Raw genomic sequence first — 288,358 nt, 5'->3', positions numbered from 1 at the left:
ACTTTCCTATACTACACGATTCACCGCCCCAAACATCTTCTTAATTCACTGCCCAAGTCCCAAATGATGAGGCTGGTCCGAATCGAACAGAGAAGGGATGACCTAACACAAATGGGGAAGAAATTCATAGAACGGGGTTATCCGCAAGAATTAATCAAAGAAACAACTAATACTATGATGAGGGCTGATCAATTGTTAAAGAAAATGATATGCCCACTGAAAGAAAAAGGTGACATATATTATGTAAGTAAATACAACCCCTACAGCAAGGGCACTAAAAGTGCAGTACTAAATAACTGGGGAATAGTGGCCAGTGATGATGCTCTTCATAAAAAGGTTCCACACAGGCCCAAAGTCGGCTATTCAAGGAACACCAACTTGAAGGAACACTTAAGCCTGTCAGACCCAGTGGGAAAATATACACAGCCACAAAAACAACATTTTCTTATACCGTGTCCAGGTGTATACAAATGTACAAAATGCAAATAACATGTTGCCACAAACCGTATAGTGATAGCTCAATCCAACAGTGATCTGGGTTTGCCACGTCCAGAAAAGCGATATCATGTAGAAAATGAAGATTTCACTGGAGAGCTTTTTTAGTGAAACAGTTTAGACGTTTATTCAAGATGCATTTAAGCACTACATGTTTCGGACCTCTAGGGTCCTTCTTCTGGTGCAGTTACAACACACTGAGTGAGTGGGGCCTTTTAAAGCCCACAAACCCATCCCACAACCATCATGTGATCAAACAATTGTATACTAGCTCCATCTTCAGGCCAAGTATATAAATTACAATATCAATTAGAACATGGATACTACCAATTAGGTCTATCCTTAAAACTGACCTTCAGTACACATATAGTTTAAACAGTGTAACAATGTAAATAAAGTATCTCCTACCATCTGGTTGTTAGTAGTTCACAGTTTATCAGTCCATTTGTATCGATTTGACCAGATGGTAGTACAGTCTGCAACAAATGTAACAATTAGTGGATCATATTTTAAGATGCAACAATAAATTTATAAAAAACACTTAAGGCTCCAAGCTTCATTCATTCCTTTTGGCTCTATTGTGTTTAATAGTTCAATCCATTTGGCTTCCTGTTGCAAAAGCATAGTTTTCCTGTCGCCCCCTCTACTGGGCATATTAACCTTCTGTAGCACCATCCATTTCAAACTTGTTGGGCATTAAAGAAATGTCTGCCAACTGGTGTGTGTGTTTTATTATTGTTAGGGTCAAAAGAGGTTATTGATCTTTTGTGTTCCCCTATCCTGACTTTGACTGCCCGTGTCGTTTGACCTACATATAATTTGCCACATGAGCATTTCAGGGCATAAATAACGTAGTCAGAATTACATGTGTGGTATTGTTTGATAGGGACTTTATTTCCTTGGTATGGATGTGTAATATAATCTCCTTTTATTATATTAATTGTAATTCTATGATAAAAGGAGATTATATTACACACCCTAACAATAATAAAACGCACACACCAGTTGGCAGACATTTCTTTAATGAAATATAATCTCCTTTTATTATATTAATTGTAATTCTATAATAAAAGGAGATTATATTACACATCCATACCAAGGAAATAAAGTCCCTATCAAACAATACCACACATGTAATTCTGACTACGTTATTTATGCCCTGAAATGCCCATGTGGCAAACTATATGTAGGTCAAACGACACAGGCAGTCAAAGTCAGGATAGGGGAACAAATTTATATGGTTTTGATTGATCGCATTTATTGTGGAAAACAGAAACCTTAATAAATCTGCTCCTAGAAGTCACCTCAGAGTATCATTACATGTCTGTCTGTTTACATTCGCTGCATTACTAAATCCTTTTATAGTGGAAATCCTAATTTTACATTAATTAGGGTACCAAAAAAAATAGTGCAAAAAGCAACATATTCTTCAAGTACTCAAAGGATATGAGCACAGGAGTCAGTTTTAATTTGAAATACAATATTTACTGGGTTAAGCATTGCAGCATTAATGTTACATTATGGGGGGGGGCATGTGCAAGACCTCATGCAGTCACATGTACAACCTAAAGGAAGAAGTGATTTGTGCATGGCTGCATGAGGTGCAAACTAAGTGTAGGATCAGTGGGACAGGGAAAGCAAAGGAGTTAACAACAGGGGTGGAAGGCCTTAGTGACGGGTTCATGACAGTAGGTTTGCGATGAAGGTGAGGGGCCTTGGTGGGCTGTGGGCCCATGTAGTGATGTTTCTAGTGGGCCCAGAACCCCAATCTGACACTAAATCAGACCCAGAAAAGAGAAAGGGTTAAACACTGCTTTCAACTGTATTTACATTTACAAATAACTAAAACTATGTAAAACTGGCGGCTTTGGACTAAATGAAACTTTATAGGAGATGCTGTCTCTGTGTATGAGCATTTGCAATTAAGAAAGTATGCAGTTTACAATAATAATATTATTAATTATATATTATATTAATACCACTAGAATGAGTAATGGTTCAAAAGATCACCTTCCAGCCTTTCTTGGCACTGCTGTTTTTATAGAATTATAATCCAATTCACTTTTCATGTGTACAACCTTACACCTCATTGGATTTAACTGACATTAGTTTATGTTAAACACTGGTTCAGTACAGTTTGATTTCATGGACTTTAAAATTGTATTATATAAATGCTACACTTGATGGCAGCATAGAGCTTCAAAAAAAAAAATATTGGGCTATAGTACAGTTAATTTCATCTTTACTGTCAAAATGCTAGAATGTCTGTATTATTTCAACACTCTCTGAAAGACATTTGAATATACTTCCATTGTTATAATGGATTGGAACATAGCTATCTGGAACCCTTAGGGCACAAATATAATAATGTTATAATCAGCACTTGCCCAATATACGTACATAATTACTTCTGTGTAACATGAAATGCTGCTGTTATATTAATACATAGGTGGCAGAAAGCTATTGCAGTACATGTAAATACAGACAGTATTTACATATGATGCAATAGCTGTACTATGGAAACACAGGTTCTCTACTGACACTGTCACAATTTCACCCCTTGGACAGTACAGCTAAATTCATGTGACTTGTGGATGGTGATCGCCCTGACCATCATGGAAATCTGGCAGCCCATGATAATTTCTTACCCAGAGGTTAACATCCACTGCTCTAGAGACTAAGGAATAACGAAGAGATACACAGGCATACAAAAAAGTTGGTGCAATATTTTCTGTCCAAAAATATTTTTATGCAATATGTATATAACATGTTAAATACATATATTTGGATAAAGTGGTTCTTTACCCAAGCACATTTTTTTGCATTGTAAAAGAAAATGCAAACATAAACAACATTGTCATGTCAATTAATATAACATTTTCAGAGGTTTTATAATCACTTGTAAATGCAATTGCAATTAATAGCACTGTTTGTCTGACTGGTTACATCCTCTCCACTCCATGCTCTGACTCCTTCAACAATGTTGAATCCAGCTGATTAAATCTGATTAGTAGGAGGAGAACTGGATTTTGTTACATTAGACCCAAACAAACACTGCTTTGAAATGTGACTCCATTTACAAACAAGTCTACAATGAATAACAACTGTTTTATTAATTTATATGGGAAAGTTAATTACAATGACACTTTCTTTCCTTATTTAAAAAAAAATCCGTTTTGGGTGGAGAACTAATGGAATTGATGTTTTGCAAAGTGCCTTTGACTTGGCATTTCTTTCATTGATTCATGAACGCTAAAAGAATTTTCACTTAGATGTTCAATAACAATGGGAATCATATTGTACTTCATTCACACAGGTTCATAACCTTTTTTTTTAATTCTAGAAATGGATGTGACAAGTAAAGTAAATTATTGTTTCAGGGATACAATCTCCCTTCTTTATACCAGGTGTCACTGTGAGATGTGGGCAGATCCTACAGTAAGATATTAGAGCTCATTTTTTTCCCTCAACAAAATCATTAAATAAATATTAAAGCACACACCTAGAGGAAATCCAAATGCAGCAATATTTTCCTGCTTACCTAACGCTTTATTTTATTGAAAAGTTACAGAGCACTTGGATGAATAGTTATTTAAATGTATTGTCACAGTTCATGGTAAATAGATAGAAAATAGAAGTACAGGTATGGGATCTGTTATCCAGAATGCTTGGGGTGTGGGGTTTTTCCGGATCAGGAATCTTTCTGTAATTTGGATCATCATACCTTAAGGGGGTTATTAATTAAAGTCCAAATGCCAACATTTTTTAAAAAATGCAAGTTTTTTTTTACTATAAAATCCGATTTTTTTTTTCGACATCTATTATACCCCGAGGATGGAAAAAGTCCTAATATGAAAATCCGGCATCTCAGATCTACAGATGGGAGAGGTCCCTATATGATTTGGAAGCTTATGTGGTCTGTGCTGGAATTAGCCTGAAAATCTCACTATTTTGGACTTTTCAGGCAAAAATCCGAAACCGGGATAAAGCCCAAAAAAAACGAGCAATTTGGGATTTTCATAAGTTTTTTTGGTATTTGTCCCCAATCCAATTAAATCTTGCTTTTTTGTAAAATAATAAATAAGGTTTAATCGTGGACGTTTCTTTAAAATTAAATTTAAAGTCTACTAAAGAATAAAAACCCAATAGGATTGTTTTTTCTCCAATAAGGATTAATTATATCTTAGTTGGGATCAAGTACAAGATACTGTTTTATTATTACAGAGAAAAGGGACATTTTTAAAAATGTTAATTAAAATGGAGTCTTTGGGAGATGGCCTTCCCTTAATTCAGAGCTTTCTGGATAATGGGTTTCCAGATAAAGGTTCCCATACCTGTATAGACTAATGGTTTTATAAGGTTCACAGTGGTGACACATGCAGTTAAATTGTGTAATTAAGTTACTACTTAAACATGTCTTTCTGAACACCAAAAATGTACATTTTCTTAGCGCAAGCTTGAAGTACTGAGCAGCATTGTAGACCTTTCATTCCAGATTCCTTGTGCCCTGTTTCAGTTGGTCAGTTTTTGGCTCAGTTAATATGAAAGCAAATTAAATGGAAAAGCAATACCAAAAGAGTAGCTTTTTTCAGCATTTCAGAGCAAAATATCAATACATTGTTTTGTCAGCAAAATGTCAGAAAGTGTGGCATAGCGCTATTTGGCTGAGAAAGTGCTGTAGTCATAACAATTCTTTGTTCTAAGTCTGAGGTGGTGAACGTATCTTTTACTTTTTAAAATATGTATATATGTGCAGAGACCTTTTTAAAATGAACTGCCTATTCAGTTTCCTATTGGTATGCACAGTCCAGTGGAAATATAGGGCCCACTGGGAACTTGTTAAATAGGTCCCAGTCACAGGCTGAATCCTGGCCGAATCCCGAAACGAATCCTGGATTCAGTGCATCCCTATTAAAAAAGCATTATATAGTTTCCATATGCAGAGTGTGTTTCCGCAGATAAGATATACAGACTTGTTTTTTTAACGCCCATTGAGAAAAAAACATACTCTCTCCTCCTTTGGCCTTTGGCTGTTTGGAGGACATCTAGAAGAAGTAATTTAGCTAGATGTTTGAGCCACTAATTGTCCATGGCTGCATTCATATGTGGTTCAAAACTATATAAAGTCCAAGTATCCTAGTAGTTATTTTTCGTGATTTACACCAGGATGGGGCTAAGGTGACATTTTTTTTTGTATAATTCCCACCATTAGCTAACGGGTCTGATGTCTTTCTGCTGTGCTTGCTTTATCGATAGTTTGTGAGGTACATACAAAAGCCATTTGCCTTTTTAGCAGATTTGACATTAAGAGGAGATGATGGTATTGATTCGTGGATATCACTGTCAAAAATTCATCCCTGTGATACTGTTAGAAAGAAAAAATGGATTTCAGCCTGGCATAAAATATGGTTTCTATTTTGATTTTGTCCTAGGATACAAGACCGCCTAATGAGGAAATGAATATAAAGGATTACGTAACAGATACTGACGCAAGTAAATGAGCCCTACCCATTTAGCCCAACCATTTCTAACAACCTGCACTGTGATCTGGAGAAAATCATTGCCTTGCTCTGTCCATTCACTTGCAAAATTCTTCTTTAAAAAGCCTTTATGGTATCAACCTGGGCAGCAGCAACATTTCAGAACCCTCAGGTCTTTTATGAAGACTCTGATGTCAACTTAATCACAGAGCAGCCTGTCAAATATGTTTGGAGAACCCGACATAGGGGTTATTTACTAAACCACAAATTTATCTGGTTGGGCTTTTTGGTGCAAAAACTCAAATTTTTCATTAAAAAAATCAAACATTTCGAGATTTATTATACCCCAATGCTGCAAAAAGCATGAATCCGAAAATTGGCCATCTCAGACCTGTCAAGTCAATTAAATTTTCCTTTTTGTTAGTGCTGGGTTTAGCTGATAATCCGATATTTTCGGGCAAAAAAGCCCCCCCCCCACAAAGTTGATACCTGTGTGTGATTCTTGAGGAGAAAATACACTGTACCTACTGAAGCAGCCCTGTGTCAATAGAAACACTTGTGCACAGTTTGTAACAGGAGGTGGGACAAATGCACTAGTGCTGAATGCAACTATGCAGACATGCAAGCAATGTGTCTGGATGCTTAATTAATGTCATTAATTCTCACAACAGCTATGTCTATTTTTGGTGACCGCAACTGCGGTAGTAAATGAGCCCCTAAAGGTGGCCATAGACGCACAGATAATATCGTACGAAACGAATTTTCGTCCGATATTCGTTGCGTGTATGGTGGAAAAAGAGCCGACCGATATCGGCAGAAGACTTGGATATCGGTCGGCTCGTCGATCGGGCTGGACAGAAAATTTTGATCGGGTGCCTTTGAAGGGACCCAAACATCGCCCATTGTTAGTGCTGAATCGTCAGATACAGGTAGAATTCTATTGTTTCTTCCCGTATATCTACCTGTATATCTGACGATTTAGCTCTACACGTGTGTATTGAAACGAACGATTTTTCTTGGAAAGATCTTTTCCAAGAAAGATCGTAATTGTTACGTCTATGGCCACCTTAAGTCTCTTAAAAAGGTGAAAAAATGGTTATAGACCAGAAATGAATAATAGCTAATAGATCCTTTGTGGAAAACCTTTTATTCCTCTTTAATTTTTAAAATTATATATTGATTTCATTGTTACCTGCCAATGTTCCTTCAGCACATTTAGCCCAAGCCGACTTAAATATGCCTTACTCTAAATAACTTCTCTAAATAATATAACAGTTTTCCCATAGGACATATCATATACAGTTGATTGCAGATACTAGCTAAAATGGGTAGAATAAGGGGCTACACATGACTTCTTCCCTGCATGAAATTCCCTGGATCAGCTTTAAAGTTTGTGCTGAAAATTGGTTGAGGGTTGTGGGAGAACCAGTGTATGTTGAAGGTGGATTGGTGGTATGACCCAAAATTAAGAAAAACTTTGGTAAGAAATTCTTCCATGAAGGTGGTTACACTGTTAATATTAAAGTCTTGGTAAAGTACCAAGATGTAAATTACGTAGAGCTTTACAGCAAGACATACTGAAGGATGCATTATAATTAGAGCTTTATAAGGAAAGGTGCATCCTCTCAGTTGATTTCACACATCTGCTAGGATAACCAACCATGTGATAAAAAAATGTTATGACCCTTAGAAGGATCAATCATGCAGTGACTGCATTATTATTTACTGATAGAGCACACATTATGAGCAAAAAATAATTAATTGGCAGTATAAAATGGACATTACTGTATATTACTGACTAACAACCTATTGAAAGCATTAGTTATCTCTGTAGTAGTATACTACATAAATGTTCAGCATTTTGAAACTAAAACCATACAGCAAACATTCCCTAAGGACAGTGTGCAGGTATGATTTTACCGTTAACAAATCATGCAGTGATCACAGCAGTCTAGCAGTGTGTATCAGTCTTTGCTACGTGTTACAAACATATTTGATGGATTTCAATTTTGAAGAGTTTGAATTTTTTTTTATAGCTGCAAAACCTCTCTTAGAAGCTGATGTCTGTATCACCAAAGGGATTTATTTCCCATTTATTACAAAGCAAGTGTGTGTTATGCCAAGTCTGTACATATTCCCCTATTCAAATATTTGTATGTGTTTTTATAAAAGCTATCAAACTCTGTTTTGTTTTGTTGCACATTGTCTCCATTCTGTATTTCATAAAAACAAACAATTTCTTAACTCTTTGTGCTCCTAAATGTGAGTTTTAATTTTCCAATTTGTAATATATCTAATATTTAACTGTTAATTTTTGCTCTGGGAAACTGCATTAGTACAATTTAGCATATATGTTAATAAATTAGCCCCTATTTCACAATGATCAGCATAATTAGACCTGTTTTATTAAGTGCAATCTATTTAGAAAAGCATGCTGAATATTCCCCTTAAAAGCAATGTGTATGAAACATTTGTCATTATACTCATGCCTTTGGGGCAAATGCAGTGTATTAAAAAAAGTGTGGCATAGATCTTCTAATTATTATCTGCATTCAGTAACGCAGTAACATGGAAAATTATTTCCAATTCAATAAGTTCCTTTTAGGTGAGCATTATGTTAAAAATGATGCAATGCTCATTCTGTTTCAGGGATTTCCCAATTCAGTAGGGTTGATATTGCTGATATACTCTACAAGCAAGGGTACACGGAGTAGATCATCCACTTTCATCAGCCTGCATTTTGTAAGCAGACAGAGGTTTTGTCTAATAATAACAGAAAATTATTTCGGTTTAGTAAAGAAAGATTAAATTAATCTAATTTTGTATGCAGGTGGAAGAAAGTAGAGCCGCTGTATATTGAACAGATGTTGGTGCGAAAATGCAAACTTTTGAATTTCCACACTGATAGCTACTCTGTGTAGCTCCACACAGGCCAACACAATGCTTTTCAAAGTAGCAGATTACAGTGAATCTGCTTTCCTCCACCTATTTACGAAACTGCAGCTTACCATAACAAATTAGTTTCATCTCTCTTACTAAACCTTAGTAAGAGAGTTTGGGAGTTTTACTTTGAAAGCAGCAAGTAAGTTGCAGGTAAAACTTAGTCCCTTTTTAAAATGTATAATGAAGCAATTGAATTCTTAATCAATCAGATGCAATTTGACTGTAGTTGGCCAGCTTAAATATATTGCAATATATGAACAAACAATCCCTTTTTTGTTTAAAGGGTAAAGCATTTTTAGTAGCTGTATGCACAAAATGTCTCTGTCTTAAATATATTGATAATGGGTTGAGTGCAGAGGACTCTTGTATTTGTCTATATGTATTTTGTGGTCACATTGCACCCCCGCTTAATGGTTTCAAAAATTAGTGGTGAGCACAACTTTTCCTTGTTTGTTATAGTTTACACAGGAGCAGTGGCCAGCTCCATGTTGTAGCTGTAAACAGCTACTGTTAGATGAAATCCAAAAGCAGGCTGAAGAAAGCAGATGATCCACTCCATGAGCCCCTGCCATAACACCCCACAGGAGAGAATCACATTCAACTGCAGTTGGACCCCTTCTGCCAAACTGACACATTTACAGTAAAACAGCTAAGATGGTTTTGATTAATTCTTATTGGTTGCTAATGGTTACTGCACCTGGGCAAATGATTTGCCCTTTAATTCATATGGGGGATATTCTGTTTTCTATTAAGTGTTAACAATGCTTATTGCAGAGAATGCATAAGGATTCCCCAGTTTGAATTTGAATAACTCTGTTTTCATTACTGATCAACTTATATATTATCACATATATAATGTCTTTTTACCATATAAGTGTCTGTAATACATTTTTCCACTCCCAAAATTTCTGAATTCCTCATTTTAAAGAACTGTAGCTTAGAATAATGAATTTAAAGTTTCGTCTCTTTACTAAATTGAAGTCATTTTCTGTTATTAGATGAAGACCTCTTGGTTCTTTCATATATTTTACTTTTTCTGATCTTACACAATTCTTTTAATGTCTGGGATGTTGTAATTTCATAAGGTTATTCTGTTTCATGATTTAGCAGTAGTCTGTTCTAGCTTTCTAAATTATACTCTTCCCCAAACATCACTCTATTATGCTATCCTGAAGCAGGGCACAAAGGAGCACACAATCTGTTACTGAAAGAAAGTTGAAAATAAAGAGAAAAAAAGAACACAGGGTCCCCTTATATAATGTACAAATAGAAGTATTGTGACAGATAGGGGAAAGGTATTATATTGGTCAAGACTGCACACCTTCAATCCCCAAGGTCCTTTTGGGGATGAAAAACAAAGTACAAAGTACAAAGAAGAAGTAGAAGGTGGATTGCAAAACCAATATATTAAAAGTACAATTTATTATATAATCACTAAAACACTGGCCGGTCAGGAAACACAGTGAATAAATTATGAATAAATAGTTATAAAATCAATAATAAATTCAATCCAGGTGGGTAATCACTTTTCCTGTAGGGAAAATTCAACTGGCTGTTCCTTGGTGTTGGTATATGCTTGTAATTTAAAGGACAGGAAAATGGTTGTGAGTTGTAGTTTAACAAGGCAAAAAACTAGTAAAGTTAGAGCTGGAGTTTTTCCAGTATGGTGAAGCAGTGTAGTGTGCAGAGCGCTTAGCTAGATATATCAAACAGGCAGGCTGATAGATGGCTGAATCTAGAGAGCAGATTATAAAAGGGGTATATTGAGGCGTCCCCCACTCCTTGCCAGCTGCAAAGGCCCCCCAAAAAGAAGTTGGAATAATGTCTGCAGATACACAGTTCCGGAATTTCTCAAAGGCACAGCCAGATTTGAACTCCCAGCAGCCTTAAGCCTGTTTCACGAATTTGCTTCTCTCCAGATGTCCTTTTCACGATGATCCAAGATGGCGCACCATTTGTTTCAGTGCTTGCATTCCACAGCGGAATGCATCCTCCGATTCCTTTTCATGATCTCCCGCTGCTTCACCTGATTTCACGAATTTGCAAATCACGAAGAGTCAGCAACTTATAACTTTTCACAATTTGTTTGTAGTTTGAATTAAAAGCATAAAAGAATAAAAGTTATTATTATTATTAACATGTATTTTTAGAACACCAACATATGTAGATTTTGATTTCTGAGCTGCTGAGGGAAATCCCCACTTATGTGGCAGTCCTAAAGATGACTCACGTTGGCTTTCCATGCCATGAGAAAAGCACACTTTGTTCTTCAGAGCCCTGACAAGGACTCCCTTTCCTTCTACACTTAAACAGAGTGTGATTTTCTGCCACTGGGATTCCTCACTCACCTCTTAAGGTGGCCGATAAAAGCTGCCGACAGACCATGTCGGCAGCTTATTGGCCCGTGCATGGGGCCCCCCGACGGGCTTCACCGATCGAGATCTGGCCGAAAGTCGGGCAGATCTCAATTGGATGGGACAAAAAATCCCGTTGGATCGCGGACGCATCTATTCGTTGATGCGGTCCCGCGATCTGACCGCCCATTGCTATTCGTTAGGATCCGATCGTTGGGCCCTAGGGCCCACGATCGGATCAGCCCGATATTGCCCACCTCAAGGTGGGCATATCGGGGAGAGATCCGCTCATTTGACGACATCGCCAAACGAGTGGATTTCTCAGTGTATGGCCACCTTTACACTCAGTAATATCTTGGACATTGCAGCACCTTTCTCTCACTCTCCCTACTTCTCTCTGCCAGCACTTCCTTCTTGTCAGCTATATCTTGGATATTGCAGCACCTTTCTCTCACTCTCCCTACTTCTCTCTCCCAGCACTTCCTTCTTGTCAGCTAACAGTGGTGGAGACTCCTCCCCCTCCCTTTGCAGAATCAACACAGAGGAGAGACAAGTATACATAGCTCCCCTACACAAATATTCCCAATTATAGATCCCATACCTGTCTTTGTCTGTTCTGGTGGTGGGGAATGGTGCGCAAGGCCAGTGAGCACATTCTGGCTCTACCTGCAGAGAACTGGCATTCTATTATGAAAGCAGGATAGTCATTTTTCATTCCAAACATATTTTTTTTTATAAGATTTTTTTCTCGTCTAAAACCTGTCATAGGAATGAAATGGGACAAAGGAAATACAACAATTATGGCAGCAGAATACTTTTTAATGTGTTCTGATATAAATGGGAGATTCCATAAGAAGTCATGTAGTTATAAACTATACTGAGCAGCTAGCACTAAAATAATCTAAATGTGACAAAACGCCCAACCATCACTTAACAACAACTGAAAAAACTGCCTATTGCAAGTTATAGAATTAAAGGAAAGGCTTGACTGATAGCTACTGGCACCTGCACTACTATATTAGTAGACAAGTCCTTTTACTACTGCACATTTCCAATGGTGGACACAACTCCAGTGGCACCATTACCCTCTGCAAACTGCTGACTCTCTGCCTTTGGGCTGTTTTGATGTCTCTCAGACTCCACTTATTAAGAGTAAGCTGTTTTTACATAGCTTCTGCAAAAACTACCCAAACTAGCCTGGGAACTTAATGAACTTAATGTAATTTATCAAGCAATGGCAAGGCAGAGAAGCTTAACCGGGGCAGCAGGGGCAATTTCACTGAGCACTAATGAATTAAAAAAACTTCCTCTATTCTCAACTTAACTCACTGACTTATTATTTTATCAACTATTTATATGAACTGCATATTATAGAGTAACATTAGCTATTTATATTGGGATCCATTTACTGGATTATATGAGCGTCTCCTCAATGAACCTAACATATGCAAAAGTGTACTTTACGTAAGAACCATATGCATATCAAGCAATGATAGGGCAAATTAAGGTAAATTTAATTCCACTGCCCCTCAATAAATTGACTGACTTCTTAGCACATTAATAATTTTTACTATTAATATGAACTATTACTGACTAGTAATGGGGCCCCAGCACAAGATCATTTGGCCCCTAAACTTTGGAAACAATACATTTCCATAAACATATATTGCAGTCCTACTGGGCTACCTATAGATCCTGGGCCCCAGCAGTTGCAGAGTCTGTTTCCTCTATAGTTGCTGATTTTCAGTGCAGTGATTGGTGGATTTGTATCATAGTAACTATGGTTGAAAAAAATACATCCAACAATCAACCTTTTGTCTTAATCTATTTTGTCCTAACCTATTTACCCTTACACACAAGGGGATTGGCCAAAAATGTTGGTACTGCAAGTTTGTGTTCATGGGGGGCCCAATATTAGGGATGTAGCGAACGTCGGAAAAAATGTCCGCGAACATGTTCGCGAACTTCCGGACAAAAATGCGAACGGTTCGCGAACGTCGCGAACCCCATAGACGTCAATGGGAAGGCAAATTTTAAAAGCTAGAAAAGACATTTCTGGCCAGAAAAATGATTTTAAAGTTGTTTAAAGGGTGCAACGACCTGGACAGTGGCATGCCAGAGGGGGATCAAGGGCAAAAATGTTTCTGAAAAATACATTGTTGACACAGCGCTGCGTTTTGTGCTGTAAAGGGCAGAAATCACACTACGTCACTCAGGTGATGTTTCTGGACACGGAATGTGAAAAAGCTCACACAGCTAGGTGGCACTTGGTTAAAGACTGGGCAAACAATGCCTGCAAGGGCAACGTATACAGTAGTGGATACGGAATATATTATTGCTGCTTGAAAAACGTCACTCAGGTGGTGTTTCTGGAGACGGTATTATTATTGATATTTAGACAGAATGTGAACAAGCTCACACAGCTAGGTGGCAGTTGTTTGAAAATGAAGAACACACTGGGCAAACAAATTGAAACAATGCCTGCAAGGTCAACGTATACACTACAGCAGTGGATACGGAATATATTATTGCTGCTTGAAAAACGTCACTCAGGTGGTGTTTCTGGAGACGGTATTATTATTGATATTTAGACAGAATGTGAACAAGCTCACACAGCTAGGTGGCAGTTGTTTGAAGAACACACTGGGCAAACAATGCCTGCAAGGTCAACGTATACACTACAGCAGTGGATACGGAATATATTATTGCTGCTTGAAAAACGTCACTCAGGTGGTGTTTCTGGAGACGGTATTATTATTGATATTTAGACAGAATGTGAACAAGCTCACACAGCTAGCTGGCAGTTGTTTGAAGAACACACTGGGCAAACAATGCCTGCAAGGTCAACGTATACACTACAGCAGTGGATACGGAATATATTATTGCTGCTTGAAAAACGTCACTCAGGTGGTGTTTCTGGAGACGGTATTATTATTGATATTTAGACAGAATGTGAACAAGCTCACACAGCTAGCTGGCAGTTGTTTGAAGAACACACTGGGCAAATAATGCCTGCAAGTGCACTACTATTGGTGCACTACTATGAAGAACAGCAAACAGCACTGGACACGTTAAAGAACAGTGAGATAAGTAAAATAAAAAAAAAAAATTACTCTGGTTGGTGCTGAACTACTAGGAGCAGCACACCAGTCCCACTCCCCAACACAGCTAGACTAATAGCACTGGGCTCTTATAGTAGCAAAGTAAAAAAACAAAAAAGAAAATAAAAGCAGTCCTTACAAAGACTATTGGGTTACAGGCAGCAGTCAGCAGATGAGAGATCAGCAGCAGTACCCACCGCAGCTACATACAGAGCACTGCAGTAGAAGGTAGATTACTAGCCAGCAAAGCTACCTAACCTAAAATGTCCCTCAAATCCCTGCAGAGTTCTGTCCCTACAATACAGAGCAGTATCAAGTAGATTACTAGCCAGCAAAGTTACTATCAACTGTCCCTCAAATCACTAACAGCTCTCTCCCTACACTAGCTCTTCCAAGCACACACAGGCAGAATGAAAAAACGTTGCAGGGCTTCAGTTTATATATGGAAGGGGAGTGGTCCAGGGGGTGTGGGGGTGGTCCAGGAGGGAGAGCTTCCTGATTGGCTGCCATGTATCTGCTGGTCTGGGGTGAGAGGGCAAAAATAAGCGCCAGCTAAGGCGAACCCAAATTGGCGAACGTCGCGCGACGTTCGCGAACATTCGGCGGACGCGAACACCCGATGTTCGCGCGAACTAGTTCGCGGGCGAACAGTCCGTGACATCCCTACCCAATATAAAAGCTTTTTCCAATACATCTTCTTGAAATCCCTGCAGCACATTCCAACTTCCCAGATATCTGCCTTTTGAACCGTTCCCACACAGCTTAGGGGTTGTATATTGATCCCTAATGCGTTTGTAATATAGTCAGACTTTCTCTGGTGCTTCTCATGCAGATTAATTGTAATTCTGGTGGCATTTTCAGCAAATGAGACAAATAAAAGCTGCTCATTTGTTACATTTTGGGGTTTGGATAAACTCTACTGGTTGCCGTTTGACCAATGGTCTGTCTTTTAAGAGATGCAGAGGATTAGTTGGACAGATTAGATGGTTTAGCTGGTTGTTTTTAAAATGTATGCACAGGTATGGGATCCGTTATCCGGGAAACTCATTATCTAGAAAACTCCAAAAAATATCCAAATAATCCACATTTTAAAAAAATAATTCCCTTTTCTCTGTAACAATAAAATCCAATAAATATGTTACATTCAGATATCCAGCGCTAAATGTCATTAATGCACAACTTTGTCTACATTAAATAGTAGTGTCTACTTTGAGTAGTGCTTTGACTCACTAATAACTGCCTAGATCTCTTTAAAGGGAACACCCTCTACCCCTGAACTACTTACTTAATTGCCTCCAGTTGGTGGCAGTCTTCTCAGTCACTAACTCCCATTTAGTATAGAAATGTGGGTTACTAAATTGTTTATTTTTGAAACAGTCTTTTTATGAACATTGCATTACATTATTGATATGTGCTGAATGTGGTCTATTCACACAGCCCCTTTGTGTTGATGATGTATATTATCTGTTTGAACTTGGCAGAAGAGCCAACCAATCACATTTTGAATTGTCATACAGGCTATACTAAACACTCATGCTAACGTGCAAAGGTCGTGGCACAGTTCGCACTTGCCAATTCTTTTTTTATCCTCATTATTATACAATATTTATTTGCTGACATTTAGTGATTTCGTGAAAAGCTTTCAATGTGTGATTGCAGATTTTGGTATTTCAGTATTTGATTTTGGTTTGTGCCTCATGAAACTTGATCAACACAAATAACAAATATATTATGCTTCAGGTTAGAGTGGGTCAATCTAAAATTGATTGCACAAGATGCATGTATCCATTTAAGAAATCAAAGACTTCTCATATATGAACTTATTTTTATATGGAAGGGTGTTTTATATATATATATATATATATATATATATGATTAATTATTTATATTCTTATTCCAGCATCATTGATCTAATCTAGTAACCATAACACAGGAGGCCCCGTCCAGCACTGGCAGAATGAAGGGATTGGGGTGTATAGAGACTCATCACTGTGAAAAAACAAAATATCATATTTTATTTCTTTTTTTAACAGTTCAATTTTATTAAAGAAACACATGCATAGCATACATAAACCAAGTATGCGATTTAAATTGCATATTTTGACAGGTTGATACATTATGATGTTACAATTACAATAACCGTATTTGTTGTTCGCTTAAACCTGTGTGGTGTGATGTTTGTGTATTCTAGGCAAGGGGACCGCTGCATATAACTATTATAAGGCATTTTGGTGACTTGAAGAGGTTATGGTCTGCCCTGCTACCATTGTCTGTTTCCTTTTATTTGAACTGGTGAAGGGGGTGGGGGCAACTTGGTAATAACAGGGACAAGGAAAATGGGACAAAGGGGAAAGAATAAGGGAAAGGGGATCATACAGATCTTTACTCCTATGCACAGGGGCATTCGGGGGGTACTAACAACCAATAACCATACCATATGTATTATATTAGGTATAGACATACGATAGGTCCTATGGTTTATTCTATGCAGGGTGCTTCTGTTTTCCATGTTAGTTACTCTATTGTAGATTTAGCCAAGGGTCCCATACTTTTCCATGTTTATCCGGGCAGCCCCACCTCGCATATATAAGTTTGTATAACAGTATCACCTGGTTAACCAAGTTCTACGGCAATGATAGTAAGGGAGGATTGTATTACAATACATTTCTTAGCTGCCATTAGTATTATAGCAAGCAGTATCCTGGCTGCACAGGTGTCACAGTGGAAACCTGGTTTAGTAACATTACCAGAGGATCTGGTTGTATATTGATCCCTAATGCGTTTGTAATATAGTCAGAAACTGATACCCAGAAATTTCTTAGTGCCAAACAGGACCACATCATATGTATGTAATCTGCCGGAGACTGGTGGCATCTTGGGCACTCATCGGGCTGTTGTTCTGAGATCCTATGCAGGCGATGTGGGGTGAGATAGGTCCTATGCAGGAATTTAAATTGAAGCAATTTATCTCTGGCCCCGACTAGATATTCAAATTAAAAGTGAGTCTAATATGTCAGCCCAGTCGTCTGCTGTGATTCCTGGGATGTCTTGGGACCAGCTACGAATGGGTGTGTGGTCCAGAGGTGAGATGACCAAAATCAATTTGGCGTAACATTTTGAGAGAGGTTTGGTAAGTAGTGGGTTGTGTAATGAGTCTTCTAAGCGCCTGGGCGTTGTATCTATTACGATACTTGTGCAGTTAAGTGCATGATACAGTTTAAAAAATCTAAATGGTATATTGTTAGGTAGCTGAAATTTCAACTTTAGGTAAAATCAGATATTGAGTTACCCACGCAAACATCTTTGATGTATTTGATATTGTATCTGACCCAAAGTTGGGGATTGGGGACATTCTGCAAATGTGATATTTTTGGGTTGTGCCAAAGTGGGGCATAGGGATATAGGTGATTGATAGGTCTAGTAAATAGCTGGAGAGCTGTCTACCATGCATGACTTACCTCCTTCATCAGGGGGGTTGCTTTGGGTGTATTTTTACATCCCCTATATGAGATATTTTTAACTCCTCGAAGAACCCAACATAGGGGTTTCCAGGGTGGTGGCCGGGTTGTCCTGGGATGGAGATGCCCACCACCAGGCTATTGTGAGTCTGGCAGCCAGATAGTACAAGAACATGTTTGGGGCCGATAGTCCCCCACTGTCTGTGGGGAGTTGTAGTTTGGCTTCGCTGACCCTCAGGGTGGAGGCCCCTCAGTATACTTGTGTGGTTAGACTTTTTAGTTTGAAGAAGAATTTTGTGGGAATTTTGGTGGGTGTTTGGGGAAAAATATATGTACATTTTTGGGAGCATTGACATTTTGAAGAGGTTAATATGTCCTATTAGGGGTAGGGGTAATCTGGCCCAGACTTTAATTTTATTTTCTAGCTGTTGCAATAGGGGATGAAGATTCAGTTCAATGTCTTTGTGTAGTAATACCCAGGTATTTAAATGATGAAGCCCATTGCAAGTCTCCAATGTATGGCGATATTTTGTTTATTTCTAAATATCCTCTTTATGCCACCACCTTTAGGGGACTATTTATTAAACCTTACATTTTTATGGTTGAGTTTTTAAAGGGGAAAACTCGTATTTTGAGATGACATCATGATCCATGCTGGTTTTCATCCGATAATCCGTTAAATTTGAGTTTTCGTGCAACAAATTTTCAGAGTTTTAGCAGTATTTTTTGTACAATTCGAATTGACACACATATTAGTTACAATGTTTTTTCGGTCAACTTTAAAAAAAATGAGATAAATTAGAGTTTTAGTAAATAACCCCCTAAATGTCTAATAAATGTATGTTATTAATATGTATGAAATAAGTTTGTTGGATGTATGAGCATAGAAGCAGGGAGAAGCTATTAAAGAAAATATATATGATAGTGTTTATATAACAACCAGTCTAAGACGTTCATTAAGACATTTTTGATTTTCGAGATGGAACAGAATTTCTTGTGCATTGGCCTCTAAATGAAGCACTTTTTTCCATGAGTGCTATTTCTAAGCAAACTGTCTTGGGCCATAATGCACTACATAGTTTTTTTTTTTAATGTAATTATCATGTGTTCTCATTTTGGTATTACGGACAGAAAGACAAATGCTTCTAATTTTTCTGTCATCTGTATCTACTGGAAAATGTTTATTATTTTGTGAAAATTGGAAAGCTGTCTCTGAATGCACATTATTTCCTGCAGCATGTGTTTGTAATCCCAATAAAATCTTTACACGGCTCCCATGGCATGTGTTAATAAAACAGCATGTTGTCTTATATGACTTCCACATTATCGGATTAATCCGATTTCGTTATAGTGCCATTTTCTACAGACTTTCTTAAGAGCAAACTTTGCTGGAACATTTGCATTATGAGTTCAGCAAAGTGCCTTCTTGTTAAAGAGTCACAAAGAGGCAGAAAAGTTTGTGCAGTGTTTGTACAGAAAGAGAAATCGATACAGACACTTGGCTAATTTATTCCCTGGAGATAAATGCCCACTGGGACTGAGGGATTACTCCTTAACATCTTGTTCCAAATTGAATCAAATTTTTACCTCTCCAAGGGGGGCCTGAAGCTGATTTCTGAAACTGTATTACTTGCCAAGTGCCATATTTCATTACGGTCAAAAACAGACATTGTTCTGTGCTTGTCCTTAACTGGGAATTTTAGAACTCTAGATATCTGGAACTGCTATTTCTATATTATGGACACATGATTGAGCATACTTTTTTACCTTTTAGTATTCAGTCATTTTTACATTTTTAAAATTTGCTTATGGAAGAGAGCTCCGGGCACAAAAATATATATAAAAAACAAGTCCAACATGTGTATTGCACACTCGCTTAGAAGCAGTGATTAAACTGTGCTGGGTGCGTTATCTCAAAATGTGGTGAGTCACTCCACTTAAAATATACATTGTCCAACGAGGTTGCACACCATTGTATTAAAAGTTTAAGCGTTTATTTTGTAAGCATAAAAACAGGCAATATAAGATTAAATATACTCATCCATGTGGAGATCTATGCAACGTTTCGGGTGCTTGCTGCTACCTTTCTCAAGCCAGGATGACGTCACCCTTGTGCGCGGGGTAGATATATATAACTCACAGATTTCCAGTCTGGGCCAGATATACATACATATATATACATATATACACGCAGTGAACAAACAAAACTGGGGCCGTCTTCAGGAGAGTCTCCAGTTAAGGAGCCGAAAAGTTGAGAATGTAACTTCACCTTTATTTTTCAAAATGAAGTCCTTGGAGTGTGGCTTGTTTGTTCACTGCATACTAATGTATTGACCAGCACCCAGGCATCTGTGGATTGTTAAGAGTCCCCCAGCTAAGCATATTAAATATACATATATTGAATATATATATATATATATATATATATATATATATAAATATATAAAAATATATATTCCAATCGCAGAAAGCACTCACTGCATCATATTTTTTTAAAAGAAATATAGTCTTTATTCCTCCAACCACATATCTATGCATTTCGTTCCACAAGGGACCGTCATCAGGCTAGTGTTAAAAGTTACAACACACCTTTTATTCCCAAAACTACCACTCAGTGCAATGTGTTCGATTTACTCAAATGACGCTATTCCCATTAACTCACTGTTCAGTGCACATGTCAAAATGTCAGTACATTATAGTATAATATATCCATAAAAAATAAATAAGTGTACTGTATCTTTATTATCTAACCACAATTGGAACATAGTGAAGCACATAATTTGTTATAATTATTCAAAGTTAAGTTTCCATAGCAATACATATAGACCTCCAGTTCCTCAACCACAGCTCCAATCAAATTCTAAATATCGCAATAGACACACAAGGAAATAATCATCAGATTTCCTCTACCCTTATCCACCAAAAATAATGTGGTAATTAGGGATGCACCGAATCCAGGTTTCGGTTCGGGATTCGGCCAGGATTTGGCCTTTTTCAGCAGGATTCGGCCGAATCCTTCTGCCCGGCCGAACCGAATCCTAATTTTCATATGCAAATTAGGGGCGGGGAGGGAAATTGTGTGACTTTTTGTCACAAAATAAGGAAGTAAACATTTTTTCCCCTTCCCATCCCTAATTTGCATATGCAAATTTGGTTTGGTATTCGGCCGAATCTTTCACAAAGGATTTGGGGGTTCAGCGAATCCAAAATAGTGGATTTGGTGCATCCCTAGTGGTAATGTTCCAATTGTGAGTAGATCCCTCCAATCAACAACTCTGTGTTCACATTACAAGGCATAGGCAGCAGAGAGGGCAGGAAGAGAAGCAGTGCTGCAACCAAAACTGAGCCATGCCCCTTTAATTCATGTCACACCCACTTTAATAGCAATCCTTTAAAAAACAAGTGTGACTTCAAAAAGTAATAAGGGGAAACACAGAAAAAGCAAACATTGTTCCCACTCTAATAATTCACATTAGACTGATAATACAATTATTTAAGTGCAGATGGCTGGTTAATTGGTTTCTTTGTAAGGGTGCTTAGCAGTGATGTGAGAGCCAGCCAGATACCTGAGGGTTTGGCCCGACCTCACTGCTTGTCGAGTTGAGCTTTTCAGCCTGCTCTCCCCTCCCGTGACCTTAGACTGCCGGCTTCTGATTCCTGTTTTAGAGGCTCACGTCTGCTTCGCCCCTTTTTGTTATGTCATAGGCAGGGCGGCGCGGGTAAATGGAGGGGGAAGGAAGGTGTAGGTCAGGCAAGTCAAGTTTTACTCGACTCGTACATCACTAGCACTTAGACCTTCCTGAGAACTTTAACGTATAAAGTAAAAGGGTTGACAATTTAATGGCACCTTTTATGGTAAAGAATTTGTGCTGCATAAAAGGACACAGAATATGCATGGGGGTTGGAAACCACTCGTGAGGTGTAGGGGTCTATTTATCATGCTGTGTAAAAAGTGGAGTGATGTTGCTCATAGCAACCAATCAGATCTTTGCTTTTCTAAAGGTGGCCATACACGGAGAGATCTGCTCGTTTGCCGATGTCGCCAAACGAGCGGATCTCTCCACAATATGCCCACCTTGAGGTGGGCAATATCGGGCTGATCTGATTGTGGGCCCTAGGGCCCAACGATCGGATCCTAACAGTAGCTTTGCGGGCGGTCGGATCGCGGGACTGCATCAACGAACAGATGCGGCCGTGATCTGACGGGATTTTTAGTCCCATCCGATCGAGATCTGGCCGACTTTCGGCCAGATCTTGATCGGTGAAGCCCGTCGGGGGGCCCCATACACAGGCCAATAAGCTACCGACTTGGTCTGTCGGCAGCTTTTATCGGCCCGTGTATGGCCACCTTAACTTTTGAAGTCTAATTGCTGACTGGTTGCTGTGGGCAACATCACTGGTAATGCTTCACTCCATTTTTTACACAGCATGATAAATAGTATGTTCTGGCAGCATTCAGTGAAAGGAAGTCAGCTGGTCTACACCTCCAGCATATTAAACATAAGAGAAAATTGGAATTGGAAAAACCATAATATTATACAAATAAAGTAGTGGGTCCTACACCAAAAGCACATCATCAGTGAAAAGCAGTGTACGCAGGAAAGCTACGTATATTATATAGTAAAAAAGGGGTGGGTGTTGGCCATGTGTGGTCTGAGATTTAAAATAGGCCCTGGCATTTCAGGTACACTGAGGGCAGGCATAAAAATTAATTTCAGATCTATGGCAGAATGAAAAGTCATTGGAATGGACACATCGAGAAGATTATATAGCAAGAAGAATGCATCAGATACTGGCACCACAAGAATTGAGGTAGTGGCCACCCACATCCCAAGTACATACATTATAGCGAGAGACAGTAGGTACTAATAGCACAAACAGTGTCGGACTGGCCTACCGGGATACCAAGAAAACTCCTGGTGGGCCCAGGTGTCAGTGGGCCCTCATGCTGCTAAACTTTTGGCCTATTTCATGGCCATTCCCTATTTCTATGAGAACAAAGTGGCTAAATAGTTGAAATAATAGATTATAGTATGTAAAGAAAAAGATAGAGGTTGAGTGAGGAGAGGAAGAAAATAGTACTGAGGGTTGCCCCTGGTCTAAAAACTTTTGGTGGGCCCCTGGTCTGAGGTTTTTTGGTGGGCCCCTGGTGTCCCAAACCGACACTGAGCACAAATGCATTATTTGCAGTGAGAGGCAGTGAATAATGACAAGCCAAGCAGAGCATGCTGTCCCTGTTATTGCCAAATTAACTACAAAAGCCAGTGGTTTTTATACATTTGTCATACACACTACTATACACTATTATATCTATAATCCAGCACATCGTATACCTTGATGAGGCATAACTAGAACTCTCAGCTGGCATCCCAACATACCAACTCCTAGCCCAATTTGATAGAGATGTTGATGAATTGGTTTATACAGATATAGGATCTATACTTGGGACCTGGGGTTTCTGGATAAGGCATCTCTCTGAAGTTTGGATCACCATACCGTAAATCTTCAAAAAATCATATTTTTCATAAACATTAAACCCAGCAGGATTGTTATGCCACTAATATTGTTTTATGGAGCTTAGTTAGGATCCAGTACAAGGTACTGTTCAATTATTATTATTATTATTATGGTTTACAAAGTTTTAATTATTTGCTTAAAATGGAGATGGCCTTCCCATAATTAAGTGCTTTCTTGTTAATGGGTTTCCGTATAAGGTATCTCATACCTGTGTATACCAGTTAACCATTGCTAATTGGCTAGAAGGAACTTATTTATGCCTGTCTGCCTCTGAAGTGATTGTGCTATGCTGGGACATTGCAAACAAAATCTATAGTGACGGTCAGAAATTTTTGGGGGGTGTTCTGTTCCCACATGAAGGCGAATGAAGGTATAACTAACAATAGCTGTGTGACTTCCTACCTTCGTATCCAAGCAGTGGGGCAGACCGGACCGGCAGACGCTCAGGTTGGATGGATTCAAACGTAGACACAGGGATGAAATCAGCCTGGGTTTATTTGATCCAGAATACAGCAATAAACGGTGATACAATACTGTTCTGTAGTAGTGGTATCAATACTGTCCTGTATATGACTTTCCTGAGGCTAACTGCTGGTCAAAAACTGATGCCTTCACAAGCCCAAAATGTCTGAATGTCCAGTCACACAGTAAATGAGGCACTGAAAATGGCTGCCGGAAGTGAGAAGGACTGAGCTGCAGAAAACCACGCCCCTGAGAGGAAAAACTTTACTAACAAGAACAGAGGTGTGCAGCATGCACATTTTGTCCAGCAGAAAGCAGCAGTACAACAATGCACGGAAAATAACACGGATAAGAGGATTGATAATAATGTAAGCAATTAACTATGAGGAGAACAGCACACTCCCCGTCTGAAATTTACTTTGGAGATTTCACTATGACGAATGTCCATGAAATATAACACAAACCTGCAACAAAAACATGTTAGAATGCAATAAACATAACAATATAGTTGGCTTTCTTGGCTTGTAATAGAGAAGATGTCTATAGTTCAACTTCAATCCTGTTCATCCTGCAGGAACGTTCTCAATTGGTAATATCAAAATGAGTTCGTTAACTGGCCTTGCGAACGTTTTAAGCTCGCCCTTCCTGAAGATCTTCAACTCCACTTTTCGGACTTTGCCATCCTTGCTAGGGAAAACCTTTGTAATTAGTCCCATAGGCCAAGCAATCCTTTCGGTTTGTTGCTCCTTCATCAATACAAGGTCTCCTTCTTTCAAGTTTGGTTTTTGGTGTTGCCATTTTCTTCTTCCTTGAAGAATATTGAGATACTCCTTTCGCCATCTGTTCCAGAAGTAATCCGCCAGGTATTGTACACGTTTCCAGTGTTTTTGGTAGATATTCGCGTGAGTAAATTCTCCACTAGGCATTAGTATATTCTCAGTTTTTTGGGTAAGTAGAGTAGCTGGAGTCAGTATGGCTGGTGTTTCAGGATCCATAGACACTGGCACAAGGGGTCTTGAATTGATAATAGCCGAAACTTCGGCAAGAAGGGTGACAAGAGTCTCATGTGTGAGTCTTGAAGAGTTTACATCCATCAACATAGAATTTAAGATGTTGCGTGAGATCACGATCATTCTCTCCCAGGAACCCCCCATATGGGAACTATGAGGAGGATTGAAGATCCAGGTGCAACCTTTCTCCGCCAACAGATCTTGAATGGGCTTGGTGTCGATGTTCAGTTCTCTACAGGCTCCAATGAAGTTACTTCCTCGGTCTGACCTCAACTGTTTCACTGGTCCTCTGATTGCGAAGAACCGTCTTAAGGCATTAATGAGACTGGATGTGTCCATAGATTCTATCACCTCTATGTGAACGGCTCGCACACTCATGCAAGTAAATAGCACAGCCCAACGTTTACTGTTTGCGTGACCGCCTCGGGTTCTGCGTGCGGACACCATCCATGGCCCAAAGACGTCCAGGCCAGTATAGGTGAAGGGCGGTTCTGAACATAGTCTATCTGCCGGCAAATCAGCCATTTGTTGGTGTAGCAGTTTCCCTCTTGCTTTGCGACAGTGCACACAGTCATGCAGTATTCGGGCTACAAGTTTTTTCATACCTATAATCCAAAGACCTGCAGACCTTAACTTGCCTTCGGTGATTTGTCTGCCCTGGTGTTCAGCCTTTTTGTGGTAGTGTCGGATCAGCAACACGGTGATATGATGTTTGCTGGGAATAATTAGAGGATTTTGTTCTGCAACTCCTAGGTCAGCTTGATTCAAACGACCACCAACTCTGAGCAGGCCAAAACTGTCTATAAATGGATTTAGGTTGGCAAGAGGACTTTTTATAGGAATCTGCTGTCTGTTGTACAAGCACTTCCATTCTACGTTAAATTCTCCCTGCTGGACGTGACGTATTATGAGAGACTCGCTATGAGAAATGTCCTCAGCAGAGAAGGGTTTATGGCAGACATGCCAACCATGACAATCTTTATCTTCCTGAGCATTGCGATAACATCTAGCGATGTGCACTAACCTTGCAATAGTTCTGATGAGTCTCATCCAACTGGAGAAACGTTCAAAGCGATGACAATGGAGGCTGGAGGCTTGCCTTGCTTCAGTGACTAATGCACTAACTTCAGCGCGGATTTCTGGATCATTATCCGGATCCTGGATGCTGAAATCTTCCTGTACACGTTCATCCGCCTCTCCTAGCAGAAATTCTGGACCTGTAAGCCAAGAAGAGTTAGTAAAAGAACCTATAGACATAGGCCTAGTGGCATGATCTGCTGGATTGAGTTCGGATGGTACATAGTGCCATTGTTCAGGTTTGGAGGACCTCCTGATTCTCTCTATGCGGTTACTGACATACACATAAAATCGTTTTTTCTGATTGTATATGTAACCCAGAACGACCTTACTGTCAGTGTAATACTGGACTTCATCTATGTCGCCATCCAATTCTTGTTGTATGAAATCCGCGATTTCCACTGCTAACACGGTCCCACAGAGTTCAAGTCTAGGAATAGTATGATCAGGCTTGGGGGCTAACTTAGCCTTACCAAAGACAAATCCAACGTGATTTTGATTGTTGGGGTCTGTCACCTTCAGATAGGCCACCGCTGCTATGGCCTCAGTGGAGGCATCCGAGAACACATGGAGTTCCTTCTTTACGCTAGAGGTAAGTGAGGTTTTAATATAGCATCTTGGGATGCGGATCTCATCTAAAGCACACAATGATTGCTTCCAGGCTTCCCATTTTTGCTCTTTATCAGAAGGAAGAGGGGTATCCCAATCCTTGATGGTTTCAGAAAGCTGTCTCAGTAGGGATTTACCCTGTATAGTGATGGGTGCTACAAATCCCAGTGGATCGAATAGGCTGTTCACCACGGATAGGACACCGCGTTTTGTGAATGGCTTGTCTGCACAACTTATTTGAAAACCGAAGGAGTCGGCTGAGAGATCCCATCTGAGGCCCAAGCTCCTTTGCACGGGTGGACTATCCTGTCCCAGGTTAATATCCTTGAATCCAGGTGCATGATCACCCGACTCGAAGGCCCTCATCACAGCCAGGCTGTTTGAAGCTATTTTGTGCAGTCTAAGTTTAGCTTGGTACAACATGCCTTGGGTCCTTTTCAGCAGATCGATAGCCGCTTCCTCAGTTGGTAGTGATTTGAGTCCATCATCTACATAAAAGTCTTTTTCCACAAAGTCTCTGGCATCTGTGCCGTACTCCGATTCTCCTTCTAACGCAGTTCTCCGAAGGCCGTACGTCGCTACGGCAGGTGAAGGGCTATTTCCAAATACGTGTACCCTCATTCGGTACTCCACCGTCTCTGCGTTGGTGTCATTGTTCTTATACCACAGAAACCTGAGGAAATCCCGGTGGTCCTCTCTGACTACAAAACAGTGGAACATCTGTTCGATATCAGCAGTGATGGCGATAAGCTCTTTCCTGAACCTCATCAGCACTCCGACCAGGTTATTTGTCAGATTGGGACCGGTAAGAAGGACATCGTTAAGGGATACACCTTGGTGTTTGGCACTTGAATCGAAAACAACCCTAATTTGATTAGGTTTCCGTGGATGATACACTCCAAATGAAGGCAAGTACCAGGACTCGTTGTTCTTTCCTAGGGATGGAGCTGGTTCTGCGTGGTTATTACGGAATATTTTATCCATGAAGGCAACGATATGTTCTCTCATTTCAGGCTTGCTGTTCATGGTACGCTGAAGAGAGTTAAATCTGGATAGCGCTTGCTCTCGATTGTTCGGGAGTCTTACCCTGGTGGCTCGGAAGGGTAATGGAGAGACCCAGTGATTGGTTTTGTCTTTAAAGAACTCACTGTCCATTATCTTGACAAACTCTCTGTCCTCTACTGACAAGGCTACTTTATCGTCATCTTTGGTTGTGCGAAAGACCGATCTCCCCAAGTTGTCAGCAAAGAGGGGAGAAATGATGTCAGGTGGTTGTATGAGGTCTGGAGACTTCTCTTTCACTTCATAGTGATGAGGACACGGCTTAATGCAAGTTGTGCGTCCATCTCCACGCACGTACGTTTTGAAAGAGTTAATTCTTGGTTGATCCAAGCATACATTTCCTATGACTACCCATCCCAAGTCCAGTCTCTGGGCATATGGCGCGTAGTCGGGACCATTACATTGTTGGCGCACCTTGTGCACTCTTAGATTGTCTCTGCCGAGCAGGAGTAGAATCTCTGCGTTGTTGTCCATAGGTGGGATAACGTTGGCAAGGTGCCTTAGGTGTGGCTGGTGAAATGCAGCTTCTGGGGTAGGGATCTCATCCCTATGGTTAGGTATTTGATCGCATTCGATCAGTGTTGGTAGGGGTATTTCTGTATTCCCATTGATGGGAGAAGCAATGAATCCTTGTGCCCTTCTTCCGCTAGTCTCTATGCGGCCCGAGCAGGTGTTTAAGATGTAGGGTTCTGATGGTCCTTCTATTCCAAAGGCATCGAAGAATTTAGGTCCTGCTAGGGACCGGTTGCTTTGGTCGTCAATGATAGCATACATTTTTACTGCCTTTTCTGGTAGTCCCTCTGGATAGACCTTGATTAGGCATATTCGGGCACAACATTTCTCACTCTGGCTGTCGCCACATACTTCCAAACATGAGCAGGAAACGGCGGTGGCTGTGTTAGCGTGATTCTGAGGCTCCCCGCCATGACTTGGAGCAGGACTGGTGGTATAGACAGCTGGTGAGTCTCTGGTGAGCGGAATTGGGTGCATAGCTGAGGCATGTCTTTCACTATGACACTCCTCACACTTGATGATGGATTTACAGTCCTTAGCCATGTGCTCCAATGAAGCGCAGCATCTGAAACATACCCCAAGCTCGCTGAGGACTTTCTTCCGCTCCTGTATGGTTTTAGATCTAAACCCTCTGCATTTGTTCAGTGAGTGTGGTTTTTTATGAATGGGACATTCACGATTGAAGGACTTGTCTCCTGATGAGGTATTGTACTGTTTACCCGTGGGTGCTGCAGGTGATGGTAGGTTAGTCTTTCTGACACTCACGCTGCTCTTAAAGTCTCTGTTTTTATGTAAGACACTTTCATACCTTGAAGATGGTGTCGCTGAAGCTGTAGTGTTGAACTCCAGGAAATCGAGGCTGGGGTCATTCCTCATCTGGGACTGTTCATCGATGAATCTGCAGAAATGAATAAATGGGGGAAAGGTGACGTCATGCACTCTTTTGTACCTTGAGACTGATGCTGCCCACTTTTCTTGCAGACTGTAGGGTAACTTCACGACAATTGGGTTCACTCCATGGGCTGTATCCAGGTAGCACAGGCCGGTCAAGCGAGGGTCTCTTTTGGCAAGCTCTAATTCCATGAGCAAATCACTCAAATCCTGAAGCTTATGGACATCCTTGAGATTGATCTTTGGGACGTTCTGCAGTCTCTTGAATAGGGCTTTCTCTATTGCTTCTGCACTGCCGAATGTACGTTCGAGTCTCTGCCAGGCGGCAGCGAGACCTGCTTCTGCTTGTCCCACATAGACCGTTCTGAGGCTCTTAATACGACTTGTGGAGCCTGGGCCCAGCCATTTGATCAAGAGGTCGAGCTCCTGCTCTGCGGTCAGGTTGAGGTTGGCAATGGCGGCTTCGAAGGTTGCTTTCCAGGCTCTGTAGCTCTCTGCACGGTCATCAAATTTTGAGAGACTTGTGTTAATTAGCTCTCTGCTCACCATAAACCTGGCAAACTCGGACATATCCGATTTCTCACTGCTTGTTGCCATGACAACTTGTGATGCCCCCAGGGCGTGTGGGCTGCGTGGCGTGAAAGGGTGAGATGCTTCCGGGTAGAATGATGTTGCTGCAGGGTTGAGCTGTGGTCTAGCCTCTGTAGATTGTGATGACTGCTGCTTGAGCTGTGGCGGTAGGCCGGGAAATGCCGGGTAGCCTTTTTGCTGTAACACCTGTCCTTGAGAGGGCACATCTGGGTGAACGTCATCAAGTTGCTCAGGTGCTGTGAGTGGCACTGGCACTGTAGGTAGAGTCGACTTGAGCGTTTCAGTGTTGTCGGCTTGGACAGGACTGCAAACTGGGGGTGGTACAGGTAACTGTTTCAGTACATAGTCACTGGTGCGATCAGCTGGATCATCTATCTCCTGTGGTGGCAAGCAGACTGGGTCAAGGCCTTGGCTCAATGCTTGCTCAAGTAGTCTTACTTTAGCTAATGCAATTTCCTCTTCCATCTCTGATTCAAGAATCTTTATTCGAGCCTCTGCTTCTGCCCTCTTAGCCTCTGCGTCTGCTGTGGCCCTCTTAGCCTCCGCCTCTGCTTCTGCTATGGCCCTTTTAGCCTCCGCCTCTGCTTCTGCCCTCTTAGCCTCTGCGTCTACTCTTTTTGTCTCTGCTTCTGCCCTTGCGAGAGCTTCTTTTTCAGTGAAGGAACGTCTCACCTTGGATTGCTCTGCATTTATGCGGGCCTCTAGTAGTCGGTCGCTTAGGGCTGAGCTTCTTGAGCACGATGATCTGTATGACCGAGAGGAATGTTTAGATGAATTTGATCTGTGGGATCTAGTTTCTTGCAGATGGGAGATACGGAGTTCCGCTTTATCTTTAGCGCGCAGCACCATGGCGTCTCTTTGTCCGTCTATTAATTCTGCCTTGCTTAGTTCTGACGGGGCTTCATCATTATTAGCATCTTTTAGAAAGGTTATATACCTTGTGGACAGTCTCTTATATCTTTCATGAGCTGTATTCAGCCGCCCTATAGCAACTTGTAAACTTGTGGCATCACCTGAGGATTTAAGTCCTGACATGATGGAAGAGACTCGTTCCCATAGCTCTTCCAGGCTATCGCATAGCTCATCTTTCTTGGTTTGATAGTTTTCTCTGACCTTTATTGTAGGTTTGAGAGAGCGTCTTGGTCGCACGACTTGGTCTGCTGGAAGTGTGGAATCTGCTTCCTGTTCTTCATAATGATCAGTATCAGGTTGCATTAGCATTGTTTCATCACTGGGAAACTGTGCGAGGTCTTTTTCGGCCATTTTGATTTAAGGTGCGCTGTCTCTTTAAGAAAATAAACTTTTGAATTGGGGGCTGTAAATAGCAGTGCAGCTCCGCCGAGGCACCCTGACAAGGTTCCTAAAGTGTTTTCAGTGAATTGTGGGGTTTGGATGGAGGGGGACCCCACGTGCATTAACAGTTCTTGTACTATGCGAACAAAGGTTAATACAGGATGTAGAAAATGGCTTGATGGGTTGTGGAGGACTTTCAGGTGAGAGTATAGATACTGCAGACACGTGGTGCTTGCTCTTTGGCTTCTGTGACGTGCACTGTATCTGGGCAGATTTGCTGCAGGTGGGCCTGTTGCCAGGGAGATTCCTGAGTGTGGTACTGAACTGTGAGGTAATCTGTGGCCAGGGTATGGGCATTAAGGCAGTTTTTGACTGTTCTGTTCCCACATGAAGGCGAATGAAGGTATAACTAACAATAGCTGTGTGACTTCCTACCTTCGTATCCAAGCAGTGGGGCAGACCGGACCGGCAGACGCTCAGGTTGGATGGATTCAAACGTAGACACAGGGATGAAATCAGCCTGGGTTTATTTGATCCAGAATACAGCAATAAACGGTGATACAATACTGTTCTGTAGTAGTGGTATCAATACTGTCCTGTATATGACTTTCCTGAGGCTAACTGCTGGTCAAAAACTGATGCCTTCACAAGCCCAAAATGTCTGAATGTCCAGTCACACAGTAAATGAGGCACTGAAAATGGCTGCCGGAAGTGAGAAGGACTGAGCTGCAGAAAACCACGCCCCTGAGAGGAAAAACTTTACTAACAAGAACAGAGGTGTGCAGCATGCACATTTTGTCCAGCAGAAAGCAGCAGTACAACAATGCACGGAAAATAACACGGATAAGAGGATTGATAATAATGTAAGCAATTAACTATGAGGAGAACAGCACAGGGGGACATGGCCCTCTTGGCCCCCCCAGTTCCAATGCCTATTTTAAAAGATAATGTCCACCCAAAAAACTTTTTGTTGAGTGAAAGAAACTATAATTCTAACCTACTTTTCAATATACTGCAATAAAATATCCAGTGACATAAAAGTGATTGGAAATTGGTATTAAAAGCAGTGCCTTTATTTAACATGCACTGCTGGTTGTGACTCTTGAAACAATGTTTCAAGAGTCAGAAGTGACGTGAGTGCAGAGGACAGAAAAGAGTAAACAAATAATGATATCACTTGGAATTACATTTAAAAATAACCTTTAAAACATTTCAGCTTTGTCATTAAAGGTATACTGTCATGGGAAAACATGTTTTTTTGAAAATGCATAAGTTACTAGTGCTGCTCCAGCACATTTCTGCACTGAAATCTGTTTTTCAAAAGAGCGAACTGGTTTTTTTTTATATTTATTTTGATATCTGACATGGGGCTAGACATGTTGTCAGTTTCCCAGGTGCCTCCAGTCATGTGACTTGTGCTCTGATAAACTTCAGTCACTCTCTACTGCTGCACTGGAAGTTGGAATGATATAAAAACCCCCCCAGCAGCTCATCAGCAGAACAATGGGAAGGTAATAGTAAAAATCTGTGTCCCATTGCGACTCCTTCAGTTACATTGAGTAGGAGAAACAATAGCCTGCATGAAAGCAGTTCCTGAAGTGCTGGCTCTTTCTGAAAGCACATGACCAGGCAAAATGACTTGAGATGGCTGAATACACACCAATATTACAACTAAACAAAATACACTTGTTGGGTTAGGAATGAAATTTTACACAGTAGAGTGAATTATATGCAGAGTAAACAGTGTACTACACCATAAAAATCATGACAGAATCACTTTAATATAGAGAGAGAGAGAGATCCAGTAGTGACGGCACACCGAGGAAAATAGACAAAAGGTAAAGAAAAATTAACTAAAACAGGTTCATTATTTCCAACGTTTCAGTTGGAAACCTGTTTTAGTTCATTTTTCTTTATCTTTTGTTTATTTTCCTTGGATCTCCATATTACCTTATACTAGACTGGCACCCAGGCATTGACTGCAATTTTGGTTGTGCGTTCCACTCGACTATATATATATATATATATATACAGTATTGAAAATTTGCTTGGAATTAGATTTTCAATACTTATATGAAGCAAACATTTTAGGTGGAATGACATACTCTGAATGGCTACAGAAAGACATTCTTTGAGCATGTTATTGAAATGTAATCTAGATTGAAATGCATATATTGTGACTACCTGTTTGGGTGCTGCTTGGAGAAATAATTACTAAACAGATGAGAAACAAAAGGGAAAAATGAATGATTCTCAATATCTAGAATGAAATTCCAAGAGCCTCTGGGGTAGTAGGATATTCAGTGGTCTCTTTGGGAGTATATAACAGATGGGAGAGTGTCTACAAGAATAAAGATGGTATGGGATTTATACATGAGACATAACAAATATTTGTCCTTATAAGAACCTTGCGGAAGTTAATATTATCAACAGTATTTTCCTGAAAAGTGCTGGCGCGTACTTATCCTGGAGACAAACAGCTTTACAGGCGCAGGTAATCTTAGAATTCTGGGGACATACAAATAACCTGCGAGAGCATATCAGAGCAGAAATGTCACAAGCAAATAATAAAGTTTATAACGTTTTAGTGCAACCAGATTAGTAAGTGTGATAAGGCCTGCTGGAAAGTGGGAAAGAATTATTGAGCAGATAAAAAGGAAAGTAAATACAATGAAGGGGACATCTGGCATCACCAACAACAAAAAAACAGCCCATATGTCTTTCTGTAGCCAGCATCCGTGTATTTCACAGTTACAGTTCTAGGTGCAGCTTCTCAGTACGGTGTTATTTGTTTTTAACCAATTTTAACTGCAACTTCTTTTTATTTTCTAAACCATTTCATAGTCATTTCAAATAGCTGAATTGTTTTGCAGCATGCCCTTATGAAAAGCTGCTGTGTATTTCTATGTTTTTATAGCCCCAGGGCAGCAAATGATACGGTCACAAAGAATTTTATGATGGTCGATTCAGACATGCATAAGAAAAGAGAAACTAGCATTTGTATTATGTTTATTCAACATTTAGGTGCATATCAGGTAAAAAAAGAAAACAGAAAAGTAATATTCTTAAAGTTATTGCAGATCAAATATGACAGAAATTAGGTCAGCTGTAAGACTTGCATAGCAAAGTTGTGCTGTGGCTACAAAACAGCAGATTAGAGGTAATCTGTGGTATTTACGGCCGTAAAATCCAGATCTAGCATCACGTACAGTGCCAGCTTAATCACATTGGCTGGAAACTGGACGTTATTATGAATGCATCTTCAGTTCGTTGAATGTGTGGTAATTTTCCAAGATCTGTCATGCATGTAGACAGAAAACAGTAGCCAGGATGTCGGCAGATACAGATGGGAATAAAGGATATAATGAACAGCAAGCACTGAGCACAAACTATTTATTAACAGCAAGGAGTCAATATGACATAATAACCTGAACTGCTTTTGAGGTCCCAGCATGACTAGCTCCATTAATCTGCTCAATATGCTGACATGTGAGAACAAGTGGGATCTGAAAACATCATGTACAACAGTTGGTGTATTGCTGTAATGTTGTTTCTTTTACTGTGCTGTAATGTTATATGGGAAAAAAAAAACTGTTCCCTCAGTTAATCAGTAGTGATAAGGATGTTTTTTTTAGCAATGCATATTTAAAAATGCAGTGTGTAGCAGAATGATTCTGTTCATTTTGGGGTGTTTGCTTTGTTTATTCTGGGTCTACTATCTACTCTATATATGAAATATACGGTTGAATTCCATAACTGAGAGATACACTCTTACTGTATACATGTGTTTACAGCAAATGATAATGATAAAATTATTAAAATAATTTACAATGAATAGGGGAGGATCATATACAACATCAAGAGCAGCAGCAACATCAGTCATTTAGCCATGCCAATAAGATAAAAGGTTTCCTATCAGGTAGATGGCTGTTGGTGACTGGGGTTCAGGAAGTTACAGAGCACATCCACTGGAACCCAATCAAATTTCCTGCAGTAGAGCTCTGTTCATTCTGCCCTTTACTTAATTTTTTTGCGTGGAAGGTACAAAGTGGATAGTAAGAGTCAAATGCACTACTCTAGATGGATGTTACAAGCCAACTTCACTATGGACCAGTTCTATATGAAAACATTATTTTATGATTGATAACATGAAAACTAATGGGTGAGATTTAATTTAAGTAGAAAAAAATCTCTTAATTTATTTCTAATAAAGTTCAATCAAGTTTTCATGTGATACACAGTGAGAGTAGTAGCTCTATGGGAAAATCTGGAATTGAATTAGGAGATAAGCTGTTCTCATCAAACTGAATTCAGCATAAAGCATGGTTATGCTTCTTAGGACCAAACAGAATTGCTTGGCCCAATCCATCCAACATATGGCTGGGGTGCAAATATCTGTCTGGGCCTCACGGGCTATCACTTGGTCTCTGTTTGGAGATATTTGATTGTAAGATATTAAATATATTGATTGGTGGGTTCTATTTACAACTAAATTAAAATCTGTATGTATATTTGTTATACTGAACATACCACTTGATTGACCTGTCAAGAAATCTCCTTTGCTCTCTAATTCTACCTTCATTTAATTGTTTATTTTTTTACACAAATGGGCAGATTTATCAAAGGTCGATTTTAAAGTTATGCGAATTTTTTTAACTCAGAACTCGAATGGGAGGTTATTTATGAAAAAACTCGAACGTCTAATATTTGATCGAATATGAACGACCCCGAAAATTCTAGTCAAATTGAGTTTTCCTGAAAAAAAAACCTTGAATGTCAGGAAGGCAATTAACATATTCATATGGTTCAACGGACCTCTGCCATTGACTTGTAAATTAACTCGGCAGGTTTTAGGTGGCGGATATTGAACTAGAACTGTTTCAAGGGTCAAGGTGTGATAAATCTAAAATTCAAAATGGTGAATTAAAATTCGAATTTGTGAGATTTGACCAAAAAAAATTCAAAAATTTGAATTCACCATTCAAACCTTAATAAATCTGCCCCCAAGTGTGAGATGAAAAAGAACAAGCTAATAACTATACGTGGACAGATAAAAGAGTCCAATTTGTCTGTTTCTGCTGTTTTCATTGGCCATTTATTCTATACTCAAATGGCCATGACTTTACAAGGATATTTACGTATATTAGTTAACGTATTATGCCTCAGTTACGTTGATCCACAAAATTATCTTTATAATGCAGCAGCATATTCTGCAATTAGTATACAAATACAAACTGTTAACAGTACATTTATTTGGGGCAGATGCAAAAGGCTGCATTCTGAGGATATATTTTTCTACACGTCTTGGACACCCATGCTGAAATACAATGCCATACTTTTACAAGAATAATGTAAGACCTGTCAACCCTTGTGGATTATTTTGGAGTGACTTATATTTATATCGAAGCAAGGACAGTGTCATGGTCAGGTCTAAACGGGGTGTGGTCAGGAGGAATATTCACGGATGACATCTCTGTACTGTGCTAACACGTTTCTAACTGCTGCAGCCCTCCTGACGATACTTAAATAATCAGAACATCACCTTGACCATTTTTATCCATTACACTTCTGTAACTGTACAAAATGGAAGAGGTGTCAAAGAAGCAACCACCATTTATTTGTACTCACTAGTCCCAGTAATCCATCATTTATGACGTTATGGTCTGAATTCTGTTCCCGTGATCTTCCATATATATATATATATATATATATATTCACAGAAAAATTCAATCTCATAGTACAAAAATATATCTATTTTTTTAATGTTTGTCTAACCCTTGTAATTAATTTGGGTAAGAAATTGGAGAAGCCATGCTTACCTTGCTGAACTTTGCATAGATATAAACCAACAGCAATGTGACTATAAAAGAATAAATAGAAGACTGTTACATTATTATAAACGACCCCCACTACTTGGTGATGCCAAACAGAAACAGACAGGCAGATTAGTAGACTTTATGTATTGTACTATGGGGTGCCGTTTGTCCCAAATACATTCTGTATACAAAACTATCCCTAATACACAGAATGAATGTCTCTCGTGGTATATAAGTATTTATGAACATACACAGATAAATATAATATACAAAAGACTTATTTCTATTAAAGAATGAAAACAAAATCTGGTTAGTGCACAAAAGGATGTCATTATATCACAAACTCCATTCTGTACAGTTTAACAAGCAATCTGTCTCACAAATGTATAACCTCCATGTAACGGACACACTTATGTGCAAAGTTACTTATAGAATGAATTATGTAAAAACAAAGTTGGACATAATATATAATAGTGTAACTAACTAGTGCTTGTCAAGCTAGATTTGAATGACAAAATAAATATCTGTGGCAGAAAGCAAGATTTTATAGCACAGGATTCATTCTTTCCACAAAATGACAGTTTTGTTTCACAAAACAGATAAAATAACCATTCTGTGAAGCAACACTGTCAGTCACATTCCTGAACCAATAAGAACAAAGCTTATTGCCATATACAAACAAGATGAGAAGTGGCCAGCTCTGCTCCACATGGCTAAGGCAAAGTATCTGACCTGCTATAGAGGGCGCCCTCTAATGTCCCCTGTGCTGCATAGTAATAAACATGAACAAACCTTTCCTAAAAGAGCTGCTGTTAAACACTACAGGTTCATAAATGGAAGTTTTTACAAATGGCTGAGAAATATAATGCTGCACTTATAATGATTGTAGAGAAAGAAAAGTATGCAAAACATAAATATGATCATTTTAAGTGATATGGCTATTCTTATTGTAGTAACCTGTTTGTGTGGCCATTTTGGTTAAGGGCATTCCTGCTGTTTTGCCATTATTTTATGACTCACTCCTGTTCCTCTTCCTGTCTAAGCTGAGAGCAATAATGGGACAGGCCACACCCACCTGCCATCTTCTATTAAATGTACCAGAAGTTACTGTGCTTGTCTGGCTGCTTTGCCTGCCTCTCAGAGTCAGTTATAAGTTTTGTATATGATAGTTAGACTCCAATGTCTCCTCCTAGCTGTAATCTTGCACCAATTAGCTTGTAGTAGTCTCTTAATAATGTGCTTAGCTATAGTTCAACTACTACATAATAGAATTAGCCAGCGACTTGGGACTGATCATGTGCATCGCACATTGTGTATAGTATGATGTGTAGGTTATATGAACATCCACTCCTGAGTATTGTGTGTAAACAAAAGGCTTCAGGACTTCAACTTCACCTCCTTTCGTGAATTCGGGTCTTTTCACCGCTTCGGGACTTCAGCTTCGTCTTTTCGGCACTTCCGCATTCGGTAATATGTGCAATGGCCGCACGGCTTGGGCGCTCTTAAAGGGGACCCGGCTCTTTGAAAAATGCAGCACTTATGGGCCCCCCTTCAGGCCTGGAACACTTGTCCCCCCCTGCTGGCGGCCCTGGACATGCATGTGACATGGGCGCAGTTGTGCTCTCTGCTCTAGTGTTGTGCCCCCCTTGACCCACTCTGATGTGAAAGGGTTAAGCACTGGGCAGGTAAGGGGACGGCATCATTAGAGTCTTTTGTTATAAATAAATATAAAGCATTGTATAGCTTCTTGCTTCTATATAAATAGATTATGATCCCCTAAAATTGCCCCTGCATAAATGACCCCCTTTTGTTTACACACAGTACTCAGGAGTGGCTGCTCATATAACCTACACATCATACTATACAGAATGCGTGGTCATACCTCCCAACATTTTGGTAATAAGTAAAAAGAGGGACAAAAAAATTTTTGTCATGTAGCGCGGCAATTTTTTTTTGACCACACCCATTTTTGTGGCCACACCCCATAATTACCATGTTCATTTTACAAAGTTTGGCAGGTTATAAAAGTTTGAAAATATTTCTCCTTATCTAAACTGTTAAAATTACTTATTTTTTTATCTCAAAATTGTTACAAAGTATCTTAGTTGCACCTGTTAGCTGTACTGGCCTCTCTGCCAAAAGCCAATTAAGTTAGAAATTTTGGACACAATAAAGATCTTTACAATTTGAATTGGTGCCTGCTGGAAGTCTGCATACATTGAGTGCCTGCTCCTTTTTACATTTCGGTTTGTCCGCCCCCTATGCTGAGGGCTCAGGGCAGTGCACCTGGGCCACTTCCCTTACGTGGTGAGTAATTTGTTTACCACATTGAAATACAATACAGATGACTTCTTGTAAGTTAGAAATTTTGTTTCTTTTTCTGGCTGTTCAGTGCAGAGAAAAGAGGGACTTTCCAGTACAAATGAGGGACCTCAGGTTGAGCTGTCAAAAGAGGGACTGTCCCTCTGAAAAAGGGACAGTTGGGAGGTATGTGTGCACATGATCAGTCCCAAGTCTCTGGCTAAAGCTATTATGTAGTAGTTAAACTATAGGTAAGCACATTATTAAGAGACTACTACAAGCTAATTGGTGCAAGATTACAGCTAGGAGGAGACATTGGAGTCTAACTATCATATACAAAACTTATAACTGACTCTGAGAGTCAGGCAAAGCAGCCAGACAAGCACAGTAACTTCTGGTACATTTAATAGAAGATGGCAGGTGGGTGTGGCCTGTCCCATTATTGCTCTCAGTTTAGACAGGAAGAGGAACAGGAGTGAGTCATAAGATAATGGCAAAACAGCAGGAATGCCCTTAACCAAAATGGCCACACAAGCAGGTTACTACAATAAGAATAGCCATATCACCTAAAATGATCATATTTATGTTTTGCATACTTTTATTTTCTACAATCATTATAAGTACAGCATTATATTTCTCAGCCGTTTGTAAAAACTTCCATTTATGAACCTGTAGTGTTTAACAGCAGCTCTTTTAGGAAAGGTTTGTTCATGTTTATTACTATGCAGCAGAGGGGACATTAGAGGGCACACTCTATAGCAGGTCAGATACTTTGCCTTAGCCATGTGGAGCAGAGCTGGCCACTTCTCATCTTGTTTGTATATGGCAATAAGCTTTGTTCTTATTGGTTCAGGAATGTGACTGACAGTGTTGCTTCACAGAATGGTTATTTTATCTGTTTTGTGAACAAAACTGTCATTTTGTGGAAAGAATGAATCCTGTGCTATAAAATCTTGCTTTCTGTCACAGATATCTATTTTGTCATTCAAATCTAGCTTGACAAGCACTAGTTAGTTACACTATTATATATTATGTCCAACTTTGTTTTTACATAATTCATTCTGTAAGTAACTTTGCACATAAGTGTGTCCGTTACATGGAGGTTATACATTTGTGAGACAGATTGCTTGTTAAACTGTACAGAATGGTGTTTGTGATATAATGACATCCTTTTGTGCACTAACCAGATTTTGTTTTCATTCTTTAATAGAAATAAGTCTTTTGTATATTTTTTTTCTCTGTGTATGGTCACAAATTCTTATATAACATGAGAGACATTCATTGTGTGTATTAGGGATAGTTTTGTATACAGAATGTATTTGGGACAAACGGCACCCCATATTGTACAACCAAACTTAATTTCTGTGGCTCGGCTCCTTAACTATAATAATTTTATTTCCTTCAGGGACTCTTAACTTTTCCAAGCAGATAAACCAACAATTAACTGAATGTTTTCACTTTTTCTAATGTATAATAATGTCTCAGTTCTGCAGTGAACAAACTAACTATGGCATCTATGTATCTAATTTCGAGATCAGATCTATGGAAGAGATATTGCAATGATTCTTTATAGTACAGGTATACAGAAACCTGTTCTCCAGGAAGCTCTGAGTTATGGGAAGGCCATGTATTTTAAGAAAATAATTCTAATTTTTTAAAAAAAAATTCTGTAATAATAATGTAATTTTCCATAATAGGAAAACAGTGCCTTGTGCTTGATGGTAACTAAGCTGCATGAATCCGTATTGGTGGCAAAACTATACTATTGAGCTTATTTAATGTTTAAATGATTTTTAGCAGACATAAGGTATGGTAAGCCAAATTACAGAAGCCCGCTTATCTGAAAAGCCACAGATCCCAAGCATTCCAGATAATAAATCCTATACCTGTACCTAAAGGGGAAAATGTGTGTTTATCAGTAAAATATGGCCCTTTAAATAATTCATTCCATATTTGATTCTACATTTTGTGTGTTTTCCTGCATGTTTAACATATATGTCAATTTACTGAACAATGCTTTGGCCGTTTTCTAACTAGATGTTAATGATAATAATAATAACAGTTACAAATCTGCAGAAGATATTTATTCAAAAAAGATGGCAAGGTACAAAAAGTACATTTATAGCTTATAGTTTTTACCTTATTGTTATAATTATTTTCTTTCCTCAATGTGCACATTGTGTGTTGTTACCTAGTTTTCCAGGAACATGCAATAGATTATACTTTGAGGCTCAGGGCTTTGAGTCTCATTATGCAGCTCATCATTCAGTTTTCCAGATCTTCTCTTTCTTTGGACAGTGGCATATAGCTTGGTGCGAAACAAGGGATGCTTCATGTCTGAGAAACAAATGATCTAAATGATTTATGGCAGTAATTCTGCATCTCTCATAAATGTATGAATTACCATTTTTTAAAAGTGGCTTTTCAAACATTGGAAGATGAATTGAGAATCAGGAACGTAAAGCTGTTGAAGCTAAAGGCCCTGTTTGCAGAACTGTATACAACGGTTACAGTCTTCAACATAAAATATGTTTACTTTGCTTGAAAACAATGTTGGGGGAAATTGCATTACTGATGAAGTAATTGGCATTATTATACTTGCGTTGTGGCATCCATTTCCTTATACTTATGTGACTATTTCTATCTCCCTGGCAAACAACAGCAGTCCTGTCTTGCTTTATGGCAAGAATTTTAGATCAACACTGTGCCATTGAACAAAGCAGGATTAAATGACCATTATCTGAATGATGCTTTACAGCCTGGAATGCTTGAGGCTGATTTGTATCTATTAGTATGGGTGTAGGATCTGTTATCCATAAACCCCTTATCCAGAAAGCTTTTATGGGGAATCCCATCTACCATACATTAAATTGTATCCAAATAATCCACATTTTTAAAGATTATTTACCTTTTCTCTGCAATAATGAAACAGTCCCGTGTACATGATCCAAACTACGATATAATTCATTCTATTTGGAAACATAACAAGCCTATTGGGTTTATATAATGTTTAAATGATTGTCTAGTATGGAGATCCAAATTACAGAACAACCCCTTATCTGGAAAACCCCAGGTCCTGAGCATTCTAGATAACAGGTCCAATATCTCTACTTTTAATTGCTTAGTGACATTTTGGGCCAGATTTGATTAGAAGAAAAAACTTTATTTCATTGTTTATCACAAGAAAATTATATTGGAAGTGTATGGGAAAATCTCATAACATTGAACCTGGCCCTTTCTTCTAAACATAAACCTAGCCAAGTACTTTAGATAATGATAATAATTTGGACATGAAATATACTTTTATCAGAGTCTACAGAAAATATTTGATATTGCTTGGTTGAAGTTAATAGCATGGATGCTCATATATATTCAGGTTCGTGGAAATAGACAAATACATGTAGCATTTTGTGCAAAAAATAACAGAATGATACATCATTCTCTCTACACAGTACATATGATATGTTTCCCTGATCCAATAATTTGAGAGCCTTCTAACTTACCTGGAAAAAAAATGAAATCCAGGAAGGATAATTACTAAAGAAAGTTGCACTTTGTGCACCCTACACTTGTGAAATGATGTGTGTTTGGAAAAGATGACAGGTAGATTTAATTCCATATCACTGTACTTTCTATCCGCAGAGTATCAATCACTGCTTTTCTTAATCTTATGTCTGAAAGATGAATCTGTTCAACAGAGCCTTCAACTTGTTATTCATATCAGCAATGTACTTATGGTCTCCAAAGGCCAGCCCTGCATTAGATTAGATTTTCAGATCATCCATTGCCACAATTCCAAATAATGTCCTACAATGATCAAATGCATATCTTCCATGTAACAGTTCAATCGATTTAGGTAATACATGAGAATGCAATTACATTTTTCTAGAAACAATATATACATTACTTCCCAAAGAGACAGAACATTGCTGTGTAATCTCCATACCAAATCAGATTATTTTCTTTCCCATGACATATCAATGTGCCTGGATTAAAAGAGTCACATTAAATGCCCAGCCTGTGTGATCTAGATGCCAGATGATGATATATAATGAAAAACTTACAGGGACCTGAGCTTAGAATATGTATTAGACCACAAAAAGAAATATGGTGCATCCAAATTAAGCACTACTGGAGTCAATCCAATTTCAAAAATCGAATATAATTTAGGGGGACATACTCACAGTTCACCCCAGTCCAAAGGTGCATGTACATAGAAACCAGAAAAAGTGTGAGTTCTTCCAAAAAAAAGTGTTCAGGCAGCAAATAAAAAAAAAAATACAAAAGTTCATTAGGACATATTAGAACATGGCCCTATGCGTCTCATGTCCCCCGGGGCACCCACTCATAGGCTAGAATATGTATTTTCAAATGTGCTCTGGCTTTGTGAGTGAGAGACCCCAAAAGGATTGATATTCTAAACTGGAATTTTTTTGTTTTAATCAAAAGATCAAGCAGAAAACGATTTGCAAGAGTGATTACCAATAATATGTAGGAAAATAAAAGATAATATCTACAATGATCTTATTGTTCTTACATATTCTTCTTCCTTTAATGATCTGTGGTTTCCCATTGGTTTCCTATTGCTTCTTATCTTTATTCCGGTGACTGTAGTTAGAGATACTAATTAAGGTAATTATGAAGCACACTGATATTAATGTCTTCATAAAATAATTTTAAGGACTACTTTTGCAGGCGTACGAGGGATGGATAACTTGGCATGCTTTCACAGACAGCAGTTGCTGCTAATATGTTCACATATCTCCCATAGCATAATTGTACGTGGAATTTTTCTAATAAGGTTTTGAATGTGCTTTTTGCATCTTGGCATTTCCTCCCTTTCTTATTATTTTGGCAAGATTGTTTGCAAGGACATTGTATAATTAATATGCTAGGAAAAAACACATTCAAAACCCTCTGCTGGAAAGAACAAGAGCCAAGTGTCAGGCCACAAATTGAGAACATGGAAGTGGAAAAAGAAAATGAGGTATAGAGATATTGTCATCAGGGACCTTTTGACTGAAAATGGCATGCAGAATAGTAATGCTGTACTGGAGACGGTAATTGACTTTTTTAAGCTTGCATAGAAAAAATTTTTGGTACTCATGTGGCTGTTTTTATTTCCTTTTTGGAAACAGCAGGGGTCCTGTATTGCTTTATGGCAGGGAGACTAGTTATAATCTCAATATCTAGCAAAAAACAGGATCAACTATCTTTAGTCTGAAAGGTTTGTTAATGTTTGCTACCCTGAACTATAAAATATATAAACACTGTATATGTAAATTGATCAACACACTATTAATGGCTGTGTAAACAAGCCCTTCTAATGCCTTTGCATCCTAAAGACAGAAGCAAGGTTTTAACATAGCCCTTATTTGTGGTCTAATAGCTTACAGTATGTCATTTTGTAAAAAAATACCAATACTGAAGTGAAGAATAGCCAGGGTAATGTATAATAATGGAAGGAGAGTGATATATAATAACTTGCTGAAAGGTTTTGCTGTCAAAAATTATGTATTTGAATATGAACTTCAAGATGTGTGGTTACTTCCAGCTTAGTCTAACGTTTTACCTATATACGTAAATATATTGTATATATATATGTATAGCTACAAAAATGTAAATGATATGATCATATGTTAAGTATTACTTTACAAGCCAAAAAAACTAAAATATAATAGCCACCTTCTACAGTATGGCTTGGATAGTAATGGCTATCCAGATGACAAACTGAAAATAAACTTCGGGATGGTTGGCAGAAAGGGGCTTTCTTCATTAGGTACAGGAGCAATTATTATTGAATTTATCTTGTCCTGTTAGTTTAAAAAACACTCAGAACAAAATAAAGTGGATAAAATATCAAAAGCAATACTGTATATAAAATTAATTTGTATTTGTAGGCTTATATTGATACTTAGGTGCCAATATACTTTCTTTCGTCTGTATGAGGGTGATGGCACAGGTCTGTGTTGTCCTGCTGGCCCAGTCCAACCCTGCCTGGGACCCCTGAGTTTGTGGCCCTGCCAGCAAGTAGGATGGGGCTCCTGACCCACCCAGCTACATCCCATTGTGCAAAGACTCCACCATCCTCTATCCAAACCTTTTCCATTCCCTACAACCCCACCCTAGAGTCCTGCAGTGGGTCGGGTACCCGTGGGTTACCCGCAAATACCTGCAGTACCCTGCGGGTTGCAGATAGAAGTTTCTGGAGCTTGTCGCGTGTTTGCGGGTCGTGGGTCTTCTCAATAGAGTTTTACTCTTTTTCTGATCACGCCTACTTCTAATGATGCCACTTCCGGTTTACAATGACAGCACTTCCCGTTTTACTCCTTTTTTTTCTGATCACGCCTACTTCTAATGATGTCACGTCCGTTTTACAGTGACAGCACTTCCTGTTTCTTGATGGTCAGTTGGTCGCGGATCGGGTTGCGAATAAGGTACTTGCAGGTCGGGTAGCGGGTCCAAGCGGATAAGTATGCGGGTTGGGTTCGGGTTTAATGAATTGGTGAGGCACAGGACACCCCTTCACAACCCCAAATTGCGCACAGGCCAGTATTTGTGAAAAAGGCCAAGATATTGGCCAAATTGACTTTAGGGGGCACCAGGCTGACCCTATACATGTATAAAATAATTTACTAGAATTTTGTTTGCATTCATCCAGTCTGACAAGGTGATAGGAAAATAACTGAAGCTTTAGTTCAGCACAGCAGGGGACACAACAGCTTGGTCTGAAATACCTTTTTCTTACGCAATGTTGTTGGGTAAAAATCACCTGTGTCGTGTAATGTGTGGTACTTACAGTACCTGCCAGCGGCAAAGGATCCACAGATACGTGCAATGACTTAACAATAGAATAAGCAGACCCTGCAGTTGCAGGGGGGGGGCAGAGAATGGGAGAGCCGGAACCACAGGGTCAGTTTCCTCTATAGCAGTGGTGTCCAACCTTTTGGCTTCTCTGGGCCACATTGGTAAAAAAATATAATTGTCTGGGGCCACACATGAAATACACAAACACTTTTGATTTGTAAAATTAAAGAAAATACACAGAAAAGAACTACAATACCAGTTGGATAACCAGATGGAGCTAGACATTGGAATATTGGACACCTGGATATTAAACAGACTTATTATTATATTATTATTACTAACTGGGCAATGGGCAGAGTTCCCCATCCTCCCTACTCCATAGGTCACCACATTGTTACAACCTGGCATAGTAAGTCTGTTCCTAACATGACGACAGAATGAGGTGGTTAATGTGTCTGGAGCACAAAGTGTTATTTCACTCTCATTTTCTCTGTATTTCCATACATTTATTTCTTAATTTCTTTCTTTTTTTCCCTTCTCTTCCTTTTCTCTCTCTCCTTCAAGCTGGGCTGCATTTATTTCCATTCTGGGCCGCAGGTTGGTCACCCCTGCTCTATAGTAATGATACTAACACAAATTTGTGTGCCAGGTTGTGCCAGTTCCCTGTGTGAACAGTGTGCACCTGAGCGGGAGGACGTGCCCGTTCATGCACAATATAAAGTTTCAGTGCGCACACGCGAGGGAGAGCACATACTGTATGTCTGCAAAGGAAGGTTTTAGTGGTGCCAGGCCCCATCAAATATATTTTGCTGGGGGGCCCGGCGCTGTATCGGTACGCCAAGGGATAATTGTAATGTAAATACCCAATGATACAAAAAATGACTCAAGATTATATCAGGAATATTGTCAGCTGTTTTAAATCAGTAAGGGGTGTTACTGTAATATGAAGTCATTTTCCTACTGAATACATCATTAAACTGCAGTTTGTAGTTTTCTGTTGTTATTGTGATGCAGTTCTCATAAAAGTATTTATCATAAAAAGTATTATTAAGCTTTCACCAGTCTTTTACTGTAGATCTCCTGGTTGTAGAATTTAATAAAACTTTATTCAAAACGTCCTATTAATGACATCCCTGCTCACATATATGGTATCCATGATCACCAACCGAGAAAAAGTCTCTTCTTTATGTGTAAAATTTGTTTGATTAAAACAATAATAATCGTTGGCTTGTTTTCCCTAGGAGCTTAACAATGTCATTCTCTACACATGAATAAGTTCTCATTTCAAAATGGCCTTCAGACAGAAATATAATTTTCACACAAGAATCGTTGTAGAAGAAACTATAAAACAGAATGCCAGATCCCTTATCACAGTCAAGCCCCATGGTAGTCACTAAACCAAATAACACTATACAATAATATTGCTGATTGATGTGTTGCTCTGAAAATAACGATATATAATGCTTAATTAAGATCTAGATTTATGTGTTAAAAGAACAACTTTATTTTCATCCTGTGAAAATGCTGATGTAAGGGAAATGTTTGTTTGAAGCAATATGAAATGTAAAGGCAGGGAGCAAACAACTTTATTTTAGGTTGGGTCCTTATAATCCTCCTCATTCTGCATGTGTCTGATTTATTATTTCCATATAAACTAACTTTGTTATATATTGTGGGATGAGTTTGTTACCAGCCCCCCACGCCAGCAAAGGTCTAAGATACAGTAGGTGTGGGTATATTACTGCAGTCATAATTTTTTTTAATATACAGGTACAAAAGTTACAGGTTAAAAAATATTTACAGAATATTTGAACTTTCTTTCCTCTTTTTTCTCACAGAGACACCACAGCTACAGTTACAGTTTTACCGGGGCATAGCCTGTATATCCAAGCAGTAAGACGCTTCATTAGAGTGATCCGTACTTCCAGGGTGAACAAAGCGACTCAGACAGGAGGAAAAAAACATGATGACTTCTAACTGGACGTCATGAGGGACCAGGGCAGATTGGGAAAAAAGCAAGCCCAGTAAAACCAACAGAATTTTTCCTCACCGTAGAGAGCAGACTATAGCCTAGCTCAGGTGAGACCTCCACTCCGGCAAGCCCACTACCCTTTGGCAAACTTATGAACAAAGTGCCATTACTCAATGAACCTCCGCTCACCAAATACACAGCAGCTCCTTCAGTTCCTGAAGTGCTCCATGATGGGTGAATTAAGGCAAATGATGGCAGAGTTTAAAACGGAGATTGTGCATATAGGCGAGCGTATAGCACACATAGAACATAAACTGGAAGAATCTACAAAATCGCACAACAATTTAATCAATGTTAGTGAGGCACTAGAGCAGTGATCCCCAACCAGTAGCTCGTGAGCAACATGTTGCTCTCCAACCTCAAAAGCAGATGTTTTTTTTGAATTCCAGGCTTGGAGGCAAGTTTTGGTTTCATAAAAACCAGGTTTACTGCCAAACAGAGCCTCAATGTAGGTTGACAATCCACATAAGTGCTACCAAATGGCCACAGCACTTATTTGGCTCCTCAAGAACATCTTTCATGCTAGTGTTGCTCCCCAACTCCTTTTACTTCTGAATGTTGCTCATGGGTTCAAAAGGTTGGGGATCCCTGCACTAGAGGATGAAGTGGCAACCCTCAAAGCTAAATTAGTGGACTTGGAAGACAGGTCCAGGCGCCATAACGTAAGGCTAAGAGGAAGTGCCTGCAGATCAAATATGCGCATTCTTCCAAATGTTACTGAAGCTTTGCTTACCCAACTTAAATGAGCTTGAGTTGATTGAATATAATCTACATAATACCTAAACCAAAGGGTCTAGCTGCCTCTCTACCAATAAATATTATAATGTGGATACATTTTTTCCATGTGAAAGAAGCCCTTGTCCAGTTTTCTAAAATTAACTCTAACCTTCCAGTCTGCCACACTTGCTAAGAGGAGAGAGTTTGCAGTGATTACATAAATGCTGCAAAGTGCTAACATCATTTACAAGTGGGGTTTCCCAGTAAAACTGATCATTATCAGAAATGGAGAACAACACACAGCAATTACAGTGGTAGAAGCATTCAATCTTCTGCACTCTTGGAAAATGATTGATCCGCCTAAATCATCATGTGCATCGCTGGCAAAGCCATGTGGACAGTGTGGACAGAGGATGGTCCATGACACCTCAAAGGAAGCTTGGGCAAAACAGCTAATCGTCAACCCTTCCCTTTCAATGAATATGTAAATACTCTGTCCTATTTAAATACGGCCCTGTAAGCACAATATAGAGGTACTACTGTTTGGGCTACTCTCCCTAGTACTAGCTTTTTGACTTCTACGGTGAACCTAGTTGGTCATTGTTAAATATTGTTTTTGGTTGTTTTGCTTTTTCTTTTCACTTATTTAGTTTTCTTTTCAATTTTTCTTTACAAAGTTAAAAGTTGTTTCAACTGTATCAGGTGCACTGCCAAAAAAACGAACAAGGGATTTTACCATTGATAAATGTTATGGTATGTAGGGGAATAATTTAGAGAATGCAGGTGGGCAGGGATCTCAATATGGACTACGGGAGAATACTGATAGGTTTGGTCAGGTAACAAATATACTAATGGTAATATCATGGTGATTAAATTAATGTCACTTAATGTTAAGGGCCCGAATAGCCCTGTTAAAAGATCCATGATGTGGAATGAAAAACTTAAATCACATGCATACTGTACATAGCCTGCATACAAACCTCCATCAAATGTGATGTTATGATTGCTGTTGAGAATATGGTTACTTTCAAGCAAGATAAAGTACTTTTGGATCCAGAGAGTAGATACATCATTCTAATATGCCAGATTCAGTGTCGGACTGGCCTGGCGGGACACCGGAAAAAAAACCCCTTTTCCTGAAGACCCCTCTGTACAAAAAAATAAATACATTTCGGCGCTGTCAGTGCAGTGCCATTCATGCATGCGCGTCGGAGTAGGGGGGCGGGCTGGAGGTTGGCCCTGGACAGCAGTCCCGGTGGGCCCTGTAAGGAACATTGTTAATCTGACCAGGGTCGGACGGTGCCCCCAGTCCGACCCTGGCCAGATTAACAATGTTACTTACACTATAGTGAATCTATATGCACCAAGTTACTGCCAAATAAGTTTCTTGGAGAAACTATTCTAAAAAGTTGAAATGGAACGAAAAGGAGCTTTATTAATATGCAGGGACTTCAATAAAACTACATTCAGTTCATGATTGCTCCCCTTGTAAAAAGCATCCAAATTTAGCACATTTAGAATTTTTTGATATATGGAGATGCCAGCAACAGGGTTAAAAAGATTTTCACACCCACTCCCTTTTCTACTCGGGTCTCCACTCCCAGGGCTTAAGAAGCATAACCAAAGGCTAGCCACTTTGATTTTGACGGCTTCTAGACGGATCATAGCTCGCAACTGGAAGAAGCCACAGCCCCCCACAGTGACTGAGCTAACCACAGCTATCCAGGACATACGAAGAATGGAATATATGGCTGCCTTACACACTTCTCGTTTACCGAGTTACGAGAAAGTTTGGTCTCCTTGGGTCGCTTTACACCCCCCGATACCATGCTAATTTACTCCCAGACTGGGATCCTCATATTTCCTTGATTTCCCCCGAGCTCGGACAGTTTTGATGCTTTAGTGTTGTTGTTTTTTTGTTTTTTTTTTACCTTTCTTTCTTTTCTTTTCTTTTTCCCTCCCTACCCTTCCCCTTCTTCTGCCTGCTCTTTTTGTTCCCTTTTTTCTTTCTGTTTACATTTATGGAACGCTGATATTGTAAGCAATAAATCGGAAGGGCTTTCCCTTTAGTGGGTATAGGTAAACCTGGGAAGCGTATGACTTCTCTTTTCTATTGTGGATGCCATGCTCTTCCCCTTCTTTCATTTTTTTTTTGTACAATGCGTAATATGTGCTGATCTGAGGTTGGTGATAACATTGTGCAGATTTTGTAAAGTCGTGAATGTAAACTTTATGTTAAATAAAGAGTTAAAAAAAAAAAAAAAAAAAGATTTTCACTTTATTTTCTCCCCAGCTCATCAGAGGTACTCACGTATAGATCTAATTGTCACAGTTAAATACTGTAGCTGTTACAGAGAGCCAAGCAAACAACTATTGGTCACATTATGTGGTCAGACCATGCTCCGGTAACCATTGATAAAATGGAGCAATACAATTTTAAAGAACCATTTCTATGGAGACTAAACTCTTTCTGGTTAAATAATGACCAATTTTCCATAAGCCTCCAAAAAGGGTTAAATGAATACTGCTTATTAAATGATAACAATGATGTATCAAGTATGACATTATGGCTGGCCCACAAGGCTTACTAAAGGGATATAGCGCTACACAAGGTACATGTCTAAAGAAACAAAAAAAAAAAGAAAACGTAATAAACTATATAAGCAAACAAAACTATATAAGATAACAAAACATGTTAACAAAACCTAATCCTTAAACTCCCAGATTAGTTTTATACAGAAAGAGCTATTTTTTCAAAACAAGCTATTATGTAAAAAGTTAAAACTAAACTATTATCATTAAAGGTACAGAGCCTCAGCTATGCTTGCACATTAAAAAAAAACAGGCAAAACAAAGAATCCAATACATCTAAAACAAAAACAATGTAAAAAAAAACAAAACCCCAACATTATTGTGGATATATTTGCTGACTATTCAGAACTGTATAATTTGAAAAGCGATAAAGAATCAACAAAACCTAGTCAACATAACATAAAAGAATTTTAACCCTTTAAGTGCCACAGAACGTAGAATCTACGTTCTGTGGAAAAGTAACTTGAAATGCCACAGAACGTAGATTCTACGTTCTGCAGCACTTCCGGGTTCTGGAGCGGAGGAGCGGCTGTTAGAGCCGCTCGCTCCGTTCCGCATCGATCCCCTGCCCCTAGGCAACGAGCAGAGCAGGGGATCGAGTGGCCCCTGGGGCGCGATCGCCCAGGGGCCCAAAAACAGCAGCAGGCACGTGTTACTTACGTGTCCTGCTGCTGCAGCCTACACCGCGCTGGATATCTCCGCCCCTACAGCACAGGCACACAGAGGACGTCGCAGATCTCTTCCTGAGGCCCTTCCAGATCGCCTGCAACAGTCTCCAGCGATTTTTTCAGGTTAGTGCAACAATTACACACACAAACACACCAACACACACTTATTACAGTAATACACACTTAGATTCACACTTACACACACTTACACATACATTTTTGGGGATTGGGGGGGTCACTTACACTCACTGCACTTACACACATGTGCACACGCACACACGCGCACATAACATGTAATTTACCATTTGTACACACGCACACGCACATACATGGCATTGTGGCTTTTTTTTTTTTTTTCTTATCGCATCGTTTCTTTTTTTGGCTGAAAAAAATGTTTTATTGCCATTACGAATAGCGTAGTCGCTAACCGTACTGTGCAATATCTTTTTTATGTTATTTCGGTGATTATATTGCAATTTTGGGTATTTTGGTGCATTTTTAGCCATTTTATTGAATTTTTAGCCATTTTATTGCATTTTCAGCTCTGCGTATGTTGTGTTCACTTGTTTCTAGCCGTATAACCTGTTTGGCCCAGCTAAAATATTCAAACTGTGATTCTGACGGCCGATAACACGAGTCTGGAAAAAAAACATTGATTTTTGTGGTTTTATTGGATTTTTTTGCATTTCACTCTTTACTGCCTTATTTTGTTTTGCCTTGTAAATTTTATTTACTATATATCCATTTGGGGGTCTCTGTGCGCCACATAGTTTGGTATATCTATGCATATTGGGCATCAAAGTGTTCAGTAGACCCCTGGCGTTCATATTTAGGATGTTTTATGCTGATACGTTACGAAATGTGGGGCATATAATGGGGTAAAATTCAAGCTTTGTGACGATTTTCAGAAATTTCATAAAAACCGTTATGTTCAGCATTGCTTTGCAGTTTGGCAGTTTACAGTAGAAACATTTATTTACCCATATTGTATTCGTCAGAATGTGTACTTTCTGAAAATATATGGTTTTCTGGGGTCTCTGTACTGTTAGGGGGGTCTAATGTTGCATAATACACACACCAGGTGCTTATATTGAAGCAGCTAGCGCGTCAGCCGTGAAAATGTGTATACACTATTGTCATTTGGGGGTCTCTGTGCGCCACATAGTTTGGTATATCTATGCATATTGGGCATCAAAGTGTTCAGTAGACCCCTGGCGTTCATATTTAGGATGTTTTATGCTGATACATTACGAAATGTGTGGTATATAATGGGGTAGAATTCAAGCTTTGTGACGATTTTCAGAAATTTGATAAAAACCGTTATGTTCAGCATTGCTTTGCAGTTTGGCAGTTTGCAGTAGAAACACTTATTTACCCATATTGGATTCGTCAGAATGTGTACTTTCTGAAAATATATGGTTTTCTGGGGTCTCTGTACTGTTAGGGGGGTCTAATGTTGCATAATACACACACCAGGTGCTTATATTGCAGCAGCCAGCGCGTCAGCCGTGAAAATGTATATACACTATTGTCATTTGGGGGTCTCTGTACGCCACATAGTTTGCTATATCTATGCATACTGGGCATCAAAGTGTTCAGTAGACCCCATGCGTTCATATTTAGGATGTTTTATGCTGATACGTTACGAAATGTGTGGCATATAATGGGGTAGAATTCAAGCTTTGTGACGATTTTCAGAAATTTGATAAAAACCGTTATGTTCAGCATTGCTTTGCAGTTTGGCAGTTTGCAGTAGAAACACTTATTTACCCATATTGGATTCGTCAGAATGTGTACTTTCTGAAAATATATGGTTTTCTGGGGTCTCTGTACTGTTAGGGGGGTCTAATGTTGCATAATACACACTCCAGGTGCTCATATTGCAGCAGCCAGAGCGTCAGCCGTGAAAATGTATATACAATATTGTCATTTGGGGGTCTCTGTGCGCCACATAGTTTGGTATATCTATGTATATTGGGCATCAAAGTGTTCAGTAGACCCCTGGCGTTCATATTTAGGATGTTTTATGCTGATAAGTTACGAAATGTGGGGCATATAATGGGGTAAAATTCAAGCTTTGTGACGATTTTCAGAAATTTGATAAAAACCGTTACGTTCAGCATTGCTTTGCAGTTTGGCAGTTTGCAGTAGAAACACTTATTTACCCATATTGGATTTGTCAGAATGTGTACTTTCTGAAAATATATGGTTTTCTGGGGTCTCTGTACTGTTAGGGGGGTCTAATGTCGCATAATACACACTCCAGGTGCTCATATTGCAGCAGCCAGAGCGTCAGCCGTGAAAATGTATATACACTATTGTCATTTGGGGGTCTCTGTGCGCCACATAGTTTGGTATATCTATGCATATTGGGCATCAAAGTGTTCAGTAGACCCCTGGCGTTCATATTTAGGATGTTTTATGCTGATAAGTTACGAAATGTGGGGCATATAATGGGGTAAAATTCAAGCTTTGTGACGATTTTCAGAAATTTGATAAAAACCGTTATGTTCAGCATTGCTTTGCAGTTTGGCAGTTTACAGTAGAAACACTTATTTACCCATATTGGATTCGTCAGAATGTGTACTTTCTGAAAATATATGGTTTTCTGGGGTCTCTGTACTGTTAGGGGGGTCTAATGTTGCATAATACACACACCAGGTGCTTATATTGCAGCAGCCAGCGCGTCAGCCGTGAAAATGTATATACACTATTGTCATTTGGGGGTCTCTGTACGCCACATAGTTTGGTATATCTATGCATACTGGGCATCAAAGTGTTCAGTAGACCCCTGGCGTTCATATTTAGGATGTTTTATGCTGATACGTTATGAAATGTGTGGCATATAATGGGGTAGAATTCAAGCTTTGTGACGATTTTCAGAAATTTGATAAAAACCGTTATGTTCAGCATTGCTTTGCAGTTTGGCAGTTTGCAGTAGTAACACTTATTTACCCATATTGGATTCGTCAGAATGTGTACTTTCTGAAAATATATGGTTTTCTGGGGTCTCTGTACTGTTAGGTGGGCTAATGTCGCATAATACACACACCGGGTGGTTATATTGCAGCAGCCAGCGCGTCAGCCGTGAAAATGTCTATACATATTGTCATTTGGGGGTCTCTGTGCGCCACATAGTTTGGTATATCTATGCACATTGGGTATCAAACTGTTTAGTAGACCCATATGTTTATATTTAGGATGCTTTATGCTGGTAATGATACATGGACAATACGATGCTGGAAAGTTGAAGCTTTGAGGCAATTTCCAGATATTTCACCAAAACCGACAACTTTGGGAAAGCCTTGCGACTCAGTAGTTTGGAGCAATAAGGCATGGGTACCCATTTTAGATTCTGTAGAATGTGTACTTTCCAAAAATGTATGGGTTTGGGGGGTAAACATATATTTCTGTGTTTTTACCCCACAAAAATGCAGTCAATGTGTTGATTTTTCATTAGCTGAAGTTACCCACGGGACTGTTTGTATGCCGCTAACTTCATTTTGGGGCCTCTAAATGCCAGATACTTTGGTAAACCTATGAACAATGGCCACCAAACTGTTCGGAGGAACCCTGGCAATCATATTTAGGGTGCTTTTTCTTGGTGCATAACGATACATGGGTGATATGGTGCTGAGAAGTTGAAGCTTTGAGGAAATTTTCAGATATTTCACCAAAACCGACAATTGTGGGAAAGCCTTGCGACTCAGTAGTTTGGAGCAGAAAGGCATGGGTACCCATTTTAGATTCTGTAGAATGTGTACTTTCCAAAAATATATGGGTTTGGGGGGTAAACATATATTTCTGTGTTTTTACCCCACAAAAATGCAGTCAATGTGTTGATTTTTCATTAGATGAAGTTACCCACAGGACTATTTGTATGCGCTAACTTCATTTTGAGGCCTCTAAATGCCAGATACTTTGGTAAACCTATGAACAATGGCCACCAAACTGTTTGGAGGAACCCTGGCAATCATATTTAGGGTGCTTTTTCTTGGTGCGTAACGATACATGGGTGATATGGTGCTGGGAAGTTGAAGCTTTGAGGCAATTTTCAGATATTTCACCAAAACCGACAATTGTGGGAAAGCCTTGCGACTCAGTAGTTTGGAGCAGAAAGGCATGGGTACCCATTTTAGATTCGGTAGAATGTGTACTTTCCAAAAATATATGGGTTTTGGGGGGGTAAACATATATTTCTGTGTTTTTACCCCACAAAAATGCAGTCAATGTGTTGATCTTTCATTAGCTGAAGTTACCCACGGGACTGCTTGTATGCGCTAACTTCATTTTGGGGCCTCTAAATGCCAGATACTTTGGTAAACTTATGAACAATGACCACCAAAATGTTCAGAGGAACCCTGGCAATCATATTTAGGGTGCTTTTTCTTAGTACGTAATGATACATGGGCGATATGGTGCTGGGAAGTTGAAGCTTTGAGGAAATTTTCAGATATTTCACCAAACCCGACAATTGTGGGAAAGCCATGCGACTCAGTAGTTTGGAGCAGAAAGGCATGGGTACCCATTTTAGATTCAGTAGAATGTGTACTTTCCAAAAATATATGGGTTTGGGGGGTAAACATATATTTCTGTGTTTTTACCCCACAAAAAATGCAGTCAATGTGTTGATTTCTCAGTAGCTGAAGTAAAGTCCTGAACAATTTGGATGTGCTAACTTCATATTGGTGTCTCTAAATGCCAGATACTTTGGTAAACCTATGCATAATGGGTATCAAATTGTTCAGTGGACCCCTGGCAATCATATTTCAGGTGCTTTTTCTTGGTACCTAATATAGTTTGGGATATGCGGAGCAGCAAAATAAAACCTTTGAAATGATTTTTCAGAATTTTGAATTTTTTGTTGAAAAACCGCTATGTTCAGACAAGCTTTTATGTTTGGTAGTTGGGAGTAGAGAGACATAGTTACCCATTTTGTAATCGGCAGAATGTGTACTTTTCAAAAATGTATGGTTTTCTGGGGTAAACCTACGGTTTCAGGATTTTTTGCCTTGGAATCTAAAGCATGCCGTTTTCTGCCTTAGTGCTTTCAAAATTCGGTAATATACTGCCGGGAGTTTTTGCTGTACAGAAATCCTAAATCTCCCTAAAACTATACATATCTGGTATTGGCACGTTCGAGAGACATAAGGCTTTCCAAATCAGTTGGATTTTCATCCGTAAAATGAAATATTTTTCTGGTATAAATTGATATACGATGAAAAATGGTAATTTTTCATTTTTTTTTGGTATTTAGCACTATAAATTTTTTGCACAGGTGGAAATACATGAAAACTCAGGCAGATTTAGAAAGCTCAGTTTCTACCGAAAAAAACAATGTATAGTTTTCCTAGGTAAACTATAGGTTTCCCCTCAGAAAATGCCCCTAAAGTGAGAGAGCACAAAATGTTTCAAAAACGGCTGGCATTTCGCGTAACCAAAATGTGAAATTCTGCTGGCACTTAAAGGGTTAAACTCCAATAAGACAAAATGAAGGTAATTCCATCTTAACTATGCTGGAGGGGCTGAGGGCAACCTGCGGGTAGTTTTCATATGTGGTGGGAATGTCCAGTAGTGGGAAAATTAAAGAAATAACATCAATATCTGTCCCTCTCTCCCCAGCTTTAGCATTAATAAACATTGGTATGTATACTAGAGTAGTTATATGCTAACAGCAGCTAGATGGAAATCTCCCTCACAGCCACAACTGCAAGAAGTAATAGAAAGGGTGAATTCTCAAGCGAACATGGAAATCCTTTAACATCAATATATGGGGAACTATAACAAATATAATTCTCAGTGGAAATATTGGTTGAGCAAATATGGGAAAGCACCAAGTAACACCACATATTAAGGTTAATATGGGTCATAAATATTCCATTAATAGCACGGGTAATGACAGATATCTCCTTTTTAAAGGAACAATGTGGTCTCTCAGGTATCACTTTATAAATGTTGTTTATTATATAAATCTCAGTTTATGATTTAAATATTAAGGAGAGAGGGTCACAGTAACAGCATACTGTATATATTATGGTGGTGTACTACTGTAAGCATAGCATGTAACAATTTGTAAGACAACCAAATGTTTGTTGTGTGCCGTGTTAAAACTCAATAAAAATATTATGGCACTATAAATGGCACTGACAGCAGCACCTATAGCAAGCTCTGTTCTTGCCGAATAAAGTTACACAAGGCATTTTCTGAGGTCATACATTGTTTATAACAATCAATATGATATACTGTACAGCAGAAGTAATCATGGGGTCCTGTACTACTAAATTAGCAAGGCCCTCAAACAAAGGTTCCCCAATTATCAGCCAATTGGTCACCTGGGACCAGTGTCAGACTCGGGGTCTGGAGGATGCAGCCTCCTGCATCCCCAGCCACAACTGCTCATTGCCTCTGGGCCCTTTACCCCAACCGCAATCCACCTCTGGGCCCCTAACGCTACCCCGCTCCACCTCTGGGCCACCCCCCCACATAGCTTATTTTATCTTGTAGCAGCTGCAATCAGGCCTGGGGTGAAGGTAAGGGGGGGCCCACCATGTTTTTCCCAATGTCTCGCATAGGGTTGCCACCTTTTCTGGGAAAAAATACCGGCCTTCTTTTATATTTATCTTTTTTTCCTATTAATAATATTGGGATCAACCATAATTTTTACTGGCCAGGTGGCAACCCTAGTCCCGCCAGCCCAGTCCGAACCAATCAAAATAGCTCCTGGCAATCCAAGCTCACAGAGGCCAAAACAGCCCCCACCAGCCCACTAAATAGTGACTGTCTATGACAGTATTACCTCTGGCATTTGCCAAAACTCACAGACTGCTAGTCCAGGCCTGCTGCTGGTAGAATGGGGCTCTTGACCCACTCAGCTACTGTACATCCCATTAAGCTAAAACTCCATCATCATCTATCCAAACCTTTTCCACTCACTACAAGCACGACCCCTTCACAACCCCCAATTGCCCTTTTAGATTTCTTGGAACCCCTGACTGGATTACCCCTCACTAATGGTGACCCTGCAGTTCAGCGCATTGGAATTTTACAGGGCGTAAAATAAATATATATTACTTAAGCGTTATTATATAATGCTAATGAACACTGTCCAGTTATACAGTACTAATGTAGAGTGGAGCTAATGGAGAAACAATAAACTTGTATATATCAAAGTATAATGAAACACTTTTATTATGATTTTTATGTGGGTAGTTTAAATAAGAAATGATTGTGGGTTCCTGTACTTTACTCCAGAGCCTGCTATGTGCCCAATTCTTATTGCAGGTTCTGCTAGCAATGTTTTCATTAACAATGTGTTATTCTATTGAGAGCATTTTACCAGTTTATTAAAAACAGCATTTGCAGTAATTGCTAACAATATATTTTCATGTCTTTAGTGCTAGTGATGTGCAGATAATTGTAAGCATTTCCCAATATGAAATATAAGAATCAATAATACAATGCTGAGAAAGCGTGTAAGTACCAAGCCGGGGACAAGCACATTGCTCTCTACGGATCATATAATCACACAGGAAAATCCATTTATTTCTAACCTCCTTTTTTTCACTTTGCCTCTGCCATGCAGATAAGCTTCGCTGCCAAATAATTCTACAATAAACTCTCTGTGATCTCACTGAAGTGATAGCCAATCAATATCTGTGAGACGTTCCAAAAAGCATTATTTTACCACAGATGGGGCTTTGCTTGTGCCCTGTCCTAACCCTAAAGGAAAATTCTTTTTTCTCTCCAGTAGCAGTAGTAGGGCTGGCTTTTCTGTGATCTTATATAATGGGAAAGCTGGCACATCTTCCAGCATCCAGTGTACTGCTCAGAGATAGCGAGAGCACTGACAGCTAAAATTAATGAACCCGTCTATTATGATCCCCACCAGGTGAAAGCAGTTATTGTACAGGAGCCGGAGACAATTCCTGCTCTCTTCATTCCACTCTGATTACTGAGATGCAAGGTCACTTGCTTACTTATGCAATGAAAGAAAATTCCCCTGCAATTTCCAACGTGACACTGTCAAATTTGCTAGTGCTTCTCTGCACGTCTTATAAGTGAATGGCACACAATGTATTTTCTTCTTGTAATGATACTTAGCCTCTCTTGATCCTGTAACAATGTATGTGGCCTTTACTCCAGCTAAAGTTCATGAATCTGTCCAATGGCTTCCAAGCTTTTAGTGTGCTGGCAGTTTCCTGATGTAGAACAATCTGACAATAAACCATCTGACTGATTTCAAATTATATAAGAAAATAATATGCACTGAAATTAAGGTGAGGCAGAAATAGCCACAATTTACAAATTTGCGCAAGAAAGATCATTTTTCCTACATCACAAAGAAGATACTTAAAGCGATACTGACACATTCCTATAAAAATCATAGCAACGTGTCCATATCAAGGAGGTTGGCGAACCTGCGTTAAGCCAACTCTCTGACACAGCTAAATGATCTTCTGTGTTGTTTCAGTAACGATGGGCTGCGGGCGGTGCAATCCTTCCATAGGCTAATTACAAATATAAACAGGACTGCAACCTATGGAAGGATTGCTCTTTCCCCAGTCCTGCGTCACTGAAGCAATGCAAAAGATTCATTATGTGTGTCAGAGAGTCGGGTTCGTGGGGCTGGGGGCGGCTTTGAGGGTGCTTTTAGTGGAAACTATTCAGCATGCAGAACCTTCTTGATATGGACACATTCCTATGATTTTTATAGGAACGTGTCGGTATCGCTTTAACGGGGTTGTTCACCTAGAAGTTTACTTTAAGTATTTTATAGAATGGTTAATTCTGAGCAACTTCTTAATTTTTTTATATTTTTTAGTTATTGAATTATGTGCCGCCTTCTTCTTCTGATTTTATCCAGCTTTCAAATGGGGGTCACTGACCCCATCTAAAAAGCAAATGCTCTGTTAGGCTACACATTTATTGTTAGTGCTGCTTTGTATTACTCATCTTTCTATCCAGGCCCTCTCCTATTTATATTCCAGTCTCGTATTCAAATGAATGCATGGTTGCTAGGGTAATTGGGACCCTAGCTATCATATTGCTGAAATTGCAAACTGGAGAGCTGCTGAATAAAAAGCTTGAGGAAGAAGGAAAATCTTCTTCAACTTGGGGGTGCCAAATGTTAGGCACCCCCAAGTGACTGTATTTACTTACCTGGAACCCAGGGCCAGTGCTCTTATCAGCAGAAAACTGCACTGGTCCAGGGTTATTCCAGTGAGCACCACAGAGCGCTTCTCTTCCGGCTTCTTCTTTCTTCAAATTTCCCGGGGCAGGCGCATGCACAGTAGAACAAAATAGCCGACGTTTTAGTTAAAGTTCGGCTTTTCGCTCTACTGCGCATGCGCAGCTGCAAGAAGAAAGAAGAAGCCTGAAGAGAAGCACTTTGTGGTGCTCACTGGAAGAACCCCGGGCCGGTGCAGTTTTCTGCAGATAGGAGCAACGACCCTAGATTTCAGGTAAGTCAATACTTTCACTTATGGGTGCCTAACATTTGGCACCCCCAAGTGGAAGAAGACTTTCCTTCTTTTTTAATATAACTCAAAACGTAATAATAACAAAAGAAAGTCAATTGCAATTTGTCTCAGAATATCACCCACTGCATCATACTAAATTAAAAGGTGAACAACCCCTTTAAGAAATTGTTGGTCCATTCCCAGTGGAGCCTGAAGTCTAAAGTCCCAGTTGCAACTACACAAGACAGGAATGGATGGTTCTCATCAGAAGCCAGTAAACCTGCCTGGATCTTGTTCTGTGCTGTTCAGAAATATTATTTCTCAGAACAAAAACATGTGTGCGAGAAAAGGTCAATCAAGATAGAAACATATACAATAAGAATTTGAAGAAATTGCTGCAGTACACACATGTATAAAACATAGCTTGCATAATAGGTCAGATTCAGTTTGTTTTATGAAAAGTCCCCATATTAAATAATACTGCCTAGTTTAATTAAGTTCATCCAAGACAGGTTTTCTCAGCACTTTTTCATCAATAAATATTGAAGTTACAGCAATTCACTTGACTCTCCTGAACCCTGACAAGTGGAGGTACACGGGTACTCTAAATAATCTGGTTTATCTAGGAGCAGTGGTACACTGGGGCCCACCTTTAATAGTGGGGTAACAGTCAAGACAGTCAAGACACTGACTGCCCTCAAATGTGTTTACAAATTAAGTTATTCATACCATGAACACCTATACTATACACCCCTTAGGCATTATATAAACAATATAAATTACACTTGATGACAATATTATTGAAAAGGATAAAACATTAATAAAGTGGGATTTTCTTACTGAAAAATTGGCAGCCTTGGACAGCATAGAGCTGCATTCTCTGAGACCTGGGTAAAATGATTTATGCCATAATTAAACCTAAATGAAATATACTACTTTTATTCTTTTATTTTACATGAAAGCTTGGAATCGAATGGGTTAATACAATTTATTAGCCATGGGGGCTTAGTGAAATTGACTTTTATAAACTGTAATTAGAGGCAAAGGTGAACACAATAGCAGAGGGTCCCTGCTCAGAAATAGTATAAAGGTCCTACCACCACAATACATGGGTGCTTCACAGCTAAGAATTTATTGTTAAACAGCATCATTCTATTTAAATAAAACTGCTGAGGGCCCCTGTACAATTACACTAGCTGCATAGGCTACATTTCCATCCTTTACTTGGGAAGACTAGTGTAAACTAGTGTGGCTGTACTGATGATGATCAATGCAAGTGATACAGCAGCTCCAATTGCATTTGTTATGGGTGTTAATTCTAAAAATATAACTAAAATGTATGAGCTGTGTCTGGAAGCTTCAGTTGTGCAGAAAAAGTACCCTGTTTTACTAATGTATTTAATTTGTTAGAAACTTGTCAATACAACTTTGGGTTCTATTATCCAGAATGCTTGGGACCAGCGGTTTTTCGAACAAGGGATTGTTTCCATAATGTGGATCTCCATACCTAAAATCTATTTAAAAATAATTTAAATATAAATAAATTCAATATAATCTTTTTGCCTCCAATAAGGATTAATTATTTCTTAGTTGGGATCAAGCACTAGGTGCGGTTTTATTATTACAGAGATAAAGGAAATCATTTATAAAAAATTTAGTTATTTGATTAAAATGGAGTCTACAGGAGATGAGCATCACGTAACTCCAAGCTTTCTGGGTAACGGATTTGCGGATAATGGATCCCATACATGTATAATGTGGTAAAAAAAAGTGTTAGATAAAACTGCATTACTCTACTTGACAATCCTGCATTACCTGAGTACACTTATTTTTCAATTAAACATTTTATACAAAACAAATGCAGTCTTAATAAACATCAATATACTTCACAAGGTCTTAAGGCACCGGATCGGCCCACTTTAGCCACACATGTTTCTAGATTAAATCCAAATTTTCCAGATCTTTACAAAGTTCCCCAGATATCCCCTTGCTTTGTATGTCAGTTTTTGCAGAGTCAGTGTATTATTTATTAACTTCTTCCACAGTTGTAGGGGAGAGGTAAATAATTAAATAATGACATCTAAATAAAATCTAAAGCAATAGGTAGGGCAGCCAGCTGTCTGACACTTTACTATCCTAGCTGGGAAATATGCTACTCGATGCCAATGTTATTAATATAGAAAACATAGAACGGAGATATGAAAACCAGAAAATGTATTGCCCAGAAAAACAGCAACTCTTGCCATTGGATGTAAGAGACTGTTACCTACAACAAAGTTGTTTTCTCTAGAGAAAAGGTGTTTGTGATGGGACATGATTACTCTATACCAGTGATCCCCAACAAGTAGCTCATTAGCAACATGTTGCTCTTCAGCCCCTTGGATGTTGCTCTCAGTGGCCTCAAAGCAGGAGCTTAGTTTTGAATTCCAGGCTTGGAGGGAAGTTTTGGTTGTATAAAAACCAGGTGCAATGCCAAGCTGAGCCTCAATGTAGGTTGACAAACCACATAGGGGCTACCAAATGGCCAATCACAGCCCTTATTTGGCACCCCAAGAACATTTTTCATGCTGGTGTTGCTCCCCAACTCCTTTTACTTCTGAATGTTGCTCACGGGTTAAAAAGGTTGGGGATCCCTGCTCTATACAAATAGATTAGAGGACACCATAAGCAGACAGAAAATATCAAGGGACCAGATGGCTTTTAAAAGTGGCTTGTATGATTTCTTGAACAAGCATAATATCAAAGGCTATTGTGATCTCAGGATCTAGAGTTAGTTTAGCATTAGTGTGGGTATATACAGTGTTGGATTGGGAGGTTCCGGACCCACCAATATCTTGGTGTTGCTGGTCTTTTTTAAGATATTTACTGTACACCCGAGGAGAGTATTGTTGTAAATTATATATATAGTTAAATATAGTTATATATGTGAGTGTATTGATAGGTCTGTATACTGTAGGTATGTCAATATATATATGCACTTTTGGTTGAGGGGTTTAACTTTATGGATGGTTAATTATGTAACATTATTTTATATACTGTATTTGTTTCACTGTTTCTTTCAGTGTAGATGGGCTTCTAAAAGAACTCTTTCCTCTGCATTTGAATTAAGACAATATGGCAAAAATGCTAATGGATTATTAAGGAAAAGTCTCATTTTTATCTCACTTAATCGAACGAAGGTGATGTTGTTCAAGGATGACTACGACAAGGCTTAATCATTGCTTGCCAGGAAAATGGGCAGAGAGAGCGACAGTCATCATCAGCTAATAAAGTATTAATCAACATATCCAAATGGTATTATCATAGGACGACTGACACATCAAAATAACTGCAGAATTTGTAGATGAAAATGAGTTTTTATTTTTTAGTATCTTGCCAATCCTGACTATTTCCTCTTGAAAGCTTTCAAGATCCATATTGATTTTCTGTCACATAAAGAAAGAGGCAATCTAAAACTTACATTTCTTGTTATTTTATTAGGCTAAGGATTTCATTCCTGTATATGTGCTCAGTATCGTATAGAACACTGCCAGGATTCTATTACAATGAATCAGTTAAATCATATGTGTTTGACAAGTAGGAGCATGGCACCGAACACATTCATGGGTGCTGCCAATCCTACGGTCTGGCCAACTGTCCAAAAAACGAAACCTGATGTGTGCATAATAGAAACTGTTATTGTTTGTGATAGATATCACCTGTCATGATGTTATTTTTAGCTGGCAGTAGATTAAAATATTAATATATGCAGATCTGGCTGTGCATGTTTGTTCCTAACTCACATGTCAGACACATTAATGAAAACTGGAAATAAGTTAAAAACAGATGCATTTTCCATAAAGAAGAAACTGACAGTTTTTAGACTGCAAGGAGAGCAGAGAACATGCAATTAAAATGGGGTTAGATATTTGTATCCTGTGCTAGATGCAGTAAATCTTTATGCACTTATTTTAAAGTGATACTAGTAAGTTCCATATATGATTTGTATAAAATGATTAAATAAACAGAAAAAAAGAATAAAGAAAATAAAATGACATAATAAAGGTTCTAATTCTTTCCAGTTGTTCAACTATACAATGACGAAAAAAGAAAATGACAGTTATATTGATCATGTATGAGCTAATACAGCCTAGAATAAATCTCTAAAAAAGCCCAGTGGTAGAATGACATAAAACTATCAAGCATATTAAAGATCCCTCTAAAGTTCAGTGACCTGTATGCAAGCAAAGAGCCTGCAGTGTCCTGTCCTTATATGGTCATGGAGGGTTTCAGTAATATGTACTAGATTTATAAATTGCTTTAGGTGGTTAATTATAAAATGTCCCAGACCTATATAGTAGGAATTCATATTTTTATACTAGAGTAAATTAATGATGTTACGAAGAAATCTTGTAATACAATCTTAAAGAAGTCCACAGTTTAGATTTAATATGCAATGCAATGAGAAGTATATTGACCTGTTTTTAATACTGTCTATTGCAGGGGTCCCAGCCTTTTTTACCCATGAGCCACATTCAAATGAGTTGAGGAACAAAACAAGCATGAAAAATAAGAGCTGTGATTGGCTATATGGTAGACTCTATGTGGATTGGCAGTCTACAGTAGGCTCTGTTTGGCAGTATACTTGTGTTGTATGTAACTTAAAGTTGCCTCCAAGCCAGGAATTAAAAATAAGCACCTGCTTTGAGGCAACTGAGAGCAACATCCAAGGGGTTGGTAAGCAACATCACTGGTTTATGAGATATGCACTTATACACAATTTTGCAACCCTTGTGCTCTAGATCTTTTGACCAATGCATCAGTATAGAAGGTAATTATGTAGATAACCTACCATAATGCCTTCATTTTGAATTGCTGTCAATTCATTTCTGGGGTTTTGGAGCAAGTAGCATTTGTGATGTCTTCCAAATCTGCCCGTGACATGAGATCACTGCAAGTAAGAAGAAACATTTGCATTTTGCAGCAGTAATAGAAACATATTAAATGATTGTACTAAAATGGGCAGTACACATCCTAAAAAGCATCTTGATTTTGCTAAAGAGGAACACCCCAAAACAAATTCATATAAAATGAATGCAACAGCCCCTGCTGTTCTGTTTGGCCAACCAGTATTGTAGTGTTTCCACCGCACACCCGGAACTTTACTCACTTTCGCTGCTCTAGTGGTGCTGGTTATCCGCCGACCCGACAAGGCCCCTCAGCAACAGCAATTCAACAATTATGGATCTGCACACACCAGTTTTTCTGCAGTGGGGAAACCCCCTTTCTTTTATATTGGTGGTGAATAAAAATAAAAGAAAGGGGGTTTCCCCACTGCAGAAAAACTGGTGTGTGCGGATCCATAATTGTTGAATTGCTGTTTGGCCAACCAGCCATCAGAAATTAAACTCCTTACAAAAACAAAACAACTTCAGGTACAATAGGTTACCTTTCTAATTTACAATATTACATTGAAAAGGGGCTAAATTGCAAATTGTAGGCAAGAAAAGCTGTTCACGAAGGGTTTTTATAACTTTTCTTTTGTCAACGACTAGGCTATAATAAAGTATTCTAATGAGCATCCTTCAAAAATGTTCATAATGCAGTAGCACTGTATGCCTTACACTGTACACCACAAAACTATTATTATCCCTTTGTGCATGTACCTATATTCTCTGCAAATAATTCTCATAAACAACCTCCTTTTAACCATAGACAGAAATACCATCTCTTTTACATCATTGTTGTCTAATTCTGGGCAGTGTCATTCTGTGGCTACTAAAGCAAATAAAGTTCTGGCTTGCATAAAAAAGGGCATTAATTCAAGGGATGAAAACATAATTATGCCTCTTTATAGGTCCCTGGTAAGGCCACATCTGGAGTATGCAGTGCAGTTTTGGACTCCAGTCCTTAAGAGGGATATAAATGAGCTGGAGAGAGTGCAGAGACGTGCAACTAAATTGGTTAGAGGGACGGAAGACTTAAATTATGAGGGTAGACTGTCAAGGTTGGGGTTGTTTTCTCTGGAAAAAAGGCGCTTGCGAGGGGACATGATTACACTTTACAAGTACATTAGAGGACATTATAGACAAATGGCAGGGGACCTTTTTACCCATAAAGTGGATCACCTTACCAGAGGCCACCCCTTTAGACTAGAAGAAAAGAACTTTCATTTGAAGCAACGTAGGGGGTTCTTCACAGTCAGGACAGTGAGGTTGTGGAATGCACTGCCGGGTGATGTTGTGATGGCTGATTCAGTTAATGCCTTTAAGAATGGCTTGGATGATTTTTTGGACAGACATAATATCAAAGGCTATTGTGATACTAAGCTCTATAGTTAGTATAGGTATGGGTATATAGAATTTAATTAAAAGTAGGGAGGGGTGTGTGTATGGATGCTGGGTTTTCATTTGGAGGGGTTGAACTTGATGGACTTTGTCTTTTTTCAACCCAATTTAACTATGTAACTATGTAACTATGTAACTATGTAACTATTGCTCTCGCTATATTACTTTTTTCCAAAATAAGTATTGGGCCAACCAGTTCTTGCACACATATCTATTGTAAATGTAATAATATTTTTAGTTAATTTATGTATACAGAAGGTTAAAGGAAAAAGCAGACTTGCAGTTTGCAAGGCTGCACCAGTTCAACCACCATTACCTGCTATGAAAAATGCCTGAAATCTCTGTTGCAATCTCTGGTCAAGCCATTGCCATATACTACCACATACTACACAGACAATTAAAATATCTTTGGTGCCAAATTTACCATGTGATATTTACAATTGATTGTTTTATGGTGTGTTAAATGTAATTTTTGATCCTCAAATGACAAATAATATGGCATTTTATAAACAGTAAAAAAAAGTGCAAAGATTAGCCAATGCTAAATGCAGACTGCATCGGAATTTACTTTCAGACAAAAGAATTAGGAGATATACCGTAGTAATGAAGTTATGCAGTAAAGTGATGGGGAACACACTATAAATACCAGGCTGTATAAAAGCCATTAGCAGTAGAAAGAGGGGATTATGCTGCCACTTTATAGGTCACAGGTGAGACCTCATCGTGATCATTGCTGTCAGTTTAGCAACCCGGTCTATAGAATGGTAATAATTAATAGAAAATGTCCAGAAGAAGGCAGCTTAGACGATTCATGATCAAAATAGCAACCATAGCAAGAATGTCAGGAACACATACAGCTTAAAAGAAACGAAGAGAGGTAATATGACAGTAAACCTCAAATACTAACAGAATTGAAAAGTGAAGCAATTTCTGGCAGAACATGGCTAGAAGTAGGGGACACAAATTAGGTGGAAAGAAAAGTGAGACAATATGTAATGAAATAAGGCAACATTCAGTAAATGTATTTGATTATACATATGATCTGTTATCTGAAATGCTTGCGACCTGGGGTTTTCTAGATAAGGTGAATTTCCATCATTTGGATCGCCATATTGTATGTCTACTAAAATTTTAACATTAGATTAAACCAATAAGATTTGTTTGGTCACCAACATCGATTTATACTACCTTTATTAGGATCAAGTAAATGCTAGTGTTTTATTATTACAGGGGAAAAGGAAAATGTAGTGTGTAGTAATTGGAGATAGCCTTTCGGTATTTCAGAGCTTTCTGGATATCAGGTTTCCAGATAAGAAATCCCATACCTGTATACATGCTTAAAATATATAACAACTAAAATGGACCTATGTGTTCTTTTCTGCAATCAATACATATGATCTTGAGTAGAATATAATGTAAGAATAATTAAGTACATTTCTAAAATTGGTCATAAAGTTCTATAGTAATGTGGGGTAACTGTAAATCATAGGGGTCCGTTTACTAAAGTGCTGTAAATTTGACGATATGTTTCTGCATGTTATCGCTGCGAATATTCAACTACGTTTACTAAACAGCGATGCGCTCAGAAGTCATTGCGATCACTTGCGGTAACTACGTTAACAAACCAGCTAGCGGTAATTTTAGTGAATTGTAAATTTTCTGGCTACAAATTACGTTTGCAAATATTTATGCTATAAAATAGTCTTGTTTTATAGTGTTTATTATGGCATGATTTATGGCCAGATATGTATATGTGTATGTATAGATATTATCAACAACACACTAAACAGATTTCACCCAATCAAACTTGTATGCATCATATAAATCCACATTTCATACATCTAGTCACAAGACTTACCCCCTGCCAATAGAATCATATAAATTAAATTAAGTTTTACCAATCAATCTGTGTGAATCATATAGATGTAGTTTAATCCAGACTGAAGAAGCCTTTGGTCCCTCCTAGCCATAATTTGTCGTAGCAGCAGATTTACTGATGTGTCTGGTTGCTATGGGTTACTAGACTGTGAGCAAACCTTTGTTCTCTTGTTTAATTACCCCATTATGTATTAGGGCAACCATCAGTACTTCAATTGTAATACAAGTTCAGCTCTCAGCATTCTGCTGCTAATTAAGCGGTCTTGTAGGAAGTCAAGTGTTGTGATATGGCTTGGATGTCTTAGGTTGTCTGTACAGTTTTAAATAGTGAGTGTAACAACCATGCTTATCTGAATGGGTAGTTATCCTGTATAACCAACATATGTACGGAAATGATTGCCTGCAGTTCTGTAGTGTTATAGTGAGGTTGCAGATGTATGCATCTGACAGTCCCCTGGTTAAATGACTCCAATAAAATGAGGTATAAAAATAATATACTGCTGCTCCATTAAGAGGTATCAGTTACAGTAATGAACATAAACATGATGTGTGTTTCAGTTTGTTGCCACAGTGTTAACCATGTAAACAAGTCCTTGGCTGGAAAATCAGCTGCAAAATCAATTCCAATAAAATATCATGGATCTGCAGCTCCAAGCATTATGCCTTAATTGCTCAGCTGGCAGTTAACAGGATGCTGGGAATTGTAGTTTTGCAGCACATGGAGTTTTGCCAGCACTTACTGTAGGAACCACTGGAAAACGAATGAAAGGCTGGCTGGAAAAGTAGAAATTCTTTCAGCTCTTTACTGTACCTACTACTGTACCTAACATTAAACCACAAGACTGACCCTTCTGCACAAAGACATACCCACTAGTGTTGACTCTTTTCACTATAATCTATTTGATGTTGAATCCAATAAGCCATTACCCCATTAATAGGATCTACACGCAAGCAATTACTGTAATAGCACTTATACATAAGACTTTCAGTATACCAAAAATATCTTAAATGACAAAGGAAGCCTTAGATTACATTGAGCTGTGCAGAGGGATTATGTGATGTGTCAGGGGTTAGCACTAACTGGAATGAGACCTTCGCTAAACATGCACTTGGTTTGATCTTGGTCATCCTACTTAATCTTATAGAGAGTGGGTGTTCGCCTGATAATCTCACTGGTTCTGTCATTTTTGACATTCAGACCTCTGTCAGGCTACACTATCCTCTCAGGGAAATTGATAGATGCAAAGTGGACTGTACATTGAGACGCTAAAGGTCATATCTCCTTACATTAATCATGCAAATGAACCCCCATCTGACATTTTCCATGATTATTTCACTAACCCTTATGCATTGAAACAGTTAATAGAGTTGCTCTATAATTGTACCCCCCTCCCACAGTATCATGAAAAATATTTAAAATAAAATCTCATTCTGATTCATTAGTGGAGTAGGGGAATGAAAATGATAATCATTTGAATGAGAATATCAGATGCTGGTTTAGAAATAGTGAGGCAAATGCAATTTTCTACAGCTCAAATTCTGTTCATGTTCACAATAAATTGCATCTTTTGCTCCCGCTGGTAAGGATTCAGACATTGTATAAAAATGGTGAGCTGACATTAAACATGAATAATATACAAGGCAAGTAACAGATGGAATGTCAAGTGAGAGCTATTACCAATCCCTGAGGTTAGCGTTTGGAAGCGATGGCTATGCTTGTGAACCTTCAACTTCCTCAGCCTTCAATTCATTGACAAGAAGGCATTAGTTTTGCAGAATGGTAATTTATTGCAGGGGATGGTATTTCTATTCCTTTCAACTGAATGTCAGGCGTCTCACCAGTCAAAAGCTGCCACTGCACATCTTGCTCTTTTGGATGAGAGGCCTATCTGTTGGCCCATATAAAGCTGTCATGAGCGATTGTGCTACTGTGCTCAGATCTGCTGTTTGTTGGGTAGAGGTACCCATAGAAAATGCCATGTGAAGGCCATGAATAGATCAATTCAATTGCACTTTATTTCAAATGCTTATGGACTATATGTATACCTCAATAGATAATTCCTTGAATTTCCCACCTAAGCACGGCTATGTATATGCCGAAATCAGGGACCTATAAACGTAATCACTTATTCCATTTGTCTGGGTATTTGTGCTCAATAAACCAGCTCCATCTACTTTGATTACACAGGTATGCGACCTGTTACCCAGAACTCTCAGGACCTGGGGTTTTCTGGATAACAGATCTTTCCGTAATATGGATCTTCATACGTTAAGTCTACTTGAAAATCATGTAAACATTAAATAAACCCCAATAGGCTGGTTTTGCTTCTAATAAGGATTAATTATATCTTAGTTTGGATCAAGTATGGGATCCGTTATCCGGAAACCCATTATCTAAAAAACTCAGAATTACGGAAAGGCTGTCTCCCATATACTCCATTTATAATCAAATAATCCAAATTTTTAAAAATGGTTTCTTTTTTCTCTGTAAAGATAAAACAATACCTTGTACCTGATCCAAAGTAAGATATAATTATTCTTTATTGAAAGCAAAACAAGTTTATTGGGTTTATTTAATGTTTACATGATTTTATAAAGATCCGTTATCCGGAAAACCCCAGGTCCCGAGCATTGTGTAACAAGGTACTGTTTTATTATTACAGAGAAAAAAATATATTTTTTAAAATGTTCATTATTTGGATGAAATGGAGTCTATGGGAGATGGCCTTTCCGTATTTCAGAGCTTTCTGGATAATTGGTTTCCGGATAATGGATCCCATACCTGTAACAGGAATTTGGAGAGAGGTAGGTATGTCACATGACAAAATATAAAAAAAATATTTATTGCACTTTCACCCACTGCACCTTGCATTTTACTAAGACTTAGAGCACCTATGAGTTTGTAGTCTTTGCTAGGCTCTACCATTAATCAGAGCTATGGGGGGGGGAATTGTAACTGCAGTTCATAGAGGTCACCGTCCAACATTCTCCATAACTCTGAGGAAAGGGAAGTGTCTAAGATAGACCCTGTTTATAATGCAAATGGTTGGTGTCTTTAGCATGCCAAGAAAATGTGTTCTCCTTAAAAGAATTCTCAGCTGATGCTGCTGCTTATAGTTTTTGCACTCCTACATGAGTAAAGGAATGCTTCATTGCTGGTGCAGAGAGCCCTTATTAGAGAATATTTATTAAATGCAAATATTTGTGTTTACTATCCCTTACACATATATTTAGTATTGTGAGGAAGTCTCAGGAAATCCCAAAGGTAAAAGCTTATCTGAAGTGTTACAACACATTGGGGCTATTTTATTAACGTAGCGCATAAGTGGACACAAAAGAGTGTCTGCATAATCACAAGCGTGATTGCTAATATATTTGCGAGATATTGCGCATAACACAAAGCTTTTGCGATGGTTTCGCTTATGCGCTTTGCACAAAAGATTGGGCATTTATGTCACAAACTATGCCGTGTTTGTGAGGGGCGTGGCTACAATGCGCTTGCACTGCGGCCGTCGCAAATTTGCATCTGTATATGCGCAAAACTGCACCCGGGCAAAAGCACCACAATTTCTACGACTGCCTCTTCGTGGCGTAATAGTAACACTCTTCAAAATGCGCCTTCCTGCCCAGCTGCGTCAGTATATTCACATTTTTGTGTTTCATGTTGCTTAAAAGAGATTTTTATATATGTGTGCAGGGCCATACTGCTAAATTGGGTTCTGGCAAATACACTAAATGGGGATGTTTGTTAACTCAAAGCCCATGTAAAGTGCAGATTAACCACGCCGTCCCCCAACATGTTTATAGTAACCAAGGTTCCTTTACGAGTACCATGTAGCGTAAACACCTTTGCAACCAAACAAATATTAGCACAGACACAAACACATATGCAGCACAGTGAACGCAATATACGTCACATCCTGTCTGCGTCTACATTAGCGCACAAATCGCACTTTTAAGGTATCGTGCGCTACATTATTAAATACTTGCATGCGCTGGGCAAATATCAGGCCTCAGCGCTCTTTTTAGCGATGCGCTGCGTTAATAAATGAGCCCCATTGAGGCAGATACAGTGTGACCCATATAATTATATAAATAACTTTGGGGGGAAAAGGAGATCAGTGTATTGCACATGTGCTAGTGAGCATTGTCGGGCTTAGAAAGGGTCAGTTTTGACCCTTTTTGCATTTTGCCCTAATTATACATGTACTATATCCAAACTGCTCCTTACTAGACAAGAAATAGAGCAGAATCAATCACAATCTGCTGGTCTGGAGTTCATATTACCTACTGTAAGCTACACACCATAGATAAAACTGTACTTTAATGTACTTGTTGATTCAGAGCATACAATCTGTTTATGCCCTCTCCGCATCTCTCACCTTGCCATGCTGTATTTGGGCAACTGGGGTCAGTTTAGATATTCATAGCAATTAGTCAGTAGCTTGCTTTTGCTAATTGGGGTGTTCCCAGAAAGCTTGTGCTACACTTTTCTGCTGCAATAAATGGATTAAAAGGCAATTGCATGTTTATATAGTAGGTGTGCTTCTTCCATACAATATTGCTGGATGGTATTTGGCTTGGAAGCAGCCATGGAAATGAATGCACCCTAGAAAATCAACGATCTCCCCCCAGGTCTACCCTAGTAGAGTGGAGAAAGGAGGAAATCCGGGCAATTGAAGAAAGATTGGAGGAGAATAGAGCAATATACTTTCAAACAAGGCCTAAAGGTGGCCATACACGGGCAGATAAAGCTGCCGATATCGGTCGTTTGGACCGATTTGACAGCTTATCTGCCCGTGTATGGGGGCTTCCGACGGGTCTTCCCGATCGATATCTGGCCACGATATCGATCGGGAAGGTTGGATTTTTACCCGACCGACCCGTCGGAGCCGCTTGGCGCATCGTAATCCGATCATTCGGCCATACGGCCGAACGCTCGAATTACCCCTGATATAGCCACGCAGTTTAGTGGCATATCGGGGAAATATCCGCTCGTTTGGCGATGTCGCCAAACGAGCGGATCTTTCAGTCTATGGCCACCTTAAGTCCAACAAGTGTAGTGTGAGTATATTGAAATCAGTTATCGGGGTCAATTGGCATAGACCCGGTACACACTATTCTGTGCATATTCCATTTTCCAGAAACACTGGAAAGAAATAGAGAAGGGGGGAGAGGAGCACAACAGTAGCTGCAGAAGGGAGCTGGAGAACGGCAGAAAAGGAACGCAGAAAGGAGATTATACACTGTGCTTGCTACTCTATCGTTTGCCTTTTGTATCTTTTATCTCCCCTGAGGATTCCATCTGAGATTTGTTATCTGACATCACAGACAAGGGAAAAGGCAGAAAAAGAAAATAAAAAGGACAGTGTGCTGCTTTTGCAATGTTTTAATGTACATGTTTCCAAAAATCTGCCAAAATCTGCTCTGTGTTTCTGCAGCCAGGCCGATGCTGTGTCTCTGGGTGCAGATGCAGCAGATCACACATCGGAGGGGATAAGCTGTTTCTCCGCTTGCAGTTATATTAGGGATGTGCCAAATCCACTATTCTTTGTGAAAGATTCTGCCGAATATCGAACTGAATCCTGACCCTAATTTGCATATGCAAATAAGTAAGGGGGAGGGAAAAAAGGTAATTTTTTTACTTCCTTGTTTTGTGATGAAAAGTCACACGATTTTAAGGATTTGGATTCAAATACTGTATATAGAATTCTATAAGTTCTTTACATTAACATTACTGGAAATCAGGACTAATGGTTGGGTTGTTTAACATGAAACCATGTTTATTGGTCTACTTTCACAAAAAACACAATAAATATGCAGAATATTTTATTTATTGGGGATCTTACAAATAGAAAGGATAGTGCAGATATATTTTGGTCCCTTGGCAAAAAACAGTATCTACCTTTTTGCTTAGAAAGAGCAACTGTAATGCCACATTACACCCTCTTACTTTACCTTTACTCACATAATTGAACATATAGAAAATAAAATGCAATTGTTTTATTAAATATATTAGCTTTTTATTATATTTTAACTTTAATATTTACATAAATACCTGTTATGACGCCTGTGGATTTCAGTTTTGAATTGTACACCTGTGCAGTGCATAGTTATAGCTATGGAACATATAACTAATTTGGGCAAGCTTTATTAAACAAAATAATTTGCTACTAGAAATAAGTTTTAAGACCTAACCTAATTTACATATCATCTGACCGTGTTGCTTGAGATCTATAAAAGAGGCCTTAATGTTAAATTTCTGCATTCATATTTGTGCTTATTCATTTTTCTGAAATTAAAGAAGCTAAATGTACTTTGTGTCCTTCTAACCAGATGCAATCTGTCTTAGAATTCCACTGGTCTGCATGTTTGTAAAGGTTAATAGTACAGTGATATTTCCCTTTATTTTTGCCATATTTCTGGATCTTCAATAAAGTTTCAGATTAACGAAGTACGAAGTACATTGTATGGAATCATAGGTGTCTATGATCTGTTGGATATTGAGTTGTCTAGTTAAGTCTCTTTCAATGTGTAGCAAACACAAGGAAGAGAGTCTCTTCTGATATATTGTTGTTTGTGCATCATTCCACAAAAAGGACTTTCACATGTATATGTTCCAGTAGGTAAGGAAGAACACCAGAATGCTTGTTCATCTAAGGCAGCACAGCATCTACACTTTTATCTATTTCCATTGTTTGTGTCAAGAACCTACGATGAACCTACAGCTGACTGTGGTGTTTATACAAATGGCCTGTAGATGTCACTGTGCTCAGATTTATACTGTGCATACTGGTAGCTTGAAAGTGAATGTAATGGCTGCAAGAGTCTGCTAATAAAGCACTGTCATACTCTCCTCGGCTACCCAATTCATAACAAATTGACGACGAGATGGCTCTTCTACCTCTGCAGCAGCCTGCACCTTTTCTTCCAAACCCTGGTGAGCCTACCATATCTTTTACTGCTTGGATACGTATGTTTGAAAACTACATTATTGCTGCTGACCAAGGGGAGATTTCTGCTGCTAGAAAGCGTGCTTTACTTATTCACTGCCTGGGAGCAGAGGGACAGCATATATTCTATACATTACCATTACCTGATGATACTTATGAAACTGCTCTTACTGCTATAAAGAACTTTTTAGCGCCAAGAGTAAATGTGGTTGCTGAAAGATATAAATTCCGCCAACGTGGACAGCTTAATGGCGAATCCACAGAACAGCTTGTAGCAGCTTTGAGAGAGTCAAGTCACATGACTTGGGGCAGCTGGGAAATTGACAATATGTCTAGCCCCATGTCAGATTTCAAAATTGAATAAAAAAAAAATCAGTTTGCTCTTTTGAGAAATGGATTTCAGTGCAGAATTCTGCTGGAGCAGTACTGTTAACTGATTCATTTTGAAAATCTTTTTTTTCCCATGACAGTATCCCTTTAAAGGATCCAATCCCTGTGCTTGGTTGCTTGCCAGTGACTGTACAATTTGAATCAAATACTGCAAAATGTGACTTTTACATTGTGAATAAGGGTACTGCTATACTTGGAAGGGATCTCTTTGCTGCATTAAACCTACAATTAGTTGATGGTCTCATTACTACAGCAAATACAAAAGGGAAGTTGTGGGAGCACTCACATTGCTAAGTAGAAATATATATAAGTATAAGGGAAGTGCTACTGACATAACCAAATGGGTCAGCGCACATTCCCTGGGTCCCTGTCTAAGTAATTCAGTAGATATGCAAATGCATGTGTTCACAAAGACAGGGGTTTTTAGTTACAAAGTTATGATCATAGAGTTGAAAAGCCAGCATACCACGTCAAGGTAAACCCCATATGGCGGTCCCTAACTTGTTTACCTCCAGTCATGGTATTGAGGATCCTATGCCTCTCTGCATAATAGCATTATTTGAAGTAGAAGTCTGCTGAACCTTGGTTTCTGTCTGAGGGCTAGATCCTCCCCCGCTGCTAGCTTACAGCTTTTAAGAGAGAGTGATTGCCCAAACCAACGCCCATTTTTTGAAAAAAGTATATTTTGAAAATGGTAAAGACAAAGTAAAAGTAAATATATAAGTGAATACTTAGAAAGTGTATATATATATATATATATATATATATATATATATATATATATATATGTGTTAATACAGGTATAAATAAGAAAAAATAAGTGTAGTAATAGTATAGTAATAGTAATAGAAAAAATAAGTGTAGTAATAGTATAGTGAATGTAAACGGGTGTCAGAAGTGTGATTTGGTGCAGCTAAAAACATAGGGCCACCATTAGTTGATCGGGGTGGGTATGGAGGGTGCTACAAACCACATGAAGCTTAGCCAAAGCTTCAGGCTACAATAGCAAATACAAAAGGGGGGTAGTGGGAGCACTCACATTGCTAAGTAGAAATATATATAAGTATAAGGGAAGTGCTACTGACATAACCAAATGGGTCAGCGCACATTCCCTGGGTCCCTGTCTACTTACTTACTACAGCACCAGTGCCTGCCACACAGCCAGTGTCTAAAATTTCACCACAAAGCAACACTTCACTGGGCTGTGCAAAGAACTTTGTACACAAAGTTAAGTTGAGACCAGATGTAAAACCAGTACCATTTCCTGATTCAGCATGGGAAAAACTTGCTATTGAAATTGTCGGTACTTTTACAGATGCTCCTATAGACTGTAGATTTGCTATAACCTTGATAGACTATTACAGTAAATGGCCTGAAATTGCATTTGTTTCTCATATAACATCAGCTACAGTGATAACATTTCTGTTTACAGTCTTCAGCAGAGAAGGTAATCCAAAGGAGTTAATATCAGACAACTGACCACAGTTTGAATCCTTTCTGAGAGAGAGGATTATGCATAGGAAATCTTCAGTATATTACCCACAAGCAAATGGAGAAATCGAGCGATTCAACAGAAGTCTGAAAGAAGCACTACAGACAGCAAATGTTACTAGGAAATCTTGGAAAGTATTTACAACAGAGTTCCTACATAACACAGAGCAACGTACCATGCAACAAACCAATCATCTCCAGCTGAATTATGACATGGCAGACAGATGTGCACTAAGTTACATGTTGCAGACATCAAACTTCCACAAAATACTGTGCCTACAAAATTGTCTACTGCTGACATTGTGAAACGTCAACAAGCCAAATGCAAGGCTTATACTGACAGAAAACGCAGTATCAGCCTGAATTAAGAAACCAGGAATACTGAAACAAGGACAATCTATCTAGTATAGGACTGGACTTGCTGAATAATCAATGAAGACGTTTCACTACTCATCCGAGCAGCTTCTTCAGTTCAACGTTTGAAACGTCTTCATTGATTACTCAGCAAGTCCAGTTGTTTTTAGATTGACCTATACTAGATATACTATGACCTGGATGAATGAAAATCTTCATAGTCATAAGGACAATCTAAATTTACTACACTACTTGAAGTGAGACGCCAGTGAGGACCATACACATATAAACTGTCTGATGGTGGCGTATGGAATGCAAGTCATCTTGCTCCTGTTAGGAATGACTTTGGAGAAGCTCCATTTAAATGAAGGACATTTTCATACTCCTGATGTCAACTGCAATAGGCCTGAAGAAAGTGAACCTATAAGGCGTACTGAGAGAATCAGAAAACTACCTGCATGGACCCAGGACTATGTGATGTGAATAATGTATATTATTGCTTTAAGATGCATTGTTGTTGTTTATTACATTTGCCCAAATGCTTATCTACTATAGGGGGAATATGTGATAGCTTGAAAGTGAAAGTTACTGTTGTGTAATGGCTTCAAGATTCTGCTAATAAAGCACTGTTATACTCTACTCATACCCAAAACATAACACTGACTGCTCAATTTTTTTTGAGACTTTGATGTGTGCCTGACTCATGTTCCTGTTGAATTTCACAGAAATTCTGGATCTGCACCCACATCTCATCCCACTTGGCACTGGTCCGCATGCATTCAAAATTTTTGTTGTTTTCTCTAGCACATTGGAAGATTCAGCAAGTGTGGTGCCTGGGGTCTGCAAGGCTTTATTTACAATATGAACAACATTAAATGGATACTGTCATAGGAAAAAAATTTTTTCCAAAATGAATCAGTTAATAGTGCTACTCCAGCAGAATTCTGCACTGAAATCCATTTCTCAAAAGAGAAAACAGATTTTTTTATATTAAATTTTGAAATCTGACATGGGGCTAGACATATTGTCAATTTCCCAGCTGCCCCAAGTCATGTGACTTGTGCTCTGATAAACTTCAATCACTCTTTACTGCAAGTTGGAGTGATATCACCCCCTCCCCCCCAGCAGCTAAACAAAAGAACAATGGGAAGGTAACCAGATAACCGCTCCCTAACACAAGATAACAGCTGCCTGGTAGATCTAAGAACAACACTCAAAAGTAAAAACCGATGTCTCACTGAGACACATTCAGTTACATTGAGAAGGAAAAACAGCAGCCTGCCAGAAAGCATTTCTCTCCTAAAGTGCAGGCACAAGTCACATGACCAGGGGCAGCTGGGAAATTGACAAAATGTCTAGCCCCATGTCAGATTTCAAAATTGAATATAAAAAAATCTGTTTGCTCTTTTGAGAAATGGATTTTAGTGCAGAATTCTGCTGGAGCAGCACTATTAACTGATGTGTTTTGAAAAAAACATGTTTTCCGATGACAGGATCCCTTTAAGGATCCCATGGAAAATAATCAGACACACACAAAAAAAGTTATTTGAAGTGTCCAGAAGGGCTTTCATTGAGCTTTTCATATTAGAAATTTTCTTCCCATCTGCATGCCCAGCATGTGTCATTTAGACTAGTTAATTCTAATTTCATGCCAAGTACCTTTTGAGGCTCTAAATACACATGGTTTGTGCTAACCTGGGAAGAAATTTTTATAAAAGAATCCTGCAGCAATTCTGTTTACTTTGCATGCCTCCACAAGGACCAGATTTAATTTCTGTGCCATACAGTACACATATATTTCTGTGGGGTGGTCGAGCACTTTCTTCTGTACTCCATTGACATGATTGCCATGATGCAATTCCCCATGTCTGTAGGAAATTCTTGATTTCTTGATAGATGCCTTCAGCATGACCATGTTTATAACAGTCCACAAACCCTTAACACCTGTGCAAATTTTTTTGAGCTGACTGGCTTGTCAAATTAAATTCCTCATTTTTCTGCAATGGCCTCATCATATGTGGCAAAAAGAGTGCATAGTTCCAAAATATCTATAGTAGTTAGTCAAATCAAATGGACTTCTTGGTGTCTGTGATGCTGATTTTGGAAATCAACTTTAGATAATGCAGAAAAAGTAAGTTATATTTTCAGGCCCGGATTTGTGGCAAGGACACATAGGCCCGGGCCTAGGGCAGCGAAATTTCAGGGGCGGCCCAGCCGCATCAGTAACTAACACTGGAGACGCACGTCAGTCTCCAGTGCTGTTCCCAAGTGTTAAGATGTGCGCATATGCGCGCACACACACTGAGGGGGAAGAGGACGGCACCTGGAAGGGGAGGGACATCGCTGGATAGGGGGAAGCGGAGCCGACAGTGCTGGACAGGGGGAAGCAAAGGGGACAGCACAGTGCTGTTCCCGAGTATTAAGCTATGCGCATGCGCACACACAGAAAGCGGAAGGCCCTGGAAGGCAAGGGGACATCGCTGGACAGGGGGAAACCGGAAGTGGAGGTAACAGTGCTGGACAGGGGAAGCGAAGGGGACAGCACCGGCAGGGGAGCGGGGGCGATGAGTTGAGCCGGCCTAGGGGCGGCAAGTTTGTAAATCCGGGCCTGTATATTTTGCTAAATTTTAGTAGCGATTAGGTGCAGGAAAGTGTCATCTTCAACATGGTTAAATGTGGAAATGGTTTTCTTGTCCTTTAATATTACATCTTACAATGGCATTCCTACCTTTTAGAAGAGTCTGGGGAAGGCCCTTTCCTTTTTCAGCATAATAATGCCCCCATGCACAAAGTCAGGTCCATACAGAATGAGTTTGCTGACATGGGAGTGGAAGAACCTGACTGCACAGAGCCCTGACCTCAACCCAACTGAACCCCTGTGGGATGAACGAGAACCCTGACTATGAGCCACACTTGATCCCCTAAATCACTGCCCAACTTCACTAATGTGATTGTGGCAAATTTCTTAGGCACCCCAGTAATTATGACTGCAACCCTCAGACCCTAGGTCAGAGCTCCTATTGTGAAGGGATGTAATGAGAAATTAAAGGTGCAAAAATAAAGGACAAGGAAAGAAAATTTCACTGGATGGTGCTAATGTGTTAGACACCCCCTAGTTTATATCATCACTAAACTTAGACCCTGGGGCATTGCTTCTGTCTGCTGAAAAGTGCACCTGCCACTCCATCTTTTGTGATGCCCCTGAGATCCTCTGCACTGTCTGGAGAACTTGCATGAGCAGTAGAGTCAAATGTATGACAAATTTAAGTCTAATCTTCACTCTCTGCTGGGTATGTGGAGTGTCCAGGACACTCGAAGAGGATCACTGGGACATTGGCGAAAGTGTACAGCAGGAATACCAGTTATGACTTTTATTACTCTAAGAAACAGACTTGCAAAACGAATGCAAAAATGCCTATATGTGAAAACAAATATGTTTTGCAAAGAGAAAAGTGTTCTGTTAGTTTAACCAGAGAAAGGTGAAATACCATTAGCCTTATTTGGGGCTTCTTTATGTTACTACCCTTAATAATATCCAGGTTTTATTATGTGGCCACATTCTTCCAGAACAGTATACATGGCTGGTTTTAGGTCTTTTTACATGGTACAGGCAAACACCAGGGTGAATTCCCATTCCCTGAACAGAAAAGTAGCCGAACAACACAAGCTGGTGTAGCGGGGATCTCCCCTGCACGTTTATTAGGTCAAGTGATGTAACGTTTCGGGGGCGTGCCCCTTCATCAGACATGCATCTGCATCTACATGCATCAGACATCTATATAGAAGAGGATTTTTTCCAATGGAAATTGGGACTATTACCCGCATAACTCGCCATATATTTAATTATTTATAAAGTATTCACTTTTACTAATGTTATTATAAAAACGTTTTTTAAAAATGCTTTGAAAGTTTTTATGGCTTTTGTATAACACATAGGATTTCACGATGGATGATTGGTCACAATGTTTAATTATTCACACATATATGTTCAATTATGTAAATCACTAAGGGTTTTTAAACACTGTTTTAGAGTAAATCTGCATGTCTGATGAAGGGGCACGCCCCCGAAACGTTACATCACTTGACCTAATAAACGTGCAGGGGAGATCCCCGCTACACCAGCTTGTGTTGTTCGGCTACTTTTCTGTTCAGATAAGATTGGGAGAGGTGCCGACCCCTCCAGCCAACACCAGGCATCGACTACCAGGAGAGACTTTGGGGAAACTAGGTAAATTTACTTGCTACTTGAATTCCCATTCCCATCATACTTTTGGATGTCTCTTAAAGCCTACATACTTGATAACCTGTATTAAGATAATACCAGATAATATTAAAGGGGTTGTTCACCTTTGAGTTAACTTTTTAACTCAGTTCTGCAAGAACCAACAAAAAAGAGTGACCTTTTTTTTAGCTGCCACTGAGTGGGATATTGATGCAGAACATGTTAAAATAGTTGTTCATCCTTAAACGAACTTAAAGTATGAAGTAGAGAGTGGTAGTGCGAGACAATTTGCAATTGATTTTAATTTTTTATCATTTGTTATTGGGCTTTTTATTCAGCAGCTCTCCAGTTTGCAATTTCAGCAGTCTGGTTGCTAGGGTCAAAATTAGTAACCATACATTGATTTGAATAAGAGACTTGAATATGAATAAGAGAGGACCTGAATAGAAAGCTGAGTAATAAAAGGAAGCAATAGCAATAAATTTGTAGCCGCACAGAGCATTTGTTTTTAGATTGGGTCAGTGCCTCCATTTGAAAACTGTAAAGAGTCAAAAGAAAAAGGCAAATGATTACAAAACAATAAAAAAATAAATAATAAAGACAAATTGAAAAGTTGATTACAATTGGTCATTCTATAATACACTGTACTAAGAGTTAACATAAGGTGAACCACCCTTTTATGGCAGCACAGCATCGGTTTTTTTTTTGTGTGGTTATATGGAAGACGTCACCTTACACATTTTTAGTTTAAAGAATTGCAATTTTCTTTCATCCAGGGGAATGTATTTGGGCATTTAATCTGAAAATACAGTACATTTTTTGTTAAAGGCTTTTGTTTTTCCAGACATTTGTAATTAATACAGCGATAAATAGCACATTAAAGGAGCAATGTAACATGAACTCATCAAAAATGACAGATAAACAAACAATGCTTTCTTCACCTCCCAAATATCAATCTAAAGGTAGTTATTCAAATAAAGCAATAGAAATCCAGAATTAACTAAATTAACAGAATGAAATGAATAATTCTTTATAAGAATGAAAATGGCTTACAAAGTCCCACACTAGGTGAGTGGGAGGTGAATAAAACTGTAGTCTCATTAATTAGCCTTTCATAGGAATGATATGAAAAATAAAGAGCTGCTGGTCCTGTAAGTGATTAAGGGACAGGACATTTTACATAAAAGAGGAATAAAGAAGAAAAGGGGAAACATACTGTTACTGAATAAATTTCATTTTTTTTCCAGTTTTGCTGGTGAGAATAATGAAGCATGTAACTGGATTTAGATGTACTTAGGGAGTAATACATGCTGTAAAATCTTTAACTGAGCTTTTATGAGAATTTTCTCTGCAATAAAAACAATGTCAATATGCCATTTACCTCTAAATCTTGGTTGGAAGTCAAATGGAAAATAATATGTTTTTTGTTAGGCCTCTCTCACGGGAGCTGCACCTCAAACAGTCATCTCTATATCACTGGGCAGAATGAGGTATGACTGAAGAGACTGGAGTGGCATAGAATTCAGGAAAACAGATGATGGTCTGCCAAACCTGTTCTGGGCCCAGTGGGTCTAATTTGCTAAATTACGTGAATTGTTTTCAGCCAGAAAAACTTTTTAACGAAATTTCCTAGAGAAAAGACATTTATTCTAAAAACATTATAATTTACATTTAAAATGTATTTGTAACTATATACCCATAGCTCAAAGCCTCTTCTATTTGTTCTGCAGTCCTATCATTAAGACTGAAAGAATGGAACAATGGAAGGTGGCTATGTGACCCTCAGGCCAATCATACTGTATATATTTATATAGAAATATAAAACTCAACAAAAATAGCTGCATTGCTTATTAGAGAAAAGGTTTGGGTGCACATGAGTGATGTGATGTGCAGGTCCCGTGAGCTTCGTGCCAGCTTCTGCATAACGTCTGTGGCCTTCTTCTGCCCCACTTCCACCTCTGCGTGTAACTGTTTATATATTCGTGCAGGTCCCAGCCCCTTTCGTGATGTCACAGCGGGGCAAGCATGGATACATAAAGAGGGGAGCACTCCAGGTTAAGGTTATCTGCGGGAGCAGCAGGTTAGGGTCCCGTGTGGGTCGAGTATTTCTCTCGCTGCACATCACTTAGCCAAAAAGTAATATAGAATGTCATACAGTATAAAGCAAAGCAGAAAGCACTCACAGGGAAGATGCCACCTTACACATTTTTAGTTTCAAGAATTACAAGGCACTCACGGGGCTTTAACATATTACTAATATGTATTACTACATATTATCTACTATTCTAAACTTTTGTTCTTTGTCAAGTAGAAAATTCAAACCCTTGTCCCCATGAAAATGGCTCCAAAAAGTGTGCAAATGGTTGCTAGCAAACCATGTGTGAGTAACCAATCAGTTAACTAGTGTTAGCTTAGCTAAAAAGCCATATTCGATATTTTTTGTGAAAATATTGATATGTTGTAGAGGAAGGTTCCATAAAGTGTGATATTCACAAGTTAAAAACACACATACGTCAAAAAAAGCCATATTCGATAAAAAGAAAAAAAAATCATTTACACACTTTTTGTCGATATTTTTAAGGTTTGAATTGTTTACCGTAACAAAGGTCTCGAGGAAGATTGAAATGCTGCCATGCAGGATGGTGCCAACCTGTGAAAAATATGACTGGAGGTGAATATAGGACCACCATATGGGGGTTAACTTGACGTGGTATGGTGGCTTACCAATTTTATGATCATAACTTTGATACTAAAAGCTCCTGCTTTTGTAAATACATGCACTTGCACAGATACTTGATTACTAATGAAAGAGGGAGTCCAGGGAATGTGCATCGAACAATCCGCCCTCTTTTTTGTATGCTTGCAGCTAATTTGGCCAGATCACTAGAACTTCCATTGCATTTATATATTTTTACTTTGCCTTGGAGTGCTCCCACAACCACCATTGTGTGACCAAAACACTAAACTTTGCATTTAATTATATATATATATATATATAAATAAATATATATATATATATATATATATCTATACACACACACATATATATATATATATATCTATATCTATCTATCTATCTATCTATCTATATATATATATATATATATATATACCAATGTTTTTCAGACCAGCACTCCCTTTTAATCTTTTATTGTTGCATCATTATCCATCATCTGGAAGTTTTATATATATATATATATATATATATATATATATATATAAATATAACAGATGGATGCCGGCACAACTCGTATAGTTGGTGAAGAATGCCTGGGTGCAAATAGAGCAAAAGTGTAAATGAAGGCACGACAGAGCCTCACAATCACAGGTCTTATAGAGAAAAAAAAGTGTTTATTAGGCAAAAAAACTAAAAAGAAAGTAAATAAACACTTTTTTTCTCTATAAGACCTGTGCGAGCCTCGTTGTGACTATATATATATATATATATATATATATATATATATATATATATATATATATATATATATATATCACAAACAGGCACACATGCACAACATATGTATTTCATGAATGATTGTTTAGAATGCAGAATCAGCAATAAATCACTTAAATGTGAAATAATACCAAGGAGGGATAAAGGTCAGTGAGTTAACCTAATCAGTCCAGCCATTACTTAGCAGTGCACTTTCTGTTTCAATTACCCTAAGTATTTCCAGTGTCATTCTCTCTGATCTTATTTATTTCTGTTTCAAAGCAATAAAATCAATAATTTTTTCCCCTGTTCATAAATTGCTTGTGTGCTTACGATGTCTGTCTAGAAACAAAGTAAGTTAAGTGATTGTGCAGCCATACCTTGGAGACAGGGAGCTGTGCTGTGTTGTGGACGCACAGTGATTTCACACAGAGGAGAGCGCACCAGATAGCAAGCAAACATTACGTGCCGGTTGCCTCAGAAACAAGGTCTGGGTCAGGGCCCTAAGGAAGTCTGTGAGAGCCACACAGGTATATATTAAGCTCAGCTGCAAAACTGAAGTTCTGAAACTGAATTTTAAAAAAAAAGATGTTATTACTGGGGAAAAACAGAAATAATAAATCAAATCTGGAAATGCGTAGTTCAGGTGTATTTTTTATGATTTATATATTCTTTTATTAAGGAACATATGAAAAAAGCTAGTGGGTAAGCTCAGTAACAAAATTCCATCTGTACTGTTGTACCTACAGACATGGCAATGAACTACATTACTCAACAGCAAGTGAAGCGGGGCGGACCCCTGCGTGTTTATTCAAGTCTTGTGATGTAACGTTTCGGGGGCGGGCCCCTTCGTCAGACAAAGAGGCCCGCCCCCGAAATGTTACAACACAAGACTTGAATAAACACGCAAGGGTCCGCCCCGCTTCACTTGCTGTTGAGTGTCTTGTGAATTTTTCGTCTCTATGTATATTGGAGAGGTGCCGACCTCTTTTCGGGACACCACGCTATTTGACTGGAGAGGCTGGGGAATCAGGAATCCTTTTTGTGAATGAACTACATTACCCACTAACCTCTTTCAATCACCAATCAACACATAGGGGTATATTTATCAAGGATTGAAGTTAGAGGTCACCACAGTCCACTAGGGTGAAATTCCGCCACTCTCCATTCATTTCTATGGGATTTCGAAAGGCGTATTTATCAAAGGGTGAACTTTACCTTTCACCCATTAAAGTGGACCCTACACATAAAAAGCTGCATAATGAAAGTCCTTTGCAAATTAAATATGAAACCCCACCTGATATAAAGGTGTTTAAATGTCTAAACTGTCAATCAAATATTACTTGCCCGTGACATAGAGGAGGGGCAGTCAATTACTTTCACTTTCCATTCAGCAATTCCTACATGTCACTGCTCTCCTCACATTCCCCCTTCCCTCCTCAGGCTCTATAATTGTGTAGGGCACTGCACATGGACATTAGGTTTCCTTCTGTCTTGGAATTATACAATCACAGCAAGCAGGCAGCAGCCATTTTGTGGACACGGTTATTAAGAGAAATTGTGTATCACCCCAAAATCTTGTGTATGCACCAGAATGGGGGATTCTGGTGCATACACAAGATTTTGGGGCTGCTGCTGCCTGCTTGCTGTGATTGTATAATTCCAAGACAGAAGGAAACCAAATTCAAATAATAAATACAGTGTAAGTCAAGTTTATTTTGCTCAACTAACATGATAGAAAAGAATTTGAAATTATTTCTTAGGGTGACAGGTCCCCTTTAATAAAATTAATGGGGAGTGGTGGAATTCACCCTAGTGGACAGGCATTCATGCTACTCCCCTGCTACAGGGGTGATTCACCTTTAATTAGTATTTAATTAAGTAGTATGTTACAAAATGGCTTATTCTAAGCAACTTTTCATTTGGCCTTCACCTTTTCCTTTTTACAGTTTTTGAATTATTTACCTTCTTCTTTTGACTCTTTATACCTTTCAAATGGGTATGGGGGTCACTGACCCCATCTAAAAGTAAATGCTCTGTAAATATTCACATTTATTTAACATTTATTGCTACTTTTTATTGCTCATCTTTCTATTCAGGCCTCTTTTATTCATATCCCAGTCTCTTATTCAAATCAATACATGGTTGCTAGGGTAATTTGGTTCCTAGCAAACAGATTGCTGAAATTGCAAACCGTAGAGCTTCTAAATAAAAAATGAAATAACTCAAAAATCACTAATAATAAAAATGAAAACCAATTTTCTCAGAATATCACTCTCTATCTACATCATACTAAAAGTTAATGTAAAGGTGAACAACTTCTTTAACATGTTCTGCATCAAACACACTCAGTGGCAGCTACAGATTATAAAAAAGGTTTTTTTTTTTTGGTTCTTGCAGAACTCAGGCAAGTCTATGAATAGAGGGAACTAGCAAGCAGTTGAACTTTAACATGTAAAGGTATGGTATTGGTTATCTGGAAACCCGTTATCCAGAAAGCTCTGAATTACTGAAAGGCCTTCTCCAGGCCATAGACTCCATTTTATCCAAATAATCCAATTTGTTTAAATTGATTTCCTTTTTCTCTGTAATAAGAAAACAGTACGTTGATCCAAACTAAGATATAATTAATCCTTATTATTTAATGTTCAAAATATTTTTAGCAGACTTAAGGTATGAAGATCCAAATTACAGAAAGATCTATTATCCAGAAGAGGATCGCTCTGTGGTGCTCGCTGGTATAACCCCAGGCCGGTGCAGTTTTCTGATATGAGCACCCCAAGTACAGGATGACTTTCCTTCTCCTTTAAACATTTCATTTTCTATATAAATGCAACGAGCAACACGTTCTAACAGCATTTTGTATCTGCTCTCATAGTAGATTGGTAGTTTAAAGGACTAGTTATGCCTGGAAAAAAAATACCATCAACACATTTACACAAAATATTTACCTGACCTGCACTATAGAATATAAGGCAACATTTCTTGAAAACATTATATGGGACCTGTTGTCAGAATGCTCGGGACCTGGGGTTTTCTGGATAATGGATCTTTCTGTAATTTGGATCTTATTACCTTAAAGGGTATGTAAGGGCAAAAAATAAAATTCCATTTTTACTTTCTTTAATGAAAAAGAAACCTATCTCCAATATACTTTAATTAAAAATGTGTAATGTTTTTATAAGAAACCTGACTGTATGCAGTGAAATTCTCCGTTCATTTACTCCTGTGGATAGGAATTGTCAGACAGTCCCTAACTGCTGGGCAGGGAAACAATCATACTTATGAACAGCAGGGGGAGCCCCCGCTTACTTCCCAGCCGTGCAGCTTTGTTTTTTTCCCTGTAGAGCAGTCGGGACTGTGTAGAGAATTGTATTTTTGCCTTTACATCCCCTTTACTGTTTCCAACTCCAGCTGCAGGGACAAAGATCATGGAGCCAGATTTAAGCAGATAAACTGGGATTCTGGAGTAAGAGAAAGTATGTATTAAACAATACAAAAACTATAAACTCCACTTTAGATTACATGACAACACAGGACCCAGTGCAGTTTGCATATTTCGATTATTAATCAGTCTTGCTGTATCAGCGGTTTGTGCTGTTTTGATAATTTATGACGATCCCTAAGCAGCCCAGACCACACTGAGCATGTGCGTAGTCTTGGTCTTGCAAAGATGTTATTTAACAAGGTTACACGATGATGTGGCCAACTTTGAAAGCATAAATCATTTGTTTGATTAGGCTTGTGGTGCAGTAAGTTCATGTTTATGTTTAGTATACAAAATACATGATTTCTAACATTATTCTATTTTAGACTTTACTTCCCCTTTAAAGGTGGCCATACACGGGCAGATTAAAGCTGCCGATATTGATCCTTGAGGGCAGAGGGACACGGGCAGATTCGGGGAGATTTAGTCCTCTGGCGACTAATGAAAAATCGACTGCAGCAATGCACTAGCGGCACTTCGATTTCCAAAGTCGCCCGAAGTTTCCTCGTGAGGCCAGATGTCGATAGGGCAAGTTTGATTTTTTTTCTGGGATCCAGGACTGCATCGGCTAGTTGATGCCGTCCTGTAACACGCCGGCGCCCATTTGCTGAATGTTCGGATTCACCCATTATTTCCCCGCCGTTAGTGGGCATATCAGGTTATGATCCGCTCGTTTGGCGACCTTGTTTTAAAAAGTTGGATTCTTTTGAAAAATGGAGACTATGGGATGTTTCAGTAATTCAAAGCTTCCTGGATAATGGGTTTCTGGCTAATGGATGTATACTTCTAGTTTTATAACATTAGCTCGCCATGACCAACACCACCATTAAAATGAAAATTAACCATTTCATGAGAATCCCACCTGATCTGTGTAAATCTGGAGCCGTGTTTTGGTTGCTGCAACTGGAACTGAAAGCTTTAACAACTGACAAAGCAGCAGTCAGTTCTCCTACCTGATTTTTGATTACTTAGTTTTCTAATAAAGCCAACAGTACACACTAACCTCTGTATGTAGCACAACAGCAAGGTGATTGGTAATTGCTGCTATGAAACATTCTCATTGGCTACTTATCTTGCACCTATAATTAAGTTTATGGGCATCTTGTTAGAGAATTAAAGGGTTCAGTGGGACAGTTTTATTGAGGATTTAGAGTCCCTTTAAACTTTAAAAATATGTATTTAATGTATCCTTTAATAAAGCAAAAAGTCCTATTACATTATAGTGTACCATCTTCTTTTAAGAATTGTTTTTGTGCTGGCAGCTTGTGAAGTGTGTGCTCTTTAGCTAATGGGTAGGAATACAGTTTCTCTAAGATTTAATGTATCTAGTTAACAATTGTTCAGAAATAAGCTTTTGAACATTATTTTACATAGGCTGATGGATGCTTTTAATGGTACATGTAAATGGAAAAGTCTTACCCACCATTAAGTACCTGCCTGATTTCCCTCAGTGACAATCATTTCTGTCAATAAAATTACAGATAAGTATCCACTCTGCTTTCCTCCTCCAGATGCTGATGGGAAGCATACAATGGGATTATATACTTATATCAGCTGCTAATATAAGATAATGTATCGCTTTGGTCTCATATCATTACTCAATAGCCAGGGATTGTATCAGCTAATGAGCAGTTCGGGCAAGTAGGGACTATAGCACTTTTGTTGGTAAAATCTGGTAATGGATAAAGGTCACCTGGGGTGTTGTGACATAGGTCTTTACATGTCCAAAGGTCAGGTTTATCAAATTTTTTAAAAAGCAGCAATCAAATACACTTCTGACAATACTGTCATCAGTTATACAGTAAATGGCACTTAGTGATGTCATTTTGTCACATGACTCACTTAAATTGTTTTATAAGACATAATGTACCCACTTTGGAGTTACATGACCTGTATAAAAGTACGTACCTTCAGGCCCGGACTGGCAATCTGTAGGTTCTGGCAAATGCCAGAGGGGCTGCTGTAAGATGCCATAGACAGTTACTATTTATTGTGCTGGTGCGGGCTGTTTGTAATTGAAATGCCAGGGCCTATTTTGACTCCCAGTCCAGACCTGCCTACCTTTATATGGTCATGGAACTTCTCTATGACTTACAGCCTTATATTTTACAAAAGGGGGTATAGTATTCCTTGTATAAAAATGGCTTATTGATGTCACTTGTGTCACATGACTCATTGAAACTTAGGAATGGCATGGCCTGTACTAAAGCAAGCAGCTTGCAGATGAGTGCCCTTGTATGTTCATGGAATACCTAGTATCTTTTTCACAATTGCGAGGGGAATCTGATGCAATTCTGCTGAAATTGCCTATGGTAGAATGGAATAATTTCCAGTGCTTGCCATCAAAAGGACATCCGAGTCTTTAGGTGCAACTCTGCTGTGTCTATTGATGCAGTCCACAGTGAGAACCCTGGAATAACCTCCAGCTTCAAGGTGCTTTCCCTGTGTCAATCGGCTCATTTGAATGAAATTCAGAACAGGAGAGGGGACACATGCACCATCGACAGCTGTAGCTGCAGAGGTAAATAAGTGACATTGTGGCTTCCCACTCTTGCTGAAGAGTCCCACAAAAGCCAGCAAATATCTACAGTGAATCTTACAGTTCAGCAACAAATGTCAAAACCATATTTATTATATCATTTACATTAATACAGTGTATATAAGGAGTAGTTCACCTTTAAATTAGCTTTTAGTGTGCTATAGAATGGTCAATTCTAAGAAACCTGTCAATTAGTCTTCATTTTTTAAATTTTTTTTAATTATTTGCCTTCTTCTTCTGATTCTGTCCAAGTTTCAAATGTGGGGGTCACTGACCCCCATCTAAAAAAAAACCAAATGTTCTATAAGGCTACATATGTATTGCTATTGCTACTTTTTTTTATTCATCTTTCTATTAAGGCCCCCCCTTTCCATCAGCACTCCCCCTGCATCTCCCTCCCTTTCCCCCTCAGCGTCTCTCTCCCCTCCCCGTCTACCCCCCCTTCTGCTTCCCCATCAGCTTCTGCTTCCCCCTCCGCGTCTCTCTCCCCTCCCCGTCCGCCTCCCCTTCTGCTTCCCCCTCCCCATCTCTCTCCCCTCCCCGTCCGCCTCCCGTTCTGCTTCCCCCTTCGCGTCTCCCTCCCCTCCCCGTGCAACTCATCTTCTGCTTCCCCCTCTGCGTCTCTCTCCCCGTCCGCGTCCCCCCTCCCTTTGTAACCGGCTTCCCCCCTACATTTCCTAACATATGGCACATAGACTACACACTGGGCTCGTGTGTAGGGCAATATAACAACTCTATTTTCTTTTATTAAGGTTCCCTGGACTTGTGTAGTGTAATGTATTTGCTGCAACATATATGTCCATTGTACTTTAACTTCCCGCCGTATACAAATTAGGCAACGATAACGCAACTTCGCCAGCGTCGCAACTTCGGATTTTAGTGAATTCACGTTGTCCTGGCTAATCTACGCCTGGCAAAGTGTTGCGCTCAGGGGCGATCCTGGCCCTTCTGCCGCCTGAGGCAGCAGCAGTTGCTGCCCCCCTCCCCTGGAAATTCTCTCTTAAAGTACCAGGAGCAGCATTTTTGCTGCCCCCTGGTACCTAGTGGAGCGCTGCCGCCTGAGGCGACAGCCTCAACTCGCCTCATTAGCGAAGCACCCCTGGTTGTGCTGTGAGCGAAGCCGTCGCTGGCGAATTTTCGGATGTTAGTGAATTTGCCCCATAATGCGGCTGGGCGGCATGCCGCCCCTGAATTTCTGACGGCCTAGCCCCGGGCCTGTTTATACTACATTGCTAACCTCCTTGGAAGTTTCGATTTTTATACTCACAAACCAGTGTGATTTGTTTAATTGAATATACTGTTTTACAAGTGCAGGCAATGTCAGGCCGAATACAAATGGCTGCGCATTGACACCGAGTTCCTATAAATTTGCCGGATTCAAATTTCATTTGTGGTTAAAAAAAACACGAATCATAGTAAAAGATTAGTTGCAGGAATCATTAAGAAATAAATCTGTTTGATATATACATTTATTAATACCCTATAAATGATTAATAGTCTTGTTAACAGTTGATAACCCTCACTCTAGTGAATCATGGTGTAATAGGTTCAAATCCCATCAGAGCTGTTAGTTAATTCCGAATTATAATCAAATTTCCAAATGCATGTGGGTCTGCATTCATTATGAATGATTTAGTCACAGTAACAACTGAATTAATAATGATGGCATATTTAATATGTGAATGCCAGTGCTGTGTTTTGTAAGGTTAGCCATGATATGATTAAGAAGTCACAGCATCTGGGGAGAAGTACTGGCTTGTGTTTTCATATCATCATATCATCAAATATTGTTTGTAATGCAGATCAGAGATACTGTGCTACACCGTGCATGAACTCCCTTATCTCCCTTATCTCTGTATGTGTATCTGTATAAATAACAGGACCATCTCATCCCTGGTTTCAGAGTGGATACTCCGTGCAGAGTTTGGATGTTCTCAACTTGTTTATGTGTTCACTTCTGACACTTTTATACGCCGCTGTGATTCTCACCTTGCCCATCAGGATACCAGGAAAACTCCTGGTGGGCCCAGGTGTCAGTGAGCCCTTTTGCTTCTAACTAAGTGGACAATTTCATGGTCATTCCCAATTTCTTTATGGGAAAAAATGCTTAATAATGGAAGAATATAGTAAGTAGATATAAAAGACTAGGAGAATAAAGAGGTTGAGTGAGGAGAGGAGGAAAAATAGTTTGGAAAGTGGGCCCACTGTCAAAGGTTTTCTGGTGGGCCCCTGGCATCCCAATCCGACACTGACATGGGGCATTTTTGCCATAAGGGAAGTTAAGATGGAATTATTTTAATAGCCTCATATTAGTTAGTATACATTGAAAAATAACACCAAGACAAATGAAACTTTAAAATTGTAAAGTCTTTATTAAGAAATAACTTACCGAAACTCCCCTTGTGCTCCTCTTCAGAAAGCGATTGAGCGATTCATCGTGCAGTGATCGATTTCTCCTCCCTGCCTTCCCTATAGGAGATAGCCAGGGAGGAGAAATTGAGCACCACACGATGGATCTTCCTGTCACCTTTTCTGAAGAGGAGCAGAAGCGGAGTTTCGGTAAGTTATTTCTTAATAAAGGCTTTGCAATTTTAAAGTTTAATTTGTCTTGGTGTTTTTTTTTTCGATGTATACTAACAAATGTTTACATTTTTTTTTTTGATGTTACTGGTCCTTTTATGGGGCAGAGCGCATGGCATGGTAGTGGCCGTCTGCTGGGGAGCAACAGAGGCAGGCTTAATAATTGAAGTAAGAAGTTGTGATATATTAACTCCTTGTAGTTTATACATGTTGTTTATGGTTGCTGAATAAAGTCGCTGCAGCCTTTTTTTTTCTTTCAACAATGTGTTTTGTATTTTATTGGTGAGCACAATTATGTGCAGCCCCCACTAATAAAAAAACTCTACCCTACATAGTCCCTCCTCCCTGCTCCCCCAGCACAGGTGATACGACCTGTAAATGCCCCTAATCCTTTAAATACCTCGCATTTCAGTGCAGTGGAGCTCACAGGCGCCATCTTCCGGCGCTTCCGCATTCTCCGGGTCTTCGTCCTTCCCATCGGCAATTTCTGTCACTTTCGGTGCAAGAGCAGTTGTCACGAGCCGGAAGACTGCTCCAACTGCGCATTTGCCAATATGACTTTCACTTTTGGAAGAAGAACAAAGCGCGAAAGATTGTGTCCGTGAGCTTTGCTACGCTGACTCTGCAACAAATGGTAATTAAAGGATATGGGGCATTTACAAGTGTTATCACCTGTGCAGGGGGGAGCAGGAAGGGGTGTTGAATTCTCCTGTAAGTTCCCATGTTTGATCAGGTTATGGGCCCTTTGAACTAACAATGCTGGATGTACCAATATACATTCAATGTGGGAGAACAAAAAGTATTTGATCACCTTCTGGAAGAGATGATGAAAAAATTAAGATGTTTTGTTGCAGTTGGTCACATGATTGCATAAAAAAACAGGTGTACTGCCAAACAGGGCCTACTGTAGACTGCCAGTTCACATAAGGGCTACCAAATAGCCAATCACAGACCTTATATGGCATCCACAGGAGCTTTTTTTCATGCTTATGCTGCTCCCCCAACTGTTTTTACAGTTTGGGGGGGCAGCATTCAACCTAAGGGTCTCTGTTTGGAAAGCCTTGCTCTGAAACTGAACTAAACTTTTTTCAAATGGTAGAATTTTTAATAGAATATGTGCTTCTTGGATGGACTTTTTTTTTAAATGATGATGATGTCATTCAATGAGACCTACAGAAGCCATGGTTAGATCAAGGGCATAAAACCACCACGGAGGGCTGCATATAACTTGCTGTCCAGCCTGGATCTAAAGAATTGCATACGTCTTATCAGAATCAAATATGACAACCTGCTGCAAGCAAAAGTAAAATAAGGACAAAGATGTTTACTGAATAATTACCACTTACTATTACATATCTCTAATACATATGCATCACTAGATTTTCCTTCCTAATTACAAATGAGTGGGCTATTAGATCTGTCTAGCCATGCAATTAATATAAGCACATGCTTCAAAATATCGTTAGATGGTCCTTACACATTTTTGTGGAACGGAAATTCCAGCAAATGTATAAAAGCTCTATGCTCTCGACATACTAAAAAACAATGCCCTAAAAGCAGACAGTAATAGTGAATCAAAAGTTGGTAAAAACTGGGCTACAGAAAATATACCTGTATTTGTATCCGGGAAGAGAATGTGTTTTTTCACGATCAAGGCTTTGAGTTTTTTAATAAATAAGCTCATGTTTGAGTTGGGAAGTTTCCCCATAAATTTGGTGGTTTTGACAAAGGGAATTATTTGGAGATGTTTGTCAAGTGGCATTTAATTTTTATTTTGCTTCGCTATATCACAGCTTTACAAATGGTATATTGTCAATTCTTATTTTGTCCCCTCTAACTTACAAATCTCAAATGGCAGTTTCCTCCTTTGTAGAACATTTCACTGTTTTGCTTTGACACATGGACTTTCATTTTATTCTTTTTTTATTTACTTCCCAAAGGAATACACTGACAAGTATAATTTCTTAATATGGTACAACATGTCTAATATTGTTCATTGTTTCTCATCTCAAGACATACTTTCCCTCGGGTGTGAGAAATGCGCGTTTAATGGTAAAACTATTTTCTCTCTTCTAGTTCCTTGGTTCTTTCTACATAGTTTGATTTTGTAAATTGAATTAAATGCGTCAAACTTTTTATCTTTTGAAATATGTTGCAATTTGCTTGACATGACAAGACTGAATGTAGAAACTGCCTTCTATGTTTAAGATTTAGCCCAACTATATTGTTTCATCTGCAAATAATCCATCAGTTCACTTCATTATACTTATCCACTTGTTTTCAGATCATGTACAACTTTGACTGACACCGTCATCATTTTTAACCATTATATTAACCCTATGCAAGTAAGGACATCAACTGTTTAATAATGAAAATTCTTCAGTGAATTTTGGCATCTTTAAGAAATATCTCATCCTTAAATCTTAATTAGTTAGGCTTAAGGCACAAGAGGCAATTTGCCTGCATCACACCAAAAGTGACAGCACTTTTGCTTTTAAGTGATTTATTACTAAAATATGTGCCATAGCCTAGCAACTGATCGATTCAAGCATGGATAACCTGTGGACTGAGCTGCAGTAGTTGTATTTTAATAGCTGATATAGGGCTAAACAATGGACATCTCTGGTGGTGGTAAATCAGATTTAAAGGCAGATATGGATTGATACTCTAATGCAGTAATCCCAACCAGTGGCTCATGAGCAACATGTTTCTTACAAATTCCTTGGATGTTGCTCTCAGTGGCCTCTAAGCAGGTGCTCATTTTTCAATTCCAGGCAAGTTTTCATTGCACAAAACCCAGGTGTGTACTGCCATGTAGAGCCTCCTGTAGATCGTCAGTTCATAAAGGGGGTTACAAAATAGCCAATCACATCACTTATTTGGCATCCCCAGGAACTTTTTTCATGCTTGTGTTACTGTAGATTTAAAAAAAAATGTAATTAAAATGTCTTACTAAATAAAACGTTTACATTGAGCCTATATTTTATTATATGCTGGCTCTGAGCGATTACTGTATATGAGCAGAATATGTTTTCAGTTTCTGTAGAAAGCTAAAACCAAATATTCATCATACATATGGAGGGTGGGAAAGGATTTGGTAATTCTCTTAAAGGAGAACTAAACCCTAAAAAAATGAATATGGCTAAAATGCCATATTGCATATACTAAACATATTGCATCAGCAATAAAGTTTCAGCTTCTCAATAGCAGCAATGATCCAGGACTTAAAATTTGTCACAGGGGGTCACCATCTTGGAAAGCTTATTCGACACTCACATGCTCAGTGGGCTCTGAGCAGCTGTTGAGAAGCTAAGTTTAGGGGTCTGTAATATAAGCTGATGCTACAGGGCACATTATTATATTCTGGTTTTAGTTGCACTAGTTTCAGTGTATTTTCTGTGTATTTGTAGTAATTACTAATCAGCTTTATATTACAACATTTCTATTTTATGTGTACTGTATTTTGAGTAGGTCGCTAAGCTTAATAAGTGACAGCAGCACAGAGCATGTGCAGTGAATCAGCAGAAAAGAAGATGGGGAGCTACTGGGGCATCTTTGGAGACACAAATAATTACTGCTAAATGGCTTGGGCTGGAACAGAAGCCCAAAACATAATGTACAACATTTATATCCTACTTCTTTAGTTAAACTTTAGTTCTCCTTTAAATTCTAAGGGGCTTATGTAATCAAAGCCACAGGTGCGGTAGTCCATAGCAAGCAATCAGCAGGTAGCATTTACTGGTCATTTATTTAAAATGAAACATCTTATTGGTTGCTATGGGTTATTGCTACTGATCAAACATAGTGCCTTTTTTTACATATGGGTCTAAATGGGCTTATGTATAATAAACAATATAGACTTTTGCAGTACATGCATATAAATGTGTCTTCAAAAAAATGATCCAGTGCAAATGGTTCAGAGAGTATGAGCTGTGGAATTGTTAAATTAGCAGTGCAGTGTTCTGTCTGAATGGGGACCCCCAGGCACATATAAACCCCTTACCTACACTAATCTAGAAATGATTCCGTAAAATCAGCAGTAAATCAGTCAAACTGACCTTACATGCAGCGACTATTATTGCTTTGACGATTTTATAAAAGCATTTCCATGTCATAACTGTTCACTAGTAAAGCTTATTTTAAAAATAAAAAAACTGAATATACAAAATAATGAAGCTCTGTACTATAGAATAAATATTAAAAAAAAGAATGTATGTAATATTGGTCATAGGGCCATTTCCAAGCCTTTCTTGGCTACATGGGTGGAAACACTAGAACATAGTGTTACATTATGTGGTCAGTCATAAGAATAACCGCCATGTGCTTTTTTTCTAGACCTTTTTTAGCCTTTGCTACAAAAGGAGACAATAACAATATCAATTTTAAAGGAGGTACATTACATCTTCTGCTGCAGAGTCATTTCTGAACAGTAATTGGGGTCCAGGCACAAATGTTTGATGACGGCTTCTGTCTGACATAAGTGTCGATATAGTTACTTGAGATACAGCCTGTTGGATAAATGTGGAAAGTTTCAAGACTTTCTACTTTTCTATTACTTACATTTATCAAAGTCTAATTCTGCTTTACCAGCATGTTTGAGCCTTTTTAAAGTGAAATCATTTTTAGCAGGAGTTGGCTTCAGCCTGTGCATATGGATACCCTTTTCTACAGCTGCCCTGACAATCTATTGAACGTCATCTGTGCTCTTTAAAATGCAATCGATGCAGAGCTTGAATGGTGTACAGGCATTGAGGATGAATCATTGTATCAGTGCGTAAAGAAATCAATACATTAATGGGCACAAGTAAATACGTGGCTTATCTGAAGACTGGGAGCTTCTCTTTGTGTCTGGATTATGGCCTACAGCTTCCCATGTCCTGGATGAATAACATCTGCATGGAGATGGATGCATTGAAAAGAGCATGTTGATTTTACCTGCAATGGCCTTATGTTTTCTTTTAGGGGCGGCTGCTAGATGAGTTTCTCAAGTATCCTCTTCTTAATCTCACATTCAGAGTAGACGTCCTTTCTGTATTTTCTTCCCTTGCTAAATTATTTATCTTCTACCCCACATTGGTCATGTTTGTAAGTATCCCCATAAGCTACATGTGCCACAGCAGTGATTCCTGTCTGGTGCAAGGCCATTCCAATGTAAATCTAGGGGGTTCCTGTTTTTGGGTTACTCAAAAAGTGAGTGCACCCCATATGCCATGATACAGTCTCCTAGCCAATCAGGCCCATTCTGTGCTTCCATCAACATTATTTCTACACCCTTGGTTGTTATCTTGCATCTGAAGCAAACGATGTCAGGCACTTACGTGGATCACTCATCTAATAACCTTTTCCGAAGTACCAGTAATACTTTTTTGTTGTAGAATTTATAAATATTAAAGTGAATGCTATCTCAGCATAAATGCAGGTTATATGCTGCATGTAAACCCTGAAGAATGAATAATGCAACAGTTTGTGTGTGTCCTGCATTTCCATCTACTTCCAAGTGTTTGGCATATTTGCTTTAAGAAGAAAAGGAAACAACCAGAATGTCTGATGGGAGTTTTTTTAAGGAATTTATAATCACATGATATATTATATATAACAGGATTTGTAATTAATTAATTGATACTGGTGCTTTCAATAAATTTGGTCCCACACTGCCATATCATGTTAATTTGTTGCCACAATACAGCTGATAGTAAGTGACCGGAGCATACTCTTGCCTATTATTTTCTTACATAACCAACGTGGTTAAATATACAATTGTTGTGCTCCAGGCATCGTTTGTTGTCCTATTGAGCAGTTTGACATGTAATATCTACTTTTTAATAATTGAAAACAGTGGGTGTCAGGGAAGAAATTGTTTTATATTTCCGAAACGTCAGTTATTGAAGCTGAACACACATCCATCAAACATATTCCTTGTATACTTCCCATTGAAGTTATTCAAGAGGAAAAAACATGGTAATATTTACCCTTAGTTATATATAACAATATAGTATCTAGCAGCATTTATTTTTATAATAAAATAATAGGGACAAAAGGTTCAAGTGCTATCACTTTTAACCATTTCCAGACTTCTATCCACACCTTATCTACTGCTCTTTGAGGATTATAGCCAAATAGGGAATTATACTCAAATAATTAAAGGGATACTGTCATGGGAATTTTTTTTTTTCAAAAAAATGAGTCACTTAATAGTGGTGCTTCAGCAGAATTCTGCACTGAAATCCATTTCTCAAATGAGCAAACAGTTTTTTTTATATTCAATTTTGACATAGTCAAGTCACATGAGAGGGGCAGCTGGGAAATTGACAAAATGTCTAGCCCCATGTCAGATTTCAAAATTGAATATAAAAAAATCTGTTTGCTCTTTTGAGAAAGGGATTTTAGTGCAGAATTCTGCTGGAGTAGCACTGTTAACTGATGTGTTTTGAAAAAAACATGTTTTCCGATGACAGGATCCCTTTAAACACAATCTTGCATTCTTCCTTTTTCATTACTAAATACTTAAAGGGGTTGTTTACCTTTAAATTAACATATTCTGAGACAATTTGCAGTTGGTTTTTTCATTTTTTCATTATTTGTGGTTATTTAGCTTTTTATTCAGCAGAACTCCTGTTTGCAATTTCAGCAATGTGGTCGCTAGAGTCTAAATTACCCTAGCAATCATGCAGTGATTTGAATAAGAGACTGGAATATGAATAGGAGAGGGCCTGAATAGAAGGATAACTATTAAAAATAGAAATAACAATACATTTGTAGTACAGAACATTTGTTTTAAGATGGGGTCAGTTGGAAAAATCCAGAAGAAGAAGGCAAATAATGCAAAAACTAAAAATAAATCAAGCCATTTTACGATTTATGACCCTCAGGGTTGAGTTGTTTTTTTCCGTGAAAAATTCACGTTTTCTAAGGGTATTTTTTAGTCAAAACTTGATTTTTGGGTTAATAAAACTCAAATTCTAGTTTTTTTTTTTTTAAAAAAAACTTGGATATTTCAAGATTTATTATTGTACTCCGAAGCTGAAAATAGCTCAAATTCGAAAATAAACCTGTCCATGTCACTAAGAAGTCAATGGCAGAGGTCCCATTAACGATTTGAAGATGTTAATAGCCTTCATGATGTTCGATCAATTCGAGCGAGTCGAGATCTTTCCAGTGGAAAACTCTTATTTTTCTCTTTAATTTTTCTCAAAATTAAATAAAATTTTTCTTAAATTAGGAACCATTCAAGTTGTGAGTTCATCCGAGGTATAAAAAAATCTCACAAAGCTCTAAAATTCGAACTTTGATAAATAACCCCCTAAAGGTTAACCTAAAAGTGAACTACCCCTTTTAAGGGCTTACAGTAAGGCCAATTTAATCTCTTATTTCAGTTATTGGCTGTTTTGTATGTAAATCTGTATGTTCGGTGTATAAACCTTTTTATTGTACAGCACTGTGGAATATGCTAGTGCTCTATAAATATGTAATAATTATAAGTCCCCAGTAGGGACTGTTTCTGCCCTTGTATTTTTAAAACTTTAAAAAGTTTATCTTTAAATTCACCTTTTGGCTTCATGCAGACACTTTTATTCTTTCATCTTATTTACTTTTCAAAAACTGTTTAACTTTCTTCTGCATGTCTTCATTATAGCATTTAAGCTGTCTAGTTGCTGGATATCAGGTACTGTAATAAAAGAAAACAATGTCTAGTGAGAAAAACAAGAAAAGAAATAGGTCTACAATATTGTAATATTAAAAAAAATGTCACCCTCACAAACTAAAAATACTTCAAATTCATTCATAGTTTTTCGATAAGCAATTCTGTAAAAAAATGACGACTTTACAAGCACCCTGTGTAGAATAAAAGACTTTATTCACAATATAATAATACAAATATAGTTTTTATAAATTGTGCATTGTAATCTATTACACAACCCTATTTTTAAAGATATTTATATAAAGGTGGAATGTAATCATAGAATGCATAGAAACAAATTAATGGAATTAAAATGGAATTGTGTGCCAAGAGAATGCCATTTTTAACAATACAGGTTGTGCAATATCTGGTTCCTAATTAAAAATAAAATCAGTGATCAAAATACATCTTTGAAACAAAAAAAGGTAATGTAAACAGAGCAGAAAAACTGTAAATGTTTTATGAATTGGACTTGATTCTGTTCCGGTTAAGAACCGGAAGCTTTGTTTGAGAATTTCTACAAGAAGTTCAGTTTCACCTCATACAGAATACAAAGTGGTGCTTGCACTCATCTAATTAAAATATCAATATTATTGTTTTTTTCAAAATATACCATGAATTAAAGATTTATTTTGGGGGTCATGATCTTCCCAGGAAAAAATGGTGGTATCCAGATTGGCATTGACCCATAACAACAAGAGTCAGCTGCTGGTGTATATGAACTGTGGAAATATCACAGTGATCAAACAGCTGCTTAGTGCCCCATTGCCCTTGCACAAATATAAAATAATAGTAAATTAGAACAGTCTGATGGCTTTATAATACAGCTGTGACACATGAACCAACATTTAAATGCTAAATGTTAAGCACTTTAATGGTAAATATAATTATGGTTGCACAGAAGAAGATGGCACGGTATGTTTTGGTCCAGTCACTCACAGATCATTCATATATGGCTTTAATTGCAATTATGCGTGTCATTATCATTTTTAGGGGAAAGGATTTTGTGCCCTTCTAGTAAGAGAGCGTATTATATACTCCATAATGGCTTTGTCGTGTGTTTGAGCAGATTATGAGATTGGAAAAATGATTTAACCTGGGGTTCTTTCTTTCTGCAGGGTCTTTTATAATGTCATTGGCGGTAGAGACAACTTCAGAATATTAACCAGTGCAGCTGCATTTTACAGATACTTTACTACAGCATGTAGATGATCTGCTCCCATTTGGCAACATATCCAATGCACTGGCATATGTTGGCAAAATGGCAGAAACCTGACTTTTAACAAAAATTATAATAGATTAAAAAAGCTTTTTACCATTCAGTTAACATTAGAATAATCAGGATAATTACTATAGCAATGAAGACACAAAAAGCCAATATAATACAGACGGTTGAAATGAATGCAGTCATAACTAGTCATAAAACAAAACACCATTTTGGGAAAATTGTATATATTGTAAAGAATTTAGGACAAAATTGGACTGGTGTTGATGTCCAAAAACAGAAAATCTCCTATTTGTGTGGAGATACTGGACAACATGGAGACAGCCAGGACCACACGTACAGTATATAGAAGCCCAATATTCACTGGCTGATCTAATGGATCATTGTAATGTAGCTATCCAAGCAGGTACCTAATTTGCACTAAACAGTTTGTTTTGGACAATAAAAAGTAATCCATGTATGGTCACCGCAAATTTGAAAAACACTTCATTAAAAGCTTAATAAGCAGCAATTTTTCTATGCTTGCAGTAAAAAAATATTAGATTGCTAGGAAGAGCAAATAATATTCATTTGAACCACTGTGAATAGTACCTGCCATGCTATTCTTGATTAGCCAATTATGGAACTAGAGAAACTTCTGGGTAGCCCGAACCTTGCCTCCCTTAGTTTCCTAAAATAGTATATACTTTTTCAGGTGTATTTTATTCCCCAAAATAAGTCTTTCGTAATTTGTTAGGTTAGGACTGCCAGCATTCTGTGGACAAGCTGAAAGGAAGTTTAATGTTTTATGAATGTTTAATGTGCAGACATTGCTGTGCCATAAGTGATTTACACTTGATTCTTGCTAGCGATACTTATGACACAATCTCGGTGCAACAAAGGCTCAAAGCTTCCTAAGTGGCAGAAGTGAATAATCTCGGTGCGTGCTGTTGCACACAATAACAGCATCATCAGCTGTCACTCAGTCTACTGTACAGGAATTACTGCACACCGTGCTTCAATATGACTAAGCCCAATAATTCATCAGAACAGTCATTCATCTGCTTCTTTAAGCAATTCAGTAAATATAACAGCAGCACCTTTTAAGACAAATGTTAATAGCAATTCTATCCAAACGTGGCCTCCACAATATTTACTGCCGCAAATTCTAAGAGAAGAGAAAAATCTTTTTCCAAAAAGAATTGCACAAGCATCAGTGTGTCTAGCAAATTTCTAATGGATATACTTATTATTAGTGATAGACTATTTCGTCAATTTTTTCATTTATTATTCTTAAATGGATTTAAAAAAATTAAATAATTGACTTTGACAGCACTGCATTTGGCTAATGGCTATTTACGCAATAGATTGTACAGTTGGTAAGACACTGGCCTGCCAGAAAAACCCAAAGCTCTGCCTCCCAAAAATATAACACAACTGGTCTCAATTGTATATCAGATTGTGAAATTTCTAGACTATGTAGGTGCACATGTATTAAAAAAAATAGACATATCACACAGCTATTACAAGCTTTCTGTAAAAGGATTTGAGGAATTAGTAAACATAACTAAATAAGGCATTAGCATTCCTTTTTCAGAGATCGTATTTTCAATAGGGATGCACAAAATCCAGGATTTGCAATATGCCAATTGGGTGAGAAGGGAAATCACATGACTCTGTCACAAAACAAGGAAGGAAAAAATGTTTTCCCACTTTTTCCTTACCCACCCCTAATTTGCATATTCAAATTATGATTTGGTTTGGTATTCGGCCAAATCTTTCACAAAGGATTCGGGGATTCAGACAAATCCAAAATAGTGGATTTGGTGCATCCTTAATTTTCAGTATATTCCCTAACACATATAGACACATTCGTAAAATGATAGAACAAATAAACCCTTTACCCAAACAGTGGTTTCCAAGTAAAATGTAAAGAAAACACATTAAATTATACTATATCATAAAGAAAACTATATGTCAAGTACAGTTTAATCCCCAAAGAGAAGGGAGTTTAGTAAAGGAATACATTTGTCAGATGAGGATGGTTAGCGATCAACAGAAGACATCTGAATTTGGAAGAAAGAGAGAAATAGATACATTGAATAGCATTTCAGCTAATGTTCTTAGGCCTTCTACAGAAAAGCAATATAGGAAAGGAATTGCACGGGAGAGGCTACCGTATATACTCGAGTATAAGCCGAGTTTTTCAGCCCCCAAAATATGCTGAAAAACTCTACCTCGGCTTATACTCGGGTCAAGCACAAAAACGGTCGCCGGCGTCTAAGAATAGTCGCCGGCATCCAAGAAAAGTCTCCAAGAATATTTGCCGGCGTCCAAGAATGGTCGGCGGCATCCAAAAACGAGACGCCGGCACCTTCAATGGGAGCAGAAACCCTCAATTTTTTGATTGAAACTTACCAGAAGCTGCTGCATTTCTCACCCTAGGCTTATACTCGAGTCAATAAGCTTTCCCAGTTTTTGGAGGTAAAATTAGGTACCTCGGCTTATACTCGAGTATATACAGTAATTTATAGTGAATAAAGTACACCGTCTTGTAAAATATAAGGATATTATAAGTTACAGAGGAGTTTTATGACCATATAAAAAAACTCACCGTTTATAAGGATATAATTAACAAGATATTCATGGCTTTTGTGTATTATAAGGAAATAACCACACAAATATGAATGAGATGTATAAATGATGGGACACTTTACTTTTGTGCTGTCACACTTTATGTTTCTATATGTCTATAGAAATAGTATTTTCAAAATAGCAAAAGTATTTCTTTTAATGTATTGTTTGTGGTTGTGCAAAGCCAGAAAGTTGAAAGAGGAGGCACTCATTTTTATTATTTTTTGAGGAAGATGTCCCTTTAGTTGTTGGAGTAGGAAAGGGGCATTTTGCACTGCCGCCTTTTTTATCTGAACTTGCAATAAAAAAAAAAAAAAAAAAAAAAAAAAAGGTGTTTTCTCGCCTTACAAAAGGAGTGGCCTCCTTTTGCAGAAGGGAAAGCAAGAAATTATGCCCGATATTAGTTGTTCTTTCTCTAAGGGCACAGCAAATCAAATATATGACACTTGACAGGGTTCCTAAATTGGGATGCAGAAGTTAGCCCTAGTTTTCCCACTGCTGTGTTGCTATGGGATGGTATATTCCTGGCAAAGAACTAGACAACAACTTTAAAAGGCATGGATTTGAGAAAAAAAAAAAAAAAGAAGAAAGATTGCTCCTAGTTAATAGTCTGTTCAGAAGGTCATTTTCCACAGCAGTAGAGTGAAGGATCAATACTCTCTCACCAAGCACTTCTTGTATTTCAGCTATAGCTTCCCTATATAAATAATTTAGTATTTCTCAAAGTGATGGTTTTACAGGTCCATTGTATAGATTTTATTACAAAATTTAAACATATCTATTATGGAACTAGAAAAAGAAAAAACAGTGGTACATCACAATATGATCACCCAGGTTAGCAGAAAAGTCTTATTGCAAATGTAACCTGGGCTTGTTTAAAAAAATCTCAATTCGGCATTTATTGGGTATGCTCTTATCAAACCTAAAAACCATGTTAAAGTAGAGCAGTAAAGACGACTGCTTATGAGGGCACACTGAGCTCTGTCGGTGCCACATGGACAAATGTCAGCTGAGGAATGGAAATGCTGAGCTTGCAATCTACACTGTAAGCACTATAGCCAGAAATGAATGAATAAATGAGCACACGGCATTACACATGGGCATCCTTCACTCAAACGGTGCTGGAAAATGTAATAAAAGTCATAGATGGAAAAATAATTTTCATTAATAAGAACAAAATTGGTTCTGTGATGTAAAAGTGTTCATTACACAGTTATTACATTTCAAATTTCGTTTTTCTTTTTTCAAGTAATAGTCGTATTACTTGAAATGTGCACTTTCCCATTGGCAGAAAGGTCACAAAACACTTCTGGAGATTAACAAAACCTTTTGTCAAATTAATACAACATTTTTTTGCCATTGTGCACATTGATTACATTCCCCCATTAGTCCTCATATGTGAAATGCTTTATAACAGTTTTATAGAAAGGTATACAGTAGGCGCCCCTTGAAATGAACAGTTAACAAATGCGATTGCAAATGTTTCACATAAATGAGATTTTTTTTTTCTCAAAAATATACTCTTAAAAGGAAACTGAAATTTGAAAAAGCTTAAAAAATAACTTTACAGTTTATTGGTTGAAGAACAATTATTGTAATGGCCTCAAAATTCTCTTTGCTTTGGGCAATGAATTCAAAAGCTTGCAGAAGCTTTCCAAAGAAAAAGATTCAATGTTTATAAAAAAAATTAAGTGAAGGGCAAGAGCAAGTTTAACAGATGCAGCTAGGGTTTGTCTGGATTTCACCCCGATTTTAGGAAATCCAAACAGGACATTGAAGTGAATGACATGGTGATCAGCCAATCGCTGATTGCCACATCATCAGTCCCACCGCCGTCATCCGTCCCACCCCCTACGCCCCCGACATAATCTGTCCTGCCTCTGAAGTCACCCGGGCCCGCCCCCTGCCCGTTTTCCCCAAAGAAAAAAGGTAGAAACTCTAGATGCAGCCCCAGTTCTAGCAACCAGATATTTGCTAACAAACAGCAGTGAAGTAAATGCAGTCTGCTAATTGGTTACTATGGATTATTAGATTGGTGCAAACTTGCACCTATGATCACAAGAACCAAAACTAGGTAGAAAGTACTCCATCATAATGAGCAATGTTTTGTCAAGGCCTGCAAAAAAAACTGAAATTATACTGTTATTTTACACATATAGCTGGTGGACAGTTCTCTTTGTAACCAAGGTGTTATATATATATGTTAAAATTGAGAGGTCTAGTGCTTTTCTTTTTATGGCATAAAAAGAAAGGTGGGCGTGGTCTGAGAAAAAGTTGTATACCACAGTCATTAGTACTGAACTACTTCAAAATATATATATTTGACTAAAGTTAAAGAAAAACCCGCATAAGAAGAGGATGTCACAGTTACACATTTTCTTTTACATGATTTTCAGATATATCTGATTCACAAATAGTTGGAAAGGAAAATAATTATTTTACATTATTTGTTATGGCTTTTTGCAACATGGCAAAATTACAGCTTGAAGCAGACAATCTCCTCACAGAGGAGAAAGGATCTTTGCAGTCAAATTAAAGGAACATTTAGAAAAAAAGAATGCATTGATCTGTTGATGAGAAACAAAAAGTCAGGTCCATGGGGAAACACAGCGTGTCTCGGATTCACAGTCATTTATTACATCACAAAGGAATGGCTCTAGGATTATCCAAAGATTTAGAAGATTAAAATAAACAGACTGCAAAGCAGTTGAAATACGACCAAACTGAAGAATTAAAAATGTTGTCTAAATTCCTGGAAAGTTATTTGCGGAATGCAGTGAGTTACGTGAAAGAAGTCCCCTTGTTGCTTTTTATTTGGATTTGCCATTTTGTATTGTTTCACTTTTAACAATAATGGGCAATGGGTGGGCCTCAGTGTTGAAAATCCAATGTTCTAGAGGAAGTAGGTCATCATCAGAAAACAACAAGTATAAATATCTGTAAAGAAATGAAATTCAGATTATCACAATGTTTTTTTTCATGATTTAAGCGTAGACCTTTCAGTTTACCAGCTAACTCTAGCAGCCTGTTGAATATAATAAAGCATTGGTTTTGTTTAATAAAAAGGCAAGGGGTGGTTCACCTTTACGTTAACTTTTAGTATGTTATAGGATGGGCAAATCTAGGCAACTTTTCAGTTGGTCTTTATTATTTATTTTTTTATAGTTTTTGAATAATTTGCCTTCTTCTTCTGACTTTCCAGCTTTCAAATGGGGGTCACTGACCTTATCTTAAAACAAATGTCCTGTAAGGCTACAAATGTATTGTTATTGCTACTTTTATTATTCATCTCCTCTCCTATTCATATTCCAGCCTCTTATTCAAATCAGTGCATAGTTGCTAGGGTAATTTGGATCCTAGCAATCAGATTGCTGAATTTGCAAACTGGAATGCTGCTGAATAAAAAGAAAACTAAAAAAAAACCCAAATAATAAAAAATAAAACCTATTGCAAATTGTCTCAGAATACCGCTCACTACTTTATACTAAAAGTTAAATCAACGATGAACAACCCCTTTAATGAAACGACTAAATGCAAATCCACTGCTATCATGAATTAACACACAAGCTTATATACTGGTGATGGATTGGAATGAAAAGAAGCATACACATGAACAGAAATGTACGATCAACAGTCTATAAACATAAATTTATTGAGGCGCACACCTAAACCCATAAACACATTCCCCAAGGTAAATGGAAGTCTTCCTCTATCCAGTAACAATGTATGGTTGTTTATTACCCACAAGTACCTTTATTTAGGTCCTTACAGGTATAGGATCCCTTATCTGGAAACCCGATATCCAGAAAGCTCTGAATTACGGAATGGACTCCATTTTATCCAAATAATCCAAATTTTTAAAAATGATTTCCTTTTTCTCTAATAATAAAACAGTAGCTTGTACTTGATCCCAACTAAGATATAATTAATCATTATTGGAAGCAAACCCAGTTTATTGTGTTTATTTAATGTTTAAATGAATTTCTAGTAGACTTAAGGCATGAAGACCCAAATTACAGAAAGATCCGTTATCCGGAAAACCCCAGGCCCCGAGCATTCTGGATAACAGGTCCCATACCTGTATATCAATGATTTTCCTTACGTAGTTCGATTGTGTGTCCATAACAAAAAAAGAACGTTAATACAAAGCTGCATGTAGCAGCAATTCTTATTGCTTATTTTAGAAAGCTTTTTTCTTTGCAATAAACTTAGATTCAATTTAAATGAAGACATAATGCAGAATAATTAAAAATAATCATCTTTACACCCCAAATACAGTTCTGTGATTTTTTATATTAAAGACAATTTCAATTTAAGCGTAAGAAAGGTTTAAGAGTAAGAACATGAGATACCTCCTCTTACTAATCGTACTTTTAATACTCATTACTATTCATGCTTACTTGAGTGTTTCTGCAAGGTAAAAGCTTTGCTGTACATCATCATGATTTGGATGAGCCGAGTAAACGTCCCTAACTCCAGAATATCCACCTTCTACTCTGCAGTACTTTTCCAGTGCCTACAAGGAATAGATTACAATCAGACTTCACCACATGAATCTACTGTCGATGTTTCGATTGGACTGCAAAATCCAATTACTGTTTACATTTTTGCCAATTGAAAGCACCTTGTCACATAGAATATAGGCAGGATTTCAATTTACAAAGACAGATAAGCGAGAGCAAAAAAAAAAAAACAAAAAAAAATGATGTATGCAATTTCAGTTCAAGTAGAGAAACAATTAACTTTGATAAGGGTTTAAAGAACATTTTTGCAACTATAGCATTAGTACAAAAATATCCAATAATATGCATTTGATTTTCCTTAAATCTAATATAGCACAATGAATGAATTTACAATACAAGCTGTGTATTTGACAGTCTTCTGTTCTCATTTTACAGATTGCACATAAGTAAATAATTGTGGACAGGGAAGATGATTACATTAGAATGAAGCAATAACAGGGCAGTTATTTATTAGTGCTAAATATATACAAAAAGAAAAAATATATAGTTGATCAATAGTTGTGTACATCAATTATAGGCTTAACAAACACTAGTGTACATCCAGGGAGCAATAGCTTAATGCTGAGAGCCTATCAGAGAAGTGTCAATAACAGTCTGGATAGGGGGTGCATGTTTTATGGACCTTTGCAATGCACACACACACCCTACTTGACAAACCTGTTAAAGGAAAAGGAAAGCTACATAGACATTTTATTGCCAATAGATTAGCTGCAATAGTGCAAGCTAGAATTCTATATTTATTCTGTAGAATGTTTTACCATACCGTAGGATAGCAGCTGCAGTATTAGCTTGGTGTGACATCAATTCCTGCCTGAGTCTCTCCCTGCTCACTTATAGCTCTGGGCTCAGATTACAGCAGAGAAGGGAGGGAGGGGGGAGGAGCAAACTGAGCATGCTCACGCCTGGGGCAAGGAGGTTTAAGCTGAAGGCAGGAATTTAATACAGAAGCCCATGTGTACACAATAGAAGGAAAGAAATGCCGTAGGATTCAGAGCAGCACTACTTTGAGGGTTTACTGGTATATTTAGGGGGACGTTTCTGATAAGGCTTACTTAGTTTTAACCTTTCCTTCTCCATGAAAGGGCACCAATCTTCAACAGCAAAAAAAGTTTATTTTTAATAAAAAAAAGCTTGCTTGTTATGCGCATGCATATGACATCACATACATGGGAAGCTGGGAGACTCGCTTATTATGTGGTCTATTAGCCTTTACCTCTAGTTGGAAAATTTTGACTATAAGTGCCCTTTTAAAGTCCCACTGACACACACATGCTTAGAGGCAGATTTATCAAGGGTCAAACTTCAAATTCATGCAAGTTTTTTGAAACTCGAATAAATCGATTTACCTTTAAATTCGATTGAGGGTTTTTTGTTAAAAAAAAAATCTAATATGTCCCCCATGGCATTCACCCAATACCCCTGGCTCCACCTATATCTCTCTTTCCCCCCCTCTCCCTATCAGTACTTTACACCCCACCCAACTCTTTTATCCCCTCTTAATATCCTTAGAGCATATTACTTACTAAAGATCGAAAATAAATGAATAGTACTTCAATGTTTGATTGATGTATGCTATTGATTCATAGTACCTGTACTACAAAGCTATAGATTGTTTATAGTTAATTTTCCTTAATAAAACATTTAAAAAAAAAGATCGAATATGTAAAACTAAAAAGACAAATTTTACCGACCCGAAAACTCAAACTGAATACCAAAAACTATAACTCGAATAGAGTTTTTTTTTCCAAAAAAAAAAAAAAACACGAATGTCAGGAAGGCTACTAACATCCTTAATTTGTTCACTGGACCTTTCCCATTGAATTATGTATGAATTTTGCAGGTTTTAGGCAAACAGTTTAATTTGAATTTTTAAAGGGCCAGATTTTGAAAATCGAATTATATTTTTTTTTAAAAATTTTAATCGAGTTTGGATAATTCACTAGTTGAATTTGATAGTTTAGACCATACAAAAAACTTGAAAATTCCCTTAATAAATCTGCCCCCTAGGAAAAATGTAAACTACTGAGTCAATTTGATCTTTCAAATTTGTTTTGAGATTGTCGACCCAATAAAAATTCTTTTTCCACTTCGGATTAACAGATTTTCACTGCTAAAAGGCTGGCACAGAAGTACAAAACATTAGGGGTTATTTATTAAAGGTTGAGTTGTTGTTTATCTGAAAAAATTGAGTTATAACAACAATATAACAATGAAATGCCACCATTTGGCTTGCATATCATGCAGATGCCAAAATGAGGGAATACTGTACTAACTTAATTCCATGAAATCACTTGCTATTACAGAATATTTTATCATGCACTGTTAAGGAAAAAAAAATCAACACAGCATTTAAGTTTCTGGCCTCTCACGATTTTAGTGAAAATTGCTTGATATTAAAAAAAGACACAGAAAGGTCTACTTAGATGCAGCTGAATGTTGCATTGCAATGTGCCTGAAATATTAACTAAGCTTCAGAAGTGATTTGTTACCTTCTCAATTATAAATGACATTAAATAAATCTAATTGAAATGTTAAGGGAATTGATTTCAAGGCAATAAAGTTGAGTGTTCAGAGGTCTAGTCATTTGTATTATAAAACATGCATTCACAAAATGAGAGTTTCTATTTTTACTTTTGAAGAAAAGAAAGGTACTAAAGAGGGAAATTAAGATGATAAAACGGTTACACAATCAATAGTGCTAGTGAATAGAACCGGGCTGAATGATAAGAAGCACACCATCCTCAGTAAGCTGTGCCTGCAGTTATGCTATGAGTCAACTGCTGAGATTACCTTTCTACTTCCATATTTGCTACTGAGAAGTAGCATACAGACAGCCAATATAGAATGCAGAATTTGTAAAGGGCAGTTCACCTTTTTCATAATAAAGTCAGTGCTATTAAGGCATTTGCGTTTTGGAATGATTTAAAAAAACACCACCTATATTAAATTTTTTACTTAGCAAATAGGGCTTGCTTATAAAGCTGCACAACAGCTCTGCATGGAAGGATTTATTACTGTATTTTTCATGATAAATTATTACACTATTTGTGAGCAATTATACATGTGTAAAGTGCTTACTCAGGCAAACTGTTTCCCCACCACTAACAGGCACTAACAACCAGCACCTGCCCAATGCTATCTATTTGCATTACTTAATGGTTCATTAAATGAAGAAAGGAGAATTTCTAATTGTATCGTTCTGGAGCAAGGAAATTGATTTGTTTTAATCATATACATTACTACCTATGAACAAGGTGTTGCTCATTTATCAAGTGCAACATATGAACATAGTGATTAGGTGCATTTACTTGTTGGCTATTAGTAATGAAGGGTTCAATTACTATCCTCTATGGCAAGAGCTGAGTTTGTGTTCTACATACATGTCAAGTAATCACAGACATTGTATTGTAGAATTTCAGATGACAGTATGAGACTTTGTAAAAATGTAGTATCTGCTGTCAATGACTTTCACCGTGGTTAGGTAATAAAAAGGTGAAATGTTTGCACAGGTTTAGTCATCCACAAAAAAGCTAACCATTAAATTCTGCCTGCCAGGGTTGATATGGGTTACTTGGCCAGTGGCAAACATTGCACCTTTAATTATATTAACTTGATGGAGAGACAATATTATGATTATCTATCTATGAGGCACTGGACTGGGTAGAAGCACACATAAGGGTACCCTATATTGTAGGAAAAGGGCCACCCTACTGAAAACTGTGTCCCTGACACAAGTGTTGCTGGGTACTCACCCCTTCCTTCCTCTTTGGTAGAGCCTCAGCAGCTCTGACAGCTACTCCTGTCTCTTACCAACTAAGGTGAACTCGGCAGAATCTGCCCTAACACTAGCTGGTTTATCCAAAGTTTAATGGCATAACTCAATTATGCTCCTATCTGAGGTATTGTCCTCAAGCCCCTGTCTTCATTTCTCCCCTTTCATCAATTACTCACTCCATTAAATAAACTTTATAGAGCAATATCTCTGCTTTCGAAACCTTCTAAAGTGGATTCCGTGCCTATAATCGCCATCTAGTTACTGGAGCAACAACAAACGTGTAGAAATTCTTACCTGTACTGCTTCCCAGCCCCATTGTCTATATTTTGGATCGTGAGTGAATCTCCACATGTACATATAAGTTTCAATGACCTCTGGTCGCAGGATATAGTATTTTTCATTTTGTCTTGTAGCTATAGCTTCAACTCCACCATCAAATCTAAAAGCCTCTGGTCCCAGTTTCATAGCTGAATAAACAAAATGTATTATCAGACAACAACTCAAATGGTATAAAATGACCTTATTTTTTTAACAGAAATAGTGTTAAGGGGTCATACAATATATTGTATAACTTCAAAGGGTCTACCAAGGCCTAGGACATCTATATGTAATTGTAGTAGATGAACCCTGGATCTGTTTTATCAGTGGAACTATTCTTAGAATGAGAATGCACCTTGCCCAAATTTAGCTTGGACTCTGATGCACTCACATATAGTAGCTTTTTTGGTTGTTGTGCACTGCCCTGATTTGAGTGGCCAAGTCAAGCAAAGATCAGCTCAACTGGGCCTCTCCATACTAACAGTTACTTCAGCATATGCCAAGCAACCCACCAACTATTTCCATATAAGTTGGGGAGCCAATAAATAATAAGAAATGTGTTGTGCTGGATTCATAGGCTACAAACTGTAAATGTTACCATTGAGTTTCTTTATCTAATTGTGGTCTTTGTTATATATTATTCTAAGGTTAAGGGCACATGGGCAGATTCGGGGAAATTAGTCGCCCCGGCGACAAATCGCCTCTTCTTCGGGGCGACAATCTCCCCGAACTGCTTTCCCCTACTTTCTCGATGGCTGTAATGAAAAATCACCAGCGGGATGGCACTCGCGGCACTTTCTTGCCCGAAGTTGCCTCATGAGGAAACTTCGGGCGACTTCGGAAAACGAAGTGCCACGAGTGCCATCCAGCTGGCGATTTTTCATTATAGCCGGCGGGAAGGCAGTTTGGGGAGATTGTCGCCCCGAAGAAGAAGAGATTTGTCATCAGGGCGACTAATTTCTCAGATTCTGCTCGTGTACCCTTACCCTAAGTGGTGGCCAGCTTATTGAAGGGTGCTAGTTCCTACTATATCTGGAGTTCTTTTTATAGTTGTACCTTATCAAATCCTGGAAGCAAGGCACCGCTCGCACACCCTGGTCTTCAATCCTAGATGCCTGGTGCATGGTAAAGGAGGGATCGGCACCGTCCCAAACTGCGTTTTATTAGCAGAAAAGGTGCAACGTTTCGGGCATATACCCCTTTGTTAAGCTTGACAAAGGGGTATATCCCCAAAACGTTGCGCCTTTTCTGCTAATAAAACACAAAGGTATATCCCTGCTTGCACCTGCCTTTGAGTGCTAGTGAAATTCTTTCTTCTACCTTATCTAATCCCCCACTGGGACATCTTTCTAAACTCAGGGATGCAGTTCTCCTTTGGGTCTTTGGGGTGCCACCCTCCTACAACTTCTTACATTGTGATATATTGTGGTCCCTTATACATCTTGTGGGACTTGTGGAATCATGGGTGTTCCAGGTTCCTTACTTTTGGATGCTATTGCCTTATTGACTATAAGTATGGGGATAAGTAAGGATCTCCTTATCATTATATATTACAGCACCTATGAATACCTAGCGCTGATGCTGTGTGGCCCTTGTACATGGGGACACAGGTCTCCTTACTAATATTTACCACAGCACCCATACTGATGCCTGGCATTGCAGAGTGCAGCATTTTGCAAGAAAACATGCCTTTGGGGGTCTATGTTAAGACCCTTGCACCACTTTAACTTGCGAGTGGAGACTTTCCTACTCGGGTCACCATGGCAACCCAAGGCACTTCCTTCCACACGATTTGCTCTGATCTTTTTTGTGCGGTCCTGCTGGAACTCCAGTACTCCCGGATTTGATACTATATACTATTCTGCCTGGCCTCACACTGTTGATTTAGGACTTCGGCAATAAGTTCTTTGAAATGCTAGGGCTTTTTTTGTGTGGTGTTTTATGCATTTTGTGTTTTCTTTATCACTGATGCATACATTTTTAGGCATACAGACCAAAAAACAATATTCAAACAATAACAGAAAAGATACAGAGGATCTCACTCTGTGATTTGTTTGTTACCTTGGTACAGCAGCTAGCGATGCACATACTACCACTAAGAGGCCCATTTTTCAAAGGTCGGATTTCGAATTCATGTTAATTTTTTTAATTGGAATATACTCACAATTTGACGGGGAGATTATTTAGTAAAAAATTTGAATGTCTAATATTCGATTGAATGGTTCTGACCCAAAAATTTGAATCGTAATTGATTAGTATTCAAATCGTACGAATAAAGTTTTTCTTCTGAAAAACAACTTGAATGTGAGGAAGGCTATTAACATCTCCAAATGGCTCAACGGACCTCTGCCATTGACTTGTACATGAACTGGGCAGGTTTTAGATGGTGAATATTCAAATTAGGACTGTTTCCACGGTGATAAATCTCACATTCGAACATTCTTAATTCGAATTTACTATTCGACCCTTGATAAATCTGCCCCAAGGTGTCAACAAAATCACACCCATGCGCACCCTTAGTCTCTCACAGACAGACACAAATGTGCAGACTGAGCTCATGCACAGGAAATGCAGAACCAGTTTACACCCCCTCTCTCACACTGACACTCAATCACGCATCCAGGTTGTGGCTCAGTCTCCAGTAATATGTATCAAGCTGTCGCATTCAGGGGTGCTTGGCCAATGAGGCGAGTTGAGGCTGTCGCCTCAGGCGGCAGCGCCCCACTAGGTAACAGGGGCAGCAAAAATGCTGCTCCTGGTACTTTAAGAGCGAATTGCCGGGGGGGGGGGCAGCAGCAACTGCTGCTGCCTCAGGCAGCGGAGGGGCCAGGATCGCCCCTGGTCGCATTTAATTAATAATGAAATGCTTACTTGTGCGATCATAGGATTCATGGCAGGTACGTGCAATTTCAGCAGCAAGCTCTATCTGATGGCCAGTTTTATCTTCAGGCGCTCCATCAGCTCCAAGTGCAAACATGCCACCAGCAAAGCAAGTAAGGTGCCCCATTTTGTGCTCTAGCAAGCCTCCTTTCCATTCAGCAATGTAGGTTAGGCCACTGCTGGATTTGCGAATCAAATGAGTCTCCACTGCCTTTGGGGGATAAGGTAATCAAAGTCAGGTAAAAGTCAGTAATAGGGTTCATACTAAAAAGAGCATTTCTAAAAATATGTTAAAGAAAGGAACTTTTTCTATTTTATATTACCTCCAAAACTATTTAAGGTCAATGAACAAAATACAGCAAGGGAATTATTAGAAGGCGTGAGACCAAACAGACCAAGCAGAAATCACAATATTTTCTGGATATTTATGTTATACTTATTTAATTACTTCCTTTCCTTATTTTTATACTTTGAAAACTAAACACCATTATTATTTACAACCTAATTGGTAATAAAAAAAAGTGCCTAATTTCTCATGAAAGAAGCTATTAACCACTATAAATCTATCACATCGTGCTTCTTTTATAAAGCTGGTAGCTTTTTCTTTTGCAATCCATTTAAACAATATGACAGGGCATTAAGAGACATCATAACTCTATAACTGTGTTTCTAAGCAATTATAAGTACTATATATTTTACATGGATGTAAATGGTTTTTGAACAGTATCCATCCCTCTCAGATTCCTGATTCTAACCTGGAGAAAGGCGTATCTGTCCAATGATTCATGATTTATAACAATACTGAAAGTTAGAATAAAATTATTTGTACACCCTATTGAACATAAAAATGTCTTCACATAATACTGTTACCTCCTAAGACCCCCCCCCCAACCCATTTTTGGGTTTCATTTGAGAATGTGAACACAGACTTGTCATTAAGTTAAGAATTTACTGCCAGAAACGATGACTGCTTAATGAACACATACAATGTCTGGGAAAACAAGATATAAGCACACTGCTCTGCAGGATAATGTGTGCAATTTATCTTTTGTGTATAGAATTCATTCACTTCCCAAAGATGGGGGTGTGTGAGCTGAAAAAAAAACAACCTCTTTTAAATGGATGGATGAGCAATACGTAGCATGCATGAGCGATATACTGGCCTACTTAGTTTTAAACCAATCACACACTCAATTAGGCAACAAAACCAATAGCTTTGCACTTTTTGCTGTCTTTCTTGCAAAATGTTTTTTAATTGTATTTGAAACAGGAGGCATCCATCACTGCAAATACATTCTTTCTGGCTGTAAAATGTCAATGGCATTTGTTAACTGAAAACAAAACTAATTTGAACTAAAATCCCCACCACTAAAAATAAAAACACCACAATCACTAAGCTTAGGGGGTGAAGGAAACAGTAGCAGAAAGTCTCAGAAAATCTGATGATGCATGATTGAATATGAATCAGGTTTGATGCAGAATGCACTGATTTCTATGCGGTCATGTGATATGAATCCTAGGTTAGACCTTATTACTGACTGGAAAGAGAGCACTGAAAGACATATCTGTGTTTGCTAAGGACACATTACTATATAGGATAATTAAATACACCCAGGATGCGTCATTCTTGCAGGGGGATCTTGATAAACTGGGAATCTGGCAAATGAGATTTAATGATGATAAATACAATGTTATGCTTACTGGCATTTAAACATCTGAAGTCTATTTATATCCACTATGGGGCTAAATTACGTATACCCTTGATGGAGCATCAACAACAGGTATTTGTTTATTGTAAATTTAGATACACAAGCAATGCCAGTCAACAGCAGGAAGGGCAAGCATGTTATTGTCCTATATTAGCACAAGAATGTGTAATGCCCCTTTATAAAGCACTGGTAAGGCCTATAGAATAGGCAGTGCATTTTTGGGACGTTATTTATAAAAGGTACAGAGAATCCCAATTATGAAGAAAGGCTGTTCAAGTGGGAACTAGAGAGGAGCTAAAGGGGATATGATAACTATTGTATGGTTTTCTTTTATATTTATACATTAACTCCCTGAAGCTTTTACTAGTAGATTCTTCCATAAGATGCAGGAGCTTACCTTGAGAAAAAAAAAGAGGGTCTCCTAAGAAGTGAAAAGGGTGTCTTTTATAGCGAGAAGTAAAGTTGCTGAATTCTCTCCCCAAAGTGTTTGAACTTGCAGATACTTTACTTAGCTTAATTCAATAAAGGGGTGGATGCCTCTTTAACAAGTGGGAAAAATACAAGCTTACTGAAATAAACTCCTTACACACTTGATCCAGGGACTAGTCTGCCTTCTTGTAGTCAGAAAGAATTTTTTCCCCACTAAAACAAATTAGACAGGCTTCACTTCTTTTGGATCAACTAGAAGGTAAGTGGGTTTAACTTGAAGCATAGAACTTGATGGATGTGTTTCTATTCTCAGCCTTTCCTCATCTGCTATGTAACTATCAAGGGCTTACTTTCACTGGCACAATTCAAAAGACACTAATTGTAGGATATATATATATATATATATATATATATATATATATATATATATATATATATATATATATATATATATATGCCATCCGTTTAGAAAGATCCGCACTCTGAGGACTTAAATTTAAATAAGTCAAGGTCATGTAGTAAAACTACATGCATGGGATCCATTATCAGGAAACCTGTTATACAGGAAGGCCATCTCCATTTTAATGAAGTATTCAAATTTTTAAAAAACATTTTAATTTTTTCTGTAATAATAAAACATTACCTTGTACTTGATCCCAACTAAGATAAAATTAATCTGTATTAGAAGCAAAACATTCTTTTTGGGTTTAAATGATTTTTTAGTAGACTTAAGGTACGGAAATTATGGAAAAAATCAGTAATAGGTCCTATACCTGTATAACATTTCAGACAAATTCAGCTAATTTTGAAATGCATGTCATAAATGGTAATGAGAGATCAAGTAGATCAAGTAAAAAGTACCCTAATGACACTCAGTGGTCACTAAAGCATTGAACAAGTTATATCTGCGCATAAAAAATTGTGCTAAACAGTAAAAACAGAAGATATCTAATCATAATCAATAGTCCAGTGTTGTCAGATTCTAGTTCCTATATTGTATAAATATAAAACAAAACAGCCACCTTTGAGAAATCCATTTTAGATAAAAAAAAAGCTCAAATCCACTTTTAGTACTGTATGTTTCAATTGGCTAATGCAACTCTGGGCTAATGCACCTTGATTAATAACATTAATTTGGAAATCAGCTTTGCAACCCAAAAAATGGATTGATAACTGATACATTGTAGGAGGCCATCAGATTGTAATCAAGGGACTAGACTAGCTGATAAAGTCTAAGGCTAGGGCCAGCATTACAAATCTGCTATACACTGTCACTTAGTGACTGGAATTAATAACAAAAAATAAAATCCTGTATTAACCCCTTAATTATACACAGAACCAAACATTTACACATATCCCTATCACACACAACTTCTCCAATCCATCCCCAGTAGTCACTGACTGCCCCCACATCAACAACCACTGCCATAAGCGGAGGCTTGTAATGTTTACCAATAAAGGTGACAACCCTAAAGAGGACCCCCCATTAGCAGCATCAGGACACACTTTGAGTCCTGACTTATATGTTTATAATCTCTGTGCTCAAGACTCCCCCTCCTGCCTTATCCATGGTAGTGGACAACATATGTGACATCATTGACTGGTCGATTTCAGTGCAGCCATGCATTGGGCAGTGTCTGTAACACAGGAGCCGGCCGCTGCTGTGGCTGAAGTAAGGAGGGGGGCGACTTGTAAATCAAAAAGTCTTCTTCTATTATGAGCTTTGTCTTATGGAAAAACATATGTTTTCTAAATATCAGCTACTAATTTGGTACCATTTCTAAAATAATCAAGTTTAGGATTTGTTCTTCAAGAAAATGTTTATATTTTTTTATAGAATGGTGCTCGACACCTAAAAGACACAGCATTACAGATAGAGTAGTAGGCAGGTTTACACTCAATCATGGTAAAACAGCAACAAATATACAAAGCTATTGAAAGTCTGTAATAATTTTGTTCAAAGCATCCTTCTGCTTCCCGAGCACCATTTGAAATGCCCTGTGATCTTAAAAGCGTGCATCTTTCACAGTACAAGCAAAAAAAAAGTCTTAAAAGAACATTTAGCCTATAAATGTACAGGGCATGATTCTTGTGGCAAGTACGAGACAACCTAATAGCAGGCTTAATATATAATATAAAATCATTAATTAAAATATTGAAATATGGAAAAAAGGCATCAACTAACATAACATGCACTGAGAGCATATGACATGAAGTTATTCCAATTGCCGTTCCCTCATTTCAAGAATCTCCGTATCCTATAATTAACAGTTCATTCTTACAGTGGGTATCTGAGTCATTTGATGACAAATGGCATATGCAGTACAGAATATGATGCATTTTTTCCACATACTTTGAATATAGGCAGTAATAACTTGTTCAAGCATACCACAATTAAATATGAGATTGAATCAAGATCAAAACATTTTGGGTATTCACGTAAATTCAACAATGCTATCAGCAAGAACAAGTTACACACAGTCAAGGTTATGCTTTCAATTTTTGTCACTTTGTCCCATTGTCAGCATGTACTGTTCTGAAACGGTCTACCCTTGCAAGCATAGGCTGATTGTTGACAGGAAATGAATACAAAAAATTCTGCTTTTATCACATAACTGAACATGAACTGAGATGTATACTTGTAAGCACTTCTTGATGTAGACTAGACTCTGCTCACTATACTGCAAATGTACCAAACCTTTAGACATAAACCATACTATTACTGCTGATGAACCTGGACACATATTGTGGTTTGTTTTACACAGATTCCATCTATAAGTACAAATATAATGTAAAACTATACTGTACTGTATGTATACTAGATTTGTTTTTCCTTTTAACTTGCCAGATAGAGGGCTCTCCCTCTCCCAGAAGACCCTATTAATGCACAAGTTGAAATATTAGATCTTAAATTAAAGAGGACCTGTAACCCTGACATAAAAAGCTGTATAATAAAAGTCATTTTCAAATCAAACATGGAATCAAAATAATTTTTTTATTCAAGCATTCATAGCTGTTGAAAACTCGTTTCAAAAATTTCAGCTGTCAATCAAACATTGCCTGCCCCTCTTCTATGCCTTAAGCTGGCAATAGACGCAAAGATCCGATCATACGAATCATTGTACGATCGGACTTTCCCATCTCCCGACCTGCCACTAACCATTCAGATCAAAGTCTTACCATTCCGACCAAATAAAGTAGTTAAAGAACAGATCAGCCGATGTTCTGCCCCTGACAGCAATTGTACGATAGACAAAGCTAGTGACAGTCTCCCACTGAAAATCGTACGATCAGCTATACACGCAGAGATATTACCTGCAGCCGACAGAAATTTTCTGCAGCCGACAGAAATTTTCTAACCTGTCCGATCGACCAAACGACCGATCTCCGCTGGACGAAAAATGTCGGTAATCTCCACACATGGTCCGAAAATCGCACGATTTGATTGTTGCCTCTATGGCCAGCTTTAGGCATAGGGGCGGGGCAGGCATCTACTTTCACTTTCCATTCAGCACTTCCTAGATGTCACTGCTCTCCCCACATTCCACCTCTCTCTTTACCATTTCATTGTGTTGCCAGGGCATGGGGATGGACATCAGGTCCTCATTCTGATGCACAAACAAGTTTTTATATGATGCAAAACTTGCCTTAATAACAGTGTCCACAAAATGGCTCCTGCCTGCTTGCTACAATTATGAATTGCCAGACCGAATGATCAAATAATTTATATAGTTTAAGTTTATTTTGCTTGACTAATGTGATAAAATAGTATTTGGAATAATTTTTTCAGATGAGAGGTTCCCTTTAAGGAAAGGGTTCTAGAGCCTAGCCAGTAGTAGACAAAAAAAGCATGTCCAGTCAGGGACCTGTATGAAGTAGCTTATTTCCCTAATTTTGCTTGTGGATATAGGGTTGCCACCTTTTTTCCTGGCGAAAACGGACAGGCCAGTGATGTCAGGGAATGGGACTGATGACGTGGCAATCAGCGACTGGCTAATCGCCATGTCCTTCACTACAATGTCCTGTCCAGATTTTTCCGGAACTTTTCAACCGGACAGCCAAAACCGCCGCAATCCGAACAGGTGGCAATACTATGTGGATTTTTATGTGGATATATTCTTCATATATTCAGCGAGGCTGTGACCACAAAATACTGTCACAGCCTCGCTGCACCCCCGCCTAATGGTTTTAAAAACTAGTGGTGATTATTGATTGATAATGGGTTGAGTGCCGAGGACTCTTGTAATTGTCTATATGTATTTTGTGGTCACAGCCTCGCCCTATGGCTAGTAAGTATGTCAGCTCAGTTTTGTGTCTGAATTGCACTAATGAGAATAATGGGGCAAAAGACTTCCCCCGTCCTTACCTAGTTCAAACACCCCTTCAGCCTCAAGGCTTTAGCACAGTGGAGTCACTTCTATTGAGTTGCAATCTGTCAAGAGCTATACACATTGTAATCCAAGAAAAAATCAGCCCAGTGCTCCAGGACACCAAACCCTTTTTTCATACTCAAAGACGTTAGCCATGCTTTTAGACCCCTAAGTTCCCACTGTCTTCCTAAAGCTGTAAAGGGCACAGGCAAAATATCTGAAAACATTTCAAAAGCTTAGATCCTAGATCCCTGTACTCTTTAAGGGCCTCTATCTACCATTAATTTTGTCATTAGTACCAATAATTATTAAGACAACTGGGTCATGCCTAGCCCCAACCAATATTTTATCCACCCGATCAACAACTTGCTGAACCCTGATTCCCCCCCCCAAAACTACTAGAGAGGTGGTTTCAGAGATGTTAGAAATATCAGCCCCATCTAGAACTTCTATCTTACTCGCACACATCCAACACAGAGAACTCTTGTTCAAAATCTGCATACATATAGCAGATTGTGCACAATCCTGCATTATCCCAGCTACAGCACACAGTATAGAAAAAGAAAGTAGAATAAGTTATAAGTTATATTTTGAGACCATTTGCAATTGGGCATCATTCTTTATTATTTATTTATTATTATTTACGGTGGAATCTGACCAGTTTAGTTACGCTAAAAATTCACCAAAAGCATTGAAGTTTATGGGCGACAACATTTTTTTGACATGCATCTATTTTTTTTTCACCCATTTGAGTTTATCTGCGTCAAAACTATGTGAAAATTTTTGCTCATCACTAACAATAACCTGTCTGAAAAACTAGTTCCATAGTGAAGTTCTGGCTCTTTCTGAAAGCACACAACCAGGCAAAATGTCCTGAGATGGCTGCCTACATACCTATTTTGCAACTAAAAAAAAAATTTGGTTCAAGAATAACATTTTAAATGGTAGAGTGAGTAATGTGCAATGTACACAGTGTAATTTAGTAATTAAAATTATGAAAATCATGATAGAACACCTTTAACAAATATACTTGTCAATATATTTACCCTGTAAACATGGAAAGACGTCCCAACGCAAAGCAAAGTGGAGGTTGTAAAAAAAAAGTGCATTAAGGCATTCAATCAGCTGGAACTGCCAACATGTCTATCATATACAGCAAGGTCAATAAAGAAAGTAAAAAAATTAAGCTATAATAGAGAATAAACTAAATCAAATATTATGCATATGGTCTGTTCTATCTACAATAATGGGCACTATTTTCTTCCTCATTTTTATTTGCTTCTTAATATATGTATTAATCAGTGTTTTTGCTATTTGATGGGAATGGTCTATTAATATCTTTGTTAGCAATAAACATACCACCGTGGAACTTTGATATCTATAAAGATGGTTTGAGTGCTTTTTTATGTTGGTCTTTGTCCACTCCCCCATTTAAAAAGAGAAAAGAAAATGTCTTTGTTGGCAGCCACTTCTGATTCAGTTGAATAAGAAACCCAAGGTCTAGGGTTAACTTCCACATTTGGCAGAACGTGGATTGTAATGGATGTTGGTGATGAAACATTGTGCTCCCTGCATTTCTCCCAGAGAGAAATGCAAGAGTCAAGTTACAATGTATACCATAGGTCTAATGGTTTGGCAGATAACAGGGGTGATATTTGTTATTTACTTATTAAAACAGCTATATTTTAAAAAGCATATTGTATTCCTTTTGGGAAAATACTTCAAAGCATATATAGAAAAACCCCAAGGTCATGAAAGATAATGCAAATGTATATTATATGTTGTTCAAATATTTTTATTTGAAATTGTATTGATATTGTTTTTCCCTTTTCTATAACTCTAATAATAAGGAAATAATATATGAAAATTAAGATTTTAACTTTTTTAGAAATTGATGTTATTTACCTGAACAGCTTCATAATACATCTTTTTGGCTTCTTCATCTGTTTTGTCTGACATAAGCCATGCCTTCAGCAAATATTCATAAAAGCTGTCTCCTAATCCTCCAACGGAAACGTGATCTGAAAAAAGCAGAATTAACCAATAACATGAATAAAGTATATTCAATACACATAGGATTTTTTGCTATGAATTTGTATTTGACACATTCAAATTTGATAGCATTCGTTCAGATTTTACTTTGAATCAGGGTTATTTCAAACATATTATATCAACATAAACAATAGCTTCACATGCAGAAATCATTTTCAATCTCCTTATCAACAGCTGCTCATTTACATCCTTGAACATGTGATCCACAGTGCCAGTTTACAATCAAGTCACACAAAGAAACAAAAGTACTGCATGACAGCAGTGACAATGCGCAAAAGATACCAATAAAGCAGAGATTGTAAACAGTTACTTTTTTGCTGTATTGCTTGCAGTACACGTGACAGAGAAACCGAAAAGATTTACAAGCTCAAGAGCAGTTTGCAGAGATTTCCCCCATAATTCCAGATGCAGCATTGTGATTGCGAAGGGGAAAAATGCAACTGCACCTGATGCCACAAAATGTGCATAACTGCACTTCAATAGTATGCAATCACACTGAAAGTTTCCAGTATCAGAACTGTGTAATTTTCAATTCTCAGGTTTAAAATGAGGTCTACATGTACATTTTTAGGTTTGAGTATGGTGTGCCTACTGAAACTGGCAACTGTGGGACCCTTGGAAGGCGGCAGTAGCTCTAGAGTTACTCAGCATCGAGTTGGACTGAAAGTGTGGCTGTATTAAGGGATGGAGATATCTTTGTTACGGGGAACTCTGAAAAAGGAAAAGTGCTTGATCAACTACTGTATTTTCCCCAATATATACAACAGAGGAGTCTGAGTTATTGGACTCACTCTGTAAATGTGCCCATATCTCACCTTAAACAGTGATTGACACAGAATATAGCACTTAATAATAATAATAATGTGAATCCTTCATGGAGAAGGATCTAAAAGTGGGTAATAAACTTGGCAATAGCAAGCAATGCTAGACAGCAGCAGGAAGGGCCAGCTAATCTGTATTAAATGGGGTATAGATTCATGGCAGAAGAGGGAAGTTCTTTTCCTTTAGAAAGCCATGGAAATAGAATATTCAGTCTACTTAAAGGAGAATGAAAGACTTGGTGCACTTGGGGATGCCAAATGTTAGGCACCACAGAGCGATCCACTTCAGTCTTCATCTTTCTTCAAATTTCCCAGGGCAAACGCATGCGCAGTTGAATGAAATAGCCTGACTTTAGTTAAAGTTCGGCTTTTCGTTCTTATGCGCATGCGCAGCATTGCAATAAAGGAGGAAGACAGAAGAAGATCACTCCGTAGTGCTCACTGGTATAACCCCGGGCCGGTGCAGTTTTCTGCTGATAGGAGCACCGGCCCAGGGTTTCAGGTAAGTCAACCTGATCACTTGGGGTGCCTAACATTTGGCACCCCCAAGTGCACCAAGCCATTCCTTCTCCTTTAAGTTCTCCAATGCTTAAAAATGATATTAATGAAAGTGAGAAAGTTAAAAGAAGAAGTGGATAAAGTGCAAGAGCTGGCCAAGATGGGAATGTTTACAATGAAGAAGAGGCGTTTGACCCTCCATACATTCTACAGAAATTCTAGGCAAGGAGCAGGTTTTATGCCCCCACGATTGCTCTTAGCAGCATATTTCCTGCACCCCCAATATCATAATTATATTCAGTTTTTGGCAATTTTGTTGCATATTTTGCATTTTCATTTCTGCTTAGGTGAGTTTGCTTGTTTTGACCATAAAATTATTTATTTATTTAACTATTCAAACTGCCATTCTGATTCATGGTTCTCTAGATGATCCTATGCACATTTGGCATCAAACTGTTCAGTGGATCTCCAGCATTCATATTTATTTATATTTATTTATATATATTAATATTTTTTCTTGGTACCTAATGATATGTGGGAGATAAAAAGTTTCAAAGTGAAAGTTTTGAGGTTGTTTTTCAGAATTGTCATAAATAAAAATGGTCATAAATAAAAACCAAAACCGTATACCTGTCTAAATTTTAAAAAATTTGGCAGCCACCATCTTGTGGCATGTTGAGACCTCTTCTATGGGCTCTGCAAAAAGGATTGGAAAAAAAGAAGACAGATATACCATACCTTTCAACATATGAAAATTGGAAAGAGGGACAAAAAGTTCTGCCCCGTGTAGTATGTCAATATTTTTTGATTTTTAGGGCCATGTTTTATGCGTTATTACAGGTTTGCTAATGAAGGTGAAATTGCCCTTTAAGTCACAGTTCTCCTAAAAAACCCCCAGACCTGCTTATCTTACTAGTTAAAATTGTATCCAAGTGCAGGTGCTGATTATTCTGGGCTCTCTGTTTAAAGCCTCTTATTTAGTTTAGTTTCAGAAACTAAGTTTCTGGTGTCAGTGCAGTAGATCAAATGGAAATGCGGGACATTCCAGTAAGAAACTGCAACAGTGGACTGAGCTGTCAGAATTGAGACTGTCCTTCAGAAAATGGGACAGTTGGGAGGTATGGAAAATTATATTGCATGGCCCCAAACCCTCTGTTTGGCCCATGAGTCAATCAATCGGTTAGTATATTAGATCTGCACACGTCTTTAGATTTATAGAGCATAAGTAAGTACAGCTAACATATTGTAAAAATATAGGGTGATGTATATACAAATAACAGTATATATATATATATATATATATATATATATATATATATATATATATATATATATATATATATATATATATATATATATATATATATATATATATAAAGTCAATTGCGGTGAGCGCACTCCTACCGGATTTCTTGGATGATGGGTGCGTTGGTCAAATTTTTGCATATGTAATAATAAATGGACCCGCACTCCAATGTTCTTAGTGAAGAAAAGTGATGTATTTTATTCACAATGCATATCCAACGTTTCGGTCCACGCTGGGACCTTTCTCAAGGATCCTTCGAATTCGATATTGTATATGCTTTTTTTATTATTCTTTATGGGGTGGAGTTACACTTATATATAACTTTGATATGGGTTCTGTAGACACTAGAGGTATATCAAAATCACAATAACATTTAAATTTAAGGAGATTCACAAAGGGTTAAATTATATAAATGAGTAATTAAGAATTCACACCGACACCCACATTAGTGAGACACAGCGATTTAGCGAATCTTTGAGATGAATCCGCTGCAGTGAATATTCGAATGTAAAGGGTAGATTATTATTGGTTACATATATATGGCACATCGTTTATCTTTTACGCACGACAGCTTTGTGGCCCCCAAGTATCCATACAAGTAGTAATGGGCTCAGACGACTGTATCCACACAGTGGAAAGGGCTGGAGATACATAATGGACACTGCTACATCCTCACCGGGTCATAGGCATAAGACACATAGCCGTGGGACATACAGGGGGGGTAAAACCACATTAGTTATTCCCTATATATTAGCAGGGCCCGGATTCAGAACTATTAAATGGCACAATGAGTGGTAGTTTTTATTCTTTTTATTCTTGCTATATCAATCAACATATATGATGGATAGAGCTTCAGAGCATGCCTGTCTACTGTGCTCATTTTTTGCAACAATGTTTAACACTGTGACAATAAAGTGAAAAGTGACAGTAAAAGTAGTATATTGAAACAGTGTTACATTATTTGGTAATTTTAACAGTTGTAGTGTTATATTGTTTAAATATAGAGATTATTAACAAAATGCTATTTATATATGTGCTATGCACTTTTAATACATTTCTTGAGATGTCATTAATGATATTTAAATGGAAGTTTAGTTTCGGTGATGTTATCAATATGTCAGTTCCCATTTGTCTAGTTTCCCACCAAATTCTTGTATTCATGGCATTCTTATAAACAGACACGTTGAGAAAGGCCTCAGAGGAGGCTGAAACGTTAGTCTTGCATCTTACAATAAAACTTTCTATTTTTTATTTAAAGACCTGAGAGTGCGGATCCGTTTTTTGCTTGGTATATTTAAATTTTGATACTGCACCTAGGCAACTTAAACCATTTCTCGAGAGTGCTGGCTACAAGCCGGTAAATGCTCGCAATCCAATCCAGTCTTAGGTTACTGTGGGTGCTGGGTCAAAATTCAAGCATGTAGCAATTAGACAGCTTATATATATATATATATATATATATATATATATATATATATATATATATATATATATATATATATATATATATATATATATATATATATATATAGTCCCACAGTTCCCGCACTCAAAACAAAGAGATTCCAATGGCTTGTATAGTATAAAGAGGATCAGCACTCACTGATGTTGAAGTGAAAAAAGTTGCTTTCATTTTTCAAACAGGTTTACATCTCAATCCACTGAGATGTAAACCTGTTTGAAAAATAAAAGCAACTTTTTTCACTTCAACAACAGTGAGTGCTGATCCTCTTTATACTAATATATATATATATATATATATATTACACAGCCATACGCAGCAGGATAAAAACGTGAAAAAAGTGGATTGCAATAAAGCGGGGAGATTGTTTATATGACGACTTATGGCCCAAATACTCCTTTGATCAAAAAATCTGTTTTACAGAACTGGCCGATTGTTGGGACTTATCCAATCTGTCAAAACTGGTAAGTGATGGCGTTTCCTTTGGATATAAACGGAACAGAAATTTAAGGGAACTACTAACACAGACAGATCCAGTACACAAATATGTCTCTGGATCATCCAGAATGGAAATTAAGAATGGTGTATTCAAGTGTGGCAATTGCATGTGCAGTACTCTAATAACTGGTAAAAGCTTTTTTCACCCACACAATGGGAAAGACTATAACGTTAAACACAGATTAACCTACACGTCCAAGAATGTTGTGTATATTATTAAATGTCCGTGTGGACTGTTGTACTGTGAAAAACATGCAGACAACTAAAGGAGCATATCAGTATGCACCAGGCCTCCATCAGGGCTGCTTTGGAACCCAAACCTAAAAAGAATACACAGACTGAACCAAAACAGGATACATCAAAACAACCTGTGGCCCAACATTGGCTACAGGCAAAACATTCCATTTCTTCCTTTAAGTGCATGCCTATAGACCATATACCAAATATACCGATATCGACCATTTATTGTTACAGAGGGAAACATTTTGGACATACGAATTAGACTGTGTGGCACCCAGAGGCCTAAATGCCCATTTACAATTTAACTGCTTCTTACCATTGAGATAACTTTGTTGCAGGGATATATGGACCTTCAATATTGCCTTATACAAGTTAATATGATATTCTGGAGGGTTATAGGGAGGCCCCATAAATATATATATATAAGATACCGGCACTCTCGACAGCAGCGTTAAAGATGCCTGGGTGCAGAATCAGAAAAATCCAAATAGAGAACAAAAGATGAGCCGCACTCACAGGACTTAAAAAATAAAAAATTGATTTATTTAAAAATATATATGACCAACGTTTCGGCCTCCTCCAAGGCCTTTCTCAAGGTACAGAATATGGCAAAATACGTGCTTTAAATACATGAAATGGCGGGAAAAGACAGCAACACCCTTAATGACGTATAATTCACGTCAATGCCCAGTGACTATCATTAACATAAATCACGTTAGCTGTTTACTATGTATATAAACACATAAAAGATAAAACCAAAAATTACCTATACCCCTACATCACACCTATATAATGCATGCAGCAGAAATATAGATACAAAACAAACCTGACTGATAACTTGTTTTTTGAGATGATCTATACCCTAAGGTGAATCGATATCGGTAGGTTGGCTGGGCTTCGCATGCAGCATTGTTGGTAACAAAGTTTTTACCGACACTATTGTTTTTCCAAGTGCTCACCTGTTGGTAAATTTTGATCCCAGATAGTGGCTATTCCTCCATGGCATCCATAACAACCCAGCCTATTAAAAAGTTTTTTAGTATATATATTTGCATGTACTATGTTTGGTGGGTACACCAGGCTTCACTTTGTTATGACAATTTTTAGGAACACGCTTTTATATTTTACATACGATTTTATCACTTATTTATATGTTTTCAATGGGTATTGGAATTTTGATTAACATTTAAATGAGGTGCTTGTTCACTGACATGAATATTTAATTGATATCTTACACTGATTGGTTGATGTCTGTATTTATACATCATGTGACGACCACTGGGTGCATCCTGACGACGGTTCTGAGAGAACCGAAACGCGTTGATGTGGGGTAGTTTGTAACACTCCAATAAAAGATATACTTTGATCACTACAACCGTGAGTGCTCCTGATTGCATCTATATATATATATATATATATATATATATATATATATATATATATATATATATATATATATATATATATATATATATATATATTACAGATTTTTTTGGGGACCCGTAATTGTTGAATTATTAACTTAGTAACTTTTATGTGAGCACTAGACACTAATAAAATACACATCTGATTTTTATAATCTTAATCACATGGATTTTTATAATCTTAACCACATGGATTTTTATTAGATATTTGTGGCGATTATGCTTATATTTATAGTGACTAGGTTTTAGTCAATATTTATTGCACTGTTCACTTTAAATTTGACCTAGCAGTAGGTCACTTCCTGTGCACATTGTGGAGGGGTGTATATAAGTTATGTACTATTGTGGATATGTTTGCCTTGAGAAAGGTCCCATTTGGGACCGAAACGTCATGTCGGTTACACATATAATAATTATCTATTCATGAAAAATCCCAGTGTTGCTGGTCTTCTTTTGTTTATGGATTCCTTTACCGTACACCTGGGTTAACATAAGAAATGGAGTGCCGTTTTCTACTACAATATATATATATATATATATATATATATATATATATATATATCCACTATACCTTCTAAATTTTTATATATATATATATATATATATATATATATATATATATATATATATATATATATATAAAAATTTAGAAGGTATAGTGGATCAAGCACTCCCACGCTGCAAATCTTGCATAGACCCAGGTGCTATCCAATTGCCGATTGTTTAGAATGAATCAAAAAAGTCTGGATGCACACGGGGGTTTTAGAATAATAAAAAAACTTAACTTTTATTATTCTAAAATCCCAGTGTGCATACAGACTTTTTTGATTAATTATATATATATATATATATATATATATATATATATATATATATATATATATATATATATATATATATATACATATACATACATATACATATACACACACATATACATATATACACACACGCACAAGATATAACTATGCAGTGTGTATTGTGTGAAGAAAATATCCCTTATACGTTTATTTTAGAACTATAATAGCCCAAGGTGCTATACTCCTTGTCTCCACATCCACAGATCAAGAGAGTTCACCTCTGCTGTTTGTGCATGTTTAGGATTTAGACAGTACTATTGCACAAATATATATGCAACACAGACATATGGATTGTCACAATATTCACAGTACTGACCAATCCTTTTTCTTTCACTACAACAATTAAAATCAGCTTGTGTTGGACTAATCGATCACTTGCAGACATTTAATTTGAATTACTTAACAGGTACAAATTAAATCAATAGCAAGGCATAGGACATTAAATTACTTTGAAACTATAAAATTGAGCCAAGAGAAGGTGGTTGAAGGTGAATATGCATACATTGGCTTTAGGTCTTTGTACTCACCAATCTACCTTTTGCCACAGGTTTTTAATGAAGTGTTTTTTAGGGACACGGTCCCACACTGCTTCCACGATATAGGAAGAGTGCACAGCATTTGTAGTGTTGTCACTGTGTGTGTGTGCTTTACGATACTAGATTTTATTTAGAATTTATTAAAAGTTATGTTTTACTTTTATCCTATAATCCGAACTGGCTAACTGGGAGAACACAGGCATTGCAGGCCTTTTTTCAGCAATGATCCGGGTGTTACTCCAATTCAGTTGTATATAGTGAATATACATAAATCAGATCTAATAATGAGATATATATCTTATAGAAACATACCTGGTAAATATGATTTGCCAAGCAATTGAATAGAAAATTTAATCTGGCACCATTTTGTTGCAAAGCCATAAAGGGCCTAATATTAACTACTGGACTTACCATCCATGTACACACACACAAACAAAAACACATGCATAGCGCAGGGGATGCAGATAGAGGACACACCATTACACAGAGAAAAGGATCAGCACTTTTGATTTGGAACATGCACTAAAATACCACTTCCTGATACAAGCTATGGACCATTCAGTCCATATCTATGGTCTTTTATCGCCATACCTATATTTATAATAACACTTAAAGTGCACTGCAGTGGTCATTTACAAAATCCCCTGGTGCAAGTGCTAGAGAAATAAAGGATGCAAAGCCCTGTCCCTCTGTGCTCAGTTACAGCACACAGCCTGCACTTTGCAGCTTTCTTTGAATCCAGCCCAAGGTGCAGTGATACAGAAGTGCCCAACACAGAATCAACTCCCAAACTGTGGCAGAAATATTTTACCTAGTGAACTGCTTCTGTAATAGAAAGGGTACACATGGTAACCTGTGCACTGAAACTGTGTAATACCCACCCTGACAAGGTTTGGAATTGTCTCCTCTCTGAACTTGCTTGCTTTTCCATGTAAAAAAACAAAACAATGGCTAACAACTCAATTTTATCAGTTCACATAATGCATCCCACAGCACTTCTAAGCAAGTGGCTTGTTATACTTACAGTCTGCTTGCACAAGCCCTTAAGTCTGTCCATCCAACCAGTCAGTTTATTGGCTTTTAAAAAGGAAATTATATCTCTGTACTTGCTCCCTATTGTTATAACACAGCAGAATATTGAATTTTCATTCAGCTTCAGTGCAAAGCAGACTATTCCCTCTCTACTCTTTTTTTGCTACACTCCAACTTTAACGCATTATGTTTAACCTCCATAAATTGCATTGTGTGTCTAGGGTGGTATCAAAGGAATGAATTAAAAAATTGAAAAACTGAACGTACAGTTTTTATAATTTAAAATGTAATTGATGTAGATGGGCGGTACTCTAATACGATTTGCAACTGGTCTTCTGTTTTTATTTTTTGTGTTATTTGAATCATTTACATTTATGTAATGCATTTATGCTGATAGAATCTTTAAATGTATCTGGTTACTAGGTCGTGATTACTCCAGCAACCAGGCTGCAATCAGAAAGTCAAGAGTGTACGAGGAAAAGTAAATAGGCCTAAACAGAACCAATAGAAACTATAATACATTTGAGTCTGTAGAAAGACCAGTAACACCAAAAGCATTAAACACCTAAGCATTATCCATCCTTCCCTATCTGAATGTAATCTATTATTACCCTGCACTGGTTTTTCTAAAGAACACTGCTATAGTTTATATAAATAAGCTACTCTGTAGCCATGGGGGCAGCGAATCAAGGGCATAAAGGGATATGTTTACACAGCAGATAAAAGATAAGATCTGTAGAATACAATGGTTTTACTTCTCACAGGGAGATAAACATGGGTCAAATAATATAGGGTAACTATTGCCAATAAAACGTGAATAAAATTCACCTTACTGAAACAAGAAACTTTCTAAATATAAACAGTTAAAGGATAAGTAAACTGATACATCCTGTTAATATGAATGAATTTTGTTACAACAGGGCCACCTGCTGGGCATTTTCCCACCATTCTAACCATACCTCCCAACATTTTGCAAATAAAGAGCAACAAAAAAGTTGCTGCATGCTCGTTTTTGTGGTCTCAACCCCTAATTACCACGTTTATTTTACAAAATTTGGCAGGTTATGAAAGTTTGAACATATGTCTGTGGTTTTTTTTCAGTTTTACAGTTTTGCTAATGAAGGTAAATTGCCTTTTAAACTGTTTATTCTAACTTCTCCCAAGGGACCTGTTATCTTATATTGTTACAATTACTTATTTGCTTATCTCGTAATTGTTACAAAAGTATCTTATATGCAGCTGTGGCTGTTCTGGGCTCTCTGCCAAAAGCCAATTAAGTTAGGAACTTTGTTTCTTTTTCTGGCTGTTCAGTGCAGAGAAAAACGGGACTTTCCAGTCCAAAAGGGGGATTGCGGGTTGATCTGTCAAAAGAGGGACTGTCCCTCTAAAAACGGGACAGTTGGGAGGTATGGATTCTAACCACCAAGTAGTCAAGGAGGTTGTCAGGGGAAAGAAAGAGGCTGCTCTGATGTTCTTCTGCTTAGGAAAAAATTAGAAACCTTTCTCAAATTTTTTCTAAGCAGTAGAACATCAGAGCAGCCTCTTTTCTTAAAATCAATGTAGTGCTCATTCTTCTTCTCTACTAAGATAACTAGGATATTATAGTTTGCAGCTTTCCATGAACTGTAAGACACCGTAGACACCAAGGTGATTTAAATGCTAAATGCAGTTTAACCAATTCTGACAAACTGGCAAAGGATTAGATAAATGTGCCAATTTGTTGGAACACTTTCCTGACATTTAGCAAATTGTTAAGACGTGTAAAAAATTGAACTGATGAAAATACCTCAGTAATCATTTACTTCTTCATAAGAGCACAATTCAATACTTACGTTGGCCCCATTGCCCACTGCTGGGATTCAGATAGTTAGGATACAATCCTTGAGGCTTATCCAGTCTGTTTAAAACCTTTCGTATATTCATCACCTAAAGCAAACATAAGGTCATAACACATAAGCATTATGTTCAAGAGACAATGCTAACTTCAGTTGTTTTTAATTGTGAAAAAAAATTCTGCACAGCAAATTCACAAAGGCAACAGAATAATAATAATAAAAGAGAATTCTACCATTTTCTTTTCCCCTATTTTGGTGCAAAATAGTTATTCTTATCAGTGTTACGGACTTCACAGAAGAAATATTGTAATACCCATTTTTCTTTTTAGCATACTTGGGTTTGTTCAACTTCCTCCATATACAACATACAGCAGACCTAAGAAGTAAGGGCAAACTATCAATTTAGTTTAAATGGGCATGCAGTTTACAAAAAGATTTGCTTTGACGCAGGATTTTTATTTTTTTTACCGATTATCCTTCTATTGAAGCCCTTTCCTCAACTTCAGTTCTGGCTTTCAAATACTGCATGGCTACTAGGGATAGTAACTATTCTTTTAAGCACTAGTTAGCACATACACAGCAAACATACACAGCATTTGCTTTTCTTTTGTTGAACCCAGTGCTAATGTCACTTTTTTTCAATTTATTGATATTTTGACTTTTATTTGTAAAATGTAGCTGCAGTCTAGATTCTCTGTAAAACCTCTATTGTGATTTTACTAGTCCCTATAATTATTATCCTTTATTTATATAGTGCAAACATATTCCACAGTGCTTTTACAGAGATTAAACATCATTCCTATAGGCCCCTGCTCGTGCGGAACATGCAACCTTTACAAACACTAGGGACGATTTTACGAGGAGTCAATTAACCTGCCTATATGTTTTTGGAGTGTGAGGAAACCAACACAAACACAGGGAAAACACACATGCAACTAGAATCAAACCTGCAAAAAAGAACTGCAAGATAACAGGGTTAAAAGTCACTGCACCTCCACGCTTAAAGCGGAGTTATCGTACAGAACATACTAATTCAGTAAACATTTATTAACAACGAACTGTTAAAATGTCAGGTTAGTGGTGGGCAAAGTTAATATTTGTTACTAAGGGGCATATTTATAAAAATGCAGAAAAAAAACTGTGTAAACAGCGGTGTAAAATAAATGGTAAATTTATCAAGGTGTGTGTAATTGTAAACCGTGTGAACGCCAGATTTACGGTTACCACCGCTTTTTTTTACACGGTGGAGCCTGCTGATGTGTGGTGTATATTGCCCTGTTTTGTTTTGTTTTTCACAGCATAATAAATATGCCACTTTAACTACAATTTCATGCTTTTGTATAGCGAACTATTAATTGACTTTAATGCAAATGAAAACCTTTAGCATATGTCTATGATTCTTAGCAAACCTATATTTTGCATCCAGAGGATTATTCATATTACTATTAAGAAATAATAGGCAAGACACTATAGGATGTAATTTAATGCAAAAATGAAAGTGTATGCAGTAATTGTAATTTCCAGAATTATGGTTTACACTTGCAGCATGCTTTATTTCAAACATTGTCGTTACACTGGTTAGATCTAAGACATGCATGCAAATGTCTCCTTGGTCGGCTTGTTAGTCATTAGAGACTTCTCATCATTCGATTGTCAAGGTACGCTAGCATGCTGTTTGTAAATTTCTAATCTCAGCAGGCGCAAGGTTTTTCAATTGTTAACAGACTGTTTATTTGTGTTCATGTTTCTAGCTGTGGAATTGGGTTATTCAGGTGAAGCAGTAGCCAATTTACTCTATATATTTGGTAAAGTTTGCACTAAAAGCAGATAACCTTTTCTCCATGGAATTCTATCCACAGGCTACAGGAGAATTTTTAATCTATTGCAGACACAGCCTTTAACATCAGAAGGCTGTATCTTATCTTCAACAAAATGCTATTCCCATCAATAGAACTCCGACCTGAAATATTAATGAAGTGTAATTATTGCACTGAACTTCTATATAAACACTGTTAACAGCATTCCCTTAAGGTTTAATTTGTCTCTTCGAAAGGTGATTTCTTATAACCCTTGTATAAAACAGCAATTTAACATGTTTTATTACTTCTTCAATAAGGCACTTCTTCTTAAATCCTACTAACCTTTTCAGCAAAAATTGGGTTTCCAGATACTTGAGTTAGATGCATGAACTCCAAGTGCAGTGTCCCAAATTCAGCTAGAATGCTGCTTCCTCCTGAAGCCCACGGCCAGTTACGACCTATACCACTGGATGAGAAAAAAAAAAAAAGAATAATAAACATATACACTTGTTTTACATAGCAAAGTCTTAAAGACGGCTGCATATAATGTTTAGGTATGTCTTATATGAGCTTGTCTGGTTAAAGAGGTTGCTCATCATTGCTAGTCCACACGAGGAGATTTGGGGAGATTTTGTCGCCTCGTCTTTTGAGCGACTATCTCCCCGAACTGCCTGTTTTTCCCCATAGGCTACAATGAAAAGTCGCCTGCGCTAATGCACACGCGGCGACGCGTTTTCAATAGTCGCCAGGCGACAAAATCTCCCCGAATCTCCTCGTGTGGCCTTACCCTAAAAGGAGAAGGAATACCATTTTCTACTTGCCGCCCCCCTTGTGACTCATTTTAGTTACCTGATACCCCGGGCCGGTGCTTGTATCAGCAGAAAACCGCACCAGCCCAGGGTTGTTCTAGCGAGCATCATGGAGCAATCCTGTTTCTGCTTCTTCGATTTTTAAACTGGGGCAGACATGTGCAGTAGAGCGAAATAGCCGGCTTTTTCATTAAAATTCAGCTTTTCGCTGTACTGCGCATGTGCACCCAGAAGACCCAAAGAAGCAGGAAGAGGATCGATCTGTGGTGCTCGCTAGAAGAACCCAGGCAATTGTGGTTTTCTGCAAATAGGAGCACAAGCCCGAGGTGTCGGGTAAGTAAAATTGGGGTGCTTAAGTTTTGGCACCCCCAAGTAGAAAATGGTATTCCTTCTCCTTTAAATTAACTTTAAGTAGAAGGAAGAGAGTGATATTCTTTCAATTCTTGCAATTGGTTTTAATTTTTTTTATTATTTATGGTTTTTGAGTTATTTATCATTTTATTCAGCAGGTCTCCAGTTTGCTATTTCTGCAATCTGGTTGCTAGTGTCCAAATTACTCTAGCAACCATGAATTGATTGAAGACTGGAATATGAATAGGAGAGGGCCTAAATAGAAAGATGAATAATTAAAAGTAACAATAATAATACATTTGTAACCTTACAGAGCATTTGTGTTTAGATGGGGTCAGTCACCCCATTTAAAAGCTGGAAAGAAGAGGAAAGTAAATAAATAAAAAACCGGGGGGGGGGGGAGGTTGGTGTCAAGCCCAAAAATAAAAAGTTAGGTACTGGGATACAATTACAGACTTAATTCAAGACAAAACTACCTATAAAGGAAATAGTGCACCCACTATACTGGATTGAAACAATCCATTATAATGGGGTGCACAATTTCCCTTATACCGTATGCTCATAGTTTTAGGAAATCGATTCAAACCACTCAGCCAATATCCTATCAAATTTGTTAGGGGATCTTCTAGAAGATCATTTGCCTGGCCCTTTGATAGCTCATTATACATTAATTTCAGCTGCAACTCCATATACGGATACTTTTATCCAGCACCCAACTGGTGACATTTCAAGGCCACACAGCTGCTGATCAGTAGTTAAAACTATGCATAATTATAAAACTATAGCTTAATTATTTTAAGGCTTAACTTGGCCTTTATAGCTTGATACACAAATTATTTTTTTATTATAATAGCTGGTTAGAAAGATGATGCAAAATGTGACCTGCTCCTGGCAACAATAAATCATAGCCATAGCAGCAGTGTATTTTGCTGAAAAGCCCACTATAATATAATATAATAATATAAATGGTTACAAAAATCATCATGTACATCAATGAACCATTGGGCACTTCAGATACCTGAGCACAGTGAATACATTTAGCCTGGAGTTTAGCACTGAGCAGCACTGAAGAGCACTTACCTATGCCATCCAGTAACACAATGCAGACATTTAATATGATTTAAGCAGACTGCTACTACGTTTCAGGCTGGTTTCAAGCCCATATGCAGCCAAACATGTTTTGTAGAGTATGTCCTCTTACATGACAATAGAGCGTACAATGTATTGTATTATCAATAGCTGTGAAGCCGCTTATCAAGAAATCATAAAGACATTTAAACGGGAACTATCACGAAAATGTAATATAAGTTTCAGCATATTAAAATAAAAAACTTTGTAAAATTTTAATTTTCAAGATAGTTCCCCTTTAAAGACATAAAACAGGTCTCTAAAGCAGAAAAACCTGTATAAATATATATTAAGAACAAATAATGAAGAAAACAAATATGAGGCATACTCTTACTGTCAGCCTGGGTGCAGGCTGAGAGGCTAAAATTTACTGCATACATTTGATGCAATGTAATTTAAACGGTGATGTATTTGAGCTGCGCTTGTTCTGCTTTAGCCATCAATGTCCAGGCTGAACAGATATTTGACTCTCAGACTAAATGGCTCCAGTACATTACATCTTATTAAATTCTACAGACTACTCAAGAATCAATGTACTTTGTCACAATTAAGGAGGCCATTCATAAACGTATTCCAACATTTGTGGCGTTGCGTTTGTCCAGATGCAGAACAATATAAAACTGCATCCCAGACAAACACTTTATGGACTTAAATATGAAACTGCTTACAATAATTGTGTATGTTGTCCAGCTTTAAAATATGTATAAAATGGCTTGATAATGGCACCACATAAGAATAAGTCAATTAAAGAGATATGTTAAAGGGATACTGTCATGGGGAAATTTTTTTTTTCAAAATGAATCAGTTAATAGTGCTGCTCCAGCAGAATTCTGCACTGAAATCCATTTCTCAAAAGAGCAAACAGGTTTTTTTTATATTCAATTTTGAAATCTGACATGGGGTTAGACATATTGTCAATTTCCTAGCTGTCCCAAGTCATGTGACTTGTGCTCTGATAAATTCAATCACTCTTTACTGCTGTACTGCAAGTTGGAGTGATATCACCCACCTCCCCCCTCCAGCAGCCAAACAAAAGAACAATGGGAAGGTAACCAGATAGCAGCTCCCCAACACAAGATAACAGCTGCCTGGTAGATCTAAGAACAACACTCAATAGTAAAAACCCATGTCCCACTGAGACACATTCAGTTACATTGAGAAGGAAAAACAGCAGCCTGCCAGAAAGCATTTCTCATCTAAAGTGCAGGCACAAGTCACATGACCAGGGGCAGCTGGGAAATTGACATAGCCCCAGGTCAGATTTCAAAATTGAATATAAAAAAATCTGTTTGCTCTTTTGAGAAATGGATTTCAGTGCAGAATTCTGCTGGAGCAACACTATTAACTGATCCATTTTGAAAATTTATTTTTTTCCCATGACAGTATCCCTTTAAGAGAAAAGCTTTGCAAATAAGGCCTACAGTTTGTGCTTAAGGGTCTGGCCACATGGGCAAATTCGAGGAGATTAGTCGCCATGCAACAAATATCCTCTTCTTCGCGGCCACTAATCGCCCCGATCTGCCTTCCACTGCCTTCCGCCAGCTAAAATGAAAATCGCCTGGGGGCAGGCACTCAGAGATCTTTGTTTTCCAAAGTCATCCGTAATTGCCTCACGCGGCCGGCGGAAGGCAGGGGAAAGCAGATTGGGGAGATTAGTCGCTGAGAAGAAGAGGAGATTTATCGCCTGGCGACTAATCTCCCGAGTCTGCCTGTGTAGCCAGACCCTAAGTCAGGTAAATAGTCTGGATGGCTTGCATGTCATAGAAGCTTTGTATTGCATCACTGGAGCAAAAATTCTGGAGCAGCACTAACTGTCCAGAGGTGCCAGGTAGTGTATTTTATATGCTTTTAAAAACACTGAATGTTTTTACATTGTTTCCAGAGTCAAAACTTTTAAATGGGTGAATTTGTGAAATTCGCGAAACGGCATAAAATTCGCCAAACGCATTGAAGTCAATTGGCGTCAACATTATTTTGACGTTCGTCGATACGCGCAACTATTGGTCCAGATACATTAAAGTGAATGGGTGTCCGAATAATTTGACGCACAACATTTTAAATGTGCTCGCCAATTTTGACGTGCGTCAATTTTTTTTGCTGGCGAATTGTTGCTGCGTTTTTGCAAATTAATTCGCTTGCGGCAAAACAAGCAAATTCGGCACAAATTCGTGTCTGACAAATTTATTCGCCCATCACTAGTCAAAACCACAGTACAAAAAGGATAAACAAATACTGCTTTTAATTGCACTTACCTTTAGGCTAATGCCACACAGGCAATGTTTATCCACATTAAGAGCAGATTTCACAGCCGAAACGTGCAAGTATGCATTTCGGTGCCAGATTCTGCTCTGTGTGCCTGCACCTGGCCCACCGCAGTGGCTTTGGGTGCAATCACAGGAGAAAGAGGATGCCAGAGGAGGGGCTGATTATTGCCTTGCGTTTATATGTAGGCCAAGAATCAGCCCCATGTGGCATTAGCCTTACAAAATAACTTTCAACCCATTGAACATTTTCAGTTAACATACAGTAGAAAGACAGTGAAAAGAATTACATTATCAGTTTGCAAGCTCTCTAAATAAGATATACAGAATCAACGCCAAAACTCATTAAAAGTTAAAAAAAAAATACATAGATAAAATACATAAAAATAGAAACAGATTGCTGAACAAACATATTATTAACCCATACTCAACAGACTGTCTGTAACCTTCACTGCTCAAGTAGTTTCTGCTGCTATCTAAGCTATGATAACTATAATTTTCAAGTACAAAATTCAGACAAATTATATATTGTTGGCCCAAGCATGTCCTATAAATTGTAATAGTTTCTGGTTGTCTAGTCACATATTTCACAAGACTTATTCACAGCCTTTAGACATACAATTACCTTAAATATTTAAAGTGAACCACCAAGACAAAAATACATTTAACACAACATACATTCATAGAATATAGGAAGCGAGAAAAAAATGAGTGCTGAAGGATGCCATGAACATACTTTTGAAACCTTTGGGTTTTCTCTAGGGACTTCTGGTTTATTAACCAAATCCAATGTCTCTATAACGAGAGTAGTATTCAAAATACTACCTTCTCCCAACCTACTATAATTTCAAATGGTATATCTGAACCAGCAATCCCAGAGGAGGTTCAAATTCTGAACAACATCGAGTTATGGTTTTCTTGCACTTTATACTGTATCTCTGTGTAGTTGCAAACAGGTACATGTATGGGACCTGTTATCCAGAATGCTTGGGATCTGGGGTTCTCTGGATAATGGATATTTCCGCAATTTGGGCCTTAAGTCCAGTAGACAATCATGTGAACATTAAATAAACCATATAGGCTGGTTTTGCCTCCAATAAGGAATAATTATATCTTAGTTGGGATCTAGTACAATGTACCATTTTATTAATACAGAGAAAAAGGAGATCATTCTTTAAAATTTTGATATTTTTGATATTTTGATAAAATGGAGTCTATGGGAGATTTCCTTTCCGTAATTCAGAGTCTCGATAACCGGTTTCCGGTTAATGGATCCCATACTTGTACTAGATAGAGTTAAATATATTGAGGGATATTTCTCCTGATTATTCTTCATAATGCTACAAAACTGGAAAACTGGGGTTTTCAAGAATTCATGCTACTTGGATCACCATAATTTAAGTTTGCTAGAAAAAAATGTATTTAAAAAAAAAAAATGTAAACATGAAATAAAACCCAATAGGATTTCCAGGCCACCACTACAGCATTTATGCAGTGCAAGCATGGTGCTCCATGAAAAGACTTGGAAAACCTCTAACTTCAAGCATTGCATATAATAAATCCCATACCTATAGAACAGTTATTAAAGGAGAAGTAAAGTGTTCTTGCACTTGGGGGTGCCACATGTTAGGCACCCCCAAATGATTGTATTGACTTACCTGAAACCCCGGCCGTGGCACCTATCAGCAGAAAACTGCACCAGCCTGGGTTCTTCCAGTGAGCGCAACGGATCGATCCTCTGCCGTATTCCTCTTTACGTCTCCTTTAATTAATTTTTTTATTACCACTATAATATTTATCAAAATCATCCTGTTTATTTTAACTGAAAAAATAAATAATTTAATGCTTGCTGACGAACAGAGAGAATTAGCATTATTAGTACTTGCTGCAAAGCATTTCAAGAGATATTTTCCAACTGTGAGCTAGTTAGTGCTGCAATCCTTAACAATTCCTACTGTTTATTTGTTCACGTTCAAACCAATATAAAGTGATTAAAGTCATTTGCAGGATGCAAATTTGAAACATTAGGAAAAGTTCATTACTTAGAAGTAAGTGCACTTATAATCACAAAACGGATGAACTATGAGAATGCCAAGCAGGCTTGATTTAATTATGAATCTTTGCTTTTATGTGTGTTCTCTAAGGAGGTATCTAAACAGAGATCACTTGGGTCTTCACCTCTATAATTCTAACTTGCTGACATCTTGGAATAAACACCTTTTAAGTTTTAAGTACAGTGTACTTTGTATAACTGTAGAGAGGGCTCAAGAGCACAGAAAAATCACTTAAATCTGGACAGTAGTAAATATCAAGACAGATTTCACAATGTTAAACTTTGCAGAGGAGTTTTGCCTTAGGAAAATGTTAAATGTAAGGTAATACATAGGTTAGTATTTAAGATTCAATGTGCACACAGAACCTCTGAGAGGTACAGAGTGGAAAACAGTCTTTTGTGAGATCTTGTTAAACTGTGGTCAGATGAGCACTGTGATATAGCAAATTAAGTTGGTTAACATTGTAAAAGTTTGGTGTTTATTGTGGGAAAGTCCTGTAAGAAGTACCCATATGCCCAAAACACAGATTTTTTTCAGAATTGAAATAAATCACACATCTCTAAACAATACACCAGTGGTACAATCCTGGCGTGCTGCCTGAATTTATTCTCTCAAACCACCCATGTGCATACAACCCACATTGCCATATAGTTTGAATATTTCTTAATTGCAAACTATTCCAAACCCCCCATCTGTGGGCTAGTTACAATATTAAATATATTAAAGATGTCCGTGATAATATTGTAAAGGAGATTTTCAACATATTAAAGGAGAGGGGAAACCTACCGAAGCAGTTTATTGGCAATAGTGCAAGCTATAACACTATATTTAATCCACAGAATGCTTTACCATACCTGAGTAAACAGCTCTAGAAGCTGTTTGTTTAGGATACCAGCTGCCATATTAGTTTGTTGTGACACCAATTGCTGCCTGAGTCTCTGCCTGCTCACTCATAGCTCTGGGCTCAGATTACAGAGAAGGGAGGGGGTGGAGGGAGAGAGGTGACCATACACGGAGAGATCCGCTTGTTTGTCGATGTCGCAATTTCGAGCGACAGTAGAGAAAAGATCGCCGCGTGTGTTTTTACGCTGGCGATTTTTCGCGATTCCCCATAGACGCCAGCGCAAAAGTTTCCCCAGCGATTGCGGCTTAAAAGTCGCGGCGAGTCAAATCGCGGCGCTATCGCCTAGTGTGGCCTTAGCCTTAGAGGGTAGTGCTGTTTTGTCTGCCACCACAAACAGACTCATACATGGTAGTTTTCAGCCAAGGCATTCCGCCAAGCCACATTCTTTGGTGCCTTGTGGCCGGGGGGGGGGGGGGGCGGAGGCTAGCGGAAGCCGGCACTGGGCCCATGCCTCGGGGTGCTGCTTCATCAAATCCGGCCCTGGTGGTAGGAGTAAGATTTGCATTTTCATAAACACACCATGTGTGCAATTAGTCCAACAATGGTTATTGCCTGTGTTGCACCAGAGCCGTAACTAGAGGGGGCGGGCCCTGGCGCGGGACGTGCAGCTGGGCCCCGCCCCCTCCCCCTCTGTACGGCCAGAAACGGCCGCATTAGAACAGTGGCGCAAGCTGCTGGGGGGCCCTGAGGGGGTGCGGGCCCTGGCCCAATCGCACCCCCTGCTCCCCCGGTAATTACGCCACTGTGTTGCACCCTCCTAAATTGGAATGGCAGAGTGTACATTTTAGTAAAAACAAATTTACAGTTCTAACAACTCCTATTTTATTCTCATAACTGAACTGAAAAGAAATGAATGATTTGATAAATTGTTATAAATAACGGACAGAAATGGTAATTACATATTTTAAGAAATGTTCACAATGTTTGAACAAACACCACATCATTCAAAGGCAGAAGATATTCTGTAACTTGTATAGCAGAGAGCCTGAGGGCAGCAACTTTCACAATATATAAGGGGCAATGATATATGTTCAGGGAGTTAATAACACAGCTTGATTTTAGAATAGTTAATTATGGTATGCATTGTGCCTGGATCTTTTTTCACTGACCATTAGCCTTCTTAGAGGCATTTGCTACAACCTGCAGGATAATGTGTCAAAGTGACCTATCGCAGCAAAGGGGAGAGGACCATCACTAATTGCTCTAGCAATGCAGTGAACCCTCACCTCATCAAATTTAATTCTGACTTTAGAAATGACCTTAAAGGAGAAGTAAACAAAAAAAAATTACACCTATATGATTAGGTTTGCCATCAGGCCCCTTTCTGAAATGCCACATTAAGAACTCCTTTATCCCTGCAGTTTTTGCGTACCTGCGTTCTGAACTTTCAGCGCTGTGAACATTTTGGTGCCGCCATTTTCAAAATGAGCATCACTTCCACCCCTTTACTGCACATGCACCTCCTGCGTGACCCACAAGTGACTACAGACCTCACAGACAGACTGGATAGCTGGCAGCCTTCTTTTAAGCTCCCCTCCTCAGCTCCTGCGCTCGCTAGCTGACAGACTGTAAATTAAAAGTGGGCATTCTCTGCTACACCAAACATGGATCATAAAACAATGCAGCAGTAGAGGTTTTCTCTTTGTAGCGCATCAGTTTATGCATACTTTATATATTGATAAGTGTCTCTTTTTACTAAATACAGACATTTTCCTTCCAATTTGATTTTTCCTAAGGCTATATAATGGGAGTGATGGGGTAACTTGTTTTGTTTTATGTACATATTCCATAGACTCCAATAATGCACATTTTTAAAAATTATTTCCTTTTTCTCTGTAATAATAAAACAGTACTGTGTATATGACCCCACATAAAATATAATTAATCCTTACTGGAAACAAAACCAGCATTTAATGTTTACATGATTTTCTAGTAGACAAGGTATGAAGATCAGAATTACGGAAAAATCCATTATCCAGAAAGCCCCAGGTCCCAAGCATTCTGGATAAAAGGTCCCACAGCTGTATATATACACACACATTATATATATATATATATATATATATATATATATATATATATATATATATATATATATATATATATATATATATATATATATATATATATATATATATACACACATACATATACACAGTACATATATAAATATATATATACTGCACTTATATATAGCTATGAAAGATTTTTTGTGCCAACTTGACTAAATGCACAACAAAGGCAAGGGTAAAACTTCAAATGCAACTTTGACGTTTCAAAATCTTATTCTGTGGTTTGTTTAATGACAAGTGACCATAAATATATAATTAATACATATATCAAAAGTGTGCGTGTGCAAGCATAGTGTATACACTTATTTATCCAGTTGTAAAGCTGGACCAACCAAATGTTTGCAAAAAGTGAAGTAGATACAGCCAATAAAACTGTAGAATGGGAAAATAATTGTGTAATGATACAAACATGCTTATACCTGACCCTGACCTGAGAGTTGATTCAAATTCTGCCCACTTGTCAAGTTCTAAAGGTAGTCTTTAAAAAGATCAGTTTGAGTATTTTTAAGCCTTCAAAATCAAAATGTTTCACTCATTTTAAATTATTTTATAATGTTCAGAAAATTGTTGAATTATTTGTGACCCTCCACCGAGTCTTATACGGTTTTGCTAGACAAATGTAAACAATATGGCTGTAGCAAATTGCATTGTTATTAGATGTAGGAGATGGACAGACTGGCTTTGTTATTGGATTCAACACCAAACTAAATTAAACTGAGCACATTAACAATTACTATAAAGAGGCCTCATAAGACAAGAACAAGTTAAACACCTTGTCAAAATATCCTACATACAATACGCGCACAGGCAATAATCCAACATGTTGTTGCCTATCTTGTACAGCCAATCTTGAAGCTCATTCATTTTAGGACCTAACGTTAGTTGCACATTATAGAGGTTACCTGGAATTGTTAATTAAAAGCCACTTGTATCTGTAATTAAAAACGAAATGTAATTTATTTTAGAACATTGTTCTATCTAGTTACATGTGGCTTCAAATTATACCCAGTACCTGTCTGACCTTCAGGCAAGCGGAACTGCTAGATTTACAGAAACAATTAAGAAAATTCTGAAAGGAAATAGCTTTTTATAGTTTTCTGGTAAAGGGTTTCTAGAGTAGAAGTAAAGCAACAGAACAGTAAAAACTGGAAGCGCTATAAAATGAAAGCATCCCTTTAAATGTACATATGTTACAGGATACTACTTGATCAAAATGGCTGCCAATAACATTTAAAAAAGAGATATATGTTTGGTTTGTAAAAAGACATTACTGCCCCATTGTGAGTACAGATTGACCTTGGGAGTAGCTTAGTTTCTGATCACTGCAGTTCCCTCTAGGAAAAAAATAAAACATCCTTATGTTCTAGTCTAGAAGAACTTCACAAAGGAAATGTGTTGTCATTTTGCACAATGCATTTCCATGAAACAAATATTACTTTGAAATTAGGTTGTCAGTCTGGTTGATACGAGTTTTCCTAGGAAAAGTAGTGGGTCTAACAATTCACTTTATTCTACACATAAATAGGAATAGATCAGTAGACTGGCACATATTCAGAATTATGTATATAAATATGAGGCAAACCAGTAGTAACTGGATCAACAATTTTCTGAATGTTCCTTAAAGGAAATTTAATCAAGATGTACTACAATCAACTGTTCGTGTCTATGTCTCAAGAAACAATGATGTGCAAACCTGTCTAGGAAGGTCAACGATTCCACCACAACAGATCCGACTGAAAGCAGTGGTCAGTGGAATTTTAAAAACACTAGTATAATTGATTTAATTGACTGCTTACAGTCAAAGGCAAAGGGTTACTTTTTGAACTAGCCAAGGTATATGTTAGATCTAGATAGAGTTGAAGAAATATACTGTACAACCAATAAGACAGTGATGGGCACTGGAAAAAGTTTTTAAAATGTTAATTGAAATAGATATATAAAGCCTAATTACAACACAAAAGCATTATTTCCTACTCACTTTAAACAAAGTGACATTTCCCTTAAAGACTGACATTGCAAACAAATCTGGCAGCATAGGTGTTAAAGATCTGAAACAATAACTATATTTCATTTTGTACTGTAAAAAGTAAAAGACTGCACACTTTGCAGACAATACACAATTTGACAATGTTAGATTACCATTCTAGCCTTATCCTTCCATCAGTGGTTTGGAGCTAATAAGTCCATTGACTCTTAACCAAAACATATAACAAATAAAACCAAAAACCAACAACTTAAATTGTCAGCTTTGTAGACCAATTTAGAATGTTTGCTGCTTAAAGAATACTTTATAGAATATTTTATATCTAGCAGTTAGTAGCCCTTTTTTATTTATATAAGAAAGTTATTATGAAGTCTTGCTTTCCTTTCCTCTGTATGGGGTCATTTGATAACCCAAAGGCAGCATGCAAAGTGCAAATAGAGGCTGGGTGGTAGCTGGCACTTAGGCATTCCCTCACCTGTCCATGACGTGCAAGGTACAAAGCCACAAGAGGCGCAGCTTGCAGATCAGGAATTATGGATAGCAGTGGTTGAATTAAGTTAAAACAGGTGGAGAGGTGATATGTGCCAGTGCACTAGAAAATAAGCCTCAAAAACCTAAGATTCAACCACTAACACAATAAATATATTACAGATTCCATGTTCTCAGCTTTGACTTTCATGTCTTCACTTCTGCTTACCTCCACCATCCCTTCTAACAGAAAATGTGTGTCTCTCTCTGTCCTTCTCTTATATTTCTTTCCTCCTCTTCTTTTCTTCACATCCCAGAAATGTGTTTTCTTTCTTATACTTTCCTTTTTCTAGATTTCTCTTGATTCCACTTCACCTCTTTGTACTGCCATAAACAGATATAATACCATCTATAATTTCCTAAATATGCTCCCCCACGTCACCTTTCTCTATATTTTTGTTGTTTTTTCTTACTGCTTTCTCATTATGTCATGCTCTCTGACTCTGTATACAACTTCTCTGTCCTTTTAAATCTCTTCCCTATTAATTTTTTTTCTTTTTTTCCTTGTGATCTTTATCCTTTGGGCTTGGCTTTTTTGTTACCGTTTACTTTCTTCCCCCCCATATTTTATTCTGCTCTCTGTCCTTCTTAAAACTTCTCTGTATTGCTCCTTTGTTCTTACATGGTTTTTAATTATTCCCTTTTACCTGCTTAAATCTATTTTTTTTTATTTCAATAATTTTTATTGAGGAAATCGTGCATAACAACAAATCCGTCAGTATTGTTACAGTTATCACACAGACACAAGCAGCGTTGAAAACATCTCTGTCGCTAACAGTGAAGTGGCTAAATCCAAATGTAACAACAAGCATAGTATATGACAGGAAAACTGAACATGTGTCAAGTCCATATAATATAAAGAATAGACATTACACGTTTCCCTTATATACATATAATTCAAGAGGAAAAAGAAGAACTGTAAAGTTCAGAACAGAAGAAAAGGAAAGGAAACAACAAAAAGAAAAAAAATACTAGTGAAGAAAAAGAAAGCATAAAATAAAAAATAAATAAAGAAAATAAAATAAAGCTAAATTCCACTGCCTTATTAACCTGGGCCGTTGTAAGCAAAGACTAACTTTTCACTATCCGTCCTCCTAAAATCACGGTGACCTCTCCTCAATAGACCAGTGCTGATTGATTAAATCCGGTCGGGTAGCAGTAGGTGATCCAGGGGTCCCAAACCTTTGTGAATTGTTCCTGTTTGTCTAATGCTATACACGTCAACTTTTCCATAATAAATACTCCATCTATCCTGGTTTTCACATCAGAAAAAGCCAATTTCAGAGTCAGCCAGGCTTTTGCTATTACCTGCTTTGATGCCGTGAAAAAATGTGTAATTAAGGAGTATTGTGCCTTAGAGATAGCGTTAATTCTCTTGTGTAAGAGAGCATCCTCAGGCCGTTTGGGTAGGTTCACCTGCAATACTGAATAGATCAGGTGGTATACCCGGATCCATAGGCGTCGTGCCCTGGTACAATGCCAAAATATATGAGCCATTGTGCCAGCCTCGGAACAACCTCTAAAACAATTAGGGCTGGTTTGGGGATTCCATTTAGCTATGCGACTCGGAACTAAGTACCATCTGCTAATAACTTTATATACAGTTTCCTGCGCTAAAACATTGGTGGAAGCACGTTTGGCACTCAGAAAAATATCCTGCCAATCTCGATCTTGCAATGTTAACGTCAGTTCCATATTCCACCTTTGTACAAATTTTAGAGAGGCTATAGGCTGGGTATTAACGCTTTGATGATAAATATGACTAAGCCTTTCATACATGGCCGATGTAGGCATAACGATTCAAAAAAACGTATGAGGGCCAAAGGAGCATTTTTTCTGCACCGAAGATAAGTAATGTCGAATTTGGTTATACCTATACATTTCTCGATCTGGGACACTATATCTATCCTTTAAAACTGACCAACTCATTATGTTGCCATGTAGTATGAAATGCCGTACATGTGTGAGGTTATTGTCACTCCACCAACGGAAATGATTCGGTTGGAGCCCAGGCAAGAAAATTGGGTTGTCAAATAAAGGTGCCATCGGTTGGTGTTTAGATATCCAATTGGGATTAGCTTTTATTTGGTGCCATAGAGATAATGTATGTTTTATAGTTGGAAAAGTCTCTGACCTATGGGAATGCTTATGTGTCCAAAGAAAATCTCCCAGAAAGTTACATTGACATATAGCTTGTTCCAGTACAACCCACTTGGGAGGTCGAAGTAGAACAAACCAGTTCAACATTTAAGCTATCTGAGCTGCCATATAGTATTCACGAAGGTTTGGGACACCCAGTCCCCCCATGGTTCTATGCCTATATAATAGGCTCAGAGCAAGTCGTGGCCGTCTATTATTCCAAATAAACCGGAGACATGCATTTTGCAACCGAGATAACCAGTCTGCTGGTGGTGCTAAAGGAAGGGTGTGAAACAAATAAAGAATCCGAGGTAATTTACTAATTTTTATAATATTAACCCTGCCAAACCACGAAACTGAAAAATCCTCCCAGGACTTCAGGTCATCCATCAGGTGCTTAATGAAATTTCTATAATTAGTGTCACATAACGTGCCATAAGAATCTGTTAGGTGGATTCCCAAATACTTAATAGATGTATTCGTCCAGGCGAAATCCCGTAGAACTTATCCAGAACATTAAATAAGTTTGGCAAAGATATCACAGGTTTCGATAAAGTCAATAGTAAATCGTCAGCATATAAACAACATTTATGTTCTTGGTTCTCCACATGTATCCCACTGACATCCTGATTTTGTCTTATCAATGCCGCCAAGTATTCCATTGCCATCATAAATAAAATTGGTGACAAGGGGCACCCCTGTCTTGTACCTCTTTCAATCATAGTGGGGGTAGTAAGAAATCCATGATGTTTTATTTGAGCTGTGGGGCAATCGTATAGAGCCTGGATATAAGACAGAAAAGTCCCCGGAAACCCATATCGAAGCAGGACATACTTAAGAAAATCCCAGGACAGTGAATCAAAGGCTTTCTCTATATTCAGCGAGAGGAGCACTGCAGGAGTGCCCCTCTCACTGGCCCAAGAGATTAGATCAATTGCCCTGCGGATGTTATCAGAGGGTTGTCTGTTAGGGACAAAGCCAGCCTGATCACTATCAAGGAGATCAGACAGAAACGTATTAATTCGTTTAGCTAATATTTTCCCAATTAACTTCATATCATGATTCAATAAAGTGATCGTTCTGTGGTTTTCAACTAAGTTACTATCCTTATTAGGTTTGGGAATAGCCGTTATAAAGGCTCTAAGAGAATCCGGAACAAACCGGTCTCCTGCTCTTATTGAGTTAAATAGGTTTATGATATGTGGGGTCAATTCTTTAGTAAAAGCCTTGTAATATGGGCCTGTAAACCCGTCAGGTCCCGGGGCCTTCAACGATTTAATAGCCCATTGTACTTCCTCCGCAGTAATGGCTTGATCCATATAAGCCCTTTGATCTAAAGTTAAAGTGGGAAGCCCTATATCTTGGAACAATAAATCTGCTTTACATTTATCAAAATTCGTATGGTGCTTATACAGTTGTGAATAGAAGTCCTGAAATGACTCCGCTATTTTCTGGGGATTGGCTGTAATGGCCCCTGTTTTAGTTAGAATACTATGTGTAGGGGGTATTTTATTAATATTCTGTAATTTATTCGCTAACATAGTGTCAATTTTGTTGGCTTTTGTGTAAAACCTTTGTTTCATCCATCTAAATTGTTTCTCTGTATCTTCCATAAGGTACAGATTCAATTCCGTTTTAAGTTGGCGAATATGATGAGAACCATCATTACTAGGTTTTGCTCGAAATAACTGTTCCGCCAGTTCCAGTTGACATGTCAATTGGCGGACTCGTTCCCTTTTTTCCTTTTTCTTTCTGGAACATATTTTAATAAGAATTCCCCTAATGTAGGTTTTATGGGCTTCCCAAATTAGTGACTGCCTGAGATCCGGGGTGTCATTAATCCGAAAATAAGAAATTAGCTCCCCCTCTAGTTGCGTACGCACCTGTGGGTTCGTGAGAATGGCCTCGTTCAGTCGCCATATAGGAGCTACCTTGGGGGATTGTAAATTTCGTATTGTGATTCTCACAGGATTATGATCGGACCAAGAACACACCGGAATCCGAGCAGAAGCAACGTTTGCGGTTAAGGAAACACTGAGCAACACATAATCTATTCTAGAGTATGTTCCATTAGGGTTAGAATAGAAAGTATAGTCGTTAAAGGGGTTGCACTCCTTCCAGGCATCAGCCAGTCCCATAGACTGTAATTTAGTACGTATAACTTTAGACAGAGGTTCAACATATTTCTTATTGGGATTTAGAGGATCAAACCTATCCGGGCTAGCATTCAATGTTGCGTTAAGATCACCTCCAATTATGATTTGCCCTTGAGTATGCTTAGACAATGACGTAAAGAAACAGTTATAAAATTTACTCTGTTTGCTATTGGGACTGTAGACCGATGCCAAGGTATAGAGCACCTCCCCTATGGTACAGACAATTATTACAAAATGACCCTGTGGGTCCAGTATACATTTCAATAGCTTGAAAGGCAAATTTTTATGAATAAAAATTCCAACCCCTTTCTGCTTCTTTTCCGCATTAGCTAGAAAAACAAGAAATTGAACATGAAAATACGTAGGCTGTGATACTTTAGAAAAGTGCGTCTCCTGGAGGAACAGTACCTGTATTCCCATGGACATATAATAGCGGAATGCCATTGAGCGTTTGTGAGGGCTATTTAAGCCCTTCACGTTATGAGTGAGAAATACAGCCATCGGAAGGTTGAGGAGTGACGCTCAAAAATTATGTGCAATGTCCAGGTACAATAGAATATGCCATTCCAGTCTAAAATAACATAGTTCAAGACAGTAGTCGATGCAGAAAAATCAAAAAAAGAAAAAAGTAGAGAAGCAAAAAAAGTCAGAGCAAGAAACAAAAAATACTTAACTGTGGTAGTAAACAAATCCAAACTGCATTCCAGTATGGATCCCAAACTCGGCCATGGAATAGAGGCCACGAAGGCGTATCCCGCCATGTCGTGGAAAATCTTCCCTAATGGCATCATCACCGATGGTGTGGTGTAAGCTGAGAGGGGGAAACGTCCTCCCGTCCAAGGGGTTGCCTCTTGAGGAATTATTGCAATTCCTGAAAGCTCCTGCGCGGCTTATGTAACGTGTTGAAGCCGTCTTCGACGTCCTGTCTTCAGGTAGTCCTCAATGGTGTCTGTTCCCATAAAGTGGCCAACGGGCCCTGCGGCGACACACATGGTAAAATAGGCATCACACTCTGACTGCCAGTAGCGATCTCGTTCCCAATGATCCGTAACGCCCGAAGAACGGACAGCCCTTCTTCTGATGACTTAACAACATGCTGTTTGTTATTGTAGCTAAAGGTAAGCTTAAATGGGAACCCCCAACGGTACAAAATTTTGTGTTGTCGAAGAAGTTGTGTAATAGGGCCAATGCTCGCCGTCGCTGTATTGTTGCACCCGCCAAGTCAGAGAAAATTTGATACGGATGGGAGTTATAAGTCAAATCAACAACACCTCTAACTGCCGCCATTACAGTTTCCTTAGAGCAGGGGTCAGCAACCTTTACTATCAAAAGAGCCATTTTGCCCCTCTCCCACTAAAGACATAGTCTGGAGCCGCAAAACATAAAACAGCTTATAAACTTTTTTAACCTTTTTTTAATTGTAACTGTTACAACAAGAGAATACAACAAACAGAAGTGCAGTGTGTATATGCAGGGCTACTTTGAAATAAATTAAACACTGAATAACCCTATTAAATGTTAGTGTTCTCATCTGTTTAATGTGACTTCTGTTTCTGAAGCTCCAGGCTGATCATCTCTCTCTTGTCTTGAGCATGTGACTGGGGAAAGGACCATGATGAATCATCTTGCTGTGGCTCAGTCTTGCCGCGGTCGCACACTCAAGAAGCCACCAGCAGGTTCGAGGGCTCTATAGACTTCCCAGGAGTGGCAAGACTGAGCCACAGCAAGATGATTCAATACGACCTGAAAGGCAAAGCCGCAAGACTGAGCCGCAGCAAGCAGGATGAAGAGCCGCATGCGGCTCTAGAGCCACAGGTTCCCTACCCCTGCCTTAGAGGCATAATAATGGAATCTGAGAACAATATCTCTAGGTATCCCACTATCTCTCCTGGGGCCCAGTGCCCTATGCACTCTGTCCAGCTCTAATCGGGTTTTAGGCATTTCAGGAACCAACGTGGCCAGTAGCGCAGGAATGTCTGTATGCAAGTCCTTGACATCTTCACTGAGCCCCCTAATGCGAATATTGTTTCTGCGGGACCTATTCTCGTAGTCTTCCAGCCTCTCCAACAAATCATCATGCTGGGCAGATAACCGGGCTATAGAGGCATCGTGTGCATTAACCTGAACAACAACTTCATCAAGTTTCGATTCAACCTGATCTGTGCGGTGGCCCAATTCTCGGATCTCCCGCGTAAGCTGCGCAGTTATATAAGCTGACATTTCCTCCAGCTCAGTGTTAAATCTATTTTTTACAGAAAGACTACGATACTCAGTGCAGGCAGACTCTTTTAGGCAGCAGCTTTGGATTGTTTTGATCTAGAAGTGCAAGTCCTAGTATAGCCATGAGGGGACTGGATAAGCTGGAGGGAGGTTCAAAGTTCACTCACCAGCCAACCAATCCCTGTGCAGCTATACCAGGACTTTATGATCTAAAGCTGTTGGATGAAAGAATCTGCCTGTGCTGCGCATAATTTCACAGCACGCAGAGGTGAGGCACTTTTGGGTAAAGCTCCAGAAACTAAAAAAAAAAAAAAAATTCAAGAAGTAATTTGACAAAACAGAAAAGTTTGGAGATATCTTATACATATGTATAAATAGTTTCATGTAAAAACATTCAGACCCATTGGCAATTCTATCATTGCTCTGAATAACAAATTCTACAGTTGTTTTCTCTTTGATGATTCTTATCTCAAAGCGTTGTATCTTCCCTTTTTAACCAAACATTGTTTTATCTTAGAAATAAATCCAAAATAAGCTGTTGAAGTATTCATTTTAATACTGTCAAGCCACTTTTAACAGCTATTACAACTTTTGGTGATAGCGTGAACCAGTTTCATACACAATTTGGGAAAGGTTTTGGAAGAAAACGTTTTACCTCTTAATATTTAATAATGCCCAAGGAATTCCAGTTGGAGTATTAAATGCAGGTAGCAGTTTCTCTCCAAGTTCAACAGCTTTCCTTCGGAAGACCTGCATCAAAAGAAAAAAAAAATGAAGAGCCTGCCAAATCCACATATCCTGCATAATAACCATGCTTAAGGGGAAATGCAATAACAGGTATAACATTTTTCCAGGCAAAGTATGCCATAGTTTACCAGTAGGCAATGTTCCTTCTAAGCTGCGTGCACAAGTTTTGAGCCCAACACACACAACAAATTATGGTGCGCACAAAGAATTTTGACCTGAGCACATAGTTTTTAAAACTGCGCACACAAAAGATTTCTTTTGCGCACATAGCTGAGAAGGAATTAGAGGGGACATTGCCAGTAGATAATATCTGACTGACTGCAATGAGTTGCTGTACTTGGAATAAAATTTGCACTTGATGTTTAACATATTTAAGGCACATGTACTATGTCAACTTTTCATTCTAGGTCTGTACAATACATATTTTTATACATCACTTTACAGCTAAAGGTTGAGAAATCCATGGTTAGCTGGGTGAGAGTTCTGGGTCAGTTATCTCCCTGTAATTTAAACAAGGAGCAAAGGTACACTGTAAACACTGTAAGCTCACTAAGCCACAATAAGTGTTAAGTGCTTTGTATGATTAGTAGAGGGAGATAATTCTTTATAATATCCTCTCCTGAAAAATACACTTTACTATATAGTTGTAGTAAGAAAGCCAGTAATAAATTTTTCTCTTTGAAGAGACCTATTTGTTCAAGTACTCTTAACAGGAGCACAAATCAATTATATGCTTTGTGTTTCCTTAGAGCAGCAGTTCCCTAACTGTTGGGCTGCCCCCTAACTCCTAGGGTGGGGGTTTGTAGCAGTGGCTTACCTATTCTGCACATGAGTGGGTCCCATGGGAACCCCTCATTGCTCATTTCCATGTTTAGTGGTGCTCATGTGCAATAGTGCATCTTCAAACATGCTTGTTATGCACATGGAGAGGATGTCACACGCATCACAAGCGAGGGCTCTTGCACTTTTCTCAGTGTCTTAATGTGGCTGCCTGCATCAGGAGCTCTGTCCCGGTACAGGTGGCCTAATGCTGGGGGGAGGGGGGCAATTAAAAATAACAACCAAAAAAAAAACCTATTGTTTCAACAATAAGAATGTGGGTTAAATTACCTGCACCTTTGATGGGGGAAACAATTTTGGTGTGACAGATGCCCTTTAATCATGAATCTGTCCTTTAAGGCAGAAAACTAAAAGAATATTTCACTTCTTTTTGACTCAGCTATAGGACAAAAACCTAACACAGCTTGTTGGAGACTATGATTTGCCTGGACAAAACCAAAGCAGCACCTGCCCCAAATGCTGAACTGAGTTTAGGAAAAAACCCATATCAGCAAAAACTTAACAGTGCAAAATCTATTAGTGCATGGTGTACCATATAGCTAAATAATTAATTACAATTCCTAAATGGCTATTTTATTTTACATTACAAGGCAAAGCACAATATAGTTACAGCTTGTCAGAGATTGATAAATAATGTTTCTGGACAATCTACAAATTGCATAAATGATGCTTACAGTCACTTCAATTATTATGATTGATAACATTTATATCATTTTGAATGAGAAAGCAAAATATAACAGATAACTACTTTATCACCTTTTCATTACCGCACATAAGAATATTTTCTTTACCAATAACAAAATCAGTGTCCAGTAGAAAAATTATCAGTTAGAAGGTATATAATTATAATTATTGCAGACCTAAACTGTGCATCTCAAATGCCAGTGGTTTTTTTTGGTTAGTGATGTAGCTCAATAAGCATTGTATAGAATATTTCATTCACACTCTCAGTGCACTGTCAATATTTCAATACATGCACTACACCAATACAATTTTAGACATAAACTTAAATGCCAGTAGTTCTCGTTTTTGAACAATGATAATACATCTAGTTTCCTCCTCAAAAGTACCCATGCTTTGCTAGTTATTGAAAAGTTTCTTGTAAACCATGTTCCCATATTCCATCCAAATGCAGGAATAAATGGTTTGCATGCTGTACCAACATTTGCATCTTAGTTTATGCAAATAAGAGCATTTTTGCTAAAGCTGCTAATCCATAAATTATAGACAAGGGAGGGATTATCAAACAACTGACTTGCTAAAGCATTTTGGTCTTGTAGATAGGCAATGTAATGAGGATTTCAAATCATTTTCAGAATCGTTATGTCGCAGCATTTGCTTACTATTGTACTTTGTTATTTAATCTACAAAGCCAAAAGCATTTAGAAAATTATACATTTGCATAACACCATCAAATAACCAAATAATTACATGAACATTTCCATTTATAATTTAAATTAGCCAGCCAACAGATATTGCCATAAAAATAGTCACTCAGTGTGAATTACACTTCTACAAAATGCTGTGCATGAAAATAAAAGGTTTGCATGATCAGAATGAATAAGCCATCAGAAACTGCCCATGGGTCACCTTGTGTAATGGTCTCAACTTACAAAAACTGTAAACATGTGCAGTTTATTCGTGGTTTTCTGAAAAAATGTTGTGTACAGTAAATTAAATTGATACCCTTCAGCAAACATGCTGCAGGTTAACTTCTAATCTATACTTGATATGAATGCAGTGCAATTCTTCTTAAATACTCCAATGATCAGAAAAGTAGATTTGCTTCAAAGGAAGGGCATAATGACAGTATGTGCAGGGGTCAAGTCTGGCACCATATTCATACACAGGAGAGGTGGCAACCCGAAGCCTGGGTGACTTCTGTAAGAGCAATAAAAAGCAATCCTCTTCCTGCTTCTTCATCTTTTGTGCAGGTGCACATGCGCAGTAAAGAGAAAACCCAAAATTTACCAAAAAGCAGCCTTTTCACTTTCGGCAGAAGTTGGCTCAAAGGCAATGAAGTAAGATGAGGATTGCTTTGTGGTACTCACTAAAAAAGTACCTGGGCTGGTGCACTTTTGTGCCAACAGCAGCAGGGGCGATTCTGGTCATTTTACTGCCTGAGGCGACCTTTCCTTTTGCCGCCCCCACCCCTCCCCATGGCACTCAACCTCTTTAGCACCGGAGGGGGTCGGGGGTGGTCCTCGTCTCGTTGGAGGAGTCGGGGGTGGTCCAGGTTGCTAGTGCAGAGAGCGCAATTGCAATCTCTGCACTAGAAGACCCGAATTTCCAGGTTGAAAAGCCGAAATTTGGCTGTTAGGTAGCAGCATTTTTGCCGCTCCTGGCATCGACGGGAGCACTGCTGCCTGAAGCGAGCACCTCAATTCGCCTCATTGGTGGAGCACCCCTGAACAGGAGCACTGGCCCAGGATATCAGGTAAGGTTTTAGTAACTTTACAAGTTATGCAAAAGACATAACATATGCTTGGTTGTTAGTGCACTGTTGTTTTGGTTGTATGTTTAGCAGCACTCACTGTAATAGAGACACTGTGAATGTCATAGCCAGCATAATATACATAGATCGGAATCATTAACTGCATCACCATAATATCATCTACATTCTAAACAATGAGAGCAATATATTGAGTACCCCAAGAACATAACAGTGAATGGCAGTGGAGACTGTCACCCCAAACACATAATATAAAGCAATTGCTAGCTCTGCAGAATAAAATTTACACAGGGCTGTGAATGCTAGCACTACAAGGACATCATATTATGAGAGGAATGGACTTGGGCACCCAAAGTATATTATATGCAGAGAGGAATCCAGAGAGAAGTCTGGTGTACTGATCCCTCAAGGATGTTATGCAATAAAAGGGGGTATTGGTAACAAAGGAATAATATATCAGCAGAGGGCACTGGCAAACAGGCAGTGGTGTATGGCAAGAAAAATGAAAGAAAGAGGGAACAGCAATAAAAGCACATAAATGCACCCTAGGTGCCGGCTGAGTTCACGCATGCGCAGAAGCGCAAATAGCACAGACAGTCGTGGAGAGAGGGGACCGGATATGGGGTAGGCAACAGAGAAGGTATGTGCCTGGCGCCCCCCAGGCAGGTGCCTACTCTGCCTACCCCTAGTTCTGGCCCTGAAAGCACATTATATACAGAGGCAGTAGGAACTGGCACCACAACAGCTGCCTGACATTCTTCCCTGCCAAAAAGCAAGGTTGTGGAGTTGCAGGCCTGAAGCATTGTGTAACCTATAGGAGGGAAAGCCATGCAGTGATTGGATCCCTTTGATCTCTCTGCATGGATTTCTTTTCTGCTGGTTAGGCAGTATGGTTAAATTAGAATAGTGCAGTTGTACAATCTCTATCAGCATTTAAAGGTCAACAATTATATATTAACATACTAGTTTAGGTTGAAAAAAGACCCACATCCAAACTGCAAGATTTCAGAAAGACCATAAATAATATATATTCTAAAGCTAATTTTAAATAGATTTTAGTATTTTGCTGTAAAATAAATTCCTTAAAGGGATACTTTCATGGGAAATTTTTTTCCCCCAAAATGCATCAGTTAATAGTGCTGCTCCAGCAGAATTCTGCACTGAAATCCATTTCTCAAAAGAGCAAACAGATGTTTTAATATTCAATTTTGAAATTTGACATGGGGCTAGACATTTTGTCAATTTCTCAGCTGCCCCAAGTCATGTGACTTGTGCTCTGATAAACTTCAATCACTCTTTACTGCTGTACTGCAAGTTAGAGTGATGTCACCCCTCCCTTTTCCCCCCAGAAGCCAAACAAAAGAACAATGGGAAGGTTACCAGATAGCAGCTCCCTAACACAAGATGGTAGATCTAAGAACAACACTCAATAGTAAAAACCCATGTCCCACTGAGACACATTCAGTTACATTGAGAAGGAAAAACAGCAGCCTGCCAGAAAGCATTTCTTTCCTAAAGTGCAGGCACAAGTCACATGACCAGGGGCAGCTGGGAAATTGACAAAATGTCTAGCCCCATGTCAGATTTCAAAATTGAATATAAAAGAATATGTTTCCTCTTTTGAGAAATGGATTTCAGTGCAGAATTCTGCTGGGGTAGCACTATTAACTGATGTGTTTTGAAAAAAACATGTTTCCGATGACAGGATCCCTTTAATTACAAATATATTTCAAATGTGCAAACTATTTCCTGATTGTTACTAATGGAGCCAATACTCTGGCCTTTCTAGGGTTTTAACACTACAAGCCTTTTTCAAGCATAGAAAAAGATCACGGAATTCAGATTTTTCTCATTGTAATTGCCAGGCACCATATTTCCAGTGCATCTACAGAGTTAGAATGATGTTGCGCAGCTGTCTGCAAATCTTCTGCATTTAATGCAGTTTGTGTTTTCATGAAATAGAGTGTGCTGTTACAAATAAATCTGAAATGTATTTATTATTTAAACAATATGTAGACAGGACAGTTATATTTATATTTGTTCAAGGCAGCAGCTGTCTGTTCAATAAACAATCCTGAGAGTCACTGGTAATCACAAGCATCTTAACACAGATCCTATGCTAAGCTCCAAGCATCTGCTTTCCAATTTCCTTATTCCATTTGCGCAGTGCATAGAACAAAAACAGCAACAGACAGCCATAACAGTCAGGCAGGCTTAGGTCTTAACAAAAGCTACTTTTCTGTGGCAACACAAAAAAAAGGTTCAAAAGGTTTGGAGTAAACAGAAATAAAGAAAAACTGTAACAATAAACTGTTGGCAGTTTTCATAGATCTATCGTCTCAAGCACCATTTAGTGACATGGCATTAAAGCAGGTAAAGCTCTGCAGTAAATTCATACATTTTGGGGGTTACTTATCAAAGGTTGAGTTTGTGAGGTTTGTGAGGTTTTTAAACTCAAAACTTAAAAGTTTTCTAAATTATAAAAATCCAGGAAAAAAATACCACATGCAGCACCTCGTAGTTGCAAAAGTGAAAAATTAAATTTATTAGGTCAGACAACCTGGCCTGGTTGTCTGACCTAATAAATAAAATGTTTCACTTTTGCAACTACGAGGTGCTGCATGTGGTATTTTTTCTCCTGGATGTCTATGTAACCCCTGGCAAGGGTTTCCAGTCTGCTTTGCACCCACTTCACATTCTTACAAGGTGGTTGAAGCAAACACAACTTTTACTACTTGGTAATTTATGAAAAAACTTGGATGGAATGGAAAAACTTGAATCAGTGAATTTAGGGTGAAAAATACAAATGGTCTAAATTTTTGTTTTCTGCGAAAAAAAACTTGAATCACTCTAATTATTCAAGTTTTCAAGTGAAACCCACCAAAAAAAACTTGGAACATCATGAAGGCTACAAACATCTTCAAATGGTTCAAGGGACCTCTGCCATTCACTTCTACATGACCTCAACAGGTTTTAGCTGAAGTATTTTTGAATTTGAGCTATTTCCAGCTTTGGGCTATAATACAGTAAATATTGAAACATTGAAGTTTTTTTATTTTTAAAAAAAAAAAAAAAAAAAAAGTTTTTTTAACCCGAATATTAGAGTTTTGACTGAAAAATACCCCTGAAAACTCTAAATTTTTGGGGTAAAAATAAACTTAACCTTTAATAAATAACCCCCTAAATCTGGAGATTAGCAAGGAATAATAAGCATATCAGAAATCATTGCTTGGAGACACATAGGAGAAATTACTCCTTCTCTGTCCCTCGAAGGGAAAAAAAATAATTTTCATGTAAACACTTAATCCTCTATACCACATAAAAAATATATGCAGTATATATGCTGTATTTGCCTTGCTCGAGTGGTTGCAATAAAGGCTATCTATAAACGTCCATGCTAAGTCTTCTATGTGCATTCTGCTGTCACTGGCCTCATCAGGTCAGTGAAAATGGCATATTTTATAGTACCATTTAATATTTTCTACACGAGCCTTAAATGTTTACAGTCATCTTTGATAAATTAGTTCTGATTTGATGTATTTAGAATGTCTAGAATACACAAATGCCATGAATATCCTGTAAAGGATATTCTTATAAACCATGCTCAGTGATATCAATTAAAATCATTTGTCATGACTCACAAAAATAATGTACTCCCTTTTGTAAAATAGGAGGATATTGAAGTAATCCCAGAGTTTCAAGAACCATATAAGAACACTTAGTCATGTATTTATGTTTCATGCTTTTATATGGTTATGAAATTAATTTCTGACTTATAATATTGCAATAGGGGGTACATTGTTCCCTATAAAAGGCACCATTTTACAATGCCTTAAAGGGGTAAGACATGATCTAGAATGTCCTATTCTTCCCATTTTTTCAATTAGATTTCAGGAAAATTAATGAAACTGAAAGAATATCTCTTGAATTAAAGGAGAACTAAACCCTAAAAATGAATGTGGCTAGAAAAGCCGCAACTATATATAGAACTTACTGAACCAGTCTAAAGGTTCAGCATCTATATAGCAGTAATGATCCAGGCCTTCAAAGTTGTCACAGAAGTTTCCCATCTTGGATTCTGTCTGTGACATTCACATGCTCAATGTACTTTGAGCAGCTGTTGAGAAGTTAAGCTGCTTAGGGATCATTGCAACACATTGAGCAAAAAATTAGGTTTGCCCGTCATATAAGAGCAAATTATTAAATTCTGTTCGTAGTTGTGCCGGTTTCTGAGTTGCCATGTCCAGTAATTATTTACTAATCAATCTCAACCATATATTTTGACATTAAGCTCAGTAAGTGACAGCCGCACAGAGCATGTGCAGTGAATCAGCAGAAAAGAAGATGGGGAGCTACTAGGGCATCTTTTAAGGCACAGATCTTTACTGCTAAAGGGCTGTGGTTGCCTTGGCCTGGTATTGAAGTCCAAAATATAATGCACAACATTTCTAGCCTACTTCTTTAGTTAAGCTTTACTTCTCCTATAAGATAAATATTATTTTCATTTATATATTAGTAACATTCAGTAACCCTAAAAGCAAGTGCAAGGGAAATGGCTAAATATTCTTGGTTCTTTGGATGACCTTAAATATATTCATCCACGGAAGCCATTATCCATAAACCCAATATCCAGAGAGGCCACAAAATAAAGGAAGACCATCTTCTATAGTATCCATTTGAAGTGTCAGGAAAGGTAAAACCACTGGGGGTTAGGGGTGGGCACATTGTGCAGTTATGTCTGCACTGTGTATTAGCTCTACAGAATCCTAAATAGGACACTTGTGAGAAAAAAAAGAAGGTATCTGTGAGGCACTCTGCAATACTGTAAGATGGTGCATTAATTGAAGAAGAACACCAGTGTGGATTAACAGGAAAGCAACTATATTTAACTAATGGATGTTTAACAGCTTGCCACTAACTACTCTTTTTTTTAAGAATTTTTTTTAATGTTTACATTATTCTCTGTAATAATAAATCATTTTTATTTTTTTCAAATTTGAAATGTTTTCTTAGTAGCCTAAACCATTTCTACAAAACACACAGTTTTTATAAAATCCAAACACTTATATGGAGTATGAACACCTAGATAGGTAATTACATGCCAGTAATAGTTTACAGCACATACTTGAACAGCTTATGTGTCCGTTTAGAGCAGTGATCCCCAACCAGTAGCTGGTGAGCAACATGTTGCTCTCCAACCCCTTGAATGTTGCTCCCAGTGGCCTCAAAGCAGGGGCTTATTTTTAAATTCCAGGCTTGGAGGCAAGTTTTGGTTGGATAAAAACCAGGTGCACTGCCATACAGAGCCTCAATGTATGTTGACAATCCACATAGGGGCTACCAAATGGCCAATCACATCACTTATTTGGCACCCCAAAAACATTTTTCATGCTGGTGTTGCTCCCCAACTCCTTTTTCTTCTGAATGTTGCTCACGGGTTCAAAAGGTTGGGGATCCCTGGTTTAGAGTAAAAAGAAAGTTGTAAATGTCATATTACATGGGTTACCAAAGTTATATTGTGGTTGTCCAAAATATACAGAACAAATGAAGTATCATGAAACATTATTAATGGAAAAACTGGTTTGGATTGTGATTAATGACAGTGTGTTGTACCATCATAAAAGATGATAGGGTTCTCAGCATTGTATGATAAATCTAAAGACGAGCAATCTCTTGTACTTTAACAGGCAAATATTGGAGCAATAAAACTCACTGTAATTCACTTGAGGGGTGCGTCTGAAATGCCGGTTTGGAAAACAAATAAAGTTATTGCACATATGACAGTAGCTCTATGCAAGCTGTGCGGAGTTGCCGAAGCTTCTTCATTTTGATTTAAATATAAATCTAAGTGACAGTAAAGCCCTTAGCTTACATTATCATTCTGCTGTCACTTGCAATCCATCTATGAAACATTAACTGACTGGTGCACAGATTGTCAGTGCTCTAGTGTTTACTCTGGTAATCAACAGATGTCAAGGTTTAGTTGGTCTGTACAATAAAACACAGAATGATTATATATGCAGAACTCAGATTGAGAAAGTCATGCAGACTGACAGTATGTACATTACCACATTCCAAAAACATACAGACAAGCAGGTTAACTTGTCCCTGATTAAACTGTCTCCAGTATGTGTGAACTTTAGATTATAAGCTCCACTGCAGCAGGGACTGATGTGACAAATGGTTTCTTCCTCAATCACAGGGCTCCCAGCAAGTGAAAAAGAAGAATCTGGCGAAGGGGACTGTAACATGAACCATGGAAACAAGCAAAACAAGCTACACCAATTATAAACCCACAACTATAATGCAATAATAAATGAACAATGAGATTGTCATTTTAAGATTTTGGTCTATGATTCACTGAAATCAGGACGTGAATCAAAACGGACAGCAAACTGTTAAAACACAATCTCCAAAAGAGGTCCCTCTTTTCCCGACGGATCGCCCATGTGACATACAACAGGTATGTCACCTGTGAGAGGGGCAATTTACAATCTGGTGCCACAAAACAGCCTGAATTTATCCAAGGAGTCTGACTCCAAAACATAAACTGTCTTTTAATCCCTTTGATAAACACACCCTTTAGTCATTCTGTCACCATTGCCAAGGTGCCTGTCCAAAAAGTAATTCTTTGTATGTAAAATACTATAAAATAATCTGTTGCAACTATATAGTTAGTTACATAGTTACATAGTTAAATCGGGTTGAAAAAAGACAAAGTCCATCAAGTTAACCCCTCCAAAGGAAAACCCAGCATCCATACACACACCCCTCCCTACTTTCACACAAATGATATATACCAGTACCTATACTAACTATAGAGTTTAGTATCACAATAGCCTTTGATATTCTGTCTGTCCAAAAAATCATCCAAGCCATTCTAATCAGCCATCACAATATCACCTGGCAGCGCATTCCACAACCTCACTGTCCTGACCGTGAAGAACCCCCTATGTTGCTTCAAGACAACTTGTTATCTACAAAAACCCCTAGATCCTTCTAATTTAAGGAAACTCCCAACACACTGCCATTTAGTGTATAACTTGCATTTATATTATTTTTGCCAAAGTGCATAACCTTGCATTTATCAACATTGAACCTCATTTTCCAGTTTGCTGCCAAGTTTTCCAACTTAGACAAATCACTCTGCAAATTGGCAGCATCCTGCATGGAACCTATAGTTCTGTACAATTTAGTATCATCTGCAAAAATAGAAACAGTACTTTCAATGCCCACCTCCAGGTCATTAATAAACAAGTTGACAAACAAGGGACCTAGTACAGAGCCCTGTGGTACTCCACTAACAACACTGGTCCAATTAGAAAATGTTCCGTTTACCACCACTCTTTGTACTCTATCTTTTAGCCAGTTCTCTATCCAGGTACAAATACTATATTCCAGGCCAACATTCCTTAATTTAACCAGTAACCTTTTGTGTGGCACTGTATCAAATGCTTTAGCAAAGTCTAAGTAAATCACATCCACTGCCATCCCAGAATCGAGGTCCCTGCTTACCTTCTCATAAAAAGAAATTAAGTTAGTCTGGCAAGATCTATTATGCATAAAACCATGCTGGCATACACTCATAGTATTATGATTTGCTATAAAGTCCAGTATCTTATATCATCTAATTTGACTATTAGAAACAATGTAGCATACATACAGTCTAAATATTCAATTACTGTAGCTTTATGTAAACTAAACAATATACCTCCATAATTGTCAAAGCCCTTTGTTTTCTTAGATCACCCAACACTTACTCAAGTATGAAGTTAAAATGATTTTTATAGTTTACTTTTTTCTTAATTACACAGTTTACATTGCAAATAATTCACTCTACCATTTAAAATGTTATTCTTGACCAACAAATGTATTTTTTAGCTGTAATATAGGGTGTGGTGAGCCATCTCAGTGCAGTGTGCCTGATTCTGAGCTTTGAGAAGGAGCCAGCACTTCAGTATGGAATGGCTTTGAGACAGCGGTTGTTTCTCCCTTTCTCATTGTATTTCACCATAACCCACGACATAGTGGTAGACATGAGAATAGCACCCAAGCAGGAAAAACTGTTTTTTTTAGCAATGAAAATGAATCCTTCAGCAGAGGAGTCAGGTAGCTGTTATCTGGTTAGTTGCCCAGTGTTCTGTCAATAGGCTACTGATGTGCTACTGAAGGGCTGCTCCAAATTGCAGTGTACCAATAAAGAGTGACTGAAGTTTATCAGAGCACAAGTCACATGGTTTGGGGGCACCTGGGAAATGGACATCGTGGCTAGCCCCATACCAAATTTCATAATACATTTTTTTAAAATCAGTTAAAATATGCTCTTTTAAAAAATGGAGTTCAGTGCAGAACGGATTTTGAAAAAAAACATGTTTTCCCGTGACAGTATCCATTTAAAATAAACTTGGTCCCTTGTCCATGTCCCTAATTCGGCAAATTCAGACCCTTATCTATCTGAAAACACTTTATGTGAACTCAAATCTTTTTGTGGTCAGGATTCTTATAAAAAGCAGGATACGTTATATATGATCAAAAATTATATCTGCCTGGCATGACTAGGAAGTTGGTCCTCCCACTGTTGTCCTAAGCTTATACTCTTCTTGGAAGCCTTTCCATCAAATGTTGGAACATTGTTGGTGCAAGGGGCAGACAATTATTGAGGTTGGCCCTGACACAGAGCTATCATGCCTGCCTCTCGACAAATTTTAAGATAAGCACTGAACATTCAGGTAGCTAGTGTTCTATTGGCACTGACTGACATTCTGTCAGAATACCATATGGTGAATTGAGATTGAGGGAATGAGCTTCCAAAGTACAACAGTGGTGACACGTTTCGGCCTCCTATATAATACCACTCGGCTTTGGTCATGAAACTCCTCGGTAACTTGTAATATCCTTATAATTTACAAGAGGGGGTACTTTATTCAAAATATAAATATATATATATATATATATATATATATATATATATATATATATATATATATATATTCCACATAGGCAGCCGCACTCTGATCTGGATCTGTTAATTCAATGGTGGGTGCTGGATCAAAATTTATCATATAATTCCACAAAGAACCGCACTCCAACTTGTTCTGTTAAATAAATTCACATTTTATTGTGCTCAATTTGCGTGTCCAACGTTTCGTATATATATATATATATATATATATATATATATATATATATATAAAAATATATAAAATCCATGACGGAGCTGGCACTCTCATCACTATATGCAAACGTGCACATTTAACTCACAGAAAGATCTGCACTCTCAGGACTTACTTGAAAATAAAAAATGTTTTATTAAAAGACTAACGTTATATATATATATATATATATATCAGTCTACGAAAGCACTCACATCAGCCGCCATCAAGCGTGTATCAGCAAGTCTTTATTTGTGCTTGGTGTATCAACGCGTTTCGGCTCACATGGAGCCGCCGTCAGCATAATGACAGAAAGTGCAACACATCATTAAATAACCCCCTTATCCAATCAGGATGGAACTCTAATTAAAACAACACATATACATCACCATTCTATGGTACTTATAAAAAGTGAATATCTCACACCCATTAAGTGATCATTATTCATTAAAATACAATAAGTATCCATCTGTGCAACCCTGGGTGGTTAAGAGAAAAAATTTTTAGTGAAAAAAAAAAAAAAAGCTTTCCCAAGTTTTCTCCCAAGTTCACTCATTTCTGTAAACCACTTTCCACAAACTGCAAGAAACTCAGGATAAATCTAGAACTATATTTATTTTGCATGCAAAGACATATATAGTCTTTAGATCGAGAAATAAATAGAGCTTTAACTGTATCCTGAGTGCCTTGCAGTTTGTGGAAAGAATACCATCTTTAGGACTTGGTAAGTCCCATTCAATGAGCACCAGGTAATATGTGATTGCTGAATGCCATTATGAGAAATTTCTGCAAACCTTTAATCTGTATTTGCATACAGAATGCACCCCATAGACTTGAACTGTGTTAAAATGAATGCAATATAAAACATGAAGCTTGTCCTACATTCAAAGCACATCATTGCCAGTTACCACATTTAAAATTGGAAATGCTACTGAGAAATAAACCCCAGTGTGTGTTTGTGTGCAATTTTTTCAAGATCAGAACTTTTTTAGAGAGGAGGGCATAGCTTGTTAAAAGCTGTTCTTGTCTCATCTATTGACCCCATCGTTGACAGCCAATATTGTTCATGTTTCACCTGTCGTGTCGTATAAAAAAATCTTTTCCCAGAAGTTTTTTCCACTCTGTCATCCCTGATCAGATTTTTGACAGGACAGAAACATTTCATAAGGTTCAGCAAAAGTACTGCATGGGAACGTATAGGTCAAGAAATTCATTTACACATTTCTGCAAGCTTTTCACTGAATTTAATTTGCCAACAAGCTTATTTGTGGATTTTTAAAAATCTCAGATGTAAAACTGAATAATGGACAAGAAAAGGTTCTTCTGCTTAAAGAACAGCAGCCATGCACCAGTTATTTGCCAAATCATTACAAATATCCAACATATGTTAATGTGAAGAATGAAGAATTTCAGCTGAAGATGACTGCATGTTTTTAAAGCAAAACTCTTCATATAAGTGAAATCGTAAAAAATGACTTACAAAATTTATACTTCGGATCAGAGACAGTTTCTCAACCCAGGGGCCAACCAAACATATAAATGCACCCCCGCTGCGACAGCTGCCCCCAACATAGTTATGTACATCATGTCTCCACAAAATATGGGGATATGGGAGGTAAGTAAAGCTTGGAGGCCCAAAAATGCACTGTGCATGGTGCCAACCTTTTTATGCTTTTTGCCACACCCTTTAGCCATAGTTACCCAGACATGCAAGTAAGATCACTGCAGAATATAATTTATGAGAACATTAACCCTAGACCTGCTATTAAGATCACTGCAGACAATTTGTGTATTAACCCAGGACATGCCAGTAAAATCACTACAGCAAATAGATATAACCCTCTGGCATGCCACTAAGATCTGAAAAATAGATGGGCATATTAACCCCAGATACACGAGTAAAATCACAGCAGGAAATAGATTATAACACATTAACCCCAGATATGCCAGTAAAATCACTGCAGAAAAGGGTTATAAGCATATTAACCCCAGGTATATAATAAAGATCACTGCAGGAAGTGGATTATGTGCACAGTAACTATAAATGTACTAGTAAGATCAGTACATGAAATGAACAATTACATCAACCCCAGATATAAGATTACTGCAGGTTAAAAGCATTGCCTTACCTTACCCACTATACACAAGCAGAATGCCACAAACCATACTTCTTCTGCCCCCAAATGCTCCTTAGATACATATCACTTCCCTACACTGCTGAAAGTTTTGCATATATACAAATTAAAGCTGGCCATGTGTTCCACAGTGGAATATACTACGATTTTGAGACACTCAAATAGTTTTGTTGTCAGGCACGGCGATGCCCATGACGGAGGCACAAAGTCAGGTTAGCAGAGAGTGGGTGAGCGAGCTGGTGGTGGCCAGAAAGAGCAGCAGGACCAGGGCCCTCCAGAATTTATCCTTTTGACCTTGTATACACACACACACACAGAGGTGTGCTCTGCATCTTCCGTTTATTGCCTGGGCACCAATAATAAAAGTTTGTACAAGTTCAAAAAGCATAGCAAATAAATAAAGTAAGAATATTTTTTTAGTAGCTCCATGTTTCGTTGTGACCATTCAAGGGAAAAAAAAGGGGCAGATTATTAAGGGTCGAATTGAAAATTCTAATTTTCTAATTTTTTTTTATGGTCAAAGCTGTCAAATTTGTCTAGGGAATTATCCATCTCTATTTCCGTTTTTTTAAAAATTCTAATATCGAGCTTTATCATACTTTAGCCCTTTAAGAATTCGAATTTGACTATTCGCCACCTAAAACGTGCCGAATTACTGTGTGAATCAATGGTAGAGGTCCAGGGATCAATCTGGAGATGTTTGCAGCCTTCCTGCCATTTGAGTTTTTTTTCAGAGAAAAAACTCAAATCGAGTTTAATCGAATTCAGATTGTTTTCGGTCGTTTAAATTTGTCCGAGTTTTGAAAATTAGATTTTATTAATACATTTCCCAAGTCAAATTTTGAATTCATTCGAATTTTAGGCTGTTTAAAAAAAATGTACATGAATTCGAAATTCGACCCTTGATAAATGTGCCTCAAATTATCCTGCTCATAAACCATTATCCACTTACGAGTAAGCATTTAGTCCTGTAGGCAATACTACCAAACATCAGTGAATCCAACACCATTGTTGCTAGTGGCGTAATTAGAGTGCGTTCGCCCCCCCCCCCCCCTGCAAAAATATCTTAAGAAGGGTCCGGCGCACTCCGATCCCCAACCACACATAAAAAAAAATGAAAACCAATTGCAAATTGACTAATTTAAAGATGAATAGTCCCTTTAATTTTTTTTAAAAAAATGGTTTCATATTTTTGTATTGTTTATTACTTTTTGTAAGTAGAAGTCCTAAAAAGAAGTTTTTTAATATAGAGTATAGAGTTGGGGCTTTCTGTGGTAGGGGAGGTCTTTGGGTGTGTCCTGGGTGAGTCTATATATGAGTCTATATGCTTTCTTCAATTACTGCTTTCACTTTTTAAAAAAATGAAACTGTTGCACTCCAGGGGCATGGAACTGCAATTATTTATCTGAGGGTGGTAAAATGCATGCAAAAGGAATGAAATTTCCAGATGTTAATGCAAAAATATTTATTCCATGATGTTGGTTTTGGTCTACACCTTTATCTTGGTCTTAGAATAAAGATTCTTATAAAAATGATTTGCTGTGTTAAAGACTGAAGACTGCAATAGCTATTTATAGAGTGTGTGTGCGCGCATACACGCACACAAAAGCCTATAAAAACATATGTATCCAAGAAAAAAAAAAAAGAGAAAAAGATTTTAAGTAAATGTTATAAAGATCAATTCAGACCACAATCTATGTTTCTTAGCACAGATGTAATGCTTTTGCTGTACAGAAATGTTGGCTGGCCTTGAGCTTAATGGGCAGTGGGTTACAGCAAGGTCGGCACTGTTAGAAACACAGACTAGAACACAGAAGTAGCCAGTGATGGAAAATGCAAAATGCATTTAGAGAGTTGGTGAACTCATGCTGAACTGTTAACACTGCAACACACGCACAGACTTATCAAACAGCTGTGCAGTAAGAGCTGTACTTTTGATCTACTGCTAAAAATGACTGATACTAGTTATTAAAAGAAGTGGAATACAGATGCTAAAGGACAAATAACATGAAAAATAACAATTATTAATCTGGCTTGAAATACTAAAATATATATCTTCATACTTAAAATATAAAAATATTATCTTTGAAATTTAGGTTTTTATTAAAGCATTTATAGTATGTTAAAGGGAACCCATCATTCTAAACAACTTCCCAATATACATTTATTAAAAATTGTCAGTGTTTTAAAGTTATTTGCAAATCAACGTTGCAATTTGTAAAGTCTTGGTTCCCCAGCAATGACAGGTCTGTTAACCAGTTGCCTTGTCTTACATTGTCAGCAGTCTGCCACCTCCTTCACAGGTCAGGGCTGTGTGTTTATGAAGGTGTGCAGTGTTTATCTTATGCCAAACATGGTGTTTAGCCAACAAGGTGTTGGCTGATGAGGTTTTTTCCTCAGCAATTTTTGCAAAATGTGGAAAAATGTGATCATGAATATTAATAGTTTTGCTATTTAGTGTATATTGCTTAACAGAAGGTTTTCGAAGCTCTGCTGTGGTACCTGTGTTGGAAGAGCTGAAAAATGTGTGTATGCATTCCCATAAACTAATTTACAGATACAAACAATAATGTTACAACAGGAAAAGGAACTACATTACAAAATCAACAACATACAGTAAAAATAGAACATATGGACATTCGTTAGTTGGGGGCGATATGTAAGGCCTCTAAAACCTTGCATGTAACCCCTTACTAGACATCATATTTAAATGGTACACGTGAGCACTTCCAATTTCTGGTCTGGTCTTTAAAAATAGATAGTTTTTTTCTATATTACAAAATTAAGATTTAAAAAAAAATAGCTAATACAGTATATAGGGTCAAAATATAGATGCACTTACCTCTTCCCCTGAGATATAGTAGGCTGACAAGAGTCCACCAACAAATCGTATATTCACTTCAAAGACTGAAACTTCAGCATTCTAGAAGTTGAGAAATAATATAAATTCAAATTAAGTCCAGTGACCACTGCCTATCATTAGATTATAGTCTGGCATAAAAGTAAAGGTTTAAGATATTTATAAGATTTGTTGCTAACTGACACAAGACTAACTATATAGTACAGTTTTAAAAATTTTCAGCACTAACATATTTAAGAAAAAAACTCCAAACAAAATAATCGTGATCATCTTTTGCCACGGGAAAAAATATTTTACAAACAAAAATTGCACTGTCCTGTTCATTTTTAATAGTACAGGTATAGGATCCCTTATTCAGAAACCCGATATCCAGAAAGCTCCGAAATTACGGAATGGCTGTCTCCCATAGACTCCATTTTATCTAAATAATCCAAATTTTTGAAAATGATTTCCCTTTTCTCTGTAATAATAAAACAGTACCATGTACTTGATTCCAACTAAGATATAATTAATCCTTATTGGAAGCAAAACCAGCCTATTGGGGTTATTTAATGTTTAAATTAATTTCTAGTAGACTTAAGGCATGAAGACCCAAATTACGGAAAGATCTGTTATCCGGAAAACCCCAGGTCTACATAACAGGTCCCATACCTGTACTATAATATCTTGACTGTTTTTATAAACTCTTAAAATAAAAATACAAAACTGTTGAAACTTGCATAAAATACATTCAAATGCAGTGCCACTTTTCAGAAATATCCCGAGTATCATTTTTTAACTCAAATATTTGGGATTAAAAAAAAACTTTTAATAAAAATCAGATTTGAGATTATTCCGCATTGTGTTTTTCCGTAAATTATAAAAACAACAATTTTGAATGTTAATAAATTTGACCATTAGTGATCCAATGATCCTATAGCTTTCACCAGTTTCTGTTCTCAAACTCCCTAACTGAGGTGCCAAAAAGGAACACTTCTTTTGGAGAGTGGGTGGATTATACAGATCGAGCCTTTTCATGGCATACCTGGGAGATACGGTATTATCTGATATTAACTTATAGGGATGTGGCCTAATTGTCCCAGTTTAAAATATTTAAATATAGGAAGGTATATATAGGAATGCATTACACCTCCACTTTTAGAAAGACTTATGGGGCACCAGCCAAGAACAAAAGTACTTTTGGAAGTATTAGTTTCCATAACATGTTCCATTTATTGTTCTTTAAATATAATAAAGGTAATGAGATCCTTTATCTTGAAATCCATTATCCAGAAAGATGCAAATTATGGGAGGGCCATCTCTCACAGACTCCATTCTAAGAAAATATTTCTAGGTTTTATAAACAATTTATTTTTTCACTGTTCGGACACAATATCACCTTGTACTTAAATGGCAGCCTTGTTTATGATGATCCCTAAGCAGGCCAGACCACACTGAGCATGTGTACAGTCTTAGTTACAAGATGGTGACCCGCTGTAGCCAACTTTGAAAGCATAAATTATTTGTTTGATTAGGCTTGTGGTGCAGTAAATTCTTGTTTATATTTAGTATACAAAATACAGCATTTCTAGCCTTATTCTATTTTAGTCTTTACATGCCCTTTATTCCTAAAATGTAATTAATCCTTACTGGAGGCAAAACAATCTTTTTGGAAAGATCCCTTATAAGGAAAACCCCAGGTCCCAAGTATTCGGGATAACAGGTCCCATAATTATGTTTATGTTCACAAATACCGTAGTTATATATTTATATGAGCAAGAGATGCTAAATGTTTGCCTTCTTACAAGCAAGTTTAATTTTTTACAAGCAAGTTTTTGATTAATGAAAGATTAGTCTTTCATTTTAGGACAAATGAGGGAATACAGAGTTATGAAAAATAGCTCACAGTAAAAAAACTAGGGCAAAAACTATATGTGAATATTACAAGTGTTTCACTTTTAATGTTAAGAAGTGACCATCTTGAATATTACCTATGACAATATTTTAAAACCTTGCCCTCTAGGTTTGCCAAACTTAAATATTACATAGGAACACTTAGCAGGACAGTTTAGCAGTGACAACAGTAATTTAAAGATTCACAGAGTTACAGTTGGGATTATAAAAAAACATAAATGATAATACAGCTATTGGATCTATAGACTTAAAAGGTTGAACTTGATGAATGTGTGTCTTTTTTCAACCTAACTTACTTTGTTACTATGTATGTATTTCTGAATATACAACTATGATTTGCATGCTCCTTAAATACATATTTTATATCTGGTATTTCTTATTATTTAGCAAGTACACCCATCCCCCAAAAAATAGGAGAAGCTTAGACTAGTAGACTTTTAACTAGTAGAGCTAGGAAAAAAAGATAGGGAAATATGGGTTTACTTTGTTAATTCAACCAATGCACTTTTTATCAGAAATGTAGAATTCTACAAAGCTCTATCTTTCAAGATATGAATATAATGAGTGGGATAATCCAAATTACAGAGTTAATTGAAATATACTGAAGATTAGCTAAGGAGACACAATGTGGCTTCGTGTCATTTTTGCGTGCTTTAAACAGATACGTACGTACCACTGTCTAAGAAAATGGCCAGACAATTAATTTCATCAGTTAACAAATCTTTGAGTGAAATAGGAAAAGGCAGAAAAAAAATAATTACCTAGAAGCATACAGGTTTGTTGGTTCTATCTATTGACCATGATAATAGAAAAGTACTTAGCAGTCCAAAGAAGAAATTGCATTTTAATGCATTTCAATTAAAGTGCACCCATATTATGTAGATTGTTATCTTGTAAGTAGAAATGAATGCAGACTGCTAGCACTAAAAACTGAAACTTGCAAAGTACAATTAATAGAATAAATGAACAAGTTTATGGCAGAGCCTATTTGCATAATGGCATTACTGGCCAACAGTGAATTGGTGGCCTACAAAATTGATTAAAATATGGCGCAGAAAGTTGACTGGAGAAATTGGAGGGCAAAAACTATATGTGAATATTACAAGTGTTTCACTTTTAATGATAAAGAAGTGACCATCTTGAACATTACCTATGACAATATTTTAAAACCTTGCCCTCTAGGTTTGCCAAACTTAAATATTACATAGGAACACTTAGCAGGACAGTTTAGCAGTGACAACGGTAATTTAAAGATTCACAGAGTTACAGTTGGGATTATAAAAAAAACATAAATGATAATACAGCTATTGGATCTATAATCTGGAATAGCCGAGATCTGGATTTTTGCCACCATTTTCATAAATTAAAACATTGGGTCTATTAACACCTAGTAACAAAACTCTGGATTCAACATTGCAATCATTTGGATTCTTATGAAGTTAATAGGCAATCTTTGTATTTAACAAAAATAGTAATTTTAAGAGGCATTTGATGAATGTGGCCATTCATCAACAAACCATTGTACCAGGAGGAAAAATCTGTTTCTTTGCTTGTCTTTTACAAGTTTCTGCACTTTACAAAAAAAACTAATTTGTTTATCTCTAACACTGATCTAGACACTAACGACAATGATTATTTCCTTGTACTGACAAATATGGTTATCTGTTATCCGGAAACCCGTTATCCAGAAAGCAACAAATTGCTGAAAGGCTGTCTCCAATAGACTCAATTTTATACAAATCAAAATTTTCAAAAGATTTCCTTTTTCTGAGTAATAATAAAACAGTACCTTGTACTTGATTCCAGCTAAGATAGAATTAATCATTATTTGAAGCAAAGCCATCTTATTTGGTTTATTTAATGTTTACATGATTTTCTAGTAGCCTTAAGGTATGAAGATCCAAATTACAGAAAGAGCCATTATCCGGGAAACTTCGGGTCCCGAGCATTCTGGAAAACAGAACTGGCAAACAAGCTCTTTTACAAAAGCCAAATAATAAGACTCTTTGCCAAAACACACTAGAGAATGGCATTAAAACATAAAAGAATGAATACTTTTGTCTCTATCCTAAATCTTACCACCTTTTGTTCACATTTTTTACATGAAACTAGGGAAACACAACTACCAGATTTGTGGGTTGTGAACCATCCATCTCTATCATGAATGTTAATTTAACATTTGTTTTACAATAGTCTTCTGTTTCTCAGCTGAATTATTGGATCCTTTTTCAATGTAATGGCACACAGTAGTACTCTCCCAGAGCCAAAATATAATGAAAATTTGCAAAAGTAACTTAATTTACACTCAAGCCAAGAAAAATAATTCTCAAGTCAGTTTGAAAGCACTTTCACAAAGCACAATAATTCTTTCTGCGATAAGATACTTTTGCATATTGCGTAAGCTGAATTTCTGTTAGCCTAGGAGTATCAGAAGTTGTTTTGCCACAGTTGTTTAACTTTAATTGTTCTTGTTTAAAATGTACATTTTAACCAAGTTGTATACAAAGAACAATATCAGCCAATTATCTAGTATAGGTCAATCTAAAAACAACTGGACTTGCTGAGTAATCAATGAAGACGTTCATTGATTACTCAGCAAGTCCAGTTGTTTTTAGATTGACCTATACTAGATATACTATGACCTGGATGAATGAAAATCTTCATAGTCATCAGCCAATTAGTTTCTAGCCAATAAAGTTTCAGGGGTGTGGGTGTGATGCAACCTACAGCCATAAGAGTGTAATTTCAGGCATAGCATTGTTTATTAAACAACATGCGTTGTGTTGCGACGAAGAGAACAAATGCAGTTTCATTTGTGTGGACTTTAGTCCAGTGTGGCAAATTATACAGCACTCATTTAGTATACAACATACAGCCACAAGGAGTAATATAATGAAAATAACCAACAATATTAGAGGCCCATTTATCAAAGGTCGAATTTCGAATGAATGTGATTTTTTTTAAATTGCAATATATTCACAATTTGACTGGGTGGTTATTTAAGTAAAAATTTGAATGGCTAATACTCAATTAAATGGTTGAGACACGAAAATTCAAATCTTATTTGATTCAAACAAATCACATTTTTCACCTGATAAAAAAACTTGAATGTCAGGAAGGCTATTAACATCTCAAAATGGCTCAACTGACCTCTACCATTGACTTGAACTAGGAAGGTTTTACATGGCGAATATTCGAATTAGGACTGTTTCCATGGTCGAGGTATGATAAATCTCACATTCAAATTTACATTAGAATTTACATTCAATAAGTGGGATTAAAATTCAAATGTGTAAAGTTTGAAACGCGAAAATTCATACTCTAATTTACTCTTCAACCCTTGATAAATCTGCCCCCAATGTGTATAGGTAAAGTAACTGAATGCAGTGATTGCTTAGTTAAAGCTGCAATTGCATTACAACCACCAACCCATGTTAAAGGGGTGGTTCACCTTTAAATTAATTTTTAGTATGCTATAGAATGGCCAATTATAAGCAACTTTTTAGTGTTATTTTTTTTTTTTATAGTTTTTTAATTATTTGCTGCTGCCTTCTGACTCTTTCCAGCTTTCAAATGGGGTTCACTGAATATAAAAAGCAAAACTGTAAAACTACAGATTTATTGTTATCCTGAATCTATTCATAATATTTATACACAATCGTGCTGTTTCCTATTTGCGGTTTTTGTCATTTTAGTTTTGTAAGGGTTCACACTAGGAATAGTCAATACATTACTAGTAATGCATGTGCTGTTTTTAGCCTATTATTGTGAGTAATTCACTTTTTTTGGCATCTTCTTATTATTATAGGACATTACAGCTGGTGCGCTTAGTAATTTTCTGTTTCTAAGTACAAAGTTTGGATTGACTACATTTACAATGACTAGTAAAAATGATGATTAGTTATCAAACATATAGCAGTTCTATAAAAATCATAGCTCCCATGACGTTTTGTGAATTTCTAAATGCATCTTGCTTACTCAAAAATATAGCCTAAGTAAAAATATACTAGGTAAGAAATTTATAGACTGAAACTGTAAGGGATAAAGTTAGGAGAATATGTAATTCACGGAGATCACCCTTCCAGCATATCCGAAGTGTGTCCCTGCTCCAGCGGCATACCGCGTTTCGTGCCCATAACAAATGGCACTTCCTGAGGAAGTGCCGTTTGTTATGGGCACAAAACATGTAGGCGAAGTTGCACTATCATTGCCACTGTGTCGCGTTTTTTGCCACAATAAAAGCCACAAGTTCATGAAGTTTATGCGTCTTTGAATAATTTCCGGCTGAGCAACCAAGCAAGGACTGCTTCATTGAATTTATATGAAACTGTAGGGCCCCACAGAAATTATGTAACCGAGGTATTCAATGGGCCAATTATTAGGCTAAATAACCATTAGCAATGAATGGATCTATACAGTTACTCAAAGAAGTGATATCATGGAAAAAAGTAGCAACGTTCTTTGAAATTCAGGCATGCATAACAAGGAGTATGAAAGTGAATGCCTGATTTAATTAGAAGAATCAATTCTCCACAAAGGTAAAGTGGTTACTTGAGAAGATAATGGGTCTAATGTCAGAAGAATCCTGTTCGGGTCACATCCTATACATTCAGCTAAAAACTGTTCTTCAGTTGAATGATACTAAATACATAGGGTTCATTTATATCTGCAACTGCACAAAACGGATGCAGTCATGGCACAAATTGCACATTATTTGTGTCCAAAGCTGCTCCTTGCACTTCCACTTGTGCATTTGGCAATGGCACGTCAGATGTTGTGTCTATTGATGCTGGGGGACCTTGCAGCTACAGACACCATGAAGGCACTAGCTCCAGGGTTCTCACAGCAGTGTCATAGAGATGTCCTTTTGATTATGTGTGCCAGAAATGACAAAATCCCAGCTACAAAAATTTTCAGTGCTGATGCATCGTATTCATCAAAATATACACATGCAATTTGTGTGTATTAAGAGTGTTTACCAACTGCAACTGCATTGTATGCAATGTGCCTTCTCTGCTGAAATTATGCTGGAATTGTGGGAAATACAATGGATATAAAAGCACTGAATACAGAAGTCAAAAGGCAGCCTAGTCCAAATGATCCAACTAATCCATGGGATATCCAGATTTGAAGAGTGCAAGCCATGTTCAGTTGTTTCACTCACAATCCTGACTAAACTATGCAGGCTACAAAGATAAAAATCATCAAAAATAAATGTAGTAGCTTGATTCTAATAAAGATGTTGACTAGTAATTAGAGATGTCGCGAACTGTTCGCCGGCGAACTTGTTCGCGCGAACATCGGGTGTTCGCGCTCGCCGGAAGTTCGCGAACGTCGCGCGACGTTCGCCATTTTGGGTTCGCCATTGTTGGCGCTTTTTTTTGCCCTCTCACCCCAGACCAGCAGGTACATGGCAGCCAATCAGGAAGCTCTCCCCTGGACCACTCCCCTTCCCTATAAAAACCGAAGCCCTGCAGCGTTTTTTCACTCTGCCTGTGTGTGCTGAAGAGATAGTGTAGGGAGAGAGCTGCTGCCTGTTAGTGATTTCAGGGACAGTTGAAAGTTTGCTGGCTAGTAATCGTTTTGATACTGCTCTGTTATTGGAGGGACAGAAGTCTGCAGGGGTTTGAGGGACATTTAAGCTTAGGTAGCTTTGCTGGCTAGTAATCTACCTTCTACTGCAGTGCTCTGTATGTAGCTGCAGTGGGCAGCTGTCCTGCTTCTGATCTCATCTGCTGACTGCTGCAATAACAGTAGTCCTTGTAAGGACTGCTTTTATTTATTTTTTTGTTGTTTTACTACTACTACTACTACTACTATAAGAGCCCAGTGCTATTAGTCTAGCAGTGTTGGGGAGTGGGACTGGTGTGCTAATCTGCTGCTCCTAGTAGTTCAGCAGCACCAACTTTAATTTTTTTTTTTTAATATTCATTTTTTTTTATTTTACTTTTTTTATTTTACTACCGCTGTAGTAGTGTATAAGTTGACCTTTTAGGCATTATTTGCCCTGTAGGCATTATTTGCACACTGTTTTCTTCAACCCGCCATCTAGCTGTGTGACCTTGTTCACATTCTGTCTAAATATCCATAATATTACCGTCTCCAGAAAAAACACCGGAGTGACTTTTTTCAAGCAGCCATAATATATTTTACGTAATCCGTATCCACCGCTGTAGTAGTGTATACGTTGACCTTGTAGGCATTATTTGCACACTGTTTTCTTCAACCCGCCATCTAGCTGTGTGACCTTGTTCACATTCTGTCTAAATATCCATAATATTACCGTCTCCAGAAAAAACACCGGAGTGACTTTTTTCAAGCAAGCCATAATATATTTTACGTAATCCGTATCCACCGCTGTAGTAGTGTATACGTTGACCTTGTAGGCATTATTTGCACACTGTTTTCTTCAACCCGCCATCTAGCTGTGTGACCTTGTTCACATTCTGTCTAAATATCCATAATATTACCGTCTCTAGAAAAACCACTTGAGTTACTTTTTTTCAAGCAGCATTCATATATTTTACGTAATCCGTATCCACCGCTGTAGTAGTGTATACGTTGACCTTGTAGGCATTATTTGCACACTGTTTTCTTCAACCCGCCATCTAGCTGTGTGACCTTGTTCACATTCTGTCTAAATATCCATAATATTACCGTCTCCAGAAAAAACACCGGGAGTGACTTTTTTCAAGCAGCCATAATATATTTTACGTAATCCGTATCCACCGCTGTAGTAGTGTATACGTTGACCTTGTAGGCATTATTTGCACACTGTTTTCTTCAACCCGCCATCTAGCTGTGTGACATTGTTCACATTCTGTCTAAATATCCATAATATTACCGTCTCTAGAAAAACCACTTGAGTTACTTTTTTTCAAGCAGCATTCATATATTTTACGTAATCCGTATCCACCGCTGTAGTAGTGTATACGTTGACCTTGTAGGCATTATTTGCACACTGTTTTCTTCAACCCGCCATCTAGCTGTGTGACCTTGTTCACATTCTGTCTAAATATCCATAATATTATCGTCTCTAGAAAAACCACTTGAGTTACTTTTTTTCAAGCAGCATTCATATATTTTACGTAATCCGTATCCACCGCTGTAGTAGTGTATACGTTGACCTTGTAGGCATTATTTGCACACTGTTTTCTTCAACCCGCCATCTAGCTGTGTGACCTTGTTCACATTCTGTCTAAATATCCATAATATTATCGTCTCTAGAAAAACCACTTGAGTTACTTTTTTCAAGCAGCATTCATATATTTTACGTAATCCGTATCCACCGCTGTAGTAGTGTATACGTTGACCTTGTAGGCATTATTTGCACACTGTTTTCTTCAACCCGCCATCTAGCTGTGTGACCTTGTTCACATTCTGTCTAAATATCCATAATATTATCGTCTCTAGAAAAACCACTTGAGTTACTTTTTTTCAAGCAGCATTCATATATTTTACGTAATCCGTATCCACCGCTGTAGTAGTGTATACGTTGACCTTGTAGGCATTATTTGCACACTGTTTTCTTCAACCCGCCATCTAGCTGTGTGACCTTGTTCACATTCTGTCTAAATATCCATAATATTACCGTCTCCAGAAAAAACACCGGAGTGACTTTTTTCAAGCAGCCATAATATATTTTACGTAATCCGTATCCACCGCTGTAGTAGTGTATACGTTGACCTTGTAGGCATTATTTGCACACTGTTTTCTTCAACCCGCCATCTAGCTGTGTGTATTATCGTTTCCAGAAAAACCAACTGAGTTTTTGTTGTTGTTGTTGTTTTTTTAAAAATAATGCCAGGCAAAGGCAGGCCGCCACGCAGAGGCCGTGCTAGGGGCCGTGCTGCTATGCAATCCTGTGGCCCTAGCAAATTGCCCAGTTTTAAAAAGCCAATGACCCTGAACTCCCAAAATGCTGAAGAGGTAGTTGACTGGCTTACACAGCACACCCCATCCTCTACCGTTTCTAACTTTACCACAACATCCTCCTCATCCTCCACTGCTATGGCCACCCCACGTAACACTTCCTCCACCACCGGTGCCCCTTCTTCACTGGGGTCAGAGGAGTTATTTTCCCATGAGTTTCTTGAACTGAGTAATGCGCAACCATTATTGCCAGAAGAAGATGAAGGAGATGAGGACCTTACACCAGATTTAATTCTGGCAGAGAACACGATAGAGATGGACATAATGAGTGATGAGGAGGAGGTCCCCGCTGCTGCTTCCTTCTGTGATGTGTCAGAAGAAATTGATGCATCTGAGGAGAATGATGATGAGGAGATTGATGTTTTGTGGGTGCCTAGTAGAAGAGAGCAAGAGGAGGGTAGTTCAGATGGAGAGACGGAGAGTCAGAGAGGCAGTAGGAGAATAAGACTTAGAAGAAGCAGGGAGGACAGCCCGCAGGGATCAGTAGGGCAACAACATGTATCGGCACCTGTGTTCAGCCGGCCAACGCACCCGCCATTGCCGCCAATACCGCCAACTCCGCCAACTTCTACTGTTACCGCCAGATCGCACACTTCCAAAAAGTCAGCAGTGTGGGATTTTTTTAATGTGTGTGCCTCTGACAAAAGCATTGTAATTTGCAATGAGTGCAGTCAGAAACTGAGCCTTGGTAAGCCCAACAGCCACATAGGTACAACTTCTATGCGAAGGCACATGAGCGGCAAGCACAAAGCACTTTGGGAGCAACACCTCAAAGGCAACAGGCAAACTAAAAGCCACACTCCTTCTGGTCCAGCATCTTACTGCTCTACCTCTGCTCTCCTTGACCCGTCTGAACCACCCTCCACTCCGCCTTCCACCTTGACCACCTGTTCCCATTCCCAGTCATCTGCCACCAGCCAAGTTTCTGTGAAGGCCATGTTTGAGCGTAAGAAGCCAATGTCTGACTGTCACCCCCTTGCCCGGCGTCTGACAGCTGGCTTGTCTGCACTCTTAGCCCGCCAGCTTTTACCATACCAGCTGGTGGACTCTGAGGCCTTCCGCAAATTTGTAGCAATTGGGACACCGCAGTGGAAGGTACCCAGCCGCAATTTTTTTTCTAAAAAGGGAATACCACACCTGTACCAACATGTGCAGAGCCAAGTTACCGCATCTCTGTCACTTAGTGTTGGGCCAAAGGTCCATATGACTACTGACGCATGGTCCTCCAAGCATGGTCAGGGCAGGTATGTCACCTACACTGCCCACTGGGTGAACTTGGTAATGGCTGGGAAGCAGGGAATGGGTAGCTCAACAACAACAGTGGAGTTGGTGTCACCGCCACGGATTGCACGCGGTTCTGCCACCACCTCTACTCCTCCATCGCTCTCTACCTCGTCTTCTTCTTCTTCTTACTCTGCTGCTGGGTCCTCCTTCTCCTCCTCCACACCTGTGCACCCCCAGCTCCCCCTAGGCTATTCGACGTGCCAGGTACGCCGTTGTCACGCTGTCTTGGGGATGACGTGCCTGGAAAGCAAAAACCATACCGGATCTGTACTCCTGTCATCTCTGCAGTCACAGGCCGATCGGTGGCTGACCCCACACCAACTGCAGATCGGAAAAGTGGTGTGTGACAATGGAAGCAAACTGTTGGCAGCGTTGAGACTAGGCAATTTAACACATGTGCCCTGCATGGCACATGTGTTAAATTTAATAGTCCAACGTTTTGTCTCCAAGTACCCAGGATTCCAGGACGTTCTCACCCAGTCCAGAAAGGTGTCGGCCCATTTCAGACGTTCCTACACAGCCATTGCACGCCTTGCTGACATTCAGCAGCGCTACAACATGCCAGTCAGGCGTTTGATTTCTGACAGCCAGACTCGCTGGAATTCAACGCTCCTTATGTTGGAACGTCTGCTGCAACAACAAAGGGCCGTCAACGAGTACCTTTTTGAACTGGGTGGTAGGACTGGATCTGCACAGCTGGGGATTTTTTCCCCCGTTACTGGGTGCTTATGCGCGATGCCTGCAGGCTCATGCGACCTTTTGAAGAGGTGACAAATATGGTCAGTCGCACCGAAGGCACCATCAGCGACCTAATACCCTTCGCTTTCTTCCTGGAGCGTGCCGTGCGACGAGTGACAGATGAGGCTGTAGACCAGCGTGACGAGGAGCTGGAAGCGCACGATTTCTGGTCGGAATCACCAGAACGAACCCAGGCACCTGCTGCAACGCAGGGAGAGGTGCCAGAAGTGGAGTCAGAGGAGGAAGGTGGCTTTGTGGAGGAGGAGGACCAACAGGAGCAGGCTTCCCAGGGGGCTAGTGGTGACCTTTTGGGGACCCCTGGTCTTGTACGTGGCTGGGGGGAGGAGACCGTGGATGATGCAGTCCTTGATAATGAGGAAGCGGAGATGGATAGCTCTGCATCCAACCTTGTGAGAATGGGGTCTTTCATGCTGTCATGCCTGTTGAAGGACCCCCGTATCAAGAGGCTTAAGGAGAAGGACCTGTACTGGGTCGCAACGCTACTAGACCCTCGGTACAAGCATAAAGTGTCAGAAATGTTACCAACATACCACAAGTCCGAAAAGATGCGGCATTTACAAACCAGCCTGCAAAACATGTTGTACAATGCTTTTAAGGGTGATGTCACTTCAGGAACTCATCAACATTCCAGGGGCAGAGGTGCCAGTAATCCTGCCACGAGCACACCTGCAAGGACAAAGCCCTTTGGCCAGTCTGTAACGTCAGACATGCAAATGTTTTTCTGTCCAAGGCAGCGCCACAACCCTTCTGGATCCACCCTCAAAGAACGCCTCGACCGGCAGGTAGCGGACTACCTGGCATTAACTGCAGATATCGACACTCTGAGGAGCGATGAACCCCTGGACTACTGGGTGCGCAGGCTTGATCTGTGGCCAGAGCTGTCACAATTTGCCATGAACCTCTTGTCTTGCCCAGCCTCAAGTGTGCTCTCAGAAAGGACCTTCAGTGCAGCAGGAGGGATTGTAACTGAGAAGAGAACTCGCCTAGGTCACAAAAGTGTCGATTACCTGACCTTTATTAAAATGAATGAGGGGTGGATCTCGGAGGGTTACTGCACGCCGGAAGACTTGTTCTGACTTCTATGCAGCTGTCCTTCTCTTCAAGCCTCATGACTCCACACACAGCTGTCCTTTAGCGTCCTCCTCCTCCCTCCGCCACCGTTACAAACTAGGGTGCAAACCCTACTGGTTTAATTTTTTCTGGCCTCTGTGCTTCAGTGGCTGCAACCAAAAAAACTGGGCAAACAATGTCTACAAGGTCAACGTATGGCAAAAAATGACTATTTTCAGCATTTATATGGCATATTTTTTCTGGCAACTGTGCTTCAGTGGCTGCGTCCAAAAAAATGCATATTTTCTGCATTTATATGGCATAATTTTTCTGGCAACTGTGCTTCAGTGGCTGCGACCAAAAAAATGCATATTTTCTGCATTTATATGGCATAATTTTTCTGGCCTCTGTGCTTCAGTGGCTGCAACCAAAAAAATTTATATTTTCAGCATTTATATGGCATAATTTTTCTGGCAACTGTGCTTCAGTGGCTGCGACCAAAAAAATTACTATTTTCAGCATTTATATGGCATATTTTTTCTGGCCTCTGTGCTTCAGTGGCTGCGGCCAAAAAAACTGGGCAAACAATGCCTACAAGGTCAACGACGTTGACCTTGTAGGCATTGTTTGCCCAGTTTTTTTGGCCGCAGCCACTGAAGCACAGAGGCCAGAAAAAATATGCCATATAAATGCTGAAAATAGTAATTTTTTGCCATACGTTGACTCAACGTATATGGCAAAAAATGACTATTTTCAGCATTTATATGGCATATTTTTTCTGGCAACTGTGCTTCAGTGGCTGCGACCAAAAAAATGCATATTTTCTGCATTTATATGGCATAATTTTTCTGGCCTCTGTGCTTCAGTGGCTGCAACCAAAAAAATTTATATTTTCAGCATTTATATGGCATAATTTTTCTGGCAACTGTGCTTCAGTGGCTGCGTCCAAAAAAACTGGGCAAACAATGTCTACAAGGTCAACGTATGGCGAAAAATTACTATTTTCAGCATTTATATGGCATATTTTTTCTGGCAACTGTGCTTCAGTGGCTGCGTCCAAAAAAACTGGGCAAACAATGCCTACAAGGTCAACGTATGGCAGTTGTTTAAAGAGAACAGTAGATTACTAGCCAGCAAAGCTACCTAAGCTAAAATGTCCCTCAAATCCCTGCAGACTTCTGTCCCTCCAATACAGAGCAGTATCAAGCAGATTACTAGCCAGCAAGCTTACTATCATCTGTCCCTGAAATCACTAACAGCTCTCCCCCTACACTATCTCTTCCAAGCACACACAGGCAGATTTTTCAGATACATTTTTGCCCTTGATCCCCCTCTGGCATGCCACTGTCCAGGTCGTTGCACCCTTTAAACAACTTTAAAATCATCTTTTCTAGATGTTAAAGTTCGCCTTCCCATTGAAGTCTATGGGGTTCGCGAACCGTTCGCGAACTGCTCGCATTTTTGCGCAAGTTCGCGAATATGTTCGCGAACTTTTTTTCCGACGTTCGCTACATCCCTACTAGTAATTGGGAGTGTGGAAACGTCTAGCATCTATCTACATTCTTTTCAAAAATGTGAAACTAGAATGCTATCTGTAGTTCCTCACAAGGGTATGGAAATGTACTGCACATAAGCATGTTAAAAATATTATAATTTAAACAATGCTTTGCTAGCAAAGTTTGCCTTTTGTTTGCAGGATTGTTAGGTCAATCAGAGATGGGCTGTATGGGGATTGCAGTGGCATAAGCATGGTTAAATTCTATGAGGTCTATATAGTAACATTCTTATTTTTTTTTTTTTCACAAATGGTATTGTTTCTCTAAAAATAGTTTTTTTAAATCTTCTCTAAAATTTATTTTATTTTTACACTTTATTAAGTGTAAAAAACATGAAACACTCTAATACAATATTTCTCCAAGTAAAAGCAGTTAAGGTCCCATAGAAGTCAATGGTAGCTGTGCTGATCCTATTGGACATTTAGAGGTTTTCAGATTTTTTTTGCTTGTAATTATATCAATAACTTGAATTTTTAGAGGTTTTAGAGCTATTTGTTTTGTACTCTTTATATTCAGAACTTTGAATAACTTTCATGGCATTTGTGGTTTTAGAGAAATAGAGTGTAACTGTGTTTTCAAAAAGCTGAAATACCACTAAAATTTGACTTTAATAAATGGGCATCCCTGCATACTGTGACAGGGCACTGTAACTCAGTGCTGTCAAACAGTGGCCTGCGACCCCCCCTTGTGAGGCCCCCCCACCAGGAAAGTCTGCCTGCTGTGTCAGTTTACCTTATGTAACATTTAAAAGGTATCACTACAGAGATTAACTGGTCCCTGCATTGTTTACACCTCAATTTCAGACTATAAACTCATGTATTGTTCACACATGTAAACCCCCTAAATTGTTCACACATGTAATCTCCCCTGCATTGTTCACATTTGTAATCACCCATGCATAGTACAAACAAATAATCCCCCTGCATTATTCACACATGTAATCCCCCCTCCATTGTTCACATATATAATCCCCCTGCATTGTTCACACATGTAACACCTCTATTATCCACACCATAAATCCCTGACTGTTCATACCTCAGAACCACACTGAAACTGTGCACATAGTTCACACATCTGTTCACAGCTCATACAAACTGCTGAAGATGCACCAGAACCGTGTCACTATATGTAGCACAGTATGAACTGTTCATCTTAGAGTGGTCCTGATAGGTTTCCCTCTCTCCTGCTCTGTTCTAACTGCCCTATGCTCCTTGTGTGTGTGCCATACTTTGCCTGCCCTACTCTGCCTGTGTGTGCGATACTCTGCCTGCCCTATGCTCCCTGTGTGTGCCATACTCTTCCTGCCCCATGCATGTGCCATACTCGGTCTACCCTATGCTCCCTGTGTGTGCTAAACTTTACCTGCCCCATGCACCCGGTGTGTGCCATACTCTGCCTGCCCTATGCCCCCTGTGTGTGCCATACTCTGCTTGCCCTATGCTCCCTGTGTGTGCCATACTCTTCCTTCCCCATGTGTGTGCTACACTCTGCCTGCCCTATGCTCCCTGTGTGTGCTATACTCTGCCTGCCCTATGCTCCCTGAGTTTGCTGTACTTTGCCTGCCCTATGCTCCCGGAGTGTGATGTACTTCGCCTGCCCTATGCTCCCTGGTTATATCATACTCTGCCTGTGTGTACCCTGCTCTGTCTATGGAAAATAAGCCTGGTAGGGGTTTGTTAGCATTTTAAAAAATAGTTGTTAGGGCCAGAAGTTGGATAGCACTGTTGTAACAGATTCCATTGTATTAGCATGTTCACAGAACTGCCTGTTCCTACTGCAACTCAAGAAGTGGTGATAAGGTACTGCCATCCTTTGTATCCTATCTGTACAATCTGGCTACCAATTTCCAGCACTGAAAGTAAATAGGCAGTCTCCTAGTTATAATTTACATGCAGATATATATGTTTTTAGATTTATAGAATTTTAAATTTTCTTAGGTATTCCAATGTATAACTGCAAATAAATGTAACAATATTTTCAGATTCTGAACAAGCTTAATTTACATTTACTTGTTTACTAAGTTTTTTTTGCCTTTCCTGTTGTAAGCTTCAGAATAAATCTCACAGTAGAATTTAATTTTGGTTGAAGGTACACAATAACTACCTACAGCAATAGAATAATTAATGAATCCTGAAAGCTGCATGTGTCTTACAGTGAGAATTATAAACTGCAGGTACACAGAGTGGATTTTGGTGCTGAAAAGGACTCTCATACTTTTGCAGACACAGAAGGTTGTCTATTCAAGCATACAGGGTTATTCTTGGCCTGCGTTTATCTGCAGGTCAAGAATTAGCCCAGACCCCCTGCCCCTCCCCAACAACAACAAAACCAGACATTTAGTTTGTCTTTTTGTTTATTTGCTTTAATTTATTTATAATTCTTACTTTAAATTGTTTAAATTATTTAAATTTGTCCTAGCAAACAATTAGCTTTTGAAAGGCTAAGCATGGCAATGGCACAATCACAAACTGTTTTGGAATGATATACCAGCCAACAGGACAAGGATTATAGATGCAGTTCTCTATCAGGTGGGAGAATCAAACCTGCCCCGACTGAGATCGGGACGATTTTTGGCCAGATGGTCTGAGTGGCCCATCGGAGGGGCCCCATACACTTGGCACATAAGATGCTGAATTAGTCTAAAGGACCTGAATTGGCATCATAAATCTATACGTGTATGGCCACCTTTAAACAGAAGGATTCCTTTTTAGCAGGCAGTAGTTAGCACTTCCCAAAGGGATTTGCTTCGACTGGGCTGGTAAGTATTCTATGACCATACTGTACAGGAACTGGATATTTAAACCCCAATATCCAGAAAGCTCTTAATTATCTCCCATAATAATATATATTTCTTTTAATTATTTCCTTTTTTCTCTGTAACTTTAAAATCATACCTTGGACTTGACCCGAACTAACCTAGCACAAATAATATTGGTTTGCAAAACAATGCTATTGCTATTTTATTTAATGTTTAAATGTTTGGATGATTCAAATTAAGACTAGTATTGTTCGAGCAGTTAGAACACCATAGTATTCACCCTTGCAGTCCAAAACTCGTGATTTTTCTACGGTTATGATTCAAATTAATCAAAAACCTGGAGGACCCTAGGCCCCAAGCATTGCAGAAAGTAATTAATATATGCATATACACACACAGAAATATTTACAGGGAGAGAGAGGAAGCAAATTCCACAAGATTGTTTCATTTCTACCACCCACAAACAAGTCATTTAAAAGCATTAAGGTGATTTTATACAAGCACCTGGAAAATTCCAGGATTATATTTTATGGTATCATGTATTTCAACAAAGGGAATGTTTTTACAAAAGTTGAACATTTAATCTCAGCTAGCAGTGAAGAGTATGTACACATGTACGTAGAATTAGCTTAACATACAAACTCACTATAAACAAAAACCATGGAAATAGAAGATATTACTCACCACATTGAATACTAGATTCTTCTCCACCCATTCTTTAGCATCTTTAAATTCATCCATCATTCCCATTATATACAAGGTGTCAAGAGCATCCACTATTGTCGCTCCTTGTATATTCCCTGCAAATGTTACAAAATTAATTTACATTAGCAATTAAATAGGTAAATGACTATAAGTAGACCCGGTAAAGGCAAATGAGCAAATTAACAATTTCACAATTACATTGTGGCTTATAGTCTGTTTACAGTTGATATACATATACTGTATATATATATATATATATATATATATATATATATATATATATATATATATATATATATATATATATATATATACACACACACACACACACACACACACACACACACACATAGTCATATGAAAAAGTTTACGAACCCCTGTTAATTCTTTAAAGTTTATCATTGGTGAGCTTTCAAAGTAGCAACTTCCTTTTAATATATAACACGCCTTATGGAGATAGTAGCATTTCAGCAGTGACAAAGTTTATGAATTAACATATAATATGCAAGATGCATAAAAACATAATTAGGTGCATAAATGTGGGCACCCCAACAGAGATATTACATCAAGTTATTACATTTAGTTGAGCCTACTTTTGCAAATGTAACAGCCTCTAGACGCCTCCTATAGCCGTTGATGAGTGTCTGGATTCTGGATGGTGGTATTTTTGACCTAAATCTCTCCAGTTCAGTTAAATTTGATGGCTGCCGAGCATGGACAGCCTGCTTCAAATCATCCCATAGATTTTCCATTATTCAAGTTGGGGGACTGTGACGGCCATACCAGAATATTGTACTTCTACCTGCTTTTGTAGATTTCAAAGTGTGTTTAGGGTCGTTGTCTTGTTGGAATATCCAACCCCTGCATAACTTCAACTCTGTGACTGATGCTTGAACATTATCCTGAAGAATTTGTTGATATTGGGTTGAATTCATCCGACCCTCCACTTTAAAAAGGACCTCAGTCCCTGAACTAGCCGCACAGCCCCACAGCATGATGGAACCTCCACCAAATTTGACAGTAGGTAGCAGGTGTTTTTCTTGGAATGCGGTGTACTTCTTTCACCATGCAAAGCGCTTTTTGTTATGACCAAATAACTACATTTTTGTCTCATCAGTCCAAAGCACTTTATGACTGTGGCTTGTCTAAGTAAGCTTTTGCATACAACAAGCGACTGTGGCGTGAGTGCAGAAAGGGCTTCTTTCTCATCACCCTGCCATACAGATGTTCTTTGTGCAAATTGTGCTGAATTGTAGAACGATGTACAGATACACCATCTGCAGCAAAATGTTCTTGCAGGTCTTTGGAGGTTATCTTTGGGTTGTCTGTAACCATTATCACAATCCTCCACATATGCTGCTCCAGTATTTTTCTTGGCCTGCCAGACCTGGATTTTACAGCAACTGTGCCTGTGGCCTTCCATTTCCTAATTACATTCCTTACAGTGGAAACTGACAGTTTAAACCTCTGAGATAGCTTTTTGTAGCCTTCCCCTAAACCATGATACTGATACAAAAAGCAAAAAAAAAAAAAAAACCACAAATAGAAATGCAAATTGTCTCAGAATATCACTTGCTACATCATACTAAAAGTTAATTTAAAGGTGAAGAACTCCTTTACAGCAGCCCTAAAAAAAGTTACATACGTATATATCTTCTTAAGCCATAGTTTATAAAAAAAAAGCAAAAGAAGTTCTATATGAAAGGGAAAGATTGTAAAATACATAAAACTGCACATTGCACTGTAGTCATTTACAAAGAAACATTACTAAAAAGCAAAAGCATTTACATGAACCATTCATAGTTTAATTTATTCTATGGCTCATGTTGTAATGTTATGATAAAACACTACCTGATGATGATTGCGATCCATCATATTTTACCAGATTTATGCAGGATAAAAAGTCATTAATAATGTATTTAAAACCTTGATACCTATATATACAGAAAGTCCTGACCACACAGGAACGATGTAGTGATCGACAAATGCTGATGTGTTAATATGAAAACAACATTTATGGAACAAATATCCCCCTTTTTTACATATATTTTATGGTTCCCATTATTATAGTTATCTTTAACATCTCTCTAAATGTCAATAAAAATTTCCTGAGAAAATTTCTTGAGACAGAACACTATCAAACTGTGCCATTATATGCAATTACACAAAAAGTTTGTCCTCTGCAGAGACTTTGCAGATACTGTAGATGATGAATATCTTTTGGGCAAGGGCACCATGAGCAGGTCATCCTCTGTTGAAAACACAGCGAGAGGAAAGCAGATCTGCTATTGTGATCTGCTCCATTGTGCAGACCATCTGAAAGACACAACGTTGGCCCGTGTGGGGCTACAGAGTAAATAACTGTGTGAAAATGCAAACATTCACAAACTTTTTGCGTGAAATCCATTCAGTGTAGCTCCACACAGACCAACACTGTGCTTGTCAATGGGGCTACATGATGAAGTGTATGACAGCAGATCCATTTTCCTTATCTTGCATATAAAACACAGCCTGAGTAAAGAGGATGATTAGCGCAGTGTGCCCTTACCCTTATGTAAGTTGACCAATTTTGGTCTTAATTACAACCGCAATCATTTTGTCTGAATAAGAAATCTGATGTCTATGGACCAGATACTGAAAAAGCAGGTTATTCAAAATAGCCTGTTAATTTTCTTATAACCTTGATGATAACACAACCTTAAATAACTTTAGATACACATAAAAGCTTTTAAATGAAAATACAGGTATGGGACCTGTTATCCAAAATGAACGGGACCTGGGGGTTTCCTGGTAATGGTTCCTTCCTTAATTTAGATCTTCTAGTCTACTAGTAAATCATGTAAACATTAAATAATGCTTCCAAAAAGGATTTATTATATCATAGTTTGGATCAAGTACAAGGTACTATTTTAAAAATTTGGATTATGTAGATAAAAAGGAGTCTATGAGAGACGGGCATTCCGTAATTTGGAGCTTTCTGGATAACGGATCCCATATGAAAAAAAAAAGTTTAATGAAAGCAGAAAGCTTACAAAATTTTAAGTACAATAATATAATCTTTTTATGGAGTCAATCCTTACATGACCTTCCTTTGTCCCCCATTTGTTTTTGTAAATGTCTGTATTTTCACCTCCTACATGCTCAGAAGGTGAGAGAATATTTTATTTACTCTAGAAACATACAATCAAAACAGATATTGTTAGAATTGTAAGTACTGTAACAACCAGACAATATAAAACTGTAAGTAAACTTCATTACCGGTAAAACAAACATGTAAAAAAATAGTAACATTGTTGTGTGCAAAATGATGATAAGAGGCAGGAGTTTGAGCCTATTATACTTGAGTGTAATTGGATCTGGAACATCAGTTGACAGCATGTACCTCAAGCTTTCCATCGCTGCCTGGCTCTAAATTCTGGGTGCACCAATTAAAGCAAATACAGATAATAAGAAGGCTTTGTGCCTTTAAACCTAAATTAATGCAAATTCACAAACAGGCAAATGTTTGGCAGACTGTGGCTGTTTTGAAAAAAATTTCAAAACAAACACCGGCTTATAAACAATGTGCAATGTAAACAAGAATACAAGTTTAACAACAGCTTTGGGCCCCAAGATAAATATTTAAAGGGCTGATAATTTATATACCATACAGTGAGCAAATATTGTGGCTGTATCAGGAGATGCTTCTCAGTAGCGTTTTGGGGTACCTAGTAAATAAAGCAATTTCTTAAAAAGAACAAAGCTCTCCATAGACAAAAAGGCTGCATGAATGTGTTTCTGCTAGAGCAAATACAGAAATATTCATCACATCTACATAAACTGCTGGCTTATTTGCCTTACATGAGCCTGACTGCAATGAGTTCCATAGAGGGCTGTTTTTGAGAAAGCAAACTCAGCACTGCTATTCTTTACTTTTATGTGTCTGCTTTATTTCAAAGAATAAACTTGGCTGCAGTACAGAAATGATAAGATATATATTTGGCACACTGGGGTCACTGATGGTGCAAAAAAGAAATATCAACTTTAGTGTTGGCTAATTTGAAAGAAGTAGAATGTATTAATCTTAATGGGAAGCAAAATAATAAGTGACCTTAGGGCATTTAAACTTTGACCTCCCCCCCATTCTATCCTATAGAGATGTGTTGCTGGTGGAGGTGCACCTGTCCACAACTGTGTTCACCCAGGAACAGTAACCAATAAGGTGTTTGCTTTTAAATTAGTGACTTGTTCATGACATCAGCCAGTTGGCTGTTATAAAGTGGCCAGACCTGTAGCAAACTCTGAACCTTTTATTGCACAACCCCAAATTTATTGTATTTAAAGGGCTTCCCAAATATTTTGCAAATTAGGTCAGTGGTGACTTCTAAGTCTAAATGACCGATCTCTAGAACACAGAAAAGATTGGGTAAAACTCAATTTTAGCCTGTGAAATAAAGACTGATTACGTAACAAAAAAAAAAATATAGGTGGTAAAAATTCACACCGTTAATTTAAAACAGGCATATGTGTAACAGAAAGGGACATATTGGTAGGACAACAACTCCAACTCCTAGCAGTCATTGACATATAGAGGCATATTTATCAAACTTACAAGTCTCATTTTACCAAAGAGTAGATATATAGATATATATTTCAAGCTCATTGCATTTGTTTTATCAATACATGCAAATAATATTATCAACTTTTAATTACAGACTCATTTAAAGTGGCCAGCAGACGGCTGACGTTAATGAACACATTAGGGATGCAGATCCCTGGTAGACATTTTACATGATTTCAGTAACAAAAGGTGCTTGACTACCAAACAGGAGGTTTTATTGCAGAGAACAGAAAGTTGCTGTTTTACTTGTGTTATTTATTAGCTTTGTCTCTTAATGACTCAATCGCATTTCTGACAGTGTGCTTAAAGCATTTGTTCCACATTATTACTTGTTCTGATTTTTCTTGATGGCAATAATAATATTAGTTTATGGGAAAGCATCAGTTACTAGCAGTAAAGCCCTGTTGACAGTAAGAGTGACAATATAAGGACTTCAGCAGGGGTCTGTTACCCTCTTGGGTGAGAGGAAGATAATTCTGGCAGCAGTATTGCATACAGACTGCAGAGGGGAGAGATGGGAGCTCTCCCCTCAATCTAGTCATAAAAAATGTGTTACAAATGTAAATATACATCAGCAGCCAGAAGTTAGAGCTGTGTGACACACATCACTGTATCTACACATTTCAAGGAGGCTTGGTTAATGCCTGTGAGTTCACTCAACCTGTAACACATCTTATTCAGAATGCAGCCACTGTGCTTCATGGAAGAACAAAATCAATTATGAGTCCAGGTCTTGTGTCTTACGATTTGTCATAAATGAAGACAGCACAGGCATTACCAGCACAGACAGAACTCTATTCTCATGCAAAGCATGCTGTATAGGCAACGTGAATATTTTATAAAACACCTGTCTCAGTTCTTATAAAGCAAAACCAGAAATCATTTATGAGCCCAATAATATGCATATAATGTGCCTCAGTGCAATACGAGGCCACATTTAAAACTGTGCATACAAGGTGCCGTAACTGACCATATTGGCCAGGTAGCTGGCTTCTTAGACCTGCTCTGGCGAAATATTTTCTCCTGCTTATCGGTCTTCTGAAGCCCACCAGCCATTATATGTGTGATAATACTCTAATAACAGATGTATTAGTTGTCTGGTGTAGGAGTGTGTGAAATCACCTCCAAGGTCCAGTAATGGTATTCATACATAAAGGCATAATGGCAATGGCACACAGCACAACAGTCCATAAGTTTCATTGTGCCACTGCCCTAAGAATGTAATATGTGTTTAAGGAGTTGTTCACCTTTAATATAGTGACTGTCCAGGTTGTATAAAAAGTGTTCAATTAAGGCAGGAAAAGTTGGGACAGGCTTTGAGAAGTGAGTAAGCCAAACAGCTTACAAAAAATGCTAACAATTTGCCTCTGCTGGTAGGAATATTTCAGTCTTACATAATTTAAAATTGCTGGAAATCTTTAAATGTATAAATGTCAAACAGTTCAAAGAAAAAAAATTTAATAGTTTATAGTAATATATACAAAAAATGCATATTTGTAAAGTGCATAATGCAGTTGCTCAGCAACTAAATGCATGGTCAGCTGTACTTTGGCTGTCTACTGCTGTCCATAGCTGTAGTGAAGGAAAAAAGGCCACAAGACCCCTAGGTTAATTAAAAAGAAAAAAAACCACTTACTTACAAATTATAATCATATACCAAAAATATAATTTTTCTCCCACATAATGGGCGTTGTTCATTGTGGCAAATTTCCCTAGTGTTGGTAGTGCTATCCATAGCAGCCATCTAGAAATAAGCTCTTAGTAGTCTGGTGTAGTCAAATTAAAGAAACAGTTCAGTATAAAAATAAAAACTGAGTAAATAGGTTGCGCAAAACAAAAAACTGTTGTCAATATAGTTAGTTAGTCAAAAATGTAATGTATCAAGGCTGGAGTGACTATATGTCTAACATAATAGCCAGAACACTACTTCCTGCTTTGCAGCTCTTTTGGTTTCCACCGATTGGTTACCAGGCAGCAACCAACCAGTGACTTGAGGGGGGGTCACATGGGTCATAGCTGTTGCATTTGAATCTGACCTGCATGCCAAGGATCAATTGTAAACTAACAGTTATGTCCCATGTGGCCACCCTTAAGGTCACAGACTAATTCAGAGTTATAGAGCTGAAAAGCAGGTAGTAAGTGTTCTGTTCTGTTAGACATCCAGTCACTCCAGCCTTCATAGATTATATTTTTTAGCTAACTAAATTAAAAACATTTTTTATTTTGCACAGCCCATCTATTTAGCCAGTTTTTGAAATCAAATAAAAGAAATCAAATTTCTGATTGGTTACTTACTATAGCTTACTGAATGGTGTAAAGGTGGCCATAGATATAACAATTAGAATCTTTCCTGTAGCTATTGGTCGCAGGAAAGATCATTCGGCTTCAATACAGATGTGTTAAGAGCTGAATCATCAGATATACAGGTAGGAACAATAGAATTCTACCTGTATCTGACATTCAGCAATGGTGCCTTGAAAGGCATCCGTTCCAAATTTTCTGATTGACGAGCAAACCGATATCCAAGTCTTCTGCCAATATTGGTTGACTCGTCTCCCACCATATATGCACCGAGTATTGTATGAAAATTAGTTTAGCAAGATATTATCAGTGAGTCTATGGCCAACTGTAGGCTTACACTGTTGGAGGGGCACAAGCATTGTGTCACTGTATGTAGCACAGTATGAACTGTTCATTTTAGAGTGGTCTGGATAGATTTCCCTGTCTCCTGCTCTATTTTGCCTTCCCTATGCTCTATGCCGTACTCTGCTTGCCCTTTTCTTCCTGTGTGCCATACTCTGCCTGTCATATGCTCCCTGGGTGTGCCATACTCTGCCTGCCATATGCTCCCTGGGTGTGCCATAATCTGCCTGCCATATGCTCCCTGGGTGTGCCATACTCTGCCTGCCATATGCTCCCTGGGTGTGCCATACTTTGCCTGCCATATGCTCCCTGGGTGTGCCATACTCTGCCTTCCTTATGATTTATGTGTGTGCCATACTCTGCCTTCCCAATGCTCCCTGTGTGTGCCATAGTCTGCCTTCCCAATGCTCCATGTCTGCCATACTCTGCCTGCCCTATGCATCCTGTGTGTGGCATACTCAGCCTGCCCTATGCATCCTGTGTGTGGCATACTCTGCCTGCCACATGCTCGCCCTGTGTGTGCCATACTCTGCCTAACCTATGCATCCTGTGTGTGCCATACTCTGCCTTCCCTATGCATCCTGTGTGCCATACTCTGCCTTCCCTATGCTCAGTGGGTGCCATTCTCTGCCTTCCCTATGCTCCCTGTATGTGCCATACTCTGCCTTCCCTATGCTCCCTGCGTGTGCCATACTCTGCCTTCCCTATTTTTCCGTGCCATACTCTGCCTGCCCTATGCTCCCTGTATGTGCCATAGTATGCCTGCCCTATGCTCCTTGTGTGTGCCATACCCTGCCTGCCCCATGCTCCCTGTGTGTGCCATACCCTGCCTGCCCCATGCTCCCTGTGTGTGCCATACCCTGCCTGCTCCATGCTCCCTGTGTGTGTCATACACTGCCTATCCTATGCTCCCTGTGTGTGCCATACTCTGCCTGCCCTATGCTCCCTGTCTGTGCCATACTCTGTTTGCCCTATGCTACCTGTGGGATGTAAGCCTGGTAGGGGTTTATTCTGGGGGTTTGTTAGCATTTGAAATTGTTGTTAGGGGCCCTTAAGGTGTATTATCATGTTCTGTTGGAGTTGCTGTGTTATCCACAGGGGAGGAGAAGGCATATGGATTTAAGGGTATGTTTTACTATGACATGACATTTCTCACATGAGTGATATCCCTACAATGAAAACCAACCATTTAGTTTTTTTCGTGTGCTACCACCATTAATGTGGATAAGGTGTTATAAGTTCTTGTGGTGACATGGGTGTGGTTTAAACACAGGGAACAGTCAACACTGACTTCCATTATCGGCCCTCCACCACGTAGGCCAGAAAAATTCTGGCCTTCGGTACAACAGACGTTGGATAGCATTGGTGTAAGCAATAAGCCAGAAAGATTGTAAAATAATACATATATTTTTTTAAAGGAAAACTATACCCCCCAAACAATGTAGATCTCTATTAAAAGATACTGAGTAAAACAGCTCATGTGTAAAATCCTGCTTCATGTAAATGAACCATTATCATAATAGGGAGATTTTTAGTAGAACTTACCGTTAAATCTCTTTCTCTCTAGGCACTTGGGGGACACAGGAACCACGGGGTTAAGCTCCTCCCTCCAGGAGGCAGGACACATACTAAACAAAACAAAAGACTGGACTCCTCCTTCTCCCTCTATATCCTCTCCTGCTTAACTCCCCCATATCAGTTTCAATAACAAGCCCATAACAAGGACTATATGAAATAAACAAACTAGAAACAAGAATCAGGGGAACAGTTTCCCCTGTAAACCCTCAAATCGGGGTACGTTTCGGGGAGGGTGTTCCTGTGTCCCCCAAGTGCCTAGAGAGAAAGAGATTTAACGGTAAGTTCTACTAAAAATCTCCCTTTCTCTTACGGCCTTGGGGGACACAGGAACCACGGGGACTTATCAAAGCAGTCCCATAATCCCATATTGAGGGAGGGAAGAAACGAAGACCAGTGCCTGTGTTAGTCTGAATCTATGACTGATTGCAGGACTTTTCTGCCAAAGCTAGCTTCGGCAGATGAAAATGTATCGAAATGATAAAACTTTGTAAAGGTGTGCACGGAGGACCATGTAGCAGCTCTGCACAGCTGGTCAGCAGAAGCATCATTCCTCCATGCCCATGAAGTGCTTAGGGCCCTAGTCGAATGGGCTCTGACTCTTTTCAGGGGACTTCTGTGGGCAACCAAGTATGCCTGACTGATCGTCTCTCTGATCCATCGCGAAATTGTCACCTTGGACGCCGCTGTCCCCATCCTGGGCCCTGAGGGAATCACAAACAATGAATCTGACTTCCGAATTGAAGCCGTTCTCTCTATGTATGTTAACAGTGCCCTGACAACGTCCAGCGAATGAAGACGAGTCTCCTTTTCATTTCTCGGATTCGGATAGAAGGAAGGTACTACAATTGGCTGATTCACATGAAAACTCGATACCACCTTGGGAAGGAAGGAGAGTCTAGTCCGCAAAACTACCTTGTCTGGGTGAAACACTAAGAACGGCGAAGCTATGGAAAGTGCCCCTAACTCAGAGACCCTTCTGGCCGAGGCAATGGCCACCAAAAACACTACCTTCCAGGTCAAGGAAGGTAAATCCACCGTCCGCAGAGGTTCGAATGGTAAATCCTGAAGAGATTTTAATACTAGGTTGAGATCCCACACTGGTGCCGGCTGTTTAAAAGGTGGGGCTATATGGGCCACACCCTGGAAAAAAAGTTTGAATGTCCTCCTTTAAGGCCAGCCGGTCCTGAAAGAGAACTGACAGGGCTGAAACTTGCACCTTTAGAGATGATAGTTTCAAACCCCCTTCGAGACCCTTCTGCAGGAACAGAAGCACCCGCGATAGATCAAGCTCGTTGAATGGTACTCCTCTGGGTTCACACCATGCTGCGTATGCCTTCCACACTCTGTAGTAGGCCTTGGCTGACTATGTCTTTCTTGCCTTGATCATTGTGTTAATCACAGTGTCAGCAAAACCTTTTTCTCTCAGGATGGCGGTCTCAACAGCCATGCCGTCAAAGTCAGAAGACCTGGATTGTGATGTAGTATTGGACCCTGCTGAAGTAAGTCCGGACGTCGCGGAAGATGGAACCAGTTTCCTGCGGATAGGGATATGAGGTCCGTGAACCAGGCTCTTCGGGGCCAATATGGAGCCACGACTACTAGACTCAGTCTCTCGTGCCGAAACTTCCTGATTACCCGTGGTATCATGGGCAAGGGAGGGAAGATGTATGCTAATCGGAACTGCCATGGCATAGTCATCGCATCCACTCCTGATGCTTGTGGGTCTCTGCTTCTGGCAAAGAACCTTGGCACCTTCTTGTTGTGTCGAGATGCCATCAGATCGACCTCCGGTTGTCCCCACCTGTGCACAATCATGTCGAACGCTTCCGGAAGGAGTTCCCACTCTCCCGGATCTAGAAGGTGTCGACTTAGGTAGTCGGCTTCCCAGTTTTGAATTCCCGGAATGTGGACAGCGGAAATTTCTGGAATTCGAGTCTCTGCCCAGGACAGAATCCTTTTCGCCTCTGTCCAGGCTGCGAAGCTGCGAGTTCCTCCCTGGCGATTTATATATGCGACTGTAGTTACATTGTCTGTCTGTATGCGCACTGAAAGACCTGTCAGTTGATCCTCCCAATGGCGCAATGCTAGGTAAATGGCCCGAAGCTCCAAGACATTTATTGACCGTTTGGACTCCTCTGGAGACCATCTTCCTTGGGCCGAACATTGAGCAAACCGTGCTCCCCATCCCAATAAGCTTGCGTCGGTGGTAATGACTACCCATTGAGTCTCTCCCCATCGCCGACCTCCGTCTAGATTTCGGGGGTTTGTCCACCACTGCAGAGACTGCCGTGTCAACCGATCCAGATCGATCCTCTGCATTAGCGACACCTTCTTCCGCCAATTCCGCAGAATGCACAACTGAAGAGGACGCCAATGAAACTGTGCAAAAGGTACCGCCTCCATGGTTGATACCATATACCCCAGTACCTGCATGCAAAGCCGAACAGAGGGAGACCTGATCTGGATAAGCTGTCTGGACAGGTACTGCAACCTCTCCTGTTTCTCCCGAGGAAGTATCACTAACTGAGCATCTGTATTGAATATCAGTCCCAGAAATAGCATGACCTGTTTCGGAACGAGAAAAGATTTTTTCTTGTTGATTAGCCATCCAAACTGCTCCAGAGTCTTGATGGTGATTGCCAGATGTTCCTGCGTCTCCTCCAGAGATGCTGCCCTCACCAGTATATCGTCTAAATATGGCGTAATGTATATGCCCTGCAAGCGCAGAACTGCCGTCATGGCTGCCATGATCTTGGTGAAGACCCGAGGAGCCGACGACAGGCCGAAGGGAAGGGCCACAAACTGATAATGCCGCTGGAGAAAGGCGAAACGCAGGTACTTGTGATGGCCTGGCCAAATGGGAACATGCAGATACGCATCCTTGATGTCCAAGGATGCGAGGAATTTGCCTCTGTTCAGAGATCTGATCACCGAACGGATAGTTTCCATGCGGAACCGGCGGTACCTGATGAACTTGTTGAGGCACTTTAAGTCCAAAACTGGGCGGAATGATCCATCCTTTTTGGGCACGATAAATAGGTTTGAATAGAACCCTTGATTTAGTTGGTCCAATGGAACAGGAACTATAACCCCCGCATGTAGTAGGTCTGAAATGACCTCCATCTGCCACCAGTTCGCGAACCCAAGCGTCTGCTACTTTGTGGTGCCACACCTCCCAGAACCATTGCAGGCGTCCCCCTACCGCCTGGTCTGGCCCCGGAGGGCCTGTCCCGTCATAGGGATGAGGCTGCCACCCCTGACGGTTCCTATGCTGGAATCTACCCTTGGAATGTCCTGAGACAGGAGGTGGGGAACCTTTTGAAGAACGAAATCCTGAGCCACGAAAAAACCTGCCCCGTCTCTGTCCTGTAGTGGAGCGGGTCCTTGGCTGGAGTAATAGCGTGCTCTTCCCCCCTGTGGCCTGGGATATCATCTTCTCTAGCTCCTCACCAAACAGACGCTTTCCTTTAAAAGCCATGGCCGTCAGAGCTTTTTTGGAGCTGAGGTCGGCTGTCCAGTGCTTAAGCCAGAGTGCTCTGTGTGCTGCCACTGCCGTGGCCGACGTTCTGGCTGTTGTGTGAAGAGAGTCTAGAAGAGCATCTCCCAGGAAGGCATTCGCGTCCAGAATCTGGGATGCCAGAGAGGATAATACAGATCTAGAAGAATTAACCCTTAGACCCTCCAGAATCTCCTGCGCCCAGTCAGCCATTGCCCGGCTAACCCATGCTGCAGCAATGATAGGTCTAAAAGTGGAACCTGCCGAAGTAAAGATGGAGCGGAGAAACCCCTCCAGTCGTTTGTCTGTCGGATCCTTAAAGGCTGCTGAATCTGGGACAGGGAGAGCTGTGTTCTTTGAAAGACGTGACACTGGAGCGTCAACCGCCGGCGGCACCCCCCATTTGTCAGTGAGATCCTTCGCAAAGGGGTAAGAGCGAGAAAACCTGCGAGAAGGTTGAAACTTTTTCTCTGGATTATCCCACTCCTGTTGGATAACCTCCCCCAGCTGCTCATGAAAAGGGAACTCTGCATTTTGTTTGCGTTGGCGTTTAAAGGGACCCTTGGATCCCGATCCTGGGCCCGACGCCTCCTCTAGCTTTAAGGCATGCTTAATGGCCCAGATAATTCCCTCTACATCATGGGGGACTTCCCTATCAGGCTCGGGAAGATCCTCAGACGAGGCTGAGGAAATCTTTCCCTCACTTAACTCGGTATCGCTCACTTCCTCAGCCGACTCCCCAGATGATGCTGACAGGATAGTCCTTCTTTTACTAGCTGACTTCCTGCTCCTAGAGTGGGGCTGCACCGACAGGTGCTTAACAAACCTGTCCAGGGAGGCAGATAGATTATCGATTCCCTGCAGGTTAGCCAGTGACTGGGACAACTGAAGCGCCCAAGGAGGAGGGCTATCCCCCCTAGTGTTGGGCAGGGATGCTGTAGCCCCCACAGAATCCCCAGTATTTGTCAGAGTAGGGGTAATGCTCCCAAGACCTGTATGGTCTGATTGTACAGGAGGGACTGATGGTTCCTCTGTAGCTGAGCAGGCTGCGCACACTGGGTTCTCCTGACCCTTCGAAAATTTTGCAGAGCATAAAGAGCATGCCAAATATGTCACCGAGGCAGAGGCCTTCGCTCTCCCTCCCCTGGGAAACATGCCCCCCTTCAGTCTTGCCCAGCCTAAGCCCCCTCCCACCCACCGTACCTGCACCGGGAGAGGGAACACAGAGAGAGAGAGAGAAGAGAATCCAGGCTCCGTCCTGCGCGTCTTGCGAAAAGGTTTCCAGCGCTATCCACCGAGGCTGATATTCCCCTGCCGACGCTGACGTCATACGTCACGCACCAGCGTAACCCGGAAGTGGAACCTACGGGGAAAGAGCGCCGACCGACGAAACGATCAGGACCGCGCCGCCCGACTTCCTCTCCCCCTCCCTCCACGCCCCCCCCCCCCAGCAGGCCGGCAGACGGGAGACCAAGCCAAGCGTGAGTCAAGAAAGGGGGGAGGAGGTGCGCTTGTCAACCAGCTGGCCTACTTACCCCCGGAGGGTCTTCTGGGACTCCCCCTCCTGAGCCTCTCTGTCTGGCCATCACCTGCTCCACTGCGGCGTGGAACAGGTACGTGATGGGTGGTCTGCTCCCATGAGTCTTACCAACCCCAGCAGAGGTATCCCGCGGTGGGGGCTAACCCTAGAGATCAGGAGTGCCCCTGACTCTTGTCACACCCCGGGTGTCAACGATAATCGTTGACCGTAGTATCCTTTAGTAGGACCTCCTAGAGGTCATCCTACCTCCTTGGCAGGACACTAAAAAACTGATATGGGGGAGTTAAGCAGGAGAGGATATAGAGGGAGAAGGAGGAGTCCAGTCTTTTGTTTTGTTTAGTATGTGTCCTGCCTCCTGGAGGGAGGAGCTTAACCCCGTGGTTCCTGTGTCCCCCAAGGCCGTAAGAGAAAATATACTTTTCTAGTAGTATGTGCCATTGGGTAATCATAAATAGAAAAAAAGGGCCGCCCCCTGAGATCGTAAGATTCACTGTGCACACATACAAACCACATGTAAGGTCACATGAGCCAATTAACAGACAAGAGTTCTGCCTTTTGCTTCCTCACTTCTTCCTGTTACAGTTAGAGTTGTAGTATTTCTGGTCAGGTGATCTCTGAGGCAGCACAGATAGAGTCACGAAATGGTGGTTCAAGGCAAGAGATGTAAAAGGGCAATATTTATGTAAATATATATTCCAGTTTGTAAGATTCTTTAATATGTCATTCAATTTGATATAAACTATCTGTTGCTTAAGTATTCATTTTCGGGATATAGTTTTCCTTTAACACTTTTTATTACTGAACAGTTTTAGTTTAGTAAATGGGAACTAAAAAAACTTAAAGAAGGCTTACACAAAAGCAATGAATCAACTCAAATCTTACTACTACTACTACTACTACTGGAATGTTTCCTTCTCAACTAAAATATGCTCGTCACCCCCATTCTGAAAAAAACCCTCTCTTGATAACCTCCGACCTATCTCTCTGCTACCTTTCATCACTAAACTACTTGAGCGCCTAGTCTACAACCGACTAGCCTCATTCCTCTCTAACAATAACCTGCTGGATCCCCTACAATCTGGTTTTAAGCAACAACACTCCACTGAAACTGCCCTAACCCAAATAACTAATGACCTTTTAACAGCTTAAGCCAACAATCATTTCTCACTACTAATACTGCTTGATCTCTCACCCAAGATGCTGCCAAAATTCTTATTCACTCTCTCGTCATGTCATATCTAGACTACTGTAATTCTCTTTTAATTGGGCTACCTGCCAGAGACTGTCACCTCTCTAGTCCATAATAAACATAGCCATGAGGTTCATAGACCTCAGCAACCGCTCCTCCTCTGCCATGTCACTCTGCCAATCCCTGCACTGGCTTACGTTACCTTTCAGAATAAAATTCAAATTAATGACCCTGACATTCATAGCACTTCATAACTCTGCCCCACCCTATACTCCTATACTCTCTATATACTCCCCCAAACGCTTACTACACTCCTCTACTGACCTGCTACTCAACTCTTCTCTCATTATCTCCTCACATGCTCGCATTCAAGAATTTGCAAGGGCTGGCACTCCTCCTCTGGAATTCTCTCCCACGGTCTGTCCGACTTTCTCCCAACCTTTCTGCTTTCAAAAGATCTCTTAAAATTCACTTATTTAGAGAAGCCTTATGCTCTGCTTAAATACCAAATGCAATACCTCATACAGAACTACATCTCTTACCCACTTAATTCTGATCTTGCCCACTCCCACACCTTGTGTCTTAGTCCCTTCCCTTTAGATTGAAAGCTCTTTTTGCACAGGACCTTCCTCACCTTTTGTTCCGTTATTGGTTGTGATGTATGTAACTCCATATATTCTATGAATGTAATTCATGTGACTTAGTTGTATAAACACATTTACTTTACAGTGCTGCAAAATATGTTGGCGCTATATTAATACATGTTAATAATATTAATAAAATATTAGAAACTACAAGCTGGATCTGAGAATGATAAACTGAATACTTTTTTGTGAGCATAGCATATTTATATGTTCTGTTATTACAAAGCTTGTTATTGCATTAATTACATTTTTGCACTTATTATGACTAGTTAAAACACTGCAGCAATGGCAGAAACAATTTGTATACCATTACTATGTTAATAAAAAACTGTTTATTTGGAGAGAATGTATACTAGAGAGAGGAGAGAGTCCTAACAATAAAAACAAAAAATCCTATATGTAAGACACAAAGTTTGCCCAGGTGCAGTAACCCAGGGCAACCAATGAGTCGAGTGCTTTATGTGACCAGTAAATTATACCTGCTAATTGGTTACTATAGGTGACCAAACTTGCACTTGTTATTACAAAAGAACACTAATTGATTATACTGATTAGGGCTCATTTACAAACTGCAGTTGTTGCCCATAGCAATCAACCTGCAATTAGTACAGTCTACAACCAGTTAGAAAATTAATTGGCTGCATTACTACATTTTAGCTTCTATCTTAGTGAATGAACCCTACTATATTTTCTCAAACTAACTAACCAAGGCTGAGTGACAAAATAAAATTGTGGATGCTGCTGTAGGCACAAAAAAATAGGCTCACAGCCAAAGAGGAAGGCCTAACATTTAGAATTGATTTTTTTTAAAAAATATTCTAAATAATATTCAGCCTCATATGTCATACCTGCAGCCAAGTAAAAAATTGGCATTATTCCTCCCATCATTCTTTTTACATCGCAATTGACTATTCACAGTTAAAAGTATCTGGATTATGACCTTGTATATTTGTTTGAACTGATATTTTGACCTCCTGCCCTAACCAGGCAACTACTATTCTGAGCTGCCTGCTTTGATGTGTATCTCATCTTAAAATCTCATAATATATTGCTACTGCACTGATCTGGACTTGTTATCTAAGCAATATCGGACTACTCATCTAAACTTAAAGAGACAGTATACACCCCGTTTTTATTTTTAACATGAGCTCAGTTAATATGTGCGGAATATACTTTTGCCTAATGTTTTAATTAAGAAATGTTCTGGTTTCGCTTTAGCAATTCCTGTTACTCTCCGAATTTGAAAAAGCTGATTAAAACTAAATCCAGGCCACTGAGAAGCCCCTGATAACAGCTGCTCAAATTCTGCTACGTAGAGAAGGGAGGGGTTTATTTGTTCAAAGGTAAATGGGGGCTCAGAATAAATTACCTTGTTTATAAAGCAATGGGATGGGTAAGCTCAGAGAAAATAGCTCAATTTTCAAATTAGTGCGTTATATTTGCTAAAAAAATAGGTAAATATGGATTTTTTAAATTAAAACAATAAAATGTAATTTCAACACAAGTCAGATTTTCTGCATGTTTAGCAATGGTGTTTGTAGGTGTATACTGTCCCTTTAAGGTTCACCACATGCTTGTACTACTATTTATTCTTTTTTGTTGTCTTAACACAGAGGAGGATGTGAAAAAAAATTATATTTATTGCATATGATAGCCTAGTGATGGGCAACACTGAAAGGTTTTATAGGCTTCACGTGTTCCCTGAATAAACAAAAAATATTCAGATTATATTTGTTATTGGTGATCGCACAGTACATAATTGCTAATTGCTAAGATAGCCAGTTTTCTTTTGAGCAAAATTCCCAAAAGAGCATGTAATGTGTGTGAAGTATTTCTAGCCAGATTTATCTTTAGGCTTTTTTTCTCCTTTCAAAGATCTTCAGTTTAGATATGCCCCAGATTAGATTCTCATCATAATGCTGCTGTTTTCTAAATTCCTGTGGAATTCCTGTGGAATATTTGTAGCATAGACAATCCATTTTAGATTCTATCACAGTTTTAAATTAGGCATTTTTACATCCAGCAGAAATTGGTAGTATTGATTAAAAGGATAAAAAATAATAATAAACACTCAACTTACTCAATTATGGCTAAACTACTATACACTGCAATTTTTTTTGGGGTTAGACTTTATTTGACCCACAGAATCCTATAATGCCACAGCAAAAGATTTTGTGGAATGACAAAAAAAATCAGATCCACCCCCCGCCTTCCTGCGTCTGCATCTGACAAAATCTGACTTTTTTTCTCTCAATGAATAATATGGACGGTCAGATGTAGATGCATAAAAAAAAAAAAACACACTGCGCTACTTTATCTGACCCGAGTGACCAAATTGCATTCTGTTGCATGATGAGCTTTGCAGGTCAGATAAGTCTGCCCCACAACATTTGATTTAGATTTACTGTGTACTTTAGCCCTTAAGTTACAGATGCAAACATTTAAAAAAATAAGAAACAAATCATATAAAATATACACAGCTGTAAGAAACAATAGGATTGGTTAAACTTAACTTCAGTTTAGTATTTTTTTTATTACAGGTATGGCTCCTCTTTTAACCTTTTTATATTAAGAGTATAACCTTGTCTTTCCAAACAACTTTTAAATGTAGTCAGAAGTTGCTCCTAAATTATAACTTAAAGCAACATGAATGCAATTATCAACTATTACAACTTTCCAAACATCTAGCCTCTATTCACTTTTGAGCAGCAGAGGTTGGTTAGTAGCTACTGTAGTCCTGAAAACAGGTTCATATGTATCTGGTAAAAGTCATATATTACAATGCACCCTGTCTGTACCCAACCATATTAATGGGAGCATTCATATGCCCTGCTAAATTACTTTTATCCAAAGGGTTAGAAAATACATTTAGGAGACTGTACTAAGACTGTGTCAAGCATAGAAGGGATATTTCTTCTTTGAAAAAAGGTTGCATTAAACAAGTTCAGCCATGTGGAACCCAGATATCCAGAAGTTATCATTTAAGCAAATAATGAAACATTTTAAAAACGAGTTCCTTTCTCTTTTCATTAATAATAAAAAGTATAATTAAACAGTACCTTGTACTTGATGGTAACTAAACTGTATAAATATATTTTGGTGCAAAAAAATCCTGATTTATTTTAGGTTTACATTTTTTTTTGTAGACTTTATACACAGAGATTCAAATTATGGAAAGACCCCATTATCCAGCAAATCCCAATTCCAAGAAATCCACATTCAAGATACCATTCCTGTACGGTACTATGCATCATGTAATGGTGTACGTAATTAGAAAAGGAGAATGGGGAACAGACTCTACTGTAAACAGTGTACACAATTACTTCCCTGTGAGAAAAACAGGTTATGTATCTAACCTTTAAAGATAGTCTTGTTGGAAATCAACCACTTTAAAAATGACCAGGAACTGTAAAGAGTGAAGGAAAATCTAGTCACTCAGCTATTTTGCAGCCTGTGTCTGGACCAAGAGGAACATGCCAGACAGGGTAGACCTATGGTTAGGTGTGCCATAACATCCCTTTAAAGCTGCTGGACACATTAAATATACATGCTGTATGACTGTTAATGGATGTATAACTTGCAATCAGACATGGCTAATCAGATAACAAAATTGCCACTAAGCAAGTCAGTGGATTACTAGTCATGCTGCTTGTCTTGGTTGTAGGCTCTGTAAACCTCGACTGCAGTTCAGTTTGCTTCATTGGGTAATATATTACATTATTATTACACTTCCTTAACTATCCCTGGCAAAATCAGCAATTTAATAGAGTGAGTAAGAGTACAGCGCATAATGGTAAACTATTTTAGCTCCCCGGTAAGGCACTCAGCCTTGAAAACCTCAGTATGAATAATTGTTTCAGACAAAAAAAATAATTAGCCCTGGCTTCTAGTTGTGAGCCCCTTCTGGCAGCAACAACATCTTTACCAAGATATTTTAAGCAAGAGTTCATTTGTCTCAGGCTTTGAAGTCATTTCTGAAATAAAGAACACACCGAAAGCTAAAGAATTCCGAGAGAAATCTAAAGCTCCGAAATGGTAGGAAAGTTACAATATCTGAATAGTTTGAGAAACCTCATGCTGCTAATACGGTTTTTGTTTGAGTTCAGTGTTGCAATAACTAAAATATTTAAAGCAAAAAAAGTTTGTAAGTAATAATGTGACAATCTCACTCACTAATTTACAGCAACAAAATGAAATCATTATAGAAGATTTACAAATAAAGAAGTGGGATATGTACAAACACAACTGCATGGAACTGGCTTTTGTGGAGACTGTTTATATTTATATATATATATATGTATTTTAGTATACTGTTTGCAGGTTCAATGTGCACAGTCATCCGGTTTACCTAGAAAAGGATACACTACAAAGAACAAACCACTTTCAAATAACAACAAAACCAAGGGGCTGCTTTCCCTGAACATTAGTTTCATTTGAAAGGAAGGCTGGGAAACTTTCTAAATGGGCCTGAATGAGATTTTCATAAATACGCCACTGAAACCAAACGCGACCATCAACATGCGCTTTTCAGCACGTAGGTTTCTTTTCCCAACATGCAATTTTCATTGTTCTCATTGAGTATTTGGACGCCATATTTAAAATATGCTGCGTATTTACGCAAAGTGTAGTTTCAAACGTGCAGATCCCATAGAGTCTATTGATTTGGTAGTTTCTTGACGTATTGGCGTTTCTGCTGAAAAATGCCAATACTGGCGTCCTGTGGCGGATTTCGGCTTTCAATTGCCATAGTGCATTTCCATTAGTTTCAGTGGTAGTGCAGTTTATGTGTATTTACGCCTGGCGGAGCTTTTTTTTAAAACACCACATCTGGCCTTGCCGTTAGTCTAATGGCTTTTAGAATTAAAATCAAAGGGGATATACTGTATCTGCAACTGCCACCTGAAGTGTGCCACAAAGTGCTTGTTTGCTGTAAGTTTATTTATCTTTTGTAAAGTCAGCCTCCTTTAAAGCAATCAAAATCTTCTTATTACCCAGAGGATATATAAAGGGAAATCCATGTAGTGGCTATAAATATTGGGGCTTTGTGAATAATGCCAGTGATGAATGCTCAGGCAGAATTGTCCTTGAATTTATCAGAAGGTGCTTCCTAGTCATTAAATACTTTTAAAGGAACAGTAACAGCACAAAAAGTGTTATACAGAAATGACAATATAATGTACTGGTGCCCTCCACTGGTAAAACAGGTGTGTTTGCTATAGAAACACAACTATACTTTATTTAAACAAGCTGCTGTGTAACCATGGGTCAGCCATTTAAACACAAGATACACAGAGAATAACCGATCATTACAACACAGCAGCTTGTTTACTGTATATAAACTATAGTAGTATTTATAAAGCAAACACACCAGTTGTACATGTGCAGAGCAACATTACATATAAATTTTCATTACTTTAAAACGCTTTCAATTTTTTGCTGTTACTGTTCCCTTTAGTCAAATCTATTGCTTTTCTCATCCACCGTGTCATGGAAAGCAAAACTAAAATGAAAATTGCCTAAGGGAAGGCACACGCAACGCTTTGTTTTTGGAAGTCGACCGAAGGGGAAACTTTGGGCGACTTCGGAAAACGATGCACAGCATGTGCCTTCCCTAGTCGATTTTCATTTTAGCCGGCAGGGGGAAGGCAGTTCGGGGAGATTGTTGCCCCGAAGAAGAGGAGATTAGTCGATGGGGCGAATCTCCCCTAATCTGCTCGTGTGGCCAGACCCTTATGTAGCGGGGAAAATTGGGGCTTTTTGCTCTACAGCTGGTTTAGGCTGTGGTAATCATTGTTATATAGTTGGAAGCCCTTCATTCCTCTGCACCTAACTACATCTCATCTCTTGTCTCTCTATATGTTCCTGCCCGAAACCTCCGCTCCTCTCAGAGCAACCACTTGGTTGTACCGCCCACTACTACTGCTGTTTCCCGTATCAAACCCTTCTCTCTTGCGACTCCTTATATTTGGAATGCCATTCCTGAATCTCTCAGGAGAGAATCCTCCCTCAATGTTTTTAAAACAAAACTCAAAGACTACCTCTGGGAGCACCTGGATAACACCTGAACTGGCACTTATAGAACAGTGTAACAAACTGTAACCCACAGCACCTTAATACCCCTCTGAATTGTGTCTGTATGTTACCCTCCCATTTAGACTGTAAGCCCTACGGGGTAGGGTCCTCTAGCCTTTTTTTTCCATGTAATTATATTTTATATTTTTGTGAATTGTATTCTAATAATGCACTTAGTTACTTTTTATTCCAATGACCCCTTGTTTGTTACTACTAATTTATTGTTTTGTTGTACAGTGCTTTGCCCTCAAGGAGCTCTTTACAAATAAAAATATACATACATACATACAAGTTGCAGTGTGTCTTCTGATGGGAGCTACTGAAGGCTGCTGTCTTAGTCGCTCACGAGGAAACTTCGGGTGACTTCGGAAATCAAAGTGCCGCGAGTGCATTGCCACAGGCGTTTTTTCATCAAAGCAGGCGGAAGACACAGGAAAGCAGTTTGGAAGATTAGTCGCCCCAAAAGAAGAGGTGATTAGTCTCCGGGCAACTAAATCTCCTCAAATCTACAGGTGTGCCCTTACCCTAGGGCATGTTGACAGATTTTAGGTGGAGCAATTTAGATTTTTTTATCTTTCACATTTTTTCCAAATAAATCATGCAAATTTGTAGAAAAAAAAATGCATTGAGACTCATCGATTTTGCCTTTTGTCCACATGGCTGACAAGTTGCCCCTTTTGTGTTTTGGCCGTTTGTAACCAATGGGTGCCACAACCCTTAAGCAGTAAAGATTTGTACCTCTGAAGATGCCCTTAGATCAGGGGTGTCCAAACTTTTTGCAACGAGGGCCAGATTTGGTGAGGTGAAAATGTGTGGGGGCAGACCATTTAGCCTGACATTCTTTGAACCATTAACACCATTTAACTAATTTAAACAAGGAATCACGTAGCCGTAGCAGTAGTTTTTGGGCACATTAGTGAAATGATCTGCCACTTGGTCTATACTGCTGCCTGTGTGCTTAAGGTGTTAGCAATAGACACGTACTGGCATGTAGTGACGCCCCACTCTTGCATACGTCTTTAGGGCTGAAGGTGCAATCGAAGTAGTGATGTGCCAGTACAGTAAACTAAAGAAGTATGTGAGAGTGGTGCGTCACTACGTGCCAGTACGTGTCTATTACTAACACCTTCAGCACACAGGCAGCAGTATAGACCAAGTGGCAGATCATTTCACTAATGTGCCCAAATATTACTGCTACCGCTACGTGATTCCTGATCACACTGTGCTGGGGGGGCACATTATTATTAATTTCATGATGGAGGCTGAGGGCCACAATTGGCCCTCGGGCTGCACTTTGGACATGCCTGCCTTAGATGCTTCCCATATTCTTTTCTGCTGATTTACAGCACAAACTCCAAATTGCTATGAGTTACCTGAACTTAGGGACCAACTTGAAATTTACAGTATATGTATAATGTAAAAGTCATAATAGAAGGCTGATTAGCAATTATTCATATTGTTTGGTAGCAATGAGTACATTCTGTATAAGGATTGATTATTAATCAGACATTTAGCATCTGTTTCTAGGACAGCTTTTTCACTATTGTCTGTATACAATCTGAAAACACTTAGCATATGTAATGTCAATGACATGTTAAATACAGCCTAAGAAGATCATGATGCAAACCTATTGTGGACAACTTTTTTCTTTGCTTTTCTATGCAAGAAACGCAAAACAATGTAATGCACTACAGTCTAAAATAGTCATGTCATGTATAGTAAAGTCATCAAGTGCATCAACATTTGGGTTTAGAACAGTTTAAGATGAACAATTTTACTTCCCAGCAAACACTGTGTGGACAGTTTAATGTATCATTACTGTTACAGGGTTGTTGAAAATGATATATAAAATATAGCATTTCTAGAAATTAAATTTTAGCTTTTAGTCCTCTTCTAAAGGATATTGGCCTTAGACATACAAATGTATGCTTGGACAGAAACTTGGTTGAAGATATTAACTGTCTCTTGCATTGTCTAAACCTCAAATTCAGACTAATCCCCTGCATTGTTCACACCTGTGACCCCCTGCATTGTTCACACTTGTGACACCTCTATTGTTCACACCCCTAAAGCCCTGTACTGTTCTACCTGAGACCCAGACTGAAACTGCCCATATTGTTCACACTTTATTCAAAATGCTAATGGGGCACCAGCACTGTGTCACTGTATGTAGTACATATTAGACTAGTCTGTCTTCCCTATGCTCCCTGTGTGTGTCATACTTTGGTATTTGTTCTGGGGGGTTGTTAGCATTTGAAAATTATTGTTAGTGGCCCCTAAAGTGTTTAATCATATGCTGGGGTACTGTATTATACACAGGGGAGGAGGAGGCATATGGATGTATGGGTATGTCTTAATATGACAACTTTTTTCACATATGAGTGACATCCTTGCCAGGGCAGGCACAAGGTAGTTTGGCACCCTAGGCAAGAGCTTCAATCAGTGTCCCCCCTTACCATGATGGTTTTTAAATAAAGAGAGCAAGAACATGTAAAACACTTTTTCATTTATATTACTGCCCCCTGTACCTGTGCCAGCAAGCCCAGCAGCCATCCATCATACAGCCCTCCTGCAGCCATCATATTGCCCCCAATCTTTACCTGTGTCAGCAGCAGACAAAAATAAATCTGATCACATCCTATTGTCCCCAAGTATTTATGTACCTGTGCCAGTGCCCAGCCCAGCAGCAACAGCAAACATATGGCCCCCAAATCTGTACCTGGCTGTGCCAGCAGGAAGCTTCGAACTTTCACAGTAATAGAAAGAATGTCTTCAGTTCAGTGCAACTGTGCAAGGCTGAGAGCAGCAAGCGCGAGCCACACCAAGCAGGCCACCAGCTCTCTGCCTCTCTGTCATCATATCAGTGACATCATTGACGCATGTACGCACATCGCGGTGCACCGCACAGAAGGAGCTATTACTTGCCGGCAAGAGGGAGAAGGGGAAGGAGATGGATTCCACCCAACTGGGTGACCATGATTACCGAAACAAATTATTAAATAAACGCTTGAAAAAAAGTGCGCCCTAGACAGCCGCCTACTCTGCCTACCCCTAGTTCCAGCCCTGATCCCTGCAGTGAGCACCAACCATTAGGTTTATTGGTGTGCTATTAATGTGGACATGGTCTTGCGGTAAAATAGGTGTGATTTAAAGTTGGTGTGGTCTAAAAACAGGGAGTGGCTAACACTGGTTTCCGTTATCGGCCCTCCACCACGTAGATTGGAAGAATTCCGGCCCTCGGTACCACAGAAGTTGGACAGCACTGACTTACTTGATGCCCGGGGGGGGGCCGGATCTCCTGTAAGAAGAAAACTGCATTGGCCTGGGGTACTTGTGAGCGAGCGATCTTCTTTCTCCCTTCTTCAAAATACAGCAGCAGACGCATGCACAGTAGAGTAAGAGTGCCGGCTTTTGTCTGTATGTGCACCCATATGAAGAAAGGAGGAGGACGAGGATTGCCTGAAAATACCTCAAACCAGTGCAGTTTTCTGCTAACAGGAGCACTGGCTCGGGATATCAGGTAAGGGATTACAATCCTTGGGTGTGCCCTAACATTTGGCACCCCTCTTTGAATAACCCTTTCCTGCTCCTTTAAATGATATATTTGATGGAGAAGGACTTAAGGTACTAGTGTATTTTACCATTATTATTATTAACATGTATTTTTAGAGAACATATTGTGCAGCAATTTAATTAAGTAGCAAGTAATGCCAGTCAGCAGCAGAAAGAATCTGCAAGGTATTGTCCTGTAGTAAAAGTGGTATAGATTCACAGGAGGGGAGGGTCCTACTCCCTTCACAAAAGCACTGTTAAAGGAACAGTAACACCAAAAAATGTAAGTGTTTTAAAGTAATGAAAATATCATGTACTGTTGCCCTGTACTGGTAAAACTGATCTGTTTGCTTCAGAAACACTACTATAGTTCATATAAACAAGCTGTTGTGGAGCAATGGAGGAAATTGAAAAACGGCTATATGGCACAGGTTAACTAATGGATAACAGATAACACTATTAGACAGGCAGAGCTTATCTGCTGTGTAACTTGAGCTTTTTCTCCTTTGAATGGCTGCCCCCATTGCTACACCACAGCTTATTTATATAAAAAATTGTAGTGTTTCTTAAGCAAACACAGCAGTTTTACCAGTGCAGGGTAACACTGCATTATATTTTCATTACTTTAAAACACTTATTTTTTGACGTTACGCTTCCTTTAAAAGGAGAAGGAAAGCTCCAAGACAGTTTATTGCCAACAGATTAGCCACTATAGTGCAAGCTAGAACACTATATTTAGTCTGCAGAATGCTTTACCATACCTGAGTAAACAGCTCTAGACACTGTTTTTTTTGTTTAGGATAGAAGCTGTCATATAAGCTTGGTGTGACATTACTTCCTGCCTGAGTCCCTCCCTGCTCACTTACAGCTCTGAGCTCAAATTACAGCAGGGATGGGAGGAGGGAGGCGAGCATACTAGCATGCTCAAGCCCTGCCCTGGAGGTTTATGCTGAAAACAGGAAGTCTGATACGGAAGCCGATGTGTAAACAATAGAAGGAAAGAAATGTGGTGTTTCTTTTGACAGATGACTCAGAGTAGCATTACTTGGAGGGTTTACTGGTGTATTTATATAGACCTTTCTGATAAAGTTTAATTAATTTTAGCCTTTCCTTCTCCTTTAAGACCCCATGTGTAATATGCAGTACCATTTGGTCTACAAACATTAAGAAGTACATTAATCAAATAGAGAAAAAAAACAATAATTGCTATAGCTGATAAATGCTATGGTAGGTCGCAGTTATAATAAAAAGTTGGCCAAGTTAGGGGTGTTAAAGGGGTCTGGCTACTGCGTATAAATATACAATGGGAAGGGGGCCATATAATAAATTTTTGAACACTTTATTTAGCAGCAGCTCTTTCCAGCAAACACAAGGTTATACATTTATTTCAAAAGATGGTTCCTTCCTAAAGGGATACTGTTGCGTTAAAACGTTTGTTTTCCAAAACGCATCAGTTAATAGTGCTGCTCCAGCAATCCATTTTTTAAAAGAGCAAACAGATTTTTTATAATTAATTTTGAAATATGGCATGGGGCTAGACATGATTTCCATTTCCCAGGCGCCCCCAAACCTTGTGACTGGTTCTTTGACAAACTTAAGACAATCTTTTTTGCAACAGTTTACCAGATAGCATCTACCTGACACCTCTGCGGAAAGATTTGTTTGCATTGCTAACCCCACCTAGTGGCACACACAAGAATAGCATCCAAGCTGATGGCTGCCTCCACATCAATATTACATCTTAAAAATATATACTTATTGGTTCAATTTTAAATTGTAAAGTGAATTATTTGCAATGTAAATAGAATAATTTCGAAATAAAAAGTAAACCATACAACTCACGACAGAATCCCTTTAAGATACAGAACCAACTAACAGTTAGGCAGGTTTTACTTTGGCAAAATAATGAATTTGATGGATGTGTTTTTTTAACCTAATCTACTATGTTACTCCTGAGCTGTTTGCAATGTACAGAACAAGTCCGTCTGTGAATCTGTAAGTTGGCACTGAGAGGGTACAAAGGTTTTCTTAAGAAAAGAATATTTAGTAATACTTAATTCTCAGTGTGCAAGTATAAAAGCAAATATTTGTTTGCCATAGGTTACCGTACTGCCCAGGTCCAATTTTTCCAGTATTGATAAATGACTAGTGTTTGGGAATGTGAGAGTGACTTTAAACTACAGTGGACAGACACTGATTAAGCATCAAATTAAGCATCAGAAATGGCTTACATCTGCTTAAGCCTGTGAACATGTAGATGTACCAGGGGGGAGTGATACAGAACTACCGAAGAGTAAAAATTAATTGTGTACTTCTTTAAAATGCTCTTCCATGCCAGTCAAATTCCTTAGAACTTAATGCAGCCATTTGACAGAATAAGCCAGTGGACAGACACTGATATTAATAATGTATAATTTTGAAAAGCAAGCATAATAATAGTAACAAATTAAGCATCAGAAATGGCTTACATCTGCTTAAGCCTGTGAACATGTAGATGTACCAGGGGGGAGTGATACAGAACTACTGAAGAGTAAAAATGAATTGTGTACTTCTTTAAAATGCTCTTCGATGCCAGTCAAATTCCTTAGAACTCAATGCAGCCATTTGACAGAATAAGCCTCTGCGTACTAGGGCAGGTATAGCTAACAAGCATCAAGGACAGTTCATTCATGACTGAATGAGTCTATTTGATCAGCTTCAGAATGAAGAAGTGACTATAGCATGTCATCAAGGTATGTTTTCTAACATGATGTTTTTGCTATAGAAAAAAAACCATTCATATTAACAGAGTATTACATTGTTATTGAAGAAAAATATAACTTGTTTCAAAGAAAAATCTCTAAGAAAGCACAGCACAAATGGCACTATAGGGCTATGTGCTGTGAATTTTGGCTGGCCATGTACACCTGTTGAGATCTGCGGTGGTCTAAAAGCCTTAAGGTGGCCATACACGGGCCGATAAAAGCTGCCGACAGACTTATTGGCCCGTGTATGGGGCCCCCCAACGGGCTTCCCCGATCGAGATCATCTAGATCGGATGGGACTAAAAATCCCAACGGATTGCGGCCGCATCTGTTCGTTGATGCAGTCCCGCGATCCGACCGCCCGTTAACATTCGTTAGGATCCGATCGTTGGGCCCTAGGGCCCACGATTGGATCAGCCGATATTGCCCACCTCAAGGTGGGCATATCGGGGAGAGATCTGCTCATTTGGCGATCTCTCCGTGTATGGCCACCTTAAGTCACTGACACAGGCAGTGTCACCCAATCAGAGATCCTTGCTTTGGCATTCCTGAATGGTGTCAACCTGTAGCCACCAGGAACTGCCATGTTCAGATGGTTTCCCATGCTCATCTATAGGAAGCAAAACTAAATAAATTATAGACCACTTAGAAAGCATTAACATAAGATTAGGGATGCAGCTAGGCAAATTGAACACACTGAAAGGAATGAAGAGATCTTTACTGCCAAAGGACTGTGATTGCCTTGGATTGGTATAAAAGCCCAAAATATAATGTACAACATTTCAGCCCTACTTCTTAAGCTTAAGTTGTCCTTTAAAGGAGAAGGAAAGGCATCATACACTTGGGGGTACCAAATGTTATGCACCCCCAAGTGATTGTATTGACTTACCTGAATCCCCGGGCCGGTGCTCCTATTAGCAGAAAACGGTATACCAGTGAGCATCACGGAGCGATCCTCCGGTCCGGTTCAGTTTTCTGCTGATACCGGCCCGGGGTTTCAGGTAAGTCAATACAATCACTTGGGGGTGCCTAACATTTGTTACCCCCAAGTGTACGATGCCTTTCCTTCTCCTTTAAAGCTTCTAACAGTTAATACTCGAGTAGACGCATAAAAAGACTGTGCTGTAAGCAAAATAATAAATGGTTACTTTCTTGTAAACACACGTTAACCTGCCAACCAGAGTCCCATCCCCAACACAGATGTGCAACGTTTTACATTAGGAAACAGGCACATGTGGAAAAAAGTTTATGTGGGAACAGAAAGGAAGGAATGACATTTTAGCAGCAGTCCACATAATGTAAATTGTGGAAATGGAGAAGCAGCATTTAGTTAAGGCTGAAAATAGTGATTGATAAATATGATGGTGAGTGTGAATATGGTGGTTCAGATACAACCATTACTGATATTAGAGTAGCATTTGTATATCAAAAGAAATAAATAATGTAAACGTTGACATCTGTCAGCAATATAACTCATTTTGTAGCTATAGTGCAGACAGAGGACATATAAAAAAAGTCACAGTCATTACAAATGTGCTCTAAATATCAACATATTTGATATATAAGCATGCCACTTTTACATTTTTGCATTTAGTTATAAAAAATGCTTGAAACGTATCTTGGCCTCACCAAGCAGTAACTTTACTTGAATTATGCATCACTCAGACAAAGGTGTGTCATTATTTTACTTACCAATTATACATTACCTACCTATAAGCATGTCTGCTACAGCTGCTATAGTGCATTCCAAATGCACAACAATGCAAGAAATAAATGATAAAATTCATTAAATGTCTTCCTACAGGGAAGTATATGAAGTTGAATGCAGAAAATATGTGTTGCTCTACTTTGTCTATATCATGTTTTACTATACAGTACTTACCAAACAAATTGCTTGAATGGCCTTGTTTCTGTATGGGCTTCAGTTCATTCATTCCCCATGCATATCGTTTGTAATTATCCCAGGAAAATTTCATCATCTGTTGAAGGAAAAAAAACAGCAAACAGGATTACAATCGTTAATCCAACATCATGTTTATAAATCAAAAGAGTGTTACAAAACGATTCTATGAACATTTCCACAAATCCCATCTGACGTACATATGGCTTGTATAATGTTACAGAGTTCATTGCTCTGAGAGGAGGGTCATTTCATTTCCTAGAGACCAATTCAGAGACAGCTCTGTAGCAAACATTCCCTGCACAACTAAATCACAAAGAATTTGTACCTGCTCCAAAATCATGGTTAAGTTCCATAACTTCTACACATATGCAGTTGCTTAAATGACCGCCATACCACTGTATGGGTTTTAAGTAAATAGTGGGGGTCACAAGAAAGTTCTTGGAAGGGTGTTATGGGCAGAAGAAAATGTTTAGAACTACTGGTATGTTTCAATAAACAAACTGCTTCTTACAGGGTTATGAAATAATGTTTTCCCAGCTCTGGTAACCCACAGCAACCAGTCAGATTTTTTTTATTGAAACCGCTGAAAAGTAAATGCTAGCTGCTTTCAAGCAGTTACCCATTGTATCTTCAGGTGTCAAACATTCTGTAACATAATGCAAGATGTGTGTGTTTCTTCCAGTAGAGATCAAAGAGAAATACTGGAATGCTGGAAACAAAAGAAGCCAATGTATAGTATTCTATACGAACAGCTACCGTTTATTACCATTTAAATAGAGCAACTACATTGTTCGGTCTATGGGGCATGTTTACCAACATTGGAGATAAATATCTCCGGAGATCAAACAATTATCAGCAATTAGATTTAAACAGTCACAACTTAGAAAACAAAAGCAAAGATCTGATCGGTTGCTATGGGCAACAGCTCCTTAGATATCAGAAGATATTGATCTTCAATGTTAGCAAACATGCCCCTATGTCTTTTGCGTACCTGTAAGCAAAATTCTACCGTGCTTGTCTAATTCCTGTAGCAGTGAAATAATACCTGTCCCAGTATCAATGCATATACCATCCCTGTGATATATGTGCAACTTGCAGACAATATGCATTTAAATAGTCACATGGGGATTCAAATGACTGCAGCTCCACTAAAGTGACTAGATGGATCAGACCAAAATTTCCACTAATTGCAGCAAGACATGGATTAGCTCATTGAAATACAGATATGGGACCTGTTATCCAAAATGTTCAGGATCTGAGACTTTCTCAACAATGGATCTTTCCATAATTTGGATCTTCATACCTTAAGTCTACTATAAAATCATGTAAACATTAAATAAACCCAACAGACTGGGTTTGCCTCCAATAAGGACTAATTAAATCTTCGTTTGGATCAAGTATATGGTATTGTCTTATTACTACACAGAAAAAAGAAATCTTTTTTGAAAATGTGGATTTTTTGTATAAAATAGAGTCTATGGGAGACAACCTTTCCGTAAACTGGAGCTTTCTGGATAACGGGTTTCCGGAAAACAGATCCCATACCTGTATGATAAACCAACCAAGTCACTTAGTTGCATTAGGCTGTAATATTATAGAGCTGAGAGTCACGATTACTTGGAGAATTGAATAGCAGATCATTTTATAACTTACTGCAAATATATCAGATCGTTAGTAACTTTATTTTGTGTTTAATCAACAATACGAATGTGGTGAAAAAGAGAAGGCCAAAGTGAGCACAATGTGAACAACTGCTTTATCATATGAACATTTTGTTTTCATCTAATGCACGCAGTATTTATAAACACGCTGAGGTATCTTTGTGCTCAAGAAAACCTTGCTCAGGTGTGTGCCATGTTTAGAATCCATTGTTCAGTATTCCTTTCAGCATCATATTTTACATATTTCTGTTATTTTCCACCCAGCATTACATAATTCACATACATTCATTACGGTACATTAAAAGTAATGCACAGAAATGTGTTACAGGCAAAACAGCAAACTGTGGATGTTTTGTTAAAACATTTTTGATCAGTATAAAATGTTATTGTAAGCCTTCCAAGAGTTACATTACATTTGCTACAATGTAACACAATTTCATAGGAAACTAGAAGGACTTTCCCATGCAGTCCATCCTTTGCTTGCGTACATTTTACTTGCCATTATTCTCTTCCTTTTTATGTCTTTTGACTTGCAAAACCGGTACACGTCTGTGTCATCTGATATTAGCGCTTGTGATAGCAACCTTACCATGAAAGCAACAAACAGGTTTTGCTAGGTATAGATTACCTTGTCACAGAAGGCAGGAAACTAGAACAACAACATTTAAATGTATCATCTACCGACTAATTCAGAAATAACACATATATATATATATATATATATATATATATATATATATATATATATATATATATATATATATATATATATATATATATAGTAGAAGAATTGAAGATCGCACTCACAGGTCTTTCTCTACTTTTGAGAAAGGCTGTCGTATCAGCCGAAACGTCAGCGACTATTCACCGAATAAATTGATTTGTTTACACATAAGACCTGTGAGTGCGATCTTCAATTCTTCTACTACATCCATTTCCTACAAGGACTGCACCCAGGCACGGTTCGTGACTTTATCGTGAGTGCTGGCTTCTTTTCCTCACTATATATATATATATATATATATATATATATATATATATATATATATATATATATATAAAAAATTGTAGAAAGGACCAGCACTCCGTGTTCCAAAAAAATTCAGTGCTTTATTCAAAACTCACAGTGTCTACTGTGAGTTTTGAATAAAGCACTGAATTTTTTTGGAACACGGAGTGCTGGTCCTTTCTACAATTTTTTATATATTCACATTTGACCTAGCACCCGGAGATAAAAAATACATGTGAAGGAGTGCGGGTATCTTCTATATTTTTGTTATATATATATATATATAGATATATATCCACCATTACGGTCCGCACTCGTCGTTAAAAATCTAGACTCGGGTGCTGTGTATAGATCGTGAAATCCAGACGTCCAGTGGTTACACGCACACCGATGTTAATATAAACATTAATTTATTAGAAAATTATTAAATATGCATTGCATCAATGTTTCGGTTCGGAGTTTAGAACCTTTCTCAAGATGCCTTTCCCTCTGAATGGCTATGTTTCAGTTACAACATAGCCATTCAGATATATGCCGATATATGACTCCAGGTAAAAGTTTTGTTCATCCCCGGACGGGACGGTGGTACTCGATCCGACATCACATCACGTGTACTACTACACACGTGATTTATTTAATAACTTGCCCTTGTGGATTGTCATATGTCGGCAAGACAGACATGGCACTGAGACTTCGTATGGATGGCCACAGGTCGGCCATCAACACGGCGTTCAGGGACAATAAGACTTCTAAGCCTGTAGCTAAACATTATCTTGAGATGGGGCACGGTTTGCCCACTTTCAAATATATGGGGATCGATCATGTCCCTATGCCACGTTGGGGAGGTGGCTGCTCACGGATGTTGCTGCAGCGTGAATGCTTTTGGATTAAAACCCTGGATACATTAGCTCCACGAGGGTTAAATGAATACTGCTCATTTAATTGCTTCCTTGAAAAACGTTAGTCTCTGCAATTTTTTAACATCTTTTTGTCCTCCAAGATAAGATATATGATGTATATTATGTTTTGTGTGAATCACTACTTTGTTTCTTTTTTGATTTTGTATATAATTATATTTAGCACTTTAATTGTTGCCAATTATGCTGCTCCAATTGGGAGCTGCTATGTCAGCATTTGGGCGGGAGTAAGTAAGTTTTAAATTTTGTAACTGAAACATAGTCATTCAGAGGGAAAGGCATCTTGAGAAAGGTTCTAAACTCCGAACCGAAACGTTGATGCAATGCATATTTAATGATTTTCTAATAAATTAATGTTTATATTAACATCGGTGTGCGTGTAACCACTGGACTTATATATATATATATATATATATATATATATATATATATATATATATATATATATATATATATATATATATATATATATACATACACACACACATACACTGTATATACAGGTGTGGGATCAGTTATCCGGAAACCCACTATGCACAAATCTCCAAATTACGGAAAGGCTGTCTCCCATAGACACCATTTTTCCAGATAATACAAATGTTTAAAAATTATTTATTTTTTTCTCTGTAATAATAAAACAGGACCTTGTACTTGATTTCAACTGTGATATGATTAATCCTTACTGGAAGCAAAAACTATTGAGTTTATTCAATTGTTACATGATTTTCTAGTAGACTTAAGGTATGCAGATCCAAATTACAGAAGAATCCCTTATCTATCTAGAAAACCCCAGGTCCCGAGCATTCTGGATAACAAGTCCCATACCTGTAATATCACTTGTTAGTAAGACATGAGAACATGTATATTTGTGCTCTGAACTTAAACTGTGACACTTTGGGGTATCAAAGGGTATCATAGGTCGAGGTGAATTTTCGAATTCTCGTTTTTTTTTTTGTTTACCTCGACTAGGGAATAGTCCACATTCGAATCGAATTTGCATAAAATTCGAAAATTCAAATATCGAAATTTATTGTATACTGTCTCTTTAAAAATTAAAATTTGACCATGTAAAACATGCCAAATTGCTATTTAAGCCTATGGGGGACCTCCTAGAACCCATTTGGAGTCAATTGGTGGACTTTGAATCTAATTCAGTGGAATGCGCTATTCCTTCGATTCGTACAATTCAAATACTGACCTAAATAAACTTCAACTTAATTTCGGTTGGTCTTTTTGAATTCGAATTTCGAAGTTTTTTCAATTCAAAATTCGACCCTTGATAAATATGCCCCTTTGTGTAGAGTACATGGATGTAATTAAAGTATAGTTATAATTCTTAATGCAAATCTATTGGAAGGCCCTTATAAATGTGGGTCATGCTTGTTCAAAGTATATGATTTTGAAAAAAGATTATATACCAACAGTGGTGCTACTGAATTCATTGCCACGGACAAGTGGGAAAAAAAAGTTGCCAAAGAAAAGGGTCAGATTTCTCAAAATGTGAATTTAAAGCTTCATAAATAAAAACTCTACTCTGTTCTATTCATTCCTTTGGGATTTTAATAAATGTATTTATCAATAGGTGAAAATTAGAACTCACCAATTGATAAATACGGTTCTAAAAACCCATAAGAATGAATATAATGTGGGTGAGTTTTTATTTATTAAGCTCTAAACTCACATTTTCATAAAAACAGCCCCTCAGGGGCAGATGTATTAAGGGTCGAATATCGAGGGTTAATTAACCCTCGATATTCGACTGGTGAATCCTTCGACTTCGAATATTGAAGTCGAAGGATTTTGAACAAGAACGATTCGAAGGATTTTAATGCATCGATCGAAGGATTATCCTTCGACCAAAAAAAGATAGCCAAGCCTATGGGGACCTTCCCCATAGGCTAACATTGACTTCGAGAGCTTTTAGGTGGCGAACTAGGGGGTCAAAGTTTTTTCTTAAAGAGACAGTTCCTCAACTATGGAATGGTCGAATAGTCGAACGATTTTTAGTTTGAATCGTTCGATTCAAAGTCGTAGCCGAAGGTCGAAGTAGCCCATTCGATGGTCGAAGTAGCCAAAAAAACACTTCGAAATTCAAAGTATTTTTTCTTCTATTCCTTCACTCGAACTTAGTGAATGGGCCCCTAAGTGTCAGAAAAACTGGTCGGTTCTGTACACAGTGACCAAAATTAAAATATCTGGCCAGAGATATGATGAGTAAGTGGAGTCAATATAGACAGAGACCATGTAGGAAAAGGGAAACAGGTTAGGTAAGTCCTTGAAGATAGGACTGGCTACAACGGATCTTAAAATGAAAGGGTATAAAACAAATAACAGTACCACCTAAGTGTATGGTGTGGGAGGAGCAGAACACTCCGTTTCAGCAAAGACTTATTTTACAGTCAAGTCAAAAGTCCCACACACGGTTGCTGGAAGCAGTTTTGTAAATAAGGGCAAGACACACCTGCACACAGGAAAACATATTTTTCTTTTTGACATTTTATCCCTATTAAGGAATGAAAACCAATCCCCAGGTAATAACCATCTGTCATAGGTAAATGTGTTTGCCATTCAAGAAGCAGGCAAGGAAGGTCATTTAGACATGCCAAGTGGACAACGGCAGTTAAAGGTACTAACATCAAAAAGTAAGTGTTTTAAAGTAATAAAAATATAATGCAGTGTCGCCCTGCACTGGTAAAACTGCTGTGTTTGTTTCAGAAACACTACTCTTGTTTATATAAATCAGTGATCCCCAACTAGTAGCTTGTGTGCAACATGTTGCTCTCCAACCCCTTGGATGTTGCTCTCAGTGTCATCAAAGTAGGTGCTTATTTTTGAATTCCAGGCTTGGAAGCAAGTTTCAGTTGCACAAAAACTAAGAATAGTGCCAAGTAGAGCCTTTTGCCAGTCCACACAGGGGCTACCAAATAGGCAATCACAGCCCTTATTTGGCAACCCATAGGACTTTTCCATGCTTGTGTTGCTCCCAAACTATTTTTAAATTTGAATGTGGCTCACGGGTTAAAAAAGGTTGGGGACCCCTGATATAAATATATGCTGTGTAGCAATGGGGCAGCCATTCAAAGGAGAAAAGGCCCAGGTGACACAGCACATAGTATCATATTAACATAGTAAGTTAGGTTGAAAAAAAACACACATCCATCAAGTTCAACCTTTTAACTTTTTTTAACCTGCTAAACTGCTAGTTGATAGCAGATAAGCTCTGTTATCTGTTATCCACTATTTAACCTGTGCCATATTGCTTTTTTTCAATTTCAATTGCTGATTTTCAATTTTTCTGCTGTGTAACCTCTGCCTTTCCTCCTTTTCAAAGCAGCTTGTTTGTATGAACTATAGTAGTGTTTCTGAAGCGAACAGATCAGTTTTACCAGTGCAGAACAACAGTACATTATATTTTCATTACTTTAAAACACTTTAATTTTTTGGTTACTGTTCCTTTAAAATGCTGTAAGTAGAGCAAGTCTGTTTCCAAAACCTTGTTATGACTTCATCTGTATTATGATACACAATCTTTTAGACTGCAAGATCTGATGTACAGGGCCTTCTTTACAAATTGTTTTGCATGTAGATGTTAATACCCCGCTGCAATACAGCACTGCAGAATATGTTGGAATAATAATACCAACAAAGATCCCTTTCTGTGGTTGGCTTTATTATTAAGCAGTGACCCATTTTTAACCAGACTATTAAACGTAAAGCAGAAGGGAAAAGGTCACAGGCCACAAGGGTTTAGAGGAATTTAACTAAGCACTTGCATGATTAGAAGTGGCATAGGAACTTTGCATAGCTGCTGGGGAATGGCTAGTGTCACCAATAGCAGGACACAAAAGCATAAGTAAGGTTTGATCTGGCACCCGCAGCATCTTTTTTTCAGAAGACAGGACAAGCAAGTGGTTCCAGTGCCTGAGTGTCACAAGACATAGAAGGGTTATCTGATAAAAGTCAAAAAGTCTGCTTTTTAGGCAGAGACACACTGGAAGATTCGGGGAGATTTAGTCGCCCAGCGACAAACCGCTTCTTCTTCGGGCGATTAATCTCCCTGAACTGCCTCCCGCTGGCTAGAATCTACGGCGGCCGAAGTTTCCTCGTGAGGCAACTTCGGAAAATGATTTGCTCTGAGTGCCATCCCACCTGGCAATTTAGATTGTAGCCAGCAGGGAGGCAGTTCGGGAAATTAGTTAGAAGCAGTTTGTTGCTGGGCGACTCATCTGCCCCAGTACCTTTGTGTGCTCCTGCCCTAACTATATCACTGTTAAAGAAAACAACAATATCCTTAACATTTTGGCATGCAAAATTGTTTATTTATTTTAACTGCTTAACAAAAAAATGTTTGCTCTCATCCAGGTATGTCTGAGTTAGAATTCTTCTATTTTTATTTGGCAACGTCTCTTTAATGCATCTACTTTGCGGCATATTTAGTCACTGCTAAGGACAAGGTCAACAATACAAACATAAAACAGTTTAGAACAGAGCATGAGCAATGACAAAGCAAATTGTGACATTTCGAGAATCCTGAAAGTGACATTTATAGTGTGATGCTGTCTGGCCACTGACTGAAAAGTTATTTGTTGCACTTACATATATAATATTATGAATATTGTAGACTGATGCAGGCTCACAATTTAATAATACATTTTTTTCTTCCAGAAATAGATTCAAATAAAGTAAGGAAAGATGTGGATCTAACGAACATAATCAACGTTTATTTATCTTCAGATAACTGCATTGTTCTTATGGACGCTTAAGCATGTTGATTAGCTTTCTCTTACATAAAACTCATCTAAGGCTATGGGCCTCTGTGAATTTTTTTTATAACTGTACCCATGTTTGTGTTTGCCTTGTAAAGCACTGTGTACATTTGAGGCACTATATAAATAAGTACAAACATGTTTGAAACACATGATAATCTTAATGATGTACCCCCAATATAAGTCACACTAGAAAGAATTTTGACATTTAAAAAAAAATAAATAAAAAAAAAGAGATTCCATTGGTTCTATGAAATTCCCAATTGGCAGTTAAAGTGATTGCTCCCTCAAAAATAGGACACTTTTAAAAGGAGAAAAATCTAATTTAATTTTGCCTCAAAGGCTTGTTTAAATATATGCATTCCCTTGACTACGATAACCTAATTAGGATAGAACATTATAGAAAATAGTTGCTTTCATCTTAAGAGTGAAATTTTCCTTGCTTAAAAATAAATATTTGGTAGAATGCTCTAAATTAATGACACAATTACAAAATACCATTTTTGTGACATTTTGAAATTACATATCCATATGTTAACCTTTCTTACATAAAGTTTAACTATTCACAATGGCTTTAGTGTTTAAAAAAAATTTCAGCTTCCTATATAGGTTACCTGAGTTTTGCTAAATTGTACCTACATGGTTTGCAAACTATCCAATGCACACACCACTGTATCTCCAGCTTATTATACATATGACAAAGGATAATCTTTTATAAACAAATTGTATGAGAATATGAATAATGCCTACCACTGTCACTATACATACTTGTAAACTGCTCAAGTGGTTTATTACTGTTATGCATGCATTTAAAATAGCCTCCATCGCAGAATGGATCACTGTAGGGAATCATACACACATTTTTATGCATTTGAGATGCAGGTTTAAACCTAAATGCATCACAGATCAGATTTTAGAAGACAATGCACACTCACAAGTAGACAAGTGTCTACACCTAAGCCAGCACAGTACTTCTGGGTGCGAACAAAGGAGAGAGAGAGTAGTTGCCAGCTGATTGGTCGATTCTCAGCCTTTTTAGTCACATTTAAGACTGGGAACATTTTCCCCAGTAAAATATCCTATAGCAACCAACCAGAAATTAGCTTTGGTTAGTCTTCTATATCATAATAGACGTTTCTGAATGTTTGATTTGGGTTACTTCATATTTTTCCCAGCATGTGCGTTAAACCTTAGAACAAAAAAAAGGAACACAATGATGATGTACAGAAGCTTTGTGTTATTGTTATTTTGCATATGAATAATGCAATAAAAAGGATTTTTAAAATTATATTTCCACCCTTTCATGTATACCAGGTAATGGTTGAGGTGTTGGTCAACAAAGTAGCTTTAGCCTGAGTGAGCATACTCTCTGAACAAAAGTTCTCTGTTGTGGCTCCCCAGTGCTCAGCTTTCTAGGGGGTTTAGGGGGGGTCCACGTAACTAGTGCAGAGAGCATAGTTGTGCTCTCTGCACTAGACCAGTCTAATTTCCGGTTTGATAACTGGAAATTTGTTTCTTAAAGGAGAATTCAACCACCCACGGTGATAAGTTCCCACTGGCCACCTTCCGCTGGCCCCCTCCCTGCTTCTCCCCTGCTAAGTGTTACCCCAAAATTGTGTCCCCTGTAGGATTACTGACCACACATGCAGAGTGAGTGCAGCAGAGCTCACAGGCACCAAATTGCATCGCTACGGTTATCTTCGGGTCTTCTTCTGACGCTTTGCCAATTTCCATCACTCCCAGTGCATGTGCAGTTTTCCTGAACCGGAAGATTTTTCCAACTGCGCATGTGCCAGTTCAGTGCTCACTTTGCAAGGATTACCGAAGCACCAAAGATGAGCTCCGCTGCGCTCACTCTGCATGTACTGTCAGTAATCCTACAGGGGACACAATTCTGGGGTAACACTTAGCAAGGGGAGGCCGGGAGGGGTGCCAGCAGAGTGGGGCAAGTGGGGACTTATCACCGTGGGGGGTTTAGTTCTCCTCTTAGGTTACCAGGAGTGTCTTTTTGCCATCCATGGTAACTTGTGGGGCACTGCTGCCTGAAGTGAGCTCATTGGGGCAGTGCCCCTGAATTACAGTTTGTTCAAGTCAACTGTCTCAACAATCAGAACAGCATAAAGTGATCATTAGAATTGCAGAATTATCAGTCTAAACTAAGAGTTAAGATAAAAGATCAGCGATACAGATGTAGCCAGGATAATTTAGGCAATATGGCTGAATTCAGTCAAAATACCCAACCAAACCTGGGCATGTATGGTCAGCTTTAGGGCCAGATTTAGGTGGAATTCATATTTATTCTCATTGACTCTTCTGGAAGAACAGTTTGTTGCTTATTTAGGTAGAAAGTTGGACTGAAAAACTATTTGCTGCCTTAGATATTGCTAAAACTACAGCTAAAAAGCAGTATTCTGATATATCTGTAACTACGTTACCCTAGCAACCATGCTGTGGTTTGAATAAAAAACTGGAAGATGAATAAATAAAACCACAGTACGTGTGTTTCTCATCTTAATTTAATAATTTCCAACAGATTTTCACTTTCCTAAGAATGGAAATTTATTGAAAACATGATGAAATTGTAATTTACACTTGTTTTTGGTTCCTGGTGCAAATTTACTTAATTTCAGGCTTAATAAGAATCACAAAATTCCCTGGAAATTCTGTTATAAACATATATCTAATTTGTAGTTCATTTCTGCTTTTATATAAAGTTTCAGTAAAATGTGTGGGTGTATTGTTCTCTCTTACTGAATCATATCTGCATTTGCTAACATTCATATAGGTGCCATTTCAAGACAAAATAATATATCGCTAGCCTCCACATTTGCAAATATATCAGAGACATATTGTAGGTTCATAGTTTTAGCATTCCAAATATTCATAAAAACAATTAATCCTAACAGAACTGCTCTGGAAACTTCAGAAGTCAACAGGTAAAGAATGAGCAAGTCTCCAGTAAATTCAAAATGAGAATTAGTTTAATGTGCTAAATTCATCATTAAACCTACTAAGTTGTAAATTACTTTATTCAGACTGGTGTGGTTTAGTATTTACAATTTGTCTCTAAAAATGGGACATCTAGATAATTTTCTACTTATTAAAGGGGAAGATATTAAAGGTTCAAAGTAATGTGCTGGTATTACAATGACTGCTGGGTAGGTAAAAATTATACAACATCATAAAATACAAAATCACCTTATACATCACGTTTGGACAATAACTCTCATCAATGTATATCTTCTGAATTAATATGTAACCAACAGATAATTCATATCAGCAGTGATCTATTTAAGAATCCTGTAAGATCAGGCATATAGATATCAGTAAAAATTGACCTTTTATAGCTCTTACTTCAATCCACCTCAAGGAAAAGTCGAAAACTAAAATAACAGTAGTAAAACAGCACAACAGATAATAGAATATGTTGTTGCACCCTATTTAATTTCTTGACAGACAATATTTCAAAATATTGGCCATCTATACTGAAAAGGAAACTGCAGTTCTTTTGAAACAGCTATTCCCTTTAAAACATGGAAGTGTAGTCAGTGGAGTTTCAAGCCAGCTGAATGCTAATATATTTGCCAATACATCAAGTGTTTTTCTCCCATTTGACTCATGCAACTGTGATGCAATCAAATGATCAACCAAAGATATGTCCAATAGGAAAGCAGGTAGGAAGAGTTAAAAATTGACTTAAATGGGGGGGACAAGACAAGGTTGCCCACTTTCCCCTCTGCTGTTCGCCCTTTCTCTGGAGCCTCTGGCCGCCGCCATAAGAAACAACCCTCATATCAATGGAATTCGGGTAGGTGAGACAAACCACAAGATTGGACTATATGCTGACGACATTCTACTGACTCTGAGCTCACCTCAGACCTCACTACCAAACCTTAATGAGCTGCTGGACCAATTCAGCCTTATATCAGGGTTCAAGATCAACAACTCTAAATCACAGGCTTTGTCAATCAGGATGCACCCTGCTGAGAAAAAACTACTTCAAGCCAACTTTGACTTCAAGTGGCAAGAGAGAGCCATTAAATACCTTGGAATACAGCTCACGCCCAAGTATGGCTCCCTATATAATAGCAACTATGTCCCACTAATCGCCTCCTTGAGGTCAAGTTTGCAGACTTGGAGAAAGTATGGGCTATCTTGGTTTGGTCGCATCGCAGCGGTGAAGATGTCATTGCTCCCTAAGATACTGTACCTCTTCAGGGTCCTACCAGTACACTTTCCGGAGAAGACAGCCAACTCCCTGCAGAAGGCCATCACACAGTTCATCTGGGATAATAAGCGCCCCAGAATCAAACTGGACATAATGACTAAACCGAAAAACATCGGGGGTATAGGGGTGCCACACTTATTTAGGTATTACATGGCGGCGAGATTGTCTGAGTTGGTGGCTATGCATAGGGACCCGATCATGCCATGGCTCGAAATTGAAAATGTGAGCCTGACACCACTTGTAATGGCTCAGATCATCTGGATCCCGGAAAAAGACAGAGTTATACCTGAGCACCTTCCCCCTACTACAATGCATTCCATACAAATCTGGGACAAATATAGGGAAAAACTACACCTATCCCCATGCAACTCCCTGTTTTGCACTTTCCTGGGAAACAAAAACTTTCCACCAGGGGTAGACATACGAGATTTTCTCCCGTGGCTTAACAATAAAGCTCACCTATGTGCAACCTTGGTCAAAGGGCGAGAGACTCGTAACTTTCAGGACCTCAAAGATAATCTACAGATACCGAACAGTCAGTTCTTCCGATATCTACAAATACGCCATTTTATATCCCACACCTTTCTGCAGGGTAATGCTTCGTCACCGACCCCTACACAATTTGAACTCCTGTGCAACTCCTCGAACCAATCTGCTCATCTGATCTCACGCCTATACAATACGCTCTCAGAAGACAATACCACCTCAGGACAACTATATATGACCAGATGGGAAGAAGATGTACAAGACACCATTGAACATGAGAAATGGCGGACGATCTGGGTGAAGGCCAGTAAGACATCAGTATGCACAATAATACAGGAGAAAGCCTATAAACTGATATTTAGATGGTACATGACCCCATCAAAGTTGGCCCATCTATCGAAAAACACTCACTCTCCGCAATGCTTTGGGGGATGTGGAGAGCGGGGCACATTCTATCACATGTGGTGGACCTGCGAGATAGTTCAGGAGTTCTGGAAGATGGTAGCCCATATTCTATCAGATATTTTCAATCAACGCATTGAACCCGAGCCATTATCATTTCTTCTGGGCCTACCTCTTCAATCATTGAAAACCTCTGAATCCAATAAATTAGCGACACACATACTTACGGCAGCAAAAACATTAAGGGCGGCCAAATGGAAGAGCACCTTTCTGCCAAATCAAACGGTTCTTCTCGCCAAAGTGAATTGGATCAGAACAATGGAAACCATCAGAGCATATTTGCAGGGCAAGGAATATCAAAATGGTCTATTATGGCTCCCCTGGGCAGAATATGTGACAGCTCAGATGGAAACGACTTGACTCACGGACTTGGCTCCCCTGCGCTCACCCTCTGGCCCCCCCCCCCATTTACCTCTTCCCTTTCTTTCTTGTTAGTATATTCTTTTCCCCTCTGAGAACTATAGAAAAGCATCATTAACGGTTTAGGCAATCCTGACCATGCAACACGGGTTGAATGAAGGCAATTGATGATAATAAAGACAACGACATGTTCAGTTGGGGAATATAAAGGTTTATTTGCTGCGTAACGTTTCATGTATAGAAATGCTGCCGACTATGTCATAACAACCTGTGATAATGTAACCAGTTCTACAACTTACATGACCATACATGTTCTAATGCTATGCTTGTTGAAATTTAACAGAAAATTAAAATCTTTAAATAAAAAAAAAAAAAAAAATTGACTTAAATGTACGAGTTCTTTATCATCTGGCATTAATGAGATGGTAGATGCAGATATCTATTCATAAAGTTGTTCATTAAAAAGATACTGACACCACCACAATTTTTTTACATCTATATGCATGATATTTATAATTTTGCCATAAAAGTATTTGCAGATGCTTTTACATTACCCACCTGATCCCTCATGTTCCCTATGACGGGGCTGCCATATTTGAGCTTCAGTAGTCCGTTAGCATTAGAAACTCTAACTGACAAGTTGAGAAGGGACAGTCAGGTTGGCAAAACAGTCAGGTTTAAGAACTTCAAGTAACAATTATTACTTACAAAAGCAGCCCTATCAACATGAGCTATAGGTAACTTGTGATATACATTAATATTTTGAATAATATTGTTTTAGTGTCAGTATCACTTTAACGGATACAGTAATCCTTTTTAATTGTACTAATTATCCTGTTTTGTAACACATTTTTCACTACCAGAGCTAGTTTTCTTAAAACTTTCTTCAAAGCCCTCCATTAAAAATGCACCCATTTATGTGCACTTTTTACTAACAAAGATGGTATCTGCTTTTATTAAGGGGAAAATTTCAAATTAAAAAAAACTTCGAAATTAAAAAAAAACAATCGAAATTAAAGGGATACTGTCATGGGAAAACCTGTTTTTTCCAAAACACATCAGTTAATAGTGCTGCTCCAGCAGAATTCTGCACTGAAATCCATTTCTCAAAAGAGCAAACATTTTTTTTATTAAATTTTGAAATCTGACATGGGGCTAGACATATTGTCAGTTTCCCAGTTGCCCCAGTCATATGACTTGTGCCTGCACTTGAGGCTGTTACTACTCCTACTTAATGTAACTGAATCAGTCTCAGCGGGACTTGGCTTTTACTATTTAGTGCTGTTCATAAGGTGGCCATAGACACACAGATCCGATCGTAAGAATCGAGGATTCGTACGATTTTCGGATCGTGTGTGGCGTGTCCCGACTTCTTTCGTCCGGCGGAGATCGGTCGTTTGGTCGATCGGTCAGGTTTGATTTTGACCCGACCGATCCCGCCGGAACCCAGGGCACATCGTAATCGGATCGTTCGGCCATGCGGCCGAACAATCAGATTACACCCGATATAGCCGTTTGTTAATGGCATATCGGGGAAAGATCCGCTCATTTGGCGATGTTGCCAAACGAGCAGATCTTTGCATCTATGGCCACCTTTAGATCTACCCGGGAGATGTTATCTTGTGTTAGGGAGCTGCTATCTCGTTACCTTCCCATTGTTCTGTTGCTATGCTGCTAGGGAGGGGGGGAAGGGAGGGGGTTACATTACTCCAACTTGCAGTACAGCAGTAAAGAGTGATTGAAGTTTATCAGAGCACAAGTCACATGACTGGGGGCAGCTGGGAAATTGACAATATGTCTAGCCCCATGTCAGATTTTCAAAATTGAATATAAAAAAAATCTGTTTGCTCTTTTGAAAATTGGATTTCAGTGCATAATTCTGCTGGGGCATCAATGTTAACTAATGTGTTTTGAAAAATAAGGATATGTTTTCCCATGACAGTTTTTTTTTTTGGTTGAATAGGATGGTTTTTGATCCAATAGGTCCCTATTCGGCTGAATTCGAATCATACGAATCAAAGTAATAGCGCATTCGCTTGAATTCGATTCAAAGTTTTACCCCCAAAAAACCAATTGACTCCAAATGGGTTCTAGGAGGTTCCCATAGGCTAAAACAGCAATTCAGCAAATTTTAGATGGCGAATGGTCAAAGTCAAATTTTTAAAGAGACAGTACATGATAAATTTCGATATTTGAATTTTCGTTTTTTTTTTTAAATTCAAATCAAATTTGGACTATTCTCTAGTTGAAGTACACAAAAAATAGCTCGAAACTCGATTTTTTTCCATTCGAAAATTTACCTCGACCTTTTATAAGTCTGCCCCTAAATGTAATGTTGATATTTCATTTTGACGCAGATTATATGATTTTTCCATAGTATACTGAACTTCTGTTTGTAAATACCTATACTTAAAGTGCCTTTTTTAACCTTTTTTTTTTTTTTGAGAACTCTCAACAAAGGTGAAATTAGATCCATGCTAAATACATGGCATATAGTTTAAAATAGCTTTCTGCACGAAGCTTTTAAAAAAATCTTTAAATCAGATACTGCAACAGGCACAGTTTAGTATAAAGGCATTTAATAAGTAGCACAAAATATGCAGACGAACAAGATGTTTCTGTGTAGGGTAAAGAAGGCAACCAAGGGTGATGAACTGCAAAACTAACAAAACAAAAGGTCAGTGTTCCTGAGCTTCTGTAAATACTGGTTTATCTAGTAAAGGGATTTTTCATAGTATGTTCAATCTTCTCACGCTTGTTAAAATTAAACTGAATTTGGATACTTACTAAAATGTGCTTTAGTAAAAATGTAAACTTAATCACAAAATCCCACTAATTACTATATTATCAACTTTCAGGAATAAGATAGCCCCCCCCCCCCATACTAATACAAGACCTGAGAAATGGCAGCAGTCTCTGAAATGTTTATTTACAGAAGCAAAAATCATATTCAGTCAACTTTAATATGCAGGAACATGCACAGGAAAATATAGCAGAAATACAACAAGCAGACACAAATTATTAAATGCTTCTCTTCAGGTTGGCATATTTTGAGTAGAGATTATCCCAATAAAACTGCAGATACTTTGGCCCCATAAAAAAAAAGTGCTGCCTCATGTAAATCATCTGGATCCTTTTGGTGCTGTAGCAATTTGCCTCTGCTGAAAAAAATAATCGAATTCACTTGCATAAATGCAATTACTCGTATCAGTTTACCCCAGTTATCTAAAAATATCTTGTCCTAGAACAGTGAACATCTTCCAAATTAACTTTGTGCTATTTCATGATTGAGATATCTATATCTATATATAGATATATAGATATATAGATATATAGATATATATATATATATTTTTTTTTTTTTTCTTACTGGTGTTTATTTTCATTGTTCTGGGAGAAGAGGTATTTTCTGGCAAGTTGTCATATACTGTAGTACAGAATTCCTGCGGCCAGCAAATCAACTCTTGTACCAGGAGCCTAAATCTAAACTTTCATCACTGTAAACTTGCACCCGTAGTAGATGTTTCATACAACTTAACCATGTTATTTGCATTTCAAATCAGTAACATGTAGGATAAAATGCAAGATAAAAACAATTAAGAAAATGGGTCAAGCATCCACTATAGTTGGATTTTGTACTGTTTGACAGTGCCCTTTAAAGAGAAACCATATAATTAAAATATCCATTAATAAAAGCTTTTCGTTTTATATTTACTTTTTCTCATATATAAATGTATTTGTTGCTTTCCTCAAACAAACTTTATTTATACTGCAAACAACTAAACCATGCTGTTTTTCATTGGTACATTTCAAATGGATGGCTCATGTTGGAATCAGCCACTTCAACAAGGTAAAATCTGTCAATGACTCACAAACTGAGCTTATTGGCTAAATATAAACCAATGGGGAGCAGGTAACAAAGGGGTCAACTTTAGTATGAAGTAGAGAGAGTGATATTCTGAGACAATTTGCAATTGGTTTTAATTTTTTTATTATTTGTGTTATTTGCATTATTTAGATTATTATTCATTAGCTGAATAATAAAAAAAAACTATTAAAAAATAAATAATGCAGACTAATTGAAAAGTTGCTTAGAATTGGCCACATGCTAAAAGTTAAAGGTGAACCACCCCTTTAAGCATTCATATTTCTTCTCTTATTTGCTATTCTGGGGCAGGAGTCTTTAGAGGCAAGAGCGGATAGCCCTATTATTTGATATGTTTAATATTTTATATTAGTCTGCATGGTGCAGGCATTGTCAAGAAATCTTGGTATGGACTGAAAAATTACAGACTGGGTCTGCATACCTCCCAACATTTTGGAAATAGAAAGAGGGACAAAAAGATTTTGACCAACACACATTTTTGGCCACACCCCTAATTACCATGGCAGATTATGAAATTTATGTGCTATTACAGTTTTGCTAATTAAAGTGAATTGCCCTTTAAGCTGCAAATCAGTTTCCCCAAGAGATCTGTTTATCTTAAATTGTTACAATAGTTTTTTTGCTTATCTTAAAGTGTTACAAAAGTATGTATTCTGGGCTCTCTGCCAAAAGCCAATTAAGCTTTAGAAACTTTGTATCTTTTTCTGGCTGTTCAGTTCAGGAGATGAAAGAGAAAGTTCGGACATGTCCGTAACAAACCCGGGACTGCGGGTTGAGCTGTCAAAATCGGGACTGTCCCGTGAAAAACGGGACAGTTGGGGAGGTATGTGGTTCTGCTGTTTTTATTTCCAGGTACACTAACTCATAGTTATGTCAATTATTGTGGTTTGCTTCTCATGGGACTATTTGGCACATGCACCAAATAACACATACACTAGGAACTTGTAACTCAGGACAGCATACTGTGCTGGATCCAAGTCCATTTATAAGTAAAAATACAACTCTAAGAGCTAGAACCAGAAGGAAGTAGTGAGGGCTAGAAGGTTACATAACTTAGAAGGGTTGTTCACCTTTGAGTCAACTTTTAGGGGCCGATTCATCAAGAGTACAAATACTTCAAATGGATTTAGCAAAAAGATTAAATTATGAAATAGATTACAGACAAAAGAAATGATTATTTTACTATTAAAAGGGAAACAAAACCCCTTACCCCTTTTAACAGTTATCACCCATGTCTCATCCCCAATCAACCGGGGTCCCAGAATCAGCACACATTACTGCTGGGCAAATATAGGACAGTGCAGTGGGGTTGATGGCCGCAATGTCAGCCAAGACCAGGACAGTTACATTTTCCATACTTCCATATACGACGCCAGATGTGATTCTGCCAACTTCACTTTCAATGTATTTGCAGGGCAGGGAGCAGATTCCTGGATCTCTGTTAATGCAGATAGGGAGAGGGTAGTGGGACCTAGGCAGGGGGCTACTAGTTTAAAAAGGGAATGAGGTTTTGTTCCCCTTTAAAAAGAAAAGCTTCAGATGGTATGTGTATTTTTTGTGCTGGCTCTCAACAATGAGCCTACAAACAGGCAGTAGTATGTACAAGTTTTCTCTAGTACTAGTGATCGCTTATTCTTTTAGTTTTTTGTGCCTAAAGAAATACATTTTAGGGCAATACTACAAGTTTTAGCAGGTGAAAAAGTGTGTTTCCTATAGCAACTTTTGTGTTTTTTTATGTTATTTAGCAGCTATCAACTTTGCAATCTGGTTATAAAGGTCTAAATATCCTAGGCAACCATACATTGATTTCAATAAGAGATTGGAATATGAAGAGGAGTAGGTCTCAATAGAAAGATGTGTAATAAAAAGTAGCAATTATAATACATGGATAGTCTTACAGAGCATTTGTTTTTAGGTGGGATCATTGATCCCAATTGGAAAGATGGAAAGAATCAGAAGGTGGCAGAAAATAATTCAAAAACTATAAAAAAAATTTTTTTGAAAAGTTGCTTATAATTAGCCATTAGAAAATGGGTGTGTGTTTCCTACTGCAACATGCAACTTGGGGAGATGTGGGGGAAAATAAGTTTGCTTGGAAGACAGCATTCAGTTCTTGTAACTCCTGTTGAACTACATTTTTTTTATAAACCTAAGCATGCTACAGGATATAGGTATTCCATATAGCAAAGTATGCTTTTGTTGTGAGTGTGACTTCTTCTTTTCAAAATATTCAGTACCACATATATGCATATGGAATTGTGCAAAGTATACAATATTTATGTGCATATTTGTATTTTATTATTTATTATTTGTATATTATATATGTTGGCATTTGCCACACTCTAGTAAGTTGAAGATAAACTCATTGTTGGTCAAAAGCCATAAAACATTGCAAGGAGTTTACCAAACTAAATTTTAACTCTGAACAAAGTCTAAGTGGTTATAATTATTAAGCAAAACACAAAAAAAAAAAAACACGGCATATTTCTTAGACCACTGCAATTTGGGAGGCATGAAATAATAAAAGGAAAATGTACTCTATTTACGGCAATGACTTTATGACTTAAACTGACTGTGTTAATACCGTTGTGGTTTATCGACTATGCAAGAACTATGAATGCAAATAAGGTATGCCGACAAATCCTCACTAAAAAATGAATTCCTGTGTAGAGTTTCTGTTTTATTTGTACATTTTCAGTACAAGTGCATGTTTATGAAGAGAATGTATTTGTCACACGGGAAAACATGGAGCAATGCCGATCACTTTAACTGAATGTAGAAATGACAGTATTCTCCCCCAGGGTGTTTTCTGGGGAGAACAGTTAGTGGTCATCAAATGTGGATCTTACACTTTACTTTGGTCCTTGTCTCACCTATGACCAGCTAAAAGAGAGGTGGGAAAACAAAGCACTTAATTGCTAAATAAGATAGACAACACTGATCTAAACAATTGCTAAGTTCTAAAAGAAAGTTAGATATTTATAGAAGTAGAACCGGCATGTATAAATGACACTCTCATGTCATAAAGCTTTGAAAAATTCATCCCCACAAGGGTCTTTCCATAACAAATTCTCTGCATACACAGGTGCACCACGTATCTCTTCAATCTGGCTTATAACTATTCCTTTTACCACGTTTTTTTTTCTATATTCTATACAGTCAAATAAAATAAAAAATACAACGTGGCAATTTTTTCAACATAAAGATATTTGATCTTTACTTCAACAGCATCCATAACATATTTTATGCACTATTTACATTATGTAGTCTGCTGTGTATTTTAAATAAACCTAAGGGCGATGTAACAAGAGGAAGATTTCAGTGCGGAAACCCTAAAGTATGCATTTTCATGTCAAAACCTGCCCCATTTTTATACCAACAGGCCAATGCCATGCTTGTTAATGCAAAATAATTTAGGGGCAGAAGATATTTTACCAAAATTGAAGTTAGGTGTTAAAGGGGTTGTTCACCTTTAACTCAATTTGTAGTATGACTTAAGAGAGTGATCTTCTGACATAATCTGCAATTGGTTTTCTTTTCTTATTTGTGCTTTTTGAGTTATTCAGCAGCTCTTCAGTTTGCAATTTCAATAGTCTATTTGCTAGGGAACACATTATATAGCAATCATACATTGATTTGAATAGGAGAGGGCCTGAATAGAAATATGGGTAATAAAAAGTGGCAATATAATACATCGGAGCTGTAGAGAGCGTTTGTTTTTTTAGATGTGGGTCAGTGACCCTGCCAATTGAAAAGTTGCTTAGAATTATAAATACATACATACAAAAATGTAATTTAAAGGGGAACTCCTGCTACCAAAAAAAATTGATAAAGAGGCCAACATAACAGAAACCCCTAATATACCCATCACAGTTGACGGTTTCTTCAAAAAGTATGAATAAATGCCATTTTCTATACTGATATTTCCAACTGTTTAATAGTTATTCTTTTTCAGCATCCCTGTTCCCTGACAGAGGAGGGACTAAACACTGATGTTACAAGTTGTAACAACTTCTCCAAAGCTTACAGACAGCATGCAGGAACTACACAACCCACAATGCATAGCACTGTGATGTTCTGTTCCTTATTGATACAGGCTAATGACAAATGGCTGCTGATACAAAGTAACAGTAGTCAAACAGATGAGCAGGAGAGCAGGGACTGTTCCAAAACTTTAAAAATCTGCATATGTTTTAACTGATGTATATTGCAGTTGCTTGAAATTACGTTTACTTTTCAAAAAGTTATGTTTGTGTAGAGTTCCCCTTTAAGGTTGAACCATCCCAAAATGTTCCTTTCTGGTGTTTCAGTCTGGCAGCCCAGTAATCCAGACGCAGACTCTTAACTGTTACAGTTTGCCATATTAGTTGATACACTTTCCAGCAGCAACAGGTAAATGTTAGCATTTAAGTGCTGCCCCATCCCCACAAGGTGAAAAACTAAACTTTAAAGGAGAAGCAAAGTCTGTTTGCACTTGGGGGGTGTCAAATGTTAGGCACCCCAAAGTGATTGTATTGACTCACCTGAAACCCCGGTCCGGTGCTCCTATTGGCAGAAAACTGCACCGGGCTGTGGTTATACCAGTGAGCACCACGGAGAGATCTTGTTCCTGCTAGAAAAACCCTGGGCCGGTGCAGTTTTCTGCTGATAGGAGTGCAAACAGACTTTCCTTCTCCTTTAAACTTCAATGTTAGCAAAACAACAAAATGTAAAAAGCAAATGGTGTCTTTATTTGTAGTAATATATACTTACTTCGCTTATGAGAAGGCAATTTTAACCAAATAATTCTACATACAATAAAAAAAAAAGCACACAGTAATCAAATTTATTGTTTTTGATAATATATCCTAGGTAGTATGCTAAAATAACTTCTACTTGTTATGGAATTTTTATTTTTTTCATCATGAAGCCTTTAGGCAAGCATCCTGCTAACGTGGCAATCAACAAATATCCTTACTATTTCAGGTCTTGCAGCTACATGGCATGAGAGTTCAATAATCTATTCATAAGTGTCAGGCATTTTTACTTCATAGTATGAAGGCTAAAATATATTCTGCAAAATGAGCCTGTACCCTTCAGCAGTTCAGACAAAAGCATGTACTGCAATCCATAACATCAGACAAGTGAAGAGCAGCTGGTAAGGAGTCACTATTATAGAGATTAATTCATTAGAGGGCTTATGTCATTTTTCCGCTATTAGTATTCTTAAAGCAACACAAACGAAAATTTGTTTTAGGTGTGACACAAACCTAGGGTCTCCTGAGATTCTGAACATGGATACGGCAATTTACTTTTTTTTTTTTTTTTTTTTAAACAGCATTGTTTACTTATGTGTCCATTCACATACAATTAACAGAAGCTTATGAAAATAGACTATTATTGTAACAAATAATGTCATGGGAAATTTTAGATACATAGGGGGTTATTTATCAAAGATTGAATTTTAGAGCTTTGTGAGGTTTTTTTATACCTCGAATGAACTCACAATTAGAATATTTTCAGATTTAAGAAAAAACTTGAATGGAAAAAAATTTGAATCAGTGAATTTGGAGTTAACAGTAAATATCGAATTAATCAATTTTCTGTGGGAAAAAACTCGTTTTCATTGAGTTTTTGAGCAAAACCCACCAAAAAACAAAAAACAAAAAAAAACTCAACATCATGAAGGCTATTAACATCTTCAAATGGTTCAAGGGACCTTATTGACTTCTACATGACCTCGACAGGTTTTAGCTGGAGTATTTTCAAATTGAAGCTATTTCCAGCTTCGGGGTATAATAAATCTCGAAAAAAAAAATCAAAAAACCCTGAAAAATTTTAGTTTTTTTTTTAACCCGGAAATTTGAGTTTTTGACTGCAAACTACCCTTGAAAAACTAGAATTTTTGAAGAAAACACAACTCAACCTGGAATAGTTATGTCAGGGGTCAGCAACCTTTACTATCAAGAGCCATTTTGCCCCTTCTTCCACTAAAGAAAAATAGTCTGGAGCCGCAAAACATAACACAGCTTATAAACTTTTAAAAGTTTTAATCTTTTTTTAATTATAACCGTTACAGCAACAGAATACAACAAACAGAAGTCAGTGTGTATGTGTAGGCCTACCTTGAAATAAATTAAACAATTAATAGCCCTATTAAATGTTAGTGTTCTCATCTGTTTAATGCGACTTCTGTTTCTGAAGCTCCATGCTGATCTTCCCTCTCTTGTCTTGAGTGTGTGACCGGTAAGGACCATGATGAATCCTCTTGCTGCGGCTCAGTCTTGCCTGTCACTCCTGGGACGTCTATACAGCCCTCGCTCCTGCTGGCGGCTTCCTGAATGTGCGACAGCGGTAAGCTAACCGCGGTCGCGCACTTATGAAGCCGCCAGCAGATGAGGGCTGTATAGACGACATGTCAGGCAAAGCCGCAAGACTGAGCCACAGCTAGCATGATGAAGAGCCGCATGAGGCTCCGGAGCCGCAGGTTGCCTACCCCTGAGTTATGTGAAAAAGAAAATAAAGTTGTTTGTTGAAAACTTGCACTTTGAATTTTAACTTTAGTTGTATGAACAGTACACAAATGGTCAAACTGTATTTTTTATATTAATTTCTATTTATACTACGTGGGATGTGCTATGTGCTTGGCAGACACTTGAATGCTTGTATGCACATCCTTTGTTTGGATAATGTTATTAAAGGTAATTCATCAAAACACTAGAACATAGTTGACACTATAGGAAAGCCTGTTATAGCTAACCTGATAAAATGCTGCATTTCCCATATTTAGTTCTGCTGCAAAAACAACTGAAGAATATGTTTTGTTAGGATAGGAAAAAAACAAAAAACTAATTTATAGTCGCAGAATTAGAACATTTACACGCTAGAATATTTACTCAAAGGTAATAAGTAACATTTCTGGATTTGATGAGAAATACATGGGTTTGGAAATACTGCATTTGATCTCCTTAAAAATGTAATAGGCAGCACACAGTGGAAATAAGTTTCCATAATTGCCTAAAACTGAATAGATTATTAATAGAGCATTACAAATTCATGTCAACTAATTATTAGTATTTATTTCACAGCAGAAGAAGAATTAATAAATACATTCATTCTACTTTGGTTGGGAAATAAATCAGAAAACCCAAACACATTTCACCACTGTTACCAATAAAATGTCTTTTACACCACATAACTGATAGATGTCTAGCAGCAAATGTTAAATGGCCCGTTCCCATAGAAGTTTTAACTTATTATACTCTGACTGGACAAAAATTAGATGTTTTGTGCCACTGTAATGTATTTATTAATTACTAGATATCTAGAAGGTTTACATTTGCTAAGTCTCAATATGATCCCGAACCTGGCTCTATATGCTTAGATTTGTTATGGCAGTTTTCCTAAAGACTCAACTGCCAACAAAAGAAAGATTTCACCTGTAAAGCATTTAAAGTAACAATATCACCTCCATAAAGCCCTTGTTATTTCTACTCTATGCATTTTGATGGATCTTAATGAACTGGAAATGATTTTATATGAAATTAAAAATTACATACATGGCTACAAATACAAAAGATGAAAAAAAACAATGATAGGTGTGCTGCCAGACAACATTGGTACAGGCTGTATTCATTCTGAATATGCACAAAAACTTCACGGGCAGGGTATACTTCCTAACCTCAAGATTCACATTACATCTGAGTAAACATTTACCATATCCTGTGTCACACTTGATTGTGCTGAGCCATCTGTGCTCCAACCTAGTGGGTCTTGGAACACTTTATTGAATATATTGAAGAAAAGGTGTGATTAAGCATAACTGGGGGGGGGGGGGGTTGAGTCCTTTATAATCAAAAATTTTTTTAATAGAGAAGCTGTCTCAACCTGCATCCTTTTACCATTGATAAACAGATCTTCTTTGTTTTTAGCAGAGAAACAAACATTCCATTCTATGCACTGAATTAATGCTCTGAAAGTGCTAAAATGCTGTATGATATAGCACCGTTTCTGGTCTGTACCACAGCAATCTGTGGCATAAAATGCCCATGTAACAAGTTTACAACGTGTTTCCATTAGATAGCCTAGCTGTACGGTTACTCCAGCCATTGTCTGGATAATTAAAATCCTTTATTATTAAACTAGCAGCCTTTTCTACAAAAAGAGCAGAGCCTCTTCCCTTTTACTTATGTAAGAGATTCTGTAGCATATGATTACAATTAATTTGAACTATGCTTAGCAATCTGTGAAAAATGTAACCCATAAGGTTTGAGTCCTCTCATTTCCACCAAAACAATTTCTTTTACATGGGGTTTAAATAAAACAATACATCTTGCCTTTTGTATTTTCCCTGTGGCTCCAAAAAACAAAATAACCATCCATGTTTCAGTAACATCACTGACATCTCCTCTAGTGTACATTCATACATTGTGTATTGTGTATCTGCTGGTCCACCCTGTTATTAAAGACATAACCATTAACGTCTCCATTGCCATTTTTTTTTTTATATCTCCCAGATCCTGATCTACCCTATCTTCTGCAACATTACTTTCTGCCCCCCCCTTGTGTCTAGGTTAAATCCCATCTAACCTGGTTTCTATCATTCTGCTTTGCCCCAAGACAGCTGTACCATCATTAATGAGATGCAGTCCATCCTTGGCAAAGAGCCTGTAGCCGATGGAAAAAAATCACCCAAGCTCTTTAAAAACCCAGACCCCATCTCCTTACAGCATTCTCTTAGCCATACATTAATCTCCTGAAGTGTCTGCTGCTTTCCTAGGGTGCACTAGCTTTCTAACATAGCATGTGGTACTGTTAATATCGGAGGTAATTGCCCCTCGGCTTTAGCCTTTCATGTAGTTTCTTAAAATTATTCTTGAGGGCTTCCCCACTTCCTCTGACTTTGTCACTTGTACAGTCCCAAATGTATTCCACTATCCACTTGTATTCCACTTCCACGGTTTAGAGTAAAGATGTAAAAAATGTCACTGTCTGTTAAGAACCTATGGGTTTCAGTCACAACCATCATGACAGTGAGTGAGTGGAGTGTAGGAGTGTATAAAAATCTCTACAAATTTGAGCAAATCAACTGTGAACTAACCCCCTCTCTCTGCAAACACTAGATATAGAAGTAATTTACATTTAAAGAGGCTGTATACTCCTTTTGCAACATTATTTCACAAGAAAATAGAGGTGATGCTAATCCGAAAATTAAACATTTATGGGCAGATTTATCAAAGGCCAAATTTCATATGAATTATTTTTTACTCTAATAAATTCAAATATACTCACAACTCAAATGTGAACGACTAATATTTGGTCTAATAGGAGCGATACTAAAATTCAATTCGTATTTGATTCAAGTTTTCACTCTGGAAAAAAAACTCGAATGTCAGGAAGGCTATTAACATCTTCAAATGGCTCAACGGATTTGGCAGGTTTTAGGTAGCGAATATTTGAATTAGGAATGTTTTCATGGTAGGGGTGTGATAAATCTCACATTCAAATTTACATTGGAATAGGTAACAAATACAAAGTATTGTAGAAATTATACCTATATTGGCTAACAATAAAAATACATTGCAAGCTTTCGGAGCACCAAGGCCCCTTTGTCAGGCAAAATACAAATGAAAGATAGAAAGGCACAGCATATATACCGTTAGATCAGTGAAAGGTATTCATGGGCAATAAATTAGGAAGTTACAGATAGACATTGTAATAGGGGGATTAAAATTAGAATGTGTGAATTTTGGCATCAAAAAAAAAAAAAAAAAATTCTAATTCACTATTCAAACTTAATAAATCTGCCAATTAAAGGAGAACTAACCCCCCTTGCTAATAAAAACCCCTACCCTCCATAGCCCCCATCCCTGCCCCCCCCCCACAGGTGTTAACACAAATAATTAATTAAAACTCATTGCAGAGTCAACGCAGTGGAGCTCACAGGGGCCATCTTCAGTGCTTCGGTAATCCTTAGTAAGTAAGCGCCGTATTAGCGCATGTGCAGTTGGAGCAGTTTTCCGGCTCGTTGCAACTGCACATGCGCCGAAAGTGACGAAAATTACCAAAGTGCAGGAAGAAGACCCAAAGATTACCGAAGCACCGGAAGATGGCGGCTGTGAGCTCCGCTTCTGAATACCCTGTATGCATTGTTTAGGATGGATTAAGATAGCCATCAGCAAGCTATTACTTTGTATTGTTTGCACCAAGAGGAAGTGATTACCTTCCTCTTGCCTGTTTACCTCTTATTGTAACTGTAATCTGTATTTATTTATATTTCATTATCATATTTAAAATACAATTTTTACATAAATCAAATAAAGGAGGTACAATATGGTAAGCACACACCATGTGTGTCTCTCAAGAATTGGGAAATATTCCTAACATGTGTAATACTCAAGTAAACAGCCTCTATGTCTAAACCTACTAACTAGCTATCAAACTGCAAGTACAAATTAATGAAGAAGCACAGCTACACAGTATTTTAGTCTTTTAATAAAATTACACTTAAAAGGACAAAGAAAGATATATTCACCAGGGGTACCCCCACTGTGAATGTAATTGCTAGCCGTGGACTCCAGGAGTCTCTTTAATGAAAAACACACTAGCTTTAAGTACCTTCTTAAAGCAACTTCTGTGGAAGCCCCACACATGTCCGCTACACTCGGTTCCCATGTATAGCTTTCTGTGTTTGGGGAGTGGCACATGTGCAGTACAGCATAACATCTGATTTCACTCAACTGTTCATGTAGTGGTCATAAACCATTACAAGGAACCATTAGGAAAACGATCACAGTGTTTCTATTGAAGGTACACTGGGCCTGTGTTTTTTTTTTGTTTTGTTTTTTAGCACAGACCAATGACAGATTATATTCACAGGAGGGTGCCTAAAAACATGAACATTCTAAAATTAGCCTTCAGAGATGGATTCTTTTTCCCAAATTGAATTGTTAACTGATAGAATGTGTGAAACTGGCAGATGGGCAGCACAGTCACCCAGTTTAATGAGAACATGAGCAGATCAATAAAACTTCAAGGGCAAATTGATATGAGACCAATATTGTAAATTCCCTTTTATTTTCTAAATAAAAAGTAATTTAAAAAAAATGTGTTATATACTTTTTATTGTATTACTGTTATTAAAATATTTAAAGGGGAAACTCGCCTTTGCAAAGCTATTTACAGTCCTGTAATATGTGAATATGTTTAAGGATTTTAAGGTTTTTTTATACTTGGATTAATACAAAATTAAATTCATGTTTAAATCTACCGATTAGAACCTTTATGTTCTTATATGATTAGTAGTATGCTGAGCGGCTACAGCAGGAGTCAGCAACCTTTACTATCAAAAGAGCCATTTTGCCACTTCCACTAAAGAAAAATAGTCTGGAGCCGCAAAACATAAAATAGCTTATAAACTTTTAAAAGTTTTACTCTTTTTTGTTACAACAACGGAATACAACAAACAGAAGTGCAGTGTGCATGTGTAGTCCCACTTTGAAATAAATTAAACACTGAAAAGCCCTATTAAATACTAGTTTTCTCATCTGTTTAATGTGACTTCTGTTTCTGAAGCTCCATGCTGGTCTTCCTTCTCTTGTCTTAAGTGTGTGCCCACGGTAAGGACCATGATGAGTCATCTTGCTGTGGTTTGGTCTTGGCCTGTCACTCCTGGGACGTCTATACAGCCCACGCAACCCTACCGTGGTCGCACACTCAAGAAGCCGCCAGCAGGTGCGAGGGCTGTATAGACAACGTGACAGCCACAAGACTGAGCCGCAGCAAGCAGGATGAAGCCGCATGAGGCTCCAGAGCCGAGGGTTGCCTACCCCTGGGCTACAGGGATGATGCTCTGTATGTAAATTCTGTGTGGCCCCTCGATAGAGCTGGCAGAGGTTATGGCTGGGCAGCACTTATAAGCTTCCCAAAAAACAGAGAGCAGTAACATTGTATTTTATGTGGTTTAATTGGTCTTGGTAGACAAAATGTTTCTTACAGCTGCTTGAGTTACAGCAGCACATTGGGTGGTATCAGGTAGCCTTCTACTCAAGAGGTTTTTGAGTTGATGTCTGCCAGTCACATGTCACTAAGCAGCCCTAGCAGCAGTTGCAAGAGTACAGGGCATTTTAACCGCTGCTGTTCCACCTCTATGACATTTGCCTTAGTTCTTACACAGGAAAATAAAAAGGGTCAAATGCCATGTACTGTCCCCTTATACTAAATAGGACAAATGTTGTTTGAGTTAGTTGGAAGTGCTGGATAATACACAAAAGCCATGAATATCTTTTAAATGATATCCTTATAAATGGTGAGTTCTGATATCATCAGTTATAAACGGTGAGTCAAGTTCATATGGCTTGAAAAAAAGACCAAAAGTTCAATCCCCTCCAAATGAAACCCAGCGCATATACATACACACTCACACCGTCCCCTCTGTACACTCACATAAACTATACATATACCATTATCTATACTAATTGTAGGTGTCACAATAGCCTATGACAGTGTTGTCTAACTGGTAACCAGAGAATGACACTAACTAGAATTAGATCATTTGTTCTCTACAAACACCCCCAGATACTTTTCAGTTAAGGAAACCCCCAACACACTGCCATTTAGGGGCAGATTTATCAAAGGTCAAAGTTAAAAACTTCGAATTGCAAAGTAATTTTTGGGTACTTCGACCATCGAATAGTCCAACTTCGATTCGAAGTTGAAAAGAACTTCGAAATGTCTCTTTAAAACTTCGACTTCAACCATTCGCCACCTAAAAACTGCCTAAGTGCTGTTTTAGTCTATGGGGGACCTCCTAGAACCTGTACGGAGGCAATTGGGGGAGTTTGGGAGATCAAAGGTCGAAGTTAAAAACTTTGAATCGAAGTAGCGCTACTTCAACCCAAAAAACCTTCGACCACCATCTTTTTGAATTCGAAGTTCAAAGTTTTTTTTAACTTCGAACTTCGACCTTTGATAAATCTGCCCCTGTATAACTCACATTTATATTATTTCTACTTAAGTTCATAACTTTGCATTTATCAACATTGAACCTCATTTTTCAGTTTCCTGCCATCCCAGAATCAATGTTACTGCTCCTCTCCTCATAAAAGGCAATTAATTTAGTCTGGCAAGATGTGTTACACATAAATCAAGTCAAAAAGCTTATCCTTAAAGGGAAAGGCAACCCCAAAATAAAAATCTGCCTAATAAAAGAAAGCATAACCCGAAGCAACTTTACAATATACTTATTTATTACAAATTTCCAGTGCTTTTAAAGTTATTTGTAAAACCAATTGCTATTGAAAGCAACATTGTTTCAAAAGTCTGAGCCATCATGGCAGAGAATAGAAAGGGACAAACACGGTGCCCTGATGGCTCAGACTTCTGAAACAATGTATATATACAACTTAAAAACCATAGAAAATCTGAAATGAATGTATACTGCAAAGCTGCTTAGAATTATGGTTTCTTTTATTAGGCAAAGGGAATGGTTGACATTCCCTTTAATGCCCCTTTGAAAAGCTTTGCTTACACTGATGTCAGACTAACCGGCCTATAGTTTTGAGGCGGAGAATGGGATCCCTTTATGAATAGCAGCACCATATTAGCAATTCTGCAGTCTTTCAGCACCATGCCAGACCTCAATGAATCCTAGAAAATTGAGTAAAGTTTTGGTAATCAAAGAACTATTTAGTACACTGGGATGAATATCATCTGGTCCTGGACCTTGTTTATTTTTACAAGTTCTAGGCTCTCTTGAATTTCCTCTTGTGTGAACCATGCATCAATAGTTGTATTCTTAGAAATTGGACTGTTAAAAGAAAACTATACCTCCCAAACAATGTAGGTCTTAATAAAAATATATTGCTTCATGTAAATAAACCATTTTCATAATAATATATTTTTTTTAGTAGTATGTGCCATTGGGTAATCATAAATAGAAAATTGCCATTTTAAAAAATAAGGGCCGCCCCCTGGGTTGGTAGGATTCACAGTGCACACAAACTAACCATATAGGTTAGGTCACGAGCCAATTGATAGACAGAAGTCTGTATTTTGCTTCCAATCTTCTTCCTGTTACAGTTAGAGTTGTAGTATTTCTGGTCAATGGTGGTTCAAGGCAAGAGACGTAAAAGGGCAATATTTACTTAAATATATATACCAGTTTGGTAACATTATTTAATATGCTACTTAATTTGATATAAACTATTGTTTGATTAAGTATTTATTTTGGGCCTATACTTTTCCTTTAAGAAGTAAACCTTCATTTATTGGTCCATTGTTTGTGTACACTTTTGCATCTTCAATAACAGTTGAATGCAAATGCATCTACAAGTTTATTACTGCTTCAAGCTGGCAAAGTTTCTTCATATAGACAAATACATCCTTTTCATTGGAAACAAATTACCATTTTATTTGAGTTAAAAACAAAATGTGTAAGGTGTATATCATCAGATAAAACCTAATTTCACCTGGAAAGCCAGGAAAAATGTGATTCATGCTACTATTGCTTGACAAGAAGGCACAGGACTAATTGCACTCAAATCTATGGGGGCTGCTTTATCGATCTTACAGTGCCTGTAAAAGTGTATTTGCCCTTAGGATTTGGATTACAACAGATTGCCTCCATTGCGCAAAGTGCAAAAAAATGATGCACTTAATGAAAGTTTCAAAACATAGAAAGTTTTTCAAATTGGATATATTTAGTAACAGAAATATGAAGTAATTTGAAGAGCAAAAAAAAAAAAAAAAAAAAAAATTTGGGAGTATATAACTTTTAAATTCTCATTTAAAAAAAAATACAATGTATACAAGAAGCTCCACATTCCCTAAGTTGTTGAACGTAAAAACTATGTAGATACCAGAGTTTGACTATACAAAATCGTCAGTAATAGTTACAAAGAAAACAAAAAAAAAAAGAAAAGGAATAAATTATCATATTAAAGAAACTGTTTCATGATTCTATAATTTAAAAGTGTACAAGAGTGCAAGCCATCAAAACTTTGGAAGGAATAAATGCACTTTAAAGTTCTACTTCAAAATGTTTTTTTTTCCCAGATGGAAAAGGGAAAACAACAAATGTACAATCATAGATAAGCTGAAAAGGAAACCAATTTTGATTGTACAAAAACAGACCTTCCATTTCCTAGGAAATGAGTCAGCAAGTCTCACACATCTCTATGTAAAAGTTTATTAAAAGTTAGCTTTAACTTCATAATTCATAAAGCACTGTGAACACCATCTGATCATCTAATTTTACATTTTAAGATTCAATCCCTTAAAACCTTAGACATTTACAAGAGGGCTGTTATTTCTGTGAGGACTAGGGTGACAAGATAAGCTTTGCTTTCATCTGTGAGATGAAGTCAATGCAAATGATATTACAAGTAAAATGTGGAACAAAATGGAATTCTTAGAAATTTTCCTGCCTACAATAAACATTTTCTGTGGTTTTAAAATTCTGCAAATATAACTGAATGATGTATTAGCTTGTCTCCTTGTGTTCTCTGGTTCTGGCCTATGAAATAATGTATCAAAAGTCAGTTCTCCTTCAGTTTTGTTTATCAGCTGGATCCTGCTATATTATTTCAGGAGTCAGAACCACCAGAGAATGTAAACAGCCAGGTGGATATTAATTTCAATAGCAATTACATTCACAAAAACAAAACATTTAAACAATTAAAAAATGCTTTGTGTATCACAATTGCGCAGAATTATTTTCTTTCATTACGCAGAAACAGTTTTGGGGTGGAGCTCATTTAAGTTAAAGAAATGAAGATATATAATTAATATTCACAGAAGTTATAGCTATTAACTAGAGTATTTTTCCCTTTAAGTCATAGAAGTCCAGCTTTTCTCGTGTAGTGGGTACAGCTATATGCCTGGCACTGATTATTTTACCTTTATGATGCCTTACAAGTTACCCTATTGGACCAGTACAGACTTGCTGCAAGCAGGATATAAAATATTAATGAAAGATGCAACCAGACCTCTGCCTCCAGTTTGTCAGCGCTATCCCTGGTGTTAAAGCTGAAAGCTGTAACTCCATAATGTCATGGGGCCTTATGCTAAAAAGAACTATCAAAATAAAAACAGACTACCCACTTAAAACAAGGTAACACATGTAGCACCCACACAGGGTGAGCATCTTAACAAATTATAGCACACAAAAAGGACAATGGATGAAAAACTGGACTGTTTTTAAAGCTTACAGAAAAATATTCTAAGGAAATTTAGTGAAACCTTGATGCATCTAAGAGGTTAAAGGTCCTACACAAACAGAATCAATACCTTTAAACTGAGGCTTTACAGCACCTCTGCCGTTACATATATTGCTTATTGGCAGTCTTATATTTAAGTTATATAGTGGATTTATTGATTTTAAATCCAATTCTTATCAATGTGTACCATTTATGCAGAGCTTCGCGATAAATGAGAAAGTCCTGGTGTTTAATATTACAATAGGTGCAGGATTAACTAATTGAGAATGCAGTACATCACATAACCAGCACAATGACCAAACTACCAGCAAAATAAATATACTTTGGAGAAAAGGATTTCTGCATGTTGCTGATAACCCTAGTTTTCCCTAACAGAACCTATAACAGATCCTTTTCTATAGGGTGGTGATATTTCACAACTCCAGTGCTGCATTCAGCATCACAATCCATGCCTCAGTCCATACCAATACCTATTCATTCTCTACTTGCACTAGAAATATTAACACAAGAGCTTCATAAAGCGGGCAGGAATATGTGCCAGCATCCTTTAATGTTAATTTATCTGCAGCAACATAATCTGAACATGACTGCACAATAAGAAGGAATCAGGGCTCCGATTGCCTAGTTGATAGTGTCATGTCATTATTCTAACCTCTATGCAACACAGAACAACAATCCTAAACCCAAAATGATTTAAGATGCCAACACCAGTTGTGAGGCTAGTGAATGTTACTTTTCACTTCATTTCCAGCAACATACTAACACATGTGCAGCGCTCAAGCCTCAAGCCTGAGAACAAGCAGATATGCTGCTTTGATAGATGAGGAAAAGGGAAAGTCATGATCCAGTCAGCTGCTCTCACAAGGCAAACTTGCTGCAGTAGCCCGTGTTCAGGGAATGAATGGAAGGTGGGCAGAACAGGAGCATGCAGTAGTACCCTGACCGTGAGCTGGAGCATTCCTCCCAGGGCCCAGTGCAGCACAGACAGGACCTGTTAATGTACACCTGGACTTTGTTCTACCCACACAATTATTAACAGAACGAGGCCACTCACCAGTAAGACAAATCATACAATTGCCTGTGAATAGCACATCACACACTAGAGCAGCCCCACTCCCTGCCAGAGAAATGACAGGTTCCCGAATGAATGTCTTACATTGAGACAATGCCTGTAATACCCCTAGATCCCCCCCACAACGACGTTTGGCATCCGATTATCAGAACGACACACAGATAAGTATCAGCTCAATGGCAGCTTCCCACTACTCCTGTACGGCCTGTCCGTAGAACTATCTAAAGGCACAAACCCCCACCCAGTTACTAAACTGTCCGAATGTTAGGGCTCACATTTACAGTAAGTGACGGAGTCCCCCCCACACATGAAACGAGCCAGAAGTAGTCGCCCGCAGATCCCCGGTATTAGCTCAGCGACGCACTTAACTCACCTCTTTGATGGTGTCTCTCTTCTGCTTGACAGCCGGGTCGGACGGCTCGTTGCCCACTACCCCCACAGGCTGCTTAAATACATGCGGGGGAAACTTCCCTCCGGCTGTCACTCTACCCTGCACCATTATCCGATCCTTATCCCTCTGAATGTCCTTCTTGATGTCCTCGCGTGCCCGGTTCAGAGTGTCTTTGGCCTCCCTTAGTGCCCTCTCATGTTCCTCTCGAATCCGGGCAAGGCGCCCCCCGACCTCCGTCTCCTCCTCCCCCCCTATTGGTCCGGTCGGGGGTCTCTGAGGCGGCGGGGGCTGCTGGAAGAAAACTCCGCTCAGTAGCTTGGAAGAGTCCGGCAGGAAGAAGATGGCCCCGAAGCACAGGGTGATAAAGCCGCTGAACACCAGCAGCAGTACAAACTTTTCTGTCAGCCGAAACCCCGACAGCTTCCTCCCCGCGGAGCCCAAAGACAGCAGCCCGGGGCCCGACACCCCGCCCCCTGGGGAACAGCCTGGACCCAGCCCTCCTCCTCCGGCCGACCCCAGCGGGGAAACGCTACTGAACGGCAACAGACTGCCGCCCGGCATCACACAGCTCCCGACTGGGGACTGCTCACAGGTGGGCAGCAGTAGCTGGCAGCGGGAGGTTCCTGGGGAAAAGTCAGTTCAGCGCCGGACGGTATCCAATAGCAAGCATGCACCTGGTACCTGTAGCTCCTTCTGCTTGTGGTGGCTTAGTTGGAAGCCTTTTAGCACACGTGTTGTTACTAGCGCTGCTCTTTGGCTCGCCTGTCCCGCTGCTGCTGCGGCTACTCCTTACACATGAGAAAGTTTCCAGCCTGCAATCCCTTCCGCTTGTCCTACAGCGCACACTGGCAGCCCAGCTCTCACACTGCTCTATCGGTACTTGTACTGAAGGCTTCCTCCGCTGCTGTGATGTGTCCCAGTCCCACATACCACTTCCCGGACTGTTTGTCACAGAGTTTATCGGAGGAGGAGGGGCGAGGGAAGTGTATACAAGAGCGGAGGCTGCCCCCTTCCAAATAATGGGGGGAGGGAAGACTGGTCACTCCCTTTCCCCGGGGCGGGGTAGCGTTGACAGGTGACCACACATCCACTTCACACACCCCCGTCCTACTCCTACTACTATCCGGCACTGACTGAGCCTCAGGGCAAAGACCCCAGTAAGGGGCGGCGGACCAGCCCACTGATAACAAACCGCGCCCATCTTGGACGCTGATTGGCTTCTCCGCTCTACGGATGGCTCTTTGTGATTGGACAACTGCAAAGTAGAGCCAGAGCCGCTAGACTAGAGGATCTAGTTCTGCCTGTTAACGGTTTATAGTCATTAAATTATTGTGGAATGAGGCGGTGGAACGCAGCAGTGTAATCATCTTTACAACCACCTGCTTTGTGAACATGCGATACAAGCGTCAGGTTTTGCCTGTCTTACAAGAGCGGCTCTCACCTTTGCTACTAGGAATCGACTAACCCCGCCCCTACGCAAGTTTCTTGAGGGATGCCCTTTGCCCCCTATAAAGGCTGTCTTTGTTTTTCGTCCTAGCAATATATAGCTGAAGCTGGCCATAGATGTTGAGATTTTTAAAAGATCAGATCCTGATCGTGAGACCACGATCTTCTCGGAACGATTGTACGAATTTACCATCAACTAAAAAGACCAATTTGCCAGGAAAACAAAGGGGAACTGCCTGCTTGGCCCTGCAAACATAGATAGATTGCACTGGGACCTACAAAGATTTTTTTGACCTGGCTGATCAACTTCCTGACAGATGTCGGCCGAAAAATCGTAAGATGTTCGAATCCCACTAACCGCACGATAATTTCGAAGGATTGGCCGGGCTTCCCTAAAATTGGTCGTTTGGCAAGAAGAATCGGCGCGTCTATGGGGAGCTCAAAGCTGGCCACAGATGCTAAGATCTGATCGTACGAATCAACATACGATCGGACTTTCCCACCTCCCGACCCGCCACTAAACATTCAGATCAAAGTCTTACCATTCAGATCAAATAAAGTAGTAAAAGAACAGATCAGTCGATGTTCTGCCCCTGACAGCAATCGTACGATAGTTATGTGCAATAAAGCTAGTGACAGTCTCCCACTGATAATCGTCTATGGCCAGCTTTATTGTTCCTTGCAATCGCTCTGACGCCCAAGCTGGAGCACCATTTAGCAAAGCTGCCTGACAGGAATTTTAAGAGAATTGCACATAATTGTCACAAATCTTAACATTGTCATTGGGAGCTGATACCTGCAGCACAGGCTGATTATCATAGATTCCTTCCAACCTGTGGAACCTGATATGTCTATGTAAAAACAATATTTGTGTTTATTATTGGAAGTTCATATAGTGTTCATGCACCTTTTCTGCATAATCCCTACTGAAAGAGCTCATGTCAAAAAGGGGACATTTTTTTGCCTTTAAATATGTCACAAGATCCACAATACACGGGGTTGCCACCTTGTGTTTATTCTACTCTTGTAGGAACGGCAAAAAAATCGTGAAACGCATTGAAGTCAATAGGTGTCAAAATTATTTTGATGCCCCTCAATTTAGATGCCCGCAACAATTGTTATACGCGCGCTTATTTTTGGCAAATTCATTAAAGTCAATTGGTGTCTGAATAATTTTGACTCGCGACAATGTTTCTGCGCGCGACTATTCTGACGCACAGCCAAATTTTTTTGAGAAGTGGATTTTTCACTTGGCAATTTATTCACCAGCGGAGAAAAGTAGAAATTTATTTGCCCATCACTACTTGTAGCCCATGATCAGCAATAAACCTTTTAACAAACAAATAGTGTGAATACGGAGTGGATTTATCAAATTGTGAAATTAGAGCTCACCGCAGTAATATTCTGCCACTCTTTATTCATTCATATGGGATTTTTAGAGACATATTTGTAAAATGGTGAACTCTTGAGTGGGGTATTTATCAATGGCTAAAAGTTAAAGTCCCATAGGAATCAATATAGAGTGGCAGAATTTTACTGTGGTCTTTCACATTTTGATAAATCTGCCCTTTAGTGTTCTAAATGAGAGAAAAGACTTTGGAAGCACAAAAAGTTAAAATAAAGAAACAAAAATGAAAACGTCAGCCAAGGCCAAGACATATTTAGAGGCCAATTGAGTTTCAAAACAGAAATTTTCATTATGGAAAAACATACCTCTAGCATTTTTAGCATCTTAAAGCTAATTTACAAATTCTAAACGTGCAGTGACTAATACTATTAGGGTTGCACTGAATCCTTGCTTTTGGGATTTGACCAAATACTAAATCTTTCATACCGAATCTTGAACCGAATCCCAAACACAATTTGCATAAGCAAATTATCATTAGCACTGGAAGTAAAAAGAGCCCCATGCATGTACTACAGAGCTCGAATTAATCTAAATCCTGGATGTGGTATATCTCTAACTACTATATACTGTATGTGTGAGTTTTTCAATATTGAGATTTAGCAAAGTTTCTTAAAGGAAAACTATAGCCCCAAAATGAATACTTAAGCAACAGATAGTTTATATCAAATTGAATGACATATTAAAGAATCTTACCAAACTGGAATATATATTTACATAAATATTGCCCTTTTACATCTCTTGCCTTGAACCACCATTTCGTGACTCTATCTGTGCTGCCTCAGAGATCACCTGACCAGAAATACTACAACACTAACTGTAACAGGAAGAAGTGAGGAAGCAAAAATCTGTCTGTTTATTGGCTCATGTGACCTTACATGTGGTTTGTATGTGTGCACAGTGAATCTTACGATCTCAGGGGGCGGCCCTTATTTTTTAAAATGGTAATTTTCTATTTATGATTACCCAATGGCACATACTACTAGAAAAGTATATTATTATGATAATGGTTCATTTACATGAAACAGGGTTTTACACATGAGCTGTTTTACTCAGTATCTTTTAATAGAGACCTACATTGTTTCGGGGGTATAGTTTTCCTTTAACACTGGTTGGGAGCACATACTGATTAATATGGATTTATTCCAATCTGTGGAACCTGATATGTCTATGTAAAGAAACATATTTGTATATACTATTGGAAGTTCTGTGTTTATGCACCTTACCTACATAAACCCTGCTGAATGAGCTAATGTCAAAAAGGAGGTATATTTTGCCTTGAAGTACGTAACAAGATTCCTAAATGTGTCCCGTATAAGGAACAAAAGACCAACTGGGTTTTTTGAAAATGTTTTTTTAGGGTTGTCACCTTATTTTACTCATACAGCCCATAAACAACAATAAACCTTTTAAAAACTGTACAATTTGGAAGAAGTAAAAAAAGTGAGAATAAAGGGCGTATTTATGAAATTGTGAGCTTAAAATATTGAGATGGCCTTGCCTTTTGTGGTTTACACCCAGACGTCCCAGGAAGCAAACAGTTTGCAGTTTGTGAGATCCAGGATGAATATACTGTATGTAGTTAATAAAGAAGTGTAGCTAAGACTAAGGAGCTGATTTATACATGGTCAAATTAAAATTTTTACTGTAATTTGAGTTATTTGTGCTAAAACTCACAAACTCAAACTAAATCAAGTATTTATTAAGCAAAAAAACCTAAAAAACTTGAATGCTGAACTGCAATCTAAAAGCTTGTGAGGTCATGTAGAAGTCAACGGGAGCTGTTCTAGACAAAATTTAAACTATTCAATTTGAGGTTTTATTTAAAGCTTAAACAATTTTTTCCCACAATTTTATTGAACTGAAAAATTCAGATTTTTAATAAATAATCACACGTTTAATTTTTTTTTTAAATTGTGAGATTGTGCAAAGTAGAAAAAACATCTAAAACCTTACAAATTAAAATGTTGATAAATTGGCCTCTAGGTATGTAAATTTATTATTGTCCTCTGTTTAATTATTTATTGTTTTATTTAACTGTTCAAAAGGAAAGTTACAGATAAGTTTGAGCATGATGCAGACATTGATATTGAGAGGCAATTTGCATTTGGTCTTCTTTTTTCTATATCCTACCAGATTCATTCAGAGGCTTTATTATTGTTATTATTATTATTATTGTTATTCAGGCCTTCTCTCATTGAAGCTGAAAATACCTAGGTCAGAGTTCACCCACCAGTATCATTAACTTAGCAGCTCTCATCAGGCATTTCCTGCATGATTATGAAAAATCACTATTATGCTTTAGAAAATGACATAAATATTTATTTAATATGGCCTGCAGCTTCCCCCACAGGGTCAGAAAATCTGACCTTGTGGACATGGTCCAGTCTGCCCATACAAATCTTGCAGACAGGTAAATTTTTTGGTGGTTGTAGTTGGTACATTAGCTGCTTCTACATTAAAGTTATGTGGATTTATGGATGAACTCACCGTGATAATGGAGTTCCCCCACAGTTCATCAGAGGGGAACTCCACAGGCTTGACTTTAATGACTGCTTCTTTATCAATCAATGCACTTCTGCTCTGTATTTGTGTTGTGATGTATCTATATGCAGGCTTAATGCACCTCTAGGCATATTCTCAGGTTTTCCCATTACTATACTATCACATAACAGCAATGTGTCCCATTTGTTTTTATATTCCTACTGTACACAATAAAATCCAATACATTTGGGGGCAAATTTACTAAAGGGTGAAGTGACTAACGCTGGCGAAAATTCGTTATCTAAGTAGATAGATTCTAGCGGTACTTTACTCACTAACACCTGCCGAATTTGCGCTCTGACGAATGGACGTAACTACGCTAAGATTTTACTAAACCTTACCTCTTGCACCAGACTTACCGTCACCACCTCAGACCAGGCGAAGTGCATTAGAGTAGATAGGACTTCCTCAAAACGTAGTTGAAAAATTTTCTAAGTCCCAAAAAACGCTGGCGTATTTTCCTTTTTTCTCCCCTACATTTCCTAACATATGGCACATAAACTATACACTGTGCTAATGTGTAGGGCAATATAACAACTCTATTTTCTTTTATTAAGGTTTCCCGGGCTTGTGTAGTGTTATGTATTTGCTGCAACATATACGTCCATTGAACTTTAACTTCCCGCCGTATGCAAATTAGGCAATGCTAGCACAACTTCGCTTTGCTTGGTGCAGTAATGCTAGCGCAACTTCGCCAGCGTTCGGCGCCCTGGACGCAACTTCGGATTTTAGTAAATTAGCGTTGTCCTGACGAATCTACACCTGGCGAAGTGTTGCGATGTGAGCGAAGCTGTCGCTGGTGAATTTTCGGAGGTTAGTAAATTTGCCCCTAGATATGTTCTTTATGTAGTATTCAACAATGGTTTTTTAATTTTTTTAAACCACAAGCTTTTCAATCTATTACATATTTCAGGGCAAATCTCTGTGCACACTTACTTTACATTTAGCCTGCCAACAAATCATTACTGGTAAATAATATAGATGTTGATTAAAATGTACTTTTAAATGCCTTCTTCTTCCAGATCTCAGAAGCAGTGCAGATTTCTTGAAGGGGTAATTTAAGCTAATGTTATACACCAAGTTTTAGCTGTTTATCCCCAAGGGTGCACTGCACAGGATAGACAGCAACTGAGCTTAAAATTGTTTTTCTTTCAGTTACTATACTATTCATTATAGTTAAATGTGGAAAGGGAATTATTAAAAGATCATGATGCATGGTATACAAAAAATGACATGTAGGACAAAGAATACAGCAAACACATTAGTTAGTACATTAGTACATCAGTTTAATCATGTAAATACAAGGATGAGACCAGGTTCCAGGGGGTCATAATACAGTGAGGGGGTCAGGCATGAACTATGGCATTGCCATAAAGTAAGGGATAGCATACCCTTTCATCTTAAGTAGGACAGCTGTGTATGTAAGCCTAAATGGAGGGGAGGGACGCATTTACCAAATTCTCACACTGTGGGACAGTAGAGGTGCCACTGCCCATCCAGTTCATGAACACAATTTCTTTGGCATAGTATATTACTGTCCTTATAAGAGACCTAATTTTAATCTGAGGCATCAGGTCTTCAACCAAGCCTAATAGGTAAACTTCAGGCATGCATGAATTGTGAAAAGCCATGTGTTCTGCTTGGTATATAACCACCTCCCTACAATATTTTCTGAACCGGGAGAGGTCCACACCAGGTGTAGAAAGGAAGCATTGGATATCTGACATCTTGGGCATTCAGCTTCTGGGCACCTACCCATTCTTTATTTAGCTGGGTCACATATATTTGATGTTTATACTGAATCAATCTAGTTTTGAGGGATGCAGGTTCCCATACTATGAGTGGTATTAATATGGTTAAGTAAAGAGGACCTCTTTGTTTTATCTGTATTTTGTGGTCACATTCTCATTGCACCCCTGGCTAATAATTTAAAACCAAAATAATGTTTTAGGCTAGGGCCAGACAATGGGCTAACAATCCACAGCTCTGCTGCTCCCTTTCTTTTCTTCAGGCAGGGTAAATTTTGTCATGACATGTAAAATGTCTCGTTTAGGCGCCAAAATCTGACACGTCTGCCTGCACCAGAGCAGAGACAATACTTCTGGGTATTGGCAGAGCAGGCTTGCATTTCTCCATAGGCCAAAATCGTACACAATCGTCTGGCACTAGCCTAATTCTGATTAATGACTTATACCTACAATCTCAAATATACCTCAGTGCACACCTACAGTACCTATTTATACTTTGAGAGGGATTAGTGAATTGGTGCAACTAGCCCTATGAACTGTGCATACCATTAAATGAATTCATTTTGAAGAAATGCCTGCTTTTTGACTCCTCAGTCAATATGAGGGTCCTGCAATCACGGTTTACCTCAGGTCACTCAACCTTGTAAGACTGCCCTGGTGATGAAAAGAACATTTTTTCAAAATTTGGCCTCAGAGTCCAAACCCGGGGAAGGCCATTTATCAAAGGTTGAATTTCGAATTTCAATTGAAATATACTCACAATTCGAGTTTGGAGGTTATTTAAGAAAAAATTCAGAAGTGTAATATTCGATCGTATGGTTACGATCTGAAAATTCGAATTGTATTGCATTTGTATTCGATTCATACAAATCAAGTTTTTCTCCAAAAAAAACCTTGAATGTTAGGAAGGCTAGTAACATCTCCAAATGGCTCAGCGGACCTCTGCCTTTGACTTGTACATAAACTCGGCAGGTTTTAGGAGGCGAATATTCGAATTAGGACTGTTTCAATGGTCGAGGTGTGATAAATTTCACATTCAAATTGACATTCGATTAGGGGGATTAAAATTTGAATGTGTGAATTTTGAATCTCAAAAATTCTAATTCGAATTTACTATTCGACCCTTGATAAATCTGCCCCTTAATGTAATCTTATGTTTATGTTTTATGTTGTGTTATTTTAAAGCACTGACAACACTTTTGTTTAGGTGATATAGTTTGTTTTGGATTCTGCTCAGATTGTAATATGTCAATTAGGGTCATAATTGGTTTGGAATTGAGCCAAATCTATTATTGGTTTAGGTATTAAGTTGAATCCAAAACTTATGGATTTAGTGCATAGGCACCACTGGTAACTGCTATAAAAATGCTATAATATTGTTACTGAAAGGGAGCAAAATAAAATATCAATTGTAAGCAATCTCAAGCACCTTTAGTAAAATATACCTCTGATTTTAAGGAGAGCAAACATATAGGAATCTGAAAATAGGTTTGGAAGTGCTTTGTAATGTTCCATAGTTAGCTATTTTCAGTGATAATCCACCATTAGAACTGTTGCATACAGTCAGATGAACCCAGGCCCAGATCCTGTCACTAACCAGTCATTAATGAAGTGAGGGAACAAGATCATCCCCTAGGCCAGTGATCCCCAACAAGTAGCTCGTGAGCAACATGTTGCTCTTCAACCCCTTGGATGTTGCTCTCAGTGGCCTCAAAGCAGGAGCTTAGTTTTGAATTCCAGGCTTGGAAGGAAGTTTTGGTTGTATAAAAACCAGGTGCAATGCCAAACTGAGCCTCAATGTAGGTTGACAAACCACATAGGGGCTACCAAATGGCCAATCACAGCCCTTATTTGGCACCCCAAGAACATTTTTCATGCTGGTGTTGCTCCCCAACTCCTTTTACTTCTGAATGTTGCTCACGGGTTAAAAAGGTTGGGGATCCCTGCCCTAGGCAAAGGGTTGTATGATCTTGATATAGCAGCATATTAATTTACAATCTGCTTGATTTTATGAAGAGTTTGATTAGAAATATTCTCATTTCAAGGCAAACACATGGGCAAATCTAGTAAGGGGTTACCTTTGCCACTAAGTTGATGTTCATTCTCTGTCATGTTTATAATCACCAATGCCCTTACCTAGTCTGCAGGTTTACAAATAATATAGGGCTCATTAATCAGATATTTATTACCTCAACAATTAAGCAGCAGAATGAAATGACTTCTGTCCTATGTAAGAAGTCAAAAATTGATTAATGGCCTAAGAGAAATGCTGAATAACAGTTTCTATGGGATTGCTTTTGGTTGGTGAAAATGAATTAGTTTTAACATGTAGACCAGTTAACATGGGGATTGGCATTGTTAACCATTTGTTTGTTGGACTGGGCCAATTTATGTGCTATTTGTGTATAAAATAAATGCGTGACCATTAAGAATCAAAATGTTCCAAGCCCAGTAGCAGGAGAAAATGAAAAACAAAGTTGTAGCAGAGATTGTTCAAATTTACTTAGTAAATAGTCCACTATTAATGATATAGTCACTAAAGGTGTAACTTATATTTGGAATCTATTATGAAAAGTGATGCTCTTTGATACTGACAGGAAGTAATACTGGAGAAAATTCTCTTACAAACATTCCCGCTGATGAAGTATGGCTGGTGAAAGTACACCAGCATTTATTTGTCGAGATGAAACTCAGCATTTTGATAAATATACATATTCACTTCGAAATAACATGTGACGAAATTGAGCAAAGTATGGCGGAGCCTTTCTGAGTGAAAATTCACCCTTTAGTAAATTTGGCCCATAGTGAGAACCTTGTCTCACATGGCAAGGGGGAGCAAAGTGCCTTTATATGACACAATAACAAGCTAATAAATAGTATGGGGAGGGGTATACAGAACACGGACTACCCTCCCTTTTGCATATATCTATTGTTCTATCTTTAAGTAGTAAACAGGTGTATTTTGTCCAGAAACACACAAAGAAAAAACTGGCACCTTTAGTATATTTTCTCTTCTAACACACCAGTAATCAGTTAATGTCTCCTACTTTCTTGCTTTTTTTCTTAAACCTTTTCATCTGAAAAGGTAGCAGCTTTTCTTTGTATGTTTCTGGACAAAATAAACCTGTTTACTACTTAAAGATAGAACAATAGGTATAAGCCATATGGGGGGGATTGATAGTCAGTGTTCAGATTGGTAAATAAGATTTTGGCTGTCTGTGCTTCTTGCTTTAAAATACTCTTACAGTTTTTATTATATCAGTGTCCTACTGTTATGAATACAAAAAAGGGGGGTTGAGGGTGCACTCCTAAGGCCAAATAAAAACATATTTAAGTACAATAATCCCCTGTCTAAATAATTCAATGAATATGCAAATGCATGTATTTAAAAAAGAAAAACAGGGTTTTTTGTTACAAAGTTATGATCATAAAGTTGATAAGCCACCATGCCACGTCAAGGTCAACCCCATACGGTGGTCCCTAACTTGTTTACCTGTAATCAAAATATAAAAGGTCAAATACGTCTCTGCTTAACAGCATTACTTGGAGTAAAAATCTCCTGAGGCTTGGTTTCAATCTGTGAACTAGATCCTCCCACTCACACACATTCACACACAAGAGTGCACCTATATATAGAACTTTACTTTGCCTTTATTATAGTCTCTTCATTATCATATTTTTAAAAAAATGGGCGTTATTTGGGCAGTCTCCCTTTTAAAAGCTGCATATGCAGGTGCAGGATCTAGTCCACAGATTGAAACCAAGCCTCAGGAGATTTTTACTCCAAGTAATGCTGAATAACTGAATAGGGTCACAATGGGACATGGGTTTTTACTACTGAGTGCTGTTCCTATATGAACCAGGGAGCTGTTATGTGGTTCCCTTGATATCACTCAAATTTGCAGTGCAGCATTAAAGAGCGACTGAAGTTTATCAGAGCACAAGTTACATGACTGGGGGCACCTTGGAAACTGACGATATGTCTAGCCCCATGTCAGATTTCAAAATTAAATATAAAGAAATCAGTTTGCTCTTTTGAAAAAATGTAAGTGCAGAAGTCTACTGGAGAAGCAGTAATAACTAATGCGTTTTGAAAAAAACATGTTTTCCCATGACAGTATTCCTTTAACATATCCCTGGACTGGGAGATAAGTAAGACCATCCATATGCCTTTAAGTTTCTCCTACCCTTGCTTTAGTTTGTGTTCCATAAAGATTTTGATACAACTGTACAGCTTTTTCATAGCTGCAGGAAAAAATGATTTTGGCAGAATACACTTTTTGCCTTTGACCTATAACACATAAGAAAAATATGCTATAACATGCGTGAAAACATTCGGAGTAATTATAGACTTTCCAAACACCAATTTCATAATGTTTTAGATCCACAATTCTAGGTAACCCATCCCCAATTCCAATGAAATTCATTGAGTTGTTAATTAAATTAATTGGCATACATGTGTACTTTCATGAAAAAAAATGTTATTTAATGTATGCATTAAGTATGACAAGCTCCTCAGTAGACAGCAATTTTTAGTTTCCCACAAATATTTATGATATTTTAATCAGGGCAGGAGCTGGCTTCACATGATCATAACTTGCAATTCATTTATTTGTACAAAGAATTTCAAAAGGGTGGTGTATATTTATAGCATTACTACACTAGCATTGCAGAGTTTGACTTGCAGGCGTGGCTGTTTTGACCTGAGTATTTTTGTACACTGAATGAGAACCTCTGCAAGAGTAGAAGTGCAAAGCATTTCGCCTATAAATATGTGACAGAGGTTTAACATACATTTTAATTCAGTATGTTTTTTATGTGCAGCACTGTGATAATCTAGACATGCATTTAACGCTACTTGGTTTAAACACAAGTATACAACTTTTCTTAAAATTACAAGGTGGGCTGAAACAATACTTTGATGGTAATTTTTATCAAACTTTCTCAATTATTTCTGTGTATGTTCAGTGTCACATGTTTAGAAACTGGCAGAAAGGGTTTCATAACGGACCCTCCATGAATGGTTTAGACAAGGGATAAGCAATTAATGTCATTAACAGTTCATTCAACAAAAGCTGATACAATTTTGTAAAGGACACACATTTAGTTAGCTATTGATTAAAGAAAGTTTAAAAAGAATAACACACAAGTTCATCAATCCTCAGTGCCATATAACATGGGGCTTCTTTTTAGTACATTTGAACTATTACGCCAGTGCCAAATGGGGCTGAAACTCAGTCTGCTGAAAAACACAGGCCGGGAATCAGCCCCTTACCTGGCCTGCACCCGGAACCATTGTGGCATGTGCAGGCACATGTGGTGGATTTCTGCAACGTTCAGGCTGGGTTTCAGCCACATGTGGCGTTGGCCTAAATCTGACCTGTGTGCCTGCCAGGCCCGGACTGGCAATCTGTGGGTTCTGGCAAATGCCAGAGGGGCTGCTATAAGGTCCCATAGAAAGTCAGTATTTAGTGGGCTGGTGGGGACTGTTTGGGCCTATATGTGGGCTGATTGGGCCTCTGTGTACCTGAAATGCCAGGGCCTATTTTAATTCTCAGTCCGGACCTAGAGCCTGCACTCGGGCCAACTCAATGGTTATATCCAACAACGCCTTTGTAATTCCCACCCTACCATTATGTTCTTTATCTACCTGTAGATGACCTGTAGATGACTTCCCATTCTAATTTGCATTTGCTAGCATGTAATGCTATTTTGTGCATTTTGACTTGGGTCTATGACCTTTTTAATGATTGCTACACTCTGATTTTATTTCTTACTGTGATCTATACCGTCTTATCATATTAAACCTCGTGGTCAGGCCCGGGCTGGCATTCTGTGGATTCAGTAGTGTTTGTAACAATAACTGCAATGACACATGGAGAGATTTTTCACCCACATTGAAAATTTGTTACTGTGGGCCAACAAATCTCCCCAAAAATGCCTTGCCCTTTATTTACATCATAATCACATGAAATTGCATTACTCATGGGAAAATTCCTACTTTCATTTTTTACTACTGTCACCTGCATTTAATGCGGATGACACATCTCCCCATCTGTCATTGCCTTCTAAATTCTGCTTCCTAAATCACTTTCTTAGCCTCATGTCTATCTCTGTAACCTTCCGCTGCTTCCCTTGACTATAATGCAACATTGACATTGAAATTTTGAAAATAACGGGGGGGGGGGGAAGGAATTTGCTTAAGATAAAGCAAAATATATTTTAAGATATTTAAGATATTTTTTCTCCTTCCCTGAAAAATTTTCATCTCTTACATGACCCAATTTAGTGTTTTTAATAATCTTTAAAAACTATATCTGAAAAAAGAAAAATATCAAACATTTTCCTTTTTGACATTAAGTGGACCCCCTACTGTGTGGCTACCTGCTGAGAATTTATATAAGAGTTACAGAGTGTCAAGTGTTAATATGTCTCCCGTGCATGCTGTTTGCTTTTGGAAGCTGACATATTCACAGAGCAGCCCTGGACCATGCAGAATGCCCATCATGCACCTGAGGTCGTTTTGAGAACTGGTGTCTGCTGGGTCAAGCAGTGCCAAGCTGCCTCATTTTTTCTAATGCAGTGCACAAAAAGCAGCAGATTACATGACAAGTCTCTCCCACTGGGCACCATTGCAGACTTTATGTTATTTCTGATTTCAAACGTTTATTTCTGATATAAAGAAACTGACATTAGCTGACCTTTATGAGCAGTGTTTGCGGAATACCAGGCTCCAGACCTTCTGGCACTTCAGAAATTCTTCAAGACAAAGAGAGAAAAAATATCCAAAGCTTTTATTTAAACTGGTCTTCAACAGGAACTATTCTAATGTATATGAAAATGGGTGCAGCTAACCATTTTGTAAAAAGGAACTGATTCTACAGTATGAAAAAGGTTTTTTTATTGTAAAAATAGCTCAGGAATTCACCAAGCAATTACAGTAAAATGATCAGATTTCATAGCACATATACCAGATGCAAAATATTCACACAATGTTTATTAGTGCATAAATGGAACAACAGGAAGATGTATTTTTCTCCAATTTTCGGCAGAATGATCATTGTAATAATCAGTATGAGAGAAATGATGTAATCCATAACTTGTCTAATTCTAGTGTTATATTTAAAATACATTGCAATATAAATGAAAGTGCTTGAATAATGCAATGAAATTAAGAAACAACAACAGAGTAAGCTGCAATATGATTGTCACAGTAGAATAAAAAACACAAGATGGAAACTAAGGAATGGAATGAGAACATTTGTTCCAGCATTGCCTTAGGCAGTAACAAAATTAAGGAATTTAATCTATTAAATGAGCGATGTTACAGCCTTAACATTCATATTCACTGTGCAGAATGCTGATACCAATTATTTAGAATGCATTTGAATAACTATTAAATAACTCAAATGCTTAGCCTTAACTAATGAAATCTCCAGTGCTAACTGAATTTATCGGGACATCAGAACTTCATGAATTTAACATGGTAAGACTTGATTTACTTTTATTTAGTTTGTTATACCATTTTCATTTTCATAACATTTCTGCAAGTTTGCCATGCATTAGTTGCAAAAAAAATGGAACATTTTCCTCTGTGGTCTATATATTTTCTTCATTTGGAAACTTTTTAGTAAATTTTACTAAGGGAAAAGGCCACACGAGGAGATTCGGGGAGATTTTGTCGCCTGGCGACAATCTCCCCGAACTGAATGATATTTTTTTAATATAAAAATTAAAGTGCAGGCTCAGAGCATAAAGGTAAGCTTGTACAAAGGAAACTGTGTACCAGTATAGTGGCAAAATGGTTAGCACTGTTGCATTGCAGCACAGAGCTGAGGAGTTTTTTAGTACCCCATGTGCTTGTGTGGGTTTCTTCCAGATGCTCCAGTTTCCTACCACACTTCAAAAACATACAAGAAGGTTAATTGGTTACTGATACAAGTGACCACAGTGTGTGTGTGATAGAGGCCTACTGAATGACATATTGTAAGCCCCAATTCAGGCAGCGACTTTTAAGGAATAAACTTTACCCTGGTGGTCCAGTGGCTCTCCGTGGTGGTCTAGTGGGCGGTCTAGTGGGCGGCAGGGTCTCTGCCATGTCTCCGGCGTGGACGCCCGCTGCATGTGTCCTTTCCCTTCCAGCGCCGGTTCTCCTTAGGTGCGCACGGCCACACGCTTCCGGGTTTTAGGTGCCGGCGTGATGACTATTTATGATAAAGGGCCTTTGTAGTTAAACACATTGCCCGTTGTTAGGTTCAATTAGATTGTTCCTGGTGCTATTCCTTTGTGATTCCTATAAACCCTTTGGTTATTGACCCTTGCTTTCCCTGACTATTCTAAACTCTGTATCCTGACCCTTGCCTGGCTGTTTATTCTGAACTCTCCCATCTGACCATTGCCTTCCTGTTTATTCTACGCTCTCCAATCCTGATTCCGGCCTGTCTGACTATTCTACGCGCTCTCTGTTGAAGGCAGAGGCAAGAGCCGAGACCAGGGAGCCTAGCACTGGTTCTCGATTTAGGATGCCAACGTGACAGGACTGATGTGAATGATGTATAATTTCTTTTGGGTACCTGAGAACAATAGGCGCTTGGTGGGAGGTGTGGATAACTTGCAAATGAAAATTGCAGGAGATAAGGACCAAGTGAGACTTGGTGAGGAGATTTTGAGAGAGACAAAGACTCCTGTACATCAACATTGGTGGTTTGGGACACACCATCATTTATCACATATTTGGATTCTCTTTGGAGTTTTATTACAGAAGATATTGGGACCTCTGGCCTTCTTTGGATTTGCAATGAGGGATTGCTGTTGCTGGTGAATCATTGGATCATATGCAATTAATTGCATATGATCATGTCATAGGGTCAAAAAGCCTGGTTTGGGTATCCAAATAAGGGCTAGTCATGATAATACAATTTGTTGGGGTGCTCTAGAAGCAAAAAAGTATTTTAGGGCCATGCAGAAAAGGCAGTACAGACATTTACCAACATGGGTTGAATGTAGATTTCAGTAGCCTAGTGGTATTTAACAATAGAGATAGTCCAAATAAGTAGGGTTTTATGGCACAGCGATTCACAAAAATGCAATATCAAAGTAGAGTTTAAATCTTTATTAGGATTTAACAGCATATTGAGTACCATAAAAGGTGACTCTTTATTTGAATCGGAAAAGTCTAAAAACTGAGCATCTTTGGACACAAGTACCTTTAAATAATGCCATAAATTTGCAGAACAGCTGTGTCGATTTCTGTATGACTGCAAGTGTGGGTGTGGTTGTGAACAGGGTCCTATACTGTATATTATATATTTGACATCAATACTTTTAATGTAAATACAATTCATGTATGCCACCCAGAGAATTTTCTGTGGCCCTACTTTTGGATATTTGTCAATAAGCATTGCTTTGAACAGGTGGCATATCCAAAAAGGAGGCTTTCACTAAAAAGTTTGCACTTACTCAAATGAACAATACATACAGAGGTCTGGTATATTTTTATGAAGTTTGAGAAATTCTGAGGTAGTATGCAGTCTGAGAGGTAGAAACATTGCAATCATATTTTTCTTTTCTTCTTGCAAAAGAAGGTAAAAAAAGGCATGGCATACAGTATTAATGCTGGTGCATCTTTTCATGAATAAACCAAATACTGAACTTCAAGCTATCCAATTTGTTTAATGTTTTAAAGAAATGCATTAAAAATCTGAGCAAAAAGAGTACCAGCAAAGTAAAAATATCTCAGGGAGATATTTCAAAATCTGTTTATAACATTAAATTCTAGCAATAAAAAGCGAACTGTATACTAAGGATATCAGCTACCAGACATCTTTTAAAGATCCCTAATAAAGAGTAGTCCTGGTTAGAACCTTTGAACTACTACTGGCTACAGGTTGAGTACTTTCTTGCCCAAACGAAGATGATACGATTATACCCATCTAGTTATTAAGCCCTGCAAGGATTTGTGAATAAGTGTAATTCCTTTCAGTTCCTTCTCATGAGCCTGATTTTATTGCATTTAAAAGTGCAAGGTTTCTACAGGTACAGTCACACATAGCAAACAATTAGCAGGTAGTATTTCCTAGTCACCTGTTTAAAAGCAAACAACTTATTGATTGTTAAGGGTTACATGCCTCTGGAAAAACTGACATGACATGAAAGTCATAAAGTTCAAATAGTTATTGTTGTAGAGTTAAATATCTGCAGCTTATGGACATTTAAATCTTACTATTCCAGAGGCCTAAATGTTTTTAAGATAATGATAATAAAGGTGAAGATTACTTTTTGATGAATATTAGGGAATAAATAAATTTGCAACTGTGGTTGCTTTTGTTAATGCATTTCTAAAAAAAACACACTTTTTAAGGTAGGTTGTAGAATGCTCAGTTCAATGAAGCTGCCTTATTGCAAACAAAAAAGATCAACAAAGACAACAAGCATTTTTTGCACATACACCCATTAGATTTTACTGCATAGTTTCTCTTACTTTTCTGCTGTCATTGGCACATCTATTCTCAGAATTGTTTTCTTCTTTACAAAAGCCAAAATGCTCTCTATGAGTCAAGGCTTAAGCACACATATACCCAACTTACAAATTCAGATCTATACAAGAAGGACAAGCATAATGAAGCTTATAGTATAAAATGAGAAGGGAAATAAGGAACACATGGTGTGGGTGGGCAATCTGGGAAGTGAGATGCATGGGGTTAGGAGGGGAAATTCATTTAGTGTCAGTGGTTTCTATTAACTCTATTCAGTAAGAATGAAATTAAATACTGTAGAAGTTTGAAATTTGAAATAAAAAGTGTTTTCAATATAGAACAGGAAACTATTGGCTAATACAGTGTTGGAAAAAATTGCATTAAAGTTGTAATGGCAAGTGAACAGGTTTTCAAGTAAGCAATTGGGCCATTTGCTCAAATGAATATAAGGTAAATCATTTGGTATTTTTAAAATGCTGTCCATAAAAGTATTTCTTCCCCGTATTATGTAATGGTTCTGTACCATCTGGGACTAGATAAGTAAACATTATAGAAAAGCTGAACAAGTCTTGTAGACTTTATGTTTACTGCAGTGAAGACTTGAACCTTTCTGTTAATTAAAGAAGAAGGAATAGCATTATACAATTGGGGTGCCAAAAGTTAGTAGTTTTTACTTACCTGACACCGTGGGCTGGTGCTCCGATCAGCAGAAAACCGCACAAGCCCGGGGTTGTCTAGCAAGTACCACGGAGAGATCCTCTTCCTATTCATCGGTTTTCAAATTTCCCGGGGCAGACGCATGTGCAATAGAGCGAAATAGCCGGCTTTTCTGTTAAAGTCCAGCTTTCCACTCTACTGCGACCTGAAGAAGCATGAAGCGGATCTCTCCATGGTGGTCGCTAGAAAAACCCCAGGCCTGTGCAGTTTTCTGCTGATAGGAGGGCTGGTCTGGGGTGTCAGGTAAGTAAAATTAGTCACTTGGGGGTGCCTAATTTTTGCCACCCCAAGTGTAAAATGCTATTCCTTCTCCTTTAAGAAAGGCCTGTGCTGCATTGATTCATTTTTATATCATGAAAAAGCCTGTTACAACCAGAATGGTGCAACAAACTATAAATACTGCACAATACAGGGGAAACAGCAAAGAGGCTACCCTAAAAAGTTGAAACAACGCTGTAAAGGACTATACAGTCATAAGGTGCTAAATTAAGAATTCCAGCTTGAAATATGCTTACAATGCTAATTGAAGATTGAACCTTTCTTAGAAGTTCTTGGAAGAATAAATAACTAAGCAGACTTGTGGGACATGGCTTAATTTAAGACAAGATTTAGGGGAAAATAAATATACAGTTAATGCAGAAGCTTGGAATGGGAGTGACAGACATCTCATATAGTTATTAATTAATATTGTACACATAACTCAAAGTGCCAATCAGTGTATTCAAGACAGGTTGTTATTATTTTACCCATATTATGCTGGATTTGGAGTGAAGTTAATGCAGTCCTGTGATCTTATGTTAGGACATCTGCCTTGTGTCTATGGACATTTATGCAGGAATGAAAGGTAGACCAGGGAACAGAAAACGTGCAGGACCTCTTTAAACAGTGTTTGTTTCAATCCATGGCTCTGATAACGTCTCTCTCTCATTTTCCCATTTTGAAGCCCATGCAATACATAAATACTTCTCTATTGGTCTACAGGTTGCAATTATCTATCTCCTTACAGAATCCACTTCACAATTCCTGGATGTTTTTTCAGCTTGGCTCCTTTTATCAGATATCCCTGTAATTTCAGGGATATTTCAGCATCCTCATTAATATTGATGGATCACTTGCCTCTCACAAGCTTCTTAATTTTATTTTATCTTATGGACTCAATAAGTCAATTGAATCAATACATTGGACAGCAGACCCTACCCACCAAAAAGGGGAGAGCAGTGACCTTGTCGTTACTCATCTCTGTTCTATGTAAAATATCAAACTGTCCTTTCCCTCTGTCTGATCACTATTACCCTCTCATACAGTGTAAATAATTTGTCAGCCTCTCTACAGTCTCTATTTTCATGTTTCATTGACCCTGAGATTGCTACTACATACTACGCCAATAAAATTACATCTGTTGTGGACAATATTGTACCTAGAATACATTCCACCTATATGAGACTAACAAAAAACCCTGACATACAAATCACCTACCAAAGCATACCCATAGACTAGAAAACCATTGAAACTGCAACACAGACTTCAATAAAAACAATATGCCCTATCTCCTGTAAAGCAATTACTTTTATCCTCAATGATACCAACAACCCTTTAACCCTTTTCCTTTGCCTGATGTATGATGTCGGCAAGAAAAGTTGCAGTCAGCCAATTAGATAGCACATACTGGGTTCTGGTTAAGGTTATGTTGCAGGTAAAACAAATCCTTTCCAGAATCATTACAGTTAACCAAAAATTAAACACAAGCTAAAGACACAGTCATACCCTATACCCTTATTTATCTATTCTTTCACATTTTTCTCTGCAAACACCTGCCACCTGACCCTATTCCTTCTCACTTCATCCCTTCCTCTTTCATCCATATTTGCTCCAAATCGTGATTTAGTTTTTAACCTATCTCTGTCCATTTGAATAATTCCATTTGCTATCAAACCCATCTTCAAAAAGACTTCTATGCACCCTCAATAATTTTGGCCAATCTCCCTACTTCAATTTCCATTAAAATTACTCTAACACCAGAATGTATCCAGTAAAGTTATCCACGTAATCTTCCTGTAAGACCCATTACAGCTTGGTTTTCATCCTCACCTCCTCACCCAAACAGCACAAAAGTAGGTAATTATCTCCTTACAGCTAAATCATAAAACAAATACATCATTCTGATTTTGTTGAACCTATTATCCTCTAATACTGTTGATCATTTCCTGATACTATATATTTTATATATTTCCTGGATATCATACTATCTCTTAAATCAATCCTTTTTTGTCCACGATTGCTTCACCTTATCACCCGGTGTGAATTGAACACTGGGTGAACACCAGTCATGTACATTGAAAAATTAACACCTGACTCAGTAAGGGTCATTGTATCATTGTGACTGGATCACAATTTCTCACATCTGTGAGTTTCAGCCAATACCAGCCAAATATGATCAATGTAACCATATTGATGTCTGTGACTGTACTACCTTTATGGGTTTAATTTCCAGGGAATTTTCTACCACTCAATTGAACTGAAGAAGGCAATGTTGGAAGTGTGGTGAAACTTTTACGAAAACTCAGAGAAAGAACTCAAAAAAGTTCAGCTGCTTCAGACTTAATTCTACTAGTTACTGTATTTCATGACCTTTTTAAATGAAAATATTCATAGACATACTGGAAATATAAAATGCTATCTTTTGCTGCCTTAAGTAACCCTTAAAACCAAATATTATATTACATATCAGGATCCATCACTTCATCTACCAGATAAAACCACTGGAGGTATGGGACAAAAGGCTAAATAATTCAAAAGCTACACACACACACACACAAACACAGAAAAAAAACAAAGATTAGCTGCAATACCATTGTCTACATTATATTAAAAGTTAATTGAGAGAACAATACCCTCTCTTCTTGACAGGACACTTATACAGAAACAAAAATAAGGCTGTGGCTTTTAAGCAAAGCTACAGCTGGTATTAGAACATGTTCCATTCACAAACCAACCCCTGACAAAGGGGTTTTACTCCCCGAAACGTTGCATTTGCATTCCGCTTTGAAATAAAATTTGGAAGAATTCCTTCAGTCCTGTGTGCCATCGGATGTTGTTGTATTGTACTCTTTCGTGAGGTGGCCGAGACTCTACCCTTGTGCACCAGGCGTCTCTTTCGTTCTGCAGGGTGTGTGAGGTCCTACACTGCTCTGAACTTTATGAAGGATAGTTCATGTCAGACAAATTGGATTGCTTTTCCTGATGAGGTAAGTCAGATGCTGGACAGAGGGGGAGCAGTAGATGTGATTTATTTGGATTTTGCCAAAGCGTTTGATACACACAAACTACTGTTTTCGAAACTAAGGTCTGGTGGGCTTAATGAAGTCGTTTGCACATGGATAAGAAACTGGCTACAGGATCGGGTACAGAGGGTGGGTGTTAATGGTTCTACTTGGAGTAAGGTTCTTAGTGGGGGCCCTCAGGGCACTGTATTGGGTCCACTTTTATTTAACTTGTTCATTGACTTAAGCTGGCCACAGACGCAAAGATCCGATCGTACGAATCAACGTACGATCGGACTTTCCCATCTCCCGACCTGCCACTAACCATAAAGATCAAAGTCTTACCATTCAGAAGTAGTAAGAACAGATCAGCCGACGTTCTGCCCCTGACAGCAATCGTACAATAGTTATGTCCAACAAAGCTAGTGACAGTCTCCCTCTGAAAATCGTACGATCGGCAATACACGCAGAGATATTACCCGCAGCCGACAGAAATTTTCTAACCTGTCAGATCAACCAAACGACCGAAAAATGTCAGGACTCTCTACACACGGTCCGAATATCATACGAATCCTCGATTCGTACGATCGGATCTTTGCGTTTATGGCCAGCTTTAGGGGAGGGGATTGGAAGAAATGTATCAGTGTTTGCAGATGACACAAAACTATCGAGCCCAATTAATTCCATGCAGGATGCAGCATCTTTGCAACAGGATCTTGACAAACTGAAATCTGGAAAGTTAGGTGGCAGATGAGATTCAATGTTGATAAATGTAAAGTCATACACACCTGGGATGTAAAAATATGCAAGCCACTTATTCCCTAATCGGACTGTACTAAGCAAATCCATAATGGAAAAGGATTTTAGAGTCCTTGAAGATAAAAAAAACTTGGCTGTAGCAGCTTCCAGGGCAAATAAGGTCTTGAGCTGTATTAAAAGGGGCATAGATTTGTGGGAGGGGGATTGTTCCACAATAAAGATCGCTGGTAGGGTTGCCACCTTTTAAAACAAAAATTACTTCCCATGGTGGGGGGTCGGAAAAGAAAGGGGCGGGGCGTGCCACAAAAAGGGGCGGGCCGATGAGGGGCACCACAAAAGGGGCGGAACCATGGGAGTACCGTCACAAAAGGGGCGGGCCATAAGGAGTAGCGTCACAAAAGGGGCGGGGTCACCGCCTGAAGCCGATATTTAAGTTTTCATCGGCGGGCAGGGGATTTTGTAAATGGGATTACAAATTACCGGCAGCTACAGTTGTAAATTTGTAATACTGGCCCCGGCCCTGGCAGGTGTTTTACCGGCCGGGTGGCAACCCTAATCGCTGGTAAGGCCCCATTTAGAATATGCTGTACAGTTTTTATCTCCAGTGGTCTAATGGGACATTATTGAATTAGAGAAGTGCCATAGAAGGTGCAACCAAGTTGATAAAATGTATGGAAAATCTCAGCTATAAGGGAAAGACTGGCCAAGTTGGGGTTTTTTACACTGGAGAAGAGGCGCTTTCCAGCTGACACAAGGTCATCCATTCCGAATAGAAGATTTTAATAGATTCAGAAGGAGTTTATTTTACAGTGAGAGCTCTGATGATGTGGATTTCTCTCCCTAAATTATTAAACAGTGGTTGATAAGAGCAGGACTGCTGTGATCAAGTTTTTAATTTCGTAAGGCCCAAAACATGTTGTGTAATTATGTAGTCCTGCTCTCTGAGTGCTCTTCTCAATCACTGTTTATAGATTAACTATCGGGATAGCAGTTGATGCAACTACGCTTAAATTAATCAATAGGCAGAGCGTAAGAACACTTTCCAAATCTCAACCTGAATCAGTAGTACTGGCTGATACATTAGATAGCTTTAATAAGGGGTTGGGTGGCTATTTAGCTTTACAGGCTTACGAAAGATAGCTCATAGTACAAGTTGATCCAGGGACTCCTCTGAGGCAAATTGGAGAAGCTTCAAATTGAGTTTTCTGCCTTCCCCTAAATCAACTAGCAGTTAGGGTAAGGCCACACTGGGCGTTTTGGGGAGATGTGGTCACCTGGCGACTAATCGCCTCGTCTTTGCCCCGACCAATCTCCTCAAATGCCTTCCCTCACTGCCGGCTAAAATGAAAAAATGCAGACGCTAATCACATGCAGCGGCTCGTTTTCCGAAGTCGCCCGAAGTTGCCTTATGAGGAAACTTTGGGTGACTTCGAAAAACGCCTGGCGACTAATCGCCTCGTCTTTGCGGCGACCAATCTCCCCAAATGCCTTCCCTCACTTTGCGCTGGCTAAAATGAAAAAACGCAGACGCTAATCACACGCGGCGATTCGTTTTCCTTAGTCGCCCAAAGTTTCCTACTTCGGGCGACTTTGGAAAACGAACCGACACGTGTGATTAGCACTAGCGTTTTTTCATTTTAGCCTTTAAAGTGTTGCGTTTATCTCATATGGCACATTATTCCTATATTATTATACTCATTATTATAGCCATTATTATATGGCCAATCACATGCAGTTATCTCTCCAAATAGAATTTTATTCTATAGCCAAAAAGCTATTATTACAGACAGTTAATATACAAAAAGGTGTCTCTAGGTGTTATGATTAGTTTGTAGTAGTAATGTGGGGATCAGCACAATTATGAAGATTTTGGCATCCACTGATAATTCATCATATGCTGGCTCTTTGTACAAGATGCTATTGATTTTTTCATCTTCATATTCACTGTCAAACTAAAATTGTGAACAATTATTTATTCCTTAAATCATATTTTCTGAGATATTAGAACACAATGTAATTGTATTGTGGGATTTCATATTAAACTAACAATGATTTCATAATTCAGATTGATATTCTAGGCATTATGATTACCATGATACATACGTAGAGTATAAAACACCACTCCAAGAACCCACCAGGCAACAGCCATGCCATATGGTTCATCCTTAAACAATTCTGGGGCCTTATAATATGTTGTCCTGTGTAAGGCGTGGCCTTCACATCCAAATCCTGAAACACAAGAAGCACCGTAAATAAAACTGGGATAAAGTAAAGATCTGCACCCCTATAGGAGCCCTGTCTCAACTACTTAGCTGCAACCACTAAATAATATATTTTCTCTGTGCAGTGTAACCAGAAACTACACTGTTGTCTTAATGCTTTGTGAAAATGAGCTGTATAGTATGTACGGTACAAGATTATCATATATTAGGTCATAATATATTATAAGTCTATTATCATTTCATGGGCCTGTTTAGAGGCAATTATAAACCAGTAAAGCCCAAACTAATTTCTTACATGCATTTTAATTGTAAAAGGAACTTACTGTCGTACTGAGGCCATAATTTACAATGTGTAAATGGCATTTCTGATCTAACAGTAAGTTGTTTTAGATCTCTGAATGACAAAAAAATAATAATGTCATACAATATATTGTTTCATTTAATTAATGCAGTACTGTACGATGTACTGTACAATAAAAACAAATGATTAAGTGGAGTGACATGCACTAGCTGTCACTAATGCTCGCCTATGAACAATTCCGTTGTTATGTAATGCCTCAAGGCCTAGCACTACACATGCAGCATAAAATCTGCAGAGAGAAAAGACTTTATACAGAGGATTGTTTAATAGATATAAGAATATTTAACTATGAGATCTCCACAGTGTAACTCTATGAGAATGTAAATATTCAGTGATGCATGTTTCTCTGCCAGTAAAAACCCCAAATTCATACCTCCCAATTGAGTGATGTATAGCACTGTATTTACAGCATAGCCTATAGCAAGGCTGTCTAATTGTGGGCCAGATGGGCCATAAAATAATTACATAGCTCCCTATCTGTATTTAGGCTCTGTAGACTTTTATGAATGAGTTGTGAAACATTTGTTTGCCATTAATTTAAGACAGAAAACTGGTACTGATGAAACCAGGCTATGGATGGAGATGGTAGAATGTTCCAAGAGCTTTAATTACTATTCTTAGCAGAGCAGTATTCCCCTTTCTTGTACACCTAGGCATAGGCCCCATCCCACCCAACCTCAGTTATAACAAAGACATTGACAGTGGAGACTGGATGGGCAGTCCCCAGTACAGCTCCCTTGTTTGCACTGTTAATTATACAAGTGTCCCTGAACAAGTGCACCTACGCCTTCAGTTGGGCAAAGGCTATATCATATATGGAAAGAATATCCCCCACCCTTATTTAGGCTAGAGACCAGGAGCTATAATCAATTCCAGAAGTCATGTAAACAAAACAACACTGTTACTATTATTACCGTTCTATTTCATAAGGCACATCTAACAATTATATGTCATATTCTATTTCTCTCATGTTTATATGCATCTTTAAAAAAACATTTATTTATGCATGAGCTTTTGGATCTTTGCAACCCACAATCCCATATATGTACAGTATATTGATCCCTTAAAAGCATTGCATAAGTGGCTAAAATATCATTGTTATCCTGTGTCACCTTGAAGGACGCAATGTCCTTTTATAATCACCACTATGGAAGACTCCTGAGTCCAATATATAGACAGGAATTGGGCATTAGTTAATTGATAAATTAATTATTTGTGGCCTTAAATGTCAGGATAACAGGTTATTCATTTCTTTCATACACTCAGAATTAGTCATATTAATAAAAACAGTCCAGATCTCAGAAAATAACTACGCAGGGTATAAGTACTGGCCCTATGAAAAGACTGCAGTGTTCATGGGTAAAAAAAAACAAGGTTTCTATACTAGTATTATTGAAATCCAACTTTTGTTATACACCGACACAATGTGAAATGAATAGAATGCCAGTAATATACAGTTGTATGTGCATATCCTCAAAAAGCATAAAGGAGGTGGCCTATTGATTCTTGCAAATGGAACAGCTGTTTAACAATTGTATAGCATTAGGTTTTTCTTAACTGCATCTGAGCTGTTTCTTTTCAGGGTAGGATTTTATGCTTGTGGTGTAAATTCTATACCGCACTTAGGCAACAGACACACAAGGATCAGTTTCACCAGGAACCAATTAAGCTTCTTGTCCTGCATATTCTTAGGCATAGGGCTGCTTTCAGCCAGCATTTTTTTGTAGGCTAAGAGAAATGGACAGGCACACACAGCAGAAAGAATGTTAACCCAAAAATGCAAAAGCAGGCATTTTTCGGGTCAGCCTCCGCTTTGCTGCATGTGCTTGCATGCAAGTGGTAGTTGTACATTTCAGTCAACATAGCTGGGGCACTGAGTGGATCCACTGTTCTCAGCCTTCTGGGTGAGAGCAGACTTGGTCCTAAGAATATGCAGAACAAGAAGCTTAATTGGTTCCTGGTGTGTGTGTGTTGCCTAAGTGTGGTATAGAATTTACACCACAAGCATAAAATCCTCCCCTGAAAAGAAACAGCTCAGATGCTGTAAAAAAAAAAAAAGCTAATGCTATACAAATGTTAAGCAGCTGTTCCATGTATCCTCAACCTTATTTTTTTGTGGGTGGCAATTAGCTCAGATTTGGGAAAATACAGGGAAAGTAGGGTCACATTAATGAATTATGAAACATTCCCAGCAATTCCTGTCAGGAACAGTTTTAGGAACTAACACATTTATAATATTTGATAGCTGTGTTAATTTGTCAAAACCTTTTTTTGCTGTATAGGGGAATAATGCACAGCACTGCTCAGTTGCTCTTCTGGAGGAATCCCGACTCCCCGATGTGTTTTACTTTGGGGAGTATTTATTTTCTGCACATGAACAAATGGCAAAAGGCTTTGTAAAGTTTTACTGAGCAGTAACTATCATTACCACATTAAATAAATCACCCCGATCGAGTCCAAGGCAATAATGGTAACCACTAGAAACCCAAGAGTGTCCGTTTTGGATATACAGTATAAAATATTATTTTTTTTTGGCCTGGCAATGTCCGGCCTGGTTTGAGTCATAATTCTAGAATAACTAAAAACAGGGAAGATACAGTATGTGATGACAGTATGGGGAAATAGGGCGTGCCATGTATAAAAGCATTATGCAACTGTATTTTTCTACTATGTAGCACAAATCTTTTAAAAAATATTTACCAGTTTCATCTCCAACACTGGTACCAATGCAAAGACTTTTAATTAAACACATATTTTGTTAGGGGAGAGGACTAAAAACATACAGTATTCAACTCATTAATTGGCAGGTCTAACAATACATTGATAACATGAACTTATTTTAAGTGTTAAAGCCTTACATGTGATATGATAAACACATTCTGACCTTCTGGTTATGGAAGCTGTACAGACGTTTGCATAACTGCAAATAATTATCTCTGTTCTCATTAAAAATCAAACCACAAAATGTGGTTTGGTTGCTGCAGTCAGTCAGAACAATTTAAAACTACAGAGAGGTTATATTAACTGAAACAATGTCTGGATAATGTGTTTTATATTGTTATAACTAAATTATATAAGGCCTACCACCCACGGTTCAAATAGGACTCAAATCTTTAACAGAACTGATGAGCAGCCAGGCTGGGGTTTATTCTTATTTTATGTATTATTTGTGCTGTTTGTGCATATTTTACAAGGTGAATATTATTATGTAACATAGTTTGCAGTTTTGTAGAGGGATGTAAATAAGTTTACATACAAATACGTAACAATAAAGAAGGTAAAACGCACCCTGTTCTTCGGCACTTACAATCTTAAAGAGAAAGTTATGAAACACAGTCATATTTTTGTGTTTTATAATGTAAGCTGCAAAGGGACCCTGTACTAACTGTCTGACCTATGAGGCTCTTTGAGGTTGGTGCACTGTATAATGCTGCAAATCCTGTCACCATCTAAGATTATTGTATTTTTACTTTTCTGAATCTATAGGTTACTAAAGGCCTTCACTAAACCGGTTAATCCTGGTTGCTATATTTAGTTTTTTTTTTTATTTAGGTGTACATGGGTTTTTTGTTGTTCCCTGCACCAGTATATCTTGTTCTGATGTCAGTGAATCACATATATTCTCTATACCAGATGTTTCCAGAGGTTCCCTTTTGCATCCAAAATGTGATTATTTGATTATCCTTCCATAGTCCATAGCAAGGTATAGATATGTAACACTGCCCTAGGAGTGATCCTGCTATTTGTAGTATCAAGTATACACAGGACTTCAGTCCTTCAGACTTACCCTCCTATCTACAGATTGGTACCATATGCTACATGTTTTGTAGTTACTCGCATTTACAGTTGGTGAAAGCCTTGTCATTAATGGGAGCATTGTATAACTATAATACATGTTCTTTAAATTATATCCTTCTAAATGGCGCTTAGTTATGTAATTTCTGTCATATGACTCATTGAAACTTAAGTATTATAATCAATAATGTACCCTTTTTGTAGAATATAAGTATAAAAGTCACCTTCCATGACCAGTATGAAGCACTTGGGATTTGGCCTTTATATAATCATGGAACTCCTCAGCAACTTATAATATCCTTTTTTTTTTTTTAAAAAAAAAAAAATAGGGGGTACATTGATTGCAACCAGCCAGCCTGTCAGTGATACAGTGGCTTCCTTGGCAAGGCTGAATTTTGCAAACTGAGCCAGTAATACACAAAGCTTAAAGAAGTAAAGCTAATAGAAAATATGACCTTAATATTATGACAAACTAGTTCTTATAGTTTTTATATCTAGTGTGATTTGAAATGTTAATTCAACACATAGCAACTGGAGGCATACTGACATGAAGTCATGTAAACAAGTTTGCAGCAGCTTTCTGCTTCAAATGCTCCCTGCTTTCTGAGATCGTGGAGCAAACTTTATTTACAAGTTCTACAACAAAGCTTTACATATCCATACCATGTATTATATATCAATTTTATCTTTACTTAATTTTAGGTGTAAAATATTTGAAA

General features: G+C 38.3%; 2 protein-coding genes across 2 annotated transcripts; both read right to left on the bottom strand.

The window, feature by feature from the left end:
• Positions 1–106,716: 106,716 nt before the first annotated feature.
• Positions 106,717–260,080, bottom strand: LOC108716798 (mannosyl-oligosaccharide 1,2-alpha-mannosidase IA). The gene is made up of 12 exons (XM_018263255.2): positions 258,890–260,080; positions 223,453–223,549; positions 193,492–193,607; positions 175,558–175,638; positions 158,045–158,139; positions 139,126–139,249; positions 136,982–137,075; positions 126,326–126,441; positions 117,904–118,123; positions 115,009–115,181; positions 110,817–110,932; positions 106,717–109,353 (listed from the first exon to the last, which is right to left on the bottom strand). Exons 1-12 carry the CDS (start codon positions 259,466–259,468, stop codon positions 109,227–109,229), a joined length of 1,938 nt encoding a protein of 645 aa, XP_018118744.1. The 5' UTR covers positions 259,469–260,080; the 3' UTR covers positions 106,717–109,226.
• Positions 156,175–157,547, bottom strand: LOC108716799. Its single transcript, XM_018263256.2, has 2 exons — positions 157,000–157,547; positions 156,175–156,465 (listed from the first exon to the last, which is right to left on the bottom strand). The coding sequence occupies exons 1-2, from the start codon at positions 157,387–157,389 to the stop codon at positions 156,175–156,177; spliced, it is 681 nt and encodes a 226-aa protein (XP_018118745.1). The 5' UTR covers positions 157,390–157,547.
• Positions 260,081–288,358: the final 28,278 nt, after the last annotated feature.

The sequence above is a fragment of the Xenopus laevis genome, chromosome 5L, assembly GCF_017654675.1.
Source record: "Xenopus laevis strain J_2021 chromosome 5L, Xenopus_laevis_v10.1, whole genome shotgun sequence".
NCBI lineage: Eukaryota > Metazoa > Chordata > Amphibia > Anura > Pipidae > Xenopus > Xenopus laevis.
This window is presented reverse-complemented; position numbering and strand designations above follow the sequence as displayed.

Excerpts from the sequence above, each read along its gene's own strand:
- LOC108716799 (XM_018263256.2), bottom strand. The coding sequence starts at position 157,389 with ATGTCAGCTTATATAACTGCGCAGCTTACGCGGGAGATCCGAGAATTG. Across the intron at positions 156,466-156,999 it reads TCCATTATTATGCCTCTAAG|GAAACTGTAATGGCGGCAGT; the intron begins GCAGGGGTAGGG and ends CCCTGCTCTAAG.
- LOC108716798 (XM_018263255.2), bottom strand. The coding sequence starts at position 259,468 with ATGCCGGGCGGCAGTCTGTTGCCGTTCAGTAGCGTTTCCCCGCTGGGG. Across the intron at positions 223,550-258,889 it reads AGAGAGACACCATCAAAGAG|ATGATGAAATTTTCCTGGGA; the intron begins GTGAGTTAAGTG and ends TTCCTTCAACAG. Across the intron at positions 109,354-110,816 it reads TACCTTGCAGAAACACTCAA|ATATTTATACTTGTTGTTTT; the intron begins GTAAGCATGAAT and ends ATTTCTTTACAG.